The 274,457-nt window shown below is 41.6% G+C and overlaps 6 protein-coding genes across 19 annotated transcripts; 4 read left to right on the top strand and 2 right to left on the bottom strand.

Annotated features, from left to right (window-relative positions):
• Positions 1–38,247: 38,247 nt before the first annotated feature.
• Positions 38,248–45,005, bottom strand: LOC121866915 (mucin-7-like). Its single transcript, XM_042366654.1, has 2 exons — positions 44,815–45,005; positions 38,248–38,629 (listed from the first exon to the last, which is right to left on the bottom strand). Exons 1-2 carry the CDS (start codon positions 45,003–45,005, stop codon positions 38,248–38,250), a joined length of 573 nt encoding a protein of 190 aa, XP_042222588.1.
• Positions 44,294–49,278, top strand: LOC121866925. 2 transcript variants are annotated; one of them, XM_042366676.1, is made up of 3 exons: positions 44,294–44,416; positions 45,333–46,608; positions 47,269–49,278. In XM_042366676.1, exons 2-3 carry the CDS (start codon positions 45,334–45,336, stop codon positions 47,467–47,469), a joined length of 1,476 nt encoding a protein of 491 aa, XP_042222610.1. In that variant the 5' UTR covers positions 44,294–44,416; position 45,333; the 3' UTR covers positions 47,470–49,278. The 2 variants fall into 2 exon arrangements, with proteins under 2 accessions (XP_042222610.1, XP_042222611.1); XM_042366677.1 differs by having other exon boundaries at positions 47,235–47,320.
• A 3,049-nt stretch (positions 49,279–52,327) lies between these two features.
• Positions 52,328–141,047, top strand: LOC121866923 (putative thiamine transporter SLC35F3). Of its 3 annotated transcripts, none has more exons than XM_042366675.1 (12): positions 52,328–53,239; positions 75,774–75,856; positions 87,112–87,533; positions 109,969–110,054; positions 113,443–113,607; positions 114,606–114,765; positions 122,382–122,560; positions 123,587–123,715; positions 126,463–126,652; positions 127,274–127,363; positions 129,005–129,134; positions 133,358–141,047. In XM_042366675.1, the coding sequence occupies exons 3-12, from the start codon at positions 87,284–87,286 to the stop codon at positions 133,470–133,472; spliced, it is 1,494 nt and encodes a 497-aa protein (XP_042222609.1). In that variant the 5' UTR covers positions 52,328–53,239; positions 75,774–75,856; positions 87,112–87,283; the 3' UTR covers positions 133,473–141,047. The 3 variants fall into 3 exon arrangements, with proteins under 3 accessions (XP_042222609.1, XP_042222607.1, XP_042222608.1); XM_042366673.1 differs by having other exon boundaries at positions 52,332–53,239; positions 114,606–114,777; XM_042366674.1 differs by lacking the exon at positions 75,774–75,856 and having other exon boundaries at positions 52,332–53,239; positions 114,606–114,777.
• A 7,139-nt stretch (positions 141,048–148,186) lies between these two features.
• LOC121866922 (adducin-related protein C1289.14-like) lies at positions 148,187–153,415 on the top strand. The gene is made up of 7 exons (XM_042366672.1): positions 148,187–148,312; positions 149,313–149,424; positions 149,518–149,671; positions 149,797–149,959; positions 152,190–152,324; positions 152,683–152,792; positions 153,163–153,415. The coding sequence occupies exons 2-7, from the start codon at positions 149,318–149,320 to the stop codon at positions 153,322–153,324; spliced, it is 831 nt and encodes a 276-aa protein (XP_042222606.1). The 5' UTR covers positions 148,187–148,312; positions 149,313–149,317; the 3' UTR covers positions 153,325–153,415.
• A 1,615-nt stretch (positions 153,416–155,030) lies between these two features.
• On the top strand, positions 155,031–198,346 carry LOC121866920 (solute carrier family 15 member 1-like). 11 transcript variants are annotated; one of them, XM_042366670.1, is made up of 22 exons: positions 172,005–172,036; positions 172,094–172,113; positions 172,172–172,425; positions 173,173–173,231; positions 177,010–177,088; positions 178,069–178,210; positions 178,727–178,822; positions 179,408–179,551; positions 180,316–180,443; positions 182,435–182,523; positions 183,892–184,056; positions 186,177–186,254; positions 189,606–189,776; positions 190,233–190,361; positions 192,211–192,339; positions 192,721–192,824; positions 193,308–193,451; positions 193,994–194,123; positions 194,503–194,631; positions 195,971–196,078; positions 196,993–197,124; positions 197,576–198,345. In XM_042366670.1, the coding sequence occupies exons 3-22, from the start codon at positions 172,284–172,286 to the stop codon at positions 197,624–197,626; spliced, it is 2,349 nt and encodes a 782-aa protein (XP_042222604.1). In that variant the 5' UTR covers positions 172,005–172,036; positions 172,094–172,113; positions 172,172–172,283; the 3' UTR covers positions 197,627–198,345. The 11 variants fall into 11 exon arrangements, with proteins under 11 accessions (XP_042222601.1, XP_042222596.1, XP_042222597.1 ...); XM_042366665.1 differs by lacking the exon at positions 172,005–172,036 and adding an exon at positions 171,608–171,889 and having other exon boundaries at positions 172,094–172,425; XM_042366669.1 differs by having other exon boundaries at positions 172,019–172,036; positions 172,094–172,425.
• Positions 198,347–208,314: 9,968 nt separating this feature from the next.
• On the bottom strand, positions 208,315–274,005 carry LOC121866919 (neuroligin-2-like). The gene is made up of 11 exons (XM_042366659.1): positions 273,861–274,005; positions 239,445–239,642; positions 233,539–233,732; positions 232,709–232,805; positions 231,963–232,123; positions 225,660–225,866; positions 223,191–223,345; positions 222,936–223,051; positions 221,009–222,734; positions 210,550–210,627; positions 208,315–209,384 (listed from the first exon to the last, which is right to left on the bottom strand). Exons 1-9 carry the CDS (start codon positions 274,003–274,005, stop codon positions 221,890–221,892), a joined length of 2,118 nt encoding a protein of 705 aa, XP_042222593.1. The 3' UTR covers positions 208,315–209,384; positions 210,550–210,627; positions 221,009–221,889.
• Positions 274,006–274,457: the final 452 nt, after the last annotated feature.

Genomic DNA, 274,457 nt, shown 5'->3' with positions numbered 1-274,457 from the left:
TCCTTCAGTACCTCAGCTACAGTACAAGTCCCTCAAATGACAGTGTGGTGCTCCAGATCAAAGTAACCAACTACAGATATATGTATAGGAGCTTCAAGAAGGATGAACGGACGGGATCTCACTCCACTTTATCTCCATCGATCCTCTTAAAGGTGTGTACGGGGGTGGGTGGGGGTGTCCTGCCCTGATGTCGCCTCTCTCTTGGGCCAGAATCACACAGCACACACCACTACCACCATGCTGCTGGTCTTGTGCTACACTGTTCACTACCACACACTGTACACTACCACACTCTTCCTCATACTGTACACTGCAGTATGTGTGATGTATGTTGTGTATGGTGTATGATATTTGATAATAATGGCAGAATTTTGCATAAGGTTAAGTTATGTTAGTTAGTCCCTATATATAGAGAGACTCAACGGAGCAGCCTCAGTTCAACACGAGGCGGGAAGAATTCTCCATAATGGTGGCGACCCAAGAGATGATGGCGTCTCGTTATGGTCGGTTGTGCAATATTTCTACAAAATGGCTCTAATGCATACCGATCGAATCCATTATTCTTGGTTGGGAATTTTGTGGTGGTTGAATGGTCGTCCCCAACTTCGGTAGACGTGTACTGTATTTTTTCATTTGGTCTCTGGAATTAGTGACACTGTAGGTTTGTGGCAGTTGAGTCTATACAACACCGGCTTCCTAACACAGCTAATGGCTTGTACGAGTGTCTTGTCCGGCCAAAGAGCGGGGTGACCCAACCGCAGAATAGAAACCTAACTTTATAGCTAAGGAAGTGAGAGCACGGCCACGCTGGGTAGTTATACTCTGTGGGATCTACTTTCTCTTCCAATGTCGCCATAAGAAAGTAACACCAAAAGGAAAGTAGCCCAGGGCAGTGTGGGTCTGCTACTCGAAGAGAAGCAAGTCCCACTTGAGGGTGAGCTATTGAACCTGAGAGCGAGCTTATCAGTGTCAACAGGTGAGCGGTAGTGCCTCTCCTCACAGTCCCTCGATAACAGATAAGAGGCAGATAACGGTACAAGCTTTGCGGGACCGCCTCCACGTTGCCACCATCATACACCGCTGTCAGTTATCACAAACCAACCTCTAAAAAACTCTCAGATAACCTAATTGTACAGCCTCGGGCCCTCGGGTGCCTCACGTCCTCACTACCATAAGATCAGTCCAGGGGACAGATTTTTCCGCGTGTCTGTAAAATTAGGGGAGAGTGGCATGTATCTCAGTAGCTGTCAGCAGTGTGTGTTCCCCAGCGATAACACGTCAAAATCAATGTAGGGAGCTGTCGTCACAACTGTTGGACGGGGCGTCTCTCACTGTCTACACCACCATCACTATTCCAGTTCCGCCGCACCGCCATAAACGTTTACCGTCCTTATGTCAGCCTCCGCTACCTAGGCGGGCACTTCGCCGCGCGCTTACACCCTGAAGCAGACACCGATACAATGGATGCTGTGATTTGCGTAAAGCATCTTGAGATTGAGAACGCCTCCGATGCTGGAGTGGGTGCCTACCATCTCGTTATCTGTGGCAGCACTGGTGGTACGCCCCGTCGCCTCCACCATTACCATATTAGTTCATTACTGGCTATGAGCTTTAATAATGACCCTATGATGGCTGACAGGTGAAGGTGTGGTGTGAGGTACAGTGACGGTGTGTCAGGAACGTCGTCCAGGTGTATATGCTATGCTGTGCTTTGCTGTGTTGTTGTGCTGTGTTGAACTGTACTGAGTCAGCTCCAGACACTGCTGACGTTTGGCATGCAATAGCTATTAACCGAAATAATAAAGAAAAATGAGACTCTACATGTTTGGATATTTAGAGTCATGGAAAAACATTGCCCAGATTCTACTGTGTAACCAATTAAAATCTGATCATTCTTTTTGGACCACCCTTACTACAGGGTGGTCCAAAAGTCAATATCTATTATATCGATATAACCGTATTTTCAGGTAAATGATTAAATAATATCACTAAATATATAAATGAATTATTATATACGGAACATGTTTGTCTCTTTTAGCTATTGGTGATAAAATAACTTGGTGTAAACAAGTTGTTTAGGAATTTACATCTGTCCCCACCCACCACGACCACCACCACCATCACCACACTTCCCACTGACCCACCACCCTCTACTCACCCCTACAACCCACCCCATCACCCTCTCCACTTACCCATCACCCACCACCACACTTCCCACAAACCCACCACCCTCTTCTCACCCCTACCACCCACCACCAGCACAGAATCCACCCCACCATCACCTTTCCCACTACTTGTCACCACTGTGGGTGGTCGTAGACACAGTGTAGTGTGGGTGGTGGTGGTGGTGGTGGACACAGTGTAGTGTGGGTGGTGGTGGTGGACACAGTGTAGTGTGGGTGGTGGTGGTGGACACAGTGTAGTGTGGGTGGTGGTGGTGGACACAGTGTAGTGTGGGTGGTGGTGGTGGACACAGTGTAGTGTGGGTGGTGGTGGACACAGTGTAGTGTGGGTGGTGGTGGTGGACACAGTGTAGTGTGGGTGGTGGTGGTGGACACAGTGTAGTGTGGGTGGTGGTGGTGGACACAGTGTGTGGGTGGTGGTCAGGTGTAGACACAGTGTAGTGTGGGTGGTGGTGGTGGTGGACACAGTGTAGTGTGGGTGGTGGTGGACACAGTGTAGCGTGGGTGGTGGACACAGTGTAGCGTGGGTGGTGGTGGTGGACACAGTGTAGTGTGTGTGGTGCTGGTGGTGGACACAGCAGGCCCGACAGTCTCACTTTAATCGGTGTGCCCTGGCGTGGCTGTTGTGTGACCGTGTCTGTGTAACCTACCAGACCACCCTGTTGTGTAGCTTACCTTCCTCTTCTCCAGCTGTCCCTCTCATCACAGCGTCATCACGAGTTCCCTCCCTCACTCTCATCCCGCAGGTGGTGTAACAAGGTACCCTGAGTCACGTTACAATCACCGCTGTTTTAGATAGTCATTAGTTATTATAAGATATGCAAGTACACACAGCAGGGACCAACAGCTAATCACGACACCTAAAATAAAGTTATCATCCGAAATGTTGCTTTTGACAGCCAAAAATGACGATTCTTCCATGAGGAGAACCCTACACACCACAACATTCCTGGACACGATCACCGGTAACCCTCCCTCGGTGTTTACCTCTGCGACAATCCCGTTTCCTAGACCAGCCCCACATATCCACGGTAATCCCTTAGTCATTAATCCTCATCAATCCTACTTTGAGTAATCCTTAATAATCCTGGAGCGCGCACGAGAAGGGGGAGGGTGGACTCTGAAGGCAAAGACTGGCTAATCCTACAGGTGGTCCAAGAGGTGTACGTATATACAGTAAAGACAGCCTTGAGGTCCTTGTATAGCGAGCCACCGGCCACTAAACCTGTCTACTGCACCGGCTGTGTTGACGACCGGGAGCTGATGCAGAGTTTTTAAAGCCGAGATATGAAGAGCTTTGGAGACTGTGAGATGTAATAATAATAATAATAATAATAATAATAATAACAACAATAATAACAACAACAACAACAACAACAACAACAACAATAATAATAATAATAATAATAATAATAATAATAATAATAATAATAATAATAATAATAATAATAATAATAATAATAATAACTTCATCACATCACAAAGTTACTAAAAGGAACCGGTGACACCATAACACCAACACTGTGTTATAATCAGTATAGTGTTAGCATGACACCGTAACACCAACACTGTGTTATAATCAGTATAGTGTTACCATGACACCATAACACCAGCACTGTGTTATAATCAGAATAGTGTTAGCATGACACCGTAACACCAACACTGTGTTATAATCAGTATAGTGTTAGCATGACACCATAACACCAGCACTGTGTTATAATCAGTATAGTGTTACCATGACACCATAACATCAACACTGTTTTATAATCAGTATAGTGTTACCATGACACCGTAACACCAACACTGTGTTATAATCAGAATAGTGTTAGCATGACACCGTAACACCAACACTGTGTTATAATCAGTATAGTGTTACCATGACACCGTAACACCAACACTGTGTTATAATCAGAATAGTGTTAGCATGACACCATAACACCAGCACTGTGTTATAATCAGTATAGTGTTACCATGACACCATAACATCAACACTGTGTTATAATCAGTATAGTGTTAGCATGACACCATAACACCAGCACTGTGTTATAATCAGTATAGTGTTAGCATGACACCGTAACACCAGCACTGTGTTATAATCAGTATAGTGTTAGCATGACACCGTAACACCAACACTGTGTTATAATCAGTATAGTGTTACCATGACACCGTAACACCAACACTGTGTTATAATCAGCATAGTGTTACCATGACACCGTAACACCAGCACTGTGTTATAATCAGTATAGTGTTACCATGACACCGTAACACCAACACTGTTACGCTTTCACTCGCTGCCTTACAAATTATTACTTGACAAATATGTGGCGGATAATGAGCTTCAACCAGACGCTTTAACGGCGTGGCTTTCCTGTTGTTGTTACTGCTGTTGTTGCTGATACTGGTACTGTTGTTGTTGTTACTGCTGTTGCTGATGTTACTGTTGTTTGTGTTGTTGACTGTTTCGTGTTGCCTCTGGTATCACGACTACTGCAGTTGGATAATACAGCGACAGTGAAAGAAGTGGAAGTAATGATGAGGGAAGTGGAGGAGAAGCATCTTCTAGGAGAGATTAATGACGTCTTAAGTGTGATCAAAACACACACACACACACACACACTTCAACCAGTATCAAAAATGTTAAGAATAATTAATGAACTAGGCCTTCAACAGCAACCACTCCAGGTAACTTTCCTGACACAACACCAATCTCAATCTCCTCGTTAAACACAGTCTCTAATTCTGCTCCTTAAACATACGACTGACTTAATTTAAGGTGATTCAGTTAGTCCCAAGATTGGATGATTGGTAACCCATGTTGGATTTGACTGTCAATGTTAGATTAGGGTAATTCAGAGACCCGGGCCAAAACTGTCTGTATAAGCCTGCAATTTAAACGACACATGACCTCCTTGTCTCAGGTGTAAATGATTATTGGTTTACCTGGAGGAAGTATACCATAGCACAGTACAGTACCTCCGCGTTACAGTGTTTTGCTTTTTACAGAACGGGTACATGTTGTAACTTGACTACTGTACCCTAATTTGTACATAGGATCAACATTACATAATCATGCTATTGTAATATGCGTTACACCCTCATGTTCACCCTGGTGCCTCGGGTCACCGTTACAAGGCAATCTTCCCTGTTCAGTCGATAAAAGAAATTAATCCCGGTCCGCCCAGCGCTTGTCCCCTCGTCAGCAGTGATATCCCGCGATAACGTCCCTAGTTCTCGACCAGCGGAGGTCCTCTTCCTAGCACTCTATTGCCCCATGACTGATAAGAGGGAGAGATAAGGGTAGCCTGGGAACACAGATCCTTACGTCAACAAACACCAAGCGCGGAGAGAGAGAATTTTTGCCCTAACTACTTGGATATGGGTGAGTGAAGGCTTAAAAATTACCCTCATAAGAAAATTAACTGTTTATTTTCATGTAATCAATAGACTAGACAACTTCATAGTGTACATAATTCGCTCCTAGACCACACACTACACCTAACACTGAACCACGTCACTCCTGATACTACACACACACTACATCTCTCTTGTATTACCCATGAACCACACACACAACCATTACTATATAACTACAACAAATGATATAATAACTTATGTTGGACAGTTCATATGATAACAGACATAAATAATAACTGTACAGGATGTTGTTACTTGTTAGTATTGTTGTAAAGGGTGTCTGCCACACTTGTCTGCCTCACTCTCAACAAGGTCCTGCTGGCGTCAAAACTCATCCCCAGGGAAGTCACTTGGCAGGCCTTCTCACCGACTAAACTTCTTCATTCTGCTACTAAATATTATTTAACTTTAGGATATTCAAAGTATTTAATTTCATTTAAATTTATATATATCATCATGTTTGCCTTTTATTTATGTTTTATATATTTTATTCATGTTATTTTATCTTTTAGAATGGTAAGGGGTAAAGGGCTGATTTTAGTACACTTGATTCCTTAACGTCCACTTGCTGTATTCTTTCTGAAGATGGCTTCTGTGTAGCCCGAAACGTCAGAGAAACTCAGCTCAACCCTGTGTTTTCCTCACACCCGCCAAATCCACTTGTCATGGATCGATCGTATTATTATAATTATGTAAACAGCATAAAAATATTGTCCATCACGTGACGCTCAGACAACGAAAAAATAAAAAAATAAATGTATAAAAAACAAAAAAAACATCAGTATAATTTAGAAACTTCCAAATAATGAATTGACAATGAATATTTGTCCAACATATTTGTTTCATCATCGCACGAAAATTATTGCCGCTGGTTCAATATACTGCCCATGTTATGTGTTCATATCAGGCTCTAACTAGAGACTATTAAAACCCTGTGACATATTTCCAGTTGATGTTTATTGCCGTTCGACAGACCATTTTCGCGCACAAATCAGTGTAGTTCAGCAGCGCTGGGCATCCCTGACCAACCAGTCACTGGCCACTGTTTTAATTAGCCAATGAAATCCTAATCGGCACTTTACCATGACCTAGATCTTCTAAATACTAACAGTAAAAGATAAAATACTAAAATAATCTGTTTACGCTAAAAAATTATTTTTTATCGTCGCTGCAGGAGTCTAAACACCAGCCTTGGGAGGAACTAAACAATACCCGGCCTTACTACTGTTATAGAGAACGTAAATATAACTCCCTTTAGTAAACATTGCCACCTGTCCTCCAGGGAACTTAAAACACATTTACCAATGACAAAAACTTAAGGCACTTTAGCACATTCACTTAGCCGGCGCTAACAGTTCCCAGACAACGTTCCTCCTGCCTTTTGTCGATAACTCTGAGCTCGGAGGATTTAAGAGCGTTATTATTATAATCTCATAGGCCTCCTAATTAAGAAGCAGTTGTGAAGTGTCGCTAAGACGTAATTATGTAGTGGGGGAGGAGGGGACACAGAGTTCATATTTAAAGGTGGAGAGGCGGTCGGGAAGTTGTACACGGTCCACGGCTATATACTTGTTGTAATAATATGCTAATTATTATTACTATTATCATTGCTGCTACTATTACTACTACTCTTATTATTATTATTATTATTGTCATCATTATTATTGCGACTACTTTCTAGGCCTAGTTAAAACTGAAAAAGGGAAAGAGCCAGTGTTGATAGTTTGATACCTGACTTATGATCATGGCCACTCCTGCCGCTATCTTGTTCTGGGGGTCAAAAGGCCACAATGGCCACTCCTGCCGCTATCTTGTTCTGGGGGTCAAAAGGCCACAATGGCCACTTCGTAAAGAATATCGCCGATTATTATGGTGTAACACCTCGCTTGAGCGCAGCCTATTTGCTACACCCTCAGCGACTTAGAATTGTAGAGATTTATGTAGAATTTCTATATTAATTTAATATATAAAAAATGAATCGTAAGGTGTTATTCACCATCATCAATTAATACAAGGCTGTCACGTCATTATTTCTGATGTTGATGATATAAAAGTTTACTGACAAGACTAATTCAAGTAATTAAATTAATTTATAACCACTTCATAAATCCTCAAATTTCAGTAAGTGTAAACTTAGTGATAACTTTGGAGTTTAGAAGGAAAAATAAAACAAAATTAAGGCAATGCTTTTTTGTTTAGTCCGCCAAAATAAACTAAAAACAAGAGTGATTTTTTATTTTCATTGAAGAATCAATTTTATTTACTTGCTGAATTTTACCGGTTCATAAAAAACTAAATATTAACTCTTGCATTTGTCTCACTGCTTCACCAATGAGTCAAATTATGTATATTGTAATAGTTCAGAAGACATTATAGTATTTTCTTGCTGTGCAAAAACTTAAATAACACTTTCAGACCAATTGATATTTTTCTCGTAATAACAAGCAATATTTTTTTTAATTTCAGTGTTACTATTATTAAGAACGTGTAGTTATTGACAATAGTTTATAAATAGTTCTTTCGAGATAATTAATAATCTTTGTAATGTTATTATAAATACCGTGAAGCCTATAGACCAATGATATACAGGTGTTAATGATGTCTTATTGTGGCTCTCATTATGATGGTGTAGTAACACCACTAGAACAAGTGCTAACAGCAACTACAAATATCACGACTACTACCACCATTATCTATGTCCTGGTCCCTTCCTATTGTACTGATCCATTTTCACATTATTTACCACTACTAAACTTGCGACTGTAACTTTGATTAGAAATAAAGAGAATGTATATATGAATCAATAAATAAATATAATTGATAAATATACAGATAAAATGATAAAAAATTATGAGATAGATACAAATTTCTGCAGGAAGTGAAATTTAAATTTTGGTGTTTGTTGACATGATTCTGAGCGCCATTTTACTTCACACTGCACGACTACAATGTTTAATTCGTACATGGCCGGCAGGCAGTTTTAAAAACTTGGACAATGAAAAGAGTAAAATATGAACACAATTTGAGGATCTGGTTACATGTGAATGTAATATATTTTTGTGAATGGGAATACTTACTACTTATTACTTATGATTACTTGTTAATAAACGTATAATACGTGTGATTAATTATTAAAAAGTATTATATCTTACAATCTTTAATTGTTGGTGTAATAGTGTAAATATTAACGCGCTTGAGGCCTTAGTTGGTAAGCGGTAGACGAGAGAGGATAAACTGTCGCTGGACTAGGCTGGGCTGGGGTGGGGTGCTCTCCGTTGACCTAAGTTTTGTGTGTTATGTGGTGATCGACAAGACGAAATGAGGCACAGGATTCCGACTCTGGTAGGGTGCGGCCGTGTGCACTAGACCAGTGCTTCCTCTTGTTGATCACATGTTGACGACAAAATATACGCACGTGTGGACGCCCCTTTAGATATTAATGTGAAGAAAGTTTAGGAAGCTACAACCCCTGACTACTGTGTTTGGTCACTTTTTAAATGTACAGGGCATATTTTTGGTGTTGACGGTATGCATAGATAACGTATATGGGATTATGTTATGATGCCATGTGATGATGAATTGAAGATTTTTGTATATTTTGTTTGTCAAATTGTTAGGTAAACATTTTAACCCCTCGTGTGGCCTCGGACTGGAACAGTGGTGTGTTACACTGAATTGGGATAACAGCCGATTAGCGATAACTTGTATGTATTTATTTTATTTATTTTTAATTTCTGAACAGCCATAAACGATTACCGTATGTGTATAGATCATAAAAATACACATGAATCAAGTTTCATACAGAACCTAACCTAACCCAACCCAACCCAACATTACAAAATCTCGCTTAGGTATAATTTGTTAATATTTGATATAGTAAACGGCGCCTTAAAGTAAACAGAGTATATTTTACTAAATACGAATTAATTTCTATTGAGTTACAGCAATAAAAAAATCATCCTTATTCAGCAAAAACATCAGTGGCTCAATCAACAATCTTAATATACCACTACAAGTATTAATATAAATGGTTCTCGGTGCTAAGACGTTTGTGTGAAATTATTAAACAAGTGCATTGTTTTATATTACCAAGACTAAAACTTCATCCTAAATCATATTGTTATTATCTGTCAGGGACATATAAATATAATGTAGTATTATGATATGACCATAATAGAATCTTGCTTGTGTTAGTTTGAAAGACGTTACTTGGCAACACTGACCACCGCCTTAGCTGTAAACACCTCAGTGTAAATATAAAAATAACATAACATAACACACACACACACACGCAGGTAACACTAGAGCATCTCACTTTACTGTAAACATCATAACACACACACACACACACACTCGCGCGCGCGCGCGACTATTACTACTACTATTACCTTGCTATCACTCGGAATCGTTTGTGACGATCATCCAGCTATGATAAAATGATATGAGTTATTGAGGATGTCACCTTCGTTGGTGAGCTCTGGGTGACTATAAAGGCCGATACGGGACTGGCAGGGTCGTCCACAGATGTTGCATGTGTGGAGGCCTACATCTAGTGCGGGAGGGGCGGCGGAAACGTCTTTCCGGTGTTGATGCTTGTCTGCCTCGGTATGCAGTCGGGATAACTCGAAAGTATTGACACCTCGTGTGGTGCTCCTCCAAGCATTACGGTGTGGATAAATCGTCTCCCAGGTGAGGGGGTCGATTTGGCACTTTTGCAGGTTTGTCCTAAGAATATCCTCATACCTTTTCAGTTGCCCGCCAGCGTTACGTTTACTATTCGTTAGGTGACTGTAAAGTAGCTGCTTTGGCAGTCTACTGTCATTCATGCGGGTAACATGGCCAGTCCAACGTAGTTGTTCATGGATAATGGCAGCCTCGATGCTCTTACAGTTGGTGTCAGCGAGAATACTGGCATTTGTTCTCTTGTCTTCCCAGCTAACTAGGAGGATGGAACGTAGACTACGTTGGTGAAAGTTTTCAGCTGCCTTAAGGTGCCCCATGTATGTGACCCATGTCTCGCTGCCATATAACAGGGTGGGGAGGACCACTGCTCGATATACGTGCAACTTTGTAGATAATTTCAGCTCCCTACAGCTGAAGACACGGGAACGGAGTCTGCCAAAGGCTTGAGATGCACATCTGATCCGATGTTGAATCTCTTCATTGATGTCCGCGGTGGTGAACAGGTGGGAGCCAAGATATGAAAGTGGGTAACATTAGAGAGGGTAGTACCGTTAAGCTGGATGGATGGTGGAGGTGTGGCTGAACCAGGGGCAGGTTGAAAGAGAATCTGAGTCTTACGTAAATTCACCTCAAGGCCGAAGTGTGCATGAGCATCTGCGTAGGTGTTCAAGGTCTCCTGTAGGTCGCGTTTAGTGTGAGTGACAAGGGTGAGGACGTCTGCATACTGAAGTTTAGTAATGGAAGCTGCCAACACCTTTGTTCCTACCTGGAGTAGTCTCATGTTGAAAAGATCCTTTATCTGGTACTGGATGTCCACCCTGCCAGCTAAATTGGCACTATGGCACGAGTAAGGAAGGCAAGCAAGGAAATGGAAAAGAAAGTTGGTGCCAGTACACATCCTTGTTTTACCCCCATTTAGAGGGGGAAGAACTCAGACTTCGTGCCATTGTACAGGACACTGCCGTTCATTCCATTGTGGAGTTACTGCACAATGGCGATGAATTTTGGTGGGCAACCAAAACGGCTGAGGGTCCGCCAGAGTGCTTCCCTGTTGACCGAGTCAAAGGCCTTGGTTAGGTCGATGAAGGCCTTGTACAGGTTGCGATGCTGTTCTCCGCACTTTTCTTGTGTCTGGCGGGCAGCAATGTTTGTGTCAGTGGTGCCACGGGATGGTCTAAAGCCACATTGAGATTCTAGGAGGAAGTTTTCCGTCGCAGGAAGAAATCTGTTTAGGGCACACACACACACACACACACACACACACACACGCGCGCGCGCGCGCGCGCAAGCTAATCATTCACCAGATTCAGCAGAAACTTGTCAATGCTCCAAAAATTTTCCCTCGCTAATGATAATTACAATAACCTTTACAGACCGTCAGGGAGGATAAAGCCAAAATGTTTATAACAATATTGGATTTTTAAAAAGAAAATGTAATGTTTCCAAACGGATGATAATTTATGCATGTATCCCCATCCCGCCCCCACCATTATGTAAATGAAGGCTCTATTATTGCTGGGCCAGCGATATTGATGCCTAGGTACTGATGGCCATGGTTGCTGATGAATTGATGACACATTATGTAGAGGGGTGATGATATTATGTAGAGGGTGTGTAGTGGTGATGACACATTATGTAGAGGGTGATGATATTATGTAGAGGGTGTGTAGTGGTGATGAAACATTATGTAGAGGGTGATGATATTATGTAGAGGGTGTGTAGTGGTGATGAAACATTATGTAGAGGGTGATGATATTATGTAGAGGGTGTGTAGTGGTGATGAAACATTATGTAGAGGGTGATGATATTATGTAGAGGGTGTGTAGTGGTGATGAAACATTATGTAGAGGGTGATGATATTATGTAGAGGGTGTGTAGTGGTGATGACACATTATGTAGAGATGGTGGTGGTGGTGGTGGTGACAGTGAGGGAAGTATGGAGGATAGTGGTGGTGACAGTGAGGGAAGTATGGGTGATATAGTAGTGGTGACAGTGAGGGAAGTATGGGTGATATAGTGGTGGTGACAGTGAGGGAAGTATGGGTGATATAGTGGTGGTGACAGTGAGGGAAGTATGGGTGATATAGTGGTGGTGACAGTGAGGGAAGTATGGGTGATATAGTGGTGGTGACAGTGAGGGAAGTATGGGTGATATAGTGGTGGTGACAGTGAGGGAAGTATGGGTGATATAGTGGTGGTGACAGTGAGGGAAGTATGGGTGATATAGTGGTGGTGACAGTGAGGGATAATATAGTGACAAATATGCAGTGAGTATAGTGAACTTATAAGAATGAAGCCCCATAGCAATATAGTAGTGAATGTATGATGTATGCATAATGGTTCCGGTAATACAAACAGACAGACATTACTGATGGCGTTAACACAGTATACAAACACAAAAAAGAAAGCATATAATAACCAAGGGTATACGAGGTTAGGTTAGGTTAGGTGTGAGGGGGCAGGTGGTTGGTTAGGCTAGGTTCTGTTAGGTGTGAGGGGTAGGTGGTTGGTTAGGCTAGGTTCTGTTAGGTGTGAGGGGTAGGTGGTTGGTTAAGTTAGGTTAGGTGCTGTTAGGTGTGAGGGACAGGTGCGGGGTTCTAGTACAATTTGTATAATACCAAGTTCTTGATTCATACAGCGCGGAAGAACAAATGTATCTCCTCAGCTAAGCAAGTCACGTCTATTTCTCCTCAATTCACGTAATCCTCGTAAGTGCTGAGATTATAGGAGCCGAGCTGAGGTAGGAAGACAGGATGCAGTCTTTATATTTTTGTTTGTATAAAATATCTTACTAAATGTGACTCAGTATATGTTGTTTGGTAGTTACTGACCGTGTTAAGGCGAGCATCACAAGACGCTCCCTTACCTTACTCCATCATAGGGTCGCCCGACACCATTATTGTATGAGTCTATTTTATATTGTTTTTATACGTTCAGTTTGGTCCTGTGATGATCTCTGAACCACTGAAATCGCTAAGACACCGTGGTTGTAACGGAGCTAATCTGATACTTTTTAAATCTATGTAAATTACCAACTACTCGGTAGGAACGTAAACCAGCGTTATGGCTGAACGTGAGTCGGTGGTGAGCGAGCAAAGTGGACGACATCAAAACCAAGTTGATTCAAATTGGTATAATAAGTGAGAGTAAATACTGAAGTTAGACGTGAGAATATTACCTGTGGTGTAGTGGTGGCTGGCCATGTCATCTGTCTCTTGAACCATGGTGGCTCCTGCAACACACACACACAGGATGATGGTCGCCGCACTACGCAAAAACACTATACTGTACTAATAGTCTCTACGAACTACCCGTTGCCATAACAAAATATTCTGTTCACTGTTTCGCCCACACACAAGTCTCAGGTTCTATGGACTCTGGCGGCTATCTGAAGAAAAGTGTAATCCGTTTTAAAACAGTTCTGATACCCTGGAGACCGATCACCCCAAACACCTCCGAAGACGAGGAACGAATGATATGTGAACAGAAATCCCGGTGGACATGATGCCACCGCCCAGAGCACCCCAGCCGGGCGGAGCTTGTCACTAGGATGAGCCAATAGCGTGAGGGGGCGGAGTGAAGGAAGGCGGAGTGGGTTGGGAGAGCTTGTTGTCGACACATAGGAGGGAGATAGAGGGAAGGGGTGAGGGAGGAGGAAAGCTTGTTGTCGACACATAGGAGGGAGATAGAGGGAAGGGATGAGGGAGGAGGAAAGCTTGTTGTCGACACATAGGAGGGAGATAGAGGGAAGGAGGGGAGGAGGAAAGCTTGTTGTCGACACATAGGAGGAAGATAAAGGAAGGAGGAGGGAGAGCTTGTTGTCGACACATAGGAGGGAGATAGAGGGAAGGAGTGGGGGAGGAGGAAAGCTTGTTGTCGACACATAGGAGTAAGAGATAAAGGAAGGAGGAGGGAGGAGGAAAGCTTGTTGTCGACACATAGGAGGGAGATAGAGGGAAGGGATGAGGGAGGAGGAAAGCTTTGTTGTCGACACATAGGAGGGAGATAGAGGGAAGGATGAGGGGAGGAGGCACATAGGAGGGAGATAGAGGAAGGAGTGGGGAGGAGGAAAGGTCGACACATAGGAGGAAGATAAAGGGAAGGAGTGAGGAGGAGGAACACATAGGAGGGAGATAGGGGGGGATGAGGGAGGAGGAAAGTTTGTTGTCGACACATAGGAGGAAGATAAAGGGAAGGAGGAGGGAGGAGGAAAGCTTGTTGTTGACACATAGGAGGGAGATAGAGGGAAGTTGTTGTCGACACATAGGAGGAGATAGAGGGAAGGATGAGGAGGAGAAAGCTTGTTGTCGACACATAGGAGGAGATAGAGGAATGAGGAGGAGAAAGCTTGTTGTCGACACATAGGAGGAAGATAAAGGGAAGGAGTGAGGGAGGAGGAAAGCTTGTTGTCGACACATAGGAGGGAGATAGAGGGAAGGAGTGGGGGAGGAGGAAAGCTTGTTGTCGACACATAGGAGGAAGATAAGAGGGGGAGGGAGGAGGAAAGCTTGTTGTCGCTTGTTGTCGACACATAGGGAGGGAGATAGGGAGGAGGGAGATATAGGGAAGGGATGAGGGAGGAGGAAAGCTTGTTGTCGACACATAGGAGGGAGATAGAGGGAAGGTGAGGGGAGGAGGAAAGCTTGTTGTCGACACATAGGAGGGAGATAGAGGGAAGGGATGAGGGGAGGAGAGCTTGGTCACATAGGAGGGAGATAGAGGGAAGGGGTGAGGGAGGAGGAAAGCTTGTTGTCGACACATAGGAGGGAGACAGAGGGAAGGGATGAGGGAGGAGGAAAGCTTGTTGTCGACACATAGGAGGGAGATAGAGGGAAGGAGTGGGGGAGGAGGAAAGCTTGTTGTTGACACATAGGAGGAAGATAAAGGGAAGGCGTGAGGGAGGAGGAAAGCTTGTTGTTGACACATAGGAGGAAGATAGAGGGAAGGAGTGGGGGAGGAGGAAAGCTTGTTGTTGACACATAGGAGGAAGATAAGGGGAAGGCGTGAGGGAGGAGGAAAGCTTGTTGTTGACACATAGGAGGAAGATAGAGGGAAGGAGTGGGGGAGGAGGAAAGCTTGTTGTTGACACATAGGAGGAAGATAAAAGGGAAGGAGTGGGGGAGGAGGAAAGCTTGTTGTCGACACATAGGAGGAAGATAGAGGGAAGGAGGGGGAGGAGGAAAGCTTGTTGTCGACACATAGGAGGAAGATAGAGGAAGGAGTGGGGAGGAGGAAAGCTTGTTGTTGACACATAGGAGGAAGATAGAGGGAAGGAGTGGGGGAGGAGGAAAGCTTGTTGTCGACACATAGGAGGAAGATAAAAGGGAAGGAGTGGGGGAGGAGGAAAGCTTGTTGTTGACACATAGGAGGAAGATAGAGGGAAGGAGTGGGGGAGGAGGAAAGCTTGTTGTTGACACATAGGAGGAAGATAGAGGGAAGGAGTGGGGGAGGAGGAAAGCTTGTTGTAGACACAATGCACTGGACCTCTAATAAGTTATATCTAATTTTATTGAAGCTCTATGTGTTAAATTATGTTATAGTGCAGCTTTAGTATATTATTAAAGCGTAATTTAACAGCGCTGATATATTTTACTCCATTATACCTCAAATTATATTATATGTTCGATTTTTTCTAATATGGGTAAGAGCCTTTTGTAGTCCATCCTGGAAGAACACATTGTTAAGTTCTGTGATCTCTCTCTCTCTCTCTCTCTCTCTCTCTCTCTCTCTCTCTCTCTCTCTCTCCTGGGAGGGGTGATGTGGTCATTGCTCACACGTGCAGTTAGTAATGGCCGGCCACCCTATATAAATGGGTGAGCCACTGTCTGCCACCCTGCCACCTTTATAAATGGGTGAGCCACTGTCTGCCACCCTGCCACCTTTATAAATGGGTGAGTCACTGTCTGCCACCCTGCCACCTTTATAAATGGGTGAGCCACTGCCTGCCACCCTGCCACCTTTACAAATGGGTGAGCCACTGCCTGCCACCCTGCCACCTTTATAAATGGGTGAGCCACTGCCTGCCACCCTGCCACCTTATAAATGGGTGAGTCACTGTCTGCCACCCTGCCACCTTTATAAGTGGGTGAGCCACTGTCTGCCACCCTGCCACCCTTCCACCTTTATAAGTGGGTGAGCCAGCCACCCCTGCCACCTGAGCCACTGTCTGCCACCCTGCTACCTTTATAAATGGGTGAGTCACTGTCTGCCACCCTGCCACCTTTATAAATGGGTGAGCCAGCCACCCTGTGGGTGAGCCACTGTGTGCCACCCTGCTACCTTTATAAATGGGTGAGTCACTGTCTGCCACCCTGCCACTTTATAAATGGGTGAGCCACTGCCTGCCACCCTGCCATAAATGGGTGAGCCACTGCCTGCCACCCTGCCACCAGCCACTGTATAAATGGGTGAGCCACTGCCTGCCACCTTTATAAATGGGTGAGCCACTGCCTGCCACCCTGCCACCTTTATAAATGGGTGAGCCACTGCCTGCCACCCTGCCACCTTTTATAAATGGTCACTGTCTGCCACCCTGCCACCTTTATAAATGGGTGAGCACTGTCTGCCACCCTGCCACCTTTATAAATGGGTGAAGTGGGTGAGCCACTGCCTGCCACCTTTATAAATGGGTGAGCCACTGCCTGCCACCTTTATAAATGGGTGAGCCACTGCCTGCCACCCTGCCACCTTTATAAATGGGTGAGCCACTGCCTGCCACCCTGCCACCTTTATAAATGGGTGAGTCACTGTCTGCCACCCTGCCACCTTTATAAATGGGGTCACTGCCTGTGCCACCTTATAAATGGGTGAGCCACTGCCTGCTGCCACCTTTATAAATGGGTGAGCCACTGCCTGCCACCCTGCCACCTTTATAAATGGGTGAGCCATTGCCTACCTGCCACCTTTGTAAATGGGTGAGTCACTGCCACCTTTGCCACCTAAAATGGGTGAGCCATGCTTGCCACCCTGGGGTGAGCCACTGTCTGCCACCCTGCCACCTTTATAAATGTGGTGAGCCACCACCCTGCCACCTTTATAAATGGGTGAGCCACCTGCCACTGCCACCCTGCCACCTTTATAAATGGGTGAGCCACTGCCTGCCACCCTGCCACCTTTATAAATGGGTGAGCCACCCTGCCACCTTTATAAATGGGTGAGCCACCCTGCCACCCTGCCACCTTTATAAATGGGTGAGCCACTGCCTGCCACCCTGCCACCTTTATAAATGGGTGAGCCATGACTGCCACCCTGCCACCTTTATAAATGGGTGAGCCACTGCTGCCACCCTGCCACCTTTATAAATGGGTGAGCCACTGCCTGCCACCCTGCCACCTTTATAAATGGGTGAGCCATGACTGCCACCCTGCCACCTTTATAAATGGGTGAGCCACTGCCTGCCACCCTGCCACCTTTATAAATGGGTGAGCCACTGCCTGCCACCCTGCCACCTTTATAAATGGGTGAGCCACTGCCTGCCACCCTGCCACCTTTATAAATGGGTGAGCCATGACTGCCACCGTAAAAACTCGCTGTATTTTAACATGCTTCGCAATAATGCTACAGCTAGATATTGTTTCCTCCGCCCTCGGGTCACTAAAGCTCTCAATTCAACTGCAGTGGAATGATTGAGATTTATGTAAGGCTGTACTCATACCTGACAACTTTCCACGTTTGTTTTGGGGTTCATTCAACTTTGATGGGAACAAGTGGAAACTGACGGGTCTGCTTTATAAGGCGCCCACTCTAGACCAGACCATCAACAACCACATAATGTATTGTTGTGTTCGTCGCCCCATATTATGTTCCTTGGTGTTCTGGTAGCATAATATTGTCGATTTTATTAGTGTCTTTATTTTCATACAAGACGTTAAATATAATCCACATAAGGAAACATTTGCAGGTAGTAAAGAATCCGGGGGCCACTGTACCATATATATTAACTCTCATGGAAACACAGCTACAGGAGCGGAGTAAGTGGGCGGAGCGAAAAAAATGAAGAGCTACGATTGGTTGACATTTTTCTCCTGGGTGGAGTTTATAGAATGGGAGGTTTTGATTGGCTAGCATTTTTCTGTCAGGCAGAGTTTTCACGGGAGATAATTTTCATTGGCTGGAGAGAACATTGACACAACGAACATGAATGTGATCGATAATCAGAAGACAAACAGTTTTTTGTCCCTTTTTTATTAATCACAGTGAGGCTGATTCACCTTGGCGGGTGACGAAAGATGCCGTCCTCTTCCTCCCACTTTGTCTCTCCCTCCTTCTTTTACTCCTTCCCTCCCTCCCTCCTTCCTCCCTCCTTCCTTCCTCCCTCCCTCTTTCCTTCCTCTCCTTCCTTTCTCCCTCCCTCCTTCCTCCTACCTCTTTCACTCCTTATCATGACACTCCATTTCATATACAGGTACAAGTATAGCATTGTAAAGTTAGATACAAGCAGCCTACACCATCACCCACCCCCTATAAGGATAATATCACTGCTCCACTTGCAGTTTTGGTTAAAGATATATGAACTAAAACTCTTATGGGGAAAAATGTTTTGAAACTTGTAGTAAATTGCAAGAAATAAAATATGAATGCAAATATATACACACAGGCGCGCACGAACACTTATTTATTCATTATATAATATGAACTCGTAAGATATTTGTATAACAATTTACTATAGATTATTCATATTATTATTCATCACCACAGTTGAACAATCATTTAGTTATATTTTAAGTTTCTCATGTATCTTGTGTGTGTGTGTCTTGAACATGTGTCACCTGGTAGCTAGAATATGTGTCAAAGAGATACAGACGGTGACACACACATGACCTGGGGCCTCTACACCACCACCTACCTCACCTTCTCCCTCATCCTCGCCCACACTTCCTACCTCACTTTCTCCCTCACTTTCCGCCTCACCTTCTCCTTCTCCTTCTTCCACACTTCCTACCTCATGCACCTTCTCCCTCACCTTCTCTCACATATCCTACCTCACCTTCTCCCTCACCTTCTCCCACACTCCTACCTCACCTTCTCTCACATATCCTACCTCACCTTCTCCCTCACCTTCTCCCACACTCCTACCTCACCTTCTCCCTCACCTTCTCCCACACTCCTACCTCACCTTCTCCCTCACCTTCCTCCCCACACCTCCCACCTTCTCCCTCACCTTCTCTCACCCTACCTCCACCTTCTCCCTCACACCTTCTCCCCACACTCCCACCTCTCACCTCCCCTCTCTCCCTCACACCTCACCTTCTCCCTCACCTTCACCTCACCCACCTTCTCCCACACACCTCACCTTCTCCCTCACCTTCTCCCCACTCTACCTCACCTTCACCTACCTCACCTTCTCCCTCACCTTCTCCCACACTCCTACCTCACCTTCTCCCTCACCTTCTCCCACACTACTACCTCACCTTCTCCCACACTCCTACCTCACCTTCTCCCTCACCTTCTCCCTCACCTTCTCCCACACTACTACCTCACCTTCTCCCTCAACTACTGCTGCTGCTGCTACTTTCATTGATGTAGTTACTACTACTACTACTGTCACTTTCATTGATGCAGCTGCTACTTAATCTTCCTGCAGCTACTACTACTACTACTACTACTACTACTACTGTTTCTGTCATTGATGCAGCTGCTACTTACTGTTTCTGCAGCTGGTACTAGGAGGCCTCGTTCTAGCCTGCTGTTCATAACCAAATTTTGCAGCCAAACATATTATTATGCAGGCGACTTCAGCCCCGTGACATTATTAGGTAATAAAAGGACTGGGAGGATCACCGCCGTGTTTCATAAACCAGCTACAGGTTATTACATAAAAATGTATTTAATGCTAATTACAAAAATTCAAAGGACTTTAAAAATTCCCGAGTTATGAAGGGTTTTATTAATATGGCTTGGAGCAGTTATGATCACATTAGTTACGTTATTTCAACAGTGTATTTTTTTTTGAGTACTGGGTAATTGCGAATGTAAAATAAGATTACATTAGTATTCATATTGTACAGGGGTTCATATATTAAGTCATCGTCCTCAAGGGGTTAATTCATTGTACTCAAGGCGTTAAGTCATCATACTCAAGGGTTTATCATCGTATTCAAGAGGTTAAGTTATCATGCTCAAGTGGTATAACTTACCGTTCTCAAGGGGTTGAGTCAACATTCGTTATGATATTAAGTCATCTTGCTCAAGGGATTGTCATCATCCGCAAGAGCATTTTCTGCCTCTGTGTGTGAGAGAGAGAGAGAGAAACAAGCTAGTTAAAGACGATTTCTTCCTACGTCACCTAAGTTAGTTATATTAAAGCAAACACAATATAGTATTTACCTCCAATAGTAAAATTTTCCATGTTAACGCTTAATATCTTACAGCTAGACAAAGGTTGGTGTTGAGGGCACCTGTGACACTTCAATCACTGTCTGAGGCGGCGAACACTTTTATGGCGTGTTACGAGTTGGGGATTTAGAATATAGTTAAAAGTCTACCCAGATCCCAACAAGCAACAACAACAAAAAAACAAAGACAATCGGACTATAAAAGGGTAGACAAAGGATGAGAGTTTTTGTTGTGTATAATAAAGTACCATAAATTCCTAACAAAATATTCAGCTTTCTATAATTTACCCTTAACCATACTTAACCTAAACATTAACAGTATATACATATTAATACAACATACAATAATTTGAAGCAAGGTGGAGGTGGGGGAGGCAATATAAGATTACAAATACCTAAGTGCGGAGCTGAGATGGCTGACGAGCAAGGCTGAGTATTGTAGAAGACGGTAGGTAGTCACTGTGCCGTAGGTTTCCAGGATAGGTGATCCTGTGGTCACTTCCCAGAGTGAACTGCTCTCTCCTCGAACTGGAGCTGACAAAGAAGACTTTGAGGAGGTGACGCAACAACCAGGATATGGAGAAGGGAAACCCGGGAGTGGTAACTAAGAAGAGTCATACTCGTGTTTCGTCCCTAGATGGCGTTGCTCGTGGTGCTGGGTAGGTAGATCATGACAATAGATGGCGTTGCTCGTGGTGCTGGGTAGGTAGATCATGACAATTGGTGGCGGGGTTCGTAACAGGCGATATAATAGAGCATTAATCAATGGTTCAGTTTACCCTTTGATGATGATGATTTAACCCTTTGAGGACGATAGTTAACGCAAAAAAAAAACCCGGCAAGATATATACCATCAACACTGACGTCACTAATAGTTAACGCCCAAAACCGTCAACGCATAAGTTCTAACAGCGCTAACCAACTGTAAGCGCAGAAATCAAAGTAAAAACAAAATAACATCAACTCGAACAGTGCCAACCAGCAATAAACACACAAACCAAACAAAAAACAAACAAAATAGCATCAACTAGACCAGCGCAAGCTAACAATAAACGCAGAAACCAAAGCAAAATAGCATCAACTAGAACAGCGCAAGCTAACAATAAACGCAGAAACCAAAGCAAAATAGCATCAACTAGAACAGCGCAAGCTAACAATAAACGCAGAAACCAAAACAAAATAGCATCAACTAGAACAGCGCCAACCAACAATAAACGCAAAAACCAAAAGCAAAAATCAAAAGCATCAACTATAGGAGAGTCATTTATCAGAGTATTAGATGAAGGTATATAAGGTAATAACAACAGCGTGCAGGTTTTATTTCATTACACTTCTCTTTCTGATATTAATGAAACACATGCGAGTCAGGCAGGCAGGCAGGCAGGTACAGTATGATGTTATAAAACTCACCCCGGCAAACTTAATATCAACATTGGTTATATTAAATAATTTCTGACGTCATGGGGAGCTCGGCGTTCATAACTGCTGGAATGTGCACGTATGGTGGGGAGGTGTTTATAGGGGGATGTGTGGTGGGGAGGTGTTTATAGGGGGATGTGTGGTGGGGAGGTGTTTATGGGGAGGTGTGTTTATAGGGGATGTGTGGTGGGGAGGTGTTATAGGGGATGTGTGGGGGAGGTGTTTATAGGGGATGTGTGGTGGGAGGTGTTTATAGGGGGATGTGTGTGGTGTTTATGTGTGGTGGGGAGGTGTTTATAGGGGATGTGGTGGGAGGTGTTTATAGGGGGGATGTGTGGTGGGGTGTGTGGTGGGATGATGTGGTGGGGAGGTGTGGGGATGTGGGTGTGTGTGATGTGTGGGAGGTGTTTATAGGGGGATGTGTGGTGGGGAGGTGAGGGGGATGTGTGGTGGGGAGGGGAGGTGTTTATGGGATGGTGTGGGGATGTGGTGGGAGGTGTTTATAGGGGATGTGGTGGGGAGGTGTTTATAGGGGTCAGGTTTATAGGGATGTGTGGTGGGAGGTGTAGGGGATGTGTTAGGGGGATGTGTGGTGGGAGGTGGTGAGGTGAGGGGGTGTGGTATAGGGGGATGTGTGGTGTGGGGAGGTGTTTATAGGGGGATATGTGGTGGGGAGGAGTTTGTGTGGTGGGGAGGTGCTCGTAGAAGGTGTTGTGGGATGGGGAGGAGTTCGTAGAGGGTGTGTGTGTGTGTGGTGTGTGGGGTGGGGAGGTGGTGCTTGTAGGGGGGAATGTGCGGGGAGAAGCTCGTAAGGGAGGTATGTGGGGTGGTGCTCGTGGAGGTGCTTGTACACTGGGGGGTGGGGAAGCTTCTCGTTCGCAGGGAGATGATCATATCTAGTGAAGTTGCTCGTACAAGAGGGAAGTGACTCGTACAAAACATCAGCTCACACGCGGAGGAATTGCTCGTATAAATTTTCTATGACGTAAGTGTTAAATTTCTCAAGAGTTTTTTCACCGCTTTTGTTATATATTTTTTTATTAATATTTATTTAATTACTCCATAAAGGGGTTATCATCTAGAGGTATATGACACCTTTAGTTTTATTATTTAACTTTTATTCTATTATTGAACACTTTACTTTATTCATTATCATTTATAACTTATTCAATAGCATTTTGTTCATATTATCGTCAGGCTTCACTAGTCACCTAAAGATTCACCCCACGGCTCATTTCTCTTGAAGATTAATCACCCTAAAGCTAAACTAACCTAACCAAACTTAACCCTATTTTGACCTAGCCTAACACTTACTTAATCAAACTTAACCTAACCTAACCTAACCTAATCAAACCTAACTTCCCAGGTAGCGTTGGGGTGTCTAATCATCAGGTGAAATAATTTAGGGTGACTAATCTTCATGAAGTTCAATAAGATCACACAGACACTTGATAACCCGACTCACCCTAACTTACCTGAGGCTCCAGAGAGGAAATTGTATTGTTTTCTCGCTCGACCGTGAAGTGACCATCGTGTGTTCCACTTATCCTAAATTTGTCCTTTTGCGATGTTATTATTATCGGTTAGTGAGACAAGCTTGATGTAGCTGATGTGTTAGAGGAAGTATATTGGAATACTAAGTGAAGTACAAGAACTAATATTAATCTATTTTGGTGGGAGTATATAGGAAAATAATCAGGTCATTCTTATTGGTAATTTATTTAGTTTGTGTATGATATTACGACCCGAGGCACCACAACTAGTATACCCTGTACAGTGTAGGCCTACATTTTGCTGTATATGGAAATAAACTCAAATCCAATGATATATGCTGCAAAATCTAAATCAAATATGGGAATCAAATCAGACAGTTTAGTTGGGCAGATGATTGACAGCCCGGCCCTATCACTCACCACCGCACCATGTGCTCTCCTCCGCCACCCGATGGACTGAAAAGAATCTGACTTCTCCTGAGAACCATTGAATAAAATCAAAGTCAGGCTGACGATCTCATAAAATTCATATAGAAGCTCTCAGGATGCGAGGACAAACAAGGAGTGAGTTCTTCATAATGGGAGCGGTGAGGGGGCTAAAAGGAGTCAGCGATGCGTGCTCAAACAAAACCCCTCATAACCCTGTAGCCCCGAGCACAACACGCGGGTCCTCTTGTTTACATTCTCGGGTTGCCACGCGCCGCCACCTGCTACGTTTACCTCACGAATACCATCAAGCTTTTTGATCTATAAAATTTCTATCCTGACTTTCTTATGACTTATTTGTATATTCTTTCTCTCCTCTGTAGATAACTAATATATAACGTGAAGCTAAAGAACTAGGTTAGTTAATATAAGTGAGAGAGTATTAATAATATCAGTTACATTAATGATGTCACTGCAACTTACAGCTTTTGTCAGAAGAGAGAGAATCGCTTTCATGCTATTTGATTAACGTGGCTACAAAAGGCTTGACATTTTACCAGTATTAAACTTATATTGAATGCCCGCGTATATGAAGTATTTATCAGCGACAATAATACATCGTGATATTATAAAACGCAAATGAATTATTAATTGCAAAAATATCCACATAGTTTTGGCAGAATTTCCACCGCTTTGGTACTGGTCGAGGCAATTGATTTGGTGTTGTAATGAGGCCACGAGGACCATTTTACCTCTTAACGACCTCCTGTGGTTCTGGCCCGACACCAATTGGCCATCCGTCAGCCGGGTCAGATGGCAGTACAGTACAAGTCAAGACAAAAATGGTAAAATCAATGTTTGTGGTTTGTTGTGGTGTTAAGGGGGAGGTCTCTGTCTCACCCTCACCCGTTACTCTTCACCCGTCCCTTTTCATCCGGCCTCTGTCATCCATCCTCTTTCATCCGTCCCTTGTCACCCCACCCGTCCATCACCCGTCACCCCCAGGTACTGTAGACAGCACCAACCATTAGTCATGATGAATTACATTAACTGCAAGTGTCTGTGTTTTCTTTTATCTTTCATTGTAAAAACATTAAGAATTTTAGTAAATTTAACTTTTTATTATCTCTCGGATGTCGCAGGGGAGGGGGGAGAGGGGAGGGGGGACAGGGGAGGAGGGGAAGGGGGGAGAGCGAGGAAGGGGGGGAGAAGAGAGAAGGGGAGGGGATGCACTGTGATATTTTGAAGGATCATCTGAAGAATCTCCATCCCAGTTTATTTCACCTAAAGAATAACCACGGGATTAGGTTAGGTTAGGTTAGGTTAGGTTAGGTTAGGTTAGGTTAGGTTAGGCTAGGCTAAGTTAGGTTAGGTTAGGTTAGGTTAGGTTAGTTTACAAACATATACATTGAAAAATAAAAATAAAATATTTTCAAACAACATGTAAGCAAATTCTTCATATTATACATATACATATATACTGCGTGGCTCATCACAAATCATATATTTATATTTCTGGAGGGGGGGGGGGGGCGGTGCTCGGTAACTATGGAGACGGCTGCCACCAATTATGCTAATACGGAACCCTAATTAGTTTTGGGGACGCAAATATACAAAACTGGAATTTTTTTTTCGTTGCATAATTTTTTTCCAACCGTGAGAAAAGTAAACAATGTATTTCTTGGTTATATATTTACCTATAGTGGGTTTATTTATCCTAACGTGGGATAATGGGTAAAGTAGGTATTTGTAGTTGGGTTTATCCTAACTTGGGATAACAAATAAAGTAGGTATATACTGTATACTTGGGCTTATCCTAACTTGGGACAACAGGTAACTTAGGTGTTATTTATTGGATTTATCCTCACTTGGGATAGCAGGTAACATCTAAATCCATCTTATCTTTACCTTGAATGATAATGTAACATCGAAAGCCCAAAATTATGACACTTAAACGCCTATCTACCATAATACTGGGTAATGTACACCTTGATTGTCCAACATCCAGGTTAATTAGACTTCATAATGAACCTGGGTCATTGGATGTAGGATAAGCCCCTTTTCCTCGGTGATTACAAGAGTCTTATAACGGGGTCTCGACACTATAAGACTCCTCAATGACGTCACGGGGATAGGTTAAGGAATCCGGATATAGTTTTTCCCGAACGTATTGACATGAACCGGATTTTTATTGGATGACCTGAAGATTTATTAAAAGAGAGACGATATATACTGGAATATATTAATAAGTGTGTGTGTGTGTGTGTGTGTGTGTGTGTGTGTGTGTGTGTGTGTGTGTGTGTGTGTGTGTGTGTGTGTGTGTGTGTGTGTGTGTGTGTGGAGTAAGACCTTAAGATGTGGATCAGAATAGATGAAGAAGAAGAAAACCGAGAGATTCATGAATATTCTGGCAGCCTTCCCCCCTTCCTTCCTACCCTCCCTCCTTCCTCCTTACCCTCTTCCCTCCCCCTTCTTCCCTCCCCCTTCTTCCCTCCCTTCGTCTTCCCTCCTTCCTTCCTTCCTTCCTTCCTTCTTCAGGTGCAAAACACTCCAACCCTCCTCTCTCTAATTTTCCCCTAACCTCACCCCCTCATCTTCCCTTCATCTCCCCACCCCCTCATCTTCCCTTCATCTCCCCATCCTCATCTCCCCTACCATTTTCCCCTTTTCTCCCCCAAATCTTCCCTCATCTCCCCCACCCCCATCTTCCCTCATTTTCCCCACCATTTTCCCCTTTTCTCCCCATCTTCCCTCATCTCCCCCACCCCATCTTCCCCTCATTCCATTTTCCCCTTTTCTCCCCATCTTCCCTCATCCCCCCCCCCATCTTCCCTCATTTCCTTTTTCCCCTTTTCTCCCCACCACTTCCCCTCATCTCCCCACCCCTCATCTTCCCTTCATCTCCCAGCCCCTCATCTTCCCTCATTTCCCCACCATTTTCCCCCTTTCCTCCCCCCACATCTCCCCACCCCTCATCTTCCCTCATCTCTCCTGTTTCCCTTCCCCCCCTCCCTCTCCTACCCCTCAACAGGTGATGGAGTACAACGGCTCTACACTTTTTCCCACATATTAATGAACACAGGATTAATGCTAGCCTCGGCCAGACACTCATACACCGAGACGTTTATTAAGACTTTATTAACATGTTATCTGAGTCACTATTTTGGTTCACCTGAAGATTATTCTACCTAGCTTATTTCACCTGATGATTACCCCTTTAGCGTATTTTACCTGATGATTAGCCTCCAGCTTATTTCACCTGATGATTAGCCCCCTTAGCGTATTTTACCTGATGATTACCCCCTTAGCGTATTTCACCTGATGATTACCCCCTTAGCGTATTTCACCTGATGATTACCCCCTTAGCGTATTTCACCTGATGATTACCCCCTTAGCGTATTTTACCTGATGATTACCCCCTTAGCGTATTTCACCTGATGATTACCCCCTTAGCGTATTTCACCTGATGATTACCCCCTTAGCGTATTTCACCTGATGATTAGCCCCCTTAGCGTATTTTACCTGATGATTAGCCCCCAGCTTATGTCACCTGTCCAGTCTTTACATAAGTCTTGGTACAGAATCAGATCTTGTTAGAGTAAGATGACGAATCAAAAAGTTGCACTAAAATACTTGAAGGTTTTTGGTACAACTGGGAACCCCTGGTAAGGATTCAGGATGTTAATGAAGAGAACACGTTGGGGCCATCCTAATCAATCCTACTGAATCACTAAATGGTGTAGGATTACGGTAGGAGTGTGTGAGAGCTCTTAGTAAATGACACTTTGCTGGAACAACACAAGGATCTTAGTATATAAGAGGAGGGGCTGTGATGGTCTCAAGGTTAGGGTGACGGGGTAGGCCCTCCTTCTTTCCTCTCCTCCCTCCCTCCTTCGTCTTCCATCTCCCCTCTTCTTCCCTCCTCTCCCCTCGTCTTCCATCTTCCCCCCTCCCTTCCCCTCCCTCCTTTTTTGCTTCCTCACTCGTCTTCCCTCCTCTCTCCTCACCTTCTATCTTCTCCTCCCTCCTCCCCTCCTCTCCCCTCACCGTCCTCGCCTTCCCTCCTCCTCCCTCGTCTTCCATCTTCCCACCTCTCCTCCGTTCTTCCCTCACTCGTCTTCCCTCCTCTCCCTCACCTTCCATCTTCCCCTCCCTCCTACGGTCTTACTCTCCGGGTTCAGTATTGTGTGGTGGGGATTAGCCAGATCCAGCACCAGCCTCCAGGTGACTTAGTGGGATCAAGGAGCTCCGTGACTCCCATGCTACGTGTTCCTTCCCACTCCTTCCATCGCTGCCTCTCTACCTCCTTGATCCCCCTCTCTCCCCTCTTCCCCTCCCTCCTTTCATCTCTCTCCTTCTTCGCTTTCTCTTCCTCCCTCCTTTATCTCTCTACTTCGCCCTCTCCCTCCCTCCATCCTCTTCCCCCTCCTCCCTTCCCCCTCTCCTCATCATAGCACCATCCTCTTCCCCCTCCTCCCTTCCCCCTCTCCTCACACCACGATGTTCTTCCCGGATCCTCGGCCTCACCTGTTCTCTCATCTCTTGAAGACACTGACAACCTTCCCCAAAATACGACTGGAATCATAAAACAACTGCTTCTTGTGTTAGGTTAGGTTAGGTTAGGCTAGGCTCAAAACGCAGATCATGGTCAACGCAGATATTTATGTATGAAATCTCCCACAAGTGAGGACTATATTGCTCTAATAATAAAAACATCTACACAATCTCCACACGGTCCCCTGACTACCTAATAAGGGTTTTAACAAGTGTGACTACATTTTTGAGAGACACCCCTGACTGTACCTTAAGGGAGGGAGGTGCAGTGTGGTGAGTGGCTGCCCTCCTGAACTATGGGTGATCCCTTTAAACCTGAGAGTGTGTCCTGGAGTGAAGGAGAGATTATCGAAGTTCTGGTGCTGAGCGGAAGTAGTTTTTGTCCTGTTACGTGTGTGTGTGTGTGTGTGTGTGTGTTTCCTATCTCTCTGTGTCTCTTTGTGTGTGTGTGTGTGTGTGTTCCTATCTCTGTGTGTGTGTGTGTGTGTGTGTGTGTGTGTGTTCCTATCATTCTGTGTCTCTTTGTGTGTTTGTGTGTTCCATTTACGTGTTTGTCTGTCTGTCTGTCTGTGTCTGCATAACTTAATCTAACCAATTATCACTTAACATAACACAAATTAAAGATACAGTGGGATTTTGACCAGTGGGATTTTGTCCAGCGAGATTCTGTCCAGCGAAATTTTGTCGAATGGTATTTTGTCCAGAGAGTGAGTGAATTGTGTTCCCACGCGGCACCTCCCTTTAGCCCTCCCAACACACATACAGGATCAGCCCACGAAAACAAACACACACACTGACACACACACGTACAGGATAAGCAAACGTAAACACATACACACGTACACAATCACACGCGCACACACACGCACACACACACACACACGCAAACATATACACACTAACACACATGTACAGGATAAATACACACGCACACGTACAGGATAAGCACATGTAAACACACACACACACACACACACACACACACACACACACACACCGGGGTACATTAAGACGTACTGTATTATGGAAGGGGGAGGTACAGTGACCCCTCTCCCCAGACTCTGCGTGGCGGCACTGTTCATGAAGACATATTACAAACATTATTACACCATCTACGGTAATATCTTAGTCTGGCGCAGGCATAAAGGCGCGATTTCGCCAAGTCCGCCGAAATCCCGCCTAATCTCGGTAAATCCCGCCCCAAAACTCGCCCAGACTGAGAATTTCCCGCGAAAGGCCCCCTAGGGAGAGAGTAAGTCCCTGTGTGGGGTAATTTTGTGGCCAACACGCGAGTTTAGGGGAAAATGTAGGGTAGAAGTGGGGAATTTAGGGAGGAAATGGTGATAAATTGACCTCGTCGATGTGTTGAACTGTGTGTACTATTTCAAGCCACACGATTCTTTCTTATTACATCACATATGCACGACCCAACCACCACTCTCACACTGTATAGTATATTTTACACCATAAATGACTAAACGACGATATATATCTAATTATGGCTCAATCTTGACGTCTATTAACCCTGTACACCAATATAGGAGAGTCACTTAAATGTTTTCTCATGTTTTCCTTTAAAGAAACATTTTGACATAGTTACAAAGCTCAAAATTTCGATCCATATCATGGAGACATTTATTTCGCATTTTTTTCACTTAACCAGTACTGTAATAGATAAAGTCTCTACATATCTTCCCTATAATGTTTGATATCAATGAGAAATATAACTTTTTTTAAAATATGACTTAAAATTAATGAGTTTGTCCTCCAATAGTTATTGTAGGTCCGTTTTCTGTGGGTCATTTATTGGAGGCCTCTCACCAATTACGTAAGATTCCTCGTAAGTGATTGTGTAAGAATGTCTGAACCTGATTGTGTAAGAATGTAACTGATTGTGGAAGATTGTATGTAACTGATTGAGTAAGAATGTCTGTAACTGATTGTATAAGAATGTAACTGATTGTGTAAGATTGTATGTAATTGATTGTGTAAGAATGTATGTAATTGATTGTGTGTTAGAATATAACTGATTATGTAAGAATGTAACTGATTGTGTAAGAATGTATGTAATTGATTGTGTAAGAATGTATGTAATTGATTGTGTAAGAATGTCTGTAACTGTGTAAAAATGTATGTAACTGATTACCTTAACCTAAAGTACCAATACAAGTGTCCAAAGAGAGCTTTAGAATTACCCTGTGACTCTACCTTAACTACGTTCCCTTAACACTACACGAAGTTAAGGTAATTTTACAAGTTTTCTCCCTAAATGTTGTCTCCTGAATGGTGTTAAATAGACGTATAATTAAGGTAGGATCTATGTATAATTATCATAATGGTTCTGGAAGAATTGTTTACGTTTGAGTTATTGTCGACCACTTGTGTGTATTTTCTGAAACCGATATTTACAACAACAGCAAATAAACGACAGTCAACAACCGTCACCCACACCGGTCATGGTCGCTTCACACACACACACACATACACTCATACACACACACACACACACACACACACACACACACAAACACAATATTTGCCCTGGACAGTATTAGCTACTCTGCGTTCCGCCAATTTCCAAAATTATGTAACATATTGTACAAATTTTGCGCCTAAACCCGATATAAGGTGGTGGTGGTGGTGGTGCTGGTGGGGGTGGTGGTGATGGCGATGGTGGAGAGGGTAGTGTTGGTGGTGAGGGTGGCGTGGGTAGTGTTGGTGGTGAGGGTGGCGTGGGTAGTGTTGGTGGTGAGGGTGGCGTGGGTAGTGTTGGTGGTTGATGTTGGGGAAGGAAGGGGAGGGAGTACTTAAGGTTACAGGGTTTGATGATGGGGGTGAGGGGAAGGAAAGGTGTGCGACTCATGGGAGGGGTGATGGGGAGGGGGAAGGGAGGGGTTTGCTGAAGAAGGAATGCATGTGTGGGTGAGGGGGGGGGAGGAGGAGGAGGGATGGGGGTTGTGGGGATATTGAATATTTATAGGGGATTGGGGGAGTGACGTTGTAGGGGCACTTGTAGGGGGGAGGGAAGGAGGGGGTGAGGGGGATAGAGGGCATGAAGGAGGAAGAGAGGGGAGAGATGAGAGGGCAGAGAGGGGAAGAATAAATACTACAGTAGGGTTACGTTATAGTGCTTACGTTGAGGTGTTTTCTTACTCTTATTAAATACAGGTTATATAACAATACAATATTACCAAATATATTAAAATTAATTTGTCTATTAATGTTTTTTTTAAATATATCAGGATAAAATATCAAATCGCACTAAAATCTATCACAAATTAAGCACCCACTCACAGACAGACAGACAGACAGACACACAGGCGATGAGTGAAAGCTGCTTATGAACGTGATACTCCCCAGCCGGACTCATTTCAATAACAAAATACTTTTAATCTAGTAAGGATCAAAGTGTGTCACGCTTCCTAAGTCCCTCACACCATTGTTAACACGTCAACACTCTCTCATCTCTCTCTCTCTCTCTCTCTCGTAACGTTACATTTTTTCGGTGATAGATATTTTGTATTGTGTAAGATGATGAATAACTTATGATAAGGTGAAAAGTTTTGGTAATACTTACGCATACTAACTACGTCGCTGGTAATACCGCTGTGGTAGGGTCTAAACTTACGCATACTAACTACGTCGCTGGTAATACCGCTGTGGTAGGGTCTAAACTTACGCATACTAACTACGTCGCTGGTAATACCGCTGTGGTAGGGTCTAAACTTACGCATACTAACTACGTCGCTGGTAATACCGCTGTGGTATTGTCTAAACATACGCGCATTACCAACTACTCGTTTGGTCCAGCTGTGCGCGTGGCAGTACTGTGGGGACATCATATTTAGCCGCATAAACTATCAACTGTTACGGACTGTCAGCGTGAAAAATTATCAGAACGGAATCTGGACAACACGTGCAGCGCCTCTGAGGTCTTGTTGTTGTGTTGGTTCTCACAATCTTCTGCACCTTCGTCTGCCGCCATAACTACAAGCTCTCACCTATAAGTTACTAATTTCCCCATCGTTGAATTAAAGACGTATTGTTGGTGTTAATTTTAGGGAAATTTAATCTTTGTTGACTGGCTTGGGAGGGAAGAAGATGTGAGGGAGTCAAACACCGTGTAAGTGGGCAGAACAAATGAGAATCGCCAAGCGTATGGAAGGAGGGGTGGCTGAGTAACCATTAAGGGATTAAAGCTTTATTATTTATTTCCTCTATAATGATATTACGAATAATTTCAGAATAATTATAATCTTGCAATCAATCTCTACGCCTTTATAGTTTTATAGGTAAGTTTATTGACTCAAATGAGATGTATTGGTAAATATTGTAGTAATAAACGTCTGGCAACACTTCCTGCCTGCACGTGGCAAACGAGCCAATATAAAGTATTGCCATCAGGAGAGCCTCGACTTTCTCTGTTATTTCTAGTTGGTACTGGGTGATCCAGGGAGAAGGGATATGTGTAGTATAAACACACACACACACACACACTCTCTCTCTCTCTCTCTCTCTCTAGATGGGCTTTGTAAATATTTGCAAATCAGTATACTTGAGGTTTATTATAATAGGTTAGGTTAGGTGAAATAAAATGGGGATAATCTTCAGGTGATCTTAAAACATCACTAGAATTCTAAATTTCTTCTTCCTCTTCCTGTTCCTCCTCTTCTTCCTCCATCTCTTCCTCCGTCATCTCCTCTTCCTCCTCCTGTTCCTCCTCTTCTTCCTCCATCTCCTCCTCCATCTCTTCCTCCGTCATCTCCTGTTCCTCCTCTTCCTGTTCCTCCTCTTCTTCCTCCATCTCCTCCTCCATCTCTTCCTCCGTCATCTCCTCTTCCTGTTCCTCCTCACCAAGCTTATCAACCACAACAAACATATTCAGAGAATCATTTTCTTCATCTGATTAATTATTATTATTTTTTTTTGTACTTTGTAAATGTATAAGCCGTGTGTGTGTGTGTGTGTGCATGTGTGTGTGTGTGTGTGTGTGTGTGTGTGTGTGTGTGTGCCCACAAAGCTAGGTATGGTACAGGTGCCCCAGGTGAAGGTGTGTGTAATAAGTCACTCGCCACACACATAGTAATGGAGGAGAGTGAAAGGAGGTAATAGTGGTAGGTAGAGGAGACAATAGTGGTAGGTAGAGGAGTAATAGTAGTAGGTAAGTGGGTAATGGAGGAGGTAGAGGAGGTATGAAGTGTGGAAGTAGAGGGAGAGGATAATGAAGTGGTGATAGAGGTAATGGAGGTGGGAGGTAATAGTGGTAGACAGAGGTAATGAGTGGTGGGTAGAGGGGGTAATAGTGGTAGGTGGGGGAGGTAATAGTGGTAGGTGGGGGTAATAGTGGTGAGTGGGGGTAATAGTGGTAGGTAGAGGGAGGTAATAGTGGTAGGTAGAGGGAGGTAATAGTGGTAGGTAGAGGGAGGTAATAGTGGTAATATCCAGCATCCAATATATAAGGTTGAGTGGTCTCAGGGAAGCTCAGTCAGGTAATAATTAATATGATCCTCCTCGTGTTACCTGTCGGGGGACCTGATGTTACCTGCAGTCGTGACCTGGGGGTATGACCTGTTGTCGTGACCTGGGGGTATGACCTGTTGTCGTGACCTGGGGGTATGACCTGCTGTGTCGTGACCTGGGGGTATGACCTGTTGTCGTGACCTGGGGGTATGACCTGTTGTCGTGACCTAGGGGTATGACCTGTTGTCGTGACCTGGGGGTATGACCTGTTGTTACCTGGTAAAGGATACGATGTAAATATTTGTCGGTCTCAAATATATTCACCTATAATAATAATAATAATAATAATAATAATAATAATAATAATAATAATAATAATAATAATAATAATAATAGGACCTCAACTTACTATTATTATAACATTTTTAAAAGAGTAGAGAGTGTGTAAGAAATAATAATATTTGTACCCGCTACCTGCCTCTCTCTCTCTCTCTCTCTCTCTCTCTCTCTCTCTCTCTCTCTCTCTCTCTCTGTTTTTAGTATTTTTCTCTCTATCCGTTTCTTTGTTTACACTCTGTCTCCTGTCTCTTTCTTCGTCCGTCTCTCTTTCTCTCTCTCTCACACACACACTATCTCCCCCTCTCTCTCTCTCTCTCTCTCTTTCCCACGTTTCGCTCTATTTTCAAAGTCAATTTTCAGTAAGAGGCGAGTGGCGAGGTTTTTGGCAGCGGGTTCTGGTATTCGGCAAGTTTCCCAGGGCGGCGCGACAAAGGAAACACCGCCTTTTATTCGCTTTCAATTAAAATGCAAAGTTAAACGACGCTAAAGACCGAACACACGCGATTTTGTTGATAGTTAAAAGTGAGGGAAGGGTTGTGGGGAGGGGAGAGTGAGGGTGGGAGGGATGTGAGGGTGGGAGGGGGAGTTGGAGGTGAGAGGGGCTGTGAGGGAGGGAGTGGGAGGGTGAGGAGGGCTGTGAGGGGAGTGGGAGGGTGAGGTGGGGAGGATGGGGAGAGTGAGAGGGATGAGGAGGTGGGAGAGGAGGAGGGCAGAAGGGTGGGAGAGAGGGGAAGGGAGGGATCATGGTAGGGGAAAGGGATGGGGGTGGGACAAGGGGGGGAGTGGACTGTAAGGTGGGGAGGGATGGAGTGTGGGGAGAGGAAGGGCAGGGATTAAGCCTGTGGTGAGGGGAGGAGGGAGGAAGAATTAAAGAATTGATTGAGGTGGGAGGAGGTGGGAGGGAGGGGGAAGGAGGGTTGGAGGGGAAGGAAGTGAGGGGAGATAGATTCACAGGTATAAGGTAAAGGGAAATGAGGGGAGACAAAGAGGGGAGGGTGAGGAGAGATAAGGATAAGGGGATAACGCTGATAAAGAGGGAGGCACAAGTCAGGGAGAGATAAAGAGAGGGATGCTGTATAGAGGGAGAGAGAGGGGAGGAGAGAGGGAGGGGATGAAATCAACTGGTGAGAGAGAGAGAGAGAGAGTACACACACACACAGGGTCATACAGTAAAACATTGAGATAAGATTCAATACATTTTCTACATGTTCTCGTCCCTCTCCGCCTCCTCCCTAATTTATCCTTTATCATTCCTCTGTTTCTCTTCTTCGTTAATCGATTATTTCTTTTTTATTCCTTGTTTATTATTTTTTTGTATTAGGAAGAAAAGTTTTAGCGGTTAATTTTGGTTTCTATTTGTATTTATATGAGTCAGTTTAATTGATGTAAAGTCTCAATTTTATACATAATTTTAATATGTCTTGATTAAAAATTTATCATAGATGCGTTAGTGAGGTATTATTATTGGTTGTAGCTGCGTTAGTGAGGTATTATTATTGGTTGTAGCTGCGTTAGTGAGGTATTATTATTGGTTGTAGCTGCGTTAGTGAGGTATTATTATTGGTTGTAGCTGCGTTAGTGAGGTATTATTATTGGTTGTAGCTGCGTTAGTGAGGTATTATTATTGGTTGTAGCTGCGTTAGTGAGGTATTATTATTGGTTGTAGCTGCGTTAGTGAAGTATTATTATTGGTTGTAGCTGCGTTAGTGAGGTATTATTATTGGTTGTAGCTGCGTTAGTGAGGTATTATTATTGGTTGTGGCTACGTTGGGGGGGCATTATTATGGTTGTGGCTGTTAGTATTATATTGGTTGTGGCTGCGTTGGTGTATTATTATTGGTTGCAGCCGCGTTAGTGAGCATTATTATTGGTTGTATTCGCGTTAGTGAGGTATTATTATTATTGTAGCTGCGTTAGTGATATTATTATTGTTGTATCTGTGTTAGTGGTGGTTGTAGCTGCGTTAGTTATTATTGGTTGTAGGAAGTGAGGTATTATTATTGTCAGTGCGTTAGTGAGGTATTATTGGTTGTATTGCGTTGTGATTTATTATTATTGGTTTAGCTGTTAGTGAGGTATTATTATTGGTTGTAGCTGCGTTAGTGAGGTATTATTATTGGTTGTAGCTGTTAGTGAGGTATTATTATTGGTTGTAGCTGCGTTAGTGAGGTATTATTATTGGTTGTAGCTGCGTTAGGTTGTAGCTGCGTTATTATTGGTTGTAGCTGCGTTAGTGAGGTATTATTATTGGTTGTAGCTGCGTTAGTGAGGTATTATTATTGGTTGTAGCTGCGTTAGTGAGGTATTATTATTGGTTGTATCTGCGTTAGTGAAGTATTATTATTGGTTGTAGCTGCGTTAGTGAGGTATTATTATTGGTTGTAGCTGCGTTAGTGAGGTATTACTATTGGTTGTAGCTGCGATAGTGGGGTATTACTATTGGTTGTAGCTGCGATAGTGGGGAGTTCTTTACACATCACAGTGGTACAGTAATGTTCCTCCCTCGATACATTTTATATCACATCAGAGTGAATTTCTCTAGCATCTCATCTATCCTCTCCTTCACAGTGTCCAAAGTTGCTGACAATGGTGGAACAAACTTTTACTTTTAACATAGATCCAGAGTAAGAAATTATTTGGCTTTTTCTTCATAATATATGTTTAATTAGATGAACCAGAGCAGTAGTTTGAATATACAAGGTACCATATTATGTTCACCTCGCTACCATTAGTGTGATTCATTTTACGAGAGAAATTCTATACGTTTATGAGAACGTGTTTTATAAATTAACAAATGAATAACGTGATTTATATAAGGGGACATCTTGTGTGCTATTTAGAATGTGTTTTATATATTGACAAATGAATAATGGATACAGTGTGTAGGAAGGGGATCATAGACGATTGTATATTATGAATCTGCGAGACGGCCTTGGCGGGTACCCACGATGCTCTTTTGTCTCATTACCATAACAAGCGGCGGACGGACGACACGTGTGCTCGATCCCTTCTCTTTCATGTCTGTGGCTTATGAATTTATGATGCGAACGATGACTTGTGGTAATAATTATGATAAATGTCTGCTGAATGTAACTACTAAGATATAAAATTAGTGTTATCTCTCTTCTATCTGTTTTGGTCTACATTTCTCGTTATATATTTCTTAAAGAGATGCGAGCGGAGTTTAATATCACGCCGCTACGGCCATGAACTTACAACTTACAAAATTAAACGCTGAATATTCATAGCCTTGGGAGAACTAAAGACTGAAACCTGTCCACAACAATATGGCACAGGGAGGTGGACTAGATGGGGGGGGGTGTAGCGATAGAAAAAAACTTCCGCCGTGGCTGTAAAAAGTGAACAAGGCATGTAAATGACCAATGAACTGGGTTAAATTAAACTGTTATTTTTACAGAGGCGGCCGTGCGGGGAGGAGAGAACGGGTCATTACTGGGATAACAGCCCAGTGCACACAGTAAGGGGAACAATTTGAGTTTATTTGGTGGGAGTAGCGGCGGCCGGGCGAGCTAGCTGTTTCCTCTCTCCTCCACCTAGCGCCGCCTCCTTCCCCTCTCTGCCCCAACACCTCCCCCTTCTTCTGCCCCAACACCTCCCCCTTCTTCTACCCCAACACCTCCCCCTTCTTCTGCCTTCACCTTCTCCCTCCACCCAACGCCTCCACCACCTAGCATCTGCCCCAACACCTCTTCTCCTCCCCTTCTTCTGCCCCAACACCTCCCCTTCTTCTGCCCCAACACCTCCCTTCTTCTACCCCAACACCTCCCTTTCTGCCCCAACACCTCCCCCTTTCTCCCCAACACCTCCCCCTTCTCCCTCCACCCAAACGCCTCCACCCTCCACCCAGGGCCTCCACCCAGCCTAGCTATACAATTTACATCTCACGACATCCAACATGCAAATGGTACTGTAATTAAAGAACTAAGTCTTGTTTGGTCTAGGCGCAATAACCTGGCTGTCAGGATGCTGCTCTGGCCTGTGCTGCTGGCGGTGCTGCTTGGTGGTGCTGCTGATGGTGCTGCTGGTGGTGCTGCTGATGGTGCTGTTGGTGGTGCCGCTGGTGCTGCTTGGTGGTGCTGCTGATGGTGCTGCTTGGTGGTGCTGCTGATGGTGCTGCTTTGGTGGTGCTGCTGCTGCTTGCGGTGCTGCTGGCGGTGCTGCTTGGTGGTGCTGCTGATGGTGCTGCTTGGTGGTGCTGCTGATGGTGCTGCTTGGTGGTGCTGCTGATGGTGCTGGTGGTGCTGCTGATGGTGCTGTTTGGTGGTGCTGCTGATGGTGCTGCTTGGTGGTGCTGCTGATGGTGCTGGAGGATAGTGGTGGTGCTGTATGATAGTGGTCGTGCTGCAGTGGTGGTGTTGCAAGAATGATGGTGGTGTGGTGGTGGTGCTGCAAGGATAGTGGTCGTGCTGCAGTGGTGGTGCTGCAAGAATGATGGTGCGTGGTGGTGCGGATAGTGGTCAGTGGTGGTGTTGCAAGAATGATGGTGTGGTGGTGGTGCGTGCTGATAGTGGTCGCTGCAGTGGTGGTGCTGCATGAATGGTGGTGGTGTGGTGGTGGTGCTGCAAGGATAGTGGTTGTGCTGCAGTGGTGGTGCTGCATGAATGGTGGTGGTGTGGTGGTGGTGCTGCAAGGATAGTGGTTGTGCTGCAGTGGTGGTGCTGCAAGAATGATGGTGGTGTGGTGGTGGTGCTGCTTTTATGTTTTACTATTTTATTATTATTGTTATTATTATTATTATTATTATTATTATTATTATTATTATTATTATTATTATTATTATTATTATTATTATTATTATTATTGTTGTTGTTGTTGTTGTTTAGACTTTAATGGCCTTTCTTGTTTATTTACATTTGTTTAACGGTAATATTTTCTTTTGTAATTCTTTATCATGTTTTAAACAAGTTCATCAGGACGTCATAACACGGTGGCACTAAACGATGAGTGCCACACCTGTCATACACACACACACACACACACACTCAGTGAAAGGTAAGTCTGCCATCACAGCTCAGCGTGGTGGCCGACTCGGGGTGCTGCAGGAGGCATTAACAAGCGGCAGTTTCACATAATGGCAGTTTTCACGGTCGAGCTCCTCGCCAGGCTCATCATTCTCCTCTCCCCCGCACGTGGCCTCACCAGCTGCTGCCTCGCCTCCATCTTGTGACGTCACGGTGCAAAATACGTTCTGTTCTTTTACAAACTATTTTTGTTTTTGTCGCTTCATCATTAACAACGAAAAGATATAGAATTTATGGAATATTATTATTTTATTTTTTTATTTTTAGAAAGGAGACGTCACGACTCAAAACACACCGTACGTCATATAATTTTATTTTCTTTAATTTCTATCTTATTTACACCATCCATCGCTCATATTCGAATAAGAAATATTACCTTTAATTCATATTTTATCACAAAGAAAAGATCATTTAATTCAATATTTTTCGAGTAATTAGACAACAATTTCAGGCAACTACGAAAAAAAATATTAGAACGGGTTGTATTGTGACGTGACGAGGGCAGCCGCGGGCCGCTCCCCTCACCGTGAAATGGGTCAACGTGGCAGCAAATTCTAATGTGACGGAGCTATTGTTCCCCTCAGACCAGCCGCGCCCCTCTAACTACCCCCTATAAAACAATTTACTCCTTTATCCTGATGAATATATCTAGGTGATGATATCTACTCTGGTTATCCGCTTTTATGTGTTGGATATCCGCTCTCTTAATACACTGGATATCCGCTATTTTATGTATGGAATATCCACTAGTATGTGAACTGGATATATGTTTTCTTATGTTCTGGATATCCGCTATTTTATGCATTAGATATCCGTTACTTTATATACCTGATATCCGCTCTCTGTTGTGCTAATTGTCCATTATATTGTTCATTATTTATCCATTATTTTAGGCATTGATTATCCATTACTCTGTGTCTTGGTTATCAGTTACCCTATGCACGGATTCGTTATGGGTGAACACGTGAATGAGGGGTGTTGGGAGGAGGGGGGAGGAGTGGTGGAGTGAATGAGGGAGGAGGGAAGGGTAAGGAATAGGGAGGGAGGTAGGGAGGAGGGAAGTGGAAGGAGGGAGAAGAGGGAGAAGGCAGGGAGGAACCCTCGTGTGTCCCTCACCTGTGTCCCTCACCTGTGTCCTTCACCCCTCATGTCTCCCCCAGGTGTGTACTGTGAGTGCACAAATATTGAGGCACAACACCTGTGGACGCACCTCTAAGCCACCACATGCTGCCAAGGGTTGAATCCAGTGTTTACATCTCACAGCTGACCACGGGGGGGTCACTGTCCTGATGCTCACCATTGTGTGTGTGTCCCGGCTGCTGTAGGTGTGTGTGTGTCCCGCTGCTGTAGGTGTGTGTGTGTGTCCGCTGCTGTAGTGTGTGTGTGTGTGCTGTGGGTGTGTGTGTGTCCCGGCTGCTGTAGGCTGTGTGTGTGTGTCCTGCTGTAGGTGTGTGTGTGTCCCGCTGCTGTGTAGCTGCTGTGTGTGTGTGTGTCCCGGCTGCTGTAGGTGTGTGTGTGTGTCCCGGCTGCTGTAGGTGTGTGTGTGTGTGTCCCGGCTGCTGTAGGTGTGTGTGTGTCCTGGCTGCTGTGTAGGTGTGTGTGTGTGTCCCGGCTGCTGTAGGTGTGTGTGTGTGTCCCGGCTGCTGGTGTGTGTGTGTGTCCCGCTGCTGTAGGTGTGTGTGTGTGTCCAGTGCTGTAGGGTGTGTGTGTGTGTCCCGGCTGCTGTAGGTGTGTGTGTGTCCCTGCTGTAGGTGTGTGTGTGTCCCCGGCTGCTGTAGGTGTGTGTGTGTGTCCCGGCTGCTGTAGGTGTGTGTGTGTGTGTCCCGCTGCTGTAGGTGTGTGTGTGTGTCCCGGCTGCTGTAGGTGTGTGTGTGTGTCCCGCTGCTGTAGGTGTGTGTGTGTCCCGGCTGGCCCGGCTGCTGTGTGTGTGTGTGTCCCGGCTGCTGTAGGTGTGTGTGTGTGTGTCCCTGCTGTAGGTGTGTGTGTGTGTGTCCCGGCTGCTGTAGGTGTGTGTGTGTGTCCCGGCTGCTGTAGGTGTGTGTGTGTGTCCTGCTGCTGTAGGTGTGTGTGTGTGTCCGGCTGTAGGTGTGTGTGTGTGTCCTGCTGTAGGTGTGTGTGTGTGTCCCGGCTGCTGTAGGTGTGTGTGTGTCCCGGCTGCTGTAGGTGTGTGTGTGTGTCCCGGCTGCCGGCTGCTGTAGGTGTGTGTGTGTGTCCCAGGCTGCTGTAGGTGTGTGTGTGTCCCGGCTGTGTGTGTCCCGGCTGCTGTGGGTGTGTGTGTGTCCCGGCTGCTGTAGGTGTGTGTGTGTGTCCCGGCTGCTGTAGGTGTGTGTGTGTCCCGGCTGATGTAGGTGTGTGTGTCAGGTTACAGGGAAATAAATGACGATTTATCTGGATGTTTATTTAAATATTGTCACTAATGTGTCCTGGGTTGAGTCCCCGGTATGGGTCAGAGGTGAGAAGGGTGTTATCCAGTGTGACATGATGTAACATAACAGGTTTTCTCCGGGTACTAAAGTTTCCTCCTATACTAACACTGTACTAACACTGTACAATGGTGGTTATGTTTTGTAGTCTGTTAATACTGAATATGTTTGTCCCACAGTTATGATGTGTCTAGTTTGTCCATTTTTTTTTCTCACCATTGTTGTGTTTCCTGTACCACCTATTGTATCCAACCAACAGTGTCCTCACAGTTTAGGTCGTGTACACAGTGTAGGTAGTATATACAGACACAGTATAGTTTGTGTACACAGTGTAGGTAATATACTGCATACAGACACAGTTTAGGTGGTGTATATAATGACAACAAACCTTCAATATCTCATTACGTGTAGTTCCAATAATAGGATTACAGACACTCCTCTCCCCACCCACCACCCACCCACCCACCCACCCACCCTATCCAGTCCGTGTTGTATAGTAGCTGTGGATATTAAGAGACACGACTAATGGGGGAAAGGGAAGCAGAGGGAGAGGGTCGGTTGGTGGGGGTCGGATCCAATACTCTACTCGGGGTTCACAAAGCTACTAATCCTATTACAGTGTTTGTTTATGGTGTCACCTGCGAGGACTTGTCTATCCCGGGGACGCACATATCACGTTACTTATAGCCTCCCGCTCTCTGTGTGATGGTAGGGGAGAGGGAGGAGAGGGGTGTCTTTAGAGTAAATTGAAACCTTGTGATGCTGCGAGTGTCCTGACATATTTTTTTTTATGTGCAGCTGCGGCGAAGAGTAAAAGGATATATTTTGTATTTCAGGAAGATTAGGAACCACAGCTTATTATATTTTACGTGGTAGTTTCGACATCTTAATGCTAAATGGATGGGATGAAGTTAGGTTTGGTTAGGTTAGGCTAGGTTATGTTATGTTATGTTTGATTAGGTCATGGCTGGTTAGATTAGGTTTCATTAGGTTAGGTTAGGTTAGGTGAAATAAGCTGGGGTGCCTAATCTTTATGAGATATTCTTTCTGTGTGAAGTTTTATGTGATACAGAGGAGGGAAGGGGAGGTGAGGGGAGGGGAGGGTTAAGATCCTGTTCTGGAAGAAGGGGACGAAGGTGCATTCTCTCCCTTCTCCCCACTCCTCCTCTGCCCACACTTCCTCCCTCATCCCTCCTCACTCTTCCTCCCCACCTCTCCGCCCCTCCTCCCCTACCTCGCCTCTCCCCACCCCTCTTTCCTTACCTTCCCTCCCCATCCCTCCTCTCCCCACTCTTCCTTCCCACCCCTCCTCCTCACCCCTCCTTCCTCTCCCCTCCTCTCCCCAGGTCGCGAAAATAAGAACTAGGGGAGGCGTACGTCTGTCGGTCTGGCTGTCATGTCTCTGTATTTATTGGGGAATTAATTAAAAATTCCCCCAGACAGGTGTCCTAGGGAACGGCGGAGGAAGAGGGGGGTGAGGGGGGAGACGCTGAAGAGATGAGGGGAGAGAGATGAGGGGAGTGAGATGAGGGGAGTGAGAGGGAAATGAAGGGAGAGAAGCTTAAAGAACGAAGAGGAGGAGGAAGAATGAGAGGGAAGAGAAGTAGGAAAAGGAGGAGGAGAATGAGTAAGAGGGTAGAATGAGTAAAAACATTAATCGAGATGAAAGAGATGAGTGTAGTAGTGGATGAGAGAGATGTGAGGGAACGTGGAAGCAGGAGAAAGGGATAATGAAAAGATAAAGGTGATGGTGGTAGTGGAGGCAGTGGTACAGGAAGGTGTTGGAGGGATAATGAGCGTTTGTCCCTTGTACCGTGAAAGGACCTCATCCAGGCGTGGTCACACCTCACGATTACACCCTCAGTACTCGTGGGGGTGAGGGAGGGAGGGAGGGAAGGAGGGAGGGAGGGAGGGAGGACGGACGGACAGAAGGAAGGTAGGGAGGGAGGGAGGGAGGGAGGGAGGGAGTAGTTCTCCCTCCCGTACGTAGTTCTGTACGGACTTACCACTAAACGTTGCCACGGATACTCGACCTTAATTTCATTTAACACTTGGCTAATTCGCCCGCTACTTCATGGACTGGATGCTAGTGACAGTCTCCATGATACACGAGGCTGGGATTGGGAATATGATCAGAATTCGTCGTATTTTTACTTTATTCTTTTCCTTGTTAACTTTATCGGTAATCCAAAGTCATACCATCATCCCAGGCCCTTTAGTATAGCTTTATTAATCATGCCTTTTAAACCTATATAAAAATCGTCTGTGTTCGTAATGACAAATGACTTAAGTAACATTAAATTCAAAATTATCTTTCAGAATCTCCATCTTACGTAACTCTATTTTTTTTACGTTATATATCTAACAAGTTATCCCGCCATTGGGTTTACATACGCTATATGGCATTTATTGCATATGTTGCGATAAAATTATAACATTAATCCAGATAGCGTAGTTACCCCGTGAATACTTCAGGTCGGGTCCGTTTTCTCTAGTGTTTATTGATCCATACAGCGAGAGCCTCAGTTGTCTGCTACGATCAGCTGTTTCGTGTTTACAAGTGGTCACGGTGGAGCCCATGTGGAGAGAACCAGACACTATATGGAGATGAAGAGGTGGAAGAACACCTTTAAATTATCCACATAGGTAATGTAGCCATCAGTAAAAAATGTATAGCTCTAATAAGTATATAAGTTATGTGCGTATAAGCGTATAGCCTGATCTCATACACTATATTCACCCCTACATGACTAACATATGTTGTGTAGGTGGATCAGTATATGAGCGTATAGCCTGATCTCATACACTATATTCACCCCTACATGACTAACATATGTTGTGTACGTGGATCAGTATATCCAAGAGTAGTGTTATATTGAGTGTTATATCTTATAAATACTATACTGGGGTAACAGAGTTAAGTATTTTACCTCATTTATATGTATAATTGTGTTTCATATTATATTTTGACGGTAGGTTAAGTTAGGTTAGGTTGAGTTTGTGAAGTGATCACTGCACGGGAGAGCCGGTGTGACCTGACTTACGGGTGTTGGGGACACTTGATGACTGTCATATGACTGTTGGATGACGGGTGTTGGGGACACTTGATGACTGTCATATGACTGTTGGATGACGGGTGTTGGGGACACTTGATGACTGTCATGATGACTGTTGACTGTTGGATGACGGGTTGATGACTGTCATATGACTGGGATGACACTTTGATGACTGTCATATGACTGTGGATGACGGGTGGCTTGATTCATATGACTGTTGGATGACACACTTGATGACTGTCATATGACTGTTGGATGACGGGTGTTGGGGACACTTGATGACTGTCATATGACTGTTGGATGACGGGTGTTGGGGACACTTGATGACTGTCATATGACTGTTGGATGACGGGTATTGGGGACACTTGATGACTGTCATATGACTGTTGGATGACGGGTGTTGGGGACACTTGATGACTGTCATATGACTGTTGGATGACGGGTGTTGGGGCCAATAGGTGACTGTTGGATGAATGTGTGTTGAGACAGTGTTGTTGGTGTTGCAGGATGGTGGGAGTGCGGGCGCCGGAGCGTCTTGAGGCCGGGGCTCTGTGTGCATGGCTGCGGGCATTGAACACAGCCGTTGGGCGTGGGGAAGGGGTTCATGCCCCCCTGAGGGCGCCCCCTGCACTGCTGACGGCGGCGCTGTGCCAGGGAGCAACGGGACTGAGGGAGGCGGCGGTGGCGCGGCTGGCGGTGGCCGCTGTTACGGCCGGGGTCAGTCGCCTGGAGGTGCACCTCGAACACCCAACACTCATACGGGCGGTGCTGGAGGCGCTGGACGCCCATCCCGCCCACGTCACCTCCCTCACACTCACACTGGGGCCGCGAACTGCCCTCGGTGGCTTGCTGTGTGAGGCGCTAAGGGGCATGACCATCCTCACCTCTCTCACCCTAACGCCCGCCGCCACCGACGCCCACCTGACAGCCTTGGCGGACGCCGCTCCACCACTGGACACCCTGGACGTGTCCTATTGCCCCGCTGTTACCGACAAGGGTGTGCGGGCCTTGCTGGGCCTGACGGGAGACGCCCGCACCATGAGGGAGGTGATGGAGGGCGGTGGGGAGAGCGTGAAGCAGAAGCCCGCCACCACCATCCACACCGTTAACTTGTGGGACACGGGAGTGACGACCCGAGGTTGTGTTCACCTGCTCTCCTCCTGCGCCAACCTCTCCGCCCTCACCTGTCGCTGGTCAGGCGAGGCGCTGGACCTGGTGGTGCGGGGCGGACGTTCTGCGCCGCTGGCCCTCTCTCAGCTACTACTGGCAGAGGTGCCATTACCGCCACTGCCCCCAGTGGCTTCCCTCTGCCCCCAGTTGACCTCCCTGGTGGCTCGTCGACCCACGGAAATCCTCAGTGTGGGGCAGGTGGTGGAGGCGGTGCCTTCACTCACGGCCCTCACGCTGGTGCAGTTCGTGCCGGTGAGGGAGAACTGGCTGCCCTCCTCTCCCGTGCCCTGTCTCACCTACCTACACCTGTCGCTGCTCGACCCCCGCCCTCTACAGCTGGCCAACCTCGCCCACACCTGCCCCGCCCTCACCCACCTCTACCTAGAAGGCGTCACGCCCACACTCCCCGAACCGCCGCCGCCTACGCCCACCTCGAAATTGGAGAGTCTACGTATAATGACGCCGCCCACCATGAGCCACGAGATAGACCCTCTGGTGGTGGTGTGGGCGGTGGTGTGGGCGAGTGGAGCCTCCAGCCTCGACCTGGGCTCCTGTAAACACCTCACCGACGAGCATCTGACTCAGGCGCTGTCCCAGGGCGCTCTAACACAGGTAAACCTTACCTTGATTACACACACACACACACACACACACTCACTTTAGTACCGTAGTTAAGTCGATAAGATATAAGGTCGAGAAAGTTAACGTTAGTGTGTATTAAACTAAAGTAGAATGTTATAATAATGTTTATTATAGTGATGTATTAAGGTATTACTGTGGCCAAGGCCTTGACGCATCTTTTACTTTGTTATTTATCATTTTTACCTCACTAGTTGACCCTCAATATCCTCTCACTGATTGACCTTTACTTTCACCATCACCCAATCTTCCCTCACCTCCCCTTATTTCCCCTTATCTACTTTCCATCCCCCTCTTTCTCCTCACCTACCCTCTTCTCCCTCCTTTCCTCTCACTTACCATCCCTTTCCCACCTTTCCTTCACCTACCCCCATTCCCCCTTTCCTCTTACTTACCCTCCCCTCCCTCTTTTACCCTCCTCTCCCTCCTTTCCCCTCCTCTCCCTCCTTTCCCCACCTACCTTCCTCTCCCCCCTTCCTTTTCTTTCACTTTCCCCCTCCCTCCCCCCTCTTTCCTCCCCCCTTTCCCCTCACTTACCCTCCCCTCCCCCTCTTTCCTCTCAACTACCCTTCCCCTCTTTCCCCTAACCATATAAGCAGCACTAACGCCATACCATCACCTGGCGTCCTGCAGGTTGAGGATCTCAGACTGTCAGGAGCAGCCCAGGTCACCGATTCTAGCATAGATGACCTGGTGACCTCCTGCCCTTACCTGCGTCGCCTCGCCCTCAAGATGCTGCCCAAGGACCGCCTCGCCCAGTTGGAGTCCCTCAAGCTCAAGTACAGACATGAGAACCTCGACCTTGAACTGATTACCTATGGCTGGAAGTTTTAAAATGGTTTAAGAAAGAAAAGTTCGACCTTGAATTCACTACCTATGGTTAAAATTCCAACTATAGGAGAACTTCGACACTGAACTCACTGCCTATGGCTGGAAGTTCTAAGAGGCGTATACAGACGACTATTGTGGATGTTTTCCTATAAAGGCCTTTGATATATGTCCTATAGATTTATCTTTCTGAAGTCCTTCAAGTAGTCGAGATGGAGACAGTGAGTTCTTGAGATGCTTCCAGGAAATATTTGTGAACGTTTGTCGGCTTGAGGAGAATCTTTGTGGGTTCACTTGAAGATTAGTCAAAGCAGGTTATTCCTCTTCATGATATAACACCCTATACCTAATCTAACTTAACCTAACTTAACCTAATTTAATCTAATCTAACCTAATTTTACATATCCTAATATAGTCTAATCTTTCATTTCCAAATGTAGCGTAATTTAACCTATTCTATTCTAACCTAACATAACCTAACCTAACCAAACGCTTGCTAAACCTCGCCTGATCTAAACTGAAGCTCGCTTAATCCCCCCAGGTAGCGTTAGGGTGGTTAATCATCAGGTGGAATAAGCTGGGGGGGGGGGTTACTCTCCAGGTGATCCGATTATTGGATTGTTCATTAATTTAGTGCCTGTCAACCTGTTCTGTGTTCCTCACGGGAGAGACATTAGCAAGTACTGAAGATTTCTTAATGGAAGACGTGAGTTTGGATTATTAGTGATGTATATTTTTTATAACGCGAGAAGATATTGTGTGTGGATGACAGTGGTAGTGAATTAGTGGCAAAATTATCGTTTCGGTCATGCACCTATTTGGAAGTCGTTCAAAACATATCAAAATCCATCTGAAAAAACATAACTTCAACGTAACCTAATCTAACCTAACCTAACGTAACGTAACCTAAACTTAGGATCCTAAAATTCGCTGCATGACCGAAGCCATAAAAACACCGAATTAACATCTCTAGACTATTATGACACGTACAATTGTGGCCACGTCCTAGGAGATCCCCGTACTAGTGAGGGACGACACGCACAACTGTGGCCACGACCTAGGAACTCCCCGTACTAGTGAGGGACGACACGCACAACTGTGGCCACGACCTACGAGCTCCCCGTACTAGTGAGTGACGACACGCACAACTGTGGCCACGACCTACGAGCTCCCCTTACTAGTGAGGGAGGACACTCACAACTGTGTCCACGAGGAGGGAAGTTCTCCTTATATGAGTCAAAACAGTAAGGTTCTGTAAATCTGACCCCATACTAGTTGTCAGCTGGGGAGTGAGGTGACTCTCGTGTGTGTGTTAGTGTGAGTTCTCTTTTGTGTGTGTGTGTTTCTTTTTTATTTGTCTAAGTTTCTGTTGCTTTTATTTTTGTTTTGTGTGTGTGTGTGTGTGTGTTTTGTGACTGTGTGTATATTTTGTTGTGTTAGTGTGTGTATGTATGTGCGCGCGTGTGTGGGGAGTGGTCCCAGCACAACCATATCATTGATTGATTGATTACCTGAGAACTAGTGACGTCAGGGCAAGGTCACTGACACTCACTCCCCCACACGAACACAACTCTCATATAACAAGTGATACCAGACTCTTCTTACCTCGAGAAAGTCAGATTTACTCCCCATGATGTCAGTTTCTTCTCCTACTTTATAAAGACTCTCAGGATCACATGAAGACTAGAAACCTCTGCTCATTTCACCTGACTAATCACCTGATTAGCTTTATTGTAAACTTTCATACTTTCTTTATGTGTTTTATTCTCATGTAAACAATTTTCTTAAATATATTGAATAAAAAAGTATTTATGAGTTGTATGAATATATGTATCCTTTTTTAAGTTTGGAAATATTTAGTTATGACTTTGGTGAGTGTGGTGGTGATGGTGGTCGAGGAGGAACACACAGACACACACGTACACACACATACACTCACGTACACACACACAAAAACATGCACACACAAACACACAACAATGTCCTCGATTTTGTGAATATTACGTTTTGTTTTCGTTCATTGTTTATTTGGTTTCACTCACGTGTCCCCTGGGAGTAATGTGTGTATTTTACGTTAATATTAAAAATGCAATGTGCAAACTCTTTTGAGGTCAGGGAAAAGTTTTTTGGTCGTTCAATTTCAATTTCAATTGTTTATTCCTTGATAGAGGAAGCGGGATCCTAGTGCTGTCACTAGGTACCCCTGTACAATGACACCAGAAGCATCTGGCAAGTGTGACAAGTATATACAGTATAAATATTATAAAGGGGCTTACTAAAGCCTAAGGAAGGAAGGATATTCCTTTAACACATAATCAATATTATTTACAAAATATCTGGCCAGTATGGGGAGGATCATCATGTCTCCGTCAGGGGGTCGTGGAGTGGTGGTCCAGCAGGCGTCACGGAAGCGTTGTTTTTAGGGACATCTTAGGAGGTAGTGGATAAGGGTGCTGCTGTCGGGTCTTCTGCATAATGCACAAGAGCGTTGCTCAGGGGATGCGGGGATACCAATCTCCCAAGCAAAGTCATACCCAATGATGATACGTGCAGCAATCACGTCCCCTTTCCGAGACCCTTTCCCATATTTTGGTCGTTCGATAATGTTTATGTATTTAGAGTCTGTGAGTAACTGATACTTCTTGTCGGTGAAAACCCAAAATGTGTGATCCTCTGACTGGTAACTAAATTAACAAATGACAAAATCGCAAACTCAAGTCAACGAGTTGACCGATGGAGACACAAACTTCTTTAGTTACTGCTTCAAAACTTACCGTTTTCTTAGACTTAGTAGGATTCGTTTTTTGTTATGGTTTAACAGGATAAACGAAAGACAATTTGTTCAGAATAATGCCTTGGAAACACTACTTATTTTACAGCTATGAGTTAATTATATTGCAGTTCAGTTTTATTTTGTTATCGGCGTGATCAATGGATGCTGTAGAAAAGAACTGAATGGGAATTATATGCATCAATTAATCAATAATACTGAATTTATGGTAAAGTATATTTACAAAATGATCACTTGTATATTGTATGTTATCATTTAGTTGTAGGGGATGAAGATAGATTTAGTTTACTGGTTGTGTCATTAAAACGGTCACATGTCATTCCAATACTGGCTTGAATGGAATTTTTATGCGAATTCTGCCTAATGCACTACAGTACTTATTTTGTTGTGAACACGATGGAGTTTTTGATTGCTCATACATATACAAGTTTCGATCACGTATCTTCTTGTATCTATTGTAAATCCGGGAAATAAAAAACGATGAACAACTCGACCTTATGCACATATTTTATTTAAATTGTTGGTGCATTCTAAGATTCCTGTAGACTTATATGTAGGTGACTTAGGTCTAGGATTTACCGTAACTATAAACCTACTGCAGCCTGTTTTATTTTCTACTGGTTGAAGTTGGAATATTACAGTGAACTTTTATAGTGAATATTTGTTTCCCCATCTCCCTCTTCCATGTGAATGGCTTATCGAGATGTTTTAGAATCGAAGAGAAAGTTACCCCCTGTAGCACCGAAAGGCAAAAGAAAATGAATTCTTATGGGCAACAGAAAACGTTTGAAGTATTATTTTTTTATGGATTGCTCACGGTGTCCATAGTGAGCAATGATTATTATTAAGATATTGAGGTTCTCAGAGTGCTGAAAGGCTCGTAATGTTTGACAGATATTTCTTATAATACTTAAAAAGGATCTTGTTACTGTCTATGGTGAAGAACAGGCGACGTAAGTAAGATACTGTTATTCCACCAGATCCACGGATATTAAGGTGTGTGTGTGTGTTAAAAGACTGATGTAAGGCGAAAAAGTTAATGTACAGGAATTGGATAACTTGAATATAAGTTTTACCCTTTTTTTAATAGTAGTTCATTGTATTAAGTTATTTATTAACAGTTATGGTAAATGTTGAAAAGATTTGAAAAATAAACACAATTTAAAAATATTATGATGCGTTGTGTACTAGACTAGAAAGTTTGTTTGCATATACCGTGGATGAGAAAATTGCGTTCAGTATATTACTCGTGAAAATTTTACATGATTTTATATGTAATGTATCAACATCGAATGTGGAAACATCCATTTACATTTAATGCGTCACAGAAAATGGGAGTGTTTACATGTTGCAAATCACAGAAACTGAGAATGGTGTTTGCGTACTGTGCGACACAGACATTGTGAGTGTTTAATGACCTTTGTCACAGAAAATTAAAATGTAAAGTGTTTTGTGGCATAGAAAACGGGAATCATTGTTTAGCCTCAGTACATCACAGGAAATGAGAGTATTGTTTACATATAGAGCATCGTAGAATTGCGAATGTTGTTTACTTGTAGTACATGAAGGAAAATGGTGTTATTATTTACATACTTTGCGTCACAGAAAATGGAACCCATTCAGCAGGTAAGGTACTATTGAACGGAAGTATCACCTCTTTCTTGGAAACGCCAAGAGAGCGCACTACATGATTTACGGCGCAAATTATTTTTCTTAATTATTATTAAATACAGTGAGTCCTTAATAAGCCACATTGATTAATTATATTGCAATAACAATGTCTGGTAGTAAAATAAAATTGGGTCATATAAAAGTGAAAGTAAGTAAATTTTTCGTAATAAATGATGTAAACCTAATTACAATGTATTCTATTACTTGATTAAATTATAATGTCTGTTTCAAATTAACAATAAAATAACTTCATGTTAAGGTCTAATAAAACTCTTGTTGTAATGCGGCTTTAAGTTTTCGTTGCATTTTATAATGGACGACACAGACTGATGGCCTAGTATTACTGAGGTATAAATTGCTCTTGAGAATGATAGGTTATGCATCATTCATTAACCTCTTTTATCGGAACTTTAGAGCCAGGTCTCACGTGTCCTGTGGGTACCAACACTATTGATCATCCTGTTTCAGAAACACTGGCGAGGCGAGTACGGCTGAGCGCTCCACCAATGGATACTCTGATATCTTTTTCTTCTGCGTTTCTATTGGTTCCTTGGTAAGGCGGCTGGTGTTGAGAGGCGGGAACGAGACACGGGCGCATGTGCGGATAAGCATAAAAGAGGATTTGAAACAATGAGTGCTACTGTGATGATAAGGCTACTCCGTCTTATGTGAGTTTATACATATTGTTGTGCAACAGGCGAGGCTCTATCACCGTACTTCCCTGCTCTAAATGTTCTGTTCATTTATATAAAAACAACGTACCACAATTCTCTATGGTTAAATTATATATGATAATTATTTCGTTTATAGATTTTATTTTATTCTTTTTATTAGAGAAAAGTAAATTGTGAATATGTTAAAGGAAAGAAAGGGAATTGGTGAATGTTTAGTTACGGTGATTTGCGCGAGATGGTGAATGAGTGGTGTGTGAGTTGGTGTCTCGGTGACTGTGTCGGACTGTCAGGTTCAGCTGAGCTCAGAGTGCCGTCGACCGTGGTAGTGGGTGGTTGCGCCGCCCTTCCTCACCACCTGTGGCTCTTGTTCTTACTCGCTTGAACCAATTACGCCATTAGAATATTACCTTAGATAGAAGACCAAGCACTAAATGGAAAAGAATTACAATCGGAATATTATAAAAGGTTAAAAAAACAGTGAGCATTTGAAAACGAAATTTCCAGAGTTGTGTTTGTGGTGGAGGCTGTGAGGGTCATCTGGGAGGAGAGAACCAGCATCCTTGCCTGGCCTGAGCCGCCGGACCTGCTGCCTGCTGGTGCTGAAGAGGTCTCCGGCCACACTTCAGGAAACATTCAGCAGGTAAGGCCAATGTCCTCGTGACGTCAGTAGGCTTTTAAAGAAAAGGTTGTTTAAATATTCACGTCCAGTTGGTGAAGAACCCGGCCTGACGGAGTGGTCTGTAGGACCCAACTCTAATTTAGAAGCTGTGAGAAGGTATTTGTGATGATGTAAAGTAATATATCGAGGTTACGTGACTTTATTGTTCTTATGAATTGTTTTCCTGACGACAATGACTGTTTGACAACATAAAATTTATAAAAAAAAGGCATTTTTTTTAACGGAAACTCTTTAGTATAATTTTAGTGGTGCCACAAATTTATAATCAATAATAACTCGAATTTCAACATTAGAAAATACGTAATTGGAAAATTTAATGAAGCCAACCAGTAATGTTAGGTTGATTGTGTAATAAATTCCCTAAAAAGGCAATATAGATCGAGCGTATGAAAATTTAAAGCACTACAGAGCTCTTTATTAACATCCAGTACATGCACTCATCCCAGTTACAGTAAATCCTTGATATTGGGGTAAATATTAACGGTAAGGTGACTTGGCGGCCGTGTTGTCCAGAGCGTGGCAGTGTAGGTATGCAAATGAGGTGGAAACGAGTTAACAGCGTGACAAGTCGTTTAGTTAAGGGTCACCAATTTGTTCCTCGATATCGTTGTCCACAATATGATGGATATTTTCACCTAATGGCAGATATTTATAAGTGGAATAAGGATATTATTTTAATTTCGGTCACCCGGGGAATCGGTTAGGTTAGGTTACGTTAGGTTGGTTTGATTATATTAGTTTGGATATTTCAATACAGGGATGACCGAAACTAAAATTTTACCGGAATAAAAATCAATAAACAGTGCGGTATCATGTATCACACTGGACAGTTACTCACTCTCACAGCAATGAAAGAAATCTATCATGATCTTGTTTACCAACACCTGATACACACTATGGGGGGCCTCTGGCTCTTCAAAAACACAATCTCTGGTTACTGCACAAAAGAGAGTTGTACGGACAATGACCTACTTGAAAAAAACAGATCACACAAACGAAAAATTTGCTATATTGAATTTTTTAAAATTCGAGGATATTAACATTTACTGCTGTGCCCTCTTTGTTTACAAATCTATCAATCACTTGCTTGACAATAATTACTTCCAGTTCCGGAATAATCAGAGATACAACTTAAGGCACCCAGAGCTACTAAGACCACCCACCATGTGCTCCTCTCAGTCCCAGACCTCCATAAAATATCACTGTGTGAAGGTGTGGAACAACTTACCCCCACCCATCCCAGCAAAGACTACGCTCCCTTCCTTTAAATCATCTCTAAAAAATATCTATTGTCGAAGTATTAATATTTCTTGTAACACTTACTATATTTACAGTACCTGCTTTTATTGTACCATCAAATCCGTTTTATCGGAAATTATCATGTAAATAGATAAGTAATTACCATTGCAATATACATAATTGCCAACTAGACATAATCCTGAAAGCTCTGTCCTCTTGTTCAACCTTATTACTATAAAACCCAGGTTGTACTGCTCCCCCATTATACTTATGTTTTTAAATTCCACTCTAATTTATATGTATATGTATGTATATATATATATATATATATATATATATATATATATATATATATATATATATATATATATATATATATATATATATATATATATATATATATATGTGTGTGTGTGTAAATATAAAAAAAAAAATCTGCCCGTATCATCATTGGGTATGACTTTGCTTGGGAGATTGGTATCCCCGCGTCCCCTGAGCAACGCTCTTGTGCATTATGCAGAAGACCCGACAGCAACACCCTTATCCACTACCTCCTAAGATGTCCCCACACACAACGCTTCCGTGACGCCTGCTGGACCACCACTCCACGACCCCCTGACGGAGACACGATGATCCTCCCCATACTGGCCAGATATTTTGTAAATAATATTGATTATGTGTTAAAGAAATATCCTTCCTTCCTTAGGCTTTAGTAAGCCCCTTTATAATATTTATACTGTATATACTTGTCACACTTGCCAGATGCTTCTGGTGTCATTGTACAGGGGTACCTAGTGACAGCACTAGGATCCCGCTTCCTCTATCAAGGAATAAACAATTGAAATTGAAATTGAATAAAAAAATAATAATAATAAAATAAATAATTATTGAAGTGACAACCGTGGTAACATTATGAGATGTTCTTATTACCACCATGCTATTGTACTATTCCAGATGATACTAAATGTTACATAATACTTCCTTGAGATAAATGTATAGTATATAATTAATTATCAGGTGCCTCAATTAGAGCACTGACTCATCCATGTTAATATTATTATTATCCACTCTGTATCTGTATTTTTCTGGCTAAATAAAATGTTTCAATCAATCAATCAATGTGTGAGTAAACATCGGAAAAAAAAAATAATATTAACTATTATTATTATTATAATAATTAAAAAATAATAACAATATACCTGTACTAAAAATAATATCAACCATAAATAAATACAAAAACGAAAAAAATTAATCAAGAATGAGAAACAATATACATTGTGTATGTTGTGTTGTCAAAGTAAGAGAAACAATTGAGACCCTGCAATTGTGTGTAAATGAGGCAGAAAGTCAGATCAGCAACCTGGGACTTGGTCACAATTTTCGTGATGCCATACAGCAGCAGGGTCTACCATTAGACAACACATTATGCTTCCAATATTTTCCCAGGCGGCAGTACTTCCCTGTTTGGTAGCTGCCTACTACCTACTACTTTTTCTAGTATTAAATGTCTACCTTTAGTGTTAAATAGCTACCTTGTCTAGTGTTTAATATCTACTTTTGAGTTGTAATATTCGTCTCGAGGTGTGTTTGTGCTTGTTATCCCAGGTGTATGTTTATCCCAGGTGTATGTTTGTGCATGTTTATCCCAGGTGTATGTTTGTGTATGTTTATCCCAGGTGTATGTTTGTGCATGTTTATCCCAGGTGTATGTTTGTGCATGTTTATCCCAGGTGTATGTTTGTGCATGTTTATCCCAGGTGTATGTTTGTGCATGTTTATCCCAGGTGTATGTTTGTGCATGTTTATCAGGTGTATGTTTGTGCATGTTTATCCCAGGTGTATGTTTGTGCATGTTTATCCCAGGTGTATGTTTGTGTATGTTTATCCCAGGTGTATGTTTGTGCATCCCAGGTGTATGTTTATCCCAGGTGTATGTTTGTGCATGTTTATCCCAGGTGTATGTTTGTGTATGTTTATCCCAGGTGTATGTTTGTGCATGTTTATCCCAGGTGTATGTTTGTGCATGTTTATCCCAGGTGTATGTTTGTGCATGTTTATCCCAGGTGTATGTTTGTGCATGTTTATCCCAGGTGTATGTTTGTGTATGTTTATCCCAGGTGTATGTTTGTGTATGTTTATCCCAGGTGTATGTTTATGTTTGTATGTGTTTATGTATGTTTGTTCCAGGTGCATTTGTGAACGTTTCCTCAAAAGTACTCCAAAAAGTTTACCTTGAATGCAAATTAACCTGAAGATCGATATTGCTGTTAAATAATAATCACAGTGCACCTCGCCTGCGTTCTGTTAATAATACTAATTTGGTGTAACTGTGTGGAGGAGAATGTCTGCGGGGTGTGATGACAGGATAATGTATGCATGGCGATGGAAATCTTGACTAACTGCATTTCAAGTTCTGGGTAACGTCGGTACATACCTCAAGGGAAGATGAGCTCCGGGTGGTGGTGCTGTCTGCGTCAGCTAATGCATGGCTAAGGAGGGTTTTTATTTTTTTGTATTACTTTCTTGGTGAAATTTGAAACACCCAGTCGGATTTTCTTGTTTCTTTGAGAGAGAGAGAGAGAGAGAGAGAGTCTGTCTGTGTGTGTGTGTGTGTGTGTGTGTGTGTAGGAGTCTTTTGTCTGGCCTCGGAGGACAAGAGGAAGAGAATGAAGATGAAAGCTTGTTTCGTTGGACCGGTGTAATAACTCCCGTGACGCGGCGGTGTGTGAAGTTTTAGTCCCTGGCAGACTGTACCTTGAGGCGACACACGCACAGGTCCCCACTTGTAGGAGGAACATTGTCCCCGTTGTCTTAGTGGAACTGAGAAGTTATTTGTTTGAGGAGTTATTTTGTCTTTAGCGATAGTTTCTGAAACAGTTCAATGGCACGACCCTAACACTATTTGGGGGGAATGAGGTTAGGTTAGGTTAGCGTGAGGGTGGTTAATCTTTAAGTGAAATAAGCTGGGGTGGTGATTCTTCAGGTGGTCTGTTTTCTGAGGTATGTAACAAAGTCAGGTTAGTGGCATTGACATCATAGGGCATGACTGTTGACTTCGTGAGGTGACAATTGTATAGTACGATGTTTATTGAATATTTTACAATTTCTGACAATTTCTTCGTTTCTTATAGGTATTTGTGTGTTGTAAAGGCTCTTCTTGGATTCTTCTGTATGATGGGAACTTTTTATTATGCACGAGTCTAATATTTGATGGATTTCGTGGTTTAGTAGAGTCAATATTCTTAATATAGTATTAGTTTTCGTTATTTTTCTCAGTTTATGATGCTGTGGCTATATCGTGTTTCATTTGTTTGTTTAATATCGTTTAATGATTTTTTGAGGGGGAGGAGGTCGTTTTTTTATTGTAGTTGTGACATTTTATATATATTCTATTTTTTGTTTTTTCTGATTTCATATTTGTGTTTGTTTTTGCGTTTAAGCTTTTAGATTTTTTCTGGTGTGGTAGAAGTAATGGTATTGATGGTGACAACAGCCTCGCCTTCCTCCGCGTCTAGGTGTTGAGCTGAATGCCAAAGTGTCCCTTCTGCTGCTTCACCCCTGCTGCTTCACCCCTGCTGCCACACACCTGCACCAACACATTCTAACACGGACTCAAAGGTTGTGTTTAGCCTTGAGAGAAATTCCACTATGTCTGTACAGTTCTCGTGTCTGAACATTTGCTTTTACATAAGTTTGCCCTCTGCTCTCAGCCGCAACTCCGAGTCTGAAAGGCTTGTAGATAAAATATATTTCCCTTTCCCCCCAGAATTCAAGAATGGTTCCAACACAGTATTTTAAGCTACGACACAGGCCTGTTGATTAAAATGGCAGATAACTTATCCTGTGACTCGATTGGCATTAAGTGCATTATATGATATCAAGCTGGAGGGAGGATGTAACGTAGGAATTACTAAGAGTTGGGACATAGGTCTATTTTAAGTAGATTTGTTCTCTTGTTTCCAGTTCGAGAGGAAGGGGAATAGGGAGGGAGAGAGGATGGGGAGTAAAGGGAGAGAGGAGGAGGAGTAAAGAGAGAGGAGGGGGAGTAAAGGAAAGAGATAAGGGGGAGTTGGGAGGCGATTCAAGGCACGAAACTCTGTTATAGTTTAGTGGCAGACGAATAAGTTTCTTGGGAACATTAACACGCGACCTGCATACCGTCACCTTGCTGGGCTTTTCACTGTCATCAGGTACAATGTGTTAGTAGTGGTGGTGTTTTTTGTGTGTGTGTTTTGGCTGCCCACCAAAATTCATGAACGGCAGTGTCCTGTACAATGGCACCCAGTCTGAGTTCTTCCCCATCCAAACGGGGGTAAAACAAGGATGCCAATTTAGCCGGCGGGGTGGACATCCAGTGCCGGATGAAGGTTCTTTTCAACATAAGACTACTCCAGGCAGCAACAAAGGAGTCGGCAGCTTCCATTACTGAACTTCAGTATGCAGATTACCTCACCCTTGTCGCTCACACTGAACGCGACCTACAAGAGATCCTGAACACCTACGCAAATGCGTATGCACTTCGGCCTTGAGGTGGATGTTTTAATCTCGTTTACAACTGTATCATCATCTCCAGCTGTACCTCACTGTACCAGCTGTAGGGTGCGGAGGTGAGGTGCAGACACAACACCGTGACCTTGAGGCTCGTATTGAGTTGATGGTGTCGGTAGGTAAATAAAACAGGATGGTATAGTGGCGTAGACTCTCTCAAGATTGGCCCCACACGTTCTCTCACTCCAGCCACAACAAGCACCTCCAGTTTACTTGCCTGGGTGAGGCTTGGTCTGTCGTTATAATCATATCACCTGTGTATCCTAACAGAGAGAGAGAGAGAGAGAGAGTACTGTACGGTTATGATGTGAGAATAAGTAAGGTATGTTACACCGAGTGAATTAGAGAGATAGAGAGAGCCAGCCAGCCAGCCAGGCAGGCAGGCAGGCAGGCAGACGTGTCCTATAAAGTATTCACACGCTGGGAGACAAAGTGTTGGTTGAGGTATTTTCCAAAGACCTCCTGGGAGTGTGGCGGCCTTGGTACTGACGAGGTGCCTCTCCCGCCCTCCACTGGGTGTGTGTTGTTGGTAGAGTGGTGGTGGTGGTGGAGGAGGAGAGGGACGATGGAAGTTATAAAGATGGTGATTGCTGGATGGTGGAGGGGGTGGTGAAGGTAGAAAAGGGAGGTTGGTGGAGGAGGAAGGAGGCGGTGGTAGAGGAGGAGGGTGAAGGTGGAGTAGGGATGTGGTGGAGGAGGAGGGTGAAGGTGGAGCAGGGATGTGGTGGAGGAGGAGGGTGATAGTTTTACCACAAACACGACAGGAAAACATGTCGGCTGTCCGCTTCGTTTCTGAGAATTAACTGAATTATATGACAATAGTTGTCGGGTTTTCCCAGCCAGGCGGGGTGGGGCGGAGGTGGGTGGAGCGGAGGTGGGTCGGGTGGAATGAGGCGCAGCTGGGCGGCGGAGAAGTGGGTGGTTAGAGTCGTGGGTGGTGCTAACAGCGTCACAACACACATCCACCTACCGTAGAAGACCGTCATTATCCATCAGACGACAGGCGAAGTACGGTAGCGCCTGGCGAAGTATCCACAAAGTTGTTATTATTGGATGGAGATGATCGCAAGGCGTTGTTTATGTGTCAGTGGTGACCCAGTTTCTCTCTTATTTCGGTAAGGACCAAATTATGGTACGTGACACACTCTTGGGCGGCACGTGAGCCATTAGGGCTGGTTGAGAGCGGTGTGGCAACTGCGTCTTTTATCCTCACTAAGGAATTTATTTTGGTCGCTTATAAACCAAAATGGTGCAACGCTTGATGGTTGGCTAATGGATGGTAGGAACACTTTGCTGGGGGCCGTGACGTGGTGGGAGTGACATATAGGTGGTTTGGGTGACAATACTCCCTCACCTTCTTACCCTCACCCTGCCCATCACCACAATCCCTGACCTACCCTCACCCTCCTCACCCTGACACTTCCCCTTACCATGACACTCGCCCTCCCCCTCACACCACCACTCACTATCCCTCTGCTCATCACCTCACTCCCTCACCCTCCTCCCTTCACCCTCACCACTCTCCCTCACATCCACCACCACCACGGGCATATCTGTCAAGTAAAGAGAGATTCACTGTACCTCCGGGGTTAAAATTGGGAATTTCTGATATCAGTTGCTGTTACCTTCTCTCTCTCTCTCTCTCTCTCTCTCTCTCTGATGCTGGGGGCGATGACTAAAGTGTGGATGGGTGAGTTGAATGTGGGGGGGAGCGGTGGGTGATAACAGTGTGGGGGCGGTGGGTGATAACAGTGTGGGGAGATGTGGGTGATAACAGTGTGGGGGGCGGTGGGTGATAACAGTGTGGGGGGAGGTGGGTGATAACAGTGTGTGGGGGAGAGAGGTGTGTGATAACAGTGTGGGGGAGGTGGGTGATAACAGTGTGGGGGAGAGGTGGGTGATAACAGTGTGGGGGGAGAGGTGGGTGATAACGTGTGTGGGGGGAGAGGTGGGTGATAACAGTGTGTGGGGGAGAGAGGTGTGTGATAACAGTGTGGGGGAGGTGGGTGATAACAGTGTGGGGAGGAGGTGGGTGATAACAGGTGTGTGTGGGGGGAGGTGGGTGATAACAGTGTGTGGGGGAGAGGTGGGTGATAACAGTGTGGGGAGGAGGTGGGTGATAACAGTGTGTGGGGGGAGAGGTGGGTGATAACAGGGTACGGGTAGAGATGGGTCAGAATTTTTTTAAATTCTGGATCACCTGAAGATTAGACACCCCAGTTTATTTCACCTGAAGATTAAACCACCCTAATGTTACCTGGATGGGGTTAGGTTGGTTAATCTTAAAGTGAAATAAGTTGGTGTCTAATCTTCAGGTAATCCAAAGTTTTTACCCAACGTACAACTGGGCGCTGCGTATTGTTGTCAGTCCTGTTTGTATTTGTCTATGTGTTCCCGAATAACCCCAGAACAGTTTAGTGGATTTGCACCAAACTTGTCAGGTTTTATTAGCGTTTGACAAGGTCCACATGATAAACTTTTGGTGTAAATCGCTCCAGAATTGACCAAGTATTGCCATGGTAACTGTTCGCGCAATGTTAACGCAGGGTTTTATGGAGCATTTAAAGAAAACGATGATATGAGACAGTCTCCAGCGGTGACTACATTAATTTACTATAAGAGCGTCAATAGATCGATGTTCACCTTGTCATGGTAACGGCTCGCGGGTGGGGTTTGCATCCGCTGGGATCTTAAACGACCAATAGGAAATATGAACAGGAGTGCAGCTGGATCATTCCCATTCAAGCACATTTTTCAAAAACTCAGTACAGAAAATATTATTGGTCCTGCGCCAACCAACCAGGGCGTTGCTTCAAATGGATCCCACCAATCAAAAAATTATGCAAAAAATGCGAGTATTAATTACTGTGGCCAATTTATTTTCTTTTTGGTCACAACTTTACCAGATATTTTTAGCGTGACAATATTACATGTGTGGCGGCTCGGGCTGTATTTATATCAGTTTATACACTGACAGTCATCCACAGTTTTAGTGAACCGCTTTTGATTGGACTGGCAGGGCACGCGCAGTCTCTTTGTTTCGTTCCTGTAAATTAACCTGAATTTGTCCCACTTTCATTCATATCCATCGTCGTGTTTGTACAGGACACAGTTGCTTGGTGGTAGTAATCCTGGTTCACCTCCGCCAGCGTCGGCTCATGTGGTGTTTGTCCGTCCTGGGGGTAAAAAAAAAAAATTAAATCAGGTGGCCGCCCTGATGTTTGGACAGATGGACTCACCAGGGCTGCCAACCAGCCAACGTAAACAAACACCCTCCCGCGCATACTTCCCCAAACTTGACTAGTTAACAGTCTTTTATGGCTTCCGGTGAATACGAGAGAACATTGCGGCACATTCTACACCTTTACCTATTCGACATTCAAACTTAATTACCTTTAGGAAGGATTATTGAAGACTTCTAAAGTGGGATACTGTGTATACATCGCAGCAGGGGGTGAAGGTGAAGTGCCTCCCTCAGATAATCCCCCAGGAAGTCTTAAATTTGGAAGCTGACAAGAGTGTTTATTTAAAGCCCAAAAATCCCGGAAGCTTGGAGGTGATGTTAGAAGGACAATATCCTTACGGGGAGCTCACACAGGCAGATGTTTACTGACTCAGGGCCCGCTGCTGGTAGGTGATAACTGTGTAACGTGCCTTACTGTGGTGGGGCACTGAGGGTCTTGCTCACTAAATGTTGTAAAATGTAACATACCAACACCATTTAAAATGATAGTTGGATGTTAAGGATTACTGGAGTGTGTGTGTGTGGGGGTAGGTTAAGCCGTGACCTTTAACACCTACATTCAGCTTACACACACACACATACATACATTCGTTAACCTATGACCTTGTCTCATCCATTTTGACCTTCCACACACGTCATCACATGGGTCGTTTAACGATGCAGATGGTCGTTAGAGTAACACAGAATGCTTGTTACAATACTAAATGAAGACATAAGATGGGCTTGAACAAATAATAACAGTTAAAACTTTAACAGCACAGGGTAAGGCGACTAGATAATATATTAGTAAATATAACACATCATTACAGGAATAATATGGAACATGGAAGCATGTTATATAAAAAAAAAAAAAAAAATACGACACGGTCGTAACAGCAGCACCAACTCTGCGTCCTTCCCTGTTGGGCGGTGTACTGTACTGTACTGTTTTTTGAGTTTCGCCTTGCACAGGATGCAAGGGGGTGCCCAATAAACTAGCCCCGTCGCGAGGCAAATTATAGTTATAAAGCTCGTAAAGTGAGGTCTGTTATCAAAGGTTTATACTGTTGTTGGCGCCTGACTTAGTTTGTGACACAGGTTGGAGACAACACCAAAACACCTGAGAATATGCAAATGAGCTTCCCGCCACCCAACCTGGAACGTGTCTGGTGCTGTGAGGCAGAGTTTCGCGTATTCGTGCTACTTGATATCTAATTAAAACTAATGTACGAATTATGATCGCGACTGTAATTTATGATTTGTGGGAAATAATTTGGCATATTATTTTATTCACGATATGAAAGGTGACTTATTTTCGTCACCATCGCTCTCAGATTGGTTAAGTGAGTCAGTTAGATACGTCTCACATCTCCAACTTGGGGAACAATTTAACCTAAAAGAATAACTTATTGTTACGTTGCATAAGTGAGCCGGTTTGTTACGTTCCCACACTTCTAGTTAAGAGCAAATTATAACTTACGAGTTTTTTTAGTCAGATGAGCCATGCTGCTACGTGTTGACTCATATCTCAAGTTAAGGGCAAGATAACTTAAGTGTGTGAGTCTTAGAGAATCTGTCTTTGTATCGTAACTTAAGAGAATAAGTTAGATGTCTTCTCTCATTTCCAGGCTAAGTGAGGAAAACTTAACTTAGGAAGGTTTAAAAGTCTCTACCAGGGGTGATGAAGTACCTGTGTGGGCGGGCCAGGTTGGGCAGGTGCCAGGAGGTGCCTCACGTTGTCAAGACCTGGAGGGAGGGAAGAAAGGAGGGAGGATGGGACAGGAGGGGGGAGGAGCTCTCTCACCATGCCTCTCTCACTACCTACATACACGAGAGCCTCTCACAGCCAAGGTAAACACTCCAGCCTTAATGACAAACAACCTGGGTGTCGACCATCGTTTGGATTTTAATGTGTCTTTGTGGTGTTTTAATGTGGGTCTGAAAGTTTAATCTGAGGCCATCATCTGTGGAAGTTAGCTGTAGGGACGGTAGCCTTGTGTGGAGTCGACCTTGGGTAAAGTCGACCTTGTGTGCAGTTGATCCTGTGTGGAGTCGACTTTGTGTGGAGTCGACCTTGTGTGGAGTCGACCTTGGTGTGAAGTCGACCTTGGATGAGGTTGACCTTGTGTGGAGTCGCCGACATTCTCCAGCCAGGCAGCTCAGATATGACTCCGGCAATCCACTTCATTACGTAAGACCCGGAATACTGTTGTGTAGACACCAGCCAGTCAGCGAGGACCTGCCTGACGAGGTTAGGATAGGATAGGATAGGTTAGGATAGGATAGGTTAGGATAGGATAGGTTAGGTTAGGGTAGGTTTAGGTTAGATTAGGATAGATTAGGGTAGAATAGGGTCAGGGGAGTGGTGGGAAGGGGGGTGTGGAGGAGTGAGGGGCCGGGAGGGAGTGGGAGGTAGGGGAAGGAGTGAGGGGAGGTTAAGATGATGTAACCTTCTTTAATCCCCGGGAGTCCCTCTCTTAATGACTTGTGGGAGTGAGAGAGGGGAAGGAGGAGGAGTGTAGGGAGGGGAGGAAAGGGATGGGAGGGTATGTGATTGAAGAGTATCCTAGAGGGAGGGGGCGGGCATATAGGATAGGATGGGTTAGGGTAAGAGAGGGAAGAAGAGGATAGGGAGGATAGGAAAGAGAGGAGGAGGGGAGGGATTGGGTGGAGAGTTGGGACAGGGAGGCTTTGGAAGGGTAGGGGAGGATGGTTTAGGGTAGGGGAGGGAAGGGGGAGGCAGGCATTAGGAGTGTAAAGGATTTAGTGAGTCGCCTGCCGAGATTGGTCAAGACGTCATAACACGAAGGACCTGGGATTAAAACCTTCAACTTGTGTCCTTCACCACCCCCACCACCACCACCCAACACACCCCACTACCCCACCACCCCAAGCCCCACTACCCTCCCCACCATCCCCACACTACCCCCACCACCTGCCCCTACCCTCACCACCCCACCACCCACCACCAATCCCACCTCTACCACCCCACTATTCCCACCTCTACCCCCACCATTCCCACACCCTTCCACCCCTACCCCCCACCATTCCCACCCCACCACCCCCACCATTCCCACCCCTACCACCCCACACCATTCCCTCTACCCCCCACCATTCCCACCTTCACCACCCCACCACCTGAACTACCTGCTATCTTGTGTGATATTAGTCACTTTTACTCTTTCCTACACCTGGTATAGTCAACTGTTTAGCTCGCCATCTCATCATCCTTCAAGAGATATCCTTCTTACCTAACCTCATCTCATCATCTTGGGAGGACAAGCGGCTCTGGTGTTTCCTCATTTATCCTGAAATGAGAGAATTTCCTCCTCTTGTGTCAACTCCTAGATGAACTGGTTTACGTGTTTGTTGAGGAAAAACCTTCAATTTCACACATATCACACACACACACACACACACACACACACACACACACACACACACACACATACATACATACAAAGAGACTTAAAACAGGGAAAGTTTCCGAACAATGCCAAAAATTCCTGAGTGCCATAATGAGAGTGGTAGTGAATGTCACTCAGTCACTCACTCAGTCACTCACTCTGTCACTCATTACAGTTCATTGTTAAGTTCAGGTGATTCGTGGGGTGTTACTAGATTCCTGAACTACTCAACCCTGTATTAGGTCTGGATCATCAGGCGTGAGTAACGTGTGGGAGTGACGAGTATGAGTGACGGGTGTATGACGTGAAATGTGTGAGTGCTGTGTATGAATGAAGAGTGAGTTACGTATGGGGGACGTGAGATATGTGTGAGTGACGAAATATCTAGAGTTACGTAAGGTATACGCCAGTGCAGTGCATGAGTGACATGTATGAGTTCCCAGACACATGTATTGTAACGAAAGGAGTGAAAGAACAGAATAACGAGAGGGAGGTTTTTTTTTAAGTTTAACAAATTTATTTACAAAGCTTGTAGTACAGTTTGCTTATTCTGAGTAATTCAGTCAGGATGAAGAATAACGAAGAGGAATGAGAAAAGTAACACCAAATAGAAAAGAAGCAAAATAATGTGATAAAAGTAGTAATAAGAGCAACACCCAATAAAGATAACCACAAAAATGAAAACAATGCCACACTTTGACACCCATAAGGACGATTATCTAACTTCAGAGAGACAGTACCATGATCCATAGCACCAGAGGCACTTGGTGACCCTCTTGGCAACACACACACACTCAACGCTAATGACCCTTTGCGTGTAGGTACGGGGAAGGAGAGAACAACTACTTAAATTACTGCTATAAAGGTAATTGAAACAGGTATGGGCAGGTAGGTGGCGGGGATCTTGATGTTATTAATGGTTGTGTATGGTTGATTGTGATTGATTGTGGTTGATTGTGGTTCACTGAGGCTAAAGATGTTGGTTAGCTTAAAAAATAGTGTCTTTGTCATTCGTATTCTAATGGGGAGACGACATGCTGGTGATAGTGGTAGTAGTGATGGTGGTGATGGTGATAGTGGTGATGGTGATAGTGGTGGTGATGAGGGTTGCGTGTGATAGTTTATGCTGCACCGATAAATTGGAATCACATCTTAATTGGACGACTCTGACTGAAATTAAATCAGATTAATTACAACAGAATATGCAAATACGTATAATTAAACACACACACACAGGTAAACAGGGTGTGGAGTAGGTAATTAGGGTGGAGTAAGGGTGGGTGTGTGGAACAGAGTTATATACAAAATATACTCGTGTATGAAGTTGCAAAGTGTTAAGTTATGATATAAAATTCAAGTTTTAACATAGAACTTCACTACAGTAATGATCGGAACATTATGGTCTGAGTTAGTTGATGGGAAATTCACTTTTTTTAAACAAAAGCTTAGAGACGATTTCATCTCCCGTTGTGTGAAAAAGTAATTTATTTCTCAGCTACAAATGTTATCACTGTTTTAAATAGATTACCTTATAAAGTCGATTATTTGTAGGTGTCAGGATGTGTCATGTGGTTGAATAGAATGAAATGAGTGAAATGAGTTGAAAAATTACTAAATATGACAGATATATCGTTCACCTGCAGAAGTGACTGATGGCATTATTTGAGTAATTGATCTTGGCTTTTTTTCTAATTGTTTAAGTCTTCCTGTAATATCATATAACTCTTCCTGTTATATTATATAAATCTTCCTGTAATATTATATCAATCCGTATTACAAATGTCACAATATCAAGAAGATTTTGTCGTGAAGATTGCGTCAGAATATTACGTGGTCCATCACCCCGGACAAGCACCTGCTGGCTGGCTGGTCACTCACTCCCTCACAACACACCGCTTCAGGGCTCGCCAGGGTCGCTTTGATCAGGTTACATGAGGTGGTGGCCTCACAAGGTGGCCTCACAAGGTGGTTTCTAAAGGTGGTTTAGCCTCAAGGTGGCTTATCAGGATGGCCTCTCAGGATAGCCTCCCAGGATGGCCTCTCGAAGCGGTTTAAACTAAGATAGTGTTGGTTGAGAGAGAGAGAGAGAGAGAGAGAGAGAGAGAGAGAGAGAGAGAGAGATCGACCTTTACCTTCAAGTTTCTCTCTCTCTCTCTCTCTCTCTCTCTCTCTCGGGGTCAAGGGTCACAGATCGGTGGAGCAAGAAGGGCGTAGACCATCGAGGGTCGAGTCGTTTTGAAATGCCCCAGAAACGACACAGAATTTAAAGTGCAAGTTTATCACCTGCCACACCCAATGGACAGGGGGGTAGGGAGAGGGGTGGTGTGGGAGGGTGGAGAGGGAGAGGGGAGGTGAGTGGGAGGGTGGAGAGGGACTGCGCCAGAATTGGAACGTCATGCGGATGTGGTGGGGGAAGGACAGGGTGGGTGTGGAGTGCGGATGAGGGTGGAGTAGTGGTTAGAGTTGCGTAAGAGTGGGTGTGGAGTGGGGATGAGGGTGGAGTAGTGGTTAGAGTGGCGTAAGAGTGGGTGTGGAGTGGGGATGATGTTAGGTGGTGGGTAGAATGGAGGTGGTTAGAGTGGGTGTGGAGGGGGATGAGTGGCGTAAGAGTGGGTGTGGAGTGGGGATGAGGGTGGAGTAGTGGTGAGGGCGTAAGAGTGGGTGGGAGGGGATGAGGGTGGGAGTAGTGGTTAGAGTAGGTGGGTGTGGAGTGGGGATGAGGTGGGTGAGTGGGTGTGGAGTGGGTGAGCGTAAGTGGGTTCAGGTGGCGTATGGGTGTCGTACTGTGTCTGTGTTTAGACCTAAACGCGATGCTACCAGAGAATCCTGACTGACTGACGAGGAAGGGGATTCTTTACAGAGGGGGGGGGGTGGTTGAGGGAATGATGGGGTATTGATTACGTGTCGGGTAGAATGGGCGGGGTGAGGGAGGTGTTGTGAGAGTGCCAGGTTAAGATGGAGGTGTGTTGTAGTGCCAGGGGAAAGGGCATCATCTGGCAGGAGGCACTGATGGACAACCTGACACTCCTACAGGCTGGTGAAGGTGGGTTGGTGGTCGGGTTGATGGGTGGGTTGGTCAGACAGAGTGGGTGGCTTATAGGGGAGAAAGGTGTGTGTTAACATTCTTTGGAAGACACGTATACTCTCTCTCTCTCTCTCTTATCCTCATTTCCATAGTGTATAATATGTAGCTGTCAAGCGCTAGTTGACACACGTATGCAAATCCCATCGCGAAATGCAGCGAGTTTCCATCATCTTAAGTTCTGATCCTCCGAGACGGCCGAAGATGAAAGCAAAATTCGTCACCAAGACCAAGATGTTAAAATAGATAAGCTTAAGCCCCGCCATTTCAGTAACTTTTCATACGATTGAGTTTGTGGATTCTGAAATGTTCGTAAGTGTGTGTTTTTTCCTCCCGTCGTAAGTTGGAATGTAAGGAAGAGTCTAGGACAATGTGATAAGGTCGCTGTGTAATTTTTATATAATTTTGGAAGGGATTTTTATGTGGAGTAGCTTATGTGAGATGCATTCAAGCTCGTGTGCATTCACTCACGTACACACAGCTCTCTCTCTCTCTCTCGGGCCTGACCAGTTTCAGCACCAAGTTCCGAATTTATAGGCAGATGGGGGAAGAATCAGAGCTCTAACTGCTGAATATTCACCGTGTGGGCTGTGAGGAGGGACACTGCCCCCTAGTGTGTCGGGTTGGAGGGTTGGGGAGGGGGTGTAGGGTCAGGGAGGGGTGTAGGAGAGTGGGTGTTGGATCAGGGAGAGGGTGTAAGGGGTCGTGGACACTGCTGCTGGTGGTGATGGTGCTCTTATGGAGGTGTCGCGTCGTGGGCTGGTCTAATGCGAGGCGAGGAGGGTGGGAGGTAAGATGGGAAGGCATAAAGAAGGTAAAGAGAGAGAGAGAGAGGAAAAAGGGAAGGGGAGGAAAAGAGGGAGGAACGGGGAGGAAAGAAAGTATGGAGAGGAAGGGAGGGAGAGAAAGGAAAGAGAGGGGGGAGGAAAGAAAGAAGAGAGGATAGAGAGGGAGTGCGTAAAGAATATAAAAGGTAAATAAAGAAAGGGAGGGGGAGGGGGGGGAAGAGAGGGAGGGAGGAAAGGTCTTTGTTGTTACTTGTGATCTGGGGTTGACAATGTTCCGTGTACTGGGATCCTGAACACCATGAAAGCCAAGTAGAGTAGAAAACGAGATAAAGTCTGAGAAGGAACAAGGAAGAAAGAGGGAAGAGGAGTAAATAAGAAAGATAAATGAAGAAAGGGGGAAGAACACAGGAAGGAGAAGAAAGGAATATATTTTGTGTGGGTTATTTTTCTCAAGTTAGACTCCAGAAAGTGACTGTTTTTGTTTTGCTCAGCTGGTGTTTAATCACGACCTACCCCCTTCTCTCTCTCTCTCTCACACACACAGAGGAAGCAACAATTACTTCCATTGAACTTATTTTGACGCTAAACCAAAACACCATCAGCAAAACAGTTTTAATATTAATACCTAAAGATTATCATAAATCCGCCTGGCGGTACACGAACGCTCAGTTTTATTGTTTACATCTGCAGCGTTCGTGTAGGAGCGGTGGATTGATTGGCAGAAAATAATAGAGAAAGCATCATTTGAATCATTCCTAACCTTACCTAACCAAACCTAACCTAACCACAATAGTTATTTAATTTTTCAGGTATTAACTAACTTGCAATTATCGCTCTGAGATTTTTGTTTACCAAGTGACTCGTGACGTCATCTGTTTACGTTGGTGTATGAGTGATGGTGACCTTCTCTCACTATAACTGGAACTCCTTCGTCAGGTTAGGTTAGGTAAGGGTGTTTATGTACAAATGTGTCCTTCACCTCTCTAGTTATAAAAAATATTATAATATAAAACTGAAAGCATAAAACTACCTGGATTTTAACATTAATTGATATAATTATATGTTAATGAGCAACTAACCAACTCCGGATTTCATTTTTTTTTAATTCAACACGTATGTAGGTCCCCAGTACTCGGTTTTCTCCTTCATTATTACGATAAAAATAAAGATTTACATTTCTCTTCATACAGCTTTTATTCCGCATTAAATTACGTTATATTGTTAACATGAATTCCCGGTTGCTGACGTCACATGTGTTGCGTAAAAGTTTCATATCTCTCGAGGTGAGGTGAGGTGAGGTGAGGTGAGGTGAAGTGACCAATTATGTGATGTTATGTAAACAGAGAATATCATCTATAGGCCAATGAGATGAGATATACAGATGGATACGTCTGTCAGTCTGTCTGTTTATCTAAAATGCAGCAATAATACCTTTTGATTTTTAATAAGGTAACAGAGTCAACACACACACACACACACACACAGTCAGTCTCGTTATTGAAATTCGGTTTTGATGTGTTCCCCAATTGATGGATTCTGCTAATTGCTTCCCCTGACGCTCCATGGATACCACTCCTGCATTTCCCACGCCCCTCACGCCTCCCCATGCCCCCTCCCTCCACCCCTCCTCAGGTCCCCCTCCTACCGCGCCCTCGTCTGCTTGGTCTGTGTCGTGTGTACCCAACAGGAAGAACTACAGTCTTAGAATTGTTAATATTGTGATAATTTGTATATCTGCCATGTTGGTGATAATGATGGTGGTGGTGGTGATGGTGGTGGTGGTGATGGTGATGATAATGATGGTGGTGGTGGTGGTGGTGGTGATGGTGGTGATAGTGATGATGATGATGATAGTGATGGTGGTGGTGATGATGGTGATGGTGGTGATAGTGATGATGATAATGATAGTGATGGTAGTGGTGATGATGGTGGTGATAGTGATGATGATGATGATGATAATGATAGTGATGGTGATGGTCCACCAAAGTCAGATTAACTCTACGTGATTCACTAATGTGATTGATCGATTTCCTCAGCTATTTAATATAGGTTGGTCAGGCAAGATGACTCGGCGGTTCTTAGACGGGATTCCATCTGCCCCATGTTTGACTTACATAACCTAACCTAATATAATCTAAGCTCACCTAACTAGTCTACCTTAACCTCAATTAAAGAGTAAGACTTAACCTAATTCGTCGTAACCCAACATAATCTATTCGAAATTAACCCAAGCTAACCTAATCTAGCCAAGGTCGTCTGAACCAAACACAGGTTAAGTGAGGTGAGTGAGGATAGTGAGGGAACAGGTGAGAGGAGTGAGGGGACAGGTGAGAGGAGTGAGGGGACAGGTGAGAGGAGTTAGGGGACAGGTGAGACAAGTGAGGGACCTCTTAACACCATAATAGGTCGACGACTAATGGCCGACTTCGGTTCTTTTCCCTTTTCGTTCTCTCTCTCTCTCTCTCTCTCTCTCTCTCTCTCTCTTCCCTTATTTCCCCTTCCTTCTTATCTTTTTTTCTCCTCCATCCTCTCCCCCTTTCTCTACCTTCCTTTTTCTCTCACCCTTATTCCACCATCTTCCCTCTCTCTCCCTGCCATCCTTATTTCTTCTCCATCAATCTCCCTTATCCCCTATATCTTTCCCTTTTCCCACTCCTCCTTCACTTCCACCCACCCCTTCACTACTCTCCACTCTTCCTTCTACCTCCCCTCTATCCCCCCTCCACTTCCTTCATTCCTCAACCTCCCCTCCACCTCCACCCTCCCCATTCTCAACCCTCCCTCCACTCCTCCACCCTCCCCATTCACCCCCCTCCCCTCCACCTCCCTTCATTCCTCAACCTCCCCTCCACCCTCCACCTCCCCCATTCCTCAACCCTCCCCTCCACTCCTCCACCTCCCCTTCATTCCCCCTCAACCCTCCCCTCCACCCTCCCCTTCATTCCCCCTCAACCCTCCCTTCCATTCAACACCCACAGCAGCAAGGGATGAGCTGTTATGGTATGTACCCTTTAAACTGCAACACCTCTTGACGCTGGTAACACTGTGTGGCGAGGGGTTTGTTGTCTTCGCTCTGTGTGTAACTATGTATGGTGGAGGGGGGGGGGATGTTTGGGTAGGGGGTGTGTGTGTTTTGGGGAGTGCTGGGATGAGGGTATTGAGTTTGTGTGTGTGTGTGGAAAGGTTTGAAGGTGGGTGGGTGTGTGTGTGTATATCAGTACCTCGGTCTGTCGTTTAATATGAAACTTATCAACTCGACTAGTTTTGCAATATTGGACGGATCGATTTGAAACTTTTTAATCATTATCATTATTATGTCAGGTGAAGCCAGTTAATTCGGACCTTAATGAAGCAGATCGATTCTTAATGAGGCTCATATGCAAATTAGATAAAAACAAATATGCATTTATGTCACGGAAAGCGAATCAGTGAAGTGTGTGAGACCTTGATGATGATGCGTTTCTGAACACCTGCTATACGTTAAGAGAAAACACGTTAAGCGGATATTCGCTATATGGACCTACGTTAAGTGGATGTTCGTTAAATGGATGGACGTTAAGTGGATGTTCACTAAACGGACATACGTTAAGCAATTATTCGTGAAGCGGGCACTGACTGTGCAAGCTATTTTAAGAAACTCAGTGTGCAAAGTAAGCAAAGTTGACTTAGGATTGTTAAGTCATTATGGTTATCAAGAACTTAGTGACGCACATCGAGCCCAAGAGATGTTAATGAGGTAAATATGTAAAGTAGAGCAAAAGGTGACGTAAGCGAGGGTGGCAGGATCACCAGAGGAGGTTGTTAGGTCCATCAAGGAGGGCGAGTGGGTGGTGCTCGTTGGCCCACCTCGAGCTTACTTGATCCTCTTTGTGCGAGGAACAGGAACCCTCTGCATCTCGTCTCAATCTCATCTCTTATCCCCCATGAGACAAAGGATCACACTGTAGTCCTGGAGGCTTCTGGCGATGGTAGTAGTGTCTTCATCCTGACTGAATACTTACCGAGGGGGAGAGGGCCGAGAGGGGGGAGAGGGGCGAGGATGTGGCTCAGACTTAACTGGGAAATGACCCCAATAAACAGTTATATAAGCCTGTGAAGAGAACCGAGGTTACTTACTGTTATTACGTACATTACCGCGGAGGAAAGAGGACGAGGGAGGTGTTAAAGCTCGCTGCTGAGCTCGATACTTACCTCGGGGTGAGTGTCAGGTTTTCTTCAGAGATTATGTGTAAACATTCTATGGAAGGATTTGAAAATAATTTGATCACGGAAAGATTAGGCCTCCCAGTTTATTTCACTTAAATACCCTAACCTAACCAACCCAATCCACCCTAACTTAACCTAACCTAACGTTACTTAACCCAAACCAAGCTAACCTAATTCCCATTTGGGTGTTCAATCATCAGGTGAAATAAGCTGGTTGTCTAATTTTTACAGGATTCTAATTTAGGATAATATTTGCATTGTTTCCGCGTCTATACAGTTGATGAAAAGTAGTGTAATGCAGAAGGGAAGCATGACTGTGTGGTGTGTGTGTGTGTGCGTCCGTCAGTATTGTAGGGGTGGCTATGACGTCATGTATAGGTTTAAGGGGGGAGGGGCGTTTAGGTTGGGGTAATGGGCAGGTATAGGATGTGTGGGCAGGCGGAGGTGTTAGTGAAGCCAGTCAACACCTGCTCACCAATGTAAACACACAGGCTGGGGGGTGGGCTCTCATTACTGACGTCGTGTTGAATCGATATACTGTACGTCCTGTATTTTACGATTATTCATTCTTTTGTAACCAAGTAAAGGTTTTAATAGGAAACAATTAGATGCCGAAAAGGGAAGTTCTTGTCATAAATTGTCTCCAGCTATATAGTTTAAGCCAGTATGGAAAGTTAACTTAGGTTAGCGTTAAGTTATGCTTGATTAGCGTGGGTTAAGTTAAGCTAGGTTAGATTAAATTAATTTGTTACTTTAAGTTGAGTTAGATCAGATTTGGTAGAGGTTAGATTAAGTTAGGTTAGCGGTAGGTCAAGTTGGGTTAGGTTAAGTTCCATTAAGTTAGGTCATGTTAAGTTCGGTTTGGCCAAGTTAGCATTAGGGTCGTTCATCTTCAGGTGAAATATGTCGGGGTGTCTAATCTTCAAGTGAGCCATAAATAATTATTTTCAATCTTATTTCACTCTTAAAGGCGGTAAATTTTCTCCTGCGGTAAAGTGTAAAGATATCCCATCACAAGTCCAGTATACTGAACCCTTGAACTCCTTAAGGCCCTTCAGGAAGGTCTTGGCGGGGGGGGGGGCAGGTCTAGTATACTGAACCCTTGAACTCCTTAAGGCCCTTCAGGAAGGTCTTGGCGGGGGGGGTGGATCAATATTGTCTGTGTGTGTGTTAGTCACATGTTGAGTGTTTTGAGTGTTGAGTTTTGTGTTTTGTCCTGCGTCATTGTGTGTTGCTGTTGGGTGTGTTGTGTTGTCAGGGGTTGTGGTGTTAAGCTGTTCTGTTGTGTTTTGAGGTGTTGTAAGATGTTGTGATGTTTTGTTGTACTGTGTGTTGTGTTGGGTGCTGCATGGTGTTGTGTGGAACTTAACTTAGAACCACTGTCATAGGGGAGAGAGGTATGCTAGGTTACCAGGTGGTCTAATGTTGACACTAATGGTTATATCTAATATACCCCGTCGTGGGAGAGTTAGGACCTCTTGAAGTATATTCTGAGCAATGATAATATCGAATAAACCTCTGGAGGGGGGGGGGGCAGGAGAAGGACAACCCACCTCCCACCCCCCTTTCCCTCCCCCACTTGGCACAGGGCCAACAGTGGCTCTCTCGTCACTTGCTGGCACCGACTTGACTTTATTGACAATGGTGTTGATTTATCTGGAGCAAGAGAGTTATGTAATTATTCCTAAGTGTGTGTGTGTGTGTAAACAACAAAGGACTCTGACATTTATTTATTCTTTATAATAAACAATAACACTATTTTTAACCCCTTTACAGTACTGCTCTGTGCGTGACTCGTGCCAATTAACAGTACGTAACAATTTTGTAACATAATCACTGTGCTCGTAATCCCTCCCCGCGATTCTCTCTCATAACTGCTATTAATCGACTACACGTGATGTTAGGCACCAATGGTAATTCGCTCTTAAGTGTGAATTAATTGTGATTGGCTGTTGAATATGTGATGTTAACAGAACGGCAAGTTATATGATTTTTTTTACAGGTGAGACGTGACGCTCGACCAATCAGGGAGAAGTAGGTCGATGGCGACTTGCTGGTCCTGGGATTAAAGATTTGCTTTTAAAGGTTTGAACTGTGACATTATCTCTCTATTTCTGTCTTTCTGTCTCACTCTTTTTTTCACTTTCTCTCAACCGCACTTATACTTGCATTTACTTACGTATTTATTTTATTTACTTGTAAAATCATATTAAGTATGGATAACAATTTTATGATCTTAAAACGTGTTAGGTTAGGTTAGGTTAGGTTAGGTTAGGTTAGGTTAGGTTAGGTTAGAATGGTTACATTATATTTTGGTCTGGGAAAATATTACCTCTAATTGAAAGTTCTTAATAGTGTTAAGTTTACATTCGTCGACCCAAACTATGAAAACTTTTTTTATATTATTTTTACAGCAGGACAAAAATACATGCGCATTTAGGGTCGAAATTTGTATCATCAATTAAAGGCAAGACAAAAAGTTGACCTACTTTTACTGCTGGAGTTAAGATGATTTTTTGTTCTCCAAATAGGACAAAGGTTTACTTATTTTAATATATCAATTGAAAGTAGCGCATAAAGTTTATTTACTTTTACCATTAGAGTAAGTGAAGCAAGGTGGAACTTTTGTATATTTGATTAAAAGTAGATAAAAAGTTTATATTTTTTTATACATCATTAACAGTAGGACGAGGCAATTTCCTTTAACCGTTAGTCTCTGTGGGTCAAGATTGCTGGTGTGTGTGTGTGTGTGTGTGTGTGTGTGTGTGTGTGTGTGTGTGTGTGTGTGTGTGTGTGTGTGTGTGTGTGTGTGTGACGTAACAACAGAGAACATGACGTGACTGTCACCTGCCCAGGGTAGGTGAGGCAGGTGCGTCCCTCGTCGCCATGACAACCTCTCCCATCAACATCCCAGACTTAAAGATGCTCCAGTGATGCGGCCTGGGCCATCTTACTCTCTCATCCCTCTCTCTTCCCTCTCTTTTCTCTCCCTGTCTCTTCCCCTGTCTTCCTCCTCCCCCTCCCTCCTCCTCCTCTCCTCCTCCCTCCTCCCCCTCTCCTCCCCCTCCTCTCTCCCTCCCCCCCCTCCTCTCTCCCCCTCTCATTTCCTCCCTTTCTGTCTTCCCCTCTTCTCTCTGTTCTTCCTCCCCTCCTCTTTCCCTCTCCTTCTTCCTTCCCCCTCCCACTCTATTCCTCCCACCTCCCTCTATTCATCTCCTCTTCATCCTATCCCACTCTCTCTCCTCGTCCATTCATCCCTCTAGCTGAAGGTGGCAGACAAGAGAGAGACGGTGTGACGGGAGATGGCAGTCGTTGACATGACAGATGGAAGTGATGGCAGACGTTGATGACAAGAAATGGCAGACATTGATATGACAGCGAGATGGCAGACTCTTATGATGGTATTGATTCGTGTGTGTGTGTGTGTCTGTGTGTGTGTGTGTGTGTGTGTGTGTGTGTGCGTGTGTGTGTGTGTAAGCGTACGCGCGCCTGCCTGTCATGCAAGTGCAAAGTTCTCCTCCTCCTCCTCCTCCTCCTTTATTTCATGTAACAGTATACTTAAAATTCGTTTAAATTTTAATTATATTATTTAGGCCGCGAAGAAGAGTCTCTCTCTCTCTCTCTCTCTCTCTCATATATATGAATACATTATACATTATTTATTAATACATGATCTATGACTATATAATGCACGATATATTGAAGGTCTCTATTGCATCGTTGTGGCCTCTCCTGGTGTATTGTTTTGTACTGAATATAAAGACTTTCCCTGGAGCCGCCACTCTTCATCGGGTAATGGTGTGGTGTGGTGGTATGGTGTAGTGTGGTAATGGTGGTGGTGGTGGTATGGGTGGTATGGTGTAATGTAATGGTGTGGTGTGTGGTGGTAGTGGTAGTGTGGTCGGTGGTTGTGTATGGTGGTGTGTGGTGGTTGTGTGGTATGGTGTAGTGTGGTAATGGTGTGTGGTATATGGTGTAGTGTGGTAATGGTGGTGTGGGTGGTATGGTGTAGTGTGTAATGGTGGTTGTGGTGGTATGGTGTAGTGTGGTAATGGTGGTTGTGGTGGTATGGTGTAGTGTGGTAATGGTGGTTGTGGTGGTATGGTGTAGTGTGGTAATGGTGGTAGTAGTGGTAGCCTGGTGGTTTATTTATACATATCATCACTTTGTCAATTTGATTCAGATTTGGCCAAAGGAAAGACTTCAATTAAGACAGTTTGGTTGATAAGGTTTGCGTGTGGGTTGTTCTTTGTGAGTTTGGTTCATGTTTTACACACACACACACACACACACACACACACACACACACACACACACACACACACACACCCCTCACCTTTTATAAATTATTGCACCAGAAATATTAATTGTTTTTTGACTAATTCATCTTGTCAGCTGTTGTCAGTGACGCAATGTATCGAGGTAGTGGGGCCATGGTGGTGTGAAGTTCATGGTCGTCTTTAGTTCATGGTCGTCTTTAATTCATGGTCGTCCCTAGTTCATGGTCGTCCCTAACCCATGGCTAACCCCTAACTCATGGCCACCTCCTAACTCATGGCCGCCCTCTAACCCATGGCCGCCCTCTTACCCATGGCCGACCTCTAACCCGTGGCCAACCCCTAACCCATGGCCAACCCCTTACCCCATTGTCCGGCCCCTATACAGTGGCCCACTAGTTAGGAAGTAATTGGCTCAGCGAATCTAGGGCCGACGGTAACGATTTTCCGGTTGAGTGAGGCAGTAAAGACCAGGTAGGGCAAGTGAACACACCTTTAGGGCAAGTGAACACACCTTTAGGGCAAATGAACACACCTTTAGGGCAAGTGAACACACCTTTAGGGCAAGTGAGCACACCTTTAGGGCAAGTGAACACGCCTTTAGGGCAAGTGAACACGCCTATGGGGTAATTTACAGCAAATGAACACATTTTAGTGCAATTAAGGGCAATTGAACACTCCTTTAGGGCAATTGGACATATTTGGGGGTCATGCTGATCTAGTGAAAGTCCTCCAATTACTCTCCTAACATGTATTGGTCGCGTACAGTTCCAGGCATGTCTTGTTTGTTTTGTCTTGTCATGTTGTCTGTCATGTCATACCAGCAAGTGAACACACACACCTGTCATACCGGGAGGACATTCACCCCGGTTTAAAATTGCACCTCATTAACCTGGTCTGTGACGTTTGATTTAACAGTAAAAATACAATGGTTCATTTAGCGAACATTAATTACCGGTTAATTAATAAAACAAGAGTGACAGGTATATAGGGCGTGGCAGCTGATCTAGGCGGGGCAGTGACCAGCTTGATGAAGGAGAGTTAATAAAACCCACGTGTTTGAGGGTAAGTCTTGAGCTGATTGGTGTTTGTCCAGATGACGTGGGTTTGTGTAACTCTAATTAGTCTCCTATCACGTCTAATGCAACAAAGAAATCTAATCTTAAATTTGGAATTAGTTCGTTTTACCGCCACACCTCCCCGTCGAGCGCTGTAGTTGTGTGTTCTTCGCGGATTTGGTTGTAAACAGGAAGGTCTCCGTATATGGGAAGGGGCTTAACACTACGGGACTGTCGACTCGAGGGGCGTTCTTAATAAAACACGTTAGAGGAGTGAGTTGTATCTCGGAGTTCTTTGAGTGTGTGGGTCTAAGATGCTCCTTCGTTCCTCTTTAAGACATTATGCTGCAGACAGTGGCTGTGATCTAGTTAGGGAGGGGAGAGGGAGTGAGGAACGGTGAGGGAAGACTTGGGAGGGGAAGAGGGAGAGGGGTGGGGAGAGAGGTGAGAAAGGGAGGAAAGGGGTGAGGAAGGGATGGGGAGGTAAGGTAGTGGAGAGTTAGGCAAGGAGAGAAAGTGAGGAAGGAAGGAGGAAGATGAGGAATGGGAGGGAGGGGAGCCCAAGGTCAATTGGAATATCACATAAAGTTAGGCCAACTCAATGTCACTTCAAGGTCAAGGGGAAGGTGATCATTGACCATTGAAGTGACACTTGAGGAGGATGAGCTTGGTTACTCAACACTCGAGGAGATATTTACCCTCCTGATACTCTTATTAAAATTGTCAAGGTTATTTTTTTAGGTTTTTCGTGGTTGTTGGAGGTCAGAAGTCTGGGTCATAGGTAATGATCTTAGGTAGAGGTCAGAGGTCATAGGAAAGGCTATAGATCAATGGCAATGGAAACAAGGAAAGGTCATAGGTAAAGGTCAGAGGTAATGTTCATAGGTAAATATAGATCATAGGCAAAGGCCTTAGGTAATGTTCATAGGTAAAGGTCATAGGTAAGGGTCATAAACAAAGGTCATAGGTCAGGATCATAGGTAGAGGTTAGGTAATGTTCATAGGTTAAAGTTATAGGTCAGGGTCATAGATAAAGGTCATAGGTAGAGGTCATGGTGATGGTCCTGGGTCATGGTGGAAGGTCAGGTAGTCGCTCGTGATGTCAAAAAATGCATTAAATCTTACCTGAGAAATTAATCTTCGCAGTGACTAGCAATTTGTGGTTGAATGATATATTGTTTAGTTCTCCCTTGAGTAAGACTTTTGTTTCATTTGTCTTTGCGTCTATTTTGTGTGGGGGTTAGGTTAGGTTAGGTTAGGTTAGGTTAGGTTAGGTTAGGTTATTAATCTTAAGATAAAATTGACTTGGGGTGGTAATCTTCACGTGTCCCTAAATATTCCTTGTGAAAGTAGGGAGGAGAGTGCAACACAGTGCCACACAGTAGGGAGGAGAGTGCAACACAGTGCCACACAGTAGGGAGGAGAGTGCAACACAGTGCCACACAGTAGGGAGGAGACTGCCACACACCGGCAATGAAAAAGCGTAATCAGAGCCGCAGTGCCACAGCTTGTACAGTGCCACAGCTGTTGCCAGAGACTGTTTTATGGTCTCGCGAGGCAGACCACAGTGGGGGAGTGTAGGAGAGTGTGGGAGGGAGGGAGAGTGAGAGAGAGAGAGAGAGAGAGAGAGAGAGAGAGAGAGAGAGAGAGGTATTCCTCTCAACACAGTGATAAACTCAGAGGGGTAAACATAACAGTGTTGCCAGAAGAGCATTACAACACACCAGTGGCCTGTAGTGTATACTGTACACGTTAACCTTACCCCGGACACCATCACTAGATCAGATGGAGGAGGATATTTTGAGCTGTGAAATGCAGTGAAACTTTCTTCCACCGGACTATTTGGAAGGGGAAATCCGTTAGATCGAAGGTCCGCTAGATTTAAAACCTCCATTTAACGGACCACATGTAGAAGGAAGTCCGTTAGATCGAAGTTTCGTTAGATTTGAAACCTTCATTTAACGGACCACATGTAGTGGGGAGGTCCGTTAGATCGAAGGTCCGTTAGACGTGAAACTTCATCTGAAGGACCAAGTTGGACGGAAGTCTTACCACGTAGATTAGTGGATGTTGGAGCTGTATAAACTGAGTTAGTTATTAGTTGTAGGGGAGATTGTGAGAGGATAAGGGAATTCCGTTAAAGAGAGAACTGCTCGGGAAGGAAGGAAGGAAGGAAGGAAGGAAGGAAGGAAGGAAGGAAGGAAGGAGGTGAATTAGGATGAAGTACAACGAAAGGGAAATTGAAAGAGGTAATTAAATGGAGGAAAAAAATATGCATAAACAATTGGATTTCGTTGGTACATGATCCACCACCATAGATATACCAGGATAGTTAATGGGAAAAATGTATCATGGTAACATATCAACTGTATAATATATCCTAGCTATCGTACATGGTATTGAATTTATCACTATATATTGTTGTTATCGTTTTTATATATGGCTGTTATCGCACGAGTTGGCAATGATATAACTTGGTCATTGATGTTAGTGATAATAGTAAGTGAAAGTCGTCTGTGTGTTGGTGTTAAGGTGAAGCACCACACACACACACGCCTGGTTATTGTTGTTTGGTATTATCTCCCGCTCCACACACACACACACACACACACTAGCAGGTGTACCGAAAGACACAGCAACACTACACTTGTATGGCTTCTAACAGCTGGGAAGGTGATGGTGGCGGTGAACATTTTGTAGGAACGTTTTCACTCCATATAACACAATCTCTCTCTCAGTGACTTACGGTACAGGTGACATCTGACCTCGTGACCCCACCAGACACGGGTTACACATGCTCACCGTGAGAGAGAGACGCACTTGGACAAAACCAACCTACCAACCCGCGCGTCATTGATTTTTGGTGGAGGTGGTGGGGGCAAGGGAGGGGGGGGTGGAGTGTAGGTGGCGGTAGGTGGATGGAGGTAGGGTAGGTGACAGAGGAAGATGTTTCTGAAGGGTTGTGGGTGGTGAAAGGGGTGTAGGTCGAGGGGCGCGGCTGTTGGAGGCTGGCGGGGGGTGTGCCGGGTGGTGGCGGGGCGGGCTGGTGGAGGCTGGCGGGGGTGTGCCGGATGCAGGTGGGGCGGGCTGGTTGGAGGCTGGTGGGGGTGCCGGGTAGGTGGCGGGGCGTGCCGGGTGTAGGTGGCGGGGCGGGCTGGTTGGAGGCTGGCGGGGCCGTGCCGGGTGTAGATGGCGGGGCGGCTGGGAGGCTGGCGGGGCGTGCCAGGTGTAGGTGGCGGGGCGGGCTGGTTGGAGGCTGGCGAGGGAGTGCCGGGTGCAGGGGGGGGGCTGGTTGGAGGCTGGCGGGGCGTGCCGGTGTAGGTGGCGGAGGCGGCTGGTTGGAGGCTGGCGGGGCTGGCTGGTTGGAGGCTGGCGGGGGGCGTGCCAGGGTGGCGGGGGCGGGCTGGTTGGAGGCTGGCGGCCAGAACACTGGGGTCTTTTTTTATAAGGTCTTTGTTTACGACTTTAAGCTACCGTCGGGTAGGTGCTGGGGTGACCTGGGGTGGGTCCTGGGGTGACCTCCGAGTGGGTCCTGGGGTTACCTTGGGTTGGTCCTGGGGTGACCTGGGGGCTTATGGACGTCTTTCAGGAATCCCTGAACGTGGAAATCTAAGTAAAAAATTTAAAGTATAAAATATGAACATTACAAATACCCCTTAGAGTTATAACTTTCATTTTTTTTAGGGATGCCCCCCTCCCCCCCTCACCCTCCCTCACCCTCCCTCACTCTTACTACACCTCGTAGTCTTCACCTCGTCATCTCACGCTGCTATACGATGATTTTTACTCGTCAATATACTTGTAGTATTAAATCCTCTAACACATTTCTTATTAATAATGCAGTTAACATCTTCAAGACATTTTTCGTGGTGTTATTATGTGTAAATTATCAGTTCATAACCAAACATTTTAAAGATTTAAGAAGTAATAAATATTTTTTGGTGCACAGCCGCTCAAAAAACTATCTGTACTCGGGGTGATCAATGAATTTCAGAATGAACACTCTGAATCCTGTTGTCTCGGTAGGGTTGTCAAAATCCTTCGTCCGTTGTGTCATATTTTTTAACATAATTTTTTCTAGATAGTTTTTTGCGTGACTGTACAAGCTTAGACACCTTAGTTATTAAAGACTCAGTGATACAGAACATCAGGGGAAGAAATATCACTTGTACTGGCTTCTCTGTCCTGACGCAGCGCTAACTTGTGTGCATAAATCTCTCTCTCCCTCCTGGTATCCTTAATTAGCAATGCGTTTCTTTTAATGGTGTAAAAAATGAAACAAGACTCTTCAACACAACCCAAGAATATTGTTCCCCTTTTGGTTAGTCTTTTATTCAACTGTTAAATAGTTTAGGCTTAACTTTATACGTTAAATTTCACACAGGTATTTAATTATGACGAGAAACACCTTTTTTTTATTCAGTAGTAAAACATTAGTTACTTCAAATCTCATTATATAGTCACTATAACTTTTTACTGCATATGCAAAAATGTGGATTAAATCAGATCTCCAGCTTAGTTGAGATTCTAACGACGTCAGCGACCCTCTGAGCTTAAAATAATCCCAAGCTTAACTCTCCTTCAACATGATCATTACAATCCATGAATGTTATGTTACTTAATTCATAACAACTAATAGTGTTTACAATTAATTCCTACTTGAATCCTAAGGGTTACACTGCGCCGAGTTTGTTGCAGCTCAAATAAATAACACGAGTAAGATATATGACTCACATACTGTCAACCTTGATCTTCCACAAATGAATTTATTCTGCCATGTATTTAATTACGTTCAAGCTTATCATATTTTACGTCATACTCGTTGAAACAGACCGTCATTCACTATTAACGGAAGCAAAGCCAAATGGATAATGACAACGAAGTGTTTCACCACAAAATGTTACTTTAAATAAGTATCAGATTTCATTGTTGACGTTAATCTTTTTAATATGAATTTCAGGGTATTTGTGCACATTATTGACGTGTGTTTAATGTTTGTTGTGGGGGAAATTGTCTCTTAAATGTTTATGTTAATGGCTGGAGAGTTAGACCCGCGGCGAGACAAGGAAAATCGACTTTGAATTTATTTAAGAAACAGCAAGTCGACTGCGGCCATACGCCGTGATGCCTCCGTCCGTCTGTCTGTCACTTTCTCTCCCCCCCTCCCCCCTCCCTCCCCCCAAAAAAAAATTTGATAATCCAGAATTTATTTTTATTCTGAGTCTCCGTGAACCGTACATTTGTTAATTGAAGACGAAGTAAATAAGGAATCATCTGTATAAATGTTGACTTGTTGTTTCAGCCTCGGATTACAAGAATATTTCTAGTAATATTCCTCATTCCTAGATATATAATGATATGTGTGAAATAATAAGTTGTTTTAATTGTTTCTGCAGTAAAGATACATTTATTTTATTTACCTTAACGGAAGCGAGAAGCACAGAGTCGTATCTTATGAGAATAAGTTTGTGTATATATTTGTATATCTGGTAATAATACACGTCTGTGTGTGTGTGTGTGTGTGTGTGTGTGTGAACAGGATGACCTATACATCACACAAACCTGCCTGTGGGTTCATCACTATCAGAGGCATCTCCTGATTGCCAGTAAGCCCCGCGGGACTTCATTTCCTCACCTTTGATCCAATTTACTCTCCTCTGAGTGGTCCTTCAGCTCGCTTCGAGATTGGTCGACTTGGAGGACACTTTACCTTATAGATTTACGTGAGGATCTTGTGAATATTTGTGTTATACCAGCAACAGTGTCCCACAAGTGAGGACAATGTTGCTGGCTACCTGCAATTTATTCTCTAGTTCAGGAATTTATTTACATTACACGTCTTATAAAAATTCCGGGGGGGAAGGATTTGTGTTGGTGAGATAAGGCTCTTTAGTTACCTCGTCAGCGTCCCTACTGGTGATGGATGGTTGGCCTCCGTCGGGTAGGTCCTGGACCAGCACCAGCCACCAGCAACACAACTCAACACAACACAACACGCCTCTTCCGTCATTTCTCAGTTGGTGGATGCTGGAGAAAGATCTTGGAAGGAGGATGATGGAGGAGAGAGAGAGAGAAGTATGATGATGTTACTGAGAGAAAAGAGAAGTGGATGATGGAGGAGATAGAGGGAGGTATGATGATGTTACTGAGAGAAAGGAGGAGAGGAAGAGGATGATGGAGGAGAGAGAAAGAGAGAGAGAGAGAGGTATGATGATGTTACTGAGAGAAAGGAGGAAAGGAAGATGATGAAGACGAAGGGGAGGAGGAAATGAGAAAGGAGAGAAGGAAGGAGAGGAGGAAATCGAGGAAAGGAGTGGAAGATAAAGGAGGGAGAATCCTTTACTGTCTTGGTCACAAATAGTTTTCTTTCGCCGTCTCCCTCTCCATCTTTTATCATTTATTTTCCTCCTATGTCTACTTTATCATCCCTATTACTTCCTCCTCCTCGTGTTTCCGGTTATCTCTTCCCTATTTTAACCAATAGGGTATACTGTATAGAAGTTCCAAGGAGTGCCATGTGTGTCAGTGGGTGCACAGGAGGGGCCATGGCGTGCCAGATGAGGGAAGTAGTATATACCAATAAAAAAAAATCAAAATTATATATAAAATGAAAAACTAATTTGAGGCGACAATTTTTATCTCTTCATAACCCTTTCTTGTCCTGGGGTCCTAAATTTCGTCTCAATTTGACACGGGGGAGGAGAGGGGAAAGGGTGGTGGAGGTCACACAGTTAGACATTCATTACTTGCCACTCATAAATGACGTAATTCAGGCGTGTTTAGGGGGTCACATGGAGATTGGCCCCCCTCCAGTTAGGTCAGGTTAAGTTAGGTTAGCGTCAACTTAGGTTAGTGTTAGGTTAGGTTACGTAGGTTAGTGTTAGGTTAGGTTACGTAGGTTAGTGTTAGGTTAGGTTACGTTTGGTTACATTGTTATATGTTGGTGTTGGATGTTGTGTTAACAGACGAGGAGAGGAGTACAGTCTTAGCGGGAGGGAGGTGAGTGGGTAGTGAGGGGAAGTGGTGAGTGGGAGGGAGGTGAGTGGTAGGAACAGCCCGACAGACAGCAGGAACGCCAGGGACCAAGTGTCGTGTGGGAGGCGACGGGATAACATTGTATTGGATATTGGCTGTTGAATAAACCAGGTAAAACAACTCTGGCTTTCACTCCTCGGCCGTGGAGGGAAGGAGGGTGAGGAGGTAGAGTTTGGAGGGGTGGGAAGGATGGAGGAGGTAGAGCTTGGAGGGAATACTGCCTCACTCACGCCCCTGCTCCGCCCATTCCCGTCCTTCCCCAACCCACGCCGTCTCTCACCATCCACCTCCACCCTTCCCTACCCACTTCCGCCTCTCCTCGCCCCGCCCTGTCCATTCCAACCCATGCCAGCCCCGCCCAGCCCCGCCCATCTACGCCCCACCAAGTCCCACACTACCCTGCTTCGCCCCGCCTCACCCCGCCCCACCCCGCCCCGCCTCACCCCGCCATCGACTTACATCAGTAATGGTCCATCGTCTTTTGTGATCGTATTAGTTGAGTGATCCATCCCGCTAATGGTCTAGATACTTCCCACATGATGGTTATGTTGGGGTATGACGGGGTGTGGCGGGATATGTTGGCCCTTGCTGGGGTATGACGGGGTGTGGCGGGATATGTTGGCCCTTGCTGGGGTATGACGGGGTGTGGCGGGATATGTTGGCCCTTGCTGGGGTATGTTGGGGTATTCTCCTTTAAGGTAGACCGAGATAAGAAGAGGTGGGTGACGTACATTCTGCCGTTCTGGTCTAAACAACTCCTTAACCTTTCTTGTAATTTAAGCCTCGACCTGTGATTACGGTTGAGGTGACGTGGGAGGTGGTTTGGGGGGCGTGGTTGGTGGTGGTGAGGGAGGCGTGGTAGAGTGGCGTGTGTGGTAGTGAACACTTACCCTCACCACACACATATATCATTAAGTATAACGTGTGTGTGTGTTACAGTCAAGACTTATCGTGTGTTATCTCTCCCCAGGTGGTGGCGGTGACCTCCCCGCCTGGTGACTGGTGACGGCGGCGTGGACGTGACCCGTGGCATGCCCATGGTGTGTGTGGGTAGTGGGCAGTGAGGGAGTCAGGTGCCCCACAGCATGGTGGCCGCCGGGGGTGTAATAGCAGTACACTAGAGGCCGTAGGACAGCACCAAGATGGCTGAGGATGGTGGTGCGAGACGACCTTCCATCGCTACCATCTTCAACCCTCGTCGTGGGCGTGGGTCGGCGCCCTCCCGCCCCTCAGTGGTGGTGACGGATGAAGACTCCCCCGGGCCGCCCCTCCAGCTCTCTAACGGGTCTGGGTTGCGAGTGGGGTCTGCGGGGCTGAGTGGCAGCAGCACCACGCCCGTCGGCAGTCCCTCCATCAACCTGGGCTCTCCCGGCCCTCCAGCAGATGTCGAGGGTGAGTACTGAACCTCGACCTTGTTTACCTTGCGTATCTGCAGCCCAAGACGTGACACACACACACACACACACACACACACACACACACATACGAAATAACAAGAACAGCGTCATTCATTTGACAATTTCAGCTCCTTAGTATGCGGGAGACTTTCTGTTGTCCACAAATACTCAAGTGTTTTATTATTTAGCGGGAAGATTAGAGAGTGTTTTAGGCCTGTGACAGCGAGGGCTATGGTGGGGAGGGGGTTACTTGGGTAATATTTATGCCCCTCACTCTAATTTAGAAACATATCGTTGTCACTTTGTCTGTCTGTCTGTTTCTTATATCGTATGTATGTAATAATAATAATAATAATTAACGGTTTATTGAAAGAGCTTGGCAGCCAGAAGGTTGAAAATATACAGTTACATATTTTGGGAATGGGTTACGAATTACAAATAATATACAAGTAACATAAGTGATACAAATAAGATATGTATGTATGTATGTATGTCGCTTTTAGACCTTGTGGAATATCGTTCTGAACGTATACTGGAGTTTGTGGGACTCTGAACGTGCATAAAATTTACAAGTTAACGAAATTATTCCTCTCGTTCTATTTTATATACCATGGAGGGAGGAAGAGGACCCCCTCCCTCCCTGCCTTCCTCCCCCCTCCCCTCCCCCTCTCCCCTTCCTGCCCCCTCCTCCCTCCCTTCCTCCCCCTCCCTCCCTTCCTCCCTTCCCTGACACCTGAAATTTTTTGACAAGTTTGTTGCGTCCAAATTCCATCACATAATATCGTTTGGGACGACGAACAAAGCCAAATTCATTTTATTTATATTAACTGCAATTTTTGTGTCCGTCTTCATTTATCCGCGACAGAATTTTTGCCCGAAGTTTGTTTTGTGAAGTTTGTCAATGTTAAACTTATTTCCATTTTCCTTTATATTTTTGTTTTTTATTGTTTCTCTTATATTCCAATTTTCTGTGATATTATCTATAGTTATTTCCTATTTTCTTTTATAATTCCACTTATTTATAATTCCATTTTCTGTATATTTTTTTCTGATTTTCTTTGTAATCGTCGTCGAGTTTAATAAATAATAGTTTTTTTCTTCACACAAACACCTCCCCACCCACCCTCTCTATCCCTACCCCCTCTACTTCATTCGCCCTCTCTCTCCCTTCCCCTCCCAGCAGCACGAGACGACCACAGCACATTCGCCACACCGTCACATACAGGAATAATTTAAGAAGGTTGCCGAGGGAAGACCATTGCTGCCCCCTGACAAGATGGTGCCAACTGGGTTTTACTGTGACTTGAATGTGGGAGGACGCGGGTGGGTGGCGGGGGCTGTAATATTTGGTGGTTCACGCCTTACAGGTGTAATATTTGGTGGCTCAGGTCTTACAAGTGGAAAATTTGATAGCTCAGACGTTGCTGGTTCAGACAATGAGACTAAAAATTTAATAGCTCAGGTCCTGGTAGTGTAGTACAGTATTTAAGGAGTCAGACGCCGTTACTGTATTATTTGATAGCTCAGACGTTGGGGTTATGGTGTTGTTACAGTGTGTTGAGTGGAATACAGCAAAACTCAACAATCTGTAATTAACTTCATATATTACAAAGTTTCATTATTATATTACAGTAGTACGCTCAGTTCCGCTTCCACATGCTGTAATTTTTGTTGTTGTTGCGTGTAATTACATACTTTTTGCATTAATTACCAAAAATAACATTACATAATTGCGGTAACTTACGTACATTGTAGTTGAATTTTTAATTATACATTACTGAAAATTATACAGGAAAGGCTTAATAAATTATTAAGGTCTTGAAAATATTTATTCATAATTGCATACACCTTTGTTATGTAAGAGACAGTATGTGTGTTTAGATGACTAATATAGTACTTTAAAAACACCAAGTGATAATATTACCTGAAGATTAGACACCCCAGCTTATTTTCCATGATCAAACACCCAAACGTTACCGGGGAGAGAGTTAGGTTAGGTTAGGTTAGGTTGATTATCCGTGTTGTGTCGGTAGTAGTAGTAATTATGTAGCGACACATCGGCCCTCCTTAGTGTCACACCGACCCTCATAAGTGACACACCTGCCCTCATAAGTGACACACCTGCCCTCATAAGTGACACACCTGCCCTAATAAGTGACACACCTGCCCTCATAAGTGACACATCGGCCCTCTTTAGTGTCACACCGACCCTCATAAGTGACACACCTGCCCTCATAAGTGACACATCGGCACTCATAAATGACACAGCGGCTCTCATAAGTGACACACCGGCCCTCAGTAGTGACACACCGGCCCTCAGTAGTGACACACCGGCCCTCAGTAGTGACACACCGGCCCTCAGTAGTGACACTAGCTTAGCTGTTTATCAAGAGTGTCATTATCAGCCTTTCACCTTGTCCTCGCCGCTAATAAACTCCTTCGATATTTTTCAATAGAACTTAAAAGATTTGAGTGCTGCGCTAATGTGGGGTTGACGTGTGTGTGTGTTGGTGAGACATCCGGGGGAGGTCAGGAAGGTTAAGAGTGTCTAAATATCTCGCTTCAAGACACTCATGAGGGAAGACTGCCAGGAAGTCAACTCCACCTTCAGATTCGTGACTTTAACCCTTGAGTACGGGGGATGTCTCTCTACTGAAGGAAATCTTGTGACGTTAGCAGCCAGTAGTGAAGGAGTTATATAGCCTCCATTGCTAGCATTATGTAGGTGATCATTCGTGTGGTGGAGCTTCAATAAGGGTTTTTTAATGGGTGCTGAAAAGGAATTTGTCATTTGATTAGAGTAGTTTTTTATGTTATACCCATTAAGATAGACCTGGATATTGTGTTTTTATAAGTTATTGAAGTTTTAGTTATGCTAATAATAGTAAACCACTCGGAGATGCGAACTAGGGGCCTGAGAATGTGCACTCCGTGTAATAGCCACTATACCACCATGCCAGGTTAGGTTCATCAAAGCATTCGTGTTGTTACCCTCAGCCCGACCTTTACATGTCATTACTTGGCGGCTGAGTGGACACAGCGCTCGTCGCCTACCTTAAAGGTTACTGGTTCGTTGACGTGGCTTCCCTAGTCCACCTAACTGTCAACTGGCAAGTGATTGTACAGTCGAGAGGGTGAAGGTGGTCAGATGTAGTGCCCGGCTTAGTCTTGGTGCTGTGGGACTCACTATAACACACACACACACAGAGGGCCGGCCGCTGTACTAAAGTGGGTCAGCCATGACCTAATTTTACCCAAATGGCCGCTACAGCTGTTCATGACACGCACACCAGCTGTTTATGATGCTCCACCAGCTGTTGCTCATGACACTCCATCTGCTGCTTATGACACACCACTGCTCATGACACACACACACACACACACACACACTGCTCAGCCTTCATTGTATCTACTGTACATTCACATCCATCTTCTTAACATGTTAACAAGCCTAATACAGCCAGTCTCTGTTGAACATACGTGATGCGTTCCTAAAACCTTGTGCGTTAAGCGGATGTAGTACGTTCAGCTTGAGTTTCGTTAAGCTGGGTACGTTAAAGGTGGTTGTCGTTAAGTGGGGGTACGCTAAGTTTGCATTAAGTTTGACTAAGTTAGGTTAGGTTAATTCAGGTTAGGCGTTGGTTAGCTTAGGTCAGATTATTTTAGGTTTGGTTAGCATTAGGTTAGGTTAGAATAGATGAAGTTAGGTTAGGTTAAACGTTAAGGTGGTTAATCTGAAGGTGAAATAAGCTGGAGTGTGTAATCTTCAGGTGAAGTTGGAAGTTCCCTCACTGAGGGTTCCAATAACCACCGTAGAGAACTTGGCCGCTCGTAAACATACCATCTCGCTGCTGCATCATTAGTCCGCCTGGTCCACTCTCCTGAAGTTATGTTGTCACTAGCAGAGTTGATTTATTTCACTGTTGTCACCAGTTGTCAATTTATTCCATTGTTTTCACCAGCAGAGTCGATTTATTTCACTGTTGTCACAAGCAGAATCAATTTATTCTACCGTTCTCACCAGTAAAAAACAATTCCTTCCACTGTTGTCACCAGCACGTGAAGGTTGGCCGTAAAAACTAATTTAATATTATGTCCTGGGAGCCAGCCATTCCTCTGGTGTGCGGCGTAACATATAAACATAAAGAGACACATCCCATAAGCTTGGTCGTCGCTCCAGCGTTCCAAGTACCGCAGGAGCTAGGGCGTGAGCGAGGCTGTGGTGGTGGCGCCTCCTCGCGTCTTTTCTGATAACGATCAACGACGCCGTCCCTGGTAAAACATAACCCCCCAGGAGACATACTGCTTCTTTCCTCCTGTTTAAACATGGCTGCACTTCTACTCCAGGAAAGCACTAGTTTAGTTTTTGCATACCGTCCATACTTGTTTAGCGTATATTCTCTTAACATATATTCGCTTAACGTATATTTGATTAACGTACTGTATATTCGCTTAACGTACATATCGTTAGCCGTGCATGTATTTTGTTAACGTATATTAGCTTAACGTATGATTTATTAACGAATATTCGATTTAACGAATATTCGATTTAACGAATATTCGATTAACATACATCCGCTTAACGCACGTCTGTTTAACATACATTCACTTATCGTACACCAGCTTAACGTTCACCCGTTTAACGAACATTCATTTAACGGACAGGTTTTCTTGAATGTATCATGTACAATACGTTAAGCAAACACTAAATGCAGTTGCGTGTGGATATGCGTGAATAGTCTCTATAAACATTTAGCACTCTCGTGGCCCCCTAATCACCCTGCTACTGCAATCACTCACACAGACATAAATTTGTTATAGTAAAGCAAAGGAATTTTAATATTCATCTAAACCAATTGTAAACTTGTATCATGATTTTACTGAATAAATATTTAAGTCCCTCTGTCTGGGTCCCGCCATCCTTGTTAGGGATTATTCCACTCGTGTTACTTACCAATGCATAAGGTAGAGGGGAATCTAATCCTCCACTTCAGTTGGGAATCGATTTAGGAGAGAATCTGATCCTCCTCTCACTCCCTCGTACGATGCGTGTCGGGTTTGTTTACATCATGTGACTATAGGAGTAAGATTCTGTTGGTTATTGTTGGTATTTCTTAACGCCCCTCTTGCATAGTGTATGTGTTTGTTTGTGTGTCTGTGTGTTTGTTTTACTTAATTATCTGAAAAATAACAGATTGATCGCTGTCATTAAGGTTGACAGAGGGTGAATGCAGACTAAATGAAGAGGGACTGATTGAACGCAGACTGTGTGAAAACAGACTATCTGAAGGCAGACTGGGTGAAACCAGACTGTATAAACGCAGACTGGGTGAAACCGGACTGTATGAAGGCAGATCACACGCACACAAGGACACCACAATATTGCAGATATGCAAACAGAGTCCCCCAACATGACGCTGACCGTGTTCCTCGCTAACACTGGTGGTTCGACCGAGGTACACAACTAAGTTAGGTCCCACCTTAGTCAACCCATGTCACTCACGTCGCCACTTAATGTGTTCAGTGAGGCGACGTGGCCCAGGGTACGACCACCAGGCTCTGAGATAATACTGCTGGTGATGATATGTCCTTAGGTACGTTCTGGTCCCAGGTACGACCTATTTAAACTATGGTTACAACCAGCAATAATGGAACGACAAAGGCTCTATGATCATCTGCACCTACGACCATCACCACCCATACGCCTCCACCACACCCCACACACCCCTCACCCACCACACACCCCTCACCCACCACACACCCCCAAACCCACCACACCTTCTGCACCCCACCCCAAACCCCTCTCCCTTACCTCCAAGAACCATCCATCCTTACCACCCACACCCCTTTCTCACCCCCACCTACCATCCACCCACACCACCCACCACTTCCTCCACCAGCACACTCAATATCCAGGTCACATACTGGATCAAAAACCGCCATAACTCTCCCAGGGGTGAGAGTGGATGGGTGTTGGACCTTTGTGGGAGAGTTTGTGAGAGTGAGGCATTAGTTCGCACTCTCTCTCCCCATGACTCGCCAGTAACACGCACCAGATGACGTGTATTGGTCGCACGTCATCGTACATTCGGTAGTTTGTGTTTCATGGTTGTTGTTCTGGTCGATGGCGTAGGTGGTGGTGGTGGTGGAGATGGTGGTAGAGGAGGATGGTGGTAGGTAGTGATGGTGGTAGGTAGTGATGGTGGTAGGTAGTGATGGTGGTAGGTAGTGATGGTGGTAGGTAGTGATGGTGGTAGGTAGTGATGGTGGTAGGTAGTGATGGTGGTAGGTGATGGGTGGTAGGTAGTGATGGTGGTAGGTAGTGATGGTGGTAGGTAGTGACAGGTAGGTAGTGATGGTGGTAGGTGATGGTGGTAGGTAGTGATGGTGGGTGGTGGTAGTGATGGTGGTAGGTAGATGGTGGTGGTGGAGATGGTGGTAGAGGAGGATGGTGGTAGGTAGTGATGGTGGTAGGTAGTGATGGTGGTAGGTAGTGATGGTGGTAGGTAGTGATGGTAGGTAGTGATGGTGGTAGGTAGTGATGGTGGCAGGTAGTGATGGTGGTAGGTAGGATGGTGGTAGGTAGTGATGGTGGCAGGTGTGGTGGTGGTAGGTAGTAGGATGGTGGTAGAGGAGGATGGTAGGTAGTGATGGTGGTAGGTAGTGATGGTGGCAGGTAGTGATGGTGGCAGGTAGTGATGGTGGTAGGTGTGTGGGTGGTGGCAGGTGTGGTGGTGGCAGGTGTGGTGGTGGCAGGTGGTGGTTACTCTCCCTTCAGAAAAAATACAAACTTGTCAACTGTCTCCAATTTGAGGTCATTTTGGTGTGGTCCGTCTGTTACTGTTGTTATTGTTTACTGTTGTTGTTGTTACTGTTGTTGTTGTTACTGTTGTTACTGTTGTTGTTGTTACTGTTGTTGCTGTTACTGTTGTTGTTGTTGTTACTGCTGTTGTTGTTACCGTTGTTGTTACCGTTGTTGCTGTTGCATTGCTGTTGCTTGATTCATCGTTGTTGTTACTGTTGTTGTTACTGCTTGTTGTGTTGTTACCGTTGTTGTTGTTACTGTTGTTGCTGTTACTGTTGTTGTTAAGCTACTGTTGGTTGTTGTTACCGTTGTTGTTGTTACTGTTGTTGTTGTTACTGTTGTTATTGTTTACTGTTGTTGTTGTTACTGTTGTTGTTGTTACTGTTGTTGTTGTTACTGTTGTTACTGTTGTTGTTGTTACTGTTGTTGTTGTTACTGTTGTTGTTGTTACTGTTGTTACTGTTGTTGTTGTTACTGTTGTTGTTGTTACTGTTGTTGTTACTGTTGCTGTTGTTACTGTTGTTGTTGTTGTTATTACCGTTGTTGTTGCTGTTGTTACTGTTGTTGTTGTTACTTTTGTTGTTGTTGTTACTGTTGTTGTTTTTACTGTTGTTTTTGTTGTTGTTATTACCGTTGTTGTTGGTTTGTTAATGTTGTTGTTGTTGTTGTTGTTAAAGTCAGTAAGAGGAAGTGAGAGTGAAAGAGAGAGGGAAGAAAGAGAGAAGAAAAGATGGATAAGAGAGAGAGAGAGAGAGAGAGAGGGAGAGAGAGAGAGAGAGAGAGAGAGAGAGAGAGTATTACCTCCATGTCTTAGAAGTAGTGTCGGGGGTTATAGCCACTGTGTAAATTGAACACTTCCACCACACACTTACACCCTCTCTCCCTCCCAGCCCCTAGTACTGCTCCCCGGCACTTCTACCTGACACTGCTCCCCTGACACTGCTCCCCTGACACTGCTCCTCTGACACTGCTCCCCTGACACTGCTCCCCTGACACTGCTCCCCTGACACTGCTCCCCTGACACTGCTCCCCTGACACTACTCCCTGGTACTGCTCCCCCTGACACTGCTCCCTGACACTGCTCCCTAAGTACTTACCTGACACTGTTCCTCTGACACTGCTCCCTGACACTGCCCTGACACTGCTCCCCTGAAACTGCTCCCCTGACACTGCCCCTGACACTGCCCTGACACTACTCCCGGAACAAGCCCCCTGACAATGCTCCCTTCACCTCTCCCTGGCACCTCTCCCTGGCGCTTCTTCCTGGCACTGCCTCACTATCTCTGACACTGCTCCCTGACACTGCTCCCCCTGACACTACTCCCTGGTACTGCTCCTGGCAATGCTCCCCTTTCACCCTGACACTGCTCCCCTGACACTGCTCCCCTGACACTACTCCCTGGTACTGCTCCCTGGAAATGCTCCCTGACAATGCTCCCTTTCACCTCTCCCTGGCACCTCTCCCTGGCGCTTCTTCCCTGGCACTGCTCCTTGGCACTATTCCCCTGGTGCTGCTCCCCTGGCACTTCTTCCTGGCAGTACTCAAACACTGGCTCATGAATCATACTTGACATTCTCGCGCACATCAACTATCGACAAGTATTGATTTGTCCAGCTGCTAATCTACATATCCTTTGTGCCTGCGATAATCTGGGTGGGTTTTGGGGCCATGAGAGAGAGAGAGAGAGAGAGAGAGAGAGAGAGAGAGAGAGAGAGCCAAAACAGACAAAAGAAAAATGGAGAGAGAAATAGGGGAAATAATAACAATGATAACAATAATAATAATAATAGTGTGGGTGGAGAGCCCTGAGGTATATAACAATGTTTGCGGAGAGAACCCTGAAATAGTGCTCCTCTTACCACCTTTTTCATCTCCGATTTCTATAATGTCTCCGCCATCACTATAATCGTTATGTCATTAATACTTAAATTGATTCCTAAATATTACATATATGTCCTTAATATGTACTTAACTTACATGAAAGACTCAAATCCAATGACAAAATCGAAACCTTGTCTCGCACATAGCCATTCTCAGGTAGGAAGGAACGCTTGGGTATTTTGATCACTTAAGCTGGCGTTGTTTTTACCGTGTTGGCATGAATGACATATGTATATAGCCAATTTCGTGTGTTAGTTCGGAAAAACATACACAGGGAGAATATGGGTCTCGTATACAGTAAGTGTCCGCTTAACGTACATTCGCTTAACATACACTCATTCAACGTGCATCCACAAACGTGTATTCGCTTGATGTACAGTACAACCCTTCCCTACGCTCGCCTCACCTGACCCAATCTAACCATGACCTAACCTAACCTAACCTAACCTTCCCTACGCTCGCCTCACATGACCCAACCTAACCATAACCTAACCTAACCTAACCTAACCTTCCCTACGCTCGCCTCACATGACCCAACCTAACCATAACCTAACCTAACCTTCCCTACGCTCGCCTCACCTGACCTATCCTCCAACAACTTTAGTCTTGTTGTTCATATAATGATTTTTTTGGGGCTACTAACTTCCATAATGTGTTGTCGTTGGACGTCTTCATACACGAGTTTCTTCGCGTCTTTGTGAGTTTTCTTTGTCAACTTCCGGCTTTTGTTCCTCTGCCTCTCGTGTTGTTTTTTAAGATAATATCAACAACACACGAAAGACTCGACCATTTAAATGTTGTTGTTGTTGTTTTTGTCGTTGCTCTTCTTGTTGTTGTTCATTTTGTATCTATTATTCTGGCTAAATAAATTGTTTCTATTCCATTTATATAAGGTATTGTTTTTGTGTATGTTATGCTGGGCCGAGAGAGAGAGAGAGAGAGAGAGAGAGAGAGAGAGAGAGAGAGAGAGAGAGAGAGCAGGGTACACGAGATGGGATGAGAACTCCTCCCTCCTCGGCCCACTAACACCAGGGACAACATTTTTATCCATGCAGGGGAGGACGGCGAGGAGGGGAGGAAGAGGGGAAGGAAGAGGGGAAGGACGGAGGTAGGAAAAGGAATTGGAAAAGATGACATATGATATATGTGGGGTTTGCAAGGTACCTAACCTAACCTAACCTAACCTAACCTAACCTAACCTAACCTAACATTCGGAGGTACACCACAACCCCAAGAGAGAGTGTGAGAGATATTATGAGTGAAAGAAAAAGTGAGTGATTGAATGAGAGAGAGTGAGAGAAAAACAGGGAGAGAAAGTGAGTGAGTGAAAGAGAAAAGAGAGAAAGTGAGTGAATGTGGGAGTGAGAGCGAAAAAGAAAGGAAACGTTTGCCCTGTGAAAGATGGATTAGATACGATAGTGAGTGAATAATTTGGTGAGAGAGAGAGAGAGAGAGAGAGAGAGAGATAGATAGAGATAGAGAGAGAGAGAGAGAGCAATAAACTGTCAATATCTCTCTCTTTTTAATACCATCACACCAGCCAGCACATTACTCTCCCTGTCACTCTTACACTTATCACCGCCAAGTGAAACATAATCCTCCTTTGTACCTTGACACTTACAAACTCCCCTTAATGAACACTTTTCCCACACTATGCAGCTTTTTCCCACGGTACTTAACAACTTTCCCACACTATGCAGCTTTTTCCCACGGTACTTAACAACTTTTCCCACACTATGCAGCTTTTTCCCACGGTACTTAACAACTTTTCCCACACTATACAGCTTTTTCCCACGGTACTTAACAACTTTCCCACACTATGCAGCTTTTTCCCACGGTACTTAACAACTTTCCCACACTATGCAGCTTTTTCCCACGGTACTTAACAACTTTCCCACACTATGCAGCTTTTTCCCACGGTACTTAACAACTTTCCCACACTATGCAGCTTTTTCCCACGGTACTTAACAACTTTCCCACACTATGCAGCTTTTCCCACGGTACTTAACAACTTTCCCACACTATGCAGCTTTTCCCACGGTACTTAACAACTTTCCCACACTATGCAGCTTTTCCCACGGTACTTCAAAATTTCCCCTATGCTATGTACTGTTGCCCACATTTCCACCTGGTACAGTTAGTGTTACCAATCCTCTCTCTCTGTGATGTGTGAACCCAGATAGTATCGAAGCATGATTCCTAAGCACTCAAGAGTTAAGGGGAGAGGGGGTCCAGGGGATGGTATTTTTCTAGCCAGAGGAAGTTTCTGTCTCTGTCTGTCCTATTCTCAGTTTTATTCATTAATACCTCTTTCATCATCCCCTCACACTCATTATAAGGCCCAGAGGTTTTGAAAGGCGGGAAATTTAACAGCAATGGAACGTCTTATTGAGAGAAACATTATCAGAATGGGGAAACTTACAGAACAAAAGAAACGTCAGAGTAACTTTGCATCAACCATAAACCAAATTGTATAGAAAACGGATAAGGGAAAGTAAGAAAGAAAACGTGATTCAGGTTTTTTCTGTTATGGGAGACTTCTTTATTTAAGGTTTTAATAATATTCGACTTTTTCATCACCTGAAGATTAACCTCCCTAGCTTGTTTCACCTGAAATATAACTACCGTGACTTAACCTAACTTAACCTAGCCTAATGCTAAAATTAGACAGCCTTGATGGACCAATCAGAAATCAGTCTTCAGTGTCACATAATCCGATTTTGAACGACCAAACATGTGGTAACTTTAGGGTTGACGTAATTTGCTCACATTGTGTTGTCCTTAAAGTATTACACCGACCAATAGTAAAGTAACTGCACATGACGCCATGAGCAGTACACCAACCAATAGCAAGGTAGCCTTGCAGATGACGTCATGTGAGAGTATATCGACCAATACCAAGGTAGCTTTGTAGATGACGTCATGTGGCAGTACACCGACTAATAGCTAGGTAGCTCTCTTGATGACGTAATGGATTATTACACCACCAATCACGGGTGACCTCAGTACTGACGTCAGTTGGTAGTTACGTGTCGACTAATCAATGGTCAGCGTGATCACTGAGGACCCCGGCGTGATGATCACAGGTAATAATAACAGGTTGCAACAGATAATAACAGGGTCACTAACAGTAACCACAAAGTACCATTAGTGTACGAGGTTATGAGTACATCAGGAGCGCACACACACACACACACACACTCAGAGTGAACGTATTCAAAGAGTGAACAGACCGAACTCAAGGAGTTAAGTCATCGTACTGAAGGGGTTAAGTCATCGTACTGAAGGGGTTAAGTCATCGTACTGAAGGGGTTAAGTCATCGTACTTTAGAGATTAAATCATTGTACTCAAGGGGTTAAATCACCGTGTTCGAGAGACTAAGCAATTGTATTCAGTAGCGATGTGAGTGATTGAATGAGTCTACTGATAGCTCCAAGGCCTTGAACCTAACCTAATCCCTCTAGTCACTGCCCTGTTGGTACCCTCAGTGCCACCCCCACCTGCCTGGCAGTCTCAGGCTCTGGGCCAATGTCCTGTTATCTAGCCAGTGTCGTCGAAGGAAGGAAGGAGAGAATTACATAGGTAGAGAAGGAAAGGAAGGATGAAGGGAGTTAAGTGAGAAGGAAGAAACAGAGGAAGGGCGAGGAATTCTAGAGGCAGTTATCCAATTTTTTCTCACTTGTCATCTGTTTGGTGTGTGTGAGTGTGAGTGTGTGTGTGTATGTGTGTGTATGTGTGTGTGTGTGTTGTGTGTGTGTGTGTGTGAGTGATTTATGTTGAGGTGTAGTCGTGGTCACGGTTGATAATGTTGACACGACACGACAAAATACTTCCTTAACCAGCGTCGACCACACGGTACTTCACTCACTCGCTCATTTGGTCACTCACTCACTCATTTGGTCACTCCCTCATTTGGTCACTCATTCACTCATTATGACTGGCATCGTGGAGCACCGGCAGCGTAGGAGAGTTGTTGCCAGGCGTACGATAAACACTACATATATTCCTATTATTTATTACAAGGTTAAGATATTATCATCAACAATAACACATTTCATAATATTGCTGAGATTTATATATGTTATCACTATATCTTTAGGTTAAAAACTTATCATTAACCAGTACGATAACTTCGAGGTTAATTTTGTAAGGTAAAAGGTAAGTGGTGGCTTTCAATTACGTAATTAGCGTGGGAGAATATACCTGTCCAGTGTCGACCATCAGGTGTTCCAAGTACCGAGCATACTTAACGTGGGATGACCTGACCTAACCTAACCTGACCTAGCATAACCTAACCTGACCTAGCATAATATAACCTCCCTAGAGAGAGAAAAAGAATAAGAGAGAGAAAGAGTGACCCAGAAAGTATAAAAAAAAAGCGGAAAGAGAACGAGGGGAAGATAGAGAGAATGAGTGAGTGATTGACACCTAGGAAAAAATTCAGACTGAGGGAGAGAGAAACAGAGGGAGACACGACGAATGAGAGAGAGAGAGAAGCAGGGGAAGAGACAACGAGAGAGAGAGGTAGAGAGAGAAAGAGAGTAAGCGTGTTTATTTTGTTACTTGTCCTCCACTCTCTCACTCCTCTCACTTCCCCCTCCTTGTAAGTAATCAATCGCCAACAATTTGTACCTTTAATTAAAGGCGACGGCACCTGACCTTCTTAAGTTCAGTTGAATCACCTGAAGATTAACTACCTTTACGCTACATTGGGGGTTGCATTACGTTACGTTAAGCGGGGTTGGGTTAAGTTAGGTTGGGTTGGGTTAGATTAGGTTGAATCAGGTTAGATTAGGTTAACATTGGGGTGGTTAATTTCAAGGAAATATGAAAACGTATCTGATTGACTCACTTCAAGAATGATTCAAAGATAACAGCAGATAATGGCGCTGGATTTACACTGAGACTCTACCGTAAACAGATTTGTCGAATATTAGGACACGGGCGGCCTTGCGTGTCCCCACCTCACCTGTGTCCGTGTCCCCACCTCACCTGTGTCCGTGTCCCCACCTCACCTGTGTCCGTGTCCCCACCTCACCTGTGTCCGTGTCCCCACCTCACCTGTGTCCGTGTCCCCACCTCACTCAGCGTCCGTGTCCCCACTCACCCAGTCCGTGTTCCACCTCACCTGTGTCCGTGTTCCACCTCACTCAGGTCTCGGTGTCCCCACCTCACCTGTGTCCGTGTGTTCTTGCGCCCCACCTCCTGTGTCCGTGTCCCCACCTCACTCAGGGTCCGTGTCTCCACCTCACTCAGGTCCGTGTTCCACCTCACCAGCCCGTAGCTCATGTCCCCCACCTCACCTGTACCTCCGTGACCACGCTCATTATAGGCAGGTGGGATAGATGGTGCGGAGAGTGACGGTGTGGAGAGTGACGGAAGTAGAGAGTGACGGAGGTGTGGAGAGTGACGGAGTGTGGAGAGGACGGGAGGTGTGGAGAGGACGGGAGAGAGTGACGGGAGTTTGTGGAGAGTGACGGGGAGTAGAGAGTGACGGGAGTTTGTGGAGAGTGACGGGAGTGTGTGGAGAGTGACGGGAGTGTGTGGAGAGTGACGGGGGTGCTCAGGTAAGGTTGCATTAATCATTATACCACAGGTAAGGTAAGGCGAGTCTGGTCCTCCCCTGGTCGATCACAAACCCCCGCCTCCACTACTCAACCCGGATTTAATAAGCAGTTTTAGGTACATTTATTCTCTTCCCGTAACCCGGATCGAGACAGTGCCTCAGGTCAAGTCTCAGTGTAATTTCAGTTCCATTTTTTGTCTTCAACTTTACGTGTGATTTTTTACAAGGTTAGAGTCAATCACCTGTTGCTATTAGTTTCACGTGACCTACTGACACTACCCCAGCTGATCCATGGTGACCTCTGATGACCTTTGCTGCTTATTGTTGATTTCTCGTAGGTTGACCTTTTGTGTTCCATATTGATCTGTTCAAGTGATTGTCAACTGGAAGGGATCTGGTTAGGTTAGGTATTGTCAGCTGTTTCGATCATTGTTGACCTGTAACGTAAGGTACTTATGAGTACTCAGGGTCATAGGTTGGGGTCACAAGGGGGATGTCTCTTAACGTTTTCACCACATGTGACCTTTTGAGGTACTAGTGCCATCGTGTGAGTGCCTGGTGCTTCGGTATTGATGATGAAGTGTGTCGAGTGGTGGTGAGAGGGTGTGAGAGTAGGAGCCCAGGTATGTTGAAGGGGAGGGAGTGAGAAGGAGAGGGGGGATGAGGGTGTGAGGTTAGGGATTGAGGAGGAAGGGAGGGAGGGAGAAGGAGAGGGGGGATGAGGGTGTGAGGCTAGGGATTGAGGAGGAAGGGGAAGGAGTAGAGAAGGAGAGGGGGGATGAGGGGTGTGAGGTTAGGGGAATGAGGAGGAAGGGGAGGAGGAGAAGGAGAGGGGGGATGAGGTGAGGTTAGGGGATTGGAGGAGGAAGGGAGGGAGTGAGGAGAGGGGGGATGAGGGTGTGTGAGGTTAGGGATTGAGGAGGAAGGGGAGGGAGGGAGGGGAGGAGAGGGGGATGAGGTGTGAGGTTAGGGATTGAGGAGGAAGGAGGGAGGAGGAGGAGAGGGGGGATGAGGGTGTGAGGTTAGGGATTGAGGAGGAAGGGGAGGAGGAGGAGGAGAGGGGATGAGGGTGGAGGTTAGGGATTGGAGGAGGAAGGGGAGGGAGTGAGGAGGAGGAGGGGGGATAGTGATAATGGACAATAGCACTTCAGGGTGTGTGTGTGTGTGTGTGTGTGTGTGTGTAAAATAGGTACGTGACGTCACTCCTGTTAATATTAAACATTGCGCTTATGTGTAGCGTGATTGGTGGTCGGGAAGGGAAAGGAGGTGGAGGAGTAGAGAGGAGGAGGGAGGAAGAGGGGAGAGTGAGAGGTTATATATGAGTCACCCAGCATCTACTATGCTGTATGATTGACTCTCTCTCCCAGGTGGTGTGAGCTAGACAAGCCACCATTTAATATAAGTCATTGTTATCCCAGGTAATGTGTGGTTCGTGCTGCTAAATACTCGGTGATTATCTTTAGTGACGCCAGATTGTTCAACTTATCTCTTCGTTACTGAGAATCTCTCTAACTCGAGACTTCACGTTGACATCTGGTGTTTGGTGGGCGGTGAGGGCCATATGGGTCGTGACCACTGGACCGCCATCCACTAACCTTACACTTGTTTTCATTCCTTCCAAGTTGGATTTGTCACTTTTGTATCTCAGTTGTGGGTTGGTCCCGTATTGTTGGTGGGAGGATGTTGATAACTTCAGGTGGGGAGGAAGAGATGGGGAACGGGGCTGGCAGCTGCATTCATGGCCAAATAATACCACAGCCGCCTCACTCCATGGGATCTGAATAGGGGATGTGTGGTGCGTGGGAGTCTCTCTCTCTCTCTCTCTCTCTCTCTCTCTCTCTCTCTCTCTCTCTATTCCTACAAGAGTTAATTGCAGTCATTATTTTCACTGAAAGAATTGGATGAAAAACACTCACCAGAGATCCTTATTTTGCGCTGCGAATTTATGTACAAAAAGAACACCCACATATTTCTCTGACCTTTTAATGAAAAGATACGGACACACACACACACACACACACACACACACACGCGTGTGATCAAAATAAAGTGACATGCGGTCGTAGATTTAAAAGTAACCTGGAAATATTCGTCACAGGGTCACGTGCTGGTACACTGTTACAGCTTCACCAACACTCAGTTTTAAATGCGCTGTATTTTTACACAGCTTATATACGACTGCCTGCCGGGGAAAATATGAGGCAATTCACACTTGACGCCGGTCATAACGGGGGGGGCAGGATTTCTAGAGTTGGGTGTGTTTGTGTTATTATTGTTGTTGTTAGATTAGCGTTAGGATAGGTTGGTGAGCGTTAGGATAGGTTGGTGAGCGTTAGAATAGGTTGGTGAGCGTTAGGATAGGTTGGTGAGCGTTAGGATAGGTTGGTGAGCGTTAGGATAGTTAATCTTTAGATGAAATAAACTGTGGTGTCTAATCTTCAGGTGACACAAGTATACACAGTCCTCGCCTCACTATACACTGGCTGGTCTATCTGCCCAGTCTTATTAACGTGTGACTTAATTACTGTGTTGCCTTTTTTATCTCCCAAATCAATTATTTGGGTTAAAAACGTAATGTCGTGTAATTATCTTTATAAAGAGGGTGAGAGAGAGAGAGAGAGAGGGTGAGGGTAAGTGAGGGAGGAAAGGTGAGGGTCATATCTCTCTCTCTCTCTCTCTCTTTCTCTCTCTCTCTCTCTCAGTTCCCCTCACTAATGGCTGGCATATAAGTCCTATTTAATCTTCACCTACACCTCTTCCCCTCTTTTTTCTCCTCCCCATTCCTGTTTACATTTCTGATATATTCCTTCCTTCCTTCCTTTCTTCCTTCCTTCCTTCCTTCCTTCCTTCCTTCCTTCCTTCCTTCCTTCCTTTTCCTTTCTTTCACCTTCCTTCCTTCCTTCCCTTCCTTTCTACCTTCCTTCCTTCCTTTCCTTCCCTTTCTTCCTTCCTTCCTTCCTTCCCTTCCCTTCCCGCCCACCCACCTTTATTCCCTTCCTTCTTTTCCCCTTCCTTCCCTTCCCTTCCCTTCCTCTTCCCTTCCTTCCCTTCCTTCCCTTCCCCTTCCCTCTCTACCTTCCTTCCCTTCCTTCCTTCCCTTCCTTTCACCTTCCTTCCTTCCCTTCCTCCTTCCTTCCTCCTTCCTTCCCTTCCTTCCCTCTTCTTCCCCTTCCTTCCCTTCCTACCTACCTACCTTTATTCCTTCCTTCCTTCCTTCCTTCCTTCCTTCCTTCCTTCCTCGTGTCAATGTGTGTAGTAGGTCACCTGTCGTGTTGGTCCGTCCCGTGTGTGTATAATGTTTATTGTTTGTGTCGTTGTTGTTGGAGTTGTTGTTGTTCTTTTATTATCATTATTATTAGTATTTTAACTGCAATGGGATTTGGTGAGGGAGGAGTGACAATTTCTCTCTCTCTCTCTCTCTCTCTCTCTCTCTCTCTCACTTTACATACAAATGAACTAATAGAAGTTGTCATGATGTAAATTTTCATGCCGTGTTGTGGCACCACCCAGCTACAATGCCACCCAGCTAAAGTGCCACCCATTTATAGTGCCGCCCAATTATAGTGTCACCCATTTATAGTGCTGCCCAGCTATAGTTTTACCCAATTATAGTACCACTTACCACCCAGACACAGTGCCACCCGCCACCCAACCACAGTGCCACCCACCACCCAACCACAGTGCCACCCACCACCCATCAACAGTGCCATCCAACCACCCACTGTCACAAGGCCAGGAGTAATCCCACAAGTTTTCTCATTAAGGAGGTTCAGTTATTGGGAGGCATTATTGGATAGGGTGAGGGCTAGGGTGTAGGGTGAGGGCTAGGGTGTAGGGTGAGGGCTAGGGTGTAGGGTGAGGGCTAGGGGAAAGAGGGTTGGGTGTAGGGTGAGGTTAGGTGTAGGGCAGAGGGCAGGCTAGGGGGGGAGGGCTAGGTGTAGGGTGAGGGCTAGGGTGTAGGGTGAGGGCTAGGGTGTAGGGTGAGGGCTAGGGTGTAGGGTGAGGGCTAGGGTGTAGGGTGAGGGCTAGGGTGTAGGGTGAGGGCTAGGGTGTAGTGTGAGGGCTAGGGTGTAGGGTTAGGGTGTAGGGTGGGGCTAGGGTGTAGGGTGAGGGTTAGGGGGAATGATAAGGGCTAGGGTGTAGGGTGGGGCTAGGGTGTAGGGTGAGGGTTAGGGGGAATGATAAGGGCTAGGGTGTAGGTAAAGGCTAGGATGCAGATGAACAATAGTACCAAAAATAAATATTGAAAAGTTCAGTTTCCACAATTATTTTATTCCACAGACACACAATTAATGTCTCTCGTACACATATGACCGTGAAACATTATCCTATGACCTCTGACCCTGTGATATGATCTCATTTAACTCTCCTTGCGTGTTTTATTGAGATAGGTCAAAGGTTAGAGTTCACAAGGCTCAGGGTCACTCGCTCGGCTTTAAGCCATCGGCACACACGCTTTTGTATAAACTCCCAGAGGGTTCAGACTCACAAAGGCTCCTACTGGTAAATATTTTAGTCGTAAGTGAAGATTTAATGGGGAAAATATACCTTACTGTTTGATGTCAGATGAAGTATAGGAATAATATCTCTACATTGATGTCCAAAATGGGTTATTGTGTTTGTTTTGATGTCCGAAATTGGTTACAGTGAGTGTTTGTTGAAATATTATTCTGCCAGCGACCAAAACACAAAACAATGAATTATGTGACCAAATATCGCATGGGAGAGAGAGATAAGAACATAAGAACATAAGAAAATAAGGAGTCTGCAATAGGCCGGTTGGCCTGTGCATGGCAGCTCCAGTCGAGAGTTACTACCACTCTCTATCATCCATGAATCTGTCCAGCCTCCTTTTGAAACTTTCCAGCGTTCCAGCACTTACTACAAAGTTGCTAAGCTTGTTCCACTCGTCCACCACCCTATTTGTGAACCAGTTCCTTCCTATCTCCCTCCTGAACCTAAACTTATCCAACTTAAATCCGTTGCTCCGAGTCCTATCCTGCTCGGATATTATAAGAACTTTATCTATATCCCCTTTATTGATTCCTTTCACCCACTTAAATACTTCTATCATATCTCCCCGCACTCTTCGTCTTTCTAGGGAATGCAAGTTAAGTTTCTTTAACCTATCCTGATATGGAAGGTTTCTAAGTCCCGGAATCATTTTCGTCATTCTTCGCTGCACCGACTCTAGTGAATTGATATCCATTCTATAATAAGATAAACAGAGACAAACAGACAGACAGATCGGCAGAAAGGGAGATAGAGAGAGGAGGAACACAGACCAAAAAGACTGATAAATAGATATATGTAGAGAGATAGAGCGATAGACAGGGAGATGGAGAAAGAGAGAGAGAGAGAGAAGGAAAAAAGAGACCGCCCAGAACACCAAAACAAACCGTAAATGTCACCTGGATATCACCAAGGTTACCATCTCAACATCACCACAACTCTCCATACAGTACAATATACGTGTGTGTGTGTGTGTGTGTGTGTGTGTGTGTGTGTGTGTGTGTGTGTGCGCGCGCGCTACGTGACGCCATACCACCTCACCTTACACATGTGGTCGACTTTGTATGTATAAACCCTCCAGACAAGAGCCTGGAGTGGTGGAGTAAAGATCCCCTCGTCCCCTTCGCCCTCCGCCCCTCCTCGCCCCCCCCCGCCCACCTTGCACCCCCTCCCCCTGCCCACCTGCACTCCCTCCCCGCCCACCTCGCACCCCCGCCCACCTGCACCCTCCTCTCCCTGCCCCCTGGCTCTTTCCCTGCCCTCTGCTCCTCGCCCTCTGCCCCCCGCACCCCTACACCTCCCTACTCCCCCTCCCCTATTATTACATGTGTAAGAAGTCGTTTTTAACACACCTAAATACCTGGGCCAAGATTTAAGCTCCTTGGGGGTAATTATACGAGGCTCACAGGTGAAGGTTTACCGAGAACTCACCTGTTGTTGTTTGAAGAGCGAGTCACTAATTAGTCTTGACCACCTGAAGATTAAACACTCCCGCTTATTTCACCTGATGATTAACCAGTCTAACGCTACCTGGCCGGGTTGGGTTAGGTTAGGTAGATCAAGTTAGCTTAGGTTAGCATTAGGGTAGTTAACCTTTAGGTGATAAGTAATTATTGAACACCTTCACTCAGGGTGCTTCTCTCTCCCCTGCCTGTAATAACAAGGTGAGTTGATTACTGTCTGTGGTGCATTATCTCACCCGCGTGCGCCTGAAGATGTTGCCTGTAGATCCGGTAAAGGTCAGGATAGACGTCATCGCTGTCTTAAAGGTGTTGCCCTGAAAGTTTTAATGGTAGTTCCTCTCTCTGTCACCTGGGGACACCTAGAAGACACCTGGACACCTGTGGGTTTCTTTCGACACTCGTGGGACACCTTTTGGTACCTGTGGACTTGTGGGACACCTGTGGGTACCTGTCGACACCACTGGGACACCTCTCAATACCCTTTGTTACCTGTGGACTTGTGGGATACCTGTGGGTACCTGTCGACACTTATTCACAGCCAATGGAGACCTGTGGATTTCTGTGGTACACCTGTAAGTTCCTGTGGACACTCGTAGGACACCTGTAAGTACCTGTGAACACTTGTACACCTGTTGACAATTGTGGTACACATGTTAGAGGTAAACTCGTGTTGATGGTGTTCACAGGTGAGTCGTGACCCTCCCTTAAGCTCCTAACAAGACCAGCCCAGGTAATTACTTCATTACACGCGTAGTTAACCAATCACGAGAACTGCCTACCACTAATTAAAGATCCTTGTAGTGACCTTGGTGGAATTTTTTACCTTAAGGTTGTGTAAAATTGTGTGTGTAAGTTATGATTGTGTATTGTCTGGTGTAAGAGGCCCGTTATCTCTCCCTCTCTCCTTCCTTCCCTCCCTTCCATTTTTACAGTTTTCCCCTCCCTCCTTCCTTCCTCCCTTCCATCATACCGTTTCCTCCCTCCCGCCTTCCTTCCTTCCTTCCTTCCTTCCTTCCTTCCCTCCCTCCCTATGAACAAGAGCTGGATGGCAGGGAAAGACGAGAGAAGGAGGGGAGGAGGGGCTGTGAGCGGGAAGGGGAGGGAGGGGTGAGCCGAGTACTGCATTATCTGGTGGGGGTGATGAGGGGGAGGGGAGGAGCACACAAGAGAGGGAATATTACAACTCTCTATCTCTCTCTCTCTCTCTCTCTCTCTCTCTCTCTCTCTCTCTCTCTCTCTTCGAGGCCCAGAAAGGAAGAAAGAAAAAGAGGAGACAGACAGACAGATAAAGATGCTAACTATATTGCAGTTATTTCCCCATCTTTCGTTGCGTGTTTATACTGTACTGTATGTAACAGGGTGTGGGTGAGAACAGTGCCGCGAGCCACTATCTGCCGGGTCAGCTCAGCTCAGCCAATAAGACTCTTAGGAGAGGGATACGTCACTACCAGCTTCACCAATAAAAATTTAATATGGGATACGTCACTACCAGCTAAGCTAATAAAATTCTTAGTGTTAGGGGACACGTCACGACAAACTTAGCCAATAAAAGTCTTAGTAGGGGGACACGTCACAACCAGCTCATCCATCAAATCTCTTTGTTTAGAGGAACATGTCACAATCCGCTCAACCAGTGAAATTCTTAGGAGAGGGACACGTGAAACCATCTCAACCAATAAGACTCTCAGTTGGTAAACACGTCACTACCATCTAGGCCAATAAAACTATTCCTAGAGGGACACGCAAATAAGACGCGTCGTAAGGAAACACGTCACGATCAGCTGTGCCCTATGTAAACAAACATGTGAAGAGTACCACTAGCGAACATTGTGTTAACTTAGGGTTTTTTTTTTTTACGTAAGTTTGGCCTTGTAAACATTTTCGGCCCATGTATAGCATTAAGGTTCGTATATATACATTGAAGTTCATGTACAAACATTTAGATTTATATATACTTTTTTTTTGAAGAGTACCGCACCATAAGTAAAATATTCATGTATTCTTGACAGGGTTCATTCATAAACATTAACGTACATTATATAAACATTTAGGGTCATAATATAAACATTATTCTATCCTCCTCCAAAGGGTATTCAAGCATTAAGTTATATTATATAAACATTAAGGTTCATTTATAAACATTAACGTATATTATATAAACATTTAGACTCATAATATAAAGATCCTCTCCTCCTCCACAGGGTCGGTGACGGAGAGCCCTCGAGACACTCCCCCCTCTAAGTGCTGCAGATTTAGGAAGGCTGTGTTCTCTAAGACTACCAGAAAGGTAAGACTCTCACCTGTGTCATCTCTCACCCGTGTCATATCTCACCTGTGTCATCTCTCACCTGTGTCATATCACTTGTGTTGTATCACCGGTGTCAGCTCTCTCTTACCTGTAGCGTCTCTCACACGGTATCGTCTGAGCTTTGGGTTCTCAAGGGTTCTTCATTTAATTTACACACACACACACACACACACAAGACTACACCAGGTGAAAAAAGAAATCGAGATAGGAACAACAAAAACATTCCTTCTACGTAATTTGTTCTACTTTATTCAAAATGGTTAGCGTGTACTCGAGGCAGGAGGACCGACCCCTTGTTAAAATCAAACCCCGAACTGAACACAAATAAGGATAATGTGACTGACTGACTGACTACTACTGGGTGAGCTGTAGGGCGTCAGGTGTCTAAATTAACAAGAAAAATATAATTATGGTTTAATCTGTTTCGGGAAAGGTGTTGTGAGGGGTAATTCGGGGTCTTTAAGGGATGCCAACCATACCTGTTGTGTTTTTTAGTAAAGAAAATCATATAGAAAATGGAGAAATAGGACCGTTTTCTTTCTTTCTTTCATTCTTTCTTTGGGTAACTATGGTGTTTTTGAGGACTTAGACCTACTGTACGTCACTGTTACTCATTATACAAAGGTTGAGTCAGTGGGATGGCCAGTAAAGTGACTCAAACTTCATCTCTCACATGCTTCTAGTCAATAACACAAGGACTGAGTCAGTGGGATATTCAGGAAAAGTGACTCACGACTCCCAGATATTCCCTTCGACTCATGGCTCCAGCAGTTCCTCAACTTCCGCTGTCCACACTAATAAATTACGTTGATTAACTTGACACAATGTTGATATATATTTAAGATATCTGGATCAGCTGAAGCTAAGTCACTTCGGCTTATTTCACCTGAAGAATAAACACCCCGGATTATTTTACCCGATGATTAAATAAATATCCTAACACTAACTTGACGTAACTTAACTATTATTATTATTATTATTATTATTATTATTATTATTATTATTATTATTATTATTATTATTATTATTATTATTATTATTATTATTATTATTATTATTATTATTATTATTATTATTCGAAGTCAAATTATAAAATATTCGAGTGCTTGACAAATACAAAGGAGAGTTAACTAAAATCTGGATGATAATTAAAATGCTTTATGAGGTTGGTTATAAAGATTAATTGAATATATATGTTTAATTATTGTTATTTGAAATGTTATGGTTGATGTTTATTGTTGTAGGGATGACACTGTGTTGTTACGAGGTGTTGTAGGTTAGTGGAGATAGTCGACTAACCCCTGTGTGTGTGTGTGTGTGTGTGTGTGTGTGTGTGTGTGTGTGTGTGTGTGTGTGTGTGTGTGTGTGTGTGTGTGTGTTGGTGGGGTTGTTTTTGGTCACATTTAAGTAGTCATTATGAAGTCTGGGTGAGTGTGTAGTACTGAAAGTGATTTGCATGGCGTGGAGGTTACACACACACACACCTACACACACACACACACACACACACACACACATACACACATACACACATACATAAATACATAATATTATTATTATTATTACACACATACACACACAAACATATACACACACACACACACACACACACACACACACACACACACACACACACACACACACACCATAATCACCAGCACTTTACGATCGTTCCAACCTTTTAGCCTCACCGTTGTAGACCATTACTGTGTTTTAGTAACTTAAGTCTTAAACGCATAACTGATGTTAAACTGTGGTGTTAAACGGTGAGACAGACAGACAGACAGACAGACAGACAGACAGACAGGCACAGACAGACACAGACAGACAGACAGACAGACAGACAGACAGACAGACAGATAGACAGACAGACAGACAGACAGACAGACAGACAGACAGACAGAAAATATGTTGTTTTTATGTAGCAGTGTGTCGACATGTGTGTGTGTGCCATTGTTGGGGTGCCATGTCGACGTGTGTGTGTGTGCCATTGTTGGGGTGCCATGTCGACGTGTGTGTGTGTGTGCCATTGTTGGGGTGCCACAAGAGAGCATCACCTTTACACAGGCACCATCAGGCTGTCATCTCTTGCTTCGAACGTTTCCTCCCCCAGATATGTTGTTTATCTTGTCGGGCGGAACACAGCACGACGGATCACTGAGCTCTACCCTTTGTTTCCGTCCAATCAATCACCCTTCCGTCTGACCGTCATCCCTTTTATGTGTGAATGTCTGTTAGTCCTAGAGAATGAGAGAGAGAGAGAGAGAGAGAGAGAGAGAATGAGAGAGAGAGAGAGAGAGAGAGAGAGAGAGAGAGAGAGAGAGAGAGTAGTCCCTTCGTATCCTGTTCCTCCTCCACCTCCTGTTCATCATCTGCTTCCTACTCTTCTTCCTCTTCCTCATCTTCTTCCTCTTCACCCTTTTCCTCCTCCCCCTCTTCTTCCCCTCATTCCTACTCACTCCCCTAAACTCTTCTTTCCCTCCCTCCCCTTTACCCTCCCGGCGCTAAGATGACCCATAAAATTGTGGTGTAGATGCGAAGTTGTTTTAAACGTTTTTAAGTTTGTGGTGTAGATGCGAACTTGTTTTGAACGTTTTTAAGCTTGTGGTGTAGATGCGAACTTGTTTTGAACGTTTTTAAGCTTGTGGTGTAGATGCGAACTTGTTTTGAAGGTTTTTAAGCTTGTGGTGTAGATGCGAACTTGTTTTGAACGTTTTAAAGCTTGTGGTGTGGATGCGATTTTTTTTCATTTTATATAGACGAATGAATTATGGGTTTGCACAACGATGGGGACATTTTAATCATATAATTTATAATTTATAGTAATACAGAATTTACCCAGCGATATCAGGTCAGTGATCGCTATATTAACATCAGAATATACTAAATCCACGATATATGTAAAGTATATTATATATTAATTATACTGATGAGGTATTAATGGACGACATATAATATTCATAAAGGAATAATATAGTTTATGAAGCAGATTTTATACAATTATTAAATCATTTTATCATCCTCGTCCATAGTTATTAAAAATGTACAAGTTGTATATAGAAATTCGTTTTTAAAATAATTGTTTTGAGAATATTATATAACATGTGAATAATGTATTGTGAAGATAAATATTTATTTTTCATTTATAATTTACACGACAGAATGAAATAATATTGGTAATGCTTTTAATGGATAAAAACTCATGGCTTAACATACACACTTATTTTACTTTAATCTAGGTTAGCGTTAGATTAGATTAGATTAGGTTAGGTTTATGGTGCATAATCAACTCAAATAAACTGAGGTGTCTAATCTTCAGGTAATCTATACACTACATCTTAGCCACGCCCTCCTCCTCCTCCCACAGATCGTGGTGGGATGGGTAGTGACCTGCTGTGTGACCACCTCCTGGGTTGGGGCGACGCATCTCATCAAGGATATGTTTCTACGTACGGCGTCAGTCCCAACCACCCTCACCACGCCCCTCGCGAACACCACCACCAGTAGCCCCCCTTACACTGAGGCCGTTCAAGTAAGTACCTTAATGTGGTGGAGAGATAATGGTGTGGTAGAAAGACAATGTGGTAGTGAGATAGATAGTGTGGTAGAAAGGTGGTGTGGTATAGATACAGATTGTATGGTAGAGAGATAGACGGTGTGGTAGCGAGATAGATGGTGCGGTAAAGAGATAGATGGTGTGGTAGAGAGACAGACAGTGTGGTAGAGACACAGGTGGTGGGGTATAGGTCAGGTTACGTTTGGTTAGGTTAGGGTGTATATGAAGAAGAAAAATACAAAAAATTCAGGCATGAACGCCACATGTTACGGGTACACACAACACAACCTTCACCTCTGGGCCATAATAAAGTGCCCCGCTGTTGGACGCTGGAACCAACACTGTGGGAGTTTTATTTACTGCTTATTACACCTGTCACCAGAGCCCAAGTGCCGTTAAAAATGACTCTGAGTGTCAGTGCCAAATAAATGGAGAAGATGGAAGGTGGTACTTGTGCCTTCTTGGTCTGTTTGGTTAGGTTAGGTTAGGTGAAATAAGCTATGGTGTCATATCTGCAGGTGATCCAAATAATTAACCAATGCTAAAACTTCTTTACCTTAATTTCGTGGTACTGAGAGACGACTTAGTCAGGTTAGAGTCACAGTATAAGTTGGAGGCAATTTTGTAGGTTATTTCTCTGGTTTAGATTACGTTAACTTCAATATTTCGTAAATGGGATAAAAATTTTCCCCAAATTTTCAAGGTCAAGTAGTTTTTCTTCTTTATTGCTAATTGTGTTGTCTGAGCCTCACCTAACCTGTTGTCTTCATTAAATCCCTAATTTGGGTTTATCTGTTGCTTTAATTAATCATCTACGTGTTCTTACCTGGTTTTCTACTCCAGAACCTTCTTGTAATCTGTTCATTCACCTGTTTAGTTTACTAATTAACCTCCACCTGTTTACACCTGTTGCCTCAACCTTCCTCCCTCCCATATGTCATCTCGCCTCACTCCTCCCGTCGTATCTCCCACAGAGAGAAGTGTTCGATGCCCCCTTCTTCACGACGTGGTTCTGCACGGCGTGGACGGGGCTTTTCTTCCCGCTCTACCTGGCGTGTCACTCTTGCCTTCGTCGGGATAAAGCCTCACTTCGACTTACACTCAAGACTATTGCCCACAACTTCCGGGATCGAGGTGTGACATTTAGTAAGTTCCTTGTGTACTGACGCTCTCTGTCTGTCTCTGTCTCTTTCTCTCTCTGTTATGTGTGTGTGTGTGTGTGTCACGGGTAAGAGAGCCATACAGGTCGTCGCGTGCACACCCACCATACTTGTGGCCGTCGAGAGAGAGTGGCCGACCATTGCCCCCTTATTATCATCCCTACGGTCATAAACCAGTCACAATCTTCCCTCACTAAGTGGCGGAGTGACTGGCTGTCCAATAAAACTGTTAAAGCCAGTTATTATTAAAGTATTTTGAGTTTGTGTAACTGTTTCATTGTATTTTTCAACTTGTGTGTGACCGTTTGATCGACTGGCAATAACTGACGGTCTTGGGAAACTGTTAAACGCCCGTCATTTTTAACCAGTTATAATGTTTGTTTTTACTTCTAGTGCTTTCATAACTGTATGACGTGTGTTATTGTCGGATCAGCTGGTTAGGTGAGACAATATGGAGATTCGATGCCTTCCTACCCAAGGACGTATGAACCATTAATAACAGGATTGAATTACATGAAGCCTTATAATTTCATCTTTTTGGAAACATTAATTAACATACAAGTTTCATGTAATAAACTTATTTAAACTCTGCAGCCTAAAAATAAATTGGAAAATAAGTGTAAATGATGGTAATGTCGTCTTGTCTGTAGAATAAAATATCGCTCACAGCGCCATAGTCCAGATACGTGTTGCTACCTTATCACAAAAACTGATCTTATCATTACATAGATAGTATCTTAATACTGGCCTTCATTTGTATAATGTTCCTTAATTTTCATCGTGAGATAACATCTGACATTATCACATTTTAGAGCGGTATTAGTTGTCCCTTGAACTAGAATTTTGTTTGCAAATAATCGCCATGTTATTAAGGATCGTCGCCCGAGATATATGTCATCGTATTAGGGTGTGCGTGCTTGAGTGTCTGTATGTTAGTTTGTCACAATATCTTGTAATTATGCGCGTATAGTTTGTCTATTTTGGGCCGTTGGACTATTTACATTTTAAGAGGATGGTGAGAGGTGTGTCGTCCATAAAGGCGTTTGTTGTCGTATTTGTAGCTTGAGAACCACGGCCAAACTCTACGGTCCTCACTACCCGAGGTTCAGTGCCGCGGTGGAGTTGCAGGAGAGCGGGTAGTCTGGCAGTTAGTTAGACAGAGGGAGCAATAAACACGGCTATCTGGCCATTATACGTGTAGGCTGGAAACTGAATGGATTTTGGGTAAGTAAACTGGAATGGAGGGAGGCAGGTTAGCTGAGAGGCAGGCTGGAGGCAGGTTGGCTAGTACACAGGAAAGCAGCATGGTAAACCGGGCAGAAGGACGGTAAACAAAAAAGCAGGCTAGTAAACAGGATAGCAAGACGGTAAACAAGAAGGCAGAACGGTAAACTGGACAGCAGGACGGTAAATAGGACAGTAAACAGGGAAACATGCTAGCAGAATAACGTGCCATTTGCTATGAGCAGAACTATAGCAAGCAGGTGACGAGGCTAGCTTAAGAAATAGCAGGCAGACGATCAGGTTAGGTTAATTAAGTGGCCCAATAAGCTCTACCTTCTCTGTGAAAGTAAGCAGACTCACACTAGTAGTAAGATAAGCAGGCAAACAGATGGTTAGGTGCATTGTCAGGAGGTAGGTGGTGCAGCGTCAGGAGGCAGCTGGTACAACGTCAGGAGGCAGGTGGTACAGCGTCAGGAAGCTGGTGGTACAGTGTCAGGAGGCAGGTGGCACTGTGTCAGGAGGCAGATGGTGGAGTGTCAGGAGGTAGGAAGACCCACCACCTCCTACAGGAGCTAATTGTGTTGTCGAGACAAAAAATCCGAATTTTTCTTTTGAAGCCTCGAGCATCACCCGCGGCCTTCACTTATCTGGCTTCCCATATGTGGTTTCTTTTATCAGGCTCCACTTATTTTGCTTCACATATCTGGCATTATTTATCTAGGTTAGGGAAGGTCTGAGTATATTAGGTTAGATCAGATTTGGATATTTTGGGGTAGGTTAGGTCAGGTCAGGTCAGGTCAGGTTAGGTGAAATTTGGGTGCTTAATTATCAGATGAAATAGGTTAGTTTGACTTAAGGTGTTTAATCATTAGGTTAAATAAGCTGGGATGCCTAATCTTCAGATAATCCCAGGACAGTAAAATTACGTACGCATAACGTAGCCGCGTCATAATAGCTGAGCATCACTGAGAAAATTCTGGGAACTGGTTCTGTAAAAGCAGGTGATGGCGGCCGTGCTGGGAGGAGGACGGAGAGAGGAGGAGGAGGAGGTGAGGGAGAGGAGGAGGTGGAGGGAGAGGACCTTTATTGACCTTACTCAGCACCAGCAAGGTCATCACCAGTGCCTGCCTCTTGCTGTTGCTGCTCCCTTCTTTACGGGCTGGAGGCTGTGTGGGTGAGGTGGGTGGGATGATGAGGTGGATGGGTAGGGTGGGTTGGTGGGCGTCATAAGTGAAGTGGGCAGCAGGGTGAGATGTGTGGGCGGGTGGATGGACTCATGACTATTGTGATTATAATTTAGAAAATAAAAATAATACCAATTATTGTCAAGAAACAGATGTTCCCTCTTCCGTCTATTCACTACCTGCTCACCAGACGCTATGAGGAAGTCGTCGAGGAAATGGATTTTGGAAATAAGTATTGGGGGATGTGAGGGAGGGGGGCTCTCTACAATGACGTCACTGTGTTGACAAGTGACTGGCTGTGTGAGGTTAAACTCTACCAAACTCGTTAACCAAATATTTTCGATTTTTAAAAACTAAATCTAAACTTTCTTACCTACAACCTGATCAGAAAGTTATCGTACTTTTAATGACTTAGAATATATGAGTCCTTGTTTACAGCCTAAATGACAATCTATGAAAAACTTGAGATTTTTTTTTTTAATGTTTTTGGGCATTGTTTGGGAGGTAATGAATATGATGAGGCAAGAGAACTTCAGCTGATATTGGAGTAATATTGTTTGGCCACACATCCTCTACACACACCCCACCCCACCCCACCCCACCACACCACCCCACACCACACACACACCACCCACACACCACACCACACCACACACACACACCACACCATACACCACACCACACCCCCACCCCACACACACACCACACACACACACCACACCACCACCACACCACACCACACACACCACACCACACCACACCACACACACACACACACACACACACACCACACACACACCACCACCACCCCACACACCACCCACCACACCACACCACACCACACCACACCACACACACACACCACACCACACACACCACACACACACACCACACCACACACACCACACCACACACCCACCACACCACACACACCACACCACACCACACCACACCACACCACACCACACACACACCACACACACACCACACCACGCCCACCACCACCCCACCCACACCTTCATTTGCACCTGGGAATAAGCTCATCCTCCCAAAATTGTGAATGCAAAATCCGTAATAAGTCAGGCTGGGGAGACAGAGCTACCACCTGTCGCTCTACTTACGTACGAACCAATAAGAAAACTCGACCGTAAGCTTTAGACACACGGCAACACACATAACCCCGGAGATGGAAAGAGGGATCTAACCTGACGACCTTCTGCCAGATTACATCATCTTTCGATCACTCCCGGAAGATGGCGAAGCGAGCGGAGAAATTCTTGAAAATTTTATCTTATTTTATCATGTTTAAATGGAGACGATTATTTATTGATGAATGGAGATGAGGAGAGGTAAGATTGTGAATAATTAATGATAATATGATGTTTATAATGATGGTAGATGAAGATAGATAATGGTGATCAAGTGAGGACCCCCCCTCCCTACCTCCCATCCTTCCAAATAGGGATAAGGTTACACGCTATATCCAATCATTCCCCACGTCCTTGGTAACGCAGGTTCATTCTACCATGCTTCCAATTTCTTCTTCTTCCCCCTCCTTATTTCTCTTCTTCCTCCTCTTCCTTCTCCGCCCCCGTCACCCTCCCTATTGCTAGATCAGTGCAGGGAAGGTGGCTTCATAAGGAACCACCACAACCACCACCATTATCACCACCACCACCACCATCATCATCACCACCACCATCATCATCACCACCACCATCATCATCACCACCACCATCACCACTACCATCACCACTACCACCACCATCACCACTACCACCACCATCACCACCACCACCATATCACAACTACCACCACCACCACCACTACCACCACCATCACCACTACCATCCAACCTACCACACTACCACCATCATCACCACCATCACCACCATCATCATCACTACCACCACCATCACCACTACCATCACCATCACCACTACCATCACCACTACCACCACCATAACAACTACCACCACTACCACCACCATCATCACCACCATCACCACCACCATCATCATCACCACCACCAGAATTGAACTTAGTACATGTTACTAAACCTGTAATTTAACGATAACATAATAACATTCCCAATACTGTACCCGTATAGTGTATGATAACGCCTCTGTAATTATGTACCGTAAACTAGTCTTCCTCTTAAGATTACACTACACGCGTGATTATAGTCTCAGGATAATCTCGTCACCATTTGAGCTCTCGTCTTTAAAGTCGTTCCTAAAGTGAGCAAATATAACGCATTGTAAATTATCCCGTTATAATAAAATTTAATTATCTAACGAGTTAGTGTGAGGGAACCAAAGCATGAACACACGTCTTTATGAACAAAATAATCGTCTTTGTAACCAGGAAATGTAATCATGGTCAATTTAAATCTCGGTGCTGGGTTATATTGGAGTGTAAATAACGATTGATCTTTTTTTTTGTTTACGATATTGTAGTCTACATAGTAGTCTATTATGTCCTTGGTAATACTGGGTGCTACTGCAGTAATTGAGCTCACGGGCTCCAACACGCCACCACCTTGGGTGACCATAATTCAGTTGAGGATGTCATGCAGCCCCAGTTGTTTAAAAAAGAAGAAGAAAAAAATCGCCACTGCACTGCGGATTATCCACTTTGTGTTTTTAGGTTTGTTATTTTCTCTTTATTTGCGTTTTTTTTATTGGTGTTTATAAGTTGAGGGTGTACAGGATACTATGACGTCACTGATTGTTTACTACTGACGTCGTTAGTTAAGTTTACTACTATGACGTCACAGGTAATATTTACGCTTTTTCTTGTGGTTTTATATTGCATGCTTTCACCCTGCCCCTCCTCCCTCAAAGGCTCCATCACTCTCCTCATCACACTGTTATCTTCTCACCACACTCCATCACCACACACCCCCCACCCTCTCTCACCACACTCCAACACTCTCCCTCACCACGCCCTTATCTTCTCACCACACTCCAACACTCTCCCTCATCACACACTATCACCAGACTATTTATGCCTCACAATAGGTAATATTATGTGTCTTGAGAAATATTAACACGAACATTACACTTCCTCAGGCTATGTGATGAACGAAATATTTCACTCGAGTTGAAACATGTTGAGACTTGTAATTAAGTTAAGTGTTTGTTCTAATTCTCCTCCAAGTTGTTCCTTGGGGGTGATTGTCCTGTTTCTTGAGGTGATTGTGTTGCTACTTGAGGGGTGATTGTGTTGCTTCCTAGAGGTAATTGTGTTGGAACTAAGAGAGGTTAGCTTTAGGTTAGGCTAGATTAGATTAGATTAGGTTAGGTTAGGTTAGCATTAGGGTGTTCAATCATCAGGTTAAATAAACTGGGGTATCGATTCTTAGGGTAATTCATCACAATTATTACTCAAAGCACCTTAAAGCAAACTAGCTAACATTACTTCTACAGCACTTATTTAGTTGTTGATGTAAAGTGTAACTGTCAACACAATGTTTTTCTTGGGTATAGTGGTGTCAGCTTAGAAAGCTTTTTTGTGTAAGAATGTAAGCTTATAATGCTTTTGGTATATAAAGAATGTCAGCTTATTATGCTCTATGTATGTAAGAATGTCCGCTCATTTGCATTTGCCACCTACGAATGTCAGCTTATAGTGCTTGAGTGTATAAGGAATGTCAGCTTATAGTGCTTGAGTGTATAAGGAATGTCAGCTGGCCGTCAGAGGAACGTGATTGGCCGATACGACAAAGAAGAATCAATAGACATCACGTTTAAGACCTCTGCACTGTGTGTGTGTGTGTGTGCAGCGTCTGGTAAACTATATAAAACAGGAACAAAGTGATATAAATAAAAGTTTAAAAGTTTATGCCCAAGTAAAAGTTTTCACACCAATAAAAACAAATATGAAGAGAACTTTATTATTGTTGTTTTTTATCACGAATAAAAAAGAACATCACTTACAACAATAACTCCTAGAAAAATGGTGCTAAATTTACTATCCTTCATATTAAAAATTATTTCCCCATATCCTCCTCAATCTTGTTACGTTTTCTTTGATTTATTACTATTATAATTTTCTGTCTTTAACGTAAACTAAAGTAAACGTTTTTTTTTTTTTTTACTATTTCAGGGGTCAGCGCATTCTTTAATTCACAACTTTTTCTGATTTAATATTAATGTATTTTTTTTTACATATCCAGTTACCATATTTACCTTATGGCCACCCAAACTAAAGATGTCCATTTAATTATAACAAGCTACAGTAAACTCGCTTATAACATTTTGTTTGCCATTATAAAGACCAGAAAATACCCACAAACCCACCCGTTCTTCCCTTTGCTGTGCCTCTAGTTGTGGGTTGCGGGTTACAGGAATTAGTTGCCGCATTGTCAAGTATCCACACGCCATCTTCCGCTTAAGAGGGATAGTTGACCCCCCAAGTACACATTTCTCTTATCTTAATTATCACTTTCCACGTAATTTATAAAGATACCAATAGAGTCTCTTATTTTGTTACAGGTAGATTGTAATAAGTCTTGTGTATTGGAACTACTCAGTTATTGGTGGTCATAATGCCTGAAGGGTGAAGCATAGTGTTTTAAGAGCTACGTTTAGAGTTTATTTTTATGACTTTATGATTGTTTTTTGTCGTAAGGTTGAGTTTGTTTTTGTTATGGGGGTGTTTTTGTCAATTGTCGTAAGGCTGTTTTTGTCTGCCTGTCTGTCTGTATCTATCTAGCTCTCTCTTATCTGGTTAATGTAGATTATAATAATGTAAAATGTTCAATTTACCTGAGAAAATATTGTTACAGAACAAATTAAAAAGTTATATTTTATTTTCACTCCTATATGAATTCTCTCTCTCTCTCTCTAGAGTAAGATAATCTAAGCTCCCTCTCTCCTTCCCTAACCTCTCCTTCCCTATTTTCTCTCTCTCCTCCTCTAACTTTTCTCTCTCTCCTTTAACTTCTCTCTCTCCTCCTCTAACTTCTCTCTCTCATTCTCTAACTTCTCTCTCTCATTCTCTAACTTCTCTATCTCCTCCTCTAACTTCTCTCTCTCCCTTCTCTAACTTCTCTCGCTCCTCCTCTAACTTCTCTCTCCGTTCTCTAACTTCTCTCTCCTCCTCTAACTTCTCTATCTCCTCCTCTAACTTCTCTCGCTCCTCCTCTAACTTCTCTCTTTCCTCCTCTCCCCTCCAGGTAAGTTCATGACCAGATGCTGCCTCTTCTGCCTCCTCTGGGTGGTCACCAACTACATGTACGTGTACTCACTGCGCATCCTCGACTGTACGGACGTGATGGCTCTCTACTCCGCCCACGTCTCCTTCGTGTACCTCCTGTCCTGGGTCATCCTACACGACCAGTTTGTGGGCGTCAGGGTGAGTGTTGGGTTAGGTTAGGTTAGAAAAGATTGTACCCCGTGTAGGAACAACGATGTTAATGAGACCACATAGCAGATAGAGTTTGTGTTCAAATTGAAAACAATATGTTCACTACTATGCTATTACACACAATATGTTCACTACTATGCTATTACACACAATATGTTCACTACTATGCTATTACACACAATATGTTCACTCTTATGGTACATTGGTTCTCGAGGAGTTGTGTTCAAGAGGTCATAATCCACCCCCCCCCCTATCTCTCTCTCTCTCTCTCTCTCTCTCTCTCTACATATTTTCCTTCCTTACCCACCTGTCTCTTCTCCTTCCCTCCTCCTTCCCTGCCTTCGTCGTCCCTCCCTCCCTCCCTCCCTCCTTCCCTCCTCCTTCCCTGCCTTCGTCGTCCCTCCCTGAGCTGTTACGTCACCTTTATTGAGTAAAGGCTGAGGGCACAGTGTTTAGGGAAATATCCTGTGTATTCTGATGCACCCTGGAGCATGAGCCTTGACCTGGTGCTGTGACCTTGACCTTTGGATTAATGTAATGACCCTTTGTTGAGACCATCTGAAGATTAACCACCCCAGCTTATTTCACCTAATGATTAAAACACTTCAACCCAACCCCCTAAAATCCACCCCCTCCTCCTCCTCCAGGTAGCGTTGAGGTGTTTAATCATCAGGTGAAATAATCTTTGGTGGGGGTCTAATCTTCAGGTAATCCGTACGTTATGTGTACTAGCGTGTGGAGCAACAACGAACGCATAATGTATTCAGTAAGACTCGCTGGGATTATTTTAGGTAAATCACTGCGTTATAATTAATCCACTCCAGACTCACAACACCGAGGAGATATATTTACCATTTACAGTAAGTGAAGGGATTTAGCCATTGTTGTAAAGTGTATTGGAGAGAGAGAGAGAGAGAGAGAGAGAGAGAGAGAGAGAGAGAGAGAGAGAGAGAGAGAGAGAGAGGTCATGTTATGGTATGAGCACCTATTTAACCATGATGTCTTGGCCTACAGATCGTGGCAGTCATCATGTGTAATACAGGCATCGCTCTCCTCGCCTACATGGACGGCATCACGCGTACCAAGACCTTAGGCGGTGTGGTATTGGCTGCTGCCTCGGCTGCTGGGTCTGCTGTGTATAAGGTGAGTGTGTGTGTTAAATACCTCCAGCGTCTTGCTCTTTACTGTATCATTTCTTCCTCCTTTCCTTCTTCTCTTGCTTTTGTATGTCTATCACCCCTCCTTCCTCCATCCTTTACCTTTCCTACTTCTTTCTTTCCTTCCCTCGCCTCCTGTACCACTCTATCTCTCCTTCCTTCCCCCCTTCATCTTTCTACCTCCCATTCCCCTTCCCTCTTTCCTTCAGTCTTCCTTCCTTCCCCCCTTCCCTTGTTTTTGTACTTTTCTCATCTCTCCTTCCTCCTTCCTCTGCCTTACCCTGCCATCCTCGCTGTATTTTTGGGTAATTTTACGTGTTCTTCACTGACTGATCACTTGGATATTGGGGCAGATTAGGTTAGAGTTAGGGTTGTTAATCTTTAGGTGAAATAAGCTCTGGTGGAGATTCTTCAGGTAACCTACACAATCATTGTTGGCGTAAAAGGTTATATTTCCTTCCTGACTTTCACTTAGTCATTGAGTTAACATGTTTTCGAATGCAAAATGCTTGTACGATGATCTATTTTCGTAACTAATTATATATTTAAATTTAATCGCATGAACAATAACACAAAATGGACGACGAAAAGGGACATGTATATTTAAATGAGTTTGTCCTTCATTTAGATCCGTTTTCTCAAATTTCTATTTCCAAGAGAAAACAGGAAATACTGCTATCATATTACAGTATTCTCAGACTTAATGGCCACAGATCTTGACCTGGCGGGAGAATGACAAGCTATCAGGATAAGAGGGTCGTGTATACGTGCATGACAAAAGGCCATAAGAAAGCCTGGCTCGGGGTGGAGGGTCCGGGGAGACTTACCAATAGCTACCATCAATAATGACAACTTGGCCCCCCTCCTCCTGCCCACACTACCCTATTATTAAACTCTATTTAGTCCTCTACAATCAGTATATATATATATATATATATATATATATATATATATATATATATATATATATATATATATATATATATATATATATATATATATAGAAAAAAAATTTATGTACTGAATTGCTTGTACTCAAAGATTTTGTTATTGAGATCTGATACAGTTAGTTAGCTTGTGTATTGGATCGTCCCTGTGTTAAGTGCCAGTACTCAATAATAATAATAATAATAATAATAATAATAATAATAATAATAATAACTATTCCAGTCCAGACCTAATCACACCATCCACACCCACCCATCCCTACCAGTCACCATCCACGTCAAAACAATCCAAATACACTGTCCAACTGTCACACACCATCCAACACACCCACACCAACCCACACCATCCCACACCATCTCACACCACCACCACTTTCACCCACTAATCTTCACTCACTGTTTAGATTAAAATGTAAAAAGTTAATCTTGAAAATGGTTCATATAATTATTCGTGGGAAGTTTTATTAGACGCGTGAGATTAAGTGTTTTGAAATTGCTTTGGGGTACATGATGGTTGTGGTGGTATGTGTGACTGATACAGGTACCTTCCTTCCTTCCTTCCTTCCTTCCTTCCTTCCTTCCTTCCTTCCTTCCTCCTCCTCTCCCTCTTTCCTCCTTATGCCCTTCTTCCTTCTCCTATATTTCTCCTCTTTCGTCTTCCTTGTTTCCTCTTCCCTTATTTTCCTCTTTCCTTTCACCTTTCCCCTTTCCTCTTCCACCTTTTCACTTTCCCTTCCTCCCCCTCCCTTCCCTCTTCCTCCCCCTCCCTTATCTCTTCCTCCCTCCCTTCCCTCTTCCTCCTCCCCCTCCTTTAGCCCCCTTCCTCCCTCCCTCCCTCTTCTCCTCCCTCCCCTTCCTTCTCCTCCTCCCCTCCCTTCCCTCTTCCTCCCTTCCTCTTCCTCCCTCCTCCTCCCTTTCCTCTTCCTCCCTCCTCCTCCCTCCTTCCTCCCCTACCTCTCTCCTCCCATAGAATAAAACAAGACCCGTCACACCGTCCATGAAACAGAAAAAACAATGATGCATATTTTCTGTCTTAAAGATTATAAAACCGCTGTACAAGCATTAGCATTATTGATGTAGCTATTAGGGGTGTTTATTTATCAGGTGAAATTGGCTGGGGGTGCCTAATTCCCGTGAAATAAGCCAGTTGCCTAATCTTCAGGTGAAATAAGCTAGGGTGCCTAATCTTCAGATAATCACCTGTTCCATTGGACAGAGAAAGGGGTGGGGGGCGGGGATGGAGGGTGGGATTTCCACTGAGTGACTGCCTGGTTAATGTGGTGTGATTGTGGACCTTATCCCTGGGGCATTCTGGTCTGATGATTTGTAAAGGACAGAAGGGAATGGTTTTTCGTCTCTTGGTCCAAGAACGCGGGTAATTTCCCAAGGAGGGGGGGTCGTTGTGGCTAAGATACTGTTGTTATTTACGTGTTTAAATCAACAGTTTAATCCAGGCTGTTTTCTGTTGTGCCTCATTTACTGATGGATAAATAGAGAGAGAGAGAGAGAGAGAGAGAGAGAGAGAGAGAGAGAGAGAGAGAGAGAGAGATTAAATATGTGGCTAATCATGAGTTCAATCTATGCATCAGAACACAACATGGTTAAAAAAATCAGGAACAGACAGGCAGTGGATGCAGAATTGTGAAAGCAAACTACCAAAAAACTCACCCTTACCTAATACAGCTAACTCTTACCAACCACAGCTAACTAGGTTCTACCAGCAGTTAACTCTTACCACCCACAGCTAGCTAGGTTCTGCCAACAACTAACTAGGTTCTGCCAACAGGTGCTCTTCAAGAAGGTCATAGGTGAGGCGAGTTTCGGACAAGTCAGCCTCATCTTCACAGTCATCGCGCTGCTCAACACTATACTGCTGAGTCCTCTGGTGGCCGCCTTCTACTTCAGCGGCTACGAGACGGTCCTGTGGAGTCACCTACCTTGGCCTAATTTGCTGGTGGCTGCTGCACTTTCACTAGGTGAGTGTATACTATAGACGGGCAAGGGGTGACCGAATTGAGGTGTATAAGCATCTCAAGGGGCACTACTCAGTCGAGTGTCCATACTTGGAGCTGGCGGACGCTCGCCCCACAAGGGGTCACAGCTCAAGATTGAAGAAGCCGCAAGTTCAGAAAACTATGAAGGCAAACTTTTTCGGAGCGAGAGTTGTGAACTCTTGGAACAATCTGCCAGAAAGTGTTGTGACGGCACCAAGTGTGAGCTCTTTCAAGACAGGACTTGACCAACACTGGAGCAGGTTCAGGTACATTCAGGAGCCGGTGCATGCCCAGTACTTGCCCAGTGCGTAACAGAGACGTGACCGATCGACCAAACGGCTAACGAGGGGAGTATTTCGTCTGGTCCATCCATCCATCCATCCACACATCCATCCATCCATCCATCAATCCATCTATCTTTCTATCTTTCTATTTATCTATCCGTCTATTTATCTATCTATCCATCTATATATTTATCTATATATCCATCTATCTATCTATATATCTAATCATTTTACTTTGGTTTACTTTATGATTCAAACAACACCGCCATGTGAAACTCCTAGCAGACAGTGTGATAATTCCTGGTTATTTCCTCCACAGCTGCTAACTTGCTGGGGAACTTCGGCATAGCGTTCACCTTCGAGATATTTATCACACTTGGCCTCGTCCTCGCTGTACCCGTGTCTGCAGGTATGTAGAAGCTCAAGGAGGGTCCAGGCTGATTCATATGGAGCATTATACAGTACTTTAGGTCTACAGTATGTGGCTCATTCCTTATACTGTATAATGTATGTCATAGGCTCATATTTTGTCTTTTTGTTCTTTGCTTCTTATTTTTCAGTTTTAGTAAAGGAGACAGAATATGTTCAATGAATTACAATTTCTATCATTAGTTTTAAGATTTACGGCACCTTGGACTTGGAAGTTGCCAACAGTGTGTAACAGATATCTAGTACAGTACATGCCCACAGGTCCAACAGCGCTTAACAGAGTCGTGACCGACCTCCCAAGCGGCTAACGGGCCGATCAGTGGCGAAAAGGGTAAAATAAAAGAACACCTAAAGTAAAATAATTGCTATAACTTACAAGCATAAGAAGAAATAAAGAAGTTTGCCCATCTAATAGTTTCATTTTCTTTGATTGCAACAAAGAAAACGGATGTAAATGAAGTTTCATGAATGAGTTTAAAAACAGTATTTAAATGACTTTGAATGAGATTAAAGGCGGGAATTAAATGACTTTGAATGGGTTTAAAGTTTACCGTAGTATTAAAGACACCAACCGAGTATCACTTAAAGTAAATAATAATAATAATAGAGGTCGTTTGCGAGGGAAACGTCGTAGAAGAAAAGTGTCTTAGAATTATTTGAACTATTGATTGTAAAGATAAAATTGGTAGCAATAATAATAATGATGATAATAATACTGTATAGTAGTAATAATAATAATAATAATAATAATAATAATAATAATAATAAGCTACCTGTAGGTATAGAATAATTATCACACAGTTAATTCAGCACAGTTATATTAAAGATATCCTTAGCTAGATAAATTGTAATAATCAAAGGTTCACCTAAAAGAACTTTAGTCAATATTTGCAAAATGCATTTTGTTGCAGATTGTTATTGGGAATCCTAGTACAGTATATTGGTTTGGATTGGTTCAATTAGGTAGGTAAGGTTGGGTTAGGGTAGATTAGGATAAGTTAAGTTTGGTCACAGTAAATTAAGTTAGGTTAGATCAGATTAGATTAAAATTAGGATAAGTTAAGATTTGGTTAGGTTGTGTCAGGTTCCACTCCTATTTCACATATGATGTGTTTCTCTTCCATTATATCCATTTTAGATAAAGAAAAAAGTTATTCTACACATGCATATTTATTGACTAGACAACATATATATACAATTTAATTATACTTGTAAAATAACGGTATTAAATGAAGGTAGAATGCTAGCCTATTTGTAATGACTAATTAAGCCACAAGTCAAGAAAACCGTGAGGGCAAACTTTTTCGGAGTGAGAGTTGTCAACTCTTGGAACAACCTGCCAGAGAGTGTTGTGACGGCACCGAGTGTGAGCTGTTTCAAGACCAGACTTGACCAACACTGGAGCGGGTTCAGATACATTCAGGAGCCGGTGCATGCCCAGTACTTGCCAACAGTGTGTAACAGAGACATGACTGACAGCGCAAGCAGCTAACGAACTGATCAATGGCAAGAATGATAAAAAGTAAGTGGTAGATTATGTTTGGGTAGATTAGGTTAGGATGTCAATCGTTTATGTGGGAATGTCAGTGGCATGTAATCAAAGTCCTAATTACATTTTCAGCCTTGGACATCAAGTGGTATGGCGTCAAATTTGAGGGCATGAAGCTGGCTGGTGTGGTGCTAATCATGTGTGGGTTCTTCCTGGTTCTCTTCCCTGCCAACTGGCCCGAGTACATCACCAAGGTCCTCCGGTGGGTGGTTGGAGGACTGACACAGTGGTTCTTGCGCCATTGTTGCAGGAGACCAAGATGAATGTTCATGTTCTAGATGTGGAATGAGTCCTTGCAGTGTCCAAGTTCTTATTTTTTAGGCATGAATAGACTTCTGTGGGATGTCCAATACATTTTGTTATATTGTTTATGTAGGCTTTTTGAATGTTCTGTTACCTACTTCATTGATACAGAAGTGTCACTAAAATATTTATGTTGTAGCTGTTACTTTGACTGGTGGAATGTCTAAGTTCATGTAAATGTGATAAAGACTATACCAAAAAGTAAATATAGTCTGGTACTATATATGTCAATATATAGAATGTCATATCACTTGTGTCTATGCCGTCTCTCAGCCAGCTACCCTCCCATACTCTCCTGAACAAATATTTACCATGAGTGTAATTTCAACCATTTGAGATAATGATATATTTTTAACAAACATAGATGTCACAACTTTATGTTAAGATGTGATTTGTGTTCAGGAGATACAAGCACCTGCACTTATACCTGGTACAGTGGCTGGTGCATTTTGTGAGATGTGGCAACTCAGTGGAATGCTTGTCTAGCATCCTTAGTCTGGCTACTATTGTAACGTTCCTTTAGGACCATTCCAGGAGTTTTAATACGATGAAAACAAACACAGAGTTGCCACACCTCACAAAATACACCAGACACTATACCAGGTATAAGTGCAAGTGACTGTACCTATAGCTTCTAAACTGACAGTGGGGAACTGTGACTCAAAATGTTTAAAACATCCAGATACTGTAGTACTAACTTGGACTGTGTGAGTCTCAGGGCATGTTTAAGTGTGGTCTGTGGTCTGTTTTCCATTGTCCTCATGTAAACTGCCACCATAATTTGTACCCTATCTACCTGGCATATTGCAATCCTGGCTTAGCTTCTTGGAATCCAACTTATTATATTTTGGATGTTACGTAGACACCGGTAAGCCTCATTTTTTCTTTTTCCTGTTTAGAAATTTCTAAAGGATAAATTGCCTCTGTTGGAGCCATAATTGGGATTCTATTATGACCACACCATAGTGAAATATAAGATAAGGATCTTGGTTATATTCTTCTTAGTTTGTTTGTGAAGTTAAGTTGAGGAATATTCGAGGATGTGCTCTAAGGGTCTGTGCTGTAATAGATTTCTGAATTCTATTCATATGATGTATCTGAAAATATTGTTCACTATGTAACTTCCACAATTTTAAACATTATGTACTAGAGACAGAGATTGTGTGTATGCGGGTATGCGTGTGTGCGTGCATGCATGTGTGTGTGTGTACCCATATGCACATTTGGTTTTTTTAAGAGAAAGAGTGAGGGAGACTGTGTACATTATACATTTTTAGGACTGTATGTAAGTAAATATTTGTAAGTGTGTATATTCATATGAATACACATGTGGATAAGTGTGTACATACAGTACAGTGTATAGTACATTCATACATGTTCATGACTGAGTGTATGACTGCATCTGTCAGTGTTTGTGTGTGTATTTTTGTACATACATAATTTTATGCACAACACATATTCAAGTATGTACTTGGTTGGATTCTTGTTCCAATAGGCAGTTTGTATCCTCGTTGTTAGTGGGTGGCAGTAGTGAAATGGGTAGCCAGCATATATTCACTATGTGGGAGCCTGAGTTTGTTCAACAATCAGCAGAAATTTTACAGGGTTTTAGATAACATTAGAGTTGAATTTTCCATTCTTTATTAAGTATACTGGACTAACACACTTCTTGCCACAGAGACTCTCATTCCACTCAGATTAATGAGAAGTTGATGTGTAACCTGTTACTTGATTTCCAGGAATACTGTACCCTGATTGTGACTGTGACTTGGGGCACTAGAGCCTTCGTACTGCAGCAGTGACATTGAATTTTATTTATGCATTGTAGTTGTGTTATGGCATAGAACATAAATACTTGTGGTGTGACAAAGTGTAGAATCTTCTTAATTTACAAGTACCGTGAGTTATAACCATTATTATTTAGTTTGGCCATTGGTTAAAACTTCCCTACAGTACTGTAATGCCATAGTGACTTGTTAATGAGTCGAAAACTCTCTTTCTATATTGATATGAATTTCAATCACACGCCTTCAAAAGTTTTCTAATATATAATCATACTGAAACAGTTCTTGGCATGAAATAAATGATTCTTGGAAAATTAGGCTGTACAGTAATCTTTTTATTGTAGCAAAGACTTTTAATAGAATGTATTTTTTTTATTTTTTTTTTAACATGATAAACTAACTGGGAATAGGTATATATCCCAAAAGACATGAAATAGTGCAATCAAGGAATAATTGATTTTACTGTGAAATAAGAATAATTTGGAGCTTATGATAAATATACACTTTATTTATAATGCACTTTCCATCTAACCACCTCCAACCTTCACAGTTTTGGAACAACAACCTCTCAACACGGACCTTATCTAGTAGTCATGATATCTTCACACTTTGATCCTCACAAGTTTAATTCCTAACTGCTCATTCATTTATCTTAGCTTTCTTTTCTTCTGTCAGGAAGGAGAGACTTGTTCCTTCATCTGTCTTCATCTCCTCTGCTCTAATCAATTTCCTTTTATTCTCTGTATCACTGGTAACATTAGAGAAGAAAACTCATCTCACATTTATTAATTTCCTTTCATTAAAACCACTCTGAAGATACCTTGGTTGTACTGTTGTTGAGACATTAACATTATGCACTGTCAACAACACGATACAGTAGTCACTTTAGGATGATATACCGTGGCATCATTAGATAAGTAGAACTGTTACTGTTATTATTCATGCTAATGCTCATACTGATTCAAAGATTAATTAGACTGTGTTGGAATCTTAATCATATTTACTTTATACTGTACATTTTCATTTTTTTATTCAAGAACCCTAAATGATTACAGTACTATATTTTAGGATGTGTAATAAACAGGAACCTGAAATCAGTAGGAATAAAGTCTGATCATATCAACCTTCTTATTTTCAGGTTCTTGTTTATTGTATTCACCTACCCTTGTACTTGGTACAGTAGTTGGTGTATTTTTTTGAGATGTGGCAACTCTGTCAGGAATGCTTATCTAGCAACCTTAACCTGGCTACTATTGTGACATTCCTTAGATTCATTCTAGGTTCAGATACACTCAGGAGCCAGTGCATAACAGAGTTGTGACCAACTGCCCAAGTGGCCAATGAGCCAATGAATGGCAAAGAGGATAAAGGCAAAAGTAAAAGTAATATGATGTAAACAAACGTAGAGGACCCACATCTCTCAAAATGCGCCAGCCACTGTACTGTACCAGGTATACGTGCAAGCATCTGTACATCCTAATATACAGTAATTATTCAGGGTTCTTAAATAAAAAATAAATTACCCTGTGTGGTACTGTATTATACCCATGATATATTTGCTTACACTTTGCTGAGGCTAAATATTTAGGTGATTATTTTACAGGGATTTGTTTATGATTCTCACCCTCTTACCCATGCATGTGCCAGAACTAGAGAATGGTAATGATGAAAACACCTGATATGAAATTTAAATTTATAGGGTGATTCACTCGCTGGTAGAACTAGAGTTTCGGAAATATATCTGATTTATACTTTTACTTTTTTTTACTTCGCTTTTATGTGTGTTTTTGGGTGAAGGTCTTTAATGTTGTATATTCTCTCTCTCTCTCTCTTACACACACACACACACACACATATAAATAAAGGATGTATTAACAAGGCGCTAGGGCTACCAGCAGGTGAATCAGCCTATAGTACTTATATGAATGCCTATTATTATATTTCTTAGAGGGAAACAAGTACTGGATGGATTTACTTTGCCTGGTAATTTTAGTCAAGAGTTACCAGAGAGATTCCTTAAGTATATGACTTTCATACTTAATTTTATCTAGCAGCATGATGTATTAAACCCACACTATGTACAAGTAATTGCTTTTTGGTATTTAGGCCCATCCCAGTTTTTAGTATGAAGAAGTGTTATGTAATGCTTGCTTCCAGGTTTGCTCTAATTCTGGCATTTTCTGCTTCTTATGCTGTACTGTACCACCAGTCTTAATGTCTACCTCGGTACACTCACTATTTACAATTTAATCTTTTCTCTAGTAAGTAGTGAAACCACATGTGTATGGTATTACCACTTTGGCTTTGCTTTCCTAATGATTATTCCATTTTCTCTCAGTTGGGGCCGGCATAGAAAACGGAACCAGCCCCGTCAGCAGCCAGAACCCGTCGACTACCGCACTGGTCTCATCTCTCGCTCCCACCTCCGCTCCCCCTCAGGACTAATACGATGATCTGTTTGGCTAAGGAAAATATTATTTACTTTTTTGTATTATTTAGATACAGTATATTAGGACTAATACAATGATCTGATTGGCTAAGGAATACATTAATTACTTTTTTGTGTGATTTAATTAAAGTATGTTAGTTTGTCTTAGTCTGACATCAAATAACTAATATAGTGCTATTATTACAACAGTAGACACAAAAACTAATTGGGTTATGGGTTCAGAACTATGGAAATGTACATCCATTTTCTGTATTTAAAAACAGCTAAAATAATTAATTACAAAGTGATATCTCCGTTACCTGGAGTAATTGGTGCAGAGCTCTTCCAGGATGAGAAATTTCTGGGTAACAAGATAACTCTCAAACCCAGTAAAATCACACATATCCAGAGTTTTTCCGGTTACTGGGAAGTTTCCAGAAATTGTGCTTTATTAACCTTGGAATTTGTTCCCAGAACAAAACATTTTGGAGAGAGATTCTGGAGTTTTCAGAATTACACATTGCACACTTGCTCACAGACCAGGAAAAAAATTGGAGAAATTTAATTTTGGAATTCTAAAAAAAATGTGCTTGATTTTAACCTTTCAATTTACTCCCAGGCCCTGGAAAGAAATTTTTGGGAGAGATTTTCTAGAATTTTCTCAGAAAAGGCACTTCATTTTCAACCTCGGAAACTCGTTCACAGTTTTCTTGGAAAAATTCTGAGCCAATTTCAATTCCGGGTATTGGAGAGTTCCGGCTAACAGGGATTCCAGCCAATGGAGATTATTACACTTCTGTAGTTAACTAAATATGCATAATGATATTGAATAATTGTATACCCCTGGCTAGATTATTTTTGTTAGTGGTGAAATTTTAGATACAGTACGTATATTATTTTCTGATCTGTCAGAATTATATATTTCATAATATTTGAATTATTTTCTTAAATAAGTATTATATAGTGCTGCCCCTATAGTGCATAATCATCTTAAACATATATGCAGTTAAAAGTGAGACATATTAAAATATTTTTGAAAATTGCTTCTGCTAATTAATATGGCTAGAGAATACTGTATGCTAAAATACGTATTGACTTTTTGAGATTATCAGAAATATCAGTCAAAAATTATTTGGCAATATAGAGAACTGCCAAAAGAGATTAAGGATATTATTTTTATAGTCAAATTATCAACCTGACTTTTATATACATTTTGCAATTAACACATTTAGTGGATGTCATGAGGATTAGGAAGGAACCTGTGTTTATTCACCCGATGAATAATACCTTAATGCTAACCCAACCCAACCTCATATTAAACATTACGGTGTTTAATCATCAGGTGAAATAAGCTGGGGTTCCTAAGTTTCCTAGATCCCATTTGGCTACCATATGTCTACCAGTAGAAATATTCTTACATAACAAAATTCACTGAAATGTAATTTCTTTTTTTCTTAATATAATGCACTAAACCTCGACTCGTATCATTATTCAAATTTTCTCTTTTAACAATTTGTGGGAAATAGTATGAATGTTGTTTTAGTTTGAACTCATAAATCATCAGAAATATGACAAATCCTTTTGATTATGCACTGGTAAACCTAGCATCAAATTTCGACTGAATAATACCAGTACATTCCATTACTGTATATGAGGTAAAGATTTTGTTCTTTAATTGTGTTCTGGTTAATGTTGGTTGTTGCCACATAAGGAGAAAGACATTCGGACAGTAACAGCTGGCACAGTATGGTAATTTTTCAGGATATAGTTATGTATGATGAGGATGATTCAATCACTGGTAGTCTTAGAGTATTGCCGATATATCTGTTCTCTCTCTCTCTCTCTCTCTCTCTCTCTCTCTCTCTCTCTCTCTCTCTCTCTCACTCTCTCTCTCTCTCTCTTTTTCATTGTCTAGCAGATATGAGTTAAATCAGCATAACACCAAGGCTACCAGCGAGTAACTCACTCTCTATAACACTACATAATGAACTTTGGAATGTTATGCATGATTACATTAGTGAAAGTATGATTATTCTATTCCATAATTGCTGTTTTCTTATGACTGAGTAAAATTACCTCTCTCTCTGTGTTGCATAGTAAAAGTTTTAACTCTTTTTGGCCAGTTTAACTGTAATTGGTACTTTAGAATCACTTAATGCAAGTCTTATGTTTATAATAAATACAATCACTTCCTACTACTGTAATGACAATTATTTTTGCATATTTTATATTGTATATATATATATATATATGAAAAACTCCATTCATGTGTTCAGTGATGCTGCAGTGATATCATTGACCTCTGGATTCAAACCCTCTTTATCATATCCCATTGTACCATCTTTCACACAATAAACTGCATTGGGTTTGGATGTTTATATTTTAACAAGCATGTTAAGCACACTGAGTCTCGGGGCATTATACCATCCACAGTTTGGCCAGCAGTTCATATGAGATATTATTACAGATATGACATGATATAAGTTCAGCAAGTATTTTATTCCACTAACATTACTCATTCATTACTTTTTATCTATTGAAATAATTAGTATGGACAATGACGTTATATTGTTATAATGTTAATGCATTACTGCACTGAATGCATTAATTGACACAGGTTTTAACCCCCTGTGTATGGGATACCCTACGAGCTGAATAGAATTATCTGGGGCCTCGTTAGCCAATTACCGGTAAATGTTGGAATTACTTTATAAATGAAATCTGTAATGTGAGGAGAGTATTTGCCAACAGCTGCTCTCCTCATGTTACCGATTCATTCATAAAGTGATTCCTATGTTGCCACATGTTCGGAAAGGCCACCGAGGGGTGGAACATTATACCTGTGGGCAACAGTACACGTGTTGGTAATTAACATAGGAATCGACAAAAAAAAACACCTCGAGGTTAAAGCAGATTTTTCTGCACAGATTCACAACGCAGCCCACTTGGCGACCTGACACACATACACAATCTCATGGCCCGCATTAACCTTCAAGGTTTACTGCAGTATAACCCCTCTTATCTCAGTTTTCTATTATATTAATTTTGTACGGATTCATTATCTTTCTTTGTTTTTATCCCCTTGTTCATACGTGATGAGTGACCAAAATTTGTTTACATTAGTCAGGAGCCTATGTTACAGCATATGAAGAATCTTACTCTTTATTTTAGTTACTATTGTACAGTATTTGATCCTCCTCACCATTTGTCAAATGTTGAAAATTTCTTTTGATTCGAATGATGTAAGTAGTACAAGTAATACAATCACGACTTGACTGTCATAAGATACAAGACTATGTAATAACAGAAAGCTGGTGCATAGGGGGCTAGAGAGCCATTATCACACAGACATTATTTGATAAGTTGAACTTAATTCAAGAAAAGTAATCTGAAATTAAAGTACCTGGAATAAAAGCAAATACTGTATAACATTAAATAAGTTTTCTGTTCATAGTATTCATTAAACACATTTCACACATCTAACATAATCTAAATAAAAGTTGATTAGGAACTGTTTCTTTTCTTCTTCTTTTTTATAATTACCCAAAAGGACGGCAGGTGGAATACTTACTACCCACGCCACACACTGAGTGACTCGCGACTCCACTGATCTAACAACCACTTTATATAGGAATTTTTCCCAAGAATATGATATGTACCAGAGCCTCGTTTTACAAGTACGTACAGTATCATGATATGTGTTCAGTGAGGCAGAAATTGGGAAGAATAGCATTAATCCTTACCCTTAACTAGTAACAAAGGATTCCCCACTTCCCCCAAAGGCACAAAAGGAATGCAAAGAACATGAAACTTCCGCTGATGATGGTTGTTGTTTAGGGTTAAGAAACGGATAGGGAGTCTTAACACTATACTGTACTATGTAGTGGAGGCATAAAGAGGTTCTCTGTGCATATAAGTAACCAAAGAAATGTAACATAAGATCCGTAACATAAGATCCGTAACATAACGAAGGAGGTTATCCACTCTCCTATGGCAGTGCCTCCGATGATTCAATGTGACCAATAATCTCTGATATTAAACTGTGTACAATTTTGTTTTAATTTTCAAAGAGCCAAATATCCTGTGGCCAAAACTTTAATACTCTTTACTTGTAGTTCAAAATTAACTGTACTTCCATTAGTGATAATAGTTCTCTGTGTGTGGTAATGGTGTTGATATATTTTTTAAAACTGCATGACAGTAGTACATGTTGTAATATACAGTACATAGTGTAAAGTTAGGTCATTATACAGTTGTTGGACAGTTGGGGTCGAAAGTTCGCTCACTCCCAAACTGAAACAGCATTGACCCTAGATGAGATGAATCAGCACACCTGCACCAGATGACAGTCAGGATACTGTGTGTCACTTTGGAGATTCATTCCCGTGAATTAGTTTCACTACAGGGAACGAACTTTTGTCTGCAACTGTACCTCATATTGTGACCATATTTACTAACTCACTCCTCAATCTGGTATAACCACTAAAATTATAGTGTATTGATGAATAATTATGATAATAAATATATGATCATATGTACAAAGAATACTGTGTAAGATTCTACAGAACTCTTATTATTTTCTTTGCAATTGTTTTACAAACATCTGGGTTAATGTTTATTTCTTAAAGGATTTGTTCCTCAAGACATTCTGAATATTATTTGTAGAGACAGATATATAGTCAATTATAACATTAAGTTCACTAAAAATAATTTCCAGTTTACACAACAGTGAAACCTTCGTCTCATGGACTTTTAATATACTGTAATGGATAAGCTGTTGTCAGTTAGATGGGGTTTCACATGTAACGGACCGAAGATCTAATGGACTTCCCTCTCCATATACTGTACGTAGTCTGTTAGATGGATGTTTTATTGTGCACTTTTTTTAGGGACTGTATATTCATATAGAGTTAACTAAACAAATACTATTACTATTTCATGAAATTCTTATAAATGTTATGTACAGGTATATTTTTTAAATTTATTTTAGTGGTGTTATAAGATGCTTCACTTGTTTACATTTTTCATGCCCAATACAGTACAGTACTTGCTAACAGTGTGCAACAGAGATGTGACCTATCATCCAAGGAGCTAACAGGCTGAACAATGACGAAGAGCATAAAGCAAAATAAAGTAAAAGACGAAAGTAGACACTTGCAGTAAGCACGAGTAATCTTCAACCCAATTTATTTCACCTTAAGCTTAGCAAACCTAACCTACACTCTAACTGTCTCAAGCAACATTTAGGTATTTAATCACCAGATGAAATAAACTAGGGGCTAATCATCATGTAATCTCTTCCACTTTGGTACTTTATAGATTTCTTTTCGTTCTTCAAGACCCATTTCACCCTGGCAGACTCCCTGCAACAAAGATGAACCAATCTACACCTGTATTGATTATATTGATAAAGGAGTAATTATGTTTGAATACTGTAATTTCTTGTCAGACTTAATTTAATAGAATCTCCTCATATCAAATATACTTTTAAATAGTGTTGGTTATTTCTATATGTTAGGTAAAGGTGTTAATTTCATAATGTCATAGTCTGGAAAGTGTATCTTGTAGCATCACTAAAACAAATTGAAGAAAATGTTTCACAAAGAACTTCTACACACAGGCCCTCCAATATCCTCTCTGTCACTTATTGTTCACAGGTACAGTAAATATCGTCAGGTTTAGTAGACTTATATACAATAATTTATTTCCTGAATAGACTTTGTACAGCTGCACTTTAGAATTAGAATTTTATACTTTTTCACCATTTCCAAATCCGTGTTTGTGTGCTATAGTCACTAATATACTGTATACCAGTATATATATATATATATATATATATATATATATATATATATATATATATATATATATATATATATATATATATATATATATATATATATATATATATATATATATATATATATATATATCCCAAACACAGCATTGGTGTTCAGAAAGCTACTGTTATCATACTAAAATGAAGCTTAATGTAGTGAAGGACTGGTTTCTCTTTCTTTCTTTTTTCACAATGGACTGAAAATATCATAGTTATCCACACTGACAAGTAATAGAAAATGTAACCTTAAGATATTAATTATGTTCCATGTAAGAGCCTCTTATAGTTATCCTCAGTCAGTCAAGTTATTAAGGTGATGGGAAGGAATTCAGATATCTATTTTCATATGATTTTAACACAAAGATGAGATATTATTACCCAGTGTGGAAAAATACACAAAGATAGGTAAAAGAGTTTGGTTTACTTTAACTTTATGAGATTTTTAGTGTGACGAATATTGCATAGTAAAATAGTTAGAATAAGAATCCAATACTGCCTCTTAACACGGTTGATATTGTTGATTGATAAAGAATAGATAATTAGAAAATAAATTCCTGAGGTTGTAGTGGAACAAATAATTCCTCACTTTATATCATTCTCGTAAGTGTAATGTTACAAGTGCCGGTTTGATCACTGTATGCATATATACAGTACATATTATGTGAACGTTATGTGGATTAGCCAGATGTGTACAATGTGTATATTGTGATTATTACAGTGTATCTATGTGTATATGGTATGTAAAATTGGTGTATATATGGTGTGTACATACAGTATATGACTTGTTACAAAATATTTGTCAGTATAAAATATACGTATATAATACAAGGCTCCTTCAAGTTCTTTAGGAAACATTTAGTTGTGCATGTTGCACTCAGAAAGTTTATCTGTACATACAGGGGGGTATACTAAATAATCACATTTTTACCACATAGGGAAGAAGGAGCCATATTTAGGATCTCATAATGAGTTATTTTGTAATCTTTACATAGAATTTAGATACAGTTCTTGACATAATATGAGGAGTTTACAATAGCAAGGATGTATCACCTGGTTTCTCAATTTTCAATTTTCTATGTCTGTTTTTAGCATGTTTTCTTTTATTACACTGCCAGGCAATGTGGATACATACACCCCCAGCATGGTGCAGTTCCCATAAGAATAAAAGGGCAGAAAATATACGATATAGCCTAAAAATTGAGTTAAGTTGAGATATTCAAACTTACTCTCTATCTGTTCTATATGCCTTATATAAATGGTTTCCTTATACATATTGTACTGAACATTTTATTTTGTAAAGAATCTGTCCTTGTTGTTGGTGGGTCTTGGCACAGTGTGTGAGTCCGATGTGAGACACGATGTAACTTATGGAGCAGTGGCGGACTGGGTCAAAAATTTATACCGGGAAAACTTGTAAAAGGACCCACTCAAAAGGGTCTAAAAGGGCCCACTTAATCCCAAAACGTAGTCAAAGGAACCATCACTTTGGGTCCCACCGGGAAATTTCTCGGTATCCCGGTGGGCCAGTCCGCCACTGTTATGGAGTATCGTTATGATATATATGTTTTATATTTAGTATTGATGATGTTCATAATAACAAACTGTATACAGTAGAGCTCTCATTTACTGTAAAGATGAGGGATGACTACTTACAGATTATAATTAATGTTTGCAGATAACTGATGCCATGTAATGATCAACTAGAAACACAAGGATGATAAATATAACATGTTGACAAACCCAATGAAAGCTTCAAATCTCTTTAACTCCCTATTTTTTGATGATTACTCCCTTGCTCTTCAAAACAAGGCCATGGCTACAAAAACATGTGTGGATATAAAGTATAGTGACCCCTCGAGAACAGATGTGGGTATATAGTAACCCTTCCAGAAATGAGCTAACAGTAATTTGTTCTAAAAAGTATCGTTATGATTTTGCGTTAGACAATATTATACTGCCAGATTCTGGGGTCACTAATTCTAAGGGGGATAACTTAACTATAGTCTTAATTTTAAAGGTTGCTGCCACCAGACCCCTTCTGGGCAGTATGTAGCTCGTTAGGTAGCGGCCAGAGTGAACGAGGCATTGGGTTAGGTTTTTCATTGACCAGATCGATAAGAGGAAAAAAGGGTGAAACCATAACAGGTCTTAACTAATTTATTCCTTATAACATACTGCATTCCGTTAAAATACAAGTGAGTTGGCCTTCCTCAGAAGAACAACGATGATTCTGGTTAACCGGCTCGACAGCAGACGTCCTACATTAGTTGCGTGTCATCCACATACTTATTGCATAACAATGAGTGACCTCCTTACCTCGGTCATTTCTTCTTACAATAACCCTCAACATGTCAGACTGCTCCACCTGTATGGAATATAGCCCCTTAGGTTATCATACATAGTAGCACCATCTCACCACACCTGTTACACACCACACCTGCAAGTATGGGACTCCTTGTAATTTCTAGATCCACATATCAGGCACCTCGTTTGCACACCGCCCTCGGTGGGTAGAGACGAGGGTTTCACCAAGAGATATACCAGTACTGTTTCTACGCCTGGTATTATAGGTCGCTCCAAGTGACGACCGCGGAGTTTCTCATATTTCATTATGTATTCCTACTCATTTGTGGTGGTATGCCGGGAATCCACAGGTTCACAGTGGCATAGCATAGCTGGAAGTAGTCATCTCACATGGTGGGACGCTCACGGGGGTAATGGCCGCCTTGCTGGTGAGGTCAGAGCGCGCGGGGACCTAAGTTTGATGAGAGAGCGAAGGATTCTGAAGGCCGATGCCCCCCGCTCCTCTCTGTTGAGGCCTACAGTTTCCAATCTTTAATTTTCCCTTTGATTTCTTATGGTTCCCACATGAACACTTTCCCATATATTGTAACCTCATGTCTTATAAATACTTATTTTAATCCTAAATTACACACTAAGGTAAGATTCTGGTTTGCTAGTTCGTGGGTAAATTCATTGGGCTATATCAACAACTCACACCTGTAGGCCGGGCACAAAGGACGCTACCCTGAAACAAAAACCGAATGCCCATCGCGTGGGTATATCCACTTCACTTAAAACTGTAATTAGGGATCCTCCTCTCACACATTGCACCATTTGAACACAGACATAAGATTCTCTGATCACTGTACCTGTTGTGGGTATACGTCACCCGAGGATACGAGGTATATTAAGTTCACACTGATGCATACAAGATATTTCCTTTCAAGTATAGTTTCTGGGTCACTTCCAACACCTCACATAGTTCTGATACATTTATCCTTTTTCCAGATCATTGTTCTCATAAATTTTCATATGATATCTGCGGAAGTTATGTTCGTTACACGTTCACAGACATAAATAGTATGACCTTCAAACCACGGTCTACACTTAGCCCTAAAGTACACTAGTCCGGATCAACTGAACTTTCCCAATAATCTTATCTAGATACTTTGAGTTCTCCTTAATGCTATGAATACATACAATTAATATTATATAACCGTACCTGGGTACAATTCAACAAATGATTCAGTAGCATTGAGTAGGTGAGTTATCCTTTAACATTGTTTCCCGTTCTCTGAGCTCCTACAAGCGCGGTGGATTTGAATGTTATGTTGCGTAATATGAATTAGAGGGGGTTTTAGGAATGACTATGATGTGCGCAGTACAATATGACACAATGGACGGAGGATTTTGACAACTCTACCAAGACAACATGAGTTACAGTGTTAATTTTGAAATATATCGAACTTCTACATAAAGATACTTTTTGGAGCAAGTTACATGTACAGTACTTATATAAGAGCTGCTGCACAAAACTTGCTATTTTTATTTTTTTTTAAATCCAGTATGATTTGGCACATGTTATATCAGTTTTATGCATAATATAAATACTAATTAATAAAGAGAAAGAAAACCATATGTTGGGCAAGTCGAATCATAATATTGAACAGTGGAACAAGTAACAGGAGTTATTTGGATTTTTTTTTTAGACTATGTTGTATTTTCAGTAACTGGAATACAAAAAAGTATATTTTAAATCCATTCATTAATCTTCTATACAATAAACGGCTATAACTTGAAGCTAAACAATCTTTACATATCTTAAATAGGGGTGGATCCAGAAATATTCAAAGGGGGTCCAAGAAGTTGTGGGTGGGGGAACATGGCGAGCACAGTGAGCCCACCCAGCTGGGGGGACCAATATATTATCAATTGAATTTTGGTCAATACAAACTACATTACAAAAATGGCCGAGTACAATACTGCATTAAAAGAAAAGTATTGGAATTTTCTGGTGAAAAGGGGGGGTGGGGTCCGGACCCTCAGGACCCTCCTGTGGATCCGCCCTTGTTAAAAAAACACTTGTTTCACATGAAGTGTTTGTACTTTTATCAGGTGATAAATGAGGAATCTTTAAAAAATCTCTTGAAGATTTTCTTGATAAGTGAGGGTGAGGCGAGTACAGTAGTTATTGGTAAGACTATTATGATGGAGAGAGCAAGACCAGAGATGAGGCCAATAAGTGAGGACATGAGCGGAGAAACATTGAACTGCTGGGACGTATCATCAAGGTAAGGAACATAAACTTAGTAAGTAAATAAGAAACTCATATAATAGGTATTTGACGGGTCCCTGTACACTTGTAATGATTAATCATATAATTACTTCTTGTTATGCTTATATTGTTTTATACTGTACAGCACTTTGTTCTACTTATATTAAAAATTGGGAATAGTATGATTGGTATCCAGTTACAACATTTATTCTGACCATTTCCTATATTTCCTGTAAGTAGAAAAAGGGAAATAACTATATTTTTAATGATTGCAGGTACACAAGGACCTTTATAACACTACAGAGGTGAGTTACCTGAAGTTAGTATAAAAGATTACCTGGGTGGAATGGGAAAGAATCATTAAACTTTTACTTTCATCCGTAACAGCACAATTTGTATTATATAAATATTTACCCAAATGTGTATTACCCATATATTCACCAAGTCATTCATCCATGAGTATGAATCAATTGGTGAGTTGACATATCCTCTGGGGAGCAGGCGAAGTCAAGCTTGGTCAGCACATTTCAACAACAACAACCTGACGCGTATCCTGTAAGGCCCGCCTGACAACTCCCTCTCCCTGGTGAGAGAGAGACTATCATATCACCTGTTACCCAGTGAACATCTCACTAAGTGCTCTCTTATACAGGTGTACTAAGACATTTCCCTAAGCAGAGAAGGTACAATATACTCTCAACTGAACTCAGTACATGTGAAACTATATTTTACTACAATAAAGCAAAACCAACAAAGTGTTTACTTCAGCCCTGCCACTTATCAAATCAAGAACTAATACTGTATATATATATATATATATATATATATATATATATATATATATATATATATATATATATATATATATATATATATATATATATATATATATATATATATACACACACGTTGTACCCCACTTAACGCGTCAATTGAACCCAGAGGGTTCGTTAAGTGTTCCGAAAAGTGAACAACAGAACATATGGGATTAATTCCAATAGAAACCGGCCCGACCCCCAAACTCCACTTTTTGAAGGCACATACCTATGTTGTAGTAAAAATAACATCTTAATTTTATGATGGTACATGCACACAATTAATACTTAAGAGAAATAGAGAAATACAGTCGCCAAGTTAATGTCCATTCAAATAATGGACTCAACTCCCTCCCCCTCTCACACTACACTGCCGGCTCTTCCCTCTCAGAGAAATTTTTGGGGGAAAACCACTAAATTTTAATAAATAATACCTCAAACTAAAGTTAGGATAATACAATTGACATTGCTGGATTCCTTGTAAGACCAGGAATATTTTGAATATAAATGTCATATATTTTGCACAAAAGATAACATAGTTACCTAGAGAAAAATTTTTATCTAAAATTTGTATGTTTAATGCAAAATATATGATGTTTATATTCAAAATGATCACCAAATTATAAGAATTCCAGCAATGTAAATTATATTCTGACCGGGTAATTTGTATGAATTTTATGAGCTAAAACAAATATCTTCAGTTAATAAAAAAAATAATAATCTTCACGACACTATCTGTCAATCAAAGTACCCCACCTTGCCTCCCCCCCTCTTCCAACCACGCGGTCAGTCCCAACCCTCCCCCCCACCCCCCACCAATCCTCCCTTCCAGAGTTTTTAACATTTAGTATTAAATAATACCTCAGATTAAAGTTAGGATAATATAATTGACATTGCTGGATTCCTTGTAAGACCAGGAATATTTTGAATATAAATGTCATATATTTTGCACAAAAGATAACATAGTTAATTTGAGAAAATTTTTTATCTAAAATTTGTATGTCTAATGCAAAATATATGATGTTTATATTCAAAATGATCATCAAATTATAAGAATTCCAGCAATGTAAATTATATTCAGACCGGGTAATTTGTATGAATTTTATGAGCTAAAACAGGCAGTCAGGCAGGGTGGCGGGTGGGGGCAAATCTAAAAATAGCGTCTCGAGCGGACACTCACCGCGTATATGTGGAAAAAATCCGTGTTAAGTGAAAGTTCAGCTCTGGCGAGGCACAATATGATAAAAGCAGCGTTAAGTGAAACCGCGTTAGGTGAATAAATATATATATATATATATATATATATATATATATATATATATATATATATATGTATATATTGTGTGACCAACACACATCCTCTTCACCACTGATCGGCTAGCTGCTTGGGCGATCACGTCTCTGTTACGCACTGTTGGCAAGTACTGGGCATGCACTGAGTCATCATCAGCCCTTCCTTGACGTCTACAAATTTATCTCAGATACAGTGTGTGGGTTATTTGAATACCCCACCAGCTGCCCGGGGTCGGTGGCTACCTAACAGTTAGCTGTGTTGGACGATGTCGCTGATTCGGCAGGATTGAACTGCCCCAGTCTGCATCGTGGGAAATAGACCCCAGACTCTCGCCACGTGTCAGACTTCAATCGACCATAACAGCGGTCTTCATTTGTTGAGACGCCAGTGTTCTACCCTGGGACACGCCTTGAAGTTATATGGTCCACAGTATTTAGTTATAGATGATTGGGTATAATTATCTGGAATATAATTATCCCATGTTGGGTAGTGAACCCATGAATTGTTAGTACCAGTATAACGTGTTGTGTTGTGAGTGCATCCTCCATATGTACTAACACCAGTTCTAGTGAAGGTACCATATGTAAGTTTGTCATGTATATAGTCTTTGTAATGTACCACCAGTAGGCTAATGTTGTAAGAAGCCAGAGTATCTAAGTGGAATTGCAGTTGAGTAAAGCCGAGATTTGAACCTTGTAGCTGTATGTTGATGACATCTTTTACCTAATTTAATTTCATTTAATAAACCATTTCTTAGAGTATATTAAGGGAATCATTTTCTCCCAGTATCCACCTTTATTTTGTCCAATGGCTTGATACCAGAATTACAGTACCCATGTGCCTACCCTCGCCATGCTACCAAAGGTCAGAGGTTATGAAGTCGCTATGAAATGAAGTATTTAGACAACAAATGAAGGAACTATGACAAAGAGAGAAGTATGAAATGAGAATATAAGGGGAGAGAAGAAAATCCCCGCCCTTATAATGGTGGCAGCGTGTTCCCCGCCCTTATACTGTTCTGCTCATCGTTTGACCCAACCCACGCCTTGGATTTCTGGATTTTCTTCTTAATTCTGTCGACTGCCGCATGGTTCATGTGTAGGGATCCCCTCGTATTCCTAGAGGCACTGGGTTTGGTCTTGGGTATATATTTATCGATCAAATGGGTCACTTTACTAGTTATGATATTCAGCGTAGTATCTGCGTTCTTGTACCTTAATGAGTCAGGCCAGGTGATACCCCTCATCTCTTCCCTCATCCCGTTGTAATTTCCCTTGTAATATTTGCACCTTGGCCTGGCCTTATCCTGAACTAGGTAACAGTTAAATCTGAATGACAACACTGTATGGTGACTGGTGCCAACTGGGGCAAGGTGTTCCAGTTTGGCCACCATACCCTCCTCGTTTGTTATGATGAGGTCAAGTGGCTTGGGTGTTTGCTCCCCTCTGTAATGTGTCGGGTCTCTAACATGTTGGAACAGAAAATTATCTCTTAGAGTTTCTACAAAAAGAGTAGCAGGGTTATTTAAGTCATTCGGGGTGGACTCGTTTCTCCAGTCGATGTCGCCATAGTTAAAGTCCCCCATGATAAGGTGGCTAGGGTTGAGCATCGCCGCGTTGTTTATTAAGGTTCTTAAGTTTCTTTGATTTAGTGGGCCACAGTTTGGGGATCTGTAGATACACCCGACGATAAGTAAGTCCCCTCCCTTTAATTTTATTTTACACCACTTGGACTCTTCAAAAACATCCTCTCCCTGTACCCTCGTCTGGCTGGCTCTAAGGTCTTGCCTAGCATAGGTAACCACACCCCTCCTGCAAGTTTCTTGAGAAAGGTTCGAAATGAGTCATATCCAGCAATACTGAACTCAAATAGCATTAACATGCAATTTTAAATGTTCTATGCATCATGAAGTGTATATAGTATGATAAAATGTCAGTTTATATTGATAATTAAACAAATTGAAAATGAGAGAGTGTCTGAAATATTTTACAGGACAAAAAAAGTAATTCAAATTACTTCGTTTTCCTGGTCGGAAATACAGAATGAAACATGTAAAAAATACTGAATTATTTTTGCCCACAAGTGTACACTTTCTAGCAAATGTTCTGTAAAAAAACAAAAAATACTACATAATTATTAAATACAATACAGAAAAACTGTGAAGGTAAAACAAGAGGACGAAATATGGCAACAGTTGTACAGTACAGTATATTTGGCAGGTGAAGCAGCTCCAACCTTGGCTCAGTCAACTGTCAGACGTGAAGGAGGAGAGTGGCTGGTAGTTCCTGCTGGCAGTGTATACGTGTGTGGCACCAGGTGTTCAGACTTCATTAAGCGATTATAGAATTACACCAACCAGGTAATATATGACTAATTTCTACACATATTTCTCTGCTTTGATACTCGAGTAGAATATTGCTTAGCTGTAAACTGTTGATGGTCGGGGTTCCTTATTAGTGTTGTCTTGCAAGTGCCGGAAAGTCTGTGGGGTACGGGTTATTTGGTTCACACTCAGGATGGGATGGAGAAAGGAAACTTACAATGTGCTCTCTGTATACTTATTGTGAGATATTGTATTGGATGTACAGTGCAGCTTGGTGCTGGGTAGTGGCAGCGTGGTTACAAGCGTGACACAGGTCTGCAGCCTTCATCTACTGTAGTATGCAAATAATTAACATAGATAGATATTACTTATTACCTGGGGATATAATAGTATTTTTCATTGTTCAACTCGCTTCTTCCATACAGTGACTGACCACTGGTTTGGCTTGATATAAAATTGTATTGTGTTGATCTCTATTGCATTTAATTGACATCATAATTCGTGAAAGCCAATTTATCATCATCATCTGCCTTTTCCTTAGATAGTTGCCGAGTGTCTCCTCCAGGATGTTTGTGTTTATTAAAGTATTTAGGGAGTTACACAAGTTGTTCTTTATAAACGGGTTCTGTATACTTATAATGTTGTTGATGAATCGTTTCTAAATACTTCGATTCTTTGCCGTTTAACTTTGTTCTTCGTGATTATACATACATACCCCGCGTAGTAAGTGGACGTACCCATTAATAAGAAAATTATGTAATATATATATCCCAAGGAGATCATTATCTTGTGACCGTAACAACGACACAAGTAGAGTAGGTGATAAATCTAATGAAGATAGTTGTGATCGCCTGTCACTCTGTAATTGGGTCCAAGGTCGCGATAACTCGCCTACCTTCCATATTGCACTTGGTTTATTCTTCTCTTGATATATCCTGCTGTATGTGTGTTGAGTAAATTAAGGTGAAGATGATTGCAAGAGGAGATATTAAATTTGTGGATGTCTGTAAGTGTAGTTAAATATTTATCTTTGCAGGTGATATGTGGACTCGTGCAGCCATCAGACAGGGCCGGTCCCTGGGTAGGTCCTTTGCTTCTGTCTATCCCAGACCCTACACAGTTCCTGAGGGGCCCTGGGGCACTAACAGGTAAGACTCTGTGTCTTGTATTCGAGGATAGTTTTAAGGGGTGTATGATTGGTGTATCCTGTAGTGTGTTGTAACCAATGGTGTGCGTTACAGGGCGATGCGGCTGGAGTTGGCTGCAGCTTACCGAGGGCTGGACCTGCTGGGCCTTAATGAGGGTGTGTGTAACCACCTGACCGTGATGGCACCCAGAGCTGACGGCCAGGAAGACACCATGCTCGTGGTCAACTATAAACTACATTGGAGTGAGGTGAGCCATACACCTGCTCTGATGATCGCTCAGTCACACCATTCATCATCAGTTACCAGCATCACTGTTGATAAGTTGATTACTGGCATTATCTGACTCACTGATGCACCATCCCCTCCTGACAGGTGACAGCAAGCAACCTGCTGGGTGTAGATGAGTCAGCACAGACGGTGGAGGGAGAAGGCACTGCTGACATTACTGCCTCATGTATTCATCTGGGTATCCGCCTTGTCCGTCCCGATGCTAAGGTCATCATGCACACCCACCAGCCTCACGCCACAGCTATCGGTAATTACCATGTGCCTCGTTAGTGTGTTCACGAGTCTGTCAATATCCACATGACCATAACCTGTCATGCATGGCGTCTAGGGCAAGCCTCCTCCCACCATGAAATACTCGTCTTTATATATTCCTGACACTTTATTACCGCATCATGTATATTCATTACCAAGACTGTCTAGAACGACATATGAATCTGTCTCAGGAAGGTTGGAAGTTTAGGACCCCGGGTTAACATGACACTTGGAGCTCCTTTCCACCTTCTTCCTTGTTGATATCTGGCTTCTGATTCACTGATCACTCAAAACAGGCATCACGTTTTGAAGTTAGGTTTGATCTGTAAACCCACCTCATAACAGAACTAGTAAAGAGCAACTTGGTTCCCTTACAATTGCGTCTATGGGATTTCCTTAGAGCTTGGCTGGAGTAAGGAGCTATTTACTGTGAACCTGGTTTAAGATATTGTCAAAATTTGGTGCAACTTGTGGAGTAAAGTAAGTGAGATGTGTGGTATTATTCTTCGTCCCACTCTCTTTTACTTACTTTACTTTTATCCTCTTCACCACTGATCGGCTCGTTAGCTGCTTGGCCGATTGGTCACATCTCTGTTACGCACTGTTGGCAAGTACTGGGCATGCACCGGCTCCTGAATGTACCTGAACCTGCTGCAGTGTTGGTCAAGACTGGTCTTGAAACAGCTCACACTCGGTGCCGTCACAACACTTTGTGGTATATTGTTCCAAGAGTTCACAACTCTCACTCCGAAAAAGTTTGCCCTCACAGTTTTCTGGACTTGCGGCTTCTTCAATCTTGACCTGTGACCCCTTGTGGGGCGAGCGTCCGCCAGCTACTCGACTGAGTAGTGCCCCTTGAGATGCTTATACACCTCTTTTAGGTCGCTCCTTGCCCGTTTGTAGTTTAAGCTAGGCAAGTTCAGGTGCTCTAATCTCTCAGGGTAGTTGAGGTGCCGAAGTGCAGGCACCAGTCTGGTAGACTTCCTTTGAACATTTTCAACCAACTGACATATCTCGGGGACCAGACGGGGTGACAGTACTTCAGATGGGGGAAGCACTTCACTCTTGAAGATCGTTACGAGGGACGGACCGTCTAGATATCTGAACGACCTTCTTATAAGACCCAATAATAGATTTGCCTGGTTCACCTTCTTCTCGCTATGGCCCGAGAACTTCAGCTCATTGTCAACATACACACCTAGGTCCTTCTCACATGCAGTCTCAGATACTGCAGTTTCTTCATCCCGTTGGGACAGACGATACGCCTCCTTACCGTTGGTGCGCCCCAGGTGCATCCTCTTACACTTCGTGACATTGAATCTCAGCAGCCATTTCTTCGACCATTCTTGGAGTTCACAGAGATCCTTCTGGAGCTCTTCACAGTCCGCTTGCTTCTTGATTTCCCGAAATAGCTTGGCGTCATCGACAAATTTGCATGGAGGAGTGTACAACGTCAGGCATGTCATTTATGAAACAAACAAACAGCGCCTCAGGACAAACCAAAAACACATCTAGGCATCAATTATTGTCATGGCCTGGAAAGGTACTGCCAGTGTAACTTAAAATAAATCTCTGGATGTTCATAATATTTACGAGTTACTCCCACTATCTCTATAATATAATAAGATTTTATGATCAAGCTCTCATTTATTCGTCCATATGAAGTGGTATTGCGTTTTAACCCTTTGAGTCGTGGAGGAATAAACCATCGTCCTCAAAAAGTTAAACCATTGTCCTCAAAAAGTTAAACCATCGTCCTCAAAGGGTTAAATAATCGTCCTCAAAAGGTTAAACCATCGTCCTCAAAAAGTTAAACCATCGTCCTCAAAGGGTTAAATAATCGTCCTCAAAAGGTTAAATAATCGTCCTCAAAAGGTTAAATCATCGTCCTCAAAAAGTTAAACCATCGTCCTCAAAAAGTTAAACCATCGTCCTCAAAGGGTTAAATAATCGTCCTCAAAAGGTTAAATCATCGTCCTCAAAGGGTTAAATAATCGTCCTCAAAAGGTTAAATCATCGTCCTCAAAAAGTTAAACCATCGTCCTCAAAGGGTTAAATAATCGTCCTCAAAAGGTTAAATCATCGTCCTCAAAAAGTTAAACCATCGTCCTCAAAGGGTTAAATAATCGTCCTCAAAAGGTTAAATCATCGTCCTCAGAGGGTTAATCTATCAAATGCATCCTGGCTGAAGTATTTGGTATATCTAACACATTTTGTATCTACAGCTTGCATGAAGGATCCGACACTGTTGATGGTCCACCAAAACTCTGCCAGATTCTACCAGCGAGTTGCTTATGATCAGGATTACAGCGGCCTTGCCCTTGCTATTGCGGAAGGCAAGAGGCTAGGGCAAGCGTTGGGTAAGTAAGGAATATGGTGTTTCTATTGAGTAACTAAGCGCAGTGGGGTCCTTCTGTTGGGCAATCAGAAAGGATAAGTTAGGTTAGGTAAAGTAAGGTTAGGTTAGGTTAAGGCAATAGGAGACATTAACCCTTAACTCCAAGTAAAGTTAGGATGGATAATGTATACTTTGGATATAATCATTAACCCAAATACACCACCAACCAATACCTTCGTTGGGTCATTTTCATTACAAGTATTATAATGACGTTTAAATATTAATCCCATTTGCTTTATATATCATCTGATTCTTCATGTTTGTATTCAATCCTTTATATTTTGTTTCACGTCAGTATTAAATCTGTGTTTTTTCCTCAGGTGATAAAGACATCTTGTTTATGGGTAACCACGGCGTGTTGAGTGTAGCTCCCACCGTCAGCTTGGCCTTCGATCATCTGTACTACCTGGAGCGAGCGGCCCAGTTACAGGTGGGTGGCCATTTCATTATCAAGGATACAGGTGGATATTTTGACTTGCATATTAAACCTGACTCAGATGGTGGTGGTAAGGACACATACGGAATAAGCCAACCACTGATATGTGTCCCCTTGTTCTTAGTTTAACTCCTTGAGGACGATGGTTTAAGTTATAAGCCTTCGAGGACGATGGATTAAGTTATAACCGTTTGAGGACAATGGTTTAAACTTTGAACTGTACAGGACAAGGAATTCCGTAGCCTGTAACTCATGGTTCATTTATCAATTAGACTCATTAAAATGTCCCTATTATATGGTTATCATCTTGACAATACTGTATGTTCCTTGACTTGCCCTGATCTAAGACATTGTGCCTCAACAGACTCTGGTGGTCTCCATGCAAAAAGAAATAGCTCTGATACCTGATAGTGAGTGTCGCAATACATCTGATTCTTTATGGAAGGATATCAACAAATATGCAGAAGCTCATTTCTTCTCCATGTACAGAAGACTCCGCCGATCTCAACCAGAATTTGAAGGGTAACTTTAAACTCGCAGGGCTGATGAAGGGATTCTTGCTCCCATGTTTGATGTACCATGATTGTATTAAACTTATAATAAAATATAATCATCCATCCACAATTTTGTAACTCTATTCCATATATATATATATATATATATATATATATATATATATATATATATATATATATATATATATATATATATATATATATATATGAATTTGAGTAATGGTATGTACAAACTGGATAATTTCGTAATTAAGAAGATTTGTAACCAGGTGAGAAGGTTGTGTCATATTACCCTCTGACCTGACTACGGACTGCTGCTGTGCACTTTTATTCTTTTTACAGGACTAAGACTTATATAACTCCTACCGTAAACACTATTGTAATGTATGAATCTTGACGAACTCTCATCATTGCGCTAAGTAATAACGTGATCTGAAGGGCTGTTACATGATGTCCAGTACCTTCAAGCTGGCTACCCTTCCTTCCTTCAGTGGTTTTTGATGTTTGTTCACCTTTATGAGTGGTCCTCAGTGGGTTGGGCCTTAACATGTGGTGAGGAAAAATTCCACATCACAGGATAATAATAAAAGTAATAATAATGATGCAAGGGCGGATCCAGGGGCGTCCTAGTGGTCCGGACCCCTTTTCACCAGAAAATTCCAGTACTTTTTCTTTAATGCAGTATTGTACTCAGGCATTTTTGCACAGTAAAATGTATTTACTATTGACTTCAGAATATCCCCTAATATCAAGTGCGCATAGCTTTAAAACGGCTTCAAAATGTACATTATACTGGTCAGATTTAAAAAAAAAATCGGGGTGGGGGGGGGGAATACAACGTCCCCCCAAAGCCCCTCCAGCTGGGTGGACTCGTTGCGCTCGCCATGTTCCCCCACCACAACTTCTTGGGGGCCCCCCCCCCCCTTTTGATATTCCTGGATCCGCCCCTGTGATAATAATAAAAACAAATAATGGTAAAGTATAGGTCTTAAGATACCCCCTTGTGGGAGTCCATACGACATCGACAAGGAGAGTGCTGACTTGACATTATCACTGACATTTCGTTTCCTGGGACGCACAACCTTTAAACTAGACGGCTATAGACGGAAGAGAATCGACCAGTGGCGAAGAGGATAAAATAACAAATTATATGTCAATATATTTCAATATCTCACGTTACATTCAATGGTTTAGTGTATCAAAGGTCCATTTTAAATTTAAATTAGCCATTTCTGGATAATTGCCGTAAGCTGTTTGGGTCTATTTTTAGTCAGTGAGGTTAATTAAAGTCAATTGAATGGAAGCTGATGTTTTTTTTCTTCATTTTAGATGAATAATACAAATTAATACATAGAAAAATTGCCGTATATGAAAATAAACAATTCAGTATTTTGATGTTTTGCAAGGTACTATACACACACAAGAAAATTATTAAAGTTATTCCTAAAAAGAATAAGAAAACGAATTTAGGAAAAATCCATAGAAAATGTAATTCCATTTTTCTCTTTATTTAATTTATATATTTAATATCATGATAGTATAGGAGACTCATATATTTGTAAATATGAACGACTGGCCTATTGCTTATAAAATATAACTTTACTCCAACTATTTTCGATATTCTAAACGAAGCGCAATGTACTGTTCACATGTTGCCAATATGAGTCATAGGTAATCACATGATCTTCAGCTGTTGTTCACTGACGCGTTGAGGTGAGGAACCAGTGACAGATCGCTCATGGGTGTAATCCAAGTACGTTTATAGATTTTATAGATTTATTTAAGTGTTATAATACAGTTAGTGTTCATTATAAGGATAAGTTGAACGATCTTAACTTAAAATTCATGACATTTATTCGCTGGAAGGAGAAACATTACCAGTGAAAGAGCTGTTTGAGAAGACCAGGGAAACGTTATGTTGTCATTAACTATCTTTTCTTGTGTATCAACTGTTGTAAGCATAAGACTCATTGAATTAGTCATTATGGCATTTTACAAAAATCCAGGTGTATGTGAATGTTGCAAATGGGAGCTAATGATAGGAACATATCATGTGCACTTATTTTCCTAGAGATGGACTATTTATTATACAATTCGCCTTGGGGAACGGTACTCAAATACGTGTTAACTATTATGTTATTCAGCTTAATTTCATTGTCATATCTAGCCAACTGTCGTTGAAGGTGTGAAATATTATGAATGTGGGTATAATTTTACGTATTAACGAACAAGAGGCATTAAAATGTCATACACATTCAATTCTGAGCATTGAAATCCCCAGCTTGTGACGCAATATGTAATTCCCGTTAGCCATCGTGATTAGGGTCACATGACTACTGTTCTGAAGGTAAAAGTCGTTATATTTACTCGTGAAAACAAGAGCGTAGGACAGTGCCTCAACAAGCTGCTTATTTTATGACTGTATACCACATGACTACCGGTACAAGAAGCAGGTCTTTAGAGTGACAGATTTTGTGTGTCTAGAAACCTCGTCCAAGATCTGTAGGCTTAATTTTGCAATTAGGTTTGTGCGTAACGACAGGGTTCACAATTTGTAACCACCTAACCGACTGTAAGGTAGAATACGCGTAATTTGCTGTGACCTTACAAACTGATGCATCTGTAAAAACTTCTACCAAAGAAATATATCTTGAGAGAATAACTTTTATGGAAATAGATTAGTTTAAATATTATAAGTGACCTATCAGAACGTCGGAGATAATAGGCTTGACTTCATTTCCTAAACAAATACCAGAGCACATCCTTTGCACAGCATGGATAAGCTCCTTGACTGACGATACAGATACATCTTAAGTTAGTTTATGATAGAATAAACTTGATTTACCCTGTAGTAACCAAATTGCTTCTCCAGTACTTGGGTAGTTTGTCGTACATATGATTCAGGCACCCAAGCCACTTGGCAGTAATCCACGTTTAATAAATTTAGACTGGGTGTGTGTGTGTTCAACAATGCAACACATTCACTCGCCAAAACTCGCCAACACGCACCAACACACCAAAAACACTCGCCAACACATCACCACCGCCAAGCACTTGCCTGTTGAAACGCTGTCACCTCTCCTGAACCACGAACCCCTAGATTCAGACTCGTGATTCCGAAGCATTTATGGAAAAAATAATGTATCAGAGTACTGCTGCGGGTTTACGAGTTTTAATCTCGGGGTTCGTGGAGCAACAGGACTTTTGTGGGTGACTACGAGGGTGTGTGTGTGTGTCAAGTAAGTAGTTTCTCCCGTGTAAACCTAGAATATTTAGTTTCTTGCCTAACTTATACTACAGACGGGCAAGGTTAGACTTAATTGATGTGTATAAGCATCTCAAGGGGCACTACTCAGTTGAGTGTCCTTACCTGGAGCTGGCAAACGCTCGCCCCACAAGGGGTCGCAGCCCAAGGTTTGAAGTAGCCGCAGGTCCAGACAACTGTGAGAGCAAACTTTTCTGAGTAAGAGTTGTAAACTTTTGGAACAATCTGCCAGAAAGTGTGGTGACGGCACCGAGTGTGAGCTGTTTCAAGACAGGACTTGACAAACACTGGAGCAGGTTCAGGTACATTCAGGAGCCGGTGCATGCCCAGTACTTGCCAACAGTGTGTAACAGAGACGTGACCGATCGGCCAAACGGCTAACGAGCTGATATTTAGTGAAGAGGGTAAAAGAAAAGGAAAAGTAACAGAGACGTGACCGATCGCCCAAGCGGCTAACGAGCCGATCAATGGTGAAGAGGATAAAAGTAAAAAAGTAAAAAAAAAAAGTATTTTGGTTAAGAGATGGTGATAAAGATAAATTTTGCTTATCTGGAGGTAGTGGATGTCCAGTACTTGCCAACAGTGCGTAACAAAGACGTGTCTGACAACCCAAGGCCAGTCACTGGCAAATAGGATAAAATGATGTAAAATGTTAGGTATCAAAATGCATCTTTAAACATGATGATCGCAAATATAAGAAGGATGTGTCAAGTTGGGATTGTTTCGTCCAGATAATTCAGCATTTACTGTATCAATATCGTAATTATTTTAATTTAAATGAGAATATAATATACTTGTCGATAGAACGTAATCATTTTATATTAGACGCTGCCACTTGCACTATCAAGGACTGTCACGATGTTAAATGCAACGCAGTACAAGTGTCTGCTTATTATCGCAATAACAAGGAACTGAACGACTACACACACATATACAGTATTTCTCTCCATTTTTAATTATTTCATTCTTGCAAGTCTCACACATGTCGGAGATAAAGGATAATTAGCTTCACTACTTCTCTAATCTCAGTGTTCTGCGCCCCCTCCTTGTATGCTTCAGCCGTTGTTTACGTGACTAATTAACCTGTGAGATGCAGCCACTCCTCGTATGCTCGCTACCAATCGCTGCATCTCCTTGTGTCTCGGTTTTATTCGATTATTGTATCTCCTTTGCTTTATTCTTTGTGTTTGTATTGCCACTACTTAGTTCTTTGTTGTCCATACGTCACATATGATTTAAATACCCTAACGCTACATGGGAGGGGTTAGGTTAAGTGAGATTAGGTTAGGTTACTTTAGTGTAGATTAGTTTTGGTAAATTACGTTTGTTTAGGTTAGGTTAGAGAAGGTTTAACATAACGTTAAGTTAGATTAGGTTAGCATTAGACTAGGTTAGGGCAAGTTAGGTTGAGTTATGTTAGATAAGGTTATGGTAGCGTTACGTTAGGTAAGGTTAACATTAGAATAGGTTAGGCTAAGTTACCGTCAGGGTGTATTACCTGCCCGTGTCCGTGTATAGTGTGTATTACCTGCCTGTGTCCGTGTATAAGTGTGTATTACCTGCCCGTGTCCGTGTATAGTGTGTATTACCTGCCTGTGTCCGTGTATAGTGTGTGTGTATTACCTGCCTGTGTCCGTGTATAAGTGTGTATTACCTGCACCTGTCCACACCTGCCTGTGTCCGTGTATAGTGTGTATTACCTGCCTGTGTCCGTGTATAGTGTGTATTACCTGCCTGTGTCGGTGTATAGTGTGTATTACCTGCCTGTGTCCGTGTATAGTGTGTATTACCTGCCTGTGTCCCTGCCTGTGTCCGTGTATAGTGTGTATTACCTGCCTGTGTCGTGTATAGTGTGTATTACCTGCCTGTGTCCGTGTATAGTGTGTATTACCCGTGCCTGTGTCCTGTATAGTGTGTATTGTATAGTGTGTATTACCTGCCTGTGTCGGTGTATAGTGTGTATTACCTGCCTGTGTCCGTGTATAGTGTGTATTACCTGCCTGTGTCGGTGTATAAGTGTGTATTACCTGCCTGTGTCCGTGTATAGTGTGTATTACCTGCCTGTGTCGGTGTATAGTGTGTATTACCTGCCTGTGTCCGTGTATAGTGTGTATTACCTCTCTGTGTCCGTGTATATGTATGGCAACACGTGTTAAAACTCCACTTGAAATCATGACCCACAATTGCCACAACAAACCCGTAAAGCTTTTTAATCTACAACACTATCAGTCAGGATTAATATTTGGAACATTAACCCACCTACACTCTCGCCTCCATGGACTCTTGAACAGGCTTTAACCTCATGTACTCTTGTGGTAATTTTAAAGGGCTGGGTCATAGGTCACGTATCATAGGAAAATTTCATATGATGTTTTCTTTTCATTATCAGCAATGTTATGTGTTTTCGTTATTATTATTTTAATATATAATTGATCTGTGTTTTGTAGCGTATGGTTATCTGTTCATGAATAAAAAACTGTATTTTGTTTGCTCGTGTTGTAAAAAATTAATCAATCAACGACACGATTACAAGAATTGTCGTGCGCATCAGTCGTCACGAGAACTGCTGTACTTGTGAGCTGCTGCCTTATATGCCCCCAAAAAATTATCTATTTCATTACGTCTTTATCTTATCGTATTAGAGAGGCACATGGCCGTTCCTGACACCAGTAAGAATCACATAGATCCCCACAGATGGTTAGTGATGGCTGTTGTCTGGTCATATTGGGTTAGTTTAAGTGAGATTGGTGATGGCTCATGGGTGTGTCTCTCTTCTCCCACTTGTTGACTCATGACCTATTCGGCTCATTCAGACACCACGTACTTGAAGGGCGACCTTAAAGTAAGACTCGACCACCCGAGTTTTGATAAGATAGATAAAGGTAAAATGCTGATATCTGTCTCAACACTCAGAAACTCAATACAAATGTCTCTCATGCAACACAAAGTTCACTCAGGCAACATAACACACACACACACACACACACACACACACACACAATATGCAGCATCAAGTCACATGACTGATTTCTCTCTCTCTCTCTCTCTCTCTCTCTCTCTCTCTCTCTCTATCAGGTTACAATGGGGGAAAACCTATACTGTAATATTAATCATTTCCTGTAATAATCTTAGTCGTCATAAAACTGAGATAAATATGATTTTATTTGGAAACGTGATTATAGTGGAGAGATTAATTTCCGACTTGAACAACTTGTGATAGTGGAAATATTTGACGTTGAGGAAATATCTGTGTGTGTCTTATTTAATGTTTTTTTATTGTTGTTTTTTTATTCGTGAATTGGTTTTCTATACTGGGTCACCTAAAGATCAGACACCCAGTCTAATCTAACCTGTTATATTATTATCTAATCTAAACTAATGATTTAACCTAATCTACCCTAACGTACTTTTTCCTAACTATAACCTAATTTAACCCAACCCAATCCAACTCAACTCAACCCAACCCAACCAGGTATCGTTAAGGTGTTCAATCATCAGGTGAAACAAGCTAGGGTATCTAATCCAACAATTCACTTCTCGGAACACCCAATATCACCTAGAAAATAATGACCACCACTATCAATACTATTTACTTAATTACCTCACCGCTGGTCGAGTTCTGGGAAGGTGTAAGGCGTTGTTAGGAGGTACAGGTTGACAATCCCTTATCCGAAATCCTTGGGGCCAGAGGCATTTCGGATTTCGGAATTTTTCGGTTTTCAGAATGGTTAGTTTTTTTTTTTTCTTTTTTATATATATATATATATATATATATATATATATATATATATATATATATATATATATATATATATATATATATATATATATATATATATATATATATATATATATATATATATGTGTGTGTGTATTAGCCCACCTGGGCACAAGTCACTGACCCACATTGGGGCCTGAGGGGCGAAAATATAATAACAATTATAATAATAATAATAATAATTCATAGGTCTAGGTCGTGTTTCTCACTTTTTTTATCTTTTACATTCTTGTATTTCTTTATTATTATTATTATTATTTTATTAATACGGTATTATTGTTATTATTATTATAAATTTTATTATTATATTTTATTATTATTGTTATCATTATTATTTTATTTTGGTGTATTTTTTAATTAAAATTTTTATTTACTATGAATAATTATTATAATAATTATTATTATAATTAGTATTACCATTACATTTTCGCCCCCCAGGCCCCGATGTGGGTCAGTGATCTATGCCTGGGTGGGCTAATCCCCGTAAAAAAAAAAAAAAATTGCTCTACAAAAAAAACTTTCGGTTTTCAGAGCTTTTCGGTTTTCGGAATTTCAGATAAAGGGTTGTCAACCTGTATATCTTTGAGTTAGTTGTATACTATTTCCAGGAAGATCAGAGGTGATTAATGTTCTGGTCATGGTTGTTGACACTGTGTAAATCCTTCGTCAGTCAAGTCAGTGAGTCAGTTCATTCGTCATTCCGTCCACCCGTCAGTCAGTCAAGCAGTCCGTCCGTCCGTTTGTTCATTCGTCAGTCCGCCAGTCCGTCCGTCCGTCCATCCATTCGTCAGTCCGTCAAGGTTCACACGAGTTGCCAAGTATCGCTGGAGTGACTACCACCTGACATGTGTCCTAAAGCTTTAGGACACAGCTTTAGAACATAGCTTTAGGAAACAGCTTTAAGACATAACTTTAGGAAACAACTTCAGGAAACAGCTTTAGCAAACAGCTTTAGGACACAACTTTAGTAAACTGCTTTAGGACACAGCTTTAGGAAACTGCTTTAGGAAACTGCTTTAGGACACAGATTTAGGTCACAGCCTTAGGACAGAGCTTATACTTACTATGAGTGACATGGACATCGGCCAGGCTTTCCCACCTGGGGATTTCCCAGGTAATGTTATCGCCGTCGAGAGATTCATTAGGGAGCTGTAAGACGCACGTGATATGGTGTAGTGTGTGTACACTTGCCCCGGGCATCGTGGTAGCGTGAGTATCATGGTAGTGTGGGTATCATGGTAGTGTGGGTATCATGGTAGTGTGGGTATCATGGTATGAACACTGGACTGAGTACTGTCCTCTGTTATCAACTTATATTACGTCATCCCTTGCCCTCCTACAGCATATTTTAAGCTAGGCAATTGTAGCCGTTCTAATCTCTGAGTAACTGAGGTGACGTAGTGCAGGCACCAGTCTGGTGGCCCTCCTGTGGCCGTTTTCAGTCAATTGACAATCAGCAGACGGGGTGACAGTTTATAGTTCCCGCATTGTCAATATAAATGCTGAATCAACTGACTCAAGATTTTTGCAAGATGTAGATGTAACAAGTCAAAACTCGTATAGATGATATTACATATAGGTAGAATATTTATAGTAAGAGGAATGTAAAGAGAGGAAGTTTGGTAGCGTGGCCGGTTAGTTATTTACACTTATATTACGTTCTTATACGTTCTTAAGGGACAACTTCTCAAACACCACTTCGATACAACTATTTATTAATTCACTCAATGACATGGACACAGTAAGACCAATATTATATCGGAGTTACTAGCACATTATGTTAACGTTACTCGACACTGACTCTCGGACACAAACATGAAATGAATACACTTCCCACAGTAGGTAACTCACCCTAGGGATAGCTCTGACAAAGACTCACGTGACCTGACGGAGGCCCAGTGGGTGCTACTGGACTGTCTCCTATGGGAGACTCTGCTTAGCTGGTGATGCCGGGGTCTGGTCGGGAAGTCTCCCTCCCAACCTGGGGGGAGGACGAGCGTGACTCTGTGCGAGTGAACAGAATGACGACCCAACAGAGACGAGTCGGATGAGAATAATGAGAGTAATGCGAAAAGAGACCGTGGACGGGACTGCAGGGCCTTTATATGGGGGAGAAACAGCCGGTGATTGACCCCTGCCAATTAACACTAAACTGGTTAGATCTGGACAGCTGTGTCCAGGTGTGGTCATGTCGCAGGTCAGTAGTGCTTTCTAATTATTACCGCCCGGGTGTGTCTTGGCCAGGTGTGATTTCCTTAACACGGTTATATCGTAGGGTTACTCAAGACCTGTACTTAGCGGCCGGGGTCAGGTCCCTTGGGTACTCCCTGTTATATGTGTTGTAATTCTCTGGGCGTATTTATTTTGGTATGATTATCTGGAATATTATTTACTGTGCATGATTGTCTTTAGGTTTGGTGTGTATTGCATGATGTCTGACAGGTCGGGAAATGTTGAGTTAGTATAAATTAGGTTAGATTAAGTTAGCATCAGGGTGTTTAATCATCAGGTGAATAAACTTGGGTCTTATCTTCACGTGATTCTCGATTTGTTTTGAGAAATAAAACTTTTTACATTTTTTTCTATTTTAAAATCTTATCTTCGTTCTTATATTGTCAAGTTTGGCTTTGTGTAGACAAACATCTTGGTATGTGTTCAGATTGTTATCACTAATGCTTGATAACGTTCTTTACATTATCTCTGGACGATGAACTAATCAGAGTATAAAATATTTATTTGGTGAAATTAAAAAGATGAATCGATATTGTGAAGAACGGACGACAGCCGATACACTACAGTTTAATGTTGACTTATGTGCGTGACACTCCCTGACCCGCATTACTGGGGCCCCGGGTTCATGTTTCCCTTCCCTTCCCCTATAAGATTTTCAATGCTTCTCTGACACGTGGGCGTTGACGTTGCTTTTTAACTAAGTTGTTATAAAAGAAAAAAAATATCTGAATTGCTTACAGTTACCCCTTCTCAGTGTTGTCACTTTCTGTTACACACACACACTATTGTTGTGTGTGGCAACTGTCACCTCTGGTTGGTACTCGTAAAGGTGTGGGTGAAGGGGTAGCAAATACAGAACCTTGTTAATCATGGGACCTTCCAACCTCCTGTTCAGCCACACTAAACATTGTTCATTTTCGGAGGCAAAAATCCTGATAATTTTACAGGTATTTTCAGGGCTGTACAACTACACATTCTCCTCATGCTAAAAATCTTCTTAGCACCGTAGCCAATGATTCACTTGTGTACTAAAGACAAATAGCATTACAAGCAGTAGGAAAGGACGAAGCTATTATCTCTGATGAGGTTTTAACGCAAATTTTATCAAAGCATAAATGAACAAATTCCAAATCATCGTGTTAGATTCCCAGTGTATATCAGTGTTAATTATACAACTAGAGGATTATTGTTATGTTTATACACAGCAGAGCCTGAGGTTGTACCGTGGAGTGTGTATGTGTCACGTTGGTTTTATTACGACGGCCGTGTTATCTCTGTCGTGTTTTTTATATCTTTTTTTAAAAGTTATTATCATATTCAACGAAGTATTGTAACGGTGGAAATGTCGGGGCAGGGTGGGGGAAATGTCTGGGTAATGCGAGGAAGTACTGTATAGGGATGGAGCTGGTAAATATCGCGGTAGGGCGGGGAAGTTATCAGGGAGGGAGAGGGGGGGGAGATGTATAGGTGGGTGGGGGAGGGGAGGTGGGTGGGGGAGGGGAGGTAGTGGGAGAGTTGGGATGGGGTATAGTGCCACCATATCTCGTTCATTAACAGGGAGAGGATCATTCCGGGCTCATAACTGGGCCAGCACTAGTACGAGCCTGACCACCCACCCACCCTCCCACTCACTCACCACCACAAACACACACCTAGGCTATACTGGTGTGTTGAATGTCATATTCTCTTCACCGCATTAAGAGACATTGACAAGTTAAAGCTTTTTACAACATCGATCCACCACGAAGCTTTGTATATTTCGTTGTTATTTTGGTCCTTGTGTGATAGTGTGGTGATAGAGGGAGGAGGTTGTGTGGTGGAGGATGCCGCCCACCACAGAGGAAGAGGAGGTGGGTGGTACAACCATTGTGTCCGCCTACCCGCTCAACGGTACGGATACTCGCGTCCTCCCAGAGACTAAAGGTAGGTTATTATGGGTTAATTTAATTGATTTTGGGAACAGCTGAAAATTTTACCCCCAGCTTATTTTATTTTATGATTAATGACTCTTAATATAACACTAACCGAACCTAACCTAACCTACTCTACTCTAAAATAACCTAACTTTAACCAAACCTAATGTACTCTTAACCTATCATTCAAGTTAACCTATGAACTAACCCCCTTCCCAGGTAGTGTTAGGGTGTTCAGTCATCAGGTGAAATAAGTTAGGGGTTAATATTAAGGGGATCTAGTTAATGCATCAATGGTGGTTAAAATACGACACCAAGGCGAGAACCAGGTCAAAGCCTTATACCAGGTGTGGGGGCCAGGGGACAGCACCTTCCCTAACTAGGTCAGAGTTCCAAGTAGTTCAAGGTTGGGATTATCTTGACCTAGAGGAAGGGTTAATGAATGTTTGAGGGAGTGACTTGGCAGGTAAAGGGCGGTGGTGGCGGGAAGGTGGACGGGACTTCTTGATGGAGGTTACGGTGGTGGGGAGATGAAGGGGGCTTGGTGGTGGAGGTTGTCTTGGTGATGGGGTGATGCTGGGAGAGATGGTGGTGTGGGAGATGGTGTTTGAGTGATGGTGGTGTGGAGATGGTGTTTGAGTGATGGTGGTGTGGGAGATGGTGTTTGAGTGATGGTGGTGTGGAGATGGTGTTTGAGTGATGGTGGTGTGGAGATGGTGTTTGAGTGTGGTGGTGGTTTGAGTGGAGATGGTGTTTGAGTGGTGGTGTGAGATGGTGTTTGAGTGATGGTGTGGGAGATGTTTGGAGTGATGGTGGTGTGGAGATGGTGTGGTGATGAGATGGTGTTGAGTGATGGTGGTGTGGAGATGGTGTTTGAGGATGGTGGTGTGGAGATGGTGGAGTGATGGAGATGGTGTTTGAGTTATGGTGGTGTGGAGATGGTGTTTGAGTGATGGTGGTGTGGAGATGGTGTTTGAGTTATGGTGGTGTGGAGATGGTGTTTGAGTGATGGTGGTGTGGAGATGGTGTTTGAGTTATGGTGGTGTGGAGATGGTGTTTGAGTGATGGTGGTGTGGAGATGGTGTTTGAGTGATGGTGGTGTGGGAGATGGTGTTTGAGTGATGGTGGTGTGGAGATGTTAGAAAGTGGGAACACAAGACTAAATATTGGTTTGGGTGTTGCTGTGTGTTGAGTCGACCCTTTTTGGTGGGTTGATGTACACTCGCAATAAAAAGTATCGGTGCATACTGTAGTGTGAACAATTTGAGACCAGTGACGATAGGTATTGGGAAAGGCGAGTTGTTCCAGCCGTATGTTGGCAGCCCTGGTCAAGTGAAACAAACCGTTATAAATAAGGTCGGGAAGTGATAAATAGACAGTATGAAATATGAGGAGCTCCCTGTTAACAAAATTATTTGTGATACTTGTGAATATTGCCACATTAATTTATGCTACCAAATAAACCACTCCACCTGGTCGTCCTGAGGGGTGGTGCAGCGTGGACGGCCGCTCCGAGACCTGTCGTCTGTAGCACCAGTTTCGAGGTGTCGCCGAATGAATCCATCGTACAGCGGTGTTCCTGTGGACACCAACCCGCAAGCTAATATCTGTGACGCCGAACCCTTCGTTATGTCGTCTGGCATGTGTAGATCTCTACTGCTTCATATTGCCTCTGTTTTATACCCATGTTCACCGAGACCGAACCTTCGCTCATCATTCAGTCGACACAAAGCAACAATCCGAAAAGAGGAAACAAACACACCGATTGTCAGCCATATGGCAACACCTAGCAGGAGGATACACTTACCAACCTTCCCGACATATCACAGTGTATACGTATCGTTTCGGAAGTCGTCGATCTCACCTTGCACCGGTACTTTTTGGTGCGAGTGTACACACTACTACTACTACTTGTTCTACTTTCCTGTCACTCGGAAACGAATATGACGACCACCAGCTATGATACAATGATATAAGTTATTAAGGATGTCACCTTCGTTGGTGAGCTCTGAGGTGAGTAGAGAGGCCGATACGGGACCGGCAGGATCGTCCACAAATGCTGCATGTGTGGAGGGCTACATCTAGTGCGGGAGGGGCGGTGGCAGCGTCTTTCCGGCGCTGGCGCTTGTCTGCCTCGGTATGCAGTTGTGCTAACTCGAAAGTACTGATTCGCACTCGAAAGTATTGACGCCTCGTGTGGTGCTCCTCCAAGCGTTACAGTGTGGAGTGATCGTCTCCTAGGTGAGGGGGTCGATTTGGCACTTTTTCAGGTTTGTCTTAAGACTATCCATTTCCCTGTAAATTTGCTGCTTTGGCAGTCTACTGTCGTCCATGCGGGTAACATGACCAGTCCAACGTAGTTGTTCATGGATAAAGGTAGCCTCGATGCTCCTACATTTGGTGTCAGCGAGAATGCTGGCATTTGTTCTCTTGTCTTCCCAGCGAATTCGAAGGATGGAACGTAGACTACGTTGGTGAAAGTTTTCAAGTGCCTTGAGGTGCCACCTGTTTGTGACCCATGTCCCAATGCCATACAGAAGGGTGGGGAGGACCTGCTTGTTAAATATGACCCAAAGAAATAAAAAAAATTATATTTGCATATTACAATCACAGTTTAGTTGGATAAGACTTAAATAAATAGTCTTAAGAAATGTGTATCTCTCAAGTATTGGAAGTTTTAACACGTGGGTAATGATATAATGTCGTGTGACGACCTTATGATAACAACTGGACAATCATACTACCTTCATTTACGAGTGAGGTGATAACGAGGCCTTTTACTTAATTATTACCACTTGATGGCTGTACTTAGCTTTTATCACTTAACGGGTGCACTTAACTAATATACCACTTGAGGATGGTTGTGGTTAGTGCTGGCTCCTTATCTTACTGTTTGTTTATTTATTTATCATTTCACCACGTAGGTTAGTACTACTTTGTTATGATCTTCCTTGTCCAGTGTTAGTACAGGAGGAAACTAGTACCCGGAGAAGACCTGGCTGCCATGTTTGGTTGGGTCACACTGGTTCACATCTGTCCCAAGGCGGGGGATGAACCCAGAGATATACGTGTTATTGCTGTGTTTGTTTTAATAACGTTTAGGTTTTATTAGGTGGGTTTAGTGTTTATCCAAGGGTTTTAATTATATCGTATGGTTCGACGTTTATCAGTTAGGATTTGGGTTAATTTGTAGGTTTTGATATATCTCTCTCTCTCTCTCTCTCTCTCTCTCTCAAACTTACATGGGACACACAATGACTCGCAGATGTACACAAGAAGTATATACAGTGTGTTGTGTCTCACCTGTCAGTCATGATTCTCTGAAGTTCGCTCGGTAAATATTCCTAAAGGTGTGAGATGGTGGCCTAAAAGTTTACTTGACCTTACAGCACAGGAACCCAACCCACCCCGACCTAACCCAACCTAACCTAACATAACCTAAAGGTGTGAGAAGGTAGCCTACTGGTTTATTTGACCTAAGAACACAAGAACCTAACCGAAGCGTATAAAAATGAACGTACTCGTGTATGATTGCTTCTGGAGTAATACATTATGTTTACTTGATGTTCTGTAATATACAGGTGGGGAGGGGGTGATGGAGGTGTGTAATGGTGGTAAATGGTGGACGGCAGGTGTGTTTGGTTTTCACAGGTGTGGTACTGTTAACACGAGAGTTCAGATGTGTGTCTGTACGTATGCGGGGTCAATGATATACATCAACTACACGTAAAGTTAAATTGGATCACCTGAAAATTAGCCCCAGTTTATTTTACCTTGAAATTAAAGTTCCTAAACCTAACTTAACCCACGGTGTTTAATTATCAGGTGAAATAAGCTGGGGCTAATCTTCATAAGATCCATTACATTTTTGTCAGATTATGAAGCTCACGTGTACTGACTCTTACTAAGCACCACACCTTTGCCTCTCTGACTCCAAGGGTGGATCCGGGGGGTCCGGATCCCCCTCCTTTGATATTCCTGATCCGCCCCTGGACTCAGGCATCATAAAACTTGAAAGATCTATTTTTTCTCCCAGGGTTATTGCACAGTTTGTTTGGAGGTGAGTGTGTGTGGGTGGGTGTTGAGCTTCAGTGTGTATATGTGTGTAGTTCCGGGGTGACGCGACTCGCCCGCGCTAGACGATCGTGGGTGCAGAGCCAGTTCTCTCTTGCCATATTTTAATGAATATTCCCTGTTCTACAACCTTATCAAAGGAAATATTCAGAAAAAAATACTTCCCACTGGTATAGGATAACAATGTGTATATTGAGTTTGTCTAAACAGACGTGACTGCGCTAAAATCAGTGGGAAGATTTTTGTGACGTGTGTGTGTTCGTTGGAGGTGGTTGGGTCGAGTTGAGCAGCATTACTATGTTTACCAAGCGTCGTTCTGCTGGCCCCAATGACTGTAAGTTTGTTTATCTTGTGTTAATGTTTCTTTCTACTGTTTAATGCTTATATAATATTATTCATTGGGTCAAGGAAGCCTTTAAGTACATTTTTATTCATATTTTTCTTGATCATAACCATAGAAGTATGTGGCATTTAATACATAACACGGGTTTATCTCTCGCCTTCTATCATTCGTAGATAATATATTTTCACATCAAATAAACAGACAAATAAAATTACTTGAAATTAGAATAAAACTTTCAAATATAGGTTCACATATGTGTTACCCCCAAGTATTGATCAATATTGGTGATGTGGAGGAGAAAGTGGTAGAGTAGGAAGTGGTGATGGTGGAGGCGTAGGACACGAGACTCGCCCGAGAGTTATCTACTTCACTGCACCTTAGATCGAATCAATGAAATAGGATGAGATGATAAAGAGATGGTTGGGGGTAGGTTAGGTTAGGTTGAGGTGAACTAGATTAGATTAGATTAAACGAGAAGATGGAGACTAGGTTAACGAATAGGAGAAGAGAGAGGGGTCAGGATAAAATGGAAAAAGAAGAAAAAGAGACGGAAATAGGGAAGAAGAGGAGAGGGAATGGGAAAACGGAGAGAAGGAGAGGGAGTGAGTACGTTATGTGAAAGTTTTGGAGGGAGGGAGGGAGTAGTTACCTAGGGAGGGAGAAAGTAGCCCTGGGCCTGGAAACTAATCATTAACACACATTATTTCACTTCATCATGTCACCTGCCTCGAGCTCACTTAATGCGTGATGTTGTGTGCGTTTTAGATGGGTGTATTATGTAGAAAGTAATATAAATTGTAGTGCATAGTGTCGTCAGTGATGTAAACTGTAGACGATAGTATACACTGTAGTCTGGGGTGTAACACTATTGTGCTTGTGGATTTTGTATTCGACACTGTAGCACTGTAGTAACTGATCACTGTAACGTAACGAGCTGGGTAAAGAATACAGTGTTACGTGTGTGTGTGTGTGTAGGTAGGTGGTGCAGGTGTGCTGACGCAAGTGTATTCACAACCTACACCTGAGCTTTACTGAAATCCACGTTCTCTACCCCTGTGGCCAGGTGAGGAGGGTGTGGCCAGGTGGAGATGTGTGGCCAGGTGGGCGAGGGGGAGGTTTGTTCCCTCTAGTGGCCTCAGTTGGACACACACTACACACTGGTAGAACACACTCGTTTATGGGCTACCTGTGTGCTGATTGGTCCTAATCCTTCGTGACGTCCTAACCCAACCCTACCCAGCTTAGTAGTAGATATTGACGACTTTATTGGCCATACACACAATAAGCCCACTTATACGTGGATTTTGTCTCATAGCTGTCCAGAGTAAACGAACTCACACAAATATGTTTCTCAACCCAGCGATTGTATAGATAGTTAGGTTGTGAAAATATATGACTATTTTACTAAATCTACCTATACGTGTGTGTTAGTCAGCTCACCCCGTATTTTTCTCTTACAGGTAACTCATGGCTTTAGAACTAAACCCCAGTTCCCTCTCTGAAGTCACGTGCACCTTACTTGTTCCCGCTTCTGACCCACCACCCACTTGTTACCCCCTCTGAACCACCACCCACTTGTTCCCCCATCTGACCCACCACCCACTTGTTACCCCCTCTGACCCACCACCCAATTGTTCCCCATCTGACCCACCACCCACTTGTTCCCCGTCTGACCCACCACCCACTTGTCCTCCCTCTGACCCACCACCCACTTGTTCCCCATCTGACCCACCACCCACTTGTTCCCCTCTGACCCACCACCCACTTGTTCCCCTCTGACCCACCACCACTTGTTCCCCCTCTGACCCACCACACCCACTTGTTTCTGACCCACCACCCACTTGTTCCTGCCCTCTGACCCACCACCCACTTGTTCCCTCTGACCCACCACCCACTTGTTCTAACTCACCACCCACTTGTTTCTGACCCACTACCCACTTGCCCCTCTGACCCACCACCCATTTGTTCCCCGTCTGACCCACCGCCCATTTGTTCCTCCTCTGACCCACCACCCACTTGTTCCCCTCTGACCCACCACCCACTTGTTCCCTCTGACCCACCACCCACTTGTTCTCTCTGACCCACCACCCACTTGTTCTGTTCTCTGACCCACCCACCACCCACTTGTTCCCCCCTCTGACCCACCACCCACTTGTTCCCCCCTCTGACCCACCACCCACTTGTTCCCCCCTCTGACCCAAACACCTCCCGTAAACTGATAAAATGATCATTAACATTTCTTGTGTATTATTGATCTTGTAGTGAATTCTTGAGCTGTAGAAGACTGTAGTTTGGTTTAATTTATCACGAAGTTTTGTTCTGTTCTACTGTAGTTTAAGTTCTATCTTCAGTCATTATCTAACTATCTATCTATTTATCTATCTAGGTCAACCAATTGGCGAAATCTATGTAATTTTTCCTTCTTTAATTCTTTTATTTTATCCGACTCTTTTTCGTTATTCCAATATTCTGTTTCGTTTGTTTTTTTGTTTTGTTTTGGTCATTTTCTTAGTTTCTTGGTCTGTATTACCCACAATTCTCTGCTTCCATCTTCTCACGGACGATACCTTTAGCCACACTTGTTGCTTGTCATTTGTTTCTTGTTTTGACACCTGTACCTCTATTGACATTTGTAATTAGTACACCTGCTTGTGTCTTCAAATCCTCGTTAACACTTGTAACTGTTATTTGGACTTCAATACGTCAATACCCTCTATTTAGTCCCTATTAAACCTACCCATACCGTGGCCCTACACCTGTCACCTGTTCCAACTACCTGTGTTACCCCTTATTATCTATACCTGTTCCAACTACCTGTGTTACCCCCTATTACCCATACCGTGGCCCAACACCTGTCACCTGTTCCAACTACCTGTGTTACCCCCTATTATCCATACCGTGGCCTTACTCCTGCTACCCATTTCAACTACCTGTGTTACCCCTTATTATCTATACCTGTTCCAACTACCTGTGTTACCCCTATTACCCATACCGTGGCCTACACCTGTCACCTGTTCCAACTACCTGTGTTACCCCTATTATCCATACCGTGGCCTTACTCCTGTCACCTGTTCCAACTGTGTGTTACCTTATTATCTATACCTGTTCCAACTACCTGTGTTACTACCTGTGTTACCCCATTATCCATACCACACCTGTCACCTGTTCCACCTACTGTTACCCCTTATTATCTATACCTGTTCCAACTACCTGTGTTACCCCCTATTATCCATACCGTGGCCCTACACCTGTCACCTGTTCCAACTACCTGTGTTACCCCCTATTATCCATACCGTGGCCTTACTCCTGCTACCCATTTCAACTACCTGTGTTGTTATCTACGTGTTGTGTTTTGGTGTTCGGCCATGTACGCCCCGCTGTTGAGTCGAGACGTGTGGGACGAGGAGGAGGACGATATACATTATCCCTCTTATACAGTCGGCGACGATGGTGATGATGATGAAGAGGTGTTGTATTGGAGCCTCGACCATAACAAGAAGATGGAATGTAAGGTGGTTAGATTGTCTCTCTCTCTCTCTCTCTTAACCACCTTCCCCATTCCACCTTGACCTGTACCAATATACCAATTTTATCTCTTTGATTTCCTCAGATTAATTCCATCCCAGTGTTCGTATTTATCATTATTGCATTGTCTTTTATGTCTCTAAACGTCTTAATATTTATGTTGTATAATCTTTATCTAATGTTTTTAATGTCTTTTGATATTTATGTATAATTTGATGTGGTATAGTTATTTATGTATAGTGTGTTTTAATGTCGCTTTGATGGTGTGTGTGTGTGTGTGTTTTAACCTCCATCGTTATCTCGCCAGTTATAATGGCTCATAGTATCTACTGAAGTTGAGCGCCACTAAGGCATTAAGGTGTAGTTGTAATGGCGTCTTACAGAATATAAACACCATCAAACTGATCTTCTTTTGTTTTTAGTTGAGCTCCACTAAGGTAATAAGTGTACGGTTGTAAGCATATTCGTCATGGCAACACCTAAAAAGTATCTCTCACAAATATGTCCTGGGTTCAGTCTCCAGCCCAGAACAGATATAAGAAATATGAGAAGAGTATTATCCACTGTTACTCAACCAAACATAACAAAATAACTAAGAACAGACCAACCGCCCAGATGGCTAGTAAAGTGATAAGTGGTGGAATGATACGTAAGTTGACCCTCGTTAATTTCATTGTTATTATGACCTTTTTTTGAACTTATTTGACCTTGTTTACTTCACCCTGGCAGGCAGCAAGTTGTTAGAAGGCGGCGAGAAGATGTACGATGACCCAGACCAGACAGAGGAGGTAAGTGTGTGTGTGTGTAAAGTAAGTTTTATCCAATGATTATGGTTGGTATTAATCGACAAGGCGAAATATTATCCCATCAGACAAGACAAATTTGAAATATGGTCTTTTGTCAATTTCACTTTCCGTCTTGGCACTAAAAGGGGGGTGAGTGAAGGGGTGATACCTAACCTGTTGAGAAAGTGATGCAAGGACGTTAGTACAGTCAGGGACAGGGTTGACAAGGAAGGTATAAAAACTTTAATTGTTGGTGACTCACAGGTAAGGTACTTGGACAGGGCCTTTTGTGGTAAAAATAAAAATAGGATGAGGGTGTGTTTGCCAGGAGCTGGGGTGGGGGATATAGTTGACAGGATGGACAATATCTTGTCTGGTAATGGGAACAAACCCAATATCTGCCTCAGTGCAGGAGGCAACGATATTGGCCGGTGTAGGAGTGAAGAGCTTCTTGATAAGTTCAAGACAGCTATAGATCGTATTAGGACTGAGGGAGGGATCCCTATCATATGTGGTGTCCTGCCTAGAAGGAGAGTTAGCAATGAATGGTTGTCAACGGCCGTCTTGACGGATATTGCAAGTCAATATCAGTCCCATTCATTGACAACTAGGACAACTTCTACGGCAGAAGGGACCTTTATGCTAGGGATGGGGTGCACCTGTCTCAGGAGGGGGTGGCAACCCTGGCTGGGTCTCTAGAGGGGGCAGTTCAAAAGATATCGAAGTCTAAACTGCTAGGGGAACATGAGGGCACGGGGGTAGAGGAAACTGCAGTGGGAGCAGGTAAACAAAGTAAAAGATTACAGGGAAATAGTGTTAGGAATGACGACAAAACTAAAGCAGTCAGGGAGTTTAAACCTAAACGCGGTAAAGGGAGGACTCAGAATACGACTAACTTAAATGTCTACTACACGAACAGTAGAAGTATGAGAAACAAAATGGATGATATTAGGGCCTTAGTATGTACCAAAAAAATCGACATAATAGCATTCACTGAAACATGGATCAACCTAGACTCACGTGAGTTACCGGTCGAATACCAAATTGCGGGTTACAAATTGTTCCATACCGATAGGCAAACCAGGAAAGGAGGCGGAGTAGCAATCTATATCAGGAATAATCTGAAGTGTGAAATAAATAAGGAAATAAAAACTGAGCGGAATACAGAAACAATTTGGATAGAATTAATCGACGGTAGGGAAAAATTAATCACAGGAGTAATATATAGACCTCCCAATCTTGATAGAGTCAATGAGAGACTTATTTGGGATGAAATGCGCACACACACACACACACACACACACACACACACACACACACACTCTCTTTCACTGTCCCAGTATTGGACCGTCAAGATGGTGAGCCTGTTACATGTGATAGTTTTACCCTGTCTCTGTCTCACCCCCTTCACCTACCGTACCTCACCTCTCACCTCACCTACCGTACCTCACCTCTCACCTTCCTTACCTCTCACCTCACCTTCCTTACCTTTCCTCTCACCCCTCACTTTCCTTACCTCACCCCTCACCTCCCTTACTTCACCCCTCACCTCATCTGCCTGTACGGGGTTTAGTTGTGTAATGTTATATTCGGTCAGGTTGGGTTAGTTTAGGTTAGGTTAGAGGAACATCTGTACCCTACATACCTGACCTGAAGTGACAACAACAAATTGGCTAAGTGAGGTGTGTGTGTGTGTCATCGCGGGTACTCCACCTTTTACATTGTACTGAAACATGAGCAGCTCAGGTGTGACGTCACTCAAGGTTCTCTGGTACCTGTTTGGTTAGGGTAAAGGAGAGTTCTGAGTGAGACCCCTTTGGGCCAGGCTGGTCACTCAGTCACTAGCATCGACGGCGTGTAGTGAAAACCAAACCGTGGAGACATTTTCTCTGATCGAACGTAAACTGTTATTTATATACTAATATTCCTCTTAACTTACTCTGTTTATTAAAATAGAGAAGAAGGGGTTTAATGTAAATGTTATGAACGGGAGAAGTTGTTAGCGTTGAAGGCGAGTTTGTGGAGAGTCGCTGAAGATGTTGTCTGCCAGTGACCAAGAGATTTTCCAACGCCAGCAGGTGACCATGGCGCAGAAGGTGAGTTCATGGCCGGCAGGACACCTCACTACCATGGATGGATAAGTCGGTAGATTAGATGGGTAAACAGATATATAGATGGATAGATAGATAACTAGATAAAGAGAGAGATTGAGATCAAACAAATTTATTCAAGGGGTAGGCTAGCCATCACTTTGACTACTGTGCGTGTGTATGCCATTCCGACCGTGTATTTTACACCAATATTCAGCCTTATAAAGTGACACGATAATTTTGATTGACTTTTAAATTAAAAGAAAACATGAATGTTTACCTCACTAACAAGACGTTTAACGGTGAAGAGGATAAAGTAAAGTAAAGGGGGGTTAATCTTCAGGTGAAATAAGCTAAGGTGTTTAATCTTCAGGTGATATTTACTTTTACATTGAATATTATGTATAGTCAATGTCAATAAAGGCTCCTCCCCTGCCACACCTTACTCAGAGGTCTTGTATACTGCGTTTCTATTTGTTGTTTTCTCTTGGCAATACAATAAGATGGTTTATTTAAGTTGGGGGTAAATATCTCGCCGTTTTCTTTAGTTCACGGCCGGGAGAAACTATACAATATATATATATTTACTCTTGAGACAGAATATAAGTCCCAATTTGTCTTTAATCTGTAACTATGATACTTATGAGTCTTTGTCAATATGATTGAAATATTTTGAGTCACTGCGGTTGGTAATATTCATTTGAAGTACAGTACTCTCTCTCTCTCTCTCTCTCTCTCTCTCTCTCTCTCTCTCTCTCCTTTTATTTCTTTGAGGATATAATTGATATAGGAATCATGTTAAATCTTTTTAAACCCTTGTGTCTTAACGGTGTGTTTAAGTATACACTTTTACTTTTTACTTTTACTTTTATCCTCTTCACCACTGATCGGCTCGTTAGCCTCTTGGGCAACATGTCACGTCTTTGGTACACACTGTTGGCAAGTACTGGGCATGCACTGGCTCCTGAATGTATCTGAACCTGCTCCAGTGGTCTTGAAAAAGCTCACACTCGGTGCCGTCACAACACTCTCTGGCAGGTTGTTCCAAGAGTTCATAACTCTCACTCCGAAGCCGCAAGCCTTTTCTGGGCTTGCGGCTTCTTCAATGTTGAGCTGTGACCCCTTGTGGGGCGAGCGTCCGCCAGCTCCAGGTAAGGGCACTCGACTGAGTAGTGTCCTTTGAGATGTTTCTACACCTTAATTAGGTCCCGTCTCTAGTATAAGCTAGGCAATTTCAGGCTCTCTAATCTCTCAGGGTAGCATATCTCGGGGACCAGACGGGGTGACAGTACTCCAGACAGGGAAGCACTTCACTCTTGAAGATCGTAACAAGGGACAGACCGTCTAGATATCTGAACGACCTTCTTATAAGACATAATTTAGTTGCCTGATTCACCTTCCTCTTGCAATGGACCGAGAACTTCAGCTCATTGTCAACATATACACCGAGGTCCTTTTCACATTCAGTCTCAATTAATGCAGTTTCTTCATCCCATTTGGGACGTATGATACGCCTCCTTACCGTTGGTATGTCCCGGGAAATAAAATATATCCCAATATAAAGGGTTATTGTAAGGGATCTGTGTTATAGTAGAGTAGGTTATATAAGTAATACAGTATTATATTTGTAATGCCTGGCTTATTATATGAAGTTAGGTAAGAAATATTAAAATTGTTTCCCTCATTAACAGAGAGTCAAGTACCCGCGCTCCGTTTTCTTCATCATCGGCACCGAGTTCTGTGAGAGGTTCAGTTATTATGGTATGAAAGGTAAGATGGGGTCATTAAACATTCCGTCCTTTACAAAAATTATAATTTTATTATAATGTAATATTTGCACATTTTTCATTATTTTACATTTTCTTCTGTACTGTGATGATAAAAATTGTTAGAATTAAGAGGAAAATATATGTTTTTAATGTGTTTGTATTGCTTTAGTACTTAGGAACCCTTTCTTTGTACACTCACTCCATAAAAGTATCTTTACGGAGTCGTCCGATGAATTTGAAAACGAACATCGCGTCTCTTATTTTCTTGATAGAGGTATCGAAATCATTCATCCATTGTGTCATATTGCCTCATACAAAATCGAAAAGATAGTTTTTGGAGTGAGTTGCATGTACATAAGTATACAGTGTGTTAAAAGGTTTCAGGCAGATGATAGAGTGATCTGTTATGTATTTCCTGTACTGTTTATCATGTGGACAGATTTAGTGGCAAATATCTTAAACTTGTGTTATAAGGCTCAAGTAGCTGGCCAATAAAGTAATCACGAAAAGTTATGTACAATTTAAAAAGAAAATTATAAATATATAGTTGTGGAGAAACATAATTGTATGTAGTCAACCCAACCCATTGTTTCAGATTTGTTCAGAAAAAGAATACTTTATTCATTGTTCCACTGTTCATGAACCATTAAAAACATCATCAGTCTCATCTTTGTTCCTTGTGCCTCTCATTGCACTTATTAATTCGTACAGTACATTATAACTCACAGTTTACCACATGTTGTACAGAAAGTAACCCAACATCTCTCTCTCTCATCTCCATATTTTTAGTATTTTTTCTATATTAGTCACTACTTACTTTACTATACAGTACTGTAAGATGAAAATTTTTTAATTACGTACTTTATTCATCTTTGTTCTACTCATTTCTAAACAGTTAAAATAAAGTTAAAACTTAATTCCCATCACAAAATGAAACCCGGTATTCCCCAGTTATGTAAATATTGACTGTCTCCTTTACAGCCATCTTGACTCTCTACCTACACAACGAACTAAAGTTTTCTGAAGATTCCTCGACTGTCATTTACCATGTATGGTCAATGTTGTGTTACTTTACCCCCATCCTCGGTGCTATCATTGCTGACACCCTCCTTGGACGCTTCAGGTAGGCCAACCATTCTACTGCTACAATGACATATCCAAGTTGCTGTAGGTTAGGATTATTTTGGATTAGTTAGGATTAAGTTGTTTTTAGCTGCCATCAAGTATTCAGGGTAACCCATATAATTATGGCAGTTGGCTGTAAAGTATTGACAATTGATGTGCCAGATGTCAAGTTATTGGTTAATCTTAATGAAAAATCTGTAGGTTCTGATTCTTGTGCCTGTGGCAGAGTGATGATTCATATATATCTGACTACTGTGTCCTGGGCTCACTCCCTACCCAAGGACAGATGTAAGAAGAGTATTATCCAGTGTGATCCTCCCAAACATGGAAGGTTTTCTCCAAGTATGGTACTCTGGTTGCCTCCTATACTAACACTGGACAATAAAGCTCCTAATACTTTAATTTTTATTGGTTAGTTTATTTCCTTTATGCCTTTTATCTAGTTATAGTTTAAATAATAAATAAATAAACATAATAGAATATTTTCTCTTCTGATTCGCAATGTGTTTTGCAGAACAATATTCTACATCTCTGTCTTGTACGTGTTTGGGAATGCAGTTCTCTCTCTGTCGGCTGTCCCACCAGTTTTCCCAGACCTTGGACCAAAGATGTAAGTACAGTACTGAACTATACATGTTAGTGCTGCAAAACTTTTATTGATTTCATTCCAGTTGAAAATGAGGAGAAAATTTAAACTGATTGATACTTATTCAGTAAAATTATCGTACAAGTTTACAGTTGATTTAGCTTGCATATAGGAAATGCAGGTTTACAGTTCAGTATGTATATAGACACTGTAGGTATTGTGTACAGTTCAGCATGTATATAGACCATACAGGTATACAACCAATGTGCAGTCACCTTCAAAAGTCATGCCGCCTCTCCTGCTGTAACACGAACCCTGAAATTCAGATTCATGAACCCAAAGCAGTAAACTGAAGCATTATTCTGTCCATAAATGCTTCAGATTTATGAGTCTGAAGCTCGGAGTTCAGGAATAGAGGCAACAAGACATTTAAGGGTGTCTGGACAGTGCAGGAATACAAACAATAGTAAACATTAAGGCAGTTATAAATGTGTTTAGGATGTGTATAGCTCAGTGTTCAGGATGTGTATAGCTAGTGTTAAAGATGTGTGTAGCTCAGTGTTCAAGTATTACCACAAGGTTTGATGAACACACATTTTCCCCCCACAGAGCAGTGTCCCTGACTGGCCTCTTCCTAATAGCCTTGGGTACAGGGGGCATTAAACCCTGTGTATCAGCCTTCGGAGGAGACCAGTTTGTCCTTCCCAAACAAGAACGGCAGCTGACACAGTTCTTCTCTATTTTCTACTTCAGGTAACCTTTTCAAACAGTAATCTTTTTCTTTTATTTTTAAGAGGTAGAATTAGTCTTTGCATACCTTTTTCTCTGCATATAATTATACACACTGCCTTACAAATTTTAGTGATGAGTGCTTGTACAGTACGGTATTACATCAGCAACATTTTCCTCGCTTGTTGATGTGCGACCTCACACGTCAGCAAGTGTGGACAATGTTGCTGTTATAATACAAGCATTCATGGAATTGCATTTTTCTGAGACACCTTATACCTGTATACAGTATATATATTGGCAAACTCTTATCTGAAAATTGAATCATATACTTTCACCAGAACTAGTGTCACCTACTCAGTTCTTCTATCCTTCAAAGGTTTTATTATCAATCAGTTATTATGCAAAAGTAAAGTTAGAAATGTTTTTTCTAAGTATATTAGTCATCCCTAAAAAAGCTCACAGGATAATACTGAACTGTTTAAGGGGTGGTGGTCAAGTTAAGTTAGATTAGGTTAGGTTACTTTGCATTAAAATTCATATTTCTTAATGTGACTGGTAGGTTAGGTGAGATTTGGTGTTATCCAGTGTGACCCTCATTACCAAACATCATATGTCTCCCAGATTCCGGTTTCTTTCTGTACTAACACTAGATAGACCAACTACCTGAATGGCTAGTCAACTGATAAGTGGCAAAATGATAAATACATTAAATATAAAACTAATATTTTTGTGTAATTGGCAGCTTCATGAATCACTGAATGTTAACCTTTGACCTCTCTTGGCAGCATCAATGCAGGATCACTTCTCTCCACCTACATCACCCCAATCCTGAGAGACAACGTCCACTGTTATGGTGACGATTGCTATTGTCTCGCTTTTGGAATTCCAGCAATTTTGATGGTCGTTGCTCTCTGTAAGTATTATTAATGTTATTGTCATTGCCCAATGTAAGTATTATTGATATTGACCTTTATAAAGATTATTAATGTTATTTCCCTTTGTAAGTACTCCTGTACTGTATATTATTAATGTTATTGAATTGTGTAAGTATTATTGATGTTATTATCCTAGGATAGGTTACGTTATGTTAGGTTACCTTTTGTCACTATCTTCTTTGCCATTGATTGTTTCTTTAGCCACTTGGGCAATCAGTCACATCTTTGTTATGCACTGTTGGCAAGTACTGAGTGCTCAGTGCCGTCACAACACTCTCTGGCAGATTGTTCCAATAGTTTATAATTATCACTCCAAAAAAGTTTGTCCCGATAGTTTTCTGAACTTGTGGCTTCTCCAACCATAAGCTGTGAAGGTTAGGCTAAGTCAGGTTAGGATTGATGAAGTTTTTACTCATTACAAAACCTGATCCAAAGAGCTAACAGATCAATCAATGCAAGGAAGATAAAGTAAAATAAGTAAAGTAAAAATAAGTAAACCCAAAATGCATCAGTATAGCTGATGCCATCATGCTAAGACAGAAATAAAGGTCTTTTATAACTCAAAAGTAATAACTGTACTACCGTTACTATAACATCTGTCAACCCCCCCCCCCCTCCAGTACTCTTCCTGGCTGGGCATTCGAAATACATCATGAAGCCGCCAGAGGGTAACATACTTGTACGGGTGTGGTCCTGTATAATGGTGAGTGAGAGAGAGAGAGGTCGTGAGTGGGACCTTTCTCTTTGGTGGTGGTGGTGGTGGTGGTGGGATGACTCGTTTTTGCTATTTCTTGGTGCCAAGATTGCATGTGTGGCAGACTTCACTGGAATTAGAGAACTGTGAATAGGAAAAAAATAATGTTATGCTGTTTATTTTGTAGTGTAGTTAGTTTTGCTTTGTGCATATACTGTACACTTTAAGCTTTCCACTCAGATGTAATACCAAATTTCCTTCCCTCCATATTCTTTCAAGCTTTTCTTTCCCTCCTAATTTCCTGTTTACAGTTTGGTATAGACAATGTCTGTACAGTACTGTATGGAGTTCAGCATGTATATAGATAATGCAGGTACAGTAAACAGTTTAGCATGTATATAGACAATGCAGGTACAGTATACAGTTCAGCATGTATTATAGGCAATGCACATCTACAGTACAGTACATGTATAGAGTTCAGCATGTATATAGATAATGCAGGTACAGTAAACAGTTTAGCATGTATATAGACAATGCAGGTACAGTATACAGTTCAGCATGTATTATAGGCAATGCACATCTACAGTACAGTACATGTATAGAGTTCAGCATGTATATAGATAATGCAGGTACAGTAAACAGTTTAGCATGTATATAGACAATGCAGGTACAGTATACAGTTCAGCATGTATTATAGGCAATGCACATCTACAGTACAGTACATGTATAGAGTTCAGCATGTATATAGACAATGCAGGTATACAGTACTGTACAGTATATACAGACCATACAGGAATACAGAAAATGTCCTTTTCTTAAACAAAACAATTAATATTTCTCTCTCTACCACTTATTTATTCTGAGAGATGTGGTGGTAGATGCATGCTCTTAACATTTGATCAGTGGTTTTAAATCATTGCATGTATTTGAAATGAATTGCTAATAAATCTACAGTGATGTTATATTTTTTCACTACTACAGTAAGTCGAGTCAATTAAGTATGTAAAACTTGTGGACATTTAGAAATCTTGTAGCAGTAGGTGTATGTAAAACAGGAGTGAAATTAATTAGCCAATATCTAGAGTAGGTTGTGTAATGTATTGCAGTGGTGATGGTTAACAGGGGATGATAATGATAGCCACATAGGAAGGTAGAATCTAGTTGCATGAAGTTTGATATGAATACTGTAGTGGTTACATTTAATAACTACTTAGAAATATTTGTGAAGCTTTATTTTCATGGTGAATATAACTCTCCTCTTCACTTTTACTCCAGCCATCTTTGTTGCTGGGAACATTGCACGGCTTTACAGAAAAGTTGCACCCCAGGGTTCAATATTGGCTGATGTCTGCCGCTGCATTTGGGTAGGTGATGTGTTTTCTTGCATGGTTTTATTTATTTATTTATTAATGTTTGTGTTTAGTCATGGAAAACTATAATAGACATAATGTAATTGAATTAACCTTGACCCACAGTGAGAGTATAGTGACCTTAGTTAAATTACTCTTCATCTTCAAGCATACAAGATCCTTCTGTAAACTTCAGAATATTTCCTAGAGGTTGTTACATAGTTTACAGTATTACTCTGCCTGTCACAGTACATGGAGCAGAGGCAAAATTAACTTGCACAGTACAGTAAGGTCCACTTAACGAACGATATGCAATCCTTGAGGAGTGCTCGTTGGGTGAAATCTTGTTCAACAGGACCTTACTGTACTTAAAATAGTAATAAGAAATGAAAATAGAAGTAACAAGAAGTAATATATGATATAGAATGAAAAAATTATAGAGTTTGAAGGAGAGTGTAATGCTTCAGTGTGCTTAAGAGTATTACAATGTGGTCAAATGTATTGTCTTATTATCATCAGTAAAGGGAAGACCAGTTTCCCACATTATTTCTCACATGACCAAGGTACTATACCAAATAGTTTAGAATTAAAATCAAGTTTGCGTTAATAATTCATTATATCCGTATATTGAAATATAAATGATTTAGATGAATTCAGGATATTTACACCACATATTTTGGTTAAAGTTTACATGACTGTTCATAGCCAGATTTTTCCTGTATTCTGTATGTTTGTTGTTTTTCATTGTTTCTTTGTTTTTGTAACTCAACATAGATTTAGAAATACTGTATCTGAAACTGTAAATTTATTTGTTTTATTAGAATTTTTACCAGTTTCATTTATACTATTTAACAATACAGTACATTCATTGATTTTGTTAGTACATGTATATGACATTTCTTAACTAATACTGTTCTGTACTTTTAAGTAACTTTGCCTTATTTCACAATACTGTACAGTACCATACAGTGATGTACAAGACTTAAAATGGATTATATTCAAGCCAATATCTTGAGTGAAATTAAGTTAATATTTTTTAATTACTATACGAATTATATCTTACATGATAACATCCTGTTCTTAAGTTATAATAATTGAGGTTGACAGAACTGTAGTAAGACAAGAGCAGTGAATGAAAAATATGAAAATATGTAGTTAAAGTTTTCAAACCTTCAATTTACCATAACTTTGGAATCAGTGAAGATATTGAAGTGATTCAAGTGGCAGATATTAGCATTGTTAGTGAAGGTTTAATTGATACTAGTGAAAGACATCACACATATTGTTTTTGGGACATACCAGCACTTTTCCTATTTTGGTTCTGTTCTCCTCAATTGATCTATAATTAGTTTCCATATTAAACCAACATGACCATTTTTTCAGCATGCACTCAGGCAAAAATGTAAAACTAAAGAGAACAAGGAACATTGGCTGGATCATGCCAGTGACAAGTTTGATAAGAGCCTCATAAGTGATGTCAAAGTTGTACTCAAGATTCTCCTTCTGTACATTCCACTACCATTCTTCTGGGCCTTGTTTGACCAGCAGGTATGATTATTATGACCTTTTCCTCATCTCTCATGTATAGATAGCATACAGACTATGGTGATACAGTAGTAATATATGTCCTGGTTGCAATCCCCAGCCTGGGACAGATGTGAGACAGGTGTTATCTAGTGTGACTCAACCAAACATTGCAGGTTTACTCCAGGCTCTGTACAATGTTTCCTCCTATATAAACACTGGACATTAAAATTCATAATAAAGTAACAAAGAACAAACCAACCTCCTGAATGGCTAGTAGGGTGGTAAGGGAAGGGGTCAAATGATTAATAAAATACAATCAATTGATGTAGATTTTCTACATAGATATAAATTTGGGTGTTGGAATTTGCATAGTTTAAAATATCAAAATCTGATTTAATATCTAATATTTATACTTTGTGAAGTATGATCATCCCCATATAAATCATGTAATTCAGAAAAAATAAATCCCAATTTTTTAAAAACAAAACTCTTAACTTAATTTTTATAATTTTTTCTGTTTGGATGTTTAATAATCATTCAGAGAGGGAAATATTCTGATGTCAGTGTTCATTTTTAAATGAAATTTAATCACGAGTGAGATCAACTAGGGTCAACTTTCTTGCATGTCAGCAGCACTTGTCATCTTAAGTCAACGTGAAAGAGACTGACCAAGTCTTGCCAGGCTCGATACTCTCTCCCCTGACTGAGATCTGACAGTGAGATCAGAGTAAACACTTTTCAACTTGGATCCTTATCAATTCCCTCCTTTGAGATGTGATGGCTAGTGATGTTGGGGTCAACCTGCTTTTGGTCACAAGGGTTGACACAAAAATGTTGTTAATGTTGGTGTTTTAGGTCAGCCTGTAAGGTCATATACTGTATAATAGGTCAGTCCCAGTCTTAGGAGACACATCATAGTTTGAAATTGTGAATTTACTTCACTAGAAGGCTTTATATTTTAAGGCAAGAAACACACTGGAAGACTTACTTTATATTATAAGGTAAGAAACAAACTAATTATGTAAAAAGCATTACAGTACTTTTTCTACAACATAAAAGACATATTTTGTTATGATTATATTCAGAGGCAGAATTCTACAAGTCTTGGAAGTCATCTCCCTCTTCAGTCACAACAAATTTTTGCCAATGGATGGTATTAAGATATGTTGAAGTGAAATAACATTAAAAAATACGTGAAACATTGCATTTAGTAATTATTTATTAATGTATATTGTAGTTAAGTATAGAGTAAGATGATAAAAGTTTTATAGAGTAATGGAGTGATCTAGCCATGGGATATAGATACGTATATAAAATGATCAAGAGATTAGCAATGATTAAAGTAGAGCAGTAACTGATAAATAAGAATATCACTTGCAGGGAAGAAAGACTAAGAGGAATTTTAGGTGAATATATCAAAGTTTCAAGAAATGAGGGTTTGAGAGAAAGATTTCTGGCCACTTTGTTTTTGACAGGGTACTGTACATCTTTCAAAAAACAACAATATGTACCATGTATCATTCAGTGTACAGTAGACCCTTGCCATTTGCGAGGTTGCGATTCGCGATTTCGACGATTTGTGGTAAGCAGATGGTGCCTATGGTGGCTAGCTTACAAGCCTTTTCCCGCATCACTATGTCGCCCCACGCGGCATCTTGTGTTGTACTCTCAAAACTTTAGTGTTTCTGTGTGAAATGGCCCCTAAAAGACTGCCTAGTGTCAGTGCTAGTGATGCTAGTGGAGTGAAATGTAAAAGGCAGAAGTCAGTGATGACCCTGACAAAGAAAGTTGAATTATTTGATAAGTTAAAGGAGGAGATGAGTGCTTCTTCAGCTGGTCAGTTGTTTGGTACAGGTATACAGTGGTGCACTAAGGTACGTATAAGTTGCTATTCATGGTTTTGCCAATTCACGCCATTTCTTGGAACCTATCCCTTGCGAATGGCAAGGGTCTACTGTACTGTATATCTCTTAGAAAACAGAAATGTGTACCTTGTATCATTTATTTTCTCTTTTATTCTCTTTGCCACTGATCAGCTCGTTAGCCGCTTGGGCGATCGGTCATGTCTCTGTTATGCACTGTTGGCAACTTCTGGGCATGTACTGGCTATGATGATATAAGATATTTTCTTTTCACCTCAGGGGTCTCGATGGACATTCCAAGCAACTCGTATGGATGGACAAATTGGTAGCTGGACAGTGAAGCCTGACCAGATGCAGGTAAGTCCAAAAGATATCTTGCTATATAAGGCTAGACTAACATTTTTTACTCAAAGTTTTTTTTTATCTATTGTTCAGTGATGTATTTATTGATTTGGCAAAGTAGATGATGTACAGTACAGTATTGTGATTGTGTATTAGGAAAATTTGGGTTTCCTGACGATAAGCCCTCCCAGCTTATTTCAGCTTGAGAATTTACATTCTAATAATAATAACCTAATCTAACATTACCTAACCTTGCTTGACTTGTGTTCTGACCTTGCCAGTTGTGTTCTGACCTTGCTAGAGGAAAGGTCATGGCTGATTTAGCTCCCGGGGATTAACTGTCAGTGCAATGGCTAGTGTTAGTTGTGAGCGGGTCTGTGCCCTTTTGAAGGCTGAGTTAGTGAAAGTCAATGTTGAAAACTTGAAGTCAAAGGAAGTGATAACGAGGATGAAGGAGGAAGACACGATACAAGGAAAGCCTGTGTCTGACAAAGACATAGGTGAATGGAGAGTTGTGAGGAGAGGAACGACCAGACTGGTGGTGAAAAAAGATACCAAGGAAATAAAAACTGCTAAGTGTACTAACTTTTTTAGTCCTTTGGTAGACAAATTGGACGTTAACATAGTCAAGGACAAGGCTGACAAGGAAAGTATGAAAACCTTAATTGTTGGTGATTCCTAAAAATAGAAATAGGATTAGAGTGTGTTTGTCAGGAGCTGGGGTGGAGGATATAGTTGACAGGATGGACAATATCTTGTCTGGTAATGGGAACAAACCCATTATCTGCCTCAGTGCAGGAGGCAATGATGTTGGTCGGTGTAGGAGTGAGGGGCTCCTTGATAAGTTCAAAGCAGTTATTGAATGTATTAGGGTGAAGGTAGGGATCCCTATCTTATGTGGTGTCCTGCCTGGAAGGAGAGTTGGCAATGAATGGTTGTCAAAGGCAGTTGGTGTCAATGGCTGTCTTGACAGATATTGCAGTCAATATCAAGTCCCATTCATTGATAACTGGGACAACTTTTTTGGCAGAAGGGACCTTTATGCTAGAGATGGGGTACATTTATCTAGGGCTCGGGTGGAAACCCTGGCTGGCTCTCTCAAAAGGGCAGTTCAAAAGATGTCGAAGTCTTTAAACTGCTAGGGGAACATGTGAGCATGGGAATCGAGGAAGCTGCAGTGGGCATGGGTAAACAGATAAATAAGGCTAGGAATGATGACAAATCTAAATTAGGCAGGGAGTTAAAACCTAAATGCAACAAAGAGAGGACTCAGGTCACGACTAACTTAAATGTCTACTACGCAAACAATAGAATTATAAGAAATAAAATGGGTGAAATCAGGGCACTAGTATGTACCGAAAAAATCAATATACTAATAGCATTCATTGAAACATGAATAAACCTAGACTCACATGAGTTACCTGTCGAATACCAAATTAAAGTTTACAAATTATACCATACCGATGGGAAAGGGGGCAGAGTAGCAACCTATGTCAGATACTTTTCAACGGTTTTCACTACCGATAATTTAAACATGATACCCGAGGCACCGACTTTATACAGAGACAGTGAAGAAAATAGATTAAGTGAGATAGTAGTGACTAGTAACGATGTTAGTAAACAAATAGACAAACTAAAGCCTAATGAGTCACCAAGTCCCTATGAGATAATTGCCTGAGTATTAAAGGAATGTAAGGAAGAACTTAGTTAAGCCCTTAGCAAATTTGTTTAACATGTCATTAAAAACCGGTGGAGTACCAGAAATCTTGGGGGATAGCGAATATCGATTTCCAAGAAGGGAGATAGATCACTATCCTCCAATCAGTTTAACATCAATTGTAGGTAAATTGCTGAAAGCAATAATTTCAAACTCTATTCAAAATGCCTCCAGAAGCACAAGTTGATCATTGATTCCCAATATGGCTTCACAAGTGGGCGTTCATGTCTGACGAATTTATTAAAATTATTTTCAATTGTTTCCGAGTCAGTTGATGACGGACACGATTATGATGTGGTATATCTCGACTTTAGCAAAGCCTTCGCCCTAGTCCCCCACAAACAACTAATACGAAAAGTGGAGGCTCATGGAATTGGAGGAGGTACAGTATTCTAAAATGGATTAAGACGTGGTTACAGGACAGGAAACAGCGAGTAAGCATTAACGGCAGTAAATCCAATTGGGGCAACGTCACTTGTTGAGTACCCCAAGGCTCAGTACTTGGACCATTACTATCTACGTATTACAGTATATACATAAACGACAGAGATATAGGCGTAGACAGCAACATAAGTAAATTTGTTGATGATGCTAAAATTAGGCGTGTAATTAAATCTGACGAGGACTCCGCAAAACTGCAGGAAGATCTAAACAAATTTTTCACGTGGTCTGAAAAATGGCAGATAAAATTTAGTGTGGACATATGTAAAGTACTTAGTCTAAGAGATGTATGAGTCTAAGGTGGGGGTAGAAGATAAAAAGAGAAACCAGATATCAGATGAACAATGTTGTTATAGAAAAATCTGACTGTGAGAAAGATTTAGGAGTAATGATAAATAAAAATCTTAAACCAAGACAACAGTGCGTATTTGCTCGAAACAAGGCTAACAACGTACTTGAGGTAATACAAAGGAATGTTAGTTACAAGACTAGCGAGGTCATCCTAAAACTATATCTTGCACTTGTGAGACCTCACTTGGAATATGCAGCTCAGTTCTGGTCACCGTACTACAGAATGGATATAGAATCCCTAGAAAGTATTCAGAGGAGGATGACTAATTTTGGGCATTAGGAACCTTGAGTACAGAGACAGATTAAAGCATCTTAATTTGTTCTCCCTCGAGAGACATAGAGTGAGGGGCGATATGATTGAGGTGTAGAAATGGAAGTCAGGGCTAAAGAAAGGTGATATAACAAATGTATTCAAACTGTACAACCAGGAGCAAGCTCATAGCAATGGTCTTAAATTAGACAAATTTAGATTCAGGTGTGGGATAAGTAAACATTGGCTTGGAAATAGAGTACTGGATGAGTGGAAAAAGTTACTGAACTTCATCTTTAACTTGAACACTCAGGGTAGCTTCAAGTATAGGTTGGACGGGTATATGAGTGATAGGGGTTGGGTGTAAACAGGACTGTCCGGTATGGGCCAATAGGCCTGTTGCAGTTTCCTCCATTCTTATGTTCTAACCTAACTTAACAAATTCTATCAACCTGGTATAACCTAACATAACCTAATATACTACCCTAATGTAACCTCCCTAGGTAGCATTAAGGTGTTTTATCATAAACTGAACTATACTTATGGGGGTAATCCTAACGGTATCCAAAAATTCTCTTGTAAACATTTTCTTTCCTCTCTTCTCCAGGTGGTAAACCCATTCTTGATTCTCCTGTTGATTCCCATCTTTGACACCCTCGTCTACCCAGTTCTGGCTCGCTGTAATCTGCTCAAGAGACAGTTACCGAGGATGTTTACAGGCGGTGTGTTGGCTGGTATAGCCTTCCTTGTGTCGGGCATTGTGGAACTTAAACTAGAGGTGGGTGTATGAGTCTTGGGTGGGTGTATGACTCTTGAGGTGGGTGTATGAGTCTAGAGGTGGGTGTATGTGTCTAGAGGTGGGTGTATGAGTCTTGAGGTGGGTGTATGAGTCTTGAGGTGGGTGTATGAGTCTAGAGGTGGGTGTATGAATCTTGGGTGGGTGTATGACTCTTGAGGTGGGTGTATGAGTCTAGAGGTGGGTGTATGTGTCTAGAGGTGGGTGTATGAGTCTTGAGGTGGGTGTATGAGTCTAGAGGTGGGTTTATGAATCTTGAGGTGGGTGTATTGGTTGAGACACATGATAGTTGTATAATATTTAATAAGATTAGTAATTGTATTTTATAATGAATACTGAATGAACATTAATAAACGTGTGATTTGAGGAGAAAACATTTAAAAGTAAAAAGTTATAAAAAAAAGTGTAAAAGAAGTAACAATGTCCTCCATCACACAGGAAACTTACCCCATTGCCCTCGAGAATGGAGAGACACGGTTGGCACTCATCAACACCTTACCTTGTAATATTAGACTGAATATGTCATGGGAAGAAAAGGAAGTTAACCTGACACATCTGGAGCAAGTAGTAAGTGAAGCAAACTAGTAGTAGGTGAAGAAAACTAGTAGTAAGTGAAGCAAATAAGCAGTAAGTGAAGCAATTAGCTAGTAAGTGAAGAAAACTAGTAGTAAATGAAGCAAACTAGTAGTGGGTGAAGAAAACTAATAGTAAGTGAAGCAAATAAGCAGTAAGTGAAGCAAGTAGCTAGTAAGTGAAGGAAACTAATAGTAAGTGGAGCAAACTATTAGTAAGTGGAGGCAATGAAGCTATGGTTAGGTTTATACGGCACTGGTGACTAATTGCAGAGGCGGATCCAGGGAGGGGGGGTCCTGGGGGTGCAGAACCCACCCCCCTTTCATCAGGAAATTCCAATACAGTGCTTCTTTTAATGCAGTATTGTATTCAGACGTTTTTATATAGTATTTACATCAGAATATCTACTAATATCAAGTGCACATGGCTTTAAAATGGCCTCAAAATGCCCATGATATTGGTCAGATTTATAAAAAATATCTGTGGGGGACTTACAGCACCCCCTCCCCCCCCCCCAGCTGGATGGGCGCACTGTGCTCGTCATGTTCCCCCACCCACAACTTATTAGACCCCCACTTTTGATATTCCTGGAGCTACCCCTGAATTGCCTTGTGATAAAATGTCCTAGAACTGACTTATTGGGGTTATTTGAGCTATATTGCTAGGCCCTGAAGTATGCCCGGGTTGATCTGTTAGTTGTTATATACAGTGAACCCTCGAAGACCCGGACTAAAAGGAGGGACCACCTGTCCGGAAAAGTCAATTGTCCGGATTTTCCGGCGAATAATAAATGATATGAGAAACACCAAAAATATAGTACTAGTGTAGTGATAAACAAATTACCATATATAAACCATGTATTTACCTATGATAACATAATAAGAAACATTGTATCATTACTAGAGTGAATGAAATAATATTCCCACAAACAACAATTGTCAACTCTGTTTATGTTTCCCACCTCCTCGGGCACCTGTGTCCAAGCAACTGACTGGTCAAGCAGCGCCCACAGGCATAAAACGTTCTTTGCTCTGGTTTGGGAATGCTTCTTAGGGAAACTTCTAGGAGGCTTCTTAGTCCAGACCCCCAAAATATTTTGTTCGGATCTTCCGAAATCCGGATTTCCTGGGTCCGGATCTTCGAGGGTTTACTGAACAGTGATATCTCCGTTAGCTGAAACATTTGGTGCAGAGCACTTCCGGGAATGAGAGATTTCTGAGTAATGAAACGACTATCTCAAAGCAAGAAAAAAATCCCTCATCTTCGGATTTCCTGGGGAACAGAGAAATTTTCTCGGAAGTTCCTGAAATTGCACATTACGTACATTATCTCTCGAACCCGGAAAAACATCCCCCATGAGCGTTATTTTCCGGAATTTGTACTGGAAAATTTGGGGGGGGAATTTCCGGTAAATGCACCTGATTTTCATATAATTTTCCTGGTAGCACTTTGAAATTTTTCTTGGAATTTTCCAGAAAATGTGCCCCTTGAAAAATCATTCCCATTGCCGGGATTTTCCAGAAAATTCCAGCTTTGGGAACGATTTTCTGAGAAAATTTCAATTCCGGCTATCGGAGAAGTTCGGTTAAGAGTGATTCCGGATAATGGAGATATTACTTTACTGTATATTGCTGTATCAAAATATAGGAACATGTCCTTGGCTTATGTTCTTTTTATTGTTGTAATGTTATGAGGCATAAGTAGATTAGTATGGCATTTACACTATTCCACAAGCTGTTAGAAATTATAAAAGATACAACTCTTTATAGCTGTGACGCTTTATATGGTACAGTACAGTATTAGATAGGACTTATCATATTGTGTTTATGTTGTATATTTCCAGGTCTATAAGAGTATCAATATCCATGGACAAAATGCGACACTGAACGTCACTCTGGATCTTGAAGATGAAACGTGTGGTGATGTTATACATGTTATGCCTGATTATGAGATTTTTGTCACTGAAAAACAGGTAATTTTGTATTAGAAGTTCATTCTGTGTTCACTTGTTTTATAAGTTTTTGATATACCCTAGTATATTATGCTGTTTTTAATGTATGATGAAGTGATACGGGCAGTTGAAATTTTAATCCCATATTTGTGCTTAGGATTTACAGTACAGTAGTCAAGAAACAATATTGTCCCTTAAGTATGTTACGCAGAAAGATAGAAAAGCCACTGATTTGTGACTGATCGGGAAACTTGAGAGAGAGACAGACAGAGAGAAAGAGGGTCCAGACAGACAGACAGATGGACAGATAGAGACAGACAGAGACAGATAGACAGACAGATAATAGTAAAAATCATATAAACAGTAAAGAACTTATGTTAATGGTCTTTAATCACTTAACAGGCACAAACTGTATTGATCACAATCGACACCACAATTGTTCAGATGGTTCCTGTAGATCCTCCTGACGAATATTTGAAACCTTCTAGTGGACTTCCAAGGCTCAGGTATTTACTGTACCTTTTTATTTTTAGTATTATAGTAAGTGATTATAAGTGGTTTTCCCAATTATAGACATACTGTATATAATTAAAAAAACTAGTCAAGCAACTTTTTTCCTTCGGGTCTACAGTTTAACTTCAATATAATGGACTTCTCTCTCCCTATAATCTGTTAAATGGGGGGAAATTTCACATCTAATGAACCCTCATTATAATGGAATTTTCTCTCCATATAATTCATTAATTAGAGGTTTAACTGTATGTTGAAATTAAAGTTTTTGCTCCTCCAATGATGGCAACTTTGGACAACTGAAAGGTCAGGATACATTGATGTCTGCAGAGCCACAAAAGAACCTTGTTGAGTTCAGCTTAACTAGTACAGTACATTACAGTAAAGTACAGTACAGGTATATATAAAAGCTGTATCAAGATAAACTTGTATAACACTCTCTCTCTTGATACATTTTTCAATATTTTTTCTTTCTTCAGAATGCTGTACAATTTGGGTGTGATACCCTTCAACTCAACAGTACTTCTGAAAGGGAAATTTGATACACCTTTTGAATTTAAAATTAAGGAGAAACCGCAGGGATACATCTCTGGGACTGGGTTTGAAGACGTCGATCCAGACAAGTGAGCAATTAGTATCTTGTTTTGTACTTTGCAGATCACGTGATGGTTAGGCACCTCGTCTTATTTCACTTGATGATTAAACATCCACCCTCATGCTACTTGGGGGGTTAGGTTAGGTAATATTTGGTTTGGTTAGGTTGTTAGGTTACGTGCGTATTAGTTTGTTAATTTTTTAGGTAATGTTATGTTACGTTAGGTAATATTTGGTTTGGTTAGGTTAGGTTAGTATTGAGCTGTTTAGTAAGGTAAGGTAATGTTTGTTTAAGTTAGTGTGCATGTGTTTAATCTTCAGTTGAAATGAACTGGGATGTCTAAAATTCACATGCTCCCACTTCACTCCTTTGACATGGCAGAAAAATAATGTGACTGCTTGCATGTGTACAGCATATGATGCCTGTAACTTTATATGCATGATAACTCAAAGAAATACTTATGGATCTTGATAAAACTAATATGCAGTAGATATGAAATATTATGATGTTTTGGATGAGCTCAATAATCTGTGTTAAACGTTGATATTAATTTTTTCTTCGTCGTTTCAGTTATGAAGTTTACTTGCCGACGAGTGATGGAGGCCATGAAAAGTCCCCCTATAAGATAGATGTGAAGCTTGGTGGTGTATACAACTTCCTGGTACAGAAATCTCTCGACGAAGCTCATACCAATCAAACGGTAATGCGTAGATGATTGAATATTAATATATCCTGTATATAGTGTGAAACGGGGGTATTTTTGAGGTATCCGGTCATCTAAATAAACTCTGTAGGACTTAAAACCGTGGAAAGTCACCCCATGGTAGTTATGATGTGTTAGTACCATAACTGTTATACGCCGTTAATACTGAAAGTAAACGTCGTCCGTAATGTGATTGTATAAACTTTTCTCATATATGTATATTTCTCAGGAACTCTTAAACCAGTCTTATTAAAACTTACTTTTGTTGGCATTATAGAGTAGAATATTTTGTTGGTCCAAGTCTACAATGCAAATTAATGTAATGATTGTTAATATTGTGATATTGATGCTCATTGATACATGTTCTGCCTTACAGACAGTGAAAAATTTCCAGATTACTCCACCCAATTCAGTACACATGTTGTGGCTCATCCCTCAGTACTTCATAATAACAGTGTCAGAGATCATGTTCTCTATTACTGGCCTTGAGTTTTCTTTTACACAGGTAAGGTCTTGATGTTTTATATTTAGCCCAATCACAGGCCAACAACACAGTTTATTTTATTTCTCTCTATTTTTATCTATCATTTTGCCACTTATCAGCTTACTACCCATTCAGGTGGTTGGGCTATCCAGCATCTATACACTGTACAGTACAGGGGGAAACTGGAGTCCTGTACCCAGAGGAAACTTGTGATGTTAGTGAGAGTCACACTGGATAACAACCACCTCAAGTATGAACCATTAACACATTGGTGAGAGATACGCATGTTACCTCTGTACCACCAACACTTAGAGCCTGGGATTTGTCAGACTTCCTCACACTTACTCACATCAGACACAGCCACAACCCATTCCATCGTGTATATCCCAACTGGCATGATACAAGCTGTGCCGTGGGCCAGTAAGAGGATAAAACTTGTCCAACTGGTTTAAGCTTAAAGTATTCAATGAATTATGTTTTAATATTGAGATTTATCCAAAAATTTGTCCTTGGATCAAATCAAAATTAAAAAAAGAATAAACAACAGTGAATTTTTTCTGCCATTTTTCCAACAATGGTTTTCTCACATGTTGTTACCTTTTGTACTAGTTAGTGAAAGTGATGGAGTCACAGTGGTTTGGATTTTCTCTGATAAATCTTGAAGTTGTTTATGTTGTTAGATGCACCAAGGCTAAACATTATCGCTGACTTCCCGCTCTCAAGTTTTCACAAGACTCTATAAAGTACTGTTCTTGGTTTGTAACTTAAACATTATTTTCTTTCATAGTTGCCGGAAATTGTCAATGTGTACTACCGAGAAAATATTTGGGTTCGTATTACAGTACAGTACTACTTATTTCACATCCATTATAATACATACTTTATAATAAATGTTCTTCACTAGACAGTGTAAGGAAACATCTCATTTTGTCTACTACCATATCGTAGACACAGTGGGCATAAACCCAACATAACAGAGAACAGACCGATCACCCCTTGGCTAGCATACTGGTAAGTGGTAGGGGGAAACTTTACATTATTTTACAGTATCTTTTTAATCACCTGGGTTAAGTTAGGCTTGGGGATATTTTACAGGGAATTATGGGATCACCTCATGATTAGCCCTCCCTTTCCATGACTGATTATTTCACTTGATGATTAAACACACTAACACTACCTGGAAGAGTTAGGTTAAATTAAATTAGGCTAGTGTTAGGGTGTTTAATATTCAGGTGAAATAAGCTGAGGTCTCTAATCTTTGGAGGAAATAAGCTAAGGTGTCTAATCTTCTAGTGATCCATTTTTTTTTAGAAACATTTAGTGTCTCCTGTTATTAAATCTATTCTCCAACTCTCCTTAGGCTCCCATAAGCATGAAGTCTGTCCTACAAGCTGCTTGGCTTCTCACTGTGTCCTTTGGCAACCTAATTGTGGTCATCATTGCTGAAGCGAAATTCTTTAAAAGTCAGGTATGTAAGCTGAATTAGAATGGTATAATTATGTCATATACTGTACATGTGGTAATGGTCAGCATGCTCACCTCTCAAGCGAGCGGACCCGGGTTCGATCCCCGGGCAGGGTGAAACTATGGGCAAGTTTCTTTACGCCATTTGCCTCTGTCTACCAAGCAGCAATTGGGGATCTGGATGTTAATTGATTTGTGGATCGTATTCCGGGGTAATGGTTAGCCAGTGCAGTTGACGAGTTGTCCGGTCTTCTCGGATTATTCCTTGACACTGGGTCACGCAACTCGATAACTTAGTGTGTGGTTGTAGTGTTAAACAAATTCACGCCTAGGTGGCCCTTGGGCCGGCCATCCTCGTTACACTCAGGTCATCCATTATTATTTATTACATATCATATACTGTACATATAAAATATATAATGTATTGTATCTCCAATGTACTTTAGGTGAAATAAGCAGAGGTGTCGAATCTTTTGGTGAAATAAGCAGAGGTCTCTAATCTTTGGGTGAAATAAGCAGAGGTCTTTAATCTTTGGGTGAAATAAGCAGAGGTGTCCAATCTTTTGGTGAAATAAGCAGAGGTCTTTAATCTTTGGGTGAAATAAGCAGAGGTGTCCAATCTTTAGGTGAAATAAACAGAGGTCTTTAATCTTTGGGTGAAATAAGCAGAGGTGTCCAATCTTTTGGTGAAATAAGCAGAGGTCTTTAATCTTTGGGTGAAATAAGCAGAGGTGTCCAATCTTTAGGTGAAATAAACAGAGGTCTTTAATCTTTGGGTGAAATAAGCAGAGGTGTCCAATCTTTAGGTGAAATAAACAGAGGTGTCTAATCTTTAGATCAATTAAAATGAGTTAATTGACTTTACCCAGAATTTAGATTCATAGAAGTGATATAACTACTTTCTTTTTCCATTCACAGGCAATGGAATTCTTCTTGTTTGCCATTCTCATGTTTATTGATATGATCCTGTTTGCCATGATTGCCTATCGTTACAAATACATTGATGAACTAGCAGTGGAAAATAATGACAAGACAGAGGAAAGTGAAAAGGTAGGACAATATAATGAAAGTTTCTCAAACAATGAGACAAAATTCTGATGTAAAATATGACTTAGGTTTATATAGTTACTGTATGAATAATGATATAATTGTTGTGACCTGATTAGGATGGTATTTTCTGTGAATATTTTATACATGTCTTTGTTGTCAAGGTATACTGTGATGGTCATTATTATAAATACAAGCAGTCCCTGGATTACTTATGAGTTCCGTTCCTATGGACGTTCTGAAGTTGAAAAAGTATACCACATACCCATGTCCATATGTAATACACTAGCTCTTTTGGTATTACATTACAGTAATTGTTTTAAATAAGTTCTGGAACTCTTAAGGGGCTGCGCTGAAGTAAACACTTTGCTATTTTTTCTTTGTTGTAGAAAAATATAGTTTCACAGGTACTTAGTTCGGTTGAGAGTACAGTATATTATGCCTTCTCTACCAGGGGAAGTGTTTTGACAAGAGAGAGATGAGGAGCAGACCAGGTCTGTTATGATTTGGTTAACCTCGTCTGCCCTCTTAGAGTGTGGGAAAGAATACACTTCAGATATACTGTGCTAACATGAGCTGACCTACCCCAGACCTCGCTCACTCCCTGAAGGAACTACAACCTCAGCCATGTATAATGTCAATGGCTGAGGCACAGTTGAATAACTTGGTGAATAATGACAAAATACAGTAAATGAAAATAAATATTTAGTCATCATGTAAATAAAATACTGTAAATTTAAATATTGTAAATTTAAAATTTAACTTTATGGGACTTCATTGGTATCGGCGGATGTTCATAAGTCAGACGTACGTGACCCAGGGAACTCCTGTATTTAGGGTAATTTTTTTATACAGTTAACCAAGAACCCTAATTTGTAATTGACTGGAAATTTTTAAATCAGTGGGAATAAAATCTGATCATTGTGAAGAAGAAAAATACTATTCTTAATGATAAAGACTTTATTCCCACAGATATTTAGGTACCTGATTATTGCACGTCCTAAAATACAGAAATCGTTTAGGCTTTTCGAATACAAAAATGACCCTTATATTTAAAGCATGTCTTGCAGATGAACACAGATGTAATGTTATATTTCCAATGATCTTTTCTGGTTAAACCTGTTGTTGTACATAAAATAAATATAATAATAAAACAACATAATATATATTTGTACAGTACAGGTAGTTCTGCTATAACGCGATAATTGTGTTCTTGTAAAATATCGTGTTATAGAAAATCGCGTTATAGAAATAACAGGGCTTATGGAGAAAATAGGGTTAGGTGCAGATTACTCGAAATCGAAAAAATTTAGTAGTTAGCCTAACACAAAGGATAGCACAGTCTAAATAAATGTTACATTCATATCTAATAATGAAATCATACAATAAATGTAACACTTTACCTTGAAAAAATATGAATGCAACTTGATGGGGGAGAAGGGTGATTTTGAGGTTGATAACATCGAGCTTCTCTTCAAGTGTTATATCCTTTCTTTTACGATCATCACCGGGAATTCTATCACTAGAACGCTTCTTGGAGATATTCTTCTTTACCATATTCACAGTTAATACCACAAAATTGGAGAAATAGTAAGCAAAAATCGCATTATAGCAAACAAGCGTTCGCGTTATACAAATATCGTTCCTAATTCATAAATCGCGTTAGAGCAAATTCGCGTTATCAAAACACGCGTTATAGCAGAACTCACTGTACCGGTATATAAGAAACATTTGACGAATACCTGTAATGTCTGATATAGGGGGATACTTAACTAATTTAAATATGTCTTTAAAGAGTAGTTATTGTGGGACATTTTTGAAGTTATAAAGTAATTATACAGCCACATACTCGTATCTAAGATCTAGGAAAGTATATAAAAGAAGCACAGAACCAAAATAGGACAAATGCTGGTATGTCCCCAAAACAATATGTATGTCTTTCACTAGTATCAATTAGATCTTCACTAACAATGCTAATATCTGCCACTTGAATTAATTCAATATCTTCACTGATTCCGAAGTTATGGTAAATTTAAGGTTCATAAACTTTAACTGCATTTTTCTCTGTTAATTTACGGTGCTTGTCCTACTTTGGTTCTCTGTGCCTCGTATAGGGTAGGGTACTGTACTGTGTGTGTGTGTGTATATTATAATTTAATCGGTTGTAAAAAATCACGATTTAAAAAAAAAATAAAAAAAAATTGATTTATTTGATTTAAATCAGATTTTTTTTATTTAAATCGATTTATTTTTATTTTTTTACTAATTGCATCAAAATAGTATTTTTAAACCATAAAAACAGTATTTTTCAACCAAAGCTTATTCAGGATAATAAACAGAAAATTGGCATTAAGATATTTATGCAGTACTGTAGATGTACCAATGGAATTTAACACAATAATATTCTTTTTGTAAAATAAAAGAAAACTGGTAACATATCTTACATTTGAGGGCACAAATCCAAACGTAATAATGAAATTTAACATAAATGCTCTTATAGGATTACAGTGTTTCAAAAATTAATAACTTAACTTCTTCAAGTCAACAGAATAATATTCTCATTTTGTAAAAAAAATAATATTAGTACAGTACAGCTACTGGTAACAAGTTTATTTTCTTACATTTGTAGGATTATAGTGGATTAAGAATTACCAGTAATAACTTCAAGTCAACACAATATTCTCATTCTGTAAACAACAAAAATGGTTCAAAACATTGAAATTAGCTTAGTTGAACATTGAAATGCTTATGTACTGTGACAAGCTTAGATGCCTTTTCCTATCCTAGGCGATTTCTTACCTTTGAGTACAAATCCATATGTGGAAAAAATTCTCTCAACCCCTGCTGATGATGCAACAGCTGTAAATAATTTCCTAGGAACATCCATTACATTTTCTGTCATATCATTGGCAAAATACTGCCACCAAGCAAGGGGTGAGAGAGATTTTACAACATCTTTACCAAAATAGACCTCTTTAAATGGTGCACTTCTTCCATGGAAGGATATTAATGTTGAAAGGAAATGTGGAAGAGACTCGTACACATACTGTTCTGCAATATCTCGCTGCTCAGGAGCCAGATGTCTGTCCTGATACCTTGGATCTATCACATTAGCTAGAAAATGGGCAGGTGTCAATGCTACTTTGATTCTTTTTTCAAAATTATCCGTATCCTTCTTATCTGTTAAATACTCCTTAATATCAGTTTTCAGTTTTACCCAGATTTCTACAGCATCACTTAATAGGGTATGTTCTCTCTGGACACAGTCCAATGCCACAGCAATAGGCTTAAGTCTCTCTAAATAGTCTTCTGCAGTTCTTTTTAATGCCTTCTCATTAACTTTCCTTTCAATTTTCTTATCAATGTCTTCACTATTTTCTTTGCACACTTTGACAAGGGTCTCCCAGTTCTTTAAATAAGATTCAATAGAATCTGTCACTGTGTTCCATCGTGTGTGTGATGGTATTACTAGCATTGTTCCTCCTGCTCTTCTATACAAAGATCCTGGGATGTGATGATTTCTGAAGTACTTAATGATATCAGTAATTTGCTCCTTAATGTTCTTGATTTGCAGGTCTTGTGAAAGCAAATTTAACAGGTGTGCAGAGCAACCATATGTTATAATGGATTTATCTTCTCCGAATTCAGTTCTCGTTTTTGCCATGTTAGCAGCATTATCTGTTACACAGCTTCTTACTGTGCATCCAAATTTCTCTTCACACTTTTTTGTAGCACATTCAGCTAATTACAACAGATATTCAGCTGTCTTGATTCTGTGTCTATAGAGTCAACAAGGTAAATACGGTTGTCCGCTGTTAAAGTTACACATACTATAGGCTCATTATGGACATTACTCCATCCATCCATGGCCATGCAAACTGTTTTCCCACTAAGTTCTTCTGAATAATTCTTAATCACTGAATTGTAGGCTTGATCCAAAAGAGACCCTCCAATTTGATGTCTATTAGGTGGAACATATCCTGGTCTTAGCATTTTAATCATCTTGATAAACTCTTCGTGCTCCACTGTTCGGAAGGGTGAATTTGTTGCATATATATAATTAGCAACTTGCTGATCCAAAGTGACTTTTTCAGACTTAGTAGTTTTTATCACAAAACCAGTTATGCTTCTTTGTTCCATAGAATTTTCCCTCTTATCTCTCTTTGCAAAAATGTACAGCCCCTTGCTCCTTATTGACTGATATATAATGCCGGGAGAAGTGAATACTACAGTTCTTCTGAATTTCAATAGTATTTATTATCTTAGTTAACAATATATTTCATGTAAATATATACATTAATAATGAGACCTTATGATATGATCAAAGTTTTGCAAAACTGGAGAGAACAGACTATAGTACAGTGCATAGGGTAATTATGTAAATCCAAATACAGTAATGTTATTAGCCTGCTGCATTGCATATACTTTTCAATCATGTAGAATAAAAAGAGAAAACAGTTATTAGTAAAAAAATAATTTTGATTTAAATCATGATTTATTTACTCTGATTTAAATCGATTTAAATCCTGTGATTTAAATCATTTGATTTAAATCATAACAACCCTGTAATTTATATATTATTCTTTCAAGTACCTTTAGCTGTTTCATGCAGGGTAACTTGAAACATGAAGAAAAACCACACAGGAAAAGGGGGAAACTGGAGCACCTTAGCTTTCATTTTTATTCAAGACATCTTCAGAGGCCACTGAATTTACAGGGACTAAGAGAAGTTTATGTACTTAACCCTTTATTGTTTGTTGACTGTTGTCTTTAAAGGGCTAAAAAAATCCCTTTATTGTGTTCCTACCAGACGAGATCCTACATATAGGAATATTTGTCTCAACCATATTGTAAGAAATTTGTCATATTAGTTCAATCCCTTAAATTACTATACATTAATGTTGTTTTTAAGTATGATTCGACTATTACTAGTATGTTAATTAAGAACAGCCCAATCTTGAGTGTAAATGGAAGTGTTCACTGTATCTCATGTAGCAATTATAATGGAAATTATGTAGGTCAGACTGGGAAAGCATTACAACTTAGAATAAAACACAATATAATATTAGAACAGCATCTGAAAGCAGTACAATTTTCATTCATATTAGGAACAATAATATCATATTATGGATTGGAAAAACAGCATACTCGTAGATGTGTTTAAATCAACATGTCACAGAAAGACTTTTGGTTGAAGCAAGTCTAATTAGGGAAATACTTTACCTTTACTTTAATCCTCTTCACCACTGATTGGCTCTTTAGCCACTTGGGTGGTCAGTCACGTCTCTGTTACACATTATTGGTAAGTACTGTACTGGGCATCCACTGGCTCCTGAATGTATCTGAACCTGCTCCAGTGTTGGTCAAGTCTGGTCTTGAAACAGCTCACACTCGGTGCCATCACAACACACACTGGCAGGTTGCTCCAAGAGTTCACAACTCTCACTCCAAAAAAGTTCACCCTCACAGTTTTTTGGACCTGCGGCTTCTTTAACCTTGAGCTGTGACCCCTTGTGGGGTGGGCATCTGCCGGTTCCAGGTATGGACACTTGACTGAGTACTGTAGTGCCCTTTGAGCTGTTTTTACACTTCAATTAGGTCCCACTTGCCAATCTGTAGTATAAAGTAGGAAGTTGCAGGTGTTCTAATCTCTCTGGATAGCAGAGGTGCCGAAGTGCAAGCACTAGTTTGGTGACTGACAGTCCCAAGCATATCTCGGGGACCAGATGGGGTGCCAGTACTCCAGGAGGGGAAGCACCTCTCTCTTGAAGATCATTATGAGGGCTGGACCATTTAGATATCTAAACAACCTTCTTGAATTCTATAAACCTTAATGACGGTCAGTACAAAAATGATAATATGTTACATAAATATATTTGTCAGTGGCCTAAGGTTAAAAATGCTTAGAAAGCATTTGAGGTGGAAGTAGGGTAGATGACTAGTGGGTCTCATGTCTTTGACCTGACCTGACTTGACCTGTTATGTCACTCATTTTTTATAAGCTCCTCTTTCATTTGTAGTAGAGGTGGTGTGTGGTTTAGTGGGTCCCATGTTGTTGACCTGACCTGATGCTGTGGAAGGTCACCCATTGTATATAAGCTTCTCTCAGTCCCTGTAAAATCAATTTCCTCTGAAGATGTGTTGAATAAAGACGAAAGTTAAGGTGCTCCAGTGTTTTCCTTTCCATGTGTGGTTTCATCACGATTTATCTTATGCACACTTCCCCAGGGGCAGTGGAAGCCCTCCCAGGGGCGGCAGCGCCCCTAAAGTCCCTCTCAGGGGCAACTGCGATCCTATTGGCCATGTCAGGGGCGGTGGTGCTCCCAGGGATTCTCTATAGGGGCAGCGACACTACTAAGGGCCTTCCCAGGAGTGGTGGCGCCTCCAGGTAAGGACCCTTAGGGCACAGTCGCAATTGGGCAGTCCCTGGTGGCGCCCTCACGTGTCCTCCCAGGAGCTGTCGTGTCCCAAGGGACCCTCCTTGGGGGTGGAAGCGACCCTAAAGGCCTTGACAGGTGCAATGGCACCCCCAGGGGCCCTCCCACAGGTGGTGGCACCACCAAGAACCCTTCCAGGGGTAGTGTTGCATCCAGGGGCCCTCCAAAGAACAACAGCGCCCCCAGGGGCCCTCTTTCGCGGTGGCGACGGCCCCAGGGGCCCACCTTAGGAGTGGCAGTGCCCCCAGGGCTCTCCTTAAGCTATAATCTTGGGGTGCCTCAAACACCCAAATTTGCCTGTAGAATAACACCAAGGCTATAGTCTTGGGTGCCTCTGACACCCAAATTTGCCTGTAGAATAACACCAAGGCTATAGTCTTGTGTGCCTCAAACACCCAAATTTGCCTGCAGAATAACACCAAGGCTATAGTCTTGGGTGCCTCAAACACCCAAATTTGCCAATAGAATAACACCAAGGCTATAGTCTTGTGTGCCTCAAACACCCAAATTTGCCTGTAGAATAACACCAAGGCTATAGTCTTGGGTGCCTCTGACACCCAAATTTGCCTGTAGAATAACACCAAGGCTATAGTCTTGTGTGCCTCAAACACCCAAATTTGCCTTTATAATAACACCAAGGCTATAGTCTTGGGTGCCTCAAACACCCAAATTTGCCTCTAGAATGATACCAAGGCTATAGTCTTGGGTGCCTCAAACACCCAAATTTGCCAATAGAATAACACCAAGGCTATAGTCTTGGGTGCCTCAAACACCCAATTTTGCCTGTAAAATAACACCAAGGTTATAGTCTTGGGTGCCTCAAACACCCAAATTTGCCAATAGAATAACACCAAGGCTATATAGTCTTGGGTGCCTCAAACACCCAAATTTTCTTGTAGAATAACACCAAGGTTATAGTCTTGGGTGCCTCAAACACCCAAATTTGCCAATAGAATAACACCAAGGCTATAGTCTTGGGTGCCTCAAACACCCAAATTTGCCTCTAGAATGATACCAAGGCTATAGTCTTGGGTACCTCAAACACCCAAATTTGCCTGTAGAATAACACCAAGGCTATAGTCTTGGGTGCCTCAAACACCCAAATTTGCCTGTAGAATAACACCAAGGCTATAGTCTTGGGTGCCTCAAACACCCAAATTTACCAATAGAATAACACCAAGGCTATAGTCTTGGGTGCCTCAAACACCCAAATTTGCCTCTAGAATGATACCAAGGCTATAGTCTTGGGTGCCTCAAACACCCAAATTTGCCTCTAGAATGATACCAAGGCTATAGTCTTGGGTGCCTCAAACACCCAAATTTACCAATAGAATAACACCAAGGCTATAGTCTTGGGTGCCTCAAACACCCAAATTTGCCTGTAGAATAACACCAAGGCTATAGTCTTGGGTGCCTCAATCACCCAAATTTGCCAATAGAATAACACCAAGGCTATAGTCTTGGGTGCCTCAAACACCCAAATTTGCCTCTAGAATGATACCAAGGCTATAGTCTTGGGTACCTCAAACACCCAAATTTGCCTGTAGAATAACACCAAGGCTATAGTCTTGGGTGCCTCAATCACCCAAATTTGCCAATAGAATAACACCAAGGCTATATTCTTGGGTGCCTCAAACACCCAAATTTGCCTGTAGAATAACACCAAGGCTATAGTCTTGGGTGCCTCAAACACCCAAATTTGCCTCCAGAATAACACCAAGGCTATAGTCTTGGGTGCCTCAAACACCCAAATTTGCCTGTAGAATAACACCAAGGCTATAGTCTTGGGTGCCTCAATCACCCAAATTTGCCAATAGAATAACACCAAGGCTATAGTCTTGGGTGCCTCAAACACCCAAATTTGCCTATAGAATGATACCAAGGCTATAGTCTTGGGTGCCTCAAACACCCAAATTTGCCTGTAGAATAACACCAAGGCTATAGTCTTGTGTGCCTCAAACACCCAAATTTGCCTGTAGAATAACACCAAGGCTATAGTCTTGGGTGCCTCAAACACCCAAATTTGCCTGTAGAATAACACCAAGGCTATAGTCTTGGGTGCCTCAAACACCCAAATTTGCCTGTAAAATAACACCAAGGCTATAGTCTTGGGTGCCTCAATCACACAAATTTGCCAATAGAATAACACCAAGGCTATAGTCTTGGGTGCCTCAAACACCCAAATTTGCCTCTAGAATGATACCAAGGCTATAGTCTTGGGTGCCTCAAACACCCAAATTTGCCAATAGAATAACACCAAGGCTATAGTCTTGGGTGCCTCAATCACCCAAATTTGCCAATAGAATAACACCAAGGCTATAGTCTTGGGTGCCTCAAACACCCAAATTTGCCTCTAGAATGATACCAAGGCTATAGTCTTGGGTGCCTCAATCACCCAAATTTGCCAATAGAATAACACCAAGGCTATAGTCTTGGGTGCCTCAAACACCCAAATTTGCCTCTAGAATGATACCAAGGCTATAGTCTTGTGTGCCTCAAACACCCAAATTTGCCAATAGAATAACACCAAGGCTATAGTCTTGGGTGCCTCAAACACCCAAATTTGCCTCTAGAATATACCAAGGCTATAGTCTTGGGTGCCTCAAACACCAAAAATTTGCCAATAGAATAACACCAAGGCTATAGTCTTGGGTGCCTCAAACACCCAAATTTGCCTCTAGAATGATACCAAGGCTATAGTCTTGGGTGCCTCAAACACCCAAATTTGCCTGTAGAATAACACCAAGGCTATAGTCTTGTGTGCCTCAAACACCCAAATTTGCCTTTATAATAACACCAAGGCTATAGTCTTGGGTGCCTCAAACACCCAAATTTGCCTCTAGAATGATACCAAGGCTATAGTCTTGGGTGCCTCAAACACCCAAATTTGCCAATAGAATAACACCAAGGCTATAGTCTTGGGTGCCTCAAACACCCAATTTTGCCTGTAAAATAACACCAAGGTTATAGTCTTGGGTGCCTCAAACACCCAAATTTGCCAATAGAATAACACCAAGGCTATATAGTCTTGGGTGCCTCAAACACCCAAATTTTCTTGTAGGATGACACCATGGCGCCCCCGGGGGCCCTCCCAGGGCAACTGCGACCCTATTTGCCCTGCCAAAGGCAATGGCGCCTCCAGGGGACGTCGCAGTGTAAACGGTGCCCCTAGGGGCCCTCACATGGGTGTCTGCACCACCAGCGTCTATCCTAAGGGTTCCTGGGAGGGCCCCTGTAGGAGCCACAGTCACTGGTAGGCCCCCTGGGGTACCGCTGTCCCCGGGAGGGCTCCTGGCAATGCTGATGCTCTTGGGAGAGCCCCTGGGAGGGCCCCTAAGGGCACTGCCGCCCCTGAGAACGTCCTAGCAGGAGCCACCCCTAAGAAGGCCCCTGGGGTTGCCACCGCCCCTGAGAGAACCTCCATTGCTTCTGGCAGGGTCCCTGGGGGGGATATCACCACCCCTGGCTGGGCCCCTGGGGTCACTGCAACCCTTTAGAAGGGTCCCTGTAGGCTTGGCCTCCCCTGGGCATGCCCCAAGAGGCGTCACCACCCATGGTAGAGCTCCTTGTAAATATATTGGTTTGTTTTAAAAGCATTTTACACTCTGGGATTTCTCTTTCACAATTAAAGAACAACTGACCTATTGAAGTCTGTCTAGTGCACCTTTTAATAATAAATGAATTAACGTATTCTCCTAACCTGACTTAGATCGGCAAAAAGTGTCATTTTTGTGACAAATTTCGGTATACATAATAGTTATCATGTTTTAAGTAATGCAATCATCATAACTTCATACACTGTACTTAATTTTACTTACAAAATCTTAACATCTTTTTATTTATAGAAAAGAATAAATAAATTATCCACGAACATCAAGATAAGTGGAGGAAGAGGAGGATATAGTTAAGAGGAGGAGAAGGGTTAAGAGGAGGAGTGTAGGGTCAAGAGGAGGAGTGCATGGTTCAGAGGAGGATGAGGAGTGTGTGGTTAGAGGGGGATGAGGAGAGTATGGTTAAGCGGAAGAGGAGGGTATGGTTAAGAGGAGGATGAGGAGAGTATGGTTAAGAGGAGGAGGAGAGTATGGTTAAGAGGAGGAGAGTATGGTTAAGGGAGGAGGAGTGTATGGTTAAGAGGAGGAGGAGGAGTGTATGGTTAAGAGGAGGAGGAGGAGAGTATGGTTAAGAGGAGGAGGAGGAGGAGGAGAGTATGGTTAGAGGAGGAGGGAGGAGGAGGAGGAGGAGAAGAGTATGGTTAAGAGGAGGAGGAGGAGGAGAGTATGGTAAAGAGGAGGAGGGTATGGTTAAGAGGAAGAGAGAGATGGTTAAGAGGAGGAGGAGGAGAGTATGGAGCAGAGGAGGAGGAGGAGGAGAGTATGGTAAAGAGGAGGAGGAGGAGGGTAAGGAGGAAGAGGAGAGTATGGGAGGAGGAGGAGGAGGAGGAGAGTATGGTTAAGAGGAGGAGGAGGAGGAGGAGAGTATGGTAAAGAGGAGGAGGAGGAGGGAAGAGGAAGAGGAGAGTATGGTTAAGAGGATGAGGAGTGTGTGGTTAGAGGGGGATGAGGAGAGTATGGTTAAGCGGAAGAGGAGGGTATGGTTAAGAGGAGGAGGAGAGTATGGTAAAGAGGAGGAGGAGGAGGGTATGGTTAAGAGGAGGAGGAGGAGAGTATGGTTAAGAGGAGGAGGGTATGGTTAAGAGGAGGAGGAGAGTATGGTAAAGAGGAGGAGGAGGAGGATATGGTCAAGATGAAGAGGAGGGTATGGTTAAGAGGAGGAGGAGGAGAGTATGGTTAAGAGGAGGAGGAGGAGGATGAAGAGGCAAAAATCTCGTGATCTGGAGGGAAAAAGTATACCAAGACTATAGCTCCTACAAGATCCATTTAAATATCCTACAACAAACTCCTGAAAAATCCTACAACATTGTCACTAATCCATACCCTTACACCTGTAGCCTTACAAGGTCAGAATCTTGGGTGATAATGAGAACACTTGATACATTAAAGTTAGCCAGTGTGAGCCTACCTGTACTACCACCAGTGTGAGTCTATCTGCACTACCACCAGTGTGAGCCTATCTGTACTACCACTAGTGTTAGCCTACCTGTACAGCCACCAGTGTGAGTCTATCTGTACTACCACCAGTGTGAGCCTATCTGCACTACCACCAGTGTGAGCCTATCTGCACTACCACCAGTGTGAGCCTATCTGCACTACCACCAGTGTGAGCCTATCTGTACTACCACCAGTGTGAGCCTATCTGTACTACCACTAGTGTTAGCCTACCTGTACAGCCACCAGTGTTAGACTACCTGTACTACCACTGGACAAATGTCATAGCAGATGTATGGTAAACTTGATCAATTAAACAGTAAATAAAAGGTACAAGTATTTTTACTATTCCTATAACTAAAAATAATAAAACTGTAATTAGTGTAATGATGTAGAATATAATTGTATACATTGAGCTAATGACTGATCTATTGTGGGGTGTTGCTCAATAATTTAGCTTCTATAATGACCCTCCTGTCTAAACTAATGATAAGAGAAACAAACAATGTAGCTTGGGAATGATACAATAATTTGGTGTCTCAGGCAGATGAATAACTTGGTCTCCCAGGCAGATGAATTACTTGGTCTCCCATGCAGATGAATAACTTGGTCTTCCAGGCAGATGAATAACTTGGTCTCCCAAGCAGATGAATAACTTGGTCTCCCATGCAGATGAATAACTTGGTCTTCCAGGCATATGAATAACCTGGTCTCCCAGAAATATGAATAACTTGGTCTCCCAGGCAGATGAATAACTTGGGCCTCTCATCCCACGTCCAATCTAGAAAACAGATTATTTAATCATTAGTTAAACTTTTGATAAAAAATAGCAAAAGAATAACAAATAATCCACATCATATAAGTAACCAAGGTCATCATCTGAATTGTGATAATAAATAATACATATAAGGTGAATAATACCAATGACTCTGAGACCATAGGAGAATAGTTCATTTAAAGTTTTTTTTTTCCTGCGACAGTAGCTTCACCAAGTGGCCAGAAAGTAAAGAACATATTAAGCCCCTTGTGTTTTACATGATTTTGTGTGATAACACCAGATTATTCAATAAAAAATATTTATATATAGCTGGCGAGTTATTAGCATTGAAAATTACATTACAATCTTCCAAGCATCATTACGACCAGCTGTTACCTCTCAATCAAATCATGGACCATAGATTTGGAATCAGCATGCACAGGAGTACCTATACTGAAATTTTGAAGAAAATCCAATTTTGGGCTAAAATACTGTAGCTGAAACTTTCGACCGAAATACAATACAGTTTTCTCTCTTTATTGGAATTTAAGGGGTTTAACTATTTACGTACTACCAGAATAACACCAAAACACCAAAAAGTCACCTTGGAGACCCACAGTTGGTGAGTAATTAAAATGTCATTACTATTAGATGTCTTGACTACAATATAATGAAATACTGTAACATTATTGATCTAACTGACTACATGGGAACTGTCCTCAATGGGTATGAGTTTAGAGAGGAGAGTACGTGTGTACTAGTCACTCAGTCCGCCACGAGCTTCATCAAGAGCGGGTCTGTGCATCTGATTGATCTCATAACTCTAAACATAAGTTACATTCATTCAAAATGTATTTTCTCCATCAATTATCAACTGACTTCAAAGATACATATACAGTATGTATGGATGGAGCAATAAAAGGACAACAGAAGCATTGATTACATTTTTTATATTTAAATTAGGTAAGATGCGCCATATTTTTATACATATTCTGGACCAAAATTTTGAGGAAAAATTGCCAGTACAGTATTAATTTTTTTTAGCATTAGAGGATGAATAAACAAAAAACATAAATAAATAAAAACAATATATAAGATAACTTAATAATATAGTTTATTAATATCCCAGTGTAGTGTCTTGCTACTGATACAGTACAGTACTGTATTAACAAATAACAAGGACACTTACCATCATCAGCACCACTATCTCTCAGGGCCTTTACTGCCTCCAGGTGACCGGCCGCTGCTGCCCGCCATAGTACCCGGTCTGACCATAGAAAAAAAAGAAGTGATATACAGGTACCTGTTTATAGTTATTTTGTCTATTCTATAGTTCATTTTTCTCCTTACCAACATTTACAAAAATGAATTATATATAATTGTTTGCACATACTGTATTCACCATTCTGCTATGTTAGTAAAATGTTGACAAAGTCATTTAGGGACTTATAAAAACCGAGTCACCCGTCAAGTCTCTGGGACGCCATTTTGTTTAGTGAGTCAATGCACGTTGTCACTTGATGTTAAATACTTTTGTTATTGTGTTGGTTCTGTATTGACCTACATTAATAAGACATTTACTTGTTTGTTGACATACACAAGTTATTATTTATATTACATAGTACTACAGTAAACCCTCGATAAATCGGCATTTGATAACTCTGAATTTCATAAAACTCAGTACTGTATGGATATGGTCTTGGAATGTTTTAGTATAACTCGGGGTATATAAAATTATCTGGGAAAATCTCGGCATATCTGGCCACCTGCATCACCTACTATGATGCTTCAATCTTTGCCTGTAGTGCTGATAAGTGTCAAAACAATTTTATTGTTGTATTTTTGTAGGGGGGCAGGGGGAGTGCCTCGATAAGTCGGAATTTGGGATAACTCGGCAAGGCCTGAGCTCCATATGTGCCGAGTTATTGAGGGTTTATTGTACTTGTATTTAAAACTTGTATAAAGGTTTTATGTGTTTGGCAGCTCACACGGCAGTATTAAGCAAAGTTACTGCGTCATGGTGTGGTGATGCTATCCTTTTGGACATTAAATATTTACCAGCATTGTATTCACCTATAACAATATACTGTATTGTACTTGGTCATTTTGAATATAGGACTCATATGTATCATTTTCCAGTGCCTGGATCTTTAACAGAACTCTCTTAGCACTACAGGATGCATTTCTTGGCCCGAGCTCTTGTGAACCTTTATCTTTGACTATTCATTCCTCATATACTCTTCTGAGAATATAATGTGCATCAGAACTGTGTAGTACCTTCTTTCCTCAAATGCAGGGAGATTGCTTTCATCCTCTTCAGTGAAGACCGAGGAAAAGAATTTGTCCTGATCTGAGTTTGCGTAACTACCATATATATGTTTCAGATCTGATACGCCTACACGTGTCTTTAATTTCAAGTATGTATTAAGGTAGAAAGCTTTCTACACTCTGACTTTGCTTTGTTCCTGGACCTGGCATAACCTGGTATACATCCTTCTGTCCTGCCCATCTCTGGAATTTATGAGATTTTTTCTTATCTTTGTCAACCACAGCAAGGTTCATGTGTAACAGTCTCCTTGTATTCCTGGATCCCAATTGGTTTGGTCTTGGGTATATATTTATCAATAAAATAGTTCACTGACTATGGTGTTCAGAGTAGTACCTGCATTCTTGTTTGCCAGCAAGTCAGGCCAGTGAATACTCCTCATCTCCTTCCTCATGCTGTTGCAATTGCCACTGTAATATTTGAACTGTTCTTATCATGAACCAAGTAACAGTTAAATCTGAAGGACAATGTCCTTCAATGTCACATGATGGCTGATGCCAACAAGGGCTAGATTTTCCAGCTTGGCCACCATACCCTCCTCATTAGTTATGATGAAGTTCAGCACTTTGGGTATTTGTTAGAAAATTATTTCCCAATATTTCTACAAAAAAAGAGTAAGTAGTGGGATTATTAAAATTATTTTGTTTGGTTTCATTCTTCCAGTTGATGTCGCCATAGTTAAAGTTCCCCATGACAAAGAGGTGGTTAGAGTTGAGTGTAGTTACAGTAAATTGCCTGTTAAGGCTCATGAGTTCCCTTGGTTTACTAGGCTGCAATTCAGGGATCTATACATACATCCAACAATGAGTAAGTCTCTCCCCTTCAGTTTAATTTTACATCATTTCAATTCTTCAAAAGCATCCTCCAACAGCACACCCTACCTGGCTGGCTCTAACGTCCTGTTTAGCATAAATAGCCACACACCTCTTGCAAGTTGCCTGAGAAGGTTTTGTAAATAATTCATATCCATCTACATTCATCTCACAATCCCCCGGGTTGATCCTCCTGTTCTTTTACAACAGTTCATCAACACCTACAGTACTATATCAGGTTGGTGGGTCTTGAGTAATGTTTCAAACTCCATTCTCTTGTCAAGGAAAGTGTCAGTGTATACATGACTCTCAAGCCTGTAACAGTCATCGACAGCAACTCTGAGCTTGGTAATGGCTCTGACCTCCTACCATTCCCACCTGCCCCATTTACTAAACTCACCATATTTTATGGGGTATGGCAACAGGTAACATTGTTTACATAGTACGCACCTCTAATACCTTTCCCCTGCATATGACTCACCGACGTTCATTCCCATTTCTCACTGAATATTCCCTCTTCTTCTTCAAGTACATCAAGAATTCTTTGTGCTGTTCTTTCTGCTCTACCGTGTAATCTGGGCTTATGAACATATTCCGAAATGCTTCTTTTGTTGCTAAGTTTTTTGCCTGCCGGATAAATTCCCACTTGTTTCTTCGTTCTCTAATGTTATCTTGAGGGGGCGTGGCTTATTTTCCTGCATCTGTCCAAGCCTCTTCACTTTGTTAGGGGTAGCTGACAGGTTCAGAGCCACTGTACAGATACTGTACCTTGAAATCTCATCCTGTCGTGTGTTTTCCTACTTTCAACTTCCTCCGACTGACTCTCGAGGACTCCATACAAGATTATATTGTTCCTGTGCTTGAACTGATACTGACGTTCCCTCTCTCCCATATCATTAGATCTACTAGTTGTAATCTTTTCAAGAGTCTCTTCTGCAGAGTCCCTAACTGCTGATCCTGTCATAACCTAAGCATAGCTCCTCTTAACTACTCCCTCTATCCTATCAACAGCTTCTTCAGTCTTAGTGAGGATCTCTTTCCCAACTTGCTTCATTGACTTTGGTTAGACGTACAGTCAGGGCAATATCAGCAACAGCCTTTATACTTTAATGCATTATGCGGCATCCTAAAGTTGCGTACATCAACACAATCCTTGCAAGACATCTCCTCACAGTAAGTGCATATCAACAAACTCCCCAGTGACTCTGAGGTTGTACCCCTTCATTTCATTTACTACACCTATGCATGTGTGGTCACAATTTGTTTTGTTTTTTCTGAGCCAGCAGGAGGGTGGATGTGTGAGGTGAGCATTTGTAAGATAGACTGGCAAGACCCTACCATGTACTGTATAGGAACTTTCTTAACCTTAGGCAAAATTTACAATGGGATATCATTGCAATTTTGGCCCTTATATATCTGATGTAATTAATCACAGTAATTTCATTAGATTTGCAGCCCTAATTACTCACCTCCTGTAATTTTTGGTGTTTATAAACAATAAGTACAAACAGACTGTGAAGATAAATAGAAATATTTACTTAAGTTTACCTAAGTTTATCTAATGGTTAGATTCTAACCTAACCTACCTTAACCATATCTAACCTACCTTAACATAATCTAACATACCCTAACCTTGATAAATCTAGCTACAGTGAACTGCACTCTAATCTATCCTACAGGTTGACAAGACACAACCAAGCAGAGCTCTTAGACATTAAAAATATTGAAAGGGATGAAAAACGTGGATCCGGGCTATTTGTTTGTGATGTCACGCACCACCAACACGAGGGGACATAACTTTAAGCTCACCAAGATACAATACAGCACATAACTAACATAAGGAAATACTTCTTATGGTAGGCTTATGGAAAAGTCTTACCAGATGAAGCTGTGGAATCAAGAACAGTACTGGGCTTTTACAATTACTGTAGCCCAAAACATGACTATCAAGAATAATGAGGGATCTTACACAGACAACTGGCCTCCTTTCCTTGGCAAGGCTACCTCTAGCAAGGTAAATAAAGTAAGTAAACTTAACCTAGCTACTATACTATATTAAAAATAATATGGACATAAAAGGTGTTGTAGTATTAGATGGGGCTTTAGTTATTTTCTGTTGACTGATAAAGTTACTTTTTCTCTTACAAACAGTTCAGGAGACTATCATAGTAAATCCCTTATACAGTAATACCCCGCTTTACGCGTTTCTACATTTACGCGGTACCCTGCCAGAACCTGAATTCCCACTTTACGCGGTGCATCTACTCATATACGCGGGTGAAGTATAATTTTTTTATTTAGCTCATAAAATTCATACAAATTACCCGGCCAGAATATAATTTACATTGCTGGAATTCTTACAATATGATGATCATTTTGAATATAAACATCATGAATTTTGCATTAGACATACAAATTTTAGATCTAATGTAAGAATTTTGTTTACACAGAGCAAATATGTTATCTTTTGTGCAAAATATATGACGTGTACAGTATATTCAAAATATTCCTGGTCTTGCAAGGAATCCAGCAATGACAATTATATTACGTACCCTAACTTTAGTCTGAGGTATTATTTATTACTATACCTTAAAATCTAGTGTTTTCACCCAAGCATTTCTCAGAGAGGGAGGAGCCAGCGAGCGTGGGAAGAGGGGGGAGGGGGGGGGAGTTGAGTCCATTATTTGAATGGACATTAACCTGGCGACTGTATTTCTCTTAAATATTAATTGTGTGTGCATACCATCATAAAATTAAGATGTTATTTTTACTACAACATAGGTATTGTGTCGGAAAAAGTGGAATTTGGGAGTCGGCCCAGTCTCTATTTCAATTAATCCCATATGTCCTGTTATTCCATTTACGTGTTTCTCGTTTTACGCAGACCTCCGCGGGTTCAATTGACCGCGTAAATCGGGGTATTACTGTATATAAATTAATGAAATAGGAAAATAATGAAGATCTTTTCATATAAACATTCATTTATTATTGTCATCGCTCGTATAAAATAATTATTCTTACAAGTACAAAAAGCACCACCACTCCAATAATACTAAATGCAGTCGAAATCAACACAAAACTGACTGATGTGGAAGTCAAATCGGTCTAATCACAACATGAATCCACTGGGGTAAGAGAGAGACACAATGTAAGCAGGCAGGAGGAGCTCACACATCTACTCTACGCACCTACGCCCTCGACGGGGTGGCAAGATATCTTTGTAATTAAAACAAGACGATGCTCTGAGGAGTGGAGATAGATCAGGGTGGGGACGGGTCTGGGTACCGAGATGCCAATAGTGTAAAAACTAAGTACTGTATCAACAGACAATATGACGACAAGGAGAGCTGCCAGGGATCCTACTTGAGTATATGAAGGAGCTGAACCAAGTGACTCGAGAAACTGCAGCAGGACCTTAACTTGGTTCATCTGCTCCTCTGGGATGAGTCAGCTATGTGGGGCATGATCCCTCGCCACCTTCCTTATGTCTCAAAATCTTCTCTCACTTGCTCACTTGTTCGTTAGCCATCATACATGCTTTCACTCACATATCCACATACTTCCATTCTGTGGCACAAATGTAATAATGTATCATAATGGGACCAAGGGGGTAACAATGTACATGAATGGGTACACTAATGTGGCAGAAACTTCATGCAGTTCAGATGGAGTGAGCTCACGAGAACACAAATTTTGATTTTTTTTCCCAATTAGATCTTGTTACACATTTCACACCCTCTCTTAAGGAGCCCAGCATGAGCATAAAAGCACCTCATCACACGCACACCAAAGTTGCTGTTGTAGAATAGTTTCTTAATACTAGTGTCCACCAGGTGTCGTGTCGCCACACCACGAGAACTGCATGACCTGTAGCCATGTGAGTTGATTGAGGGAAGCAAGGGAGGGCGGTTAGAGTAATGTATGTGAGTGTGCTTTAGGACGATGAGTGGCTTTGGGGACACAAGTAACAATCCATCATCTGTACATGGAGTAGTACCTGATGACTACAGCCAAGCCACTGACACAACTATTACACTTCTACACTGATAGATGAGTGAAACGTTTTAATGTATTTAATCTTCGGTACTTGGACATTAATATGATAAAACAATTTCTTTTACTGTAGATAGATTTATAAAGTATTGGAGTTTTGAGCTCTGATTCCCACTCTTTTTTTTTTCTTGCTGTTAGAAAAAATGACTATATAAGCATATACATTGATATATATACAACATTCTACGAGGAGTCAGTCGAGTTAACTGAATCTGAAGAGCTAAAGAGAAAGTTTTTTTTTTAGTGGTGATGTCCACAAGTTTTCAATGTGGTGACTGGGTTAGGTGAAGTATGTGCTGCTTGACGTCTGCACTGACTATGGTTACTGTAAGTTCTTGTTGTAACATGAGAGAGAGAGAGAGATGCAATAATGTGAAGGTAAAGTTATAAATACAGTATCTGTATATAGATATATTCTATGACTATTTTATTTCTTATTCAGTGTTGTTCACGTGTTGTCATGATTATGAATGTGGTTAGGATCATCTTGGGTCATGTTTGGTCATGACCTTGTGGCCATGTTTTAACAATAATAATATATTGCCCTGGCCATGATTTTGTTAAGTGTTATTAATTTAAATAACAAAAGTCTGGTATGGCATGACCTCAATGTGATGAATACAGTGAATCACCATATAGCTCATTGTGTAACACTCTATCAGTGATTACAATCATGTATGTCACATGTACTGAGAATACTGTAGTTCCACGCGTGTGTTAAGTCATCAGGTCATCACTCTCAAGTTTCTTCACTAAATGAGCCAAGACAAGTGTGTATGGCAGCTGTAATGGACAATTTTTTTTAACCCTTTGTGGCTTCATCACTAAAAACTGTTTTACTCATCAAGAAGGACTCAGACAGTGACAGTGAAGGAGACAAGCTGGCAGCGAAATATACTAGAAAAAGAAGGAGATAATAAAAAATACCCTGATAAAGATTGGCTAACACACAGTTCAACTATTACTCTGTCATAAACTATAGGAGGACACTTACAGGTGGTGTCCTTGGGGGGGGTGGGGAGAGGGAGGGTTGCAGCTATGAGTTTAATTTCTCTGTTCGAGCAAATTTATGTACAGAATAATTTAGTCAGTCAGGAGTGCTGCCCAGTTACAAGATTACTTCACTTGGATATAGATGTTAATGGTCTGTGTGTGTGTGTGTGTATATATATATATATATATATATATATATATATATATATATATATATATATATATATATATATATATATATATATATATATATATATATATATATATATATATATATATATATATATATATATATATATATATATGCCATATTTACAATGCCTTCACAGTAAATTTCAATTTTTTAAACACGTAAAAGTTTTACAAATGGATTGATTCTCTTATGGTTTGAATAGGGTAAAGAACATCAGTGAATCAACAACAGGACACAAAAGTAGTAATACTGTACCCCTTTAAACATATAGTCGACGAAGGAAACACGAGGATGACCATCAAAAGTCTCAGTTATATCACAAACGTGAGAACTGAGCAACACATTCACTTGGTCATCACAGTGAATAAAGTATAATGGGTAATACTAGGACTGTATGAACACCTAAACTGCCATCTTGAGAAAAGTTTTCTTGTGAAGATAAATATTTACTTACAACATGAGGCCAAAATGTTTAGGAACAACAAGTTCTTAATATAATTTTTTTATGAATATTTCCATCCTGAACACTAACCTCCGCTTCTGAGCTCCGACACTATATCTATGTCCTCTGTTTCTTTATTTACATCCTGGGCTTTTCAGTTGATCTTCAGAAATGTTTCCAAAAACTGATAATATTTCTACATTATTTGATTTATCGGTGAACAAATGAAGCAACTTAACCTAACTAACCTCTTAACATAGGTTAGGTCATAGGGAGAGCTGGATACATAGAGGGTGTATTGGACAGGTAGATCTCCCATTTTTGCAGAGAAACAATGTGCTGTATTGAAATAACATGCAGTTATAATGACAAAAAAATTTATGGAAGCATTCTCGCATAATTACATGACTCCACCGCACTGTACCCTGTACTGTATATGATACTATGGTGATATTATTTTCTATGACTTTTCATAGCCTTTTTTAAGTTTTTATTACTTTTATGATTATTGTATAGTACTTTACACTTTATCCTCTTCACCATTGATTGGCCTGTTAGCTACTTGGACGGTCAGTTATGCCTCTGGTACACACTGGTAGCAAGTACTAGGCATGTACTGGAACCAGGATGTATCTGTACCTACTCCAGTGTAGGTCAAGTCTGTCTTGAAAGAGCTCACACTAGGTGCCGTCACAACACTCTCTGGCAGATTTCTCCAAGAGTTCAGGTATATATGAACTGTATATACTGTATATTGTATGGGATTGAGGAGGCCATGGCCCTACTGCCACCTCCTTTGGCAATTAGGTACTGGTTTAGGTTAGGTAGGTCAAACTGGTTCATTGTATTTATGATAAATCATTCCTGTGGTTAAAGCAAAATGTCCCAGATGTAAACAGTGGAGCTGTAGTGCGTGGCAAAGCATTATGCTCAGGACAGAATTTTTTTTTATATAAATAACACAAAGAAAAACTTGTTCTTTTGAAACTTTTTGGCATTACAGTACAGGTAAAGTAATGATTAAGAAGGGTTCAGGTTAACCAGCCACCTATCAAAAAATATCTATATTAGAAAACTTTTATGTACCTCAGGATTAGAGCAAATCAGATGGAGGAATAGCACTTTCGTATTCAGGTTTTCCCATCAGTTTTCTTCATAAATAAAGATGCTCCGTGCCACTTACCCGAGGAGCATGCCAGGAAGAATCCAAATGTTTCATAGATATTAATAACACTATTCTGTTTCACACTCACTAAGAAACAACAGCAGCAGTATCAGTAACTTTAGAAGATTTTTGTATACACGATGATGATAACTTATCCTTTCTACATTAAGAAATACATCTCAAAAATGGGGCAAATAATAATCTTAGTGTCATCATTCTTTCCATATACACAAACACTTGTAATTGATAAGATAAACCAACACGATCCACCTAACATATACGATATATTCTATTTGTTTAGGTTAGGTTTGAATGGAAAGGAAGAAAAATCGTTTGGTTTGCTGGCAGGAAAATGTTCCTTTGCTTAGCAATAAAGTCAGTCAGTCATTGTGAAGCCTTTGTCAACAAAGATGCGCACACTTGGTATTATCGTGAAGCAAGCGGATGGAAAAAGCTTGGAATAAAAAAAGCTATTCCTCCACCCGATGTGTTTTATTCTTTAGGTAAGAAATATGCTTTCAGACGAGATTCAGAAATGGTCAACCATGTAACTGTATATTGCTTTGTATATAGGGAGATAGAGCCAAAAAACGAAAAACAAAAAATACTTTATTTCAAAGTATTTTTTTGCGAAAGTTTATATTTTTGGAGTTTTCTGACTTTATTACTTCAGGTTTGACTGTTAAGGTTCCTCTAATTTTTTCTTATGTCTTGTTGGGTTAGGTTAGGTTTAAACACAGGAGGGTCCAGCTGGATAGGAAGTTAGGTCAGGATTCTCTGGTTAGGTTAGACATGTATACTGATATTTGAGTTTCCTAACTCAGCTTCTTAACCTGGACACTGGCTAGGTTTGGTTTTATTAGCCTTTTGCCCCATAATTTCCCTTTACATGTACTTTAAAGCCCTGCCCACATTGTGAAAAGAAAAATGAAAAATATAAATTTCGATAAAATGCTATAGAACTACAGTATTAATATTATTTTTCTCTCCTTCCTTATATGCAAAGCAATGCATATTGAGTTCCAGGTTCTTCTCCTACATCTTTACCTTGTTTCTTTCTACAGATATTTTCCGTTACATAGGTACTTAACCCAAGGCCATGTCCTTAACTATTACCCATATTTTTCTTTAAATTCTCATGAGATAATACAGCTTTATCTTTTACAGACAAATTTCCTCAAGTTGGTTGTTTCGGTACAATATTGTCTTCCAGTATTACCATAATATCCATAGCTATAATCCCCTTTTACTAACAATGTTTTCAAGTCAATATTTGGTGTTTTCAATGTCAGAATTTCATCATTGTGGAGGAAGTGTGCCTCAGTAACGTTAAGCTACAGAGAGAGTCCTATGATACTGCTACTGTACTTCCTTTACTGACAAATACTCTGGCAGTCACTAAACTACATTTCTTCTCACCTCATGAACCAGTGAATAAGGTCCTCACTTATATCATGGTTTTACTCTATTTTTACTGACAACATCTCTTTTATCTCATTCTGCCATCACTAACGACCTGCTAACTACCTGTAACAATGACCAGTTTACCATCACGGTGCTGTATGTCCGTCAAGTTGAACTGTCTAATAGTGAAGAAGATTTATTATTATTTTTTTTTTAAGTTTTATCACAAATGACAGATATTATAGAGTTAATTAACTTACCTCGTGACTCTGTTATATACACTAAGAGTTTATCACACTTGAGTCTTGACGAGTGTTTGTTTACCTTTGGTCGCCAGTGCCACCTTGCGGGTTCCATCACAACTAACAGCCTCATTTATTTTCCAGTGATTGAAGCCCACTATCCCTTGAGACTGACGTAACTAACGGGTATAGTCCTTATTGACATATACAGTATTCTAAAGTTTACTGTACAATATCCAGCTAAACTAACCCTACCAAATCATGAATAAAATATTTTACATAAAGTCACGTTTGGTTAACTTTGGAAAAGTGTATTTTTTGTTTTTTGTTTTAATTCCACAAGAGCAAAGACAACCAAACTTATTCTATGTTAGTTTAAAGTGAACTGTATGGATTCTGTTAGATTTGACAAGGAATTTTTATATAACTTGTGTCGCACAGTCCCGCCAACCACTAGTGACAGTGGCCTTCCATAGCTGGTTCACACAAGTGGCTGCTGTCTGCTTCACTTCTTGAAAATATTTCTTGTTTCACCTTGAAATACGAAGGTTTTTTTCTGCTTTCACGATTACAATGTTCATTAAATATCAGTCGATTGTGGTGGAACGCTCACAGCTTTAATGAAGCATACAATATTACCTTCTGTACTCAAGTTTAATACAAAGTATATTTTTATTTCAATCGACACAAAAGTCACTTGCAACACTCTGAACACTCATATTTTACTTTTCTTACTAGTTAACAGTGCCTTTAATATGATATATGTATACATAGTCCATTTATACATAATGTGTTGGCACGGTCTGGCTGTCGCTGGCCACACTAAAACAACAAATATAATGAAAAATAATAACAAGCAGTGGTACTGACGGTCCACCATACAGGACTCAGGTGTTGCCTCAGACGTGCATGTCGGGAGTGTCATCATGGGTGTAGGACGTGGGGGAGAGTTGGGTGTCAACGTGAGGGTTGTAGCTCAGAGCTTGTCTCTGCACACCACGTCGGGATGCTGTGCCATTATGGGGTTGACCCGCCCCCGGCATCAAGCACTGGCCTCCTGGGGCGCAGAGAGCACCGTCTTCACCACTCTGGCAGCTGCTGGTGTAGTCCGGTGGCCACTCGTGCTGTGGGTCACCCTCGAAAGATGTGGCCAGGCTACTGCGCAGCGTTGCTGAAGAGCGCAGAGTGCCATAGTGTGAGGGCGAGATGGGCTTACAAGGCTCACATGTAGGATGAAGTTGGACATCGTTACCACTGTCGCTGCTGCCGTCGTGACTGGCTTTGCTGAACGCCTGGCGAGAATTGTCTCGACGGTAATAGACGGCAGCAAACACCAGCAAGTTTAGAATCAGAAGGGAGCAGCCGATGGCAACAGTGAGGCTGAGAGCAGTGGTGTATGGGAAGCCACCCTGGAACTTTGGATTACCGTCAATGTTCTCCAGAAGGCCGGCGACGCTGCTGGAGTTGACGATGACCATTTCGGTGGGTCGCAGGGTACTCTGTGTGGTGGTGGACACCTGCTGGGTAGTGGGTGGCTGGGTGGTGGGCGGCGGGAGGAAGTTACTAGACAGGTTGGTGGGGCGAGTCGGTCCTGAGAACGTGTCGGGCTGCAGGTAGTTAGGTAGCTTGTGGAAAGGAGAGTCAGGGCCGTAGCGAGAGCCAACCCTCTCCAGCCCTGGCACCAACCAAGACCACAGTGCCACACGACCTGCGCGGTAGTGGTCACGCACACGACCACGACCTCCTGCAGAAGGTTTGATTGATTAATGTACAACCTATAAATAAATGTACAATGTACAAGCCAAACACGAGCACTAAACGTCTATTATGCACGATGGAAACTTCTTCAAGGATTGTAGGATCTGATGAATAATATTAAATTGAGAGAGAGAGAGAGAGAGAGAGAGAGAGAGAGAGAGAGAGAGAGAGAGAGCTGATATCTCACCAAGGTCCAGATATCTCCTATGAACGGGGTCATAGCTGGCCCACTCTTGAGAACGGTAACGTTGCTTGTCCCGGGGTGTGTCCCAGGGCTCCCCGGTGCCGCTCTCGTTCGGGTTCCTGAGAGGCGGGTGACAACATCAGATTCGGTTAGGTCCACGAGAAAGAAACATCAATATAAGTACAGATTCCGGTAATTAAAGTATAGGTTAGGTCAAGTTAGGTCACCAATACACATCCCTACTGTACCACCACTTACCCAGTCTTGATAAAGTTGGTCCACATAGTGATGACCGCCTCACTTAGGGCCACCTCCGTGTTGGTGAAGTTGAGGCCAGCTGACAAAGGGCCCAGTGACCCCAGCGGCGCCCCGAATACGTACACTAGCTCGTTGAGGGGCATGTCAGGTCCAGTCTGTTTATGAAGGAAATTAGCCTTAAAAACATATATTAAACACACGGTGTTATTGTCTGATCGTTTATTAATGATGCTGGACTATGTACAGAGGACGTGTTGTGGCGTAGAATGAAATTAACTGATAGGTGTTTAACTACTTTAGTACATCGACTATAGCACAAAACACCAAAGATTGCCATTGAAAAATAATTAATTAAAATTTTCCAAGCGTAATTAGAACAATTACCCAAATATCAAAATTTCTAACCGCAGTTCCTTAATCAGCGTGTTCAGGAATATGTATTGAGATTGAGAAAATAAACAAAATATTCGGGATTACGGCTAAAACGGTAAGCCTTTAGCCCCGCGACAATCAGAATCTCAACCTCTCACTGCAGCTTAAAGACGGTTTGCTTGGCCACTCTCACCAGATTCATTGTCTTCATCTTTCCTCATTATACAATTAGGGAGTATTAGAGGCATAAGAACAATCATAATTCATCTCATTCTCTTCTTCTTCTTCTTCACATCTTTGTCCTGATGGTAGTAAAAGTTTTTCAAGCAAATGAGATTATGATTCCTTCTTACTCTCTAATTACTCATTATCTCTCACTGTCTAGCTCTGAGGGGGAGGAGGAGTAGGGTGGCAGGAGAAAGAGGAGGGTGGCAGGAGAAAGAGGAGGGTGGCAGGAGAAAGAGGAGGGTGGCAGGAGAAAGAGGAGGGTGGCAGGAGAAAGAGGGAGAGGAGGAGGAAGAGGATGGCTAACCAAACCTTATATATAAGGTAAGGTCCTTAAACGCATTGACTAGATTAGTACGTACACTAGTTATCAATAATTCATTCGTTAACATAATCATATCCCAATACAGTACTGTTTTTGTTTTTCATGCACTCAAAAACTCTAAGTTTCTTGGCGGTAAAGTATCTCAGTAAGTGTGTGTATAAGACTTTACATGATGTTGGTGGTACAGCGGTAACTCGCATAATTCTCACTAATGTCAAGGATTCAAGCCTCGACCCGGACACACGCGAGAAGTGTTTGCCAGTGTGACCCTCACTAGTCACTACCACAGGTTTCCCGGTTCTTGGTTTCATCCTATTCTAACACCGGATAGACCGCCTAAACGGCTAGTAAGGTGATAAGTTGACACTTCTCTAAGCTGTGACCTCTAGTGGGAGGGATATGAAAACTCGACTGAGTAATGTCCTCTGAGGTCACCCCTTGCCGCCTATAGTATATGTTTTATAGATATTTATATATTGACGTCTGAATAATATCCACAGAAATATCGTTTCTCATAATTCTAAATTTGACGAAGCTCAGTGCAGTAATATCATTATAGCTGACCTCACCCTAACTTTAACCTGCGTTGCAATTTTCATTAAGTAAACACGATTATGAAATTATCACCATAGTTTCAGCAACAGAATAGTACAGTATGTGGAAACAGAACCAGAAACGTAATTGATTATTGAAATTAACGAATGCATTCCTGTGCGCGAGGTGTGTGGGGGATGCCTCGACCACACTGGGGATTAAGCGATCGATTTGCTGTCATTAATGAGTAATGTTTGGGTACGCAGACCCACTAGTAATCTAAAACTTTGATTTATGGTTGTACAATAGCTGTCCCAGGCAATATATTTCAAAAGTTTTCAGAATTTCCCATCTTCTATCACTTAGGGCGCCTGGACTCTAAGGGGTGAAACTCATAACTTATTTCTGGGTATCGTGTGTGTGTGTATACTAGACCCTTTGTCCAACTGCTACTTCAACTTTCTCCAAAATATAACACATACACAGAGCCACAAGAGAAGATATATTAACGAGGTCAATAGTCTCTCAGTGATCAGTAAGTTGACCTGGTGCCTCTATTAGCAGCGTAGCTCACTTTTAATGTTGGGAATACTTATTATTAATGAATTATTTTTGACACACAAGTGATTTATCTTTACATATGGTTCTTGTGAGATTAATTCCTCCTCTACAAGTGATTATTTTAGAGACTTTATGATTATAGTCAAGTAATCAGCTATAATTTCGATGTTTTTGGGCAGTAACCGATGGAGAGAGAGAGAGAGAGAGAGAGAGAGAGAGAGAGACTCTTCGTCATGTTATTTTCCCTCTTAAGATTAACGACAGGTAAACACATAAACTAATGGCTTTACGGACGCTCTGGCACTACACTTTTACCTTCTCGGATAGAATCATTAATACTGACATCTAAATCTGCCTCTTGCGATTTAATCACACAAATACACATGTTATATAATCTTACCTTAAAACTTAATTTAACCTAACCTTAGCTAATCTACCCTAACCTAACCTACCAAGGGGTCAGGTTCGTCAGGTCGGTAGTCTAAGACGTAGAGATAAGACGACCTGGCCAGAGTATGGAGCTGGTTGGCGGAGACGGTGACGGGGGAGACGAAGGAGGCATCGTGTATCGCCTCTGCAGTCAGGTCCCGGATGTTGACTGGGTGCTGGACGGGTCGTGACCAGTCTGTGTACTCCGCTGTGATGGCCAACACGATCTCCTGCAACACAACACATAAATGTAACGTCTTATTTAAACACATCAGTAACACGCATAGTTTACACCGCGTAATTACCACAGCAGGTAAGTCTCATAGTTTAAACCACGTAATAATCACAAATACCACACACAAGACAGTTCACTTATACAGTACACTAAGGTTTCGTTAACGGTTTCTGCCTACCCTTTCATCTGTTAATTCTTCTCTCTATTGTATCTTGACTTACGTTTACTCACATAACAATTTACTATTCAACACACACACACACACACACACACACACACACACACACACACACACACACACACACACAGTTTCCTCCCTTCACTCTCACGCCTCTACAAACTCGCTCTCCCTCCTCCGCTCAGTACACTGGTCTCCTTATAATCCTCTCCACTTATACTGCTGGTAAACAAGTGATCCACATACACACACACATATACGATCGAGTCCCATATAACCTTCCCCTTCTGGCTCATCCTTCAATATGGCACTTGTAATCCTTCTATATCCTTCACTCTCCCTCCCTTTCTCACGGTACTGATCCCTTTCATGGTTTAAATGTATATTCCTAACTCGTTTGTCTTTTCTTTTGTGGCGCCATTACGATGTTTATATTCAACCTTTTCGGTGTTAACAGGCCAACCTAATGTATCCCCCCCCCCCCACCTCAACCTCATCCCCTGGACACTCTATATTCTGGGGGTTAAGCTGGCAAAGCCTATATTACAATACTCTCCCCAGGTTAGTTAATCCCCTAAGATGCCTAGAATTCAGTAAATCCACCTCTTCCTTCTCCCCCTGGGGTGCTTAAAGTTCAGTTGATCGCCTTGGACGTTAGGTTATTCCACAAACACTAACTATATATGTCTTTGGTCTAATTTTAATATCTATCCTTGGTTAATCCCTTCTAGGCGTTTTAACAAGTTGTCTTTTCCTCCCGCGCGCCGCCCCATAAATCACGCCATAACCTATATTCTTCATAGTCTCTCACTCCTTCTCAGTCAGACGGCCTCCATCAACATCTTTATGGCCTGTGTTAAGTAGCGTGGTGCTGTTATTATTATTATTATTATTATTATTATTACTGTTGTTGGCATTATTATTAGTTATCTTAATTACTATTATTATAATTACTATTGTTGTTATTGTTGTTTTTATTATTATCATTACTAAAACCAAAACTGTAATGAGGGCAAAAGACCCACGACAAACAGACGAAGAAACAATGTAATCCTTCAGGTATTTACTCTCAGGTGTTAAATAAATAAACTGAGATACCTTGGTCATGTGTACACGAAGGCTCTTCCATTTACATATTTCATTAGAGGTCTAGCGTGAAATGCTCATGCTCATTTGCAGGCAGTGTTAGCGGAGCATTTTCCCTAATGATACGGTCAACAATAGGCAAACATTTCCAGGTACTTGGGCTTAAAGACCTTGAAATAACATCTCTTGATAAACAGTGGACTGTAAATGAAGATTATTATGCTGGGTAATAGTCTACATGTTTGTTACGTCACAGTGTATTAAAGGGAAATATTTTATATAATAATAATAATAATAATAATGATAATAATATACTATGATCACTACGAATAATAACAATGAAAACACTACTACTACCACAGCTCCCAGTGGGGGCGTGGTATCCCAGAGGAGTTCACAGGCTAGACTGAGGCTCGGTTCTTCTGTTCTGGGGTATTTATGTCCATTACACTATCACAAACTCCGGGCTGGTTCACGGCGCCAACACCCTGACTGGTCCAAAAGCTCTGGGTTGGTGAACTTGCAAGCCTCCGTCCCTGACCGACAGCAGTTTAGCCCCTTAGATAGAAGATCGCTCCACACTCAGACGATTTTATTCAGCTCAGACACCGTAGTTATAGTCCATCAGGTACTGTAGTTATAGCCCCTCAGACACCGTAGTTATAGTCCACCACAGTAGTTATAGCCCATCAGACACCGTGGTTATAGGCTACCACAATAGTTATAGCCCACCACAATAGTAGTCTATCTTTAAGAAATCCGTAAATTGTCCCCGAGCGCCGCGTCTCTTGATCAACAGAATCGATGAAATTCGTTTACAGGTAACGACACAGGAGCGAGTTGTCTGGAATTGTAGTGAATCTGTTACGTTTAGTTCATTAGGAAATGTTTCCGAGCAAATTACAGTGCGATTAGAGACATGGCAGGATACACAGTCCAGGGGCTCCTCAATCAAACAGTTTTATACAACGATGAGAAATTCCTCGGTCTAAATTTGTCTCCTCGCGACCATTTTTGTTCTATGACCGTCTACTAGCGTTATATCTAGCCAATATTTCGTGTTGTGTGTCATTTTGTCTTCTAAGAATGAGTAAGTGTACAGTGTTTCATGTTCTGTCACCAGAAACTACTTTGATATTATCATTTATATACTATCATTGATACAGACATACGTAGCCTCGTCACACACACAACAGATGGCGTTCTTTTCCATATTGTTCCTGTGTTCAGTGTCCAAACTGGATAACAATTCCTGGCTGCTCCTCTGAGGAGCCAGATTAGCTTTTTACCACTATGAATATTTCCTAAACTCAGTTATCACACACACAGAGGCCAACATTTTCACAGGAAAAAGAAACAGAAGTGAGCTTCCCAAACTCCCGACCAGCGCCAACATGCAACACAAAAGCCAAAAACCTGGAGGATTTCATTGTGGAGGAGCAGGACGGCGGCAGTAACCTAATTGGGACACTCTGGGAACCAGCATGTGGACATCCCCACTCCACCTCCCATGCTGCCGATGGTTAATCAATTCCTGACACATTTGCACTCTGTATACTCCCGCCCCCCGCCAGGCCTGCACCCCGCTGCTCCGCCTAGCATGTGTGTCTGGATTTTTGTCGCCTCAATATTGTTACGACAAATACTTATCAACACATCTCGTTTAGTTTACATGGTCTAGTGAAACGTTGTATTTATATCAATATTATTGTTAAGTAATGGTCTTTCTGCCTCTATGTTAAGTGTATTATTGAACTGTAAGATCGTCTGTTGTAGGTAAAGCAAAGACGATAATTCTCAGTGCAGCAGCGTTTGTCTCGGCGATGTGAACAACAGAAAACGCATCATTATTGTCACCTAAAATGTGCTATGTAAACTCTCTCGGTATTACGAGAAAATGGCAGTGAAATAATTTAGTTCAGGTACTTACGGATTTATACGTAATCACAATTAATTAGTATGTAGAAACTAAGTCAAATAAGATGTAAATTCAAAACTTATTTACACTTGTTAATTACACTCGTACAATTATCTCGTATTCATAACATAGACACATTATTTAATGCAGGTATATCAACTGTCAGTGTTATTAAGCGCTGTAAACTATGCTTACCCTAGTAACCAGCTGTCCCTTGAGCATTACCCTTCATACCAGCAGTCCTTTGAGCACTACCCCCTTACACTCAAAACAGCAAAAGTTATCTGCACGGTTCATTACACAATTTTCACACCTTTCACCATTTTTACAGCCTCGTGTGGATTTCTGTGAAGATTCCCTCCCCTCTCCACCACTCTCCCCCCCACGTCCCTCCCCTCCCCCCCACTTCCCTCCCCTCTCCCCTCCTCGGTTCATCTCCCAGGTCTTAATCTCGTGTATGATTCGTCGAGGTTTCTCGTCGGTGTAGCAGTCATCAGTCTTAGTCATCCCGCCGACAAACTTTTACTAAAATCACACACACACACACACACACACACACACACACACACACACACACACACACACACACACACATGTTTTTCCCCACAACTTGGTGAAACATGTGTGGGTAAAAGGTTGATTGGCCAATTATCTTCATCTTAACACAAAACTTAGAGTCGTTCTTCTCTTTATTTTTATTTTCTTGACATCTAGATCGTTACTTTTCATCTCTCCTCCTCCCCTCCCCCTCATCTCTCTCTACTCACCTCTCACTACTCTCTCTCTTCACCCTTTCCTCCTTCTCCTCCACCTCACCCTTCCTCCCCCTCTCACTCATCAACCCTCACCCCTCCTCCTTCTCCACTCACCACTCCTCATCATTATCCTCCTCCCTCCTCTCCCTTTCCTCGATTCACCCTCACCTTCCTCTCCTCCTTTCCTCGCACCACCCTCACCTTCCTCTCCTCGCACCACCCTCACCTTCCTCTCCTCCTTTCCTCGCACCACCCTCACCTTCCTCTCCTCCTTTCCTCGCACCACCCTCACCTTCCTCTCCTCCTTTCCTCGCTTCACCCTCACCTCCCTCTCACCTCGGAGCAGAGGCAGTTCACGGAAGCTCTCGTGTTGGCTTATATTAAAGTTTATACCGAGAAGGCGAGCTGTACCAAGATGCTTTTAGTTCATTTTGTTTCTTGTCAAGTCTCTTCCGAATAGTCCAGGGCAACTTTCTCTCTCTTTGTCTCTAAGTCTCAATTTCATGTAATGTTAAGCTCTCAGGGTGGGGGTGGGGGTGAGGAATGAGGGGGTAAGGGTGAGGGGTAGGGGTGGGGAGTAAAGGGTGAGGGTGGAAGGGAAGGGTGGAGGTAGAGTATGATTTCATTATTGTAATTCATTCTGTCTGTCGTTTACTCGCTTTTAACCACAATTGTTGAGAGTTACCTCTCTCTCTCTCTCTCTCTCTCTCTCTCTCTCTCTCTCTCTCTCTCTCTCTGTCTGTCTGTCTGTCTGTCTCTCTCCTTGCTGTATGAAAGAATTCCCAGCAACTTTTCTAAGTGGACAAAACTCATTCACACTCGAGGGCTTCAGATACACTCTTGTCTTCCCTGATGCTTGATGTGTGTTGGTCTAAATGTGTCAAATGTACCTATCACACTATATCTTATATCTATATGTAACTGTAATTAGATACGTAAAAATATCTATAATTTCGTTAAAGTTATAGGTGTTTGTGATGACAATTTAGTCTTTATATATTAGGTTGGTTAGGAATGACAATTGGTTATAATTTACGAGTGATATAACCAAACCACACAAGTATTTAACGTGTCCCGTGTGACCTGACCTTATTCATTCCCAGGACAGGTCAACTCTCTGGTCATGAATGTTACTTATTGCATTAACTGACTGTAAACCCACAAATGACTGTCAGGTTGATACAGTCATTTCCATCTAGTCGTCCCAGTGGAAGAACTCAAGTGACGTATTAACCCAGAGAACTGAGCTTGGCCGTCTGTTGCCGTGACAACTAGCGGGTTATTATATTTTTTTTCCGGTGGGTCAAAAACATTTCCCTGACGTGTGTTTATGAATTCTTTCTATGACAACCTTTCAAAAAACAACAACAATACAACCATTGATACAAAGACAAAAAACAAAAACATTTATTTAATAATAACATAAGAACCCATTATAAATATAACAGCGTAGTGTATAAACTTTGTGGATATAAGAGAATTTTAGTGAAAAGTTGAATGTTTTGTGTCTCTCTTTATAGAAAATTTACCTTAGTTATTAAATGGAGAGAGTCATCATGAAGGCGTATGTAAGAGCAGGGGAGCAACATATACTTAACCTATGCGATAAACTGCAGGTGTATTAAGTCACAGAAAGACGATGAACCTGCCAGCCCGATACTGAATTAATGCCTCGACTAATCTCATTACGATCCTGTTGTAGTAATTGGGAGGAGAATGAGAGAGGCAGGAGTTGGGTGATGCTGATGAATGCAACTTGTGGCCACGGGATTAGTGACAAGTGCATTTAGGTTAGGTTAGGTTGTGTTGAGTTGGGTTGGGTTGGGTTGGGTTGGGTTGGGTTGGGTTGGGTTGGGTTGGGTTGGGTTAGTCTCTTATGCACATGCTTAATCCTGGTGTATAATTTTAACCTTAACATCATAAAGGTTAAACACAGCTCCTCGGGTCGTCTTCAACACTTCAAATGGTTTAATAATTACAGTCACACGTCGTTCTAGCGGGGTTAATTAACACTGAACCATCTATTTACAGGTGCTGTCGGTCTGAAGAACTGTTAATGACTTGCCTGTTGATCCAGCCAGTAAGTGATGGTGAAACAAGTAACAGTAAGTCTCACACTCAGGTGGTAATGAGACAGGTGACAGCAAGACTCACCTGTAGATGGTAGCGATAGTTGTTAGTGACGAAGGTACGTAGAAGACGGTCTCGGTGGTCCGCCTCGAAACCATGTTGGATCTCAGTGTCGCTAAATACCTGCAGGAGATCAGTGGCGGTGATCCCTAGTAGCAGGTCAACAGGTGTACGGCCTTCCTGACCTACGGGCGGTGAGGAAGGTTAATACAGGCTGGGCGTAGTTGAGTAAAGACGAGAGTATTATAATTAATTTTTTTTATGTTTTCGCTGTTAAGTAAAGACGGAAATAAATAAGGGTAATATTTTCCTTAATAAGCAAAGACGAAAAAACAACAACAACTGAATTATGTTGTCATGGTTAAATAAAAATAAATAAATTGCTTAATGTTTTTGTCGATAAATAAGAAACCAATGAAGAAAAGAACTCAGTATTGTCAGCTGGTGAATGAATGAAAACAAAATACGAAGCCATAGTTTGTCCAGGGAGCAAGTATGTAAAGTAGGAGTTGGGTAGAGTAGCCAAATGTTGATGAGTGACGCGGGAAAATGAAATGTTTTAACCATAAGAGAGATACATTAGCATTTACAGGGACGAGGAGACCAGCTACAAAATGTTTATCGTTTCAACATTTCTCTCTCTCAGTCTCGGGGCATTGATGTGACTCTGGAATGAAGTGAGGGAGAATTATTTTTTTTTGTAAGTATCACAACAACACAGACACATACAGACATAGACACGGGACACAGACACACACAAAAACACTCACCCATTTTAGCGTGTTGTTGTTTCCAGTCCAGCCTGATGGTCACGCCGTCTATACTGGGTCCAATGGCTGACAGGAACTGGGGTGTTTCAAGATCCACCTGGGGAGAGAATTACCTGATAACTCACCTGTAAGGCGGAGGGGGAGAGGAGGGGGGAGGGTAATGGTGGGAGGTTGAGGGAGGTAAGGAAGGGGAGGACGGAGGTTGTGGGTGAGAGGGTGGGTGAGGGTGGGGAGAGGAAGGGGTGGGACGGTAGGGAAAGTGAGGGAGGAGGAGGAGAGAAGTTGAGGGTAGGTGAGGGTAGGGAGAGAAGAAGAAGAAGAAGAAGAAGAAGATCCAGTTAACAAACAAACAGCTAATTCACTACCTTAACAACATTTAGTCCACCTCAACAATTAAATACGTAAAGTAAGAATAAATAAAACTGAATTACAAATTATAATTCAAATATGCAAATGAAGGTAACTAATTAACATACAGAGAGATAGTAAATATCCCTTTAAATAATAAAAATAATTAAGCCCCATTAACTTAATAACTTTTAATAATAACATGACGTTTAATTAAGAGAATTGAGAAACCTTAAGGAATATTAAATCATAATATATAATTCAAATATGTTAATTATAATTATAGAGATACAGTACAAATTAATGTTTATTTTGATTGATCTTTGAATTCAAAGCTGGAAAATCACAGCGCCAAGAGTTACTGTGGATAAATTTAAACCACAGCGCCAAGGGATACTGAAGCTTACCTAACCTATTCTCAGTAACCTACTCGCAAGACCTGGTCGTCGGTACATAACCTCAACGACGGTACAAAGACCTACCTGCAGAATCTGGTCGACGGTGCGGTCTCGGAGGCAGTGAAGAAGAGCCTCAAAGTGCCGGTAGAGGTCGTCTGGGACTTGACAACTGAGCTGACGAGCAGCCTGAACAGCGTAGTATACGGGTTCCTGTACGGCCGCCCAGGGACTCAGCGCTGACCCGGACATAAGGATGGCTCGCTTAAACAGTCCCGCGCCTGTGTCAACAATAGGAGGTAACGTGGACGATAAATGGGAGGAATGATAGATAATATCAGGGAATAAACACACACACACACACACACACACACACACACACACACACACACACACACACACACACACACACACACACACACACACACACACACACACACACACACACACCGTGTTTGTACATTTACTGTAATAACAATACCAACACAACAAAACTCTTTCCTCTAGCCAATAAGAGCTGAAGTTATACACAGGAACCCTCGCTCTCTACACTCTATATATTTCTCAACTGTATGTAAAATGTTGTTGTTAACTTGGAATACATTAATATACTGTAAACATCATAATAACATTAGTATTTCCTAACATTTAATGGGAATTTTGTCTAAAAGGATTTATTTATTTTAGAATTTTGTGTTCGTATGATGATAACATCGATTACTATATACAATTATGGTTGGTTTTTGTAATTTCTTTAATGTTTATATATTTTTAATGTTTTAAATTTATTGGTATTGAAATTTATTTAATTTTCACTTAATATTGAAGTTTTTAAAAGTTTAAATAAGGTATTTAATTGAGTCTATATAATCCTTACTACCACCCTCCTCTTCCCTCCTCTCTCCCTTCCCCCAACACACCTTCCCTTACTCCCACCCTCCTCTTCCCTCCTCTCTCCCACACCTTCCCTTACTCCCACCCTCCTCTTCCCTCCCTCTCCCACACCTTCCCTTACTCCCACCCTCCTCTTCCCTCCTCTCTCCCACACTTTCCCTTACTACCATCCTCCACTTCCCTCCTCTCTCCCTTCTCCCTCCATTTTCCTCTCCTCCTCCCACCTTCTCTCCCCCCTCCACCCCCACGTTAGGGTAATAGACGATTATCAAGAGAGAGAGAAAAGTTGATTTGCAATTTCCTCTGCAACCTGACAATGAACCGCTACTCATTAATGGCAGATTGTGACTCCTCCCCTTCGTTCAGTCGACCTCCACCACCAGTGACACGTAAAATAAATGATCCTGTGCTGTGTGGGGGAAGGTAGGAGGGGGAGGGGGAGGGGGAGGGGGAGGGGGAGAAGAGGGGGAGAGGCGGGAGCTCTAATTACTCTATTTTAGGTAAAAATTACTTACCACTACAGTCTCTCTCTCTCTCTCTCTCTTGTCTTTCCTAACATAGACAACACTTTCCTTCTGCCCAGGGGTCAACCTTACCGTCACGCCTCGAGGGATGTTTTTTAATACGTGTCTCAGAGTTTAAATATAAACAGGAGTAAACATTACGTGACTTGGATATAGTGGGATTAAGTGAGTAGTTTTATCTCGGGGTTGTAGTAATGTCTTGTTCGTCGTCTTCAGTTAACGTGATTGATGTTATGAGTTGTGATTGAGGTTGTGAGTTATTCATATTCGTGATTTATATATTAATTTTTACAGACTAGTTATGAGCTGTGGTTGATGTTTTGAGTTATTTAAATTGGTGATTTATATATTATTTTTTTTAAAAGTAGTTACGTGCTGTTGTAAATCAATCGTGTTGCCGTAGACACAAGTGATTCAGGTTATAGTAATGGAGGGAACCCAGAGCGATAACAGATTTCAATCTCACCTTATGATAAAAAAAATCAGTTTCCAGAATAGATTAGAGAGAGTTGACGCCCTGGTGGTATACGGGATATATTTTTCCAGCTATTGTAGATGTGTGTTGGTAGGGGTGATGTTGTGACCCAGAAATAAAGAAAAAATGAAAAACAAGTGAGAAATCAAATTATAAACTTCAGGTAAATATTATAAGGCTCAGGTAGAATATTAAGGGAGACTATTATATAACTCAGGTAAAATATTATAAACCTCAGGTAAAATAAGGTAAAAATTTCACTTTAATGATATTTGGTTTAAGTTAAGTCATTGTTCTTGTTTCTGCTTTTATTCCAGAGAGCGAGAGAGATATGAAGCTGGTTTAAGTTTTCACTATAATAAGGATCCCTGTGGTGGATAAAAGTGATCCTCTATATAAAGGTAAGACCAGGAATAGGACCAATTAAGACCGGGACCTATGAGCATTACCTCGTTAAAACACACACACACACACACACACACACACACACACACACTTAACAGGTCGGTCGTATAGTTGAAATTAAAACCATTTATTTATTTATTTATGTTCGTAATAATTTAGTTGCTAAGATTCAATGGACAGATGAAAAAAATAGAGGCCGAGTGACGCTACGTTTTAAGCGGTACAGGAGAGGGGAAGGGGGGTAGTAGAGGAAGGGAGGGGGGAGGTAAGAGGGAGGGGGGTGTGGTAAGAAGGAAGGAGAGGGGAAAAGGAGGGATGGCAGACGAGGAGAGGAGAGCGGTAGAGGAACGGGTAAGAAGAGAAGGAGAGAGAGAGGGGGAGATAGAGGAGGGAGTAGAAAGAGAGGGAGAGAGAAGGGAGGGTATTGGGGGTAGGGGAAGGATCGGGTGAGGTGGTAGGGGTAGGGGAAGGATCGGGTGAGGTGGTAGGGGTAGGCAGCGCAGTAATGAGGAGGCAGTGCTGACCAAAACAAGACTTCCAGAAAAAAAAAACTACAGGTAATGTGTTGGCGCTAATGAACCCCTCGTTAACGGTTGATGATGTTTAGGTAAATAGTCATTGATGTTTAGCCACCACAGGTATAAAGGAAAAACAAATATGGATGTTTAGGTATACGTGTTGACCAGGTGTGTTGGTTTACCTGGATCTTCATAAACATTATTTCTCATTAAACTGGATTTAAATGATTTCCATCGTGTCCTTCTTGTGTTGGTTGATCATTTATTAAAGATTTCTTGTCATAAATTTCGTCATTTATTGAATATATTGTTAGTTTATTCATCTATTCACACTATATTGCCTTTGACCAGAGAGGCAGTTTTAGCTCTGGATGTTTCCGGGTTAAATCAAACGGAAACTAACCTTATTTCTTGAAGATTAGAAACCTTAGTTTATTTCACTTGGTGATTTAACAACCTAACTTAACTACCTATCCAAACCTATAACCTAACCAAAACTACACTCTAACCTAATCTAACCTAACCAAACCTCTCCCTACTTCCATAACTTATCAGGGACCGAGGCCGCTGTCACCTGCTGGTCGTTAGGTATACAACAGGTGTCGTCTTACCTGTCCACACACACACACACACACGCACACACACACACACACACACACACACACACACTCCCATTAATGAAGGTGAGATCGTCCATTAACCTCATAAAAACTCACCATACAGAAAAAAGTTATATAGTTTGTATATATATATATAAATCATTACTCTGTTATATAAATTCCCCTTTTTTAGTGAATTTAACCCCAGTTTTTGTGGCTTAAACCTAGAGAAATATAATTTTTTTAGGGTCGAGGCGTTGACAGTTTTAGTTGACGAAAATAACTCATTGATAAAAGACAACACGAGAGAAGTACACCTGCTGAGTCAACTCCCTTAAGTACAGGTAAAAAAAAATCGTCATGAGATTGGCAGAGGTGGAGCATAAGTTGATGTAAATTGAAGATGATAGAATTGGGGCAGCCAGGCGTTTAGAATTTCACTATGAGAGAGAGAGAGAGAGAGAGAGAGAGAGAGAGAGAGAGAGAGAGAGAGAGAGAGAGAGAGAGAGAGAGAGAGAGAGAGAGAGAGAGAGAGAGAGAGACTGGTGATAAAATTAAACGTGTTGGATTATGAATTTACTGCCAAGAGACACAACTTACACACACACACACACACACACACACACACACATACACACACACACACACACAGTATATATACAGTGTGTATGTATGTATGTATGTATTCATTAAGCCTGGCACAGTGAGGGCAGCTTTTTGAACGTATGCAAAATATTTTACTTGAAAGGCCATACAGTTACCTGTTTCAATTTACCTGGTGTGTGCCCGCGTGAGTGACCACTTACTGCAGTCATTATTCTAAAAGCCATCAGGTGATTTTTCATTCACATATGTAGTGTACTGCGCCACCCAGGGTCAGGTCATATTCCAGTTGCCTCTTACCTCTATCACCTCTGTCTGTGTGTCTGTCTATCTGTCTGTTTATTTGTCTGCCTGTCTGTCTGTCTGTTACACCAGAGGATTTATATTTTCTGTAGTTCAACATCATCTGTAATTTCTGAGATTATTCTTAAGAGTTAGAAGTGTGTGTGTGTGTGTGTGTGTGTGTGTGTGTGTGTGTGTTTTTTTATATGAGTATAGACTTGTTGTGAATTCTTGTTAAAAGTCGCTTCCTGTTGTTCCGACGTAAATTACAGTTTTAACTTGATATTCCTAACTCTTACTATTTACACGGAACCTTTGAATGTACACACACACACACACACACACACACACACACACACACACACACACACACACACACACACACACACACACACACACACACACACACACACACACACACACCGTTTCGTACACAGACCCACAAGTCGTTGCGCACACATTCAAGGCAATTAAAATTTGCATGACAACTACACACTGAACAAAGCAGAATATAAAATAACCCACAGGAGTAAGTTGAAAATATAACAAAATATTTTACAAACTGACTAACACAGACAATCCTAACTTGACCTGAGCTGAGCTGAGCCAACCTAACCAAACCTAACACAAAAAATCCTAACTTGACCTGAGCTGAGCCAACCTAACCAAACCTAACCTAACCTAACACAGACAATCCTAACTTGACCTGAGCTGAGCTAACCTAACCAAACCTAATCTAACTTAATCTAGGCAATCTTAACTTAACCTAACACCTGGCAACCCTAACCTAACCTAACTTGATCTAACCTTAGCTAACTTAGCCAAACCTAACTAAATTACTCCATGTTAACCTAACCTACTATACCCCAAATTAACCTAACCTACCTAATATAACCTAACCCAACTAACTTAATTTAACCAAACTTAACTTACGCACACACACACACACACACACACACACACACACACACACACACACACACACACACACATTTAAATTCTAACAGGTTCATCACTCAGCATTAGAACAACAACAATGGAGAAGGTACAAGTGAGACTCCTACTTTCCCTTCCTTCCCCCCTTTTCTACTCTCCTTCCTTCTCTACCCTCTCTTCTCTCCCCTACCCTCCCCTCCCCCCTCCATCCCCTCTGTTCTATCTTCCGGTTTATTCAGAGTAAAACAAAAGTGACAATGGAACCGTGACCAACCCTTCCTCCCTTCTCCTCTTCTTCCCCTCCCTCTTTCTTCCTCCTCCTTCCCTCTCTCCCCCTACCCTAGCGTGTTCATGGTGCGGCGGTTACTCGAGTACTTCCTTCCTTCCTCCCTCTTCCTCCTCCTTCTATCTCCACACACACACATTGCCTTCTCCTCCTCCTCCTCCTCTTCTTCATCTTTCCTCTATTCCTTCTATCTCCACACATATTGCTTCCTCCTCCTCTCCTCTCCCCTCCCCTGACTCCCTTACGCCACATGTGAAAAGCGAAGAATTATCAAGGTAAGATTATAAGACAGTAAGCTTTCTGACAGGTGGACGGAGTGGCAGTGACGTATGACTCATGACAGTACTATGAGTCATCACTTTTAATAAGATTCATGACAGTAACATGACTCATCACTTTTAACATGACTCATGACAATAACATGACAAATCAACACCACAACGGCTGACACTGACAACTGAACACACTCACCAGCAGCAGCGGGGGAGATGACAAGGAAGTTGAGACAGGCGGCCCCCGTGCCATGGCCCATGACAGTCACGTGGCCCGGATCACCGCCAAACCTCACGATGTTCTCCTGTACCCAGTGTAGAGCCGCGAGCTGGTCCATCAACCCGTAGTTAGCGACGGTAGGGCGGCCCACTGTGTCCACGTTGGGATTGAAGAAACCTGGAAATAAAGAACCATCGTGGTAGTGGTTTGGGTAGTTAGTAGTGGTAGTAGTTAGGGTAGTCAGTAATGGTAGTAGTTAGGGTAGGTCGTAATGGTAGTAGTTAGGGTAGTTAGTAAGGATAGTGGTAGTAGTTATGGTGGTTAGTTATGGTAATAGTGGTAGTGTGGGTAGTTAGTTATGGTAATGGTAATAGTTTAGGTAATTAATAATGGTCATGGTAGTAGTCAGAGTAGTTAGTAAAGATGACGGTAGTTAAACTTTTGTTAGTTAGTAATGGTAATAGTATAGTTAAAATAGTTATATTAAAATGCATTACTACACTTAAGATATTTTAAGACTATATAACACAAATCAACAATAAAAGACTCAACAAAAGATTATATGACGTAAGAAAGTTACTCAAAAGTTTAGGAAGAAAAAATTACAATATTTTTCTCCAATCAACAAGAAAATTATCACAGAGAAGAAAAAAAAAGGGGTAATATTTTTGGGATCGATTTTCATTTATTAATTTATTTATTTTATTTATTTTTAAGAATTGGCAACGCAAGTATAAATTTGTTTTTAGATAAATGAAGAGTTTTTGTTCCTTACGCCTCAGTAACATTGATTATCGTTCCGGTCACTGACGTCTGACCCACCGACCAGCCAGCCAGCCGCACAATACTAGTAAAATATTATTCGCTAATATTTATTTTATTTTCTGCTTCGTTTTCTAGTTTTTGTTTCTTTGTTTCCTTCCTTCTCTTTTTTTTTCTGAATGGATGGATGGATGGAAAGATGTATGTATGTATGTATGTATGTATGTATGTATGTATGTATGTATGTATGTATGTATGTCTGTATGTATGTATGTATGTAGCACAATGACCATAACAACTGCCATCATCACAACCATCACTGTAATAACCACAACTGCCATCATCACCACCACAACCACAACAATCACTACCACCACCACCATACCACCACCACCAGCCTCTAACACACACCAACGTATTCAATATTCACAAGGCAGACTATAACCTCGCCTCCACTATATTAAACGTCATGAATTTAAAACTAACCAACTTTTTTGTTAATATTTTCGAGGTTGACAATTTTGACACTGATTAATAATATCACGTGACTCAAAAACATGATATAATTCAATGTATTTCTATTTGTTAATGTTTGTTATGGATGACGTTTATTATGTAATGGTATTCGTTCATTACAAGGTTGTTAATTAAATGAAAATATTTTTATTAATATTGACAATCATAATTACGAGTTTTTCTATTTGTTTTTCTAGTTAAAGTTGTGATGTTGTCTCTTTCTTCTCTGATTGGTGAAGATGGAGGGCTATTAACCAATCATAGTTTCCTACGTCACGTCTCAAACAATATATATTTTTACTTATTTTATAACTGGATGATGTGAAAGTTTTTATTTGATTAATATATTCTAAAAAAAACCGTAAATATATTCAATATAAAATATAGACAAAAATAGTTTGTCTTTTACCAAGGAAAAATATGAGCAGTTTCAATATAAAATGACTGATATTGTAACATAATATTAAAAGCATTATAGACACAACACACTGGTTTTGTTATACTTGACCAACAACTCATATGTTTTAATAAGACTTCTACATGTTCACTGCATTTCATCTATAATATTTTTGAGGCTAATAAGTTTTAAAAAAGGTCTAACAATTTACGGACACAATGAATGACTTCTACTTTCAAGCAGTTCAGTATAAACGCTCGTAAAATATTAGTAACGTGATCATAATACTAGAGAGAGAGAGAGAGAGAGAGAGAGAGAGAGAGAGAGAGAGAGAGAGAGAGACATGTTCCACTGGTCATAGGATTTAGTATAGACGCTGAAGTGTTCGTCGGCTTGGGTAACAATCTAGTGAATGGTGAAATGTGTAGTCGAGCAATTTGGCCACGCGTTTGCTGCTACCTAAATCGACGGGCCTGGGAGAAGGGTCTGAATACGAGGTCTGGTGGTGATTAAATTTTACTTACAAGCCAGACTACGGGTCAAGGTTAGATCGGAAGGGCAAAAGGTCACGTGGCTGAGACTACAATATGAGAGGTTATACGTTAAAGCATGATGTTGTTATTGTAGATGTATAACTATGGGTGTTGTTATGTTCAGTATTTTGATAGAAGTTGTAATGAAAATTTCCCTTTATTGGTAATGAGAATCACAACAGTATAATTATGTTGTTGTAAAGGCAAATGTTGTAGGTGTTATAGCCCTTTTTAAAGACACTCTTAGTTGAGTCAATAACTTACAAATATGTTGATAAATTTATCTGTTTAACGGGAAGTAAACACACTTTGGGCTGTTTAACGAAAGGCAAACATAAATACCAATAGACAATACCAGGAAACAGGTCCAGTACTGTGTTGATATGCAGACCACACAACTATGTAGGTGATAATACTGGTGGGTAACAACACGGTGCGGCAGCTGCCTATGTATGTCAATTAATGTTAAAACTATTGTGTTCATGATTTTTTTACAACAGTTTATTGGTTTTAGAGTTGTTGTTGTTGGAACGACCCCTTCTCCCTCCCTCCCTCTCATACCCTCACTTCTAGCGCAGGGGAGGGGGGGGTGTGTGGAAAGGATCGAAGGGGGGATCAGAGGGAGTTATCGAGAGACAGAGGTGTTCCCTATGTTATGTTCTATAGCTTAAATCACTTTAAATACTCCAGAGTTGTGTTCCATATGTGTTATAGTTCCAAACACATCACCCAAGAGTTGTGTTCCATATGTGTTACAGGTTCAATCACTTTAAACCCATCTGCTCCGAATACCTTCAGCTTTTAGTAAGGGGGAGATGACTTAGTGAACAAGCCTGACAGGAGGGTTGTCTGTCTGATCTCTCCCTACGCTTTTCATTTGTTTTATTCTCTCGGGGTTGAGTTAGTGAATATTCCGGTATACCGCTATGGCTCTCTATACAATAACAACAACCATTTAAAGTGTGTGTGTGTATGTGTGTGTGTATCTGTCTGTGAGTGTGTGTGTGTGTGTGTGTGTGTGTATCTGTCTGTGTGATTCTCTAGGTAATTAAAAAATGGACGTAGAGTAAAAATCGAATATTCAGATTAAAAGAATTAGCACAAACAATATCGCCAATTACAAACACCGTAACAATGTTTGCATATACAACGACTGACGAAAAAAACACGGAGGTAACTTTTACTCCTGCCTCCCCAGCACGTGGCCACCGTGCAATATATATTTTTGTTCTTTTATTCTCGTGTCGGTAAGATGGGTTGGGCCACACCTATTCCGGAGACACGCACACAGACACAGACAGACACAGATACACACAGACAGACACAGATACACAGACAGACACAGATACGCATAGACAGACACAGACAGATACAGACAGGCACAGATACACACAGACAGACACAGATACGCATAGACAGACACAGACAGATACAGACAGGCACAGATACACACAGACAGACACATGAGACAATGTTTCTGTAGTCGTGGATGTGTTTATCTTTCTAATATGAAGGTGACGATGCTACACACACACACACACACACACACACACACACACACACACACACACACACACACACACACACACACACACACACACACACACACACACATGCGCGCGCGAAAAAAATGCATTAACAAGTGAAAAGAAAAATGCAAGTTTTAATATACAAGTCTTGTTGCCTCTCAAAATGAAAGAAATAAGTCTGGTAGTGGTATCTGGCTCGTGTGTGTGGTGTTATCCGGCTAATGGTCATGGTGTTATCCGCCTCTTGGTCAGGGTGGTAGCATCTGGCTCCTGGTCATAATGGTGGTGGTAGCATCCGGCTCCTGGTCATAATGGTGGTGGTAGCAGCTGGCTCCTGATGGTGGTGGTGGTGGTGTAATCCGGCTCCTGGTGGTGGTGTTATCCGGCTCAGTTTTCCCGCAAGTCGTCAAGTCGCCACAAGTTTGGAAGCAGTTATTAAGGTCAGAGTTTTAATGATCCCGACGGAGGTAAATTTCATGGCGGGCGTAAGGTTCGCCTGGCGTTGGTCTGGTTACTTTATTTATAAGTTTTGGCGGGGATCCAGAACTCCCTCCTGGCCCCTTCCCTTCCTTTCCTCCATTTCTCTCTTCGTCTCTCACTGCCTCTCCCCTTCTCTTCGTCCCTCTCTGCTTCACCCTTTTTTTCTCCCTATTTCTCTCCTTTCTTCCTTACTTTTCTCCCTGCTTGCCCTTTTTCCGCACTCTCCTCTCCTTTTTTACTCTCCCCATTCTCTCTTTTTCCCCGCTTGCCTCTTTTTCCCCAGTCCTCTCTCTTTTCCTTTCGTTTCCTTTCCCTTTCTCTCCCCGCCTTCCTCTTTTTTTCCGCACTTCTCTCTCTTCATTTTCCCCGCCTTTTTTTTCCCTCTGCCGCTCTGCTTTTCCCTGTCTCCTATGAGTGAGTGAGCGAGTTGGGTTGGGTTGGGTTAGGTTAGGTTATGATAAAGTTAGGTCAGAATAGGTTAGGTTCAAATAGACATTGAAATGAATTAGCACACAATCAATTACCCATAAATAAATACAATGCAAATAGATACAGAAGATATTTCAGCCTTGTATTTTTAACCAGATTTTACCTATTGGTCTACTAGAACACCTGTAACGTAATATACAAGTCAGTAATTACCTGGAATAGAAAAAAAAACTTCTATAATTCACCAATAATCAAAGAAGATAATTGCCTTAACATATTGTGTAATTATAGCGATTATTTGGTCACGATTACGACTGTTTAATTTTTCGTAATTTGACCTTAAAAATATCCCTTAAACTGACCTGACCTGACCTCATACGCCATAATTAATAATCCTATCATTATCCCCTCTATAATTATCACACACAAACAGACAGACAATCACCCACTAACCCTCATCAGAGAGTGTAATAATAACTTCATATATTTACTACTTCTGAATTCATTCATTATGATAATTATTAAAAAAATCTTCGACTTTTAGCGTCAGAGAACAATTAGTGTCCAGAGGGTAATTAGCATTGTCGTTTAATATGCTTAACTGAATGATGAAGAGAGAGAGAGAGAGAGAGAGAGAGAGAGAGAGAGAGAGAGACATCAATCAACTCTCCCCCTACACCCTCCACCACACGGGCAAAACATCAAATATATTCATCAATCCATCCAACATTCATGTCTCTCTCCAACTTTCAACTATGAATAACAATCAGTGTATAACTAGGCTGACATTGGTGTACACATTGTTGAGTTTGATCACACTCTTTCACCGACACTGTACTCAGACACAATAGGTTACTGGCTGTGTGGAAGAGAATTCAATTATCAAATGTACTCGACTGTGGGTGAAAATTTCGACAGTGTCATTTTAATGTGCGGACGATCGGTTTGGTAGCGAGTCTAGTTGAAGCTTTGGCTAATTTTACATAAGGTGGTGGCCATACCGGGGTAGAAATAGTTATTGGTGTTTCGTTATAAAGATATGTGTATATGTTTAGGATAATGCATGAATTACGGATGTCGATGTGTATCTTTTATCTTATGTTGATTTATATGATAACGATATTGTCAATAAACTATATAAATTCATCGTTTAAATTATTTGTATTCTTTTCTGTCATATAAATGTCTTTAAAACCTGATAACTCATAAACGCTTCCTTACCCTCTTAAATATAAATAAAACATTAATAAATACATAAATACATTAAGTTCTATCAATCACAACCACTGTATTATTAACCACATCAATGAAATATTCTATCAACCACAGTAACACACGTCAAAAGTTTAGTTTAGGGAAGGACATTATACACGTATCAGCACAGTAAGTGAAACGTGGCTGGCCGCGACCGTAGACTTTCACGACGCAGTAAGCTAAACGTGGGTGGCTAGGACCGTAGACTTTCACCGCGTTTATCTCTAAGACTCGAATAATTCCTACTATTGCAGAAACGTCATTTACGGTTACAACAATTTATTTAGTCATGTATTTTTTTATTTTTTTTGTATTTTGGTTATTGTAGTGTGTGAAATATATAAATAAACATTCCACGCTTTATGTAAATATCTCGTTGTAGTGAAACGTTCAATGGTTTTTTAATCATACGGTATTAGGTATCTATTTATGTATGAATATTTATGAGTGTATGTTTGTGTGAGAGTATTTTTTATGGTGTATGGTTGTATTGGGATCAAATATTGGCGTGGAATCAGACAAAGGCGTAGGTGAACTGCTATCATGGGCGGGAGAATGAGAGAAGTGGAAATGTTCGTCTGTTTACAAGATTCCATTTACCTTCCCTTCCCCTCTCTCTCCTATCCTCCTCCCTGAAACCCCTCCTCTCACCTTCCTCTACCTCCCTACCACTCCCCTGACCCACTACCCCCCCTCCACCTCACACCCCAACAGCAGCGATATTGGAGAGTTAATTATGCAAAGTTCACCCCCGAGTTCGTCACTACCTCCCCTGAAATTGATACCCAGTTCAGCGCTGCATCTCTCTCAGTCCCCCCCTCTAAAATGTATGTTATTCAGTTTTCTTTTAATCATTACGTTTTCATTTTCTGATTTTTGTTTTATATTCTATTGTTTGTCTCATGTTTATTTTAGTTTTTTTTGCTTGATTTGTATTTTTTGTTTTTGTTTGTTTTAGCGTATTTTTCTCTTATTTTTCTTCGTTCCTTCCCTTCTACTTTGTCCTTCTTCACTAACCTCTTCTTATATTCTTCTTCCTCTTCCTCTTCTTCTTCTTTAAGTTCTTTTCTTCCTCTTCACCTTTTCTTCTTTTCTTACTAACCTATTTTCTTCTTATCTTATTCCTAATCTTCGTCTCCATCTCTTCCTTCTCCACCATCAACGTCACCTCCTTTATTCCCCTCTTCTCTCACCCTCTTTCTCTACCAATCTCTCTATCTTTATCAGCCTCTCTCTCTCTCTCTCTCTCCAAGTATTAACATTGTCTCTCTTAAGTGTTAAAGTTCTCTCTCTTAAGTGTGTGTGTGTGTGTGTGTGTGTGTGTGTGTGTGTGTGTGTGTGTGTGTGTGTGTGTGTGTGTGTGTGTGTGTTATACAGTTAGTACAGTGGCGACAGTGTGTGTGTGTGTGTGGGGGTGTCACCAGCCAAAAGCGTTATCTAACTAAACGTATCTGCCCAAACTTACCTAAAAAATAGACTAACATTGTTATTCAGTGCAACTCTCTCTGACTGTCTGTTTATCTGTCTGTCTGTCCATCTGTCTGTGTGTGTGTCTGGCTCTCTCTCTCTCTCTCTCTCTCTCTCTCTCTCTCTCTCTCTCTCTCTCCCCTATTTTTAATGTTTTTATCACTATTATTCTTAAAAAAATCACCCAAAATCATCATTATTTTTTTAACAATTTACCCTTTTGCACAAACAAGTTTTTTATCAATCTGTTGACCAGAAAGATTGACTTGAAAATAATAAGTGAAAAACTTTATTTGTGTGTTTGTGGATTTTAGCGGCGTGAGTCCTCGAGTACCGTAGAGATAAAATACCGCGTGTGTGTGTGTGTGTGTGTGTGTGTGTGTGTGTGTGTGTGTGTGTGTGTGTGTGTGTGTGTGTGTGTGTGTGTGTGTGTGTACAAGAGAGGTTTATCACGTGTTCCAGCTGGTCGTCTGTTGGTGGCACCTGTCTCATTTCTCTGGCCTACCCTTCCCCCCTTTATCTCTCTCACCCTCCCTCCCAACTCTTATCTCACTCTCACTCTCCTTCCTCTACCCCAAGTCTTGTCTGTATCCCCCTCCTCTCCCCCCACCACAATATTAATGTAGCCAAGACAGATGTTTCACTATTTGGTTCCTTTTATGTACACCTGCAGTCTTGTTTGTACAGTATGTATGTATGTATGTATGTATGTATGTATGTATGTATGTATGTATCACTATCGCTAAATCCCTATCGAATCTCATCCTTTCAAACCCTTTCGTGTGAATTTCGTGCGTTTAATGTATGTTTCGTGTGTTTCGTTCGTGTGTTTCGTGGGAGTTTCGTAAAATTTCCTAATCAACAAAGTTTTGAGGGGATGGAGGTGTGTTGTGTGTTGCGTCCCCGTGTTGAAGTTCTTAATTATTAACACCTGTATGGGGAGCTGAGGTGAGGTGAGGTGAGGTAAGGTGAGGGGTAGGTAAGGGGGGGTGTGGGGAGGGAAAGGGAGAGTGAGGAGGTGAGGTGAAGTGAGGGAGGAGATGAGGTGAGATGAGGTGAGGTGAGGTGTAGGTGTGGGGAGGTGAGGCATGGTGATCTGTTGGTCAGGTGTAGAAAACAACAACAATCACCACTTACACCACCACCACAACTACCACAACAACAATCACCACACCAACTACCACCACCATCACAATCACCCCAATAACTACAACAACCACAACTATCTGTACCATAACACCCACAACTACTACCATCTCCCCAACAACCACAACTACCACTATCACCAGCACCACAAAAGCAACGATAACAGACTCACCAACTAAGTCACCACAACCAACTATAGTATTTCACAGCATCCTTACACAGCTATTCCACACCAGTCAACAAGGTCGGTGTTTCTAGTGATATACACCATGACTCTCGCCCCTACCACCAGCCTGGCTCATACTGCACACATACACGAGAGGATAAAAATAGTTGTGGATAATATTTCACGTTGATAAAAATACTAAAATTTATACATGGATAAAAATATAAGAATTTCTATTGTGTATCAAAATATCAGAATTTATATAATGTATCAAAATATCAGAATTTATATAATGTATCAAAATATCAGAATTTAAATGTATAGACTTAAAAGAAACATAGGAATTAATATACTGAAAATGAAGAAAAAGGTTTGTATATTTTGTCTATAAAAGTATACAAGTTTGTATATAAGAAAAAAAGAGTTACTTTTATGTTTCGTGTTCATAAAAAAGTATAAATTTTCAAACAGGAGGTAAAAAGGCAGTCGACTTTTATTGTTATCGAGAAAAACTTCAATAAGTTCACCAAAAAACAAAAACATAGAAAAGGTTTTAATATTCACTTTTATATAAAAACCAGAAGCATAAAATAACTATAAAAAGACGTATAAATAAAAACTAATTATCTATTGTCTTCAATAAAACATCAAAACAACGAAAAAAAATATATATTTTTGTTATAGTGTCAAAGCTTTTTTTTTCTTTAGTCGTTTAAGTCAGCTTCAGTTTATTAGTACGTTTAATATAGCGTTTTTATTTACAGTGTCAAGCCGACTTATGCAAATGAGATGTTTTGTTCCGACCGATATTAATGTTGACGTTATTGGGTAGGTGGGGGGGGGGTATTCTTGTTCTTATTTGTGGGGGTTAAGAAAGGGGGGGAGTTTGGGAGAGGGGAAGGCAGAGCTAAAGTTAGAGGTGTGGGGAGGAGGAGGGTGTGGGGAAGGGGTAGGTGGAATGATGAGGAAGTGAGGGTGGGGGGTAGGGAGGGTGGGGGGTAGGAAGGGTGAGAGGAGGGGAAGGAAGGAGGGAAGAGGAACAGCTATATAAGGGGGAAGTTAGGGAAAGGAAGGGACGGTGGATGGAGTAGGAAGGCAGAGGGAGGGAAGTAGAGAAGATGTGAGGAAATAAAGGAGGGAGGAGGGAGAGGAGGAGGAGGAGAGAGGAGGAGGAGGACTGAAGAATATAAATGAGAAGGTGGATGGGGAAGAAGAGAGAAGAAATGGGAGAGGAAAGGAGGATATGAAGGAAAAGGAGGTGGAGGAAGAGGAAGGGGGGAGGAGGAGGAGGAGGAGGAGGAGGAGGAGGAGGAGGAGGAGGAGGAGGAGGAGGAGGAGGAGGAGGAGGAGGAGGAGGAGGAGGAGGAGGAGGAGGAGGAGGAGAGGACGGTGGGGGAAGTGCTTATGGCAAAGGAAATTGTTACTGCCATAAAAGTAAGAGTTTTTAACCTAAACTTGTGGTAATTTCAATTATAATGGCTTAATGGTGCTACGTACATGTGTGTGTGTGTGTGTGTGTGTGTGTGTGTGTGTGTGTGTGTGTGTGTGTGTGTGTGTGTGTGTGTGTGTGTGTGTGTCTCGTTATTTAGTTTACATTGTTTTGTTGTGGTTTTACTATTTGAGAATTCAATTATTTATGATTTTTTATTTCTGTTATTCATATCTTTCTCCTCCTCCTCCTCTTCTCCTTTAGCTACTCTGTTCCATGTACTTCTTCCTCTATGTATTTTTCCTGTTATCACCTTTTTATGTCTTCCCTTCTTCCTCTCTCCTCACCTCTCCTCCACCTCTACCCCACCTCCCACATTCACCCCCCACCCCCACCCACCCTCCCACCCTCCCCCCACCTCCACCCACACAGCTTGGAATAAAACTCTTCGCTGACAAGATAACATTTTTCCTGCCATCTGAAACAGTGAGACAGATGACTGGAGATTTGTAACCATGGCAGCAGCTCAAACCACACTATAGCGCTGTATTAATGAACATCAACACACACACACGCACACACACACACACACACACACCGCTAATGCAAACTGATACCTATACAAACACACAGTTTTTCTTCTAAATTTTCAACATTTAATTTTTGTAAGTATTTCGAGTTAATTATATTTGAAGGATTTTATTGTCTCCAGTCCTTCAGTCGTGGGTTAATTAATTTCCTTGTTATTCAATGTAAAATTAAATATTTACACTCATTATAAATCAACAATTAAATACAACTGAGTTAGTGTATGTGAATGTATTAGTCTTTATTGTATCATTGTATTGTATTAATCTTGTATAAATTGTCAATAGTAATCAGCTCTCTTTTAATTACATTCTGTTAATTACTTGATTTTGTAACTATTTTTATTTAATTAACTACATCTTAATTAATTTCGTGACATTTGTATTTTGTAATGTAAAGATTTACCTCTGTATTTGTCTGTCCTATAACTCATAAGTAATTTATTTGTATGTATGTATGTATGTATGTATGTATGTATGTATGTATGTATGTATGTATGTATGTATGTATGTATGTATGTATGTATGTATGTATGTATGTATGTATGTATGTATGTATGTCTCGTGTTCCCTTCATTTCATTTCTGGTTTCAGCAACAGTAAATTTACATACTGTGTTGACATGTGCCTTTTACCTGCAGTTTAGTTACCTGGCCAAAATGAAGGAACTCACCTGCTCTGTAGAAAATGACCCAAATATGTAGATCTGTATATTGAACTGGTCTTTGTGTTTGTTGAATTACCTGCCCTCTTACCTGTCTTCTTAATTAACATTCTAATTTACTGAATGTCTAGAGTTACTGAGTTAGGGTGGATCTCTCATGGGTACAAGTGCAGTTGGTTGAAGGTTAGGTTAGGTTAGGTTAGGTTAGGTCACGGTTAGGTCAGTCTTAGTTATTTAAGCGTAGTAATACATTATAACATCATCATCGACATTACCAAGTCCGATTGTGGCATTATTTTGTTTACATTCAGTGGGATGGAAGACTCAGGGTGGCGTACGAGGAGAGTATTGGCCGGCACCCAGCACTAGCGTCACCCTATTGCTGCTGCCTGCTTGCCCCCCTTCCCCTATTTTACTTATTTTTATTTATTTTCAGTTTTATTACAATTTACATCGCAGTTAGGAATTCCGTGACCCTCTTGTTGACTTCCTTTGTGTCTTGTCACCTCCCCAAACTCCCAAGACGATTTTAATGTAATATTTTTTTTTATTTTTTACGATTTATTTCCCTAGTTTGGGGAATTTTGTGACTGCCAGGGAAAATTTTTGCCGTCTTCGGAATTTATGATATTCTTTAATGGTTTATTTAATTTATTCTATATTTCCTACTTTTTTAACTCCCTAGGCAGCTGCGAGAGGGTTGTTACCGTCACCTTCTCACTCTCTCAGCACTTCTCGTTACTGCATCGAGAATTCTGTTTGGACTGCTGTACACGTGTTGGTTTTCCATTAACTTGTGGTCCTGCCTACGCCTTCTGTACCTGGCTTACTGTGGCTACTCAAAGGCATTTACAAGCCAAGCTATCCGTGACTGGTGCCTCGATCTGCCTCATGCATGATCACAACCGGAGCAGGACAGGGCAGATAGATAGATTAGATAGATTAGATAGATAGATAGATATTGATATTGATAGATATACATAGACATTGATAGAGATATATAGATAGATAGACAGATAGATATAGATAGATAGATAAATAGATAGAACCCCCACACACCAGGCCAGAGGAAGCATTGCAGCACCACAACGCCGCTCAAGAGGCACAGTATAATATAACGCCTTAAGTTACCTGTACAATATTACACACTAGGGCCAATTTGCATACCTTCAACAAATAAGGTTTTATATCAGATAGAACAGGTGTGTGGCCAGGGAGCGAGGTATTACAGGTGTTGTAAGTATATGACAGGTAATTATATCAGTCCAGTAAAGGTAATAACAGTTTGTTTATGGTAATGATGAAGTGGTGTAGATGTTTACCTATGTCTTCCCCCTTCCCTTTCCTCCTTGTACCCTTGTCCTCCCCTTCCATCTCCTCCTTGTACCTATGTCCTGCCCTCCCATCTCCTCCTTGTTCAACCACTACTTCGCCTCTTCCTACTCTACGCCCCTCTACCCTCACTTCTCCATACCACTCCTCAGTCTCCTTTCTCTTTAAACCTCTTCCACTCTCTCTCTCTTCCCCTTCTACCTTCCCTCTTACCCATCCCTCTCCTTCTCGCTCCTCTCCCCCCCCCCCTTCTCCACCACCTCGCCCCAACACCGCCATTCAAAATCACTTTCCCATTGTCACACTGAAACGTAATTGGAAAATAAAGAGATATGAAGTTAGTGATATAAAGCAGAGATAAATGACACCAGCTTTTGTTGAAATTGTTATTAACTTGACTACATCTATTGTTAAATAAAAAGTAGGATTTTCTACAGATTTTGGTCATCACTTTGTTTAGCGAATACATTGAAACAAGTTACACAGTGTCCGGCTAAAGTAGATGCCATAGTTTACAGTTCTATTCATTCAGGGTCTGTTATAGCCATCACAAAGAACTTGGAGTATTGCTTATAGGAACGTCACCAAAATACTGTAGGTTATGTTAGGTTATGTTAGGTTAGGTTAGGTTAGGTTAGGTTTGAGACCAATTAGGACGCTCAATTTTATTTTTGTTTATTTTCAACACAGAATTTTCATGCGTCAGCTGTTGCCAGTTTGTTTGTTTGTTTGTTTTTATCGTTGTTTTTCCTTCACTTATTCATGAAGAAAGTCGGACAATATTTACCACCAAAGTTACATCTCCATGACAACCGTGTGTGTGTGTGTGTGTGTGTGTGTGTGTGTGTGTGTGTGTGTAAACTCCTTGAAACTCAAAAACTACCAAAAAATCCTAAATTAACCTGTCCGGTATATATTTAACATAGCTTCATTGATCTAGTAATATAAACAATGTTGCTTTCTATTGGTCGTGTTCGTTATCTAGCAAGTGGGAAGTGTTCCTGATGGCAGCACATAAAACTCACTTCCTCCCACACACACACAGAGAGAGAGAGAGAGAGAGAGAGAGAGAGAGAGAGAGAGAGAGACAAGTAGGAGTGAATAAAATAAAACACAGGGGGTTACTGACACAGTCCTCCCTCATCCGTCACTAGCGCGGTACTGACGTCATGTGTGGGCAATTCAGAGACAAGACGACACTGATATGTAACCCGGAATAATTAATGATTTTCTCGACGCCAACATGAACTTCCGTGTTACACTAGAGAGATGATCCCCCTTTAAGTTTCAACTGAGCTGCTCCGTGTAGATGATAATACCTAAAAGAAGAAGAAAAAAGTTCCTAATTAAGTTCATTAAGATACAGATGAGAAACTTTGGAAACTTTGACAGATACTTTAAGGATTATTGACACTGAGAGAGGCTTTGTTTTATCTTCATGTACTGTACTTGAGGAGTGAAGGAAGGAAGGAAGGAAGGAAGGAAGGAAGGAAGGAAGGAAGGAAGGAAGGAAGGAAGGAAGGAAGGAAGGTGTCTTTACCTTCTAGTACCTCAACGCACCCCACGATTGTACCATCACGGCTCCTGGACACTGAACAACGAGATGAAGTGAAGCCTTAAACTAAAGCGTCATCGAAACACTAACAAAATTCAGAGTTTTGTAGAAGTGGTGGTTAACGCCGTGTACTTTCTCCGTGGCTATAACGTACAGATAAACGCACTGGTTAACGCCGTGTACTTTCTCCGTGGCTATAACGTACAGATAAACGCACTGGTTAACGCTGTGTAGTTTGTCCGTAGCTATAATGTACAGATAAACGTACTTGTTAACCCTCTGTACTTTGTCCGTGGATAAGGCGAGGGAAATGAAAACAAAAACACATCAAGATCACATAAACAAAACAATAACAGAACCAAGGCCTCGAAAGATCCAGTGAATAGAACATCAATGAACCGCTGGAGCTGACTTACGAGACAGCAGACTCATTCAGCTGCATTATTGGGTGCTGTGTGTGTGTGTGTGTGTGTGTGTGTGTGTGTGTGTGTGTGTGTGTGTGTGTGTGTGTGTGTGTGTTGTGTGTGTGTGTAGATGGTATTTAAAGGATAATTATGTTCAGTGTCTTATGAGTCTTTGGTCAGGCTATAAAGAGAGTGTTTTGCAGGATGAAGTGGGAGCCTTTTTACAAGTTTGTTTACGTACATACATATATACGTACATACTTTCATACATACACAGTTCAAGTATTAACTCCTTTAAAAATAATCAGATAAATAATTATATACAACACACAAAAATAGACAAAACCAAAAAAATTATATTTCATGAGAGGATTACCCCCCGCAAAACACGGCTTAAGGTTCAGAGTTATTTAAATTTGAGCTGAAAATGGGATAAGTATATTTGTACCCCATTTTTTGAAGAGAGGGGAGTGGGGGAATGGGGGTGAGAGAGGCTGGGGTGGGGGATGGGGGTTGGAGGGGGGCGATGCAGGGGGGTGGGGATGGGAGGGGGGACACAGGTGGGGGGGGGATCAGGGTGTTAGCTTCAACAGGTGATAATTATTTTCACGTCATCTAATTCCTGAATAATCTTATTACCGAGAATTACTTAGAATTTTATAAAGGGTTACAGATTTAAGTAGGAATTATACTTGGAATTACTTGAGATTTTTTTCCCAGGTAATTTTTTTATTGGAGTTTATCTTATATTTTGTAACTACTGAAGTGTGACATAGAAAACTGTGAGTCAGATTTATTTAATTGTGTTTTTTATCTTGTTTGATATTGTGAAGAAAATGACTGTAATATGTTAAATGATGATGATGATGATAATGATAGTGACGATAATGATGATGATGACCCGGGACGATGATAATGATGATGATGATAAAACACTAACATTAAGACAGACAGACAGACAGACAGACACAGATAAACAAACTAAGACAAAAAAGCACACACACACACACACACACACACACACACACACACACACACACACACACACACACACACACACACACACACGACCGTACACAGAATCTCGTCTCCAAATTATTCAAGGTGGGCGTCAATATACGGTACAAGGGGCGGCATCATGTTCGGTGTCATGATCCATTTTCCCTCAATATCCGCAGTCATTTCCGTCCACAGGCGTCAAACCGGGGGCCAGCCAGCCAACTCACTGAAGCACAGGTGATGGATGGAAACTCACGCAGGGCAAACTAAATAGGCTTTTAATGTGTGTATTGTTGGTTAGTGAGAGCTGTAGTGTGTGAGAGTGAGAGAGAGAGAGAGAGAGAGAGAGAGAGCACCAGCACGGTCATCAACATTTACATTTCACTTAATCTTGACACCTGATCTCTCACCTGTAATTAACTAAGGACTGAGTTAATTAAAGTGACCGTGTAAACGTTTGTCCAATATCTTATGACCCTTATGTTATGGCTTCACAAAAGTTTCCCCAAAAAGCAAAAATACAGAAAATTAAACATAAGAAAGGTTTAGACATAATAAAGACAACATGAGATTAACTTTTACACACACACACACACACACACACACACACACACACACACACACACACACACACACACTATTTTTTATCAACAGAAAATCACTATATCAGGTTAACACTCTTCCTCATCTACCGTTCGGATATTTCCACCAATAAAGGAACAAAAACAAATAAACAAAAACAACAGCAAAACAAAAGCCTTAAAACAAACCCTAATTGAACACAGTCGTACCAAACAATACCAATTCTATTTACCAATAATTTAAACTTCCTTTGTTAAACCTCGACTCATTTCAGCTGCCAAACATTACTTACATACGACTTAACCTTAAAACACTAACTATTACCGGCTATTAACTGTAGAGACCTTTAACACAACACGGGTCACAGAAATAGCATGTTAACTCGACAATGTAAACTGTATGATTGACGTGTCTAAATTCTCTGAAGGACTAAACCCTCTTGTTTATATTGTGTTAAGTGCTGTTGGGAGCGATATCAACAGCGTAGTGGGTAATGGTGCTTTATCCAGCCAACGAGGTGATTGTTGACTGCATGTTTCGTTTTTGGTGTCGAAATGAAAATTTTAACTTTATTTTAGTTTTCTTTAATATCATCAAGTTTATTTTAGTTTATCGTTGAAATTAATGAAGTTTTCTTTAATATAATCAAGTTTATTTTAGTTTATCGTTGAAATTAATGAAGTTTTCTTTAATATCATCAAGTTTATTTTAGTTTATCGTTGAAATTAATGAAGTTTTCTTTAATATAATCAAGTTTATTTTAGTTTATCGTTGAAAGTAATGTAGTTTTACATAATAGTGTCTCTGGAAGCGGTTCTATGGCGGGTCTGACTAAGGCATCAAAACATATCATCGTCTGGCCAAGCTACACACAACTTACACAACCAAGAAAATAACAAAAACTGGGGGAATTTTTTTTTATTTTTTTTTGTATTTTATATCTGAGACTATAATGTGTCCCCGCCGTGTTGGTGACTCACTGAGACTAACACACCGTCGAGTCGTTCACTATACACCAGGAATGAAGATTGAGGTGACTCGTGTAAAATCCCTTCATGGCAGATATTACGCCAGCGGACACACACACACACACACACACACACACACACACACACACACACACACACACACACACACACACACACACATGTTATGGTACACTATTTCATAACACTTAAAATTTGTATTGGTATTGATGTTTCTATAAAAACTTTCGGAGACTAAATTAACACCTTAGGCAGAGGTCAACCTAACCTAACCTAACCCAACCTAACTTACAAAACTAAATAAGTTTCTTAACCTCACAACCGAGACAAACCAGTGAGGGGGGGAGAGGGGAGAGGGGAGAGAGGGGAGAGAGGAGAGAGGGGAGAGAGGAGAGAGGGGGAGGTATACCCAACGAAGGAGAGAGACGGTTTCTCCCTAAAATTGCAGCTGTCTCCCCAAAATTCAAAACTTGTCTCATTTACTGCTGGAAAATCTTATCTCATTCGACTCACTTCCAGCTCTACTGCCTCCGCTTGAGCTCACTCCTGCGATTTCTTGATTTTAATGGACGCTCTTCAGTCTTCCTTTCTAAACGTCTGCAGCTCTATTTTTGTGACTTCATTTAAACTTATGAAGTGTCGTACAAGTTTTTATGGGTTCTCACTTGACCCTGATGGCCCTCACTCTATCTGTTGAATTTTATCTGAAGGTAAGATGTGATTTTATTTTTATTTTAATTTATTTTTTTTGTGGGGGGAAAGGGAATGGGGAGAAGGGGGGGGGGGTAGGTAGGTAGGTAGACGGGGTGGATGAGGGTTGAATAGGGAGTTGGACTTTGTTTACATACCTTTGCTCCCTTACCTCTCCTGTCTCTCTCTCCCTTCCTTCCTACCCTCCTCTCCTTCTTCCCTGTCTCCCTTCCTCCTTCAGTAACTCACAATTAAGCAGGTCCTCCTTATGAGCCATCCAGGTCACCATCCACACTACTGAATAATTTAATATCTGGAATTTATGTGGAGTTTCTCATATAAACTCTGTGATGACTAACCTCCCCACCTCGCTTATTCCTCCTCTCTTTCTTACTTAATCACCCCACTTTATTTTAGTCGTCCCACCACTTAACTCTCCCCATCTCACTTAACCTTCGCCACCTAACCTATCCGTCTACCTAATCTAACTCTCTCTACCTCGCTAATCCTTCCCATCTCATTTAACCTCCCCACCTCATTTAATCTCCCTACTAAACCTAAACTCCCCACTAAACATAATCTCCCCACCTAACCTAACCTCCTTACCCAATCACCTAACCTAACCTAACCACTAAACCTAATCTCCCCACCTAACCTAACCTCCCCAAGACCCTAACATTTACTCCCACCACCTCTATAACAAACTCCTACAAACACTTCCACCATTTAACCCCCCAACTTAATAGGTCTTAACTCAACCTACCTTTAATATCTCCCTTAATTAAACTTGATATTATCCTTGAGACGAGTTGATTTATCAGTGTTTTATTATCATCTTCCTTGGTGCTTTATTTTATCACACATTATCACACGTTGGAGTTTGGTTCATCTGTCTCTCTGTCTCTCTTTATCCCTTCGTTTCTTACCTACCTCTCTATCTCCCTCACTTCCATCCATCCTTTCTCCTTCCTTCCCTCCCTCCCTCCTTCACTACCACCCTCCCTCCCTCCCTCCCTCCCTCTCACTGTCTAATCTTCCTATAACATCTTCACCGACCCCCGAGTTTTTAAACACTAATCAGTGAACAGCCAACTATACTTGACTCTGATGTGTCCCCCGTGGCCTCACCCCTTGACCTCCTGGCCTCTAACACCACACCTTCTGGCCCCCAACACAACACACGGCCTCTAACACAATACCTAGCCTCCATCTTACCTCCTGGCCTCCAACACGCACCCTGGAGGGACTTCCGTCAACGAGGAGGTCAGCGTGAGAGGCCAACACACCTTCTCAATATCACCAATGACATTTACGCCATAATAATTTTTTAAGAGATAAAAACTTGTGTGAGGTGGGGGAGAGGAAAACACTAAAGGCGACCAATATAATATAACCCTCCTGACGTGTAGAGGGAGAGGGAGGGGGAGGGGGAGAGGAGGGGGAGAGGGAGAGGGAGGAAAGAGCAAAGTAGGGAGAGGAGGGAGAGGAGAAGAGTGGGAAAGAGAGAAGAAGGGAGAGGGAGGGAGAAGAGGGGGAGGAGAAGAGAGGAGGAGGACGGAGAGGAGGTGAGACAAAGAAAGGAGGCTGCCTATTCCCAGGAGGAGGAGGAAGTGAGAGGGAGGGAGAGAGAAAGGGGAGAGAGGAGAGGGAGGGGAGATAAAAGACACAAGGGGGAACATGGGGAAAAGACAGAATGAATGAGGAAATGAAGGAAGACTAGATAGGAGATGGGGAGATAGAGAAATGGGGAAATAGAGAGACGGAGAGATAACGAGAGGGGAGATAGGCAGACGGAGAGATAGAGAGAACGTGAAATAAGAAGCACGAAGAGGAGGGGGAAGAGATGAGGGCATGGAGGATGAGTTAGATAAGGAGGAGGAGGAAGAGTAGGAGGGGGTGAGGAGGAGGAAGAGAAGGAAGAGTAGGAGGGAGAGGAGGCTGAGGAGGAAGAGGAGGAGGAGGAAGAGAAGGAAGAGTAGGAGGGAGAGGAGGCTAAGAGCTGTAGGGTAGACAGAGAGGCAACGAGAGAAGAGGTATTTCCCCGGGGAGACGATGAAGGGAAGGTGGTCAGTGTATTAGAGAGAGAGAGAGAGAGAGAGAGAGAGAGAGAGAGAGAGAGAGAGAGAGAGAGAGAGAGAGAGAGAGAGAGAGAGAGAGAGAGAGAGAGAGATATCACGACCCCTTAAAACATTACTGTGTGTCTATGGCAGTGGGTGAGGTATAGTGTTAGGGTGGGGTGGTGGGGTGGTAGGTAGGTAGTGGTGATTGGTAGTGGTGGTAGGTGATGGTGGTAGAAGTGGGAAGGTAGGTGATGGGTGGTAGGTGATGGGTGGTAGGTAGTGGTGGTAGGTGATGGGTGGTAGGTAGTGGTGGTAGGTGATGGGTGGTAGGTGATGGGTGGTAGGTGATGGGTGGTAGGTAGTGGTGGTAGGTGATGGGTGGTAGGTGATGGGTGGTAGGTGATGGGTGGTAGGTAGTGGTGGTGCTGCTGGAGGGGGTAGGGGGAGTCTGCTCGTCCACACGTGAGAGGCCGTCACACCGATCATCCTACATATTTCACTATTTATCAGAGCGTAATGGTTTTCACCGCTCTTTACCTCACGTTACTACAAGCCAGTGGTCAATGTTGCTCGCCGGGAGAAAACCTTCTTTTACCTCCCTAACATAATCGCCAGTTCAAGACTTTACGTCGACAATGTTTATACTCTATATTTAATCCATTTTTGGTGAGTTACAGAATATAAAGCAAAGTTAATGTATTAAATAATCTGAAGAATAAATCCCTTTTTTGGTGTGTTTGATAATGGGATGAGGGGATAATGAATAACGTAACGTAACCTAACCTAACCTATACCTTATCTCACCTAACCTAATATAACCTTACCTTACCTAGCATAACCACACCAAACCAAAGTAAACCAAAGCAAACCAAAGCAAACCAAAACTAACCTAACTTAACCAAGCATAACCTAACCTAACCTAACCTAACCTCGACACTCACCAAAAGTTATTATACTTCATTACGAGGCGCCAAGACCTTCACACGAGTCGCACTTCTGAATGTTTTATGCAAATTACACAGCCCCGTCTGACAGGCCAGTCTACTGCCTAAAACACCTCATTAATTTTTCTCCTGTCGGCTCTAGATTAAAACCTCTTCCTTGTACAAACTTTCATACAGACAACTTTATAATATTCCAAGCATATATCACACGTCAACAATATTATATAAAACACCATTAAACTATATGAGATGGTACATTAACCTGTATATATTAAATCTGTTTTGGTTATATAGTGAAAACCTCCATATAACGGAATTCTATACATACATAAGCCGCTATATGGAGGGTTTCATATCTAATGGATCCTCGATATAATGGACGTTCAGTATCTACATTACACTGAGCTGGGATGGAAGGTATATTAATTACACTTTTTCATTAACGAGGAAAGCTGACAAGTAAACAAACTTACTGTACATGAAAATAATATTAGTTTTATGGAAGGTGTGTGTGTGTGTGTGTGTGTGTGTGTGTGTGTGTGTGTGTGTGTGTGTGTGTGTGTGTGTTAAGGCATCATTTGTTGTGCGCGTCAGTACAGTCTGTGGGCAGTAATACAGTCATATACATATTTATTCATTAATGACATAGATAAATATTAAACTTAATTACCTTATTAATTAGCTGACACCTGATCAACTTAAAGGGGAATAATACCTTTGATATTACCAAGGACTTAAGAATATACAGTATACATAGGACTATTTATCGTATACATATGAATATCTTTTTTCAGAGCTCATATTAAGCTTAAAGTTAACGAGAAAGAGTGTAGGTAATATTTATTCACATATATTTAGGTTTTATGAGTAAATAGCTTAAAGTCAACACTGCCTCTGAGAGTAACGATAATATATTAAATAAACACTTGAAGAAAATTATAACCCATTTAATATAACCTTATGTATTTTTGTAGACTAATTAAGAATTATATTGACCCAACACCACACACTTCCTGATGTAGGGGGTGAAGGAGCCCCTTACCTCACTACACCACACACTTCCTGATGTAGGGGGTGAAGGAGCCCCTTACCTCACTACACCACACACTTCCTGATGTAGGGGTGAAGGAGCCCCTTACCTCACTACACCACACACTTCCTGATGTAGGGGGTGAAGGAGCCCCTTACCTCACTACTCAAACACACTCCTCTTTACTCACATAAATGTTGCTACTCTAATGACTAACTAAGTGGTCGATATGGTAGTTAGAGGTAATTAGTAAAAGGTGGAGGAATAGGGAGAAGGGGAGGGTGAGGTGAAGGGGAGAGTGAGAGGTTGAGGGAGAGAGGGAGGGAGAGGGGAGGAAGAGGGAGACGGAAAGGGAGAGGTAGACGCCGAAGGTGTGGGAGAGGTGGGAGGGAGAAGGAGAGGGAGAGAGGGAGGTAGAAGGGAGAGGGTGAGGGAGAGGGAGAGAGGGAAGGAGAGGGAGACGGAGAGGAAGAGGTGGAGAGGTAGGTACACGTAGCAGCAGTGGCCTTATTATAACAACTTCACCTCTCTAGCGACCGATTCATCTTGTCATGTACTTGAGAATATCTACAGTAGAATCTTTTTATGTATTGCTACAGTCATCTTTGTTGTAGCGTCTTATTTTGTAGAATATAAGTTGCTACAGTCGTCTACACAGGTAACTAACAAGAACTTATTTGACAGCTAAAGGAACATAGGTTATATCTCATTTTAATTAAAGTTAAACCATTTTACCTGTGAATCACCTGACGTTAAGACACCCTAGCTCATTTCACCTGAAGTTTAGACACCCTAGCTTATTTCACCTGAAAAATAAACACCCTAACTCTTAACTAAACCTAACCTAGCCAAAACTAACCTAACTCTTAACTAAAGCTAACCTAACCAAACCCTCTGAGTTAAAATATTCTCGGTTCTCTTCTACCATAATTCCCCTCTGCTTCTCCTCAATGGCGACCTGAGTACCCCATCTCTCCCTTGATACAGGAGGACAGGGAGGGGGAGGAGAGGAAGGGAGGGGGAGGAGAGGGAGGGGGAGGAGAGGAAGGGAGGGGGAGGAGAGGGAGGGAGAAGAGGGAAGAGGGGGCAGGCAGGGATGGGCGGAAGGGGGGAGAAGGCGGGGAGAGAACGAAGGAGAGAGAGGGAGAGGGAAAGCAGGGAAGAGAGGAGGAAAGGAAGGTAAGGAGAGAGAGAGAGAAGGAAAGCAGGTAAGAGAGGAGGAGGGAAGGAAGGTAAAGAGAGAGAGAGAGAGAGAAGGAGGAGGAAGGGATAAGATTATATGAATGGATTATAAGCTGCTCTCAGGAGGACGCCGCGTCACTATGAATGGGCCGCGGGACAACCAATCACAGCGCCTCAAGACAACCAATCACAATGCATCAAGACAACTAATCATACAGCCCCCAAGACAACCAATCACAATGCCCTAAGACAACCAATCACAGCGCCTCAAGACAGCCAATCACAGTGCCCCAAAACAACCAATCACAGTGCCCCAAAACAACCAATCACAGCGCCGCTTTTTCTCATACGGCCAGACCCTTCCTATAACCTTGACAATATAATCAATAACTTTTTATGAGTGACCCTTGAGTGACGTATGAGTGACGCATGAGTAACTTATGAGTAATATTGAGATTTGAGATGATTTAGAGTAGCCTATATTATTTATTTAATATTAGGTTGTGAAGGATGGGTGATGTCTATTTAGGTTAGGTTAGGTTAGGTTAGGTTAGGTTAGGTTAGGTTAGGTTAGGTTAGGTTAGGTTAGGTTAGGTCACTCCCTCAAACTACTGTAATAAAAGATTAATTTGTGAGATTTTTCACATTTTGTTGACGTTCAGTTGAGCCAAAGACGTTTTAATTAACTCGAGGAGCTTATTGAGAGAGAGAGAGAGAGAGAGAGAGAGAGAGAGAGAGAGAGAGAGAGAGAGAGAGAGAGAAGGACCGACAGAGATAAATAAATAGAGAAACAGAGAGACGGATCATAACAAAATATAGATATATTAAAACTCAACATTTTCCCCTTCAAGAAAGACAGATATTTATACCTCAAGAAACTGATCAAGATTATGCGTGATCTCAGGTCAAAGTTTTCTAATTAGTGAGAACAGCCAGCCCCTGCACAGTTCCACAAAGTTTCACCTGATCTTAGCAATATTTAAAAAAAAAAGTTTCACCTGAACAATAGTAAAAAAAAGTTTCACCTGAACAATAGTAAAAAAAAGTTTCACCTGAACAATAGTATAACAAGTTTCACCTGAGAATAATTATAAAAAAGTATCACCTGATCTTAGCAACAGTTTAAAAAAATGACTCCTTGAGAAAGACGTATTCCCGACCCAACATCGATTATAGGCGACCTTGACCTAAAACTGTGACCTAGATTACACACACACACACACACACACACACACACACACACGCGACGGAATAGTATATATCGCCATGGAGTGAACTAACACTTACAGGCGGATTAATTAGCCTGGAATGAGGTGATTAGAGGGAACAGATCACGAGGGAGACAAAAGTTAAGGTGGAGAGAGAGAGAGAGAGAGAGAGAAGGAAAGGGAGGAGGCGGATTCAAGAGGCCGACCCCTGACCTTTGGGAGACGATACGGATAGATAAACACACACACACACACACACACACACACACACACACACACACACACACACATTCAAAATAAAACAAGAGGATGAAACAGGTATTGGGACGGGAGGTAACAGCTACATGTAAAACAAGAAACACAACAAAAATAAAATACGGTTGGATTTATAACAAAATAACAGAGGACAAACGGGAGGATCTGTGTACTGGAGCCTGCTGGGGGTAAGTTTCAAAAAAAAATAGTTTCTAAATTATTTTTCTTTGCTATTTACTTTCTATATCATTTTTTTTTTGCTATTTAATTTACTCTTTATCGCTTTTATTTACTATTTAATCATCATTCATCTGTCAGTGTATTTAGATATTAATAAATATATGTATATGAATATTCTGTATAATCCTATTCATTTTAAAACATCGTTTTATTTATCAGTTGTATTTATTAATTTATCTGATGTTTACTTATTTATTCAGCGATTTTATCAGTTCATTCATAGTTGGTGGACTGCTGATGACCTGGGATCGAACAAGTAATTCTTAGGACGGGTGACGAGTAATATATCCACTCTGTCATCTTACTAATATAACTAGAGAGGAGTTTAATAGAGTTTATAGACTCTTAAACGTCTAATCTTAACTAGGCCTAAAGTTAATATTGTGTAAATTTCACCTGTTAACACTAAATTTGCATATTCATTTACATTTACTTACGAGTATTCCACACCTGTACTCAACCCCTTCTCCAGTTTTCATCCTTTCCTAAGTAATTTATCCTCCTTAACCCCTAATCTTCCTTTTCTTACCCAGCTTTCCCTTTTCCTCACCTATTTTCCTCCTTTCCTTACTCATCAATCCTCCTTAACCCATATTTCCACCTTTTTTACCCAGCTTTCCACTTCTCCTCCTTTCCTTATCCAACTCTCTTCCTTCCCTTACTCAGCTCTCCTCCTTACCCACCTCCCCTCCATGTATACAGGCTCAGACACCTAAGCCCCAGATGTATCTTGAAAATCTCCATGAAATGTATCATGCAGTTCGTCAGTAAGCTCGCTATTGCCCGACACACTTTACCGATCAGTCTGAGCTCAGGGAGACTTGTCGTGTACACTGTGTTGATGTGATGGGGTACGGGTGTGGAGTCATCAACCCAGTGAATGCCACCCCGTGTAATGTGAATTGTTTTTAAGATTATTTACATAAAAACAAAACAAAATTATTACAGGAAAGTAATTAATGATGACATAATCTACAGGAAGTTGAGAATAATGACATCCACTTCAACACTCGACAGCATTTCGTCATCCCTAACTGAATCCCAAATCCCACTGCTGCCACCATCTCATTATACCGTCGTGAAGGTATAATCTATTTCATTAACCACATTAAATTCACCTAATTACACCCTCTTATGTGTTTATTAGGTGGAAAATATTGAGTGTTATCAAGGGGTAATTCATCACCTGAGAGCCCTAAACTTATGTAAAGGATGATGGTGTTTGTTTACTCCCACACAGGTGCTGCCGAGGTGATCTATAAACATTAATAAACCTCACACGCCCGCGGTCATCCATCACAGGTAAATACTGAACATTAGTAAAGGTAATAAATCACAAGTTCTTTCTTATTTTAGACGATATACAAGATAATACTGTAAAGGAAAAAGCGACCAAGATTTAATATTTTGGGGATGAATTCTGAACTAGTTTGATTCTAACCAACACAAACTTCAACAATTCTAACCAAATCAAAACTAACCTAACCAAACCAAAATAACTGAACCTAAACAAACCTAACCCAAACAAACTAAACTTAACTTAATCTAACCAAACCACCGAAGATTTTCAGTGATATTACTAGACTCTGAAAGAAATGCTAAGGTTATTAGAAGGACAAAAACAGATCCGACAGAGTTCTTGAAGGAAATTGAAGAAAATGAGTAAATATCGATCATCAACCCAGAAGTATAGAGACACCTGAATAATCTCCCTTAAGTGTGAGGTAAGCCAGAGTGGTACTTTTAGAATATGACTGAAAGGTTAAGTGCTTCTGTTAGTGTGTATGTAGAATGTTAAAAAGCAGCAGGAATCGACTCTGAATGTTACATAAACAGTGTAGGGGAAGTGATGTTGAAGTATAAATGAGAGTTTGAATGTTATATTAGAAAATGATTGAGTTGTGTATGTTTTTTGTATTGTAGTTAAAAGTTGAGTGTGATTGTTGAAATAGACTATATACGGAGGTGAATTTTACAAAAGGAATGGAAAATTTATGTTACAGTGGGAAGAGAGTGAATGTTGCAAGAGGAAAAAAAGTGAATGTTGCAAGAAGAAAAATAGTGAATGATGCAATACAAAAAATAATGAATGGTACAAATGGAAATGATGATTGAATGCTACAAGAGAAATAGACACTTCCAATATGAACGTTGAGTGAATGTTACAATAAGAATAGACCTTAAATATCACAATAGGAAAAGACACATAATAAACGGAGTGAGAACTTAAGGTCAATCTTTCTGTAAATCATCATGTTACTGGTTAGGTTAGATCAGGTTAGATGAGGTTAGGTCAGGTTAGGTTAAGTCCCATGAACTTTAATAAAAACTGGTGGAAGACGACCACTACCCTCGTCCTTGACTCCACCATCAACCACATTTCGGACACAACAACACGACGAGGCCTTAAACCTGTACCAATACCTCGCGACATATTTATGAAGGAGTGAGAGACCCCGGCGCCTCCTCTTGTGATCACTGCAGCGTGCGTCGAGTGACATAGTTCATGTATATTAAACACAAAGGAGCGTACACAGCCACACAGTATCTGATGCCATTTAATAATTCACACATTCTTGTACTGTCGTTTGTCAATATGAGACTGTATAAAGGTTTCTTGGTATGGCTTCCCTGATTTATTTTTACATGTGTTTTAAGCATTACGAGTTATTAGATACATATTGAGGCTGTTTAGCGTTGGATTATATATATATATATATATATATATATATATATATATATATATATATATATATATATATATATATATATATATATATATATATAAAGACTTTGATAGCGTGCTTTTAAGAATTTACAGTCCACGGGTTTGTTTACACAGACGGGAGCCTTGAGATGAACGCTGTAGTGGAGAGGGACTTCCTGGTAGGGAGGCGAGGGAGGGTGTTGACTTGCAATACATGGCACTTCCTGAGGCGTCAGGTTTGTCTTAGATGTTGCAAATACTGTGTGAAGTCTCCTCTTGGTAGTGCCTGGCCACGATCAATGTGATGACAAGTGTGGGGGGTGAGAGCACAGATTCCTACAGGTTCCTTCGGGTTCCTTCAGGTTCCATCAGGTTGTTTTAAATATCGGTCACCCAGGACGACTCAGGTCTTTGGGGGTGAGTCCTGCGTGGCTGGCCGGGCAAGATACCACTTGTGAATATTTTCTTAGCGTCGTCTACATGACTTCCTCGGTTATGTTCCAGGTTCTGTCACTTTGTCGGAGGCAGCAGAAGCACATCTGCTCGTGGAAATGTTGACAGACCTGTCTATATCTGCTGGCATTTCCAATCCCTGTTCCAGGTTGTGAAGAGGAGGAAGGCGATTCAACTTTAACCAATGCATTATTGCTGTCGCATCCTGTCAGGCCACGACCCGCTGGGAGATGGCGCTGGAATCCCCTCGTGACGTCGGCAAAGGATTTTACTTCACAGGGACAAAACGTCGATTCAGAGAACGAATTATAGAACAGATCGACGCCGCTTCAAGATAGTAGAGAATTCAAACCGAGTCGACAAACTAAGTCAGCGTGCTAGATAAAGTCGACCATTATCAGTGGAGAAAAATCAAGCAATTCGGGGTCGTCAAAGAGAAGAATATTCAGTGTTTGCTTAACGTACATTCATTTAACGCACATCTAGTTACAGTACATCCAATTAACGTGCAGTACATTCGGTTAACATACAGATTTTCAGAACACATTACGTTCGTGCCAAAGACTCAACATAAGATTCACCCACAACATCTGGCATCATTTTATAATTCTTTACTTTATTCCTATTTCTTTATAGTTACTTTCATTCCTTATTCCTATTCCTTTATATTTGTTGTCATTCTATGTATAGATAACAGAAAAACTATACCGTATATAACTGGAGCTGGCGGCCAATCTGACAGTGTACACGCCGATCCGCCAATACCTGACAACTGAGCTAAGTTTAGAAATGCCTGGTGGATGGTTTTCCCTGAACACTGTAATGCATTTTAGAACAAGGTGAGGGGGAGCTTAGACCTGCGAGATTTTAGTGTGTCTGATTTACCACCATTTACCTGTGGATTTTTGGTCGACAGGTGAGTGATGTACAGGACAGGTGAGATAGATGATTACTTCTACTAAGGGTTGATAAACACCTGCCTACAGAATACAGGTGTTGTTGATTTTATTTCGTGTGTGTGTGTGTGTGTGTGTATGTGAGAGAGAGAGAGAGAGAGAGAGAGAGAGAGAGAGAGAGAGAGAGAGAGAGAGAGATAAACGCGTGTTATCCTACCATCAGATAAAATTAATCCAGACTAAGATAACAGATGAACCAAGACCAAAACTTAACCCATAATTATAAACAATAACAAACACATTAACTAATTTCCGTGCCACGTCACAGGTAGGTCGTGGATTAACTAATTAACAAACCAGTTAATTACCTTGAAAAAAAAATAGCAAGATACAAGACTTTAACATGACAAAAAAAAGAGAAAAAATGTAATGTGGGTTGACTACTAACAAGGAACATTTTAGTTTAATGTAGGACAGTGGCCCGGGTCATTTGTGTGTTTGTTCTTGTAAAATATATCTTCATTAGTAATTTACCGAGTTTGATGAGACTCCCAGGTGTGTTGAACAGGTAATTAGAGTAGAAATGAGTATTCTTAAGAGAGATTAGGTCAGAGGTCAAAGCCAGAGGTCAAGGTTTAAAGTTTTACACAGGTCCTTTACATCTCATGAACAGGTTTAGAACAGGATAAAGATTGAGGTAAAAAGAAGAATGAATAACAAGAAGGAAGAAGGAAGAAGGAGAAGATAGGAAGAGGAGAAATTTAGCAAAAAAGAAAACGCAGGAGGGAAGAGAGGTAAGGGGGTGTATATATAGATTAAATCTTTTCACCTGAACAATTTGTGGTGAAAGTTTTAGATAAGGAAAAAAGAAAGTTGGAGAAAGCACTCGGTAACCTGATAAGGAAATCACTGTGGGGATTTATCGTTATTGATAGTAAATATGGATAGATAAATGGGTGTGGATGGTGGTAGGTGTGGATGGTGGTAGGTGTGGATGGTGGTAGGTGTAGATAGTGTTAGTAGCGTAGATGCTGTGCAGGTAATGAATCATAATTATTTTCTTTTGTACACAACAGGGAAGTAGTAATTGGTGGTGGTGGTGGTGGTGGTGGTGTGTGTGTGTGTGTGTGTTTTAGGAGGTACAGAGGAGGGTAGGGAGGGAAGGAGAGAATAAAAGAGGGAGAGAAGTAAGGAGTTAGGCAGGCAAGGAGAGAAGGGGGAAGAGAAAGAGAGAGGGAAGGCGGTAAGGAAGGAAAGAGGGAGATACATAGATAACACTTACCTGGCAATATGTTACCAGGTGAGAGATCTAATTAGTACGAGACCTGCTGCTCTCTTTCTCTCTCTTCCTACATCGGGTGGGTGTGTACTCTCTCTCTCACCCTCTCTCTCTCTCTCTCTCTCTCTCTCTCTCTCTCTCTCTCTCTCTCTCTCATCTCCCTTTCCACCGTCGTTATCCCCCACCTGCTGTGTCCACTCACCCAGCTAAGTGTCGCCCTCTCACCACCGCACCCAGCCAGGACCTTCACGTCTCAGAAGCTACTGTACCTTTTGGCACCTCTGGTTTAGCGTAAAGTTAGTCCCTGGTAAATATTGTGTGATGCTGTTTATGTCTCTGAGGTAAAGAGAAATTAAAACATTATACAGTTGCAAGTACGAGTCTGTGGACAAAAAGACAAGCACACACACACACACACACACACACACACACACACACACACACACACACACACACACACACACACACACACACACTGACCCTATCCATAACCCTCCCATATACTATCAAGAAACTACATAATAAATACAAACCCTAAAACACACACAAAAAATAAAACAAAAAGTAAAAAAAAACCTTAACTTTCACCGGCCCCAAAAAAGCGAGAAATAGATTTAGCAAAGAAAGAGAGAAAATCGCAATAATACCAAGATTATTTTTCCTTTTTCTTTAGTGGCTGTGAGTCAGATGTTACTCCGCTAGTCTAGATCTTTATTATTTTGGGAGCCGGAAGCAGTTCTTGTTGAGCCAGAGGTCACGTCAAGTAAACCTAATATTTCTGTTTATTATTTTTTTGTCTCTTTTTCATTCGTTTTTGTTGTTTATCTTTCGTATATGAGTGAAGACGTTCGTTTGTGGTATACGGTGTGTGTGTGTATCAATAATAATATCAAGAAAATTGGGAGGAAGAGAGAGGGTAAGTCAGTTAGGAAGGAAGGAAGGAACGAAACAAGGAAGAGGGACAAGGCAGTGATGAAGGAAGAGGACCGAGGAGGGCAGTGATGAAGGAAGGGACCGAGGCAGTGATGAAGGAAGGGACCGGCAGTGATGAAAGAGGGAAGGGACAAGGGCAGTGATGAAGGAAGGACCAGGCAGTGATGAAGGAAGGGACCGAGGCAGTGATGAGAGGGACCGAGGCAGTGATGAAGGAAGGCCACAAAAATGTTCTTCATGCGAGGAACAAACTCACAACAGTGCCTGAGGTGATGTTAAATGTTGTACCACTTTCTTGTTCTTTGTGTTGGTGTTGAGTATTGTGTTGAAATACACCGCTGTTATTGTTCTTGCTTGTGTTATTGTTGTTATTACGAGTTATTATTTTTATTATTATTACCGTATTATTATTATATTATTTATTATTATTATTATTATTATTATTATTATTATTATTATTATTATTATTATTATTATTATTATTATTATTATTATTATTATTATTATTATTATCATTTTCCTACTGTTATTTACGTCTTAAATCTCGCTCTTTCACTTCACCACCAACCATGACGATCACACAACACAAATGCACTAAATTTATCCCCCGTGAGTTTTATCTAAGTTTAAGCCTTGGTTTTGGCCAGTAGGGGTGGGTGGTGGAGGATGAAGGGGTAGGTTGTGGGGGTGTGGTGATAGGGGTGGTGAGGTGGGTGGTGGGGTGGTGAGGTGGGTGGTGGGATGGTGGGTTGGGGTGGGTTGGTAGGTGAGGTGGGTGAAACGTGAACATATTCAGAGCATCATATCTCGTTTAATATTCATCGGATCGCGTTCAAATTTGACACCCAGATACATGATATTATTCTCCACATTAAAATATTTTCCCAACATTTTTTTCCCCCAGTCACTCATTTTATATTCATGTGGTTATGAAGCTTCGGTGTGTTTAGGTGCTGTTGTTATTATTATTATTATTATTATTGTTATTATTATTGTTATTATTGTTATTATTATTATTATTATTATTATTATTATTATTATTATTATTGTTATTATTATTATTATTGTTATTATTATTATTATTATTATTATTATTGTTATTATTATTATTATTATTATTATTATTGTTATTATTATTATTATTATTATTATTATTATTATTATTGTTATTATTGTTATTATTATTATTATTGTTATTATTATTATTATTATTATTGTTATTATTATTGTTATTATTATTATTATTGTTATTATTATTATTATTGTTATTATTATTATTATTATTGTTATTATTATTATTGTTATAATTATTATTATTATTGTTATTATTATTATTATTAATATTATTATTATTATTATTGTTATTATTATTATTATTATTATTATTGTTATTATTAATATTAGTTATTATTATTATTATTATTGTTATTATTATTATTATTATTGTTATTATTATTATTGTTATAATTATTATTATTATTATTATTATTATTATTATTGTTATAATTATTATTATTATTATTATTATTATTATTATTATTATTATTATTATTATTATTGTTATTATTATTATTATCATTATTGTTATTATTATTATTATTATTATTATTATTATTATTATTATTATTATTATTATTAGTAGTAGTAGTAGTAGTAATAGTAGTAGTAGTAGTATTAGTATTAACGAGAGGAGAGGGAAGGTTACGGGAAGACAGGTGGTGGTGTAGACCGTGTGACTCGAGAGGAATTTCCACGTTACATTTTCCAGTGTTCCTGAAGACGTCGACCCAAACACCTCCACCCCCCTCACCTCACCCCTCACCCCTCCCCCTCACCCCTCTGATTGGTCTGTTGCTAAATCTATTTATCGAGCTTAAATGACGTCAACAACACTTTGATTGTAGTTTTCCCTAGCAAGAGGAGGAGGATGAGGAGAAGAGGAGGAGGAGGAGGAGGAGGAGGAGGAGGAGGAGGAGGAGGAGGAGGAGGAGGGAGGAGGAGAGGAGGAGGAGGAGGAGGAGGAGGAGGAGAAGGGAAGGAAGGGAAGGAAGAAAAGGAGGAGGAGGACGAGGAAGAGAAGGAAGAGGAGGGAAAGAAGAAGAAGAAAGAGAAGGAAGGGGAGGGAAAGGAGGAAGAGGAGGAGGAGGTGTTTATACTGGTATAATGTGTTTCAAGCTTTTGACTATACTAATATATTCTACTTTTAAGCTAAAAATAACAATTATCCCTTAAAGAACTCACTAAGCTGGCGATAACTACGAAAGATTGGACTTAAAGCTTTCACTGACGTCATTAAGAGGTGATTAACAAACAACGAATCCCTTAACAGCTAGATCATTATTTAAAGTGTATAGAATTTAATGTACTAATGTAGTTATTCATTATTATACACTTAAAACAGACTCTTTCAGTGTTCAGTGCCTCAAGGCTTCAGTGTGATAGTCTATATTGTAATGACTCCCTGGTAATACTGTCATGTCTACTCAGAATATCACCTACCAATACTCTAGAAGCTGTTAGTTATATGATATTATTGGTTATAGAGTATAGTTGATGTATTAATTTGGGGCATTTATTAATGTTTATGTAATTTTTTTGAGAGTTTTTGATGTTGTTTTACCTGATAAATAATACTCTAGCGCTAACCTAACCTAAACATACCTAACATAACCTAAACATACCTAACCTAACCTAAACTAAACTAAACTAACCTAACCAAACCTAAACATATCTAACCTAACCTAAACTAACCTAACCTAACTTAACCTAACCACCATCCTAACTTGACCTAGCTCAACTTAACCTAACATAACAGAGGTATAAAAATCTCCTCCCCCCAAACACATGTAACAATCCATCTCATATGCAAATGAACCTAATTTTAGCACCATATAGAATTTCATGATGTACGGAACAGCATAATGGGCTGGACACGGGTAGCAAAGAGACGCCATTATTGACAACAACAGCTAGTTCACTATATTAGGGTGTTCGTTATAACAGAGGTGTGGATATTGGACAATATATTTTAGTTTTCCCAAATTTATTCGTAATATATCGAAATAAATATATAGCTAGAGGGATATTATTTATGTGTGTGTGTGTGTGTGTGTGTGTGTGTGTGTGTGTGACGACGATGAGACTGAATTCCGCTGCTGATGACAATGATTTTACTAATAATTATAATAATGATGACGCTGACTTACTGAAGGTGATAATAATGATGACAATAATGACTTAACTCTTCCTAATGATGACGATGACACACCAATAAAATCTGCTGACGACAATGATGACTTACCGAGTATTCCAAGACGATAGTTGATAGTGACGACGATGACCCGACCAAGGGCAGCCAGGACGGACCCATCGTAGAGGCTTGAGGATCCCCACTCGTAGGATTCCCCGTGGACGAACACAACCACGGGGTAGGCGGCTGTTGACATGTCTGTGTGAGAGAGAGAGAGAGAGGGAGAGTTAGTGAGAGACGGGGGGAGAGAGAGAGAGAGAGAGAGAGAGAGAGAGAGAGAGAGAGAGAGAGAGAGAGAGAGAGAGAGAGAGAGAGAGAGAGAGCAACATTATACCACAACTCCGTGTTTTCATTCCTCGTCACACAGCTCTATGAATGTCTTTCCTCACTCACACAGTTAATCACTCACTCACTGTTTCTCATGAAAAGTCGAACCCAGGTCATCTCCATATCCACCACTTCTCCAACGACCTCTCCCCACCACTGTCACTACCTCCACCACTCCTTCAACGACCTTTCTCTCTTCTCTCCACCTCCTCCACCATATCTCAACCTCCACCATCAACGATAGTCCCCAACATTCTCCAACAACCTTCCCCACAATCCCTCTTCCTCCACCCTTCTCCATCAGCCTCTCCACCTCCAATT

The sequence above is a fragment of the Homarus americanus genome, unplaced genomic scaffold, assembly GCF_018991925.1.
Source record: "Homarus americanus isolate GMGI-L3 unplaced genomic scaffold, GMGI_Hamer_2.0 scaffold850, whole genome shotgun sequence".
Lineage (NCBI taxonomy): Eukaryota > Metazoa > Arthropoda > Malacostraca > Decapoda > Nephropidae > Homarus > Homarus americanus.
This window is presented reverse-complemented; position numbering and strand designations above follow the sequence as displayed.

Bases quoted from the DNA above. Each gene is read 5' to 3' on its own strand.
- LOC121866922 (XM_042366672.1), top strand. From the start codon at position 149,318: ATGTGGACTCGTGCAGCCATCAGACAGGGCCGGTCCCTGGGTAGGTCC. The intron at 149,425-149,517 runs GTAAGACTCTGT...TGTGCGTTACAG, and splicing joins GGGCCCTGGGGCACTAACAG to GGCGATGCGGCTGGAGTTGG. The intron at 152,325-152,682 runs GTAAGTAAGGAA...TTTTTTCCTCAG, and splicing joins GAGGCTAGGGCAAGCGTTGG to GTGATAAAGACATCTTGTTT.
- LOC121866919 (XM_042366659.1), bottom strand. From the start codon at position 274,005: ATGTCAACAGCCGCCTACCCCGTGGTTGTGTTCGTCCACGGGGAATCC. The intron at 239,643-273,860 runs GTAAGTCATCAT...CTTTATTTCCAG, and splicing joins CTATCGTCTTGGAATACTCG to GTTTCTTCAATCCCAACGTG. The intron at 223,346-225,659 runs GTAGGTTAGGTT...CTTCATAAACAG, and splicing joins CTGACGAACCTGACCCCTTG to ACTGGACCTGACATGCCCCT.
- LOC121866920 (XM_042366665.1), top strand. From the start codon at position 172,284: ATGTACGCCCCGCTGTTGAGTCGAGACGTGTGGGACGAGGAGGAGGAC. The intron at 193,452-193,993 runs GTGAGCAATTAG...TCGTCGTTTCAG, and splicing joins GAAGACGTCGATCCAGACAA to TTATGAAGTTTACTTGCCGA. The intron at 194,632-195,970 runs GTAAGGTCTTGA...AACTCTCCTTAG, and splicing joins TTGAGTTTTCTTTTACACAG to GCTCCCATAAGCATGAAGTC.
- LOC121866925 (XM_042366676.1), top strand. From the start codon at position 45,334: ATGGTGGGAGTGCGGGCGCCGGAGCGTCTTGAGGCCGGGGCTCTGTGT. The intron at 46,609-47,268 runs GTAAACCTTACC...GGCGTCCTGCAG, and splicing joins CCCAGGGCGCTCTAACACAG to GTTGAGGATCTCAGACTGTC.
- LOC121866923 (XM_042366674.1), top strand. From the start codon at position 87,284: ATGGCTGAGGATGGTGGTGCGAGACGACCTTCCATCGCTACCATCTTC. The intron at 113,608-114,605 runs GTAAGTACCTTA...TATCTCCCACAG, and splicing joins CTTACACTGAGGCCGTTCAA to AGAGAAGTGTTCGATGCCCC. The intron at 114,778-122,381 runs GTAAGTTCCTTG...TCTCCCCTCCAG, and splicing joins GGATCGAGGTGTGACATTTA to GTAAGTTCATGACCAGATGC.
- LOC121866915 (XM_042366654.1), bottom strand. From the start codon at position 45,005: ATGACAGTCATCAAAGTGTCATCCCAGTCATATGACAGTCATCAACCC. The intron at 38,630-44,814 runs GTAAGTCAGGTC...ACTATCCTCCAG, and splicing joins ATCAAGTGTCCCCAACACCC to CACCATCAGCAGCACCACCA.